This window comes from Camelus ferus, chromosome 27 (assembly GCF_009834535.1).
Source record: "Camelus ferus isolate YT-003-E chromosome 27, BCGSAC_Cfer_1.0, whole genome shotgun sequence".
NCBI classification, from domain to species: Eukaryota; Metazoa; Chordata; class Mammalia; order Artiodactyla; family Camelidae; genus Camelus; species Camelus ferus.
In genome coordinates this window covers 15,372,065-15,635,104 of record NC_045722.1, presented here as the reverse complement: position 1 = coordinate 15,635,104, position 263,040 = coordinate 15,372,065, and the positions used below count along the sequence as shown (strand labels likewise).

General features: G+C 46.4%; 1 protein-coding gene and 3 long non-coding RNA genes across 4 annotated transcripts; 2 read left to right on the top strand and 2 right to left on the bottom strand.

Moving 5' to 3' along the window:
- The first annotated feature begins 39,746 nt into the window (after positions 1-39,746).
- LOC116660246 lies at positions 39,747-66,296 on the top strand. The gene is made up of 3 exons (XR_004315669.1): positions 39,747-40,829; positions 51,936-51,943; positions 66,284-66,296. It is a non-coding gene; the product is annotated as an uncharacterized LOC116660246 (long non-coding RNA).
- A 9,230-nt stretch (positions 66,297-75,526) lies between these two features.
- LOC116660243 (solute carrier organic anion transporter family member 3A1-like) lies at positions 75,527-190,564 on the bottom strand. Its single transcript, XM_032469106.1, has 3 exons — positions 190,130-190,564; positions 132,505-132,970; positions 75,527-75,824 (listed from the first exon to the last, which is right to left on the bottom strand). Exons 1-3 carry the CDS (start codon positions 190,307-190,309, stop codon positions 75,757-75,759), a joined length of 714 nt encoding a protein of 237 aa, XP_032324997.1. The 5' UTR covers positions 190,310-190,564; the 3' UTR covers positions 75,527-75,756.
- On the bottom strand, positions 171,543-176,608 carry LOC116660245. Its single transcript, XR_004315668.1, has 3 exons — positions 176,599-176,608; positions 176,043-176,048; positions 171,543-173,122 (listed from the first exon to the last, which is right to left on the bottom strand). It is a non-coding gene; the product is annotated as an uncharacterized LOC116660245 (long non-coding RNA).
- LOC116660244 lies at positions 174,770-178,212 on the top strand. Its single transcript, XR_004315667.1, has 3 exons — positions 174,770-175,662; positions 175,933-175,935; positions 178,201-178,212. It is a non-coding gene; the product is annotated as an uncharacterized LOC116660244 (long non-coding RNA).
- Positions 190,565-263,040: the final 72,476 nt, after the last annotated feature.

Genomic DNA, 263,040 nt, shown 5'->3' with positions numbered 1-263,040 from the left:
CAGCTGGGATCCAAAATGCATGTGGGAAAAGGGAAGGATGTGAGCACTATCTGATGTCAGCCCTGCAAGGTGGAGGGGCAGCCGGACTCTGAGTGTGGCCAGATGGAAGTCACTGAGCATGGTGACATCTTGGGCAGCCACTCAAAGCAGCCCTGCATACCACCACAACTGTGCACCCGACTACAGAACACAGCTTGGCACACTGGCCTGGCCCCCATGCTGTCTGGTTTCCAGGCCTTACTCATGCTGGTCCTCAATCCAGCTTCTCCCTCTCCTCCAGGCTACCGGCAGTGCATCAAAGCTCTACCCTCAGTTCAAAGCCAGTCTCAAATACCACCTCCTCCAAGGGGCCTTCCTAGATTTTCTCTCTTCTTTCCCCTTCCCTCTGCTGCCACAGCACCTAACCTGAGACTTTCTCTATAGTTCTGCTTACAGTCTTCCTGGATGCAAAAATAAAGTCCCATGTAGTAGGCATGCCTAGGAATTGCAGGCTCAGGGAAGGCAGAGACCTCATTAAAAAAAAAAAAAGCCATCTTCCACAGGTTAGGTGCGGGGGATGCAGCCCTTTGCCTGGATGGGGAACCCAATGTTTGCTGAACTGTGGACTGAGTACTACCCGGGCCTGGGAGAGGAGGAAGCCCGAGCATTAGAGAGAATCGTGCATCTGATGAAGGCCATCCTACATCGGCCTACACATCCAAGGAGAGGCGTCTCTGAAACCCTGGGGAAGGCTCTGCAATTGGTCAAAGCAGTAGTTGTTGCTAATCCTGCTTCTCAACCCAGCTAACAGAAGCCTCTCTCCCCACCCTCCTGCCCATGTCCCTCTGGCTGGCCGTCTGGTGGGCATCTGGACACGAGGCCTGCAGGGAGGAATCCGCAATCAGCAGGGGCCAGTCCCCCCGCAGGACTGATGTGTGTGCCATGGCTGGGGCTACCGTCAAACTTTCTGGTTGCTTTCTTTGTACGCGGCAGGTACAAAGGAGCAGGGCTGGCGCTGGCTGACTCTCTTCAAAGCAAGTTGAGAGCACTGCCGCCCTCCCCTCCACCTCCATGAGAGCCCTTGGAAAAGCCTGGGCCCAAGAGTGCTGAGCCCAGGTTGGCTGATGAAGCGAGAAAACACTGCGGGCAGGGTGAGCGCTAGGAAGCCACGAGCCACACGAACAGGAAACCCACTCCGATAAACAACGGGCTGCACCTTCCTGAAGGGCCCACATCCTGTTTGCAAGATGAGTAGGGTCTTCCCAGAAGCTCTCTCTAGAGATTCTCTGAGATCACAGGGTGGTGAGAGCGGCAGTTTCCTATTGTCCCCACCCCCAGCCTCCAGCAGGGGGCAGTGGAGAGACAGAGGGGCCTGGAGTCCAGAGTCAGAATCTCAGCTTGGGTGCACGGCCCTGCTCAAGCCACTCAACCTCCCTCAGCCTTGGCAGCTCTGGCTGTAAAACGGGGCAGGCACAGCCCTGCTCACCTCCTCCTATGGGCTGAATTATGTCCCCCACTCCAGCCATTTGCTGATGCCCTAACCCCCAGGTATCTCAGAATGGGGCTGTTTAAGGAGGTGACTGAGTTGAGATGAGGCTGTTAGGATGCGCTCCAATCTACTGGGATGGCATCCTTATAAGAAGAGGAAGAGACGTGGAGGTGGGGGCGCACATGTGCAGATAAAATGCACTCATACGGGGGAAGGCGGCCGTCTGCAAGCCAAGGAGAGAGGCCTCAGGAGAAACCAACCCTGATGACACCCTGATCTTGGGCTTCCAGCCTCCGGAGCAGCGAGAAATAAACGCCTGTCATTTCAGCCACCCCGTCATGCTATTCTGCTCCTGCAGCTCTAGCCAACAGTACAGCTCCCAAGGTCGGTGTGAGGACCATAGGGGACGGCTCGTGAGAAGGTACCTGGGAACTCAGAGCGTCACCCAATCGGCACAGAACATCAGATGCACACGTTGAGCCCACAAATATGAACGAAGCTGTCCCGGGACGCCCGGACATCAGTGTGCAATCAACAAACTGCTCCCTGCCTGGGTGTGCCGCCCTGGCCAGGAGGGGCAGGAGTGACCACCAGCAGGGAGCTCCCTCTGCCTGTGGGGGACCCTTGTCTGATTTATTACCGCTGAGCCCCTCCCGGTGCCCAGTGAGCCTCTGCTGAACGTTGCACACAAGACCAATGGGTCTCACACAGGACATGAGGGTCAAGGCAGTAGAAGGATCGCAGAAAATCGGGCAAGGGAAAGAGCGGGTTCCCAGCTGAGGACAGAGTCAGGTTCTGAATGAGGGTGGTTACGCGTGACGATGATGGGGTGAGGGGGTGACGACGGCACTGCCACCTGCCTGTTGAAGGCACCTTCCACACACCACCTTGTTTAATCCTCACCACAGCCTCTTCCTCAGATACATCCCCATTTTCCAGGTCGGGAAACTGAGGCACAGAGATATAAAGTACCTGGCCAGTGATTCACGGACAGTAGGGGGAAGCAGGCACAAGAACAGGGAAAGAGGATTTAAGAAAAGCGAGGACGGAGGGGAAGGTGGGGGGTGGGCACAGGCAGAGGTGGGTGGGGCCAGGATGTGAGGCCAACGGTGGGAGGAGGCTCTCCGAGGTCAGGGTGGGGGAGCACCAGCAGCCCCTGGGCACAGGCGTGTCCTGCTAAAGCTCTGTGTCAGGAAGATAAACTGGGGGAATGGGGTGGGCAGGACACAGGGGCAAGGAAGAAAAAAGGAGCAGGGAGGCCAGTGGAGATCCAAAGAGGGATGAGGGCAGGGATGTGGATGGGGTCTCTGACTGACCGGGCATGCGAGATCCCCCAGGGGCGCTGCAGCTGGGATCCCTGCATCAGAAGTGGGTCGCTACTCTGTGTACCCGCTGGACTTAGAAGACCCTGGAACAGCGTGCCCTGGCCTCCGCGAGCTGCTTCTCCAAGAGAAGGGACCTGGTGAAGACGTCTTGTCTGTCTGGTTATCTGACCAATGGACATGGCTTGTATCTTCACAGGACTTTGGAAGCTTAATGGGCTTTCTCAGTGGCCTGGGGAGGGGCTCCCTGCTGGTGGGGAACGCTGCTTGTGGAGGTCACCAAGGCTCGGAGCAGCAGTGTGGTGGGCCCAGGCCTCCGGGAGAGAGCAGGGCCCAGCGTGGGCGGTCAGGCCCAGCCCCCGTGGCGGGCCCCCACAGGTCAGCGCAGAGACCTTGGTAAGCACTCCCCATCCATCAAAGTACTCGGGTGTTCACGCCAGGAGAACTTGTTTTTTGCAATGGTCTGTAACCTATCTGAAGTTTTATTTTTTAATATATATATGTTATTGAAGTGTAGTTGATTTACAATGCTGTATTTTGTTTTCACTGTTCAGGAACCGAGAGCGCACGGCTACTTCGATCCAGCCGTACCGACGCCGTTGCTCATTTCAACACAAGAGAATTCTTCACTCAGCACCTCTCCTATGCCCGGCGCTGTAGACCCGGCATGGAGTTTAACCCCTGTGATAACCCTGAGACCTGGGTCTTTCCACCTCCAGTTTACAAATAGAAACTGAGGCACAGAGACATTAGGTTACCAGCCTACAGCCACACAGCCAGGTAGGAGCCTAGGTTCTCTGGGCCCCCCTTTCCCACACTTCCTCCCGTGTGGCAGGGAAAAGGGCAGGAGAAGGGCCATGGAAATTGTCCCAGTAACTTGAAAGGAACTGGCGCCTACTGGGGAAGCAGAGCGGCCTCAGGGAGACAGAGCTGGACCCCCCCCCACACACACACACCCCCTCAGGGAGACAGAGCTGGACCACACACACACACACACACACACACACACACACACACACACACACCCTCTGGCTGAAACTGGGGCCCTTGGTTCACCTGTCCTCTGCTCAGCAAGCGTGCTTCCCACCCGCAGTGAAACGGCAGGTGAATGGCAGGCATTTGCTCGTCACCAGAGGGAGCCAGACACCCGCTCATGCCCTGGACGGATGGATGATTCAGGAGAGCAGGAGGCTTCCTGCACCAGCAGCACGGCCCCTCACCTGCTCCTCCGAGGGTGGCTTCCTCGCCCGCTGGAGGCCACGGGGTGGAGGCAATGCCTTGGCAGATCTGCAGTCATCAGTGAAGGTCCCGATGCTGCATCATCCAGAAAACGACTGTCCCCAAGACACCTGGGGAGGGGCGGAGCCCTCTGGGATCGTAACTTGCTACCCTCAATGAGGTGCCCTGAACTCCCCAACCTGCATAGTCTGCACTTAATTAGATTCAGCTTCCTAAAACTTTTTGAATCATAGTCCCCCCATTTTTGGAATTATAAGTAGGGGCTCCCTACTTTATAACATAAAATCCAAATTTGGGGCGGGTACTGTCTTGGGTAGGGGCAGGGCAGAGCTGCCAGCCTCCACAACCACACACGGTGCTGGGTGGACTGGCCTCTGGGAGCAGGCGGGGACCTGGTGAGTGTCCCACCGAGTGGACACTGGGGGTGGGCCAGCCCGCTCTGAGCTGACAGGAGAGGTACGCAGCAAGCCTGCTGTCCCCGAAGGCCTGTGTGAGCCGACCTAGTCAGCAAAGGTCAGGGCAGGCTGCTGGGACAGGGAGGGTGGGCTAGCAGAGGTCCCTGGGTGTCGCTCAGCAGGCTATCAAAGCAAATGAGCAGAAGCCCCAGCGGTATTCATGGGGCACAAGATGGGGCTGGGAGCCGGGATTCTGGGATAAAGAAGACATCCCACCATCAAAACTGCGTCCTGTGTCCAGGAGAAGTGACAGCACTGTAACCTTGAAACATGCCCCAGAACATGGGCTGCGGGTACAGAAACCTCTCCTCCGTCTAGAGGCAGGGCTGGGCATTCTGAGGTCCCAATCAGGGCAAGACAAGCAGACTGCTACGGGGACATGATGGCTGCATTCTCCCTTTTCCAATCTCTAGTGGTGCCCCTGCACCAGAGGTCTTGTTTGAAGAACTGTAGGAAACAGTCGCGGTGTGAGTGAAATGCAAATCGCATCCTGATTCATCACTAAGAGGGCACGGCTGCTTGCTGAAATGACAGTCTGGTGATTCTGAAGCCTGAGAGAATCCGAGGATGGGTTATTCCACGCTGGGTATGTATGTCTGGCGAGAAGGGAGCTGTCGCTATCAGAAGTGGGCAGAGTGTCCCAGGAACAAGTTGTGCCCCAGTAACTTCACTTCCTCCGTGTTGTGCTTTTCTGATAGCATCAGGAAGTTGATGAGATTGGTTGGGGGGGGGTCATAAACACGTTTTATCGTGAGTCCAGCACAAACTGGACAAAAGTGCTCGTTCACCATATGAGGTGGGGACACAGCACTGTGCTGGGACCCAGAACTGGCTGAACCTCTGCAGCCACCAGAGCAGGTGCGGGGGATCCTGTCGGGCAGGAGGGAGTCTCGCTTCTACCCCGTTTGTACACATGCGATGGGGCATTGGCACATTATGCCCACTTGAAATACTCGAGGGAGATTGAAGACTCAAGAGGAAGGAAACAGGCTGAATCCATGGACCCAAACTCCCAGGATGAAACGAAGCCAGCTTCAAGCCAGAAACTTGAGGATGGGCTGGGGAGGGTGTGGTGGGCAAGCTGTTCAGGGCAGGAAGTCTCAGCTGGAGTTCTCACCAGTGAAGCACTTGTCCCAAATTCTAGGATTCCCTCAGTGGCATCAACAAGAGTCTGGGGTGCAAGGGGTGGCCCCCCCAACCTTACACGGTCAGCCCCAGTGTGGCCAGTCCAGAATATGACATCCAGAAAGGGCCGTGTCATACTAGGTTATCTCCCGCAAGGGCATCTGAGGCAGGTAGGGAACTAGAAGTTATGCCATGAAATTACTCAAGGATGGAAAAAGAAGAATGAGCTCAAAAAGGAGCAGGCAGTATGACTGATGCACTGGCATGAGGAATCAGAGCTCCAGCACCATGTGTCTCTCCAAGACCAGATCCAGGATGCTGCTGGAAGGAAGCAGATGACTGGGAACGTTGGACACAGGTGGGCTGGCTGTCTCAGGAGGTAGCAAGCTCCTCATCACTGGGTGGGTATTCAAACGGAGGCCAAGGGGTCGAGGTGGAAGGGAGGACTTTCCTGCTGGGTGGCAGCTAGGCAGACAAGATAGATTCTAAGATTCGGGGATCTTCATCTGGACCAGGAACTTCTTAAGCTTCTCCTCCATCCCAGGCACGTGGAGGACTGGGGATCTTTCCCACCAGCTGCTCCAGAAGCACAGGAGTGGAGTCTCATCCCAAAGGGGCAGGGGAGCAGGACGTGGCCGTGCCAACCAGAAAGCCATGCTCCCCAACCCCCGCCCCAACCCTCCCCCACCCGCTGCTTTGTCATTCTCTCTCTCAAGATTCCGAGGCTGAATCAACACCTGCTGTTTGATTTCCTGGCAGCTCAGTCCCAGAAAGAGGGTTTTCTAGAAAACTCATCTCTGCAGACACTGTTTCTCTAGGGAAATTTGACAGGCGGGCGTTCAGTTCACAGACTGGAGGATGGGGGAGAGGATGTCCCTCATTGCTGAGGGAGGTCCACTTCCAGAAATGCCAAGGACAGAGGGACGGATGGAGAGGAGGTCTTAGGAAGCACCACGTCTACTGGGGCAGGTCACTGGGTGCGGTCCTCAAGGCCCTGCTGAGAGCAGAACTGGAGAAACCATCCAATAATTGGACCAAACACTGTGAACCTCCTTTTCCTGGAAAATCACTTCTGGTTCTGCTCGGAGGTGAGGGGGAGGGAGGAGGCAGTTAGGCAAAGCAAGAAAATCAAATCTGATTCTGGATGGTTCCACCAGGAGCACTGGGCAGGCAGCAGCTTGCACGTTTTGTTTGTTTGTTTGTTGATTTCTAGAAGGAGAATGACTTTCTCAGTTCTGGCGCCTGGTAGGTTGGTTCAGAAGAAGGCAGTTTCTCTAAAGCAGTGGTTGTCAACCAGGAGCAATTCTGCCCCACCTGGGGAAGCCACGTCTGGAGACATCAGTGGTTGTCACAAGGGGACGGGGTGCTGCTGGCACCTAGTGGGTAGAGGCCAGGGATGCTGTTGAACTGCCTACGATGCACAGGGCAGCCCTCACGACACAGAATGATGCAGCCTAAAGTGTCGGCGGTGCCGGGGCTGAGAAGCCCTGCCCTGAAGCAGCCAGGCTGCAGTAGACCTCAGCCTGGCCCCCAGCCAACCTCTGGTGCAAGTGGGCAGGGCGGGGGCAGGGTGTGCGGAGGTCACTTCCACTCAACACTGGCTGTCATCTGGCCCTCAGAACTGAACAAGCTTGAGGCATGCCTTCCTTTCTGCCAGGGAAAAAGGACAAAACTCTGGTCCCTACAATTCGAGAAGCTCTTGATTGTCTCTGAAAGCCATTAACCACCTTGTCCCCCGGTCCCTGACACAGGTGGAGACACTGAGAGCCCAGCAGATGAAGTGGCGTGTCCCCAGGTGTCCCAACTAAAGAATTAGGACCAGAAGAGAAGTCACCGCCCGCCCAAGGCCCTGCACTTCCACCTCCACTAGCGAGTTAGAGTCTTTCTTCAGGGAGAGAGCCCCGGGCCACCAATCATTTCCTAAGCCCTAATGCCAGAGCAAAACAATTCCGAGACAGGTGACACTTAGCTGCAAATGACTCCGACTCGGACATGTATTTTTTAAAAGGCTGGAAAGGGAGTGATTACAGATCCAACTTCATCTGTTCCAGAGTCCAAATTACTCAGCCCGGTGCACAGAGGGCCCCACACTGTCCTCTTAATGCCTTCCATCTGCACCGCATCATGGCCAACAGGAGGATATGCCATTCTTGGAACTGCTTCCCCTGCAGGCTGTGGGCTCCACACCCCCTACAACATGCAGCCTCACCGTGGCCTTCCTCCTCACGCCCTCAGGGAAGCAGCACCAGGCTCCTTCATTCCTCTCTCGTCCACCCTATCGCTAAGCTTCCGCTCCTCAAGGTCCAGCTCGGTACAGCCGCCTCAGGACAGCGTTGCCAATGTCCCTGCCAGAGCTCATCTCCCACCCCCAGACCCCACCAGGTGCGAGGCCTTCCTTTCACCCGTGGTCCTCAGACTCCCAGAGCAGGGCTGTACCCTCGTCATCCTGGCCTGCTTTTCCCCTCTGGTCCCCATCACCTTTGTATGCACCCTCTGCCCTAAACATACTGATGTGAAAAACCAACTCTAAAAGACATCCATCTATATTTAAAATGGGGGTAAAATTCACATAACATAAAATTTACCATCTTACCCACTTTGACGTCTACAATTCAGAAGTGTCAAATAGATTTACACCATTATACAATAAACCTCCAAAATCATTTTCCAAATATTTTTAAAGAATGGAAAATTTCTCATATAAAAAAGTCCAGACTAGGAATGATGAAGGCCCAGATGACCCATCACTAGCCCCTGGCCCCAGCCGTCATCAGCTCACAGTCCCTGTACATTCCATGCACATCTTGAACCTCTGAGTTACTTTAAAGCAAACCCCAGCGCTCATTTTGTCCATAACTATTTCAGGACTTGTCTTTAAAAAATAAAGAGGGGAGGGTAGAGCTCAGTGGCAGAGTGTCTGCTTAGCATGCACAAGGTCCTGGGTTGAAACCTCAGCATCCCCGTTAAAATAAATAAATAAACCTAATTACCTACCCCCCCATTTTTTTAAAATTTAAAAATATAAAATAAAATAAAGAACTCATATATATTAAAAAAAGATAAAGACAAACAACAATGCTATTATCAGGCCCCCCCCCCCAGCCCCAGCACTTAACAGTAACCACAGAAAGCAGTTTCAAAGCCCGTTCACATGCCTAAACTCCTTGACCCTCTGAACAAGGGACTGAGGTGTCGAGACGCACCGTGCGGACCAAGGAAGGGATACTCAGAGGCTAAGTGACTTCCTAAGAACACTGACTGACTGGTAAGACTGAGACTTTCTGAATCAGAGGTTGCTGTTGTCTCTACTTCCCCTTTCATTCCCTTGGGAGGATAACTTGTTTGCAGAAGCCAGTTTGGAATGAGTCTGATGCCCATGCAATGGAACTAAAGCTTCACTCTGCTCTGACCTCTCCAAATTCCCATTTTGGCCCCTGTGAACATTTCTGCCTTCTTGTCTTATCATAAAAGTATAAAAGCTATTGCAATAAGTCATAAAACTTAGCTATTTTATCTCTTATGTTTAATCTTTTTGGGGAGAGGCAAGAACGCAACCAGGCATATGGATTTATGTCACCTGGGTGGGTTCTCAGCCACCACCCTCGGGGAGGGCTTTCCCCAGTGAGTCACTCAGTGACTCATTTATTGTTCTGCTTGGAAGAGCTTGGTCAAGGGCTGGCAGCCTTTAGATGAGAAAGAAAGGTGAAAGCAAAGGAACACTCATTGCTGAAAGCCGCCTCCTGGCTCTGCTCTGGGATTCCTCTGTCCCTGGGACCTTGGGGACCTGCTCATGGGGGTGGAATCTGACAGAGCTGGAACCACCGAGAGTCATGAGAGAACTGGGTCCCAAGAGCCCGATTTACATCAACTGCAGGAATGCTTCCCTTGTGCAGTAAATGCAAATACTGCTTTTTTCCCCTGGATGTCTGAGGCCAACCCAAGTCCTTGCAGAGGTGTTGCACTGCATGACGGACAGCAGTAGACATCCTTCTACAGAGAACCACCAAACCCAGGCCCTGCTGTGCCGATTATCTGACTTCAGTCTCACAGCTCCCAGCACAGAGCACTGCCATGTTTTGCTTGTACATCTGGGTTGGTCTACTCAGACCAGACCTCAGTATGCAAACTCGGTGCTCCTGACGTGACAGGGTAATTCCTGGCTGTGGAGGGCTGTCCAGTGCATGGCAGAGGGTTTGGCATTCCCCCTGGTGTCTACTTCCTAGGTGCCCCCAGTCTTGAGCTATTGCCAAATGTCACTTGGGAGTAAGAAAGCCTCTGTTGAGAGGTACCAATTTAGGGCAGGGACTTACTGAGAGCCAAGACCTTCTGTCTTCTTCCTCTTTACCTTCCTATAGTCTAGCACAGTGCCTGGCATGGAGTAGGAATCCCCAAATACTGGTGGATCTCAGGAGCCAGCCTGTGAAACAGACGTGTGACCAAACAGATGGGGCAACTGAGGCTCTCGAATCTCCCGGGTCACGTGACCCACAAGTGACAGCTCACTGTTCACAAACCCTGCGCGAGGGGTGGGAACCAGGATGGAGCTCGAAAGAGGAGCTTCATTTGGGATCCTTCTACTTTCCGGTTCTGGCCGCCCAAGGAGCGAGGCTGTCCATGCCATTTGGACAGCACAGTACAAGTGCCTGCAGCTGCTAATTAACGAGGAGTGTGGTTCCATCCAGGCTTCCTTTGGCGTGAAGTCTCTGTGCCCACTGGGATCAAAGGGACCCAAGCCACGTGGCCCCACCAAGCATGAGAAGAGCAGTGTTATTTTTTTTTTTTTAAATCTCTCTAGTAGCTTAAACTTGAATAAATGATACTGCTTTGAGCGGCCAGAGGGGGAGCTCGGCACCCCAGTGCAGTCAGGCTGTGAATGAATCTAGTTACAGACTCGAAGTGCTATCTTAATGAGGCTTGGAGTCTGCGTTCCTTTTTGAAGAGGAAAGCAGAACAGAGTAAGCCGTCTGATTCATATTTGAAAGTGGGAGCAAAGTGCGGGTTGGGGGTGGACTCACGTGGTTTGCAATCTTGTACGCGATTCGCGGAGCAGAAAACTCTAATTTCTAATTCCATCACTGTGACTGTGAAGTTTTCCTTCAGAAGCATATCAGTTATGAAGAACACAAGTAGCTTCCTGAGTCTCCAACCCAGAGCTCAGACATACCGCCACCGCCTGAGGTCCCCGGGCTGCGTGCCCTTAGGAGGTAACCAGGTGTCATTAGTTCTAAGTGGTCAAGTGGCTGCAAAAGAAATTAGTCTGCACTCATCTTGGTTCTAGAAAGCTGGTCCCCAAAGATGCACATGGTCTACTTGCAGGTAGGTGATACTTAATGAATCTTATTTAGTGACTCAGTTGCTGACATGTGACACCAGGTTAATGCCTTAACCACACCAAGCTTGTAGGTTTCCCTACTGTCAATGGGGGAGAAGTCCATTGTATCTGTGTTAGGAGAGAAAAAAGGAGCCAAAGAGGAGTGGCTCCAGGGCAGTGACACAGAGACATCCCCCTGTCAGCTTACTATCCCAGATGATTCCCCTCACTCCCCACTCAGGGTGGGCAGGACATGGGGCCTGGGACCTGGGGGTGGGCACTGGGGTGATGGTGGGCTGAGGTGAGGGGAAGCCATCCCAAGCTGCTGAAGTGGAGGCAGTGGGGATGAGATTTGGGCCGCAAAAGCAGGTCTGGGCTGGATCCTGCAGGACCCAGGATGCCAGGCTCACAGCTGTGTTCACAGGCAAACATTTGTGGGAGGACAGAAAGGTTTCCAGGGAGCAGAGCCATGCTCTGGGAAGATTATCCTGGCAGCTCCCTGATAGGGAGAATTTAAAAAGAGAAAGACTCAGATGAACCCACAGCGCCTTGTGAAACAGCGAGGCAGATGCAGTGGACCCCACTAGGTGACGAAAACCCCAGGAAGAGGGTCCTTTTAATTTCCCCTCCCTCCCCTATCCCTAGCATACTGCCTACAATGTATCAAGCTTTCCCAAAAAGGTTCGCAGCGGTTTGCTGAGTTGATTCAACATAGCATGTGTTTACTGCCATTTTGAACCTTCTTTTGTCGTATGTCAGTAACCGAGTTATTAAATAAGACTCATTAAGTATCTATTTTTTCTTGCAAAGAAAATCATGTTCTCAACTTGCTAGTAAAGTACCTGGTGGCAGAAGTGGAGAGACCCAGGCAGGTACGAAAGTCCCCGGGACCACAGAGTTCCCTGCGAACACGGGCCCCAGTGGGGTCTTCTCTGTAGTGGCCACAGAAACCCTCAGTAAGCAGTTATTTGAAACCTGACTAGGCTGGAGCTCCTGAAACCTGCAGTGACATTAAAGAGAAGCCTCCGCGCACGTCCAATTTGACAACTCAGGAGCTCGCCTCTGATTTGGAACGGCTGGCGTGGGGGAGCCTTTCTGCAGGAGCCCACAAGGCGGGATGCGAGCGATGAAGAGGCTGGAAGGGGCTGCCTCCCCTTCTGGAGGACTCAGTTTGCTCTGCCCCACCCACCCTTCCAGGGTTGGTACTGAAATGGATTTAACTGAGTATCTACACACGTGAGAGGTCCTGGTTGGCATCTGTCCTGTTAACAAGATGCTCCTCTTTGCTGAGGTCCACCCTCTCTGCGTTCATAACCACATCTTCAAAACCGACCCTGGTGAAACACCACAGCACAGGAGGTTCCCAAAGGGTTAAACTTCCCTCTAGCTTGGTGCTCTGCACATAAAATCAGACCCGAATGAGCCCTAAGGGGCTATTTTCAGCTATTCGTTTTTTGCTGTCCTTTTTGGGTGATCTGATAGCACCGGCTGAGCTAACATTTCCTGTGCTGGTGTTTTCTTCTCACCGACTCATACCCTGAGAAATGCCAAGACGCCAAGGGGTAGGCCGAGATCCAGAGCTGCAGCTCCTGACTTAACGGAAAGGGACCTGGAGGAGGCAGGCAGACAGGCAGGCCCGCATCTAGGCACCCTCCCAGGGCTGCCTGGGATGGGAGGGGAGGTTGGATGGGAGCCAATGGCTTCCAGGCACACTGATTTCCAAGGAAAGCCTTAATGAGCCTCCTTGAGAGGGACCACGATGACAATCCCAATGGCCACGCTCCAAGCTGTGGGCAGGACACTAGCCACAAGAGGAGGAGCCTGGAAGAGTGGCCTGGCTTGTCAGACACTGCCTCTGGGCTACGGCTGAATCTCACAGCCCCTACGGAACTTCCCTAACAGCTTGCAGGTGTCTGAGAGTCCACGATTAGAAATTCACTCCTTGGGCCAACTGGTCACCCGGTCGCCAAGCTCTGTCCTTTCCAAGTTTCCTCCGGTGCTGCCAACAGAGTTGCATTCTCCAGGACACAAGTGTGGCCACATCAACCCCTCTCAAACTTGTGGGGGATCCTTCTTGATGAAATTCACATGTCCCTGCATAGTTCACAAGACCGTCCAGCCTCTTCCCAGACTTCTCTTCCCTACAGGCCATACTCCTGGCTGCCTCGGCCCCACGCTTCTCAGAAAGGCTGATCTGATGGGGATGGGGTCTTGGCTGTGCCCTGAGCCAACCTTGTAAATTCCATACGGAACCTAAATGTCACCTTCCCCATAAAGCAGCACCTCCCCACCCCACTGAGCTCTCAGAATCTTATTCCATTGAGTATAATAAATGCTCAACCCCAGTTTGCTGCACTGAATTAACTCATGGCATCTGCCTTCAATTAAAATATGCAAATTCATCGGGAAAAGGAAGCATTCCTTAGTCATTGGCACTTCTGTGCCAATGTGCTTGCTGGGTGCTTCCCCGAGTGCAGAATCTGATGGCGGAGGAATGCTTGAGGGCCAGAGGCAGGAAGAAAGGAGACGGTGCAGAGGTAACCCTGGGAAGGCCTTGCTTCCTGCCTGGGACTGATTCCTGGGGCAGCCCCCTGGCAGTCTGTGGCTCCTCTTTGCACCCAACTCCCTCAAATCCTGCTGAGAGTGTGTTTCCAAATCTTATTTTTCATAACGGTATGATGGAATGTTATTAATCAAACCACACAAGACTGGCCAGAAAAAAGGTTTCTGCTAAATGAAAGCAGCTTGTCTCCTGTTATTTTGTTCCTGCTGTGCTTCTGCTGAAACTGGAATCAAGCAGCTTACACTCCAAAGGAAGAGACGGGTGTGAACCGATCGATCCTTCTGGAACAGACTGTGGGCCCTGGTGCAGTAGGAGGTGAGAGTTTCTAACTGACTGTCACCATCTGCGGCAGTCAAGGTAGTGTCCTTGTATCTCACTTTTGGATGGAGAACCTGAGGCCCTGAGAATGTGTGATTTGCCCAAGATCTCTGTTGACCCGCCACGCTGGAAGTCTGACCACATACCGTGAAGGCCTGCGTGGCCGAGCACATGTCAGGTACTACGTGGCACCAGGTGCAGGGGGACTGCGCTCCTTTCCCCATCTTGAGAAATTCCACCTCGACCTCAGGGCTGACACAAGTGACATTACAGGAAAACTTTCTATCAAAAAAAATCTTCGCATACAGAAAGGAAGTGGATGGACCCTGGAATCTATCTAATTGCCGGGCCTGGGGTCGAATGCAGCCAAAGGTTGATGCAAACTTGTGTCATCGCCTCTGCTGTGTCCAAGGAGGCTGCAGCTTCCAGACACACAGACAGCATGTGTGCAGCCCTCTGGCTATGCAGAGACCTCAGAAGCAGCTGAACAGAATAGCTTCCAGGGACATCACAAATGATTCATACCCGACAGGCCTCTCCAAACCATCTATTAAGAGCTAAACTTTATCAAGCAGTTACCAAGTGATAAGTGCTTTTATCTTATTTAAGATAATAACCAAAAGGTCAATTTAAGATAGGTTATTTTCATTCACATTTTACAGGTGAAGAAGTTGAGCATCAGAGAGGTTAAGCCACTTACCCAGGGTCACACAGGAACTCACAGTGGAGTCAGAATTTGAACCCAGAAAAGGTTGACTCCAAAATCAGCTCATTTCACTGCTATACCACACAAGAAGCAAGAAACTGGACTTTACACCTCCTTCCTACCCAGCTCAGAGCCTGGACCCCAGGAAGTGCTTAGGGGATATTTATGTATGAGTGATCCAAGGAAGTTATCACGTTTATAAACTCAAGGTCGGCATTACCTTTGGGAATGACTGAGGAAAATGGCAAGATGAGTCTACAGTTGAAATGGGAACTCCTAGATCCACTCAGGGTTGCTGACGAGTGGCCTGTTTTTAAGGATGGCTGCAAGAGAGTGGCAGGAACCGCTAAGCAGAGGGTTGGTGCTGCTGCAGCCCAGAAGAGGTGAGGTTCTAAAAAGTAACGACCTCACAAAGGCATTTTTCAGCAGGACGAAGCAGCAGTGAAGGATGAGTCTTCAGTTGAGAGCAGATGGTTCAGCAAGAAATCATTCTCACTTAAGTACAATTTCGTATGTTTTTTCTTCTTTCAAGGGAAATGTTCTTGAACCCCAAAAGGCTGAACAAATGTGGTTATGAGGGACCCGGAACCCAGAAATAAAGAAGAAAAAGGAAAAGACTTCCAAACATGTTCTCCAGTGACTTCAAGGTCCCTGGCTTGCCCCGGGTTCTGGATGTAGACAACAGCTCAGAAGCACAGAGAGTGCACGGCAAAAACATGGAAAAACAAATGAAATAGCACAAAACTGTCACCAGGCAAGTGTCCAGTTTTGAAAGACTGATAGATTCTGGGGAGGACATCAGTAAAATTGGAGAGCGAATTTAACCAATGGTTTATGGACCTTGAAGGGGAAAAAATGCCAAGAAATATGAGTGAAAATGGGTTTCCTGAAAACAAAGTGAATCCAATGAGCCTCACTGCCTATTTTCAGGAGGTCACTAGATTGAAAAAATTAGGAGAAAGCCGACAGAGTAAATCTTATCTGACACTGTCTTTCCGGACAGCCTTGATTCAAAGTGGAGAAGTGCTGGTCAAGGAGGACCGCACGCAGACACCCGCTGGTCGCTGGCCACAGCAGGCGGCAGGGGCTACGTGTGGTCCAGTCCTTGCCTTGTCTGCACGGCAGACCTGTCTGTCAAAGGCGGGGAGGGTGTGAGGTGGGACCCAGACTGCAGGAGGCTGTGACTGGAGGGCTACCAGGATGAAGTGGAATCAAGATGAGAACAAACAGGGGGAGAAAGTTCTGCATTAGAGAAAAAATAAACCACACCAAGAAGAGAACCGGGAGCTTGGGCTTAGGAGAAGCCTCAATGAAAAGAGATCCTGAGTCTCTTGCTTGACTAAAAATTCAGTGTGGTGGAACAGCTGTTTTAAAAAAAGACATTTTTAAAAGATAAATAGGGGGCTGGAGGAAACGGATGAAGGGAGCAGTCAAAAGGTACCAAAGGTTGTAGAATAAGTTAGTCCTGGGAATGTGAAGTCCAGCATGGTGACTATAGTTTAACAAGACCGTACTGTATATTCGCAAATTGCTGAGACAGTAGATCTTAAAATGTTCTCATCTGCAGAAAAAAATGTGTAACTATGTGCAGGGTGATGGATGTCAACGAGAATTATCGTGGGGATCATTACTTAATATATACAAACAGCTAATCACTAGGTTGTACACCTAAAACTAATATAATGTATTATGTCAATTACCTGCACAATAAAAAAAATTATAGAGAGGAAACAGCATGACTTGCAGTAACTCATTTAATCTTCAGAACAACTCCACAAGATAGATACAAAAACATTTTAATACAAGATGAGTCCCGTAGTTAGTAGTGCCAGAAAGTAAAGGATTGCTCAGAAAAACTCCAAAATCCCACATGGATGAGGGTATGCCAGAAAGACACAGGAGCCACTGAAACAGCACCCAATGACTAAGACTGGAAGAACTCACACAACAAAATAAAGGAGTATTGGATTATAACTGAAAATATTAAATAAATATTCATGAGTCCATACTGATTTAAATTAATAACTGAATAAACAAACAAATGGGGGGAAATGGACAAAACCTCCTTTGCAGAAGAATTCCAAATAATTTATGCAAACCCTCCAGCCTCACTCCTTCACTGGGCACTGTACACAGGGACTTCTTTCCAATGAGGACAGTACTTTAAAATGGATTATATAAATAGAATATATTTTATACATGTGTGTTTATTAATGAGAACTTCTACTCTGTCTTTCTAGTGGGTTTTTGCCACCCGGTGTGTATTTCACACAGACAGCACACCTCAGTTTGGACTTGCCACACTTCAAGTGCTCAACAGCCTCATGAGAGTGGCTTCCGTACTAGAAAGCACAACTCTGGGATGCTCGGAAACCAGAACTTGGGATGTCCAGGGAGCAAGGCCCCACATAAAGGAAGGCATTTAGCACTGTTCCCTGTGTGTGGCTGGAATAGGGGACCCGGAAGAAGAGCCATCTCACAAGACAGGAGGGATCCCAGCAGAGGCCAGTGACCCCCTGCTGGAGACCCCCAAGAAAGAGCTCTTTCATTGGCTTGGCATTTGGACTGAATGGATGAACGAACCACTGAGGGTCCATCCAACTCTTACACAGCTGAGTCTAGCATTTATGCTACGATAAGTCACCTTTGTGTGATGCCTTCCAGAATGCAAAATGCCACAGCACCCAAGATCTCATCCGATTCTCCTCCAGTTCACCCAGGTAAGTATAACTATCTCCCACTTTTTTGAGGTAAGAAACAGAGGCTCAGAGAGGTTAAGAGGCTGCCCCAGCCACACAGGCATGACGCCTTCCCAAGGTGGAGGAGAGGAACATGGGGCACCCAGCTGGGTGTGGGTGTCCAGGGAAATTCTCTCCAAGGCCCCAGGTCAATCACACACGTGCTGAGCTCACTCAGCAGCTTGGGGCGAGGAGGGGTTGGGGATATATCCTTTAGGTGGCCCCAGTTAGGATACGCAGTGTAGTGTCGGGGTGCTGTGACCTGGGGGACACTGCTTTTGCTCTGAATTCAGGGCACTGGGATACAGGGACCAGGAGAGCAGAGATGGCTTTACTCCCAGCATCTGCGTCATCTGGTCTTTAAAGTCACACCCACTGCTCCCCAGAACATCTGCCCAAAACAGCCCCGACATCTGGATGTTACAACAGAGACTCATCCCTGTGGAATGACAAAGAGCATCTTACCCTCGTCATGCAGCACTTTTGTTTCTGTCTGGCTTGAGCCAGCTGGGAAGGAGCAAGCCATCGGGGGAAATGGGTGTGCCCTCTTGGCACAGCGAACCTGCTGGTCTCGTGGCTGTTCCCCTCCTGTGGCCGATCTCTCCACAGCCAGCACTCATCCAACCCGCAAAGGAAAGCCATGTACTTGTTCAGTTCTGGATGGGTTCAGAAAACCAGATCTCATCACTCCAAAGCTCTTCCTTGATTCTCACTCTAAGCTGAATCTCCTGATCTCAGCACACTCTCCCTTCCTTGCCAAGCTTGGCTCACAATTACTCCTGCCAATTAAAAACACCTCCAAGTTTAAACTCTGACTATTTGGTTCCACTGAGCCAAATCCAGGAGGTCTAGTGCATCACTCACTGTGCACAGATAACCCCCAACTACCCACAGGATGAAGCCTGATGCTCTGGCATGGGGTTTCCGCCCCCATCGACTCCCATTCTGCCTTCCTGTGCAGTCTGTGCCACAAGGGCACTGCCCAAAAGCTGTTTCCCTGAGGGTGGAACACTCACTGGCCTCTGTGCCTTCGCTTTTGCTGTTCCCGTCTCCTGAAATCCCTTCCATTCACGTCTTGACCTGGCAAGTCACACCTCTGCTTCTAGTTCCAGTTCAAATGTTACCTCCCCGCCGAAGACTTCATCCCCCTGAGGTCCTGGAGCATCAGTGACATGTCTCTTCCCTAGTTCTGATTACCTGTATCTCTATCACAGCGAAATGAACAAACAAGATAATCCCAGAAAGTGGGAAGAAAACACAACAGGAAAACGTGACAGAGGGAAACGAGGTGGAAGGGAGGTCAGAGAGGTCTGTTCCTTGGAGGTGGGCTTGAATGGGGGCCTGAGAGATAAGGAGGCGGCAGTTTCTGGGGGCTGAAAGTTCCACACGGAGGGAAGCGGGAGTGGGAAGGCCAGAGGTGGGCGCTGAGCTTGAAGGATCCCAGAAACGAGCCGGGACAGCGTGGAAGGACACAGGCAGGCAGGAAGGCAGGCCTCTGCCGTGGTTTGAGACGAGCAGTCTGGGTTTATCCTCAGGGAAATAGAAAACCACTGGCACATTTAAAGGAGGGAGGTGGCATAAAAATGATTCTGATTTCTGAGTGAATAATGGATTATGGCGTGGATGCAGGAGATGGTATGCTGGACCAGAACATTTATTGATGGATGAGATAGATGCAGGGAATGGAGTTAAGGGATTTTGACCACTTCCCCACTTTACGCAGCTTAAGCTTCTAGAGAACAGGAGGGCTCACCGTGCCCTGTGGCTGCAGGCTGTGTAATAACACCACGTCCACAGCGACAAGCCTTAGAAAGTGTTCCCCATGTACGTTATTTCTATTTCTGTTAGAGCTCACAGCACACTGCACTGTCATCTTTGCTCTCAAATTCAGTCATCCCTTGTACCCCCAACATGCCAAGGGCAGGGGCCAGGGCAGAGGGTGTGGCCCATAGTGGGTGCACCATCATGCCTGCGGAATGCTTACCAGAGACTGGCAACTGATTACCAAGGGTGAGCCAGGGGGTTGGGGGGGGGCAGCATCACAGAAACAAGAGGCCCTGCTTGTTTTCATGTGACAGTCACAAGTGTGTTGGCTAGAGATCAGTCACAATGACTTTCAGTCACCCAGTCACGGAGCAAAGAGAGGACCAGAACCCCTGGAAACATCCTCGATGACACCAAGGGGCTCCCCGTCTCTGGGGGCCTGTTGGATTTCGAGCTGGAGGAAATTTTGCCCAGATTTGCTGCTCCTTCTGTTCTTAACTCTCCGGTGACAGAAAGGCTCCAGGAGGAACCTGTGCTCTTGCTCAGAGATGCCAATGTCACTGTGTATCACCAGGCTGCCACTTACGCGCCTCCTCCTCCCTCCCTCGCTGTGCCCCAAACAGCTCCGTGACTGCTTCCTCCCAGATGTCTTCCTGAATGGCCCTGAATGTCAGTAATCTCTTGGAAACTGGCCACTGCTGCTGTTAATGTCTGGGTTGTCAGACCCCTCACAGCCTTTGAATTTGTCATGGGCTATTAACCAGCTAACTTTTCATTAAGTGCTGGTAAAGATCAATTTCTGGGGGGCTGATTTGGCTCCACTTGTTTGCTAAAAACAGATGGGTCTGCTTTCATCTCCCGTCGCTTCACTTTGTAGGACTTGGTGGCCTAGGTACTGGTCAGTAATCTCCTTGCTTTTCAGGTGTTGGGCAGACTGGCCTCCATTGTTACGGTGACAGCCAAGTGAGGGCAGTGAAGGGGCAGTGGCAAGAGCTCAGGGTGTCAGGGCGGCCAACTGCTTCCTCCCCTCGCCTACCCTGCTCTCAATACACATAGCTGATTGGCCCAGGGACAAACCACTCAGCCCGACTGAGCCAATCGCATTGTTTCTCCTGGGAATCTGGATTTCCAACAGAGATGAAGGCATTTTAGCAAGGTTGGGGACTTGGCACCGATGCAGATACCAGGAGGGGAAGCCACCGCATGGAATGACACAGGCATAAACGCAGTCTCGTCTGAGAACCGAGAGCGTAAACCTAGCTCTCAACTTTTCAATTCTGTTTCTGTGAGGCCCAGTCAAACCTCATTTCCTGTCTTGAGCTGCCTGTGAAATATTCCACTGTATCCTTAAAATAAACCCTGCCAGCGGGTTTTCTTTTCCTTGAGACTGCACATCTCTAAGATGATGGGCTTTGATGTCAGAGCAACCTAGATTCAAATCTTGGTCCTGGTGCTTACTATATCATCCTATCCATTCACATGTAACTCCTCCAGGCCTTAGTTTTCTCACCTGTAAAATGGGGCTAATGCCACTCACCTCATTGGGGGGGGGGGTCCCATTGCAATGATTAAATCAGTCAATGTAGGTGAAAGTACCTGCCTCCCACTGATGTCTGTTGAATGGCTCTCAGTCTGTGGAAAGAGCAGTTATGTATGGCAATGTCTGAGGACACCTGGTTGCCACACCTGCCGGGGGGAGGGGGCTACTTACATCTCATGGGTAGAGGCCAGGGATGCTGCTAAACTTCCTGCAATGCACAGGCAAGCCCACAGCACAGGATAATCCAGCCCTAAATGCCAACGGTGCTGAAGCAGAGAAGCTCTGTTGTGAAGTCTGGATCTGCTGTTAACTCAGGACAGGGACCCATGGCCACGTTTGACACCAGCTACAGCACTTCTAAAGTGACCCCTTCTGAGACCCGCTGTCTCCCCAACAGCTCCTTCTCTCCCTGCTGCCATTGCACCTCCTTTTCTCCACCTGTACCCTCCATTCTGGAGGAGAACGCAAAAGTGTCTCAAGTCATGCTTGGCTCGGGGCTCTCCTTTCTCTGGGAGAAGCCCGTGGGGATCTGATAATGAAAGTCTAGAGGTGAAACCTTCATCCTTACTTGCTCATGTCTTTGGCATGAAAAAGAGGAGCGAAAGGGCTCCTCTGGGTGGTGGGACATGGAACCCACCACGTGTGCTAACAGTGGAGCCAGGAGGTCAGGCGTGGTACAAGCCCTGCTCCCGGCCTCCACCTCTCACCAGCCTCAGCTCCCGGGACCTATTTTTCTCACACCGACTCAGCTGTATCTGGGGCTCTTCTTCCAAAGACTCATTAGATGGTCCAGCTTTGCACGGAGGGTCTCATAATCATCTTGCTGGGCAGACGCACACCTACAGCTACAGAGAAGTCAACATCACCGGGGCAATGTGAGGGTGGTTTTGGATCTTGGAGTGAAAGGAAAGAATATGATCATATTCAGAGTGGCTTTAGCCATCAGTAGTTGGGACGCTTCACAAGGATGGGCAGAAGGGAAGTGAGTGGGGGAACCAGGGCTGGGGGGCTTCCGGAACTTCCCAGGAGAAAAGGCAGGTGGTGGTCCTACTTCAGAGTCAAATGGCATAAGGCAAGCTCAACTCCATCAGAACTGGCCACCTGTTCCCAGGTCTGGTGCGGGAGCAGGGGTGGCAGCAGAAACTCCAAACAGTAAGACGTGGGTATCAGGAGGTTAGATATTGCGGTTCTGGGGGGGTTTGTGGCAGTTCAAACAGACCTCAGATTCCACTTAGGGACAGATCAGGGAAGCCGTTCCTGTAGGGAAGGGACAGTCCAAGGCTGGCAAGGTGGGCAGCCCAGGTCCCAGGTAAATGGTGGGGATCCATTAGGGGCACACATGGGTGACCATGGGCCCCACAATTCAGTGAACACAAACTTGTCTTGTGGATCTAACCCCAGTTCTTAAAATCCCAGGCTCTGGGCAGCAAGGTGAGTTCACCTCCACCGGCTGCTCAGATGTGGCGTCTGCTACACTGCCAGTCTTGGGGAGGATTCAGGCAGGAGGTGGGGCAGAAACGGAAACAGGAGGGCCAGAAGCTGAGCGGGATGTACGTACAGGAGGGGATGTCTTGAATCACACAGGTTCTGCCATTTTACATAGAAAGGCTAATGATGCCTTAGTTAACTGCATGACCTGCCTTCCAAAATCTTTTCAATGGCCCGAGACTGTGGTTTTTAACTGTGGTCCCCAACCAGCTGCATCAGCATCCACCTGGGAGCTTGTCAGAAATGCAAATGATCAGGCCCCACCTCAGTCCTGCAGAATCAGAACCTCTGGGAAGGGGACCCAGCCAGCTGTGTTGGAAGAGGCTTCCAGAGGGTTGACAGCCTGAGAGCCACTTGCCTCAAGAAAAGAGACCCAGCTAATGGGCAATTAAAAATTGGATTTTAATACACTGGGGGATGAAATTCTAGGCTGGGGTCACACTCTTCTTGTGGCTCCGTTCTATCTGGAGTAAATCAAGGCATTTGCAGCTGAGGAAGGCAGGGCTAAGAACCGACTCTCCAATATGGATGGGATGTGGTTCGGTGGCTACAGACACTGCTGCATAAGATAAGACAGCCTCTTTCACATGCCAGTACAGCTACAGGTTCTGATGTGTGCGCACAGGGAAGATAAGTCTCCATAATAAAGACAACGACTCTTTAAAGAGCAGTTTTTATGTGTCTACCATGCGCTATCCAATATAGCTTTCACCCAGACACCGTAGATGCCTGTTAAGCCTCTCAGCTTCTTCATTTATAAGATGAGAAAGTCCCTTCTGGCTCTAATTAGGTCTAAGATTAAGCCTAGAGGTGTGCATCAGACATCTAAGAGCATCTTATAATCCAGCTGGGAAATGCTAGCAAAATCCATGAGGCCATTCATTGCCTTCATTAAGTCTCAGTGCTCGCCCGCAGATGCACACACACCTCGATGCATTCTTAACACCATCACAGAGGGCAGAGCAATCGGGGTCGAGTTTGGGATCAAAGGCTGGACCCGAATCTGGACTTCATCACCTACTAAGTGGGTGACTTAAGATATTGAGAATATCTACTTTGCAAGGTGGCTCTGAGGCTTAAGGAAGAAGGGAACACACTAAGGATAGAGGCTAGCACCTGGCAGTAGCTCAATAAATGCAATTTGCCTCTGCATTATTAAAAAATGCTAAATCATATGATACAGAAAACAAATGGCTAGAGTTAGGGGACAGGGACGTTTGTTATTTATAATGCTGAAAAGCTGAAAGCCACGACATGACCTACAGGGGGAGACAAGCTAAATAAATCAACTGCACAGCCGTATGATGGGCTATTAGACGGTTTTTAAAATGCTGCTTAAAGATAAATTAGTGGGATGGGGAAATTCTCCTAACAATTGGAGAATACAGAAAGAGAAACTGTATAAACAGCACAATGCCAGTGATGTACAAATAACGTGCCCCTTATATACGCCTGTGCGTTTCATCTCTGGAAGATACATGCAAATTATAATCATAACTCCTGGGTGGTAAACGGTAAGTTTGTAAATCTTTTCTGTATACTTCTCTGTACTTTAAAACACATTGTACAATGAGTATGTGCTGTTCTAAGAGACGATACATTTTATTTGTAAGAGATGGTACAGTTTATTTCTAAGTGTTAGAAATAAGAGGCGGAAGTAAGAGGACAAGGGATTGGAGCCAAGGCTTGCTGGATGGCGAGGAGATGGGAAGAAAGCTGAGACGGGGTCCCGGCCAGGGAGGAGCAGATGGAACCACAGAGCAGGTGTGGGGAGGGTGTGGCTAGAGTTGTCGGGACCTGCCTGTCCGATGGCAAAGAGCATGCCGGGAGCTGGGGGTAGGGCGGGCGGGAACGTCTCAATGGACAGACTGGGTGGCAGTTTGGGAAGAAGTGGAGTGTCAGGCAGGTTGGACTTGCTGCAGCAGATGACAGAGGACTCACTGCAGGCTCTTGAGTAGGGGGACAGCAGAATGTAGATGCAGCCCTCGAGTTCAGGACGGCCGAAAAACGGGGCCCTAGACGGAGGAGGAGGAGGAGGAAGGGGAGGAGCCACTGACAGTGATGGGAACCAGAGGAAAGAGCTCTGGGGTTGGGAGGCCTCTGGGAAGGAAGATCCAGTAGGACCTCCTGTCTCCCTTGTGAAGAGAGGAAGGGCAAGGAGCAGCCAGAGGTGCCTCCCACATGCTGGCCAGAGAGACTGAGGGTGTGGCAAGGCTGTGACCAAAATCCACCAACACGGTGATGTAGATGTGATTTAGCGGTCCAGCAGACAGAGCCTGCCTGGACCTGGGCTCATCCGCACAAGGGAAGGGATGAGTTCCTGGAGAGACAGAACAGGGGTCCAGGAAACTGACCTCATCCTTTGGGGGCTGGAGGAGGAAGAACAGGCCCAGAGGGTGAGGAAGCAGGGGTCAGCGAGGGAGGAAGACTGTTGCCTCCTCCCAGGAAGCCAAGAGAAGAGAGTGTTTCAGGGAGGGTGACGGTGGTGATCAGACAGGGGCCACTGGTCACCTTTGAGAGGTGGAGTTGAAGCTCATCCTAAGAGGCCAAAAATTCATATGCTGGGCCATGGAGCCACTGGTGTGGTGATGGGAAGAGAAAGACAGACCCAGACCGGAGCTGGAAGGAGCAGCTGAGTTAAGAGGGGAGGAAGAGGTGACAGAAGTGTGTCTGAAGGCACAAAGGAAGGAGGCTCTCAGAAGGGACAGGAAAAAACGTGGAGAAGAGGGGGAGATAGAGGCACCAAGAGCTGCTTAAGCTTCTCCGAGCTCCCGGGACCAATCACTATGACCCGGGTTATCATTTCAGCCTCCCCGAGTTCTGAGCCAGGACTCAGTGAGTTCACATGCGTAAAACACCTGGCCCTGTGGACATTCAATGTGTGGAAGTGGTTGTCATGATGTGGAACTAACTAGAGAAGATGGTGGAGACAGCGGTGGATCAAAAGGTGAATCAGGAACCAGGTAAGAACCTCACCTAGGAAAATAATGCAGATGAAGCTGAGTTCCTCCGTGCGTGGAGCCCATTTACCACCTGGCATTCAAATCTGGGCACCACTGAACAAAAAGGGATCAAAGGTTACGTGTGTGTGATACTGAGTTCTCCATTTGGGGTTGGACAGGGTGGCCCAAGGATAGGCTGGATTTACTCTTTATTCTTCTCATCTTCAGAAAGCTTGGGTCTCCTCACTCCCAAATTAACCAAAAACCTCTTTCTGAGTTTGGATTCAAAACCTAAGTAATGTTGACACAGGATGGACGTGTGAAGGAGACACCGAGTATTTGTCAGGAGATGGCTATTTGGGCGTTGTTTGTTTTCATGGCCTGCAGCGGTGAGACAAAGAATACCTATAACCCCATGGGTGATACGCTCCTCCTAGTCCAAGCCACTGGCCCCCCACCACTGGCCCTTGGGGTAAGGCCTAGCCAGGTCCAGGAGGCTGGCCCAAGCCCAGGAACAGAGTCAAGTCCACTGGCATCTATGGAAAGTTAACACAAACCTTTGGCCAATTACTAACATCTCAGCCCAAACAATGGGGCCAATGACCCTCAGCTGATCAGGCAGCTATGCCTATGACAACTGCACAGAGCTGGGTCACAAGAAATCAGACAGTTTACGCAGAATAGAAGAGCAATTCCTGGTCATCTTGTTTCTAGAATATCTTCCCTATCTTCTAATCACTGTGCAGCCACCTGAATCATCCTCCTAAATATGTATCTTAAAACCTGCCAATGACTCCCTATGGCCAAGATCACCTGACCCCCTTGGGTGGATGAGTGCCCCTTAACATGACATCAACTTTTTAATTCTCCTTGACTTTGTCCTCTGCTTGCTGATTTCTCGATGGGCATTACTTCTTTATCCATTTACACTTTTGCATCTGGACTCATGCTATCCCCTCTGCATGGGACGTCTTCCCTCCTTCCTTGTATAACTGTTAAACTCCTATTCACTCTTCAAAGCTCAGCTGAAGTCGCACCTCCTCTGACCCCCAGCCCTCGCCCCCCACCATTGCTCCAATCCACGGCCAGCAATCTGAGCTCTCACTGGGCATAGGCAACACTGGGAACGTCTGTGGGCTCCTCTGAAGCAGGAAGTGCCTCCTGCTCTCATGGAGCCCAGCACAGTGCCTGCCACAAAGCTCCTAAGTGTTCAGAGGTGCATGAATAAGACAAGACCACCTCAGAGCCTCACCCCCACATTAACTGGCCTGACAGTCTGCGAGCCCAAGAAAGCATTTTCTGGGTGTCACGGCAAAACAGTCACACCTCATCCCTTAAGTCATCCTCCACTGTTGTCTCTAATACTCGACATCTTTTCACTTTTGAAATTAATGTTAGGTTCGCTAGGCAAAACGATTTGAGTAGGTTTTGCACAGCCTGCCTCTGCCTGGCACATTTTTGACACCGTATGAATGCTAAATGGTAACAGTCAAAAGAAGAGGAGAAGCTTTTGCTTAAAGAAAGATGCCAAGAGCTTGGCTGAGAGGGGAAGCATCCTGTTCTACGGTAACCGTCTGGCTGAGAGAGGGGGACAGGGCATGGCTCTAGGGAAAGCCATCAAAGGGACCCCGAGCTCCCTGGACTCCTCTGAGACAGGAGACCTCTTGCCGGCCCCCACCCACTCTCTTAAGAAGGTGCATTCTGCTCACCCTTTAGCTTGAAGCTGAACCTCGTGGCTATTACATTAAATAAACCTCCCTACTCCTTCCTGCCAACCCTCCAATTAAATGATTAGATTGTGTTCGGCATCACTTAGCTAGGAATTCAGGGCACAGAGATTTTCTAAAAGGTTAAAACTAAATATTTAAAGTCATTTCAAGCGCCTCCTGTGTTTACACGCTTCAAATTCTCCATCACTTTTAGTACCTAAGACGCTTCAGTTCCTTCGGCCATTGTGGTTCTGACTTCTAACACTGGGCATGTGTGGGAAGGACGGCGCCTCACTGCAGATTCCAAAATTCGGTGATTCTAATCACCATATGTACATCTGTGTTCAGTGAAACCTGACTGTCTCCATCTGCATTTAAAATATGTTGATTGTTGTTTTTTTGTTTCATATATAGTAGTTAGTATCTGCAAATCCCAGACTCCTAAACAATAATGTCCTACCATTTAGCATAGGGAACTATATTCAATATCTTGTAATACCCTATAATGGAAAAGAATCTAAAAAAGAGTATGTAATATGTATAACCGAATCACTATGCTGTACACCAGAAACCAACATAACGTTGTAAATCAACTACACTTCAATAAAGAATATATAATGAATATTTAATATCTGTGTTTGAAGAGAAAACAATTAAAAATTAAATAACAAAATACATGTGTTGAAATGTCACAGAGTTCATACTGGAGGCATGGGCAGGCACTGAAAGCAAGGAAACCCACCACTGCTTTCCCCTTTCTCTGAATTCCCAGTGTACAAAAGACTGTACATTTAGTCTTCTGCTGTATTTTAGCTGATTTCCTAAGAGTTCTGTTCATTTAGCAAACATTATTTGGCTCAAGCACTGAAATCTCACCTCCAAAAACAGGACTTCTAATCCCTGGTCCTGGCAACTATTTTCCCCACATCTCCCTCCCTGCCCCTGCGATGCTTGCCGAGCAAGGCGGACATCCAGGATAAACACCTGCGGAGCAATGGAAGCGCACCTGTATGACACATGCACCGAAAGGCTGATGGGAACCAAGAGCTGTCATCCATCCTAGGGAATCTGATATAAATCCAGTTCTCTCTCTTGCCCAGGGTTGGTATGAGGGAAAGGTTAGCACTAACGTTTCCAGAGCCCCTCTGTAGGCTGGACATCCTCAATTTAACGCCCACAGCAGCCTTGTGAGATGGGCACTGCCAAGGAGGAAGCAGACGGTCTGAGGCCAGCTAGGCCCACGCCCCACAGCACGTAGGGACAAGCCGGGTAACCCACGCAAAGGTCGAGGATTGCACCTGAGTCAGTCCTGGTGTCTGTCAAAATTACAGACTCCCATGAATTTCTATGAGTGGGATCTGAAAATGGACGTTTTAAACAGCTCCCCGAGTTGCTTCTGATGTACCCCGATGCTTGAGACCCACGGCTAACAGGTGGCAATTAAGGAAGGTTGATGCCCTCACCTGCCATTATCAGCAGTAATTACCCTTTGCTCCCTGAGATTCCCTGTTAAGGCCAAGGCACAGGCAATGGTCCAGGCAATGGGCAGCACTGTCCAGGCACCACCATGCCCTCTTTGGACATCGCTGCTCAGGTCCTCAGGGGAGACGGCACAGTGTCACTGGGGGTCCTGCTCTTAGGACATGGGGCAGGTCTGCAGCCCGCTGTCCTACCCTAGACACCCACGGCATGGTGAGAGCCCAGGAAGGGGGCTCCCAGGTGAGGAGCGCGGCTCACGTGGGATGAGCCTCTCCTTTCAGACTGCCGCCACCGCCACCGCCCGTCTCTTTGGAACCTGAGGCAGACAGGTGCTTACTCACAGCTCACCCTGGACTACCTCCCAGTAAGACAGGTTCAAACGCCATTAGAAACTGGATTGCCAAAATCCACCTGCCTAGCAGGATTACCCACACCTGGATGGAACCTGAACTATTCAGAGAACTGACCTGTTTGCTTTCATGAGAAAATGTCTTCTTTTAAGACTATGATAACTGTTATTTTTGAAAACATTAAGGCATATGGAGATGTAATACTTCTATTAGTGAAGCTGAGTGTCGAGACTGCATACATCCTTCCAGCTGTTTCTCCATCCCCATGAATTTTCTTCTTCCCCAGATCACCTTTCCTGTTTGTATAATTATCATTTAATAATTTATTTATTTTAATGGATTGAACCCAGGACCTCGTCCACGTTAGGCATGCACTCTACCACTGAGCTATATACCCTTCCCTGTTTGTAGAAAATGAGTAATGATCTCTCACATTTGTACAGAACTTCATAATTTTCCGAGTCCTTTTACTCCTATGAGCTCATATATTTTCTCCTGGCCAGCCAGGGAGGTCGTTCAGACTGGCATCATTATTCCATTTTAGAGATGACACAGGATCAGAGAGATAAGGTGGAACATCCATACACCCAGCTCTACCTGTTCCCAGAGAGAAAGCAGCACCTGAACACAGGTCTTCCAGCTCCAGTGTATTTGCTAGGCTGTGTCTGACCCACATGGGAGGCTCTCACTCATCTCAAATAATTTTGCAGTGAGCAGAGGATGCAGTCAGGTCCCATTCCTGCACATGTGAGGCTAACTGCTCTTCTCAGTACATGAGACACCAGTGGTCCAGGGGCCATGGTTAAGGATGGACCACTCTGCCATTAAACAGGGATCTGGGAGATGGTGTTGAAGCCAAGACTGCTGGAATGCCCACCACCAGGCTGGTATGCTGGAAAGTAGGGGGTAGAAATAAAAAACCAAAGCTGGGAGAAAACGAAGCCTCGTGAATCAGAACATCCAGGAAACCTGATAATGTTCTAGCAACTACATGAACTGCTGGAGCAAGGGCAGTGTGAGCTGCAGAGAAGTTCAGGTCTCAGGCTGTGTCTTTCAGGGGACCCTGAAGTCAGTTTCACACCAAGAGTAAGAATGAATGAAAACGAAGTGACATGATGACATGCATGTTGGCAACTCAAAACAGGTGTCATAGCAATGTAAGTGCAGCTTCAGGAATCTTCTAGGGACTTGACTTATGCTGGGGAGGAGGAGGACTGAGGCTGGTCAATAGGACCCGTGCAACAAGTTCTAGGTTTAGTGTTCTAGAAACTGACCCCCTACATATAAACACATGGCTTTATTATTGAGATTTTGTTGCCAGAAGCATGGATTTAGAATAGAAAATCTGAGTTGGAGAGCTAGCTTGACCATTTCTGAAAAATGTCATCATGCACCAGCCTCTGAGCCTGGGGTTCCTGTATATGCACAAATGAGTTGTTTGGAGGGTCTAATGAATAATGCATTAATTTCCCCCAAGTCAGGCCAAGAAAGAAAAGACAGTCCTGTTTGGCAGTAAAACACATCGTTTGGCACAGACACTATTACCAAAACATCATGTGGCTGAAAACATCTGCGGATTTTAAAGAGGGTAGTTGTAAGCAACAGACACATCACAGAAGATCAAGACTCAGGCTTATGGGATACAACTGAGCATCCCAGGGCATGCTGCTACAGTAATAAGCTCCGTGGCTACTGGCTTATTTTGTTTTATTTACTGCTGTGTCCACAGTACTCAGAACACGGGGTGGCCCCTTGAATATATTCACTATCTGCTGAAATAAGGAACCTCTGGAGTTGGTCACCGCGGAGCAGAACTTCCGAGCAATGTTAACCAAAACGGCCGCAGGCCTGCCTCCCCTGCTCCTGCCTTCTCAGAGGTCACATTCTAATGCTCTGTTGAAAGAAGACTGTTAACTTCACCACGAAATCAGGGCACTTCCCAGCACAGCACAGGATGCAAAGTTACAAACCCACGAAGTCACAAGACTGTAAGACTGGAGGAAATCTCAGGGGCCACCTGACTTCACCCTTTCAGAGAGAGAATAAAGCTGGGGTCTGGGAGGTGAGCTCCTGGTTACATAACCAGTTGGTAGCAAAACTAGGACTTGCAACCAGGGAGTGGTGACTGACGCAAAGTTAATGTTTTTTAATTGAAAAAAAAAATACTATTCTTTGGCTTTGAAAGAGGCGTGGGGCTCCCTATCAAGGTGAGTGAAAAGGCTGGATGAACTGATGATACCTTCGCCCAGGTGAGGAAGATAAAGGGGTGTCATTTTCTAAACTTTGGGATTGGTTGATACAAACTACTACGTACAGAATAGATAAACAAGGTCCTACTGTATGGCACAGAACTGTCTTCAGTGGCTTGTAGTAACCTACATGGACAAGAAGAGGTATATATGTATGTATAGCTAAGTCACTGCGATGTACACCAGAAACTAACACAACACTGTAATTCACAAAATAAAAAATAAACTGAAGGGTAGTCCTCAGGATCTGAAGCCCCTTAATTCTTGGTATAGTGTGCTTTTCAGTGAGAAAAGAAAAACTTGGACAGAATCATTAAAAAAAAAACCCAGAAGGCTTCTCAGATCCTGAACAGTCCTCCTTTAACAACAGGCTGGCAAAGGAAGTGCATAGATTAGATTTCCCAGAACAAATTCTCAGACTGGCTTTAAAAATTAGAGGAAGATGTGCTTCAGGCAAGACTCATTTTGGGTTTCGTGAAACCCAGCTGGCTGGAAGGATGGTCAGACACGCAGGAGAAATCCAGGAAACAGATGGGTATCTTCCTCTAATTGCAACATGGCCCGGGGACGTTCTGCAGTTGGAGCGGAGCCTGGTGGCGGTGGTGTTGGTCCAAGCCGGGGGCCATGGCCTTGCCCCAGTTACACTGGAGGGGACGGTGTTTCAGCAAAGGCCTTGGCCACACCTGGCGGACACCACAGTTGGAACTGTGCACGCTGCGTGAGTGACCTGCTGCACCAACGAGCTCAGGGTGGAGCCCAGCCTGCAGGACCTCAAACCGTGATGTCACTAAAAACTCTGGTCCTCCTCCACTGTCAGCCCCTACACCCCAGGCTCTGCCGACAGCACTGAGCTGTACCCCACCCCAGGGGAGGAAGAAAGCAACTGGGGACTTTTAGGGATCAGACAGGGACACTGGAGAAGGCAGGTACTCACAGGCTTGGGACCTCTCTCACAGATGGGACTTCTCAGGGAGGGGCCTCTGCAAGTGGGGGTACCCAGGGAGTCTGGGGATCCGTGAGTGTTAGAACTCACTCTTGATTGTGAATTCCGGGCTCCCCTGGAGGGAGTGCCCCGCCCTTGGCCGGGCACTGGTGGGAACTAAAATCCGCGGCCTGCAGACTGGTTCCTGGTTCTCTCTCTCCCTCCACTGGACTGAGCATCTTAGAATCCACAGCTGTCTGTGTGTATATTTACTTAAGTTTGTATATTTTATATTTAAACAGATCTGGATTTTGATATCCCTCTAGGCCATACAATGGGAATTTTTACCATAGTTCTGACAACGGAAAAAAGCAAAGGAGAAGAGTGACATTTCCCTCTGGCAAGGCTTACCTCTGCAGCACCATCGACACAACACATACAGCACAGAGGGCGTCTTACCAGCGCCGCTACCAACCCGCTCTTACTTCTTTACACAGATTCTTCTGGGGACCTGCGAGGCCCCCTGCACGGCTGGCTCAGGGCTGGAAGAGCCTAGTATGTGCCTCCCTCTGGGGATGTTTGGTGCCTGCAGGATGGACTGACCCAGCCTGAAAAATCACGCGCCTGGGAGCCCGTCCTGGGTTCTCAGTCCTGCCCTGCCCCTTTAACCCTGACCTTGGACAAGCCACTGAACCTCTCTGAACTTCAGTTCCCTTGGCTGTGCAATGTGGTGACCTCACAGCACCACGGGGAGGAGTGGGTGTAGACCTATGACATCACAGAAGATCCAGAAGTGACCGTCAGGGATATGAGCATTAAAGCCGGGACATCACTGGTCAGTGGGGGCATTATTCTTACTGGGCCTTTTGACGACAGCTGCGTGTCATTGCCGGTGGGAAGGTGAGGCTTCCACAGGTGTGAAAGTAGATGAATCCAATGGCCACTGTCATCCCACCGGATCCCCCAGCCACCTTGAACCCAGGTGATCCCCGCTCCTGGTTGAAGCACTTTCTTCCCTTGGCCTCCAGGACCCCACACACACCAACCTCCCTGGCCGCTCCCTCTGGTCTCTGGCCCAGGTCCTCCTCTTCGGTCTACTCAGCACAGAAGTGCTCCTCCGGACTCCCTTTCTCATCTACACCCACGCCCGGGCATCTCGTCCAGCCTCACAGTTTTAAGTACCATCTCTACATCAGTGACTTCCAAACTGATGGTGGCGGAAAAAGGTAGGGAAGTGTCAGTAATGACTTCAAGGGAGCGAGGGGCAAACCAGGAGGTTATCTGGCGAAGAACGTTGCAGACAGGGCAGCAAGGGCCAAGGCGCAGGCCTGGGAGCACACCTGCTTTGTCGGGGAAGCAGGGAGGCCGGCCGGCTCGAGCATCATGGGGGAGGGGGAGAGGTGCTGCGTTGGTGGGGGTGGTGGCCGATCCTGGGGAGTCCTGCTGACTATTGGAACGATCTTGGCTTTTATGCAGAAGGATGGAGAGCCGTGAACAGGGTGCTGAGCAGAGAAATGACAGGACCTGATGGCTCCTGTGTACTCTCTGACAGAGGGCTGCGAAGGGGCAAGGACGATGGCGGGATACCACGCAGGGATCCAGAGGGATCCCTGGGGGCTGGGAGCAGTGGACAGCAGATGTGCTGTAAAGGGAACACTGGCAGTGTCCTGATGACCTCTCTGTGGAGAGCAGGAGGTGGGAGACTTTCAGGAGGGCATGAGTAACTGGATGGGGAGGGCTGCAGAGAGAGCAAGCTTGGTGGTGGGCGTCAGGGGCTTTTGTGTGGATGTGCTAAGTCAAGATGCCTCCCGGTCACCCAGATGAAGCCCTCCCCCGACACCTCAAAATCAAAACGCTCAGGCCTGGCTTCTTTCCTCTTTCCCCATCCTGACATCCTATCTCAGCCTGCCAGCGACACAGACCTGAAATCCAAGAGTAATTGTCATCACTTCCACCCCTTAGAAGCCAAATCCACCCAGACTCCCAGTCTCTTTTCGTACTGCTGCTGTGATGTTCCTCAAAGCTGTCTCCTCACTGCGTCTCTGATTTGGCCCACATCCTCCTGACAGCTTGCCAGGAGAACCACAGGAGCTTCCAAGGGGCCTTGCACCTGCGACACCTTCCCACCCCCGCCCACCCAGCCAGCCAGCCAGCCAGAGCTTTCCACCAAAAACCCTGAGCATCTCTGCGAGTCAAAAGCTCCTGGTGGTTCACCCATTAGTACATAGCAAAATCTGAAAATTCACAGCCTTCTCCAAAATCCTTCCTTTCCAGCTTCAATTCCATTTATGCCCTCACCACCCCTGCACTCACTCTAGGGTGACCGAGCCCTGAGATCCTAAGCCTCAACCTCTCAGCCTTCCCTCCACCGAGGACACCACGCCGAAGCCCCTTCCTGCTTTAGGACTCCTGCAACCTCAAGGAGCACCACGGATGCGCCCATGGAGAGTCGGCTTTCGTCCTCACACCTGGCCCCCCTCTGCCTCCCCGTCCTCCCCTGGTCACATGCCTGCACATGCTGTGGCCCTCTGAGTTTAAGACAATTCTGGACAAAGTTTAACACCCATCCTCTCTTAGGGAACTCTGCACCCTGGTCCCTGTGTTGGCCAAAGATCACTACTGCAGAGACCCAACCCCAGATGAACACCCTACAGCCAAGGGCTTGAGGTTGAGGGCAGGCCATCACCACCACCATGATGCCCACGGATTGACTAACTCAGCACCTGGTCCTGTGCCAATCCTTTGCATGGACATGGCTGACATCCCATTTATGGGTGATCTATTGGGGCACAGAAAAGTCTTAAGCACTTGGCCAGCACCACAGAGACCATCGCAGTCTTGCTCCCAGGACTCTGATCTCCCCACAACCCCTGACCTCTCCCCAGGCGAGCAAGTGGCAAAGGCAGACAAAGAGATTGGCCAGAGACACACCTCACTTCTACATTTTGTACAATGAAATTCCGAGAGTCAAGGTTAAGGATCCACGCAAGCCTTTGGAGGCCTTAAAGGGCACGTGGGCTTCTTATCAGAATGACTACACAGCAAAGGCAGCCACCCCCTTACGTGGGGCCGCAGGAAGTGTTTATCATCAGATGCCTGGTTGCAACCAAACAAAACGGGCTCCCGTTCCCGCTGTGCGCTGCACAAGTTCTTAAAGGTTAACATAATTAACACTCTTCCTTTCTTCTCATGCTTTTCAAATTCTTTTTATACTGCTATTATTTCTCACTGACTCATCTCTTTGAGAAAAAAAAAAAAAACAAAAACCCTCTCACGTTTAGCTCCTTAAACTACTGTCTCAGTCAAGGCTCCACTGATTGATTTCCTTTGTGTTTCCCCTCCTGGCCCCAGGCTTTCATCTGGGGCCCCGGCACAAGTGAGACCCAAGCTTATCTCGGGCATCCTCTGCGCAGAGTATTTCGTTAAAAGGGTAATGGACACTCGTTGTTCGTGGAATGCTGTCCTCCCATCCCTCCCTCAGGGCGCAACCCAGCTCGGACCAGATGCCACAGGGCGGCTGGGGTGCGTGGACCAACCCAACTCCACATGCGCTCACTGCAGTTATTCACAAAGAGGGCACTCCATAGGCTGGCATCTGCTTTTCAAGTCATCAGACTCCTGAGCAGAGGGCGTTTCTCATTTCCATGGTACCATGTGACACATCTCCAGTGCCCATGGCACGTGCACACGAAGGGGTCCCGTGGGAGCACAGGAGCAGCTTGGCTTGGGTTTCAGGAGATGTGGTTCTAACACCCTCTTGCACCATGGTGGGTGTGGCTTCCTGCTCGAGCCTTAACTCTGGCAGAAGCTCAGGGTCCTCAAGGTAAATTCAAGGTCTAGGTAAAGGTGACCTCGCAGATGCTGTTAGATCTGAAATTTCCTAAGTCTTTTATCCCGGAGGGCAGGGCTCTTCAAAGTTCACACTGAGTGCCTTGGTTCCATCAGCAGTCATGACAGCAGGTTTTTGAATCTTTTTCAGGAGGGAAGGTAGCCACAATGCTACCCCAGTGGCACAGGGTGGAGTCACACAGGCCTAGGCCCCTCCCACCACCATGCCCCCTCTCCCCCACGGTCGAGCTCCTGCAAGGGGCACTCCAGAAGGCGAGAAATCTTCCACTGTGGGTCCCCAGGATGAAATTCTGTATTTCACAAAGGTCTTTCTTCCTGGTATTTGTCTAAGAAAGGCATCAATGCATAAATCTCAAGGCCACAGTAGGAGAAAAAAAAATATCCAACTGTGTCTGACACATGGCTTTTGAAAACCAACTAACCCTTTGGGGCATTTTGCAGAATAAAATACACAGCAAAGAATCAACAGGAGGGTGGCATTTAAATTATTCAAAGGAACATCATTAAAGCAAACTTTGCTATGCTGGTGGGGCTGGGCACAGCTAGCATTCGAGATAAATGCCCAATTCCTCTGGGATTCCCAGTACCAACTGTTACAAAACTGTCGCCAAGAACATCTGATGAGAGTAATACTGCACCTTAAGGAGTGTGACTGGGTCGGCAGGCTGCAACTCCGAGCCGCTCCTGGGTAACTGACCTGAGGCCTTTCAACCGTCACTCTTCACCCGAGCCGTGATGTGCCTGATGGAACCAGAGCTCTTTCCCCTTTCATGATAGCAGATGGAAGCGGTCCATGAAAATGGACGAAGGCAAAGGAGCAGCCTCAGCTGAAAGGGGAACCCAGGTCCTCGGGGGAGAGGCCATTCACCCTTCCTTTTAACAAAATCCTATAAAATAACTCATTGAGACAGTGTGGGCTCAGCTGCGTATATGTAGCTAGGGGAAAAAATACTGGGAAAACACAGACAAAAAAAGTACTTTATCCTTTTATTATGTCTCCAAATTTTCCATGGGGAGTATGTATTCTTTTATGTGAAAATAAAAACACTTTTCCCAAACAAGTATTCGCATAGGTCTCGGCCCAGGCCACTGACTACACTTAAGTAGGAAAAAGCTGCAAAACGCAGAGTTTGTATAAGGACGCTGACCAAGCCCGGTATAATCCCTGCTTCGGTCCACGTCAAATATCTTTAATCCCCAGAGCACGGGGGCCCTGCCACTGAAGCTCCTTGCAGGGTGAGGGCCTGGCCAGAAGGCAAAACCATCCCTGACAGCTGTTCCCGCATCACCAGAGACGAATCCTGAATTTGGCATCCTCTGGAAGTGAACAGGTTTCTTTCTTTCCCTCGGTCAGGGATCTGAGATGTAAATACTTTACGCTGTAGGGAGTTTTCAAGTAAACATTTTCTTCTTGAAGAAAGCCATCCAGGGATGAAAGTGTAACTTTCCCAGAAGAGATTCCATTTACTGCCGCTTCTTTACGGAATTACCTCGCAATGGGGCGTAATTAAATTATTTACTTAAATGTATGCCCTCTGGGGCCTGAAGGAAATAGGGTATTTTTTTTAGGCGACTGAGAGTTTTGGGGGTTGCCTGACCATGGGGCAAGCTTTGTCTGACGTTTAAACACACAAATAGGTGCGCACATGGCTACATACACACACACACACCCCTGGAGCAGGAAGTCAAGATCTCCTGAGCAATATGCCAGCAAAACTCTCTCATTTCCAGATACTACAAAACTCCCTGGGAACACCAAATTTCTGGCATTCTGCACTTGGCCTCAGAAGGGATGGAAAAAGCCCCAGTTACAGCATGTTCTCAGTGAAAATTAGAAGCAGTGATTTCTTTGTGGAATAAAATCTACTTAAAAAAAAAAGAAAAAGAAAAAGAAAAAGCAAGCAAGCAAGCAAGCAAGCAAGCAAGCAAGCACAAGTCCTGCCCATACTAGCCTAAAAAAGTTTAGTGTCTACTTGAGCTGCCTGAATATTGCCCAAGTCCAGAAGCTCAACAGTCTTCTTTCTGGGTTAGAACATTTCCCAGTTTTGAAGGCTGGTATTTGTGTCTTTTTCTTACCTTTTCTTTTCTCTCTTTATTTCTATTTTATGAAAAATGTTCTCAGGGACTAGAACATGTCCCTGCTGTCAGCTGTCAATAAATATTTATTGAATAGATACCTTTACAGTATGGAGTGTGGCAGGAAGAGTCCCTGAGTGTCAAGGAACAGGTGTACATCTCCGTTCCTGGGGCCAGCAGACCAAGGCCAGGGTGGAGGGACAGATTTCAGCACTGTGGCTTCCCCTATGGTACTAACAGGGTCCAGAGACCTGGGTTCTGGTTCTGACTAGACCACCCACTCCTTGGAGACTTGAAGCACATCACTGAAATTCCCTGGACACCTGCAGCCTGCACCATTATCCTCTCATTTCGGCTCCATCATCCTCTGACATATGACCATCCAGCTTCCTACACCCTGTGCCTTGTTCTGTCCTTCCATTGGATGCTCTGGACCAACCCCTCCTCCACTGTGCTGGGTGGTACCCGATGTAAATAGCAGCAAGTCTGTAGAATGGACTGGTCTTCTGCCCAATGTTAATCCTCATGAGAAATTCTAAGGAAGACTCTCAAGTAGTTGGTGCCTACTGAGAAGAACGCCCTGATGGGAGGAGTCAACAGAGGCTCCTCAACATCCACATCCCTTTTGCAGATCCTGCTCTTAAGTGTCCCTCCTTGCACAGGTGTGGGTGGCTTACCTGAAAATTAAACTAAAAACCAAGATGCACAGATGTACCCTTTGCAACAGCTCTCATGGTTTCCGCCCCTTGTTGGAACCGATGAGACTGATTTTTGCTATACTGTGCACAGTGTGTTCCCCCTGCCTGTACCAACGGCTGAGCTTACATGGAAAAGGGGGACTTTATGTTCCCACTCCGGTCATGGATAAAAATGTTGACGAGCACAAAGCAAAAGGAGACTCCAGTGGCGCTCCACGCCGGAGGTCTTTCCAGACCGGTGTCAACCTGTTAGTGAATGCTTCGAAGGCAAACTGTATGGTTACAGCAGCAGCCCCTGGAAGGCAGAGCATCCAGGGTGAGACTCCTACTCTGCCCTCGCAGGCTGTGGGACCTTGGGCAAGTGGCTTCACCTCTCCAAGCCACAACGAGATCACCCGCAATGTAGGAAAAATGACGACAGCATCGTCCTCAGATGTGTGGTCTGAGGATTACGGGGAACACAGTACATGAAGGCCTTAGTCTGTGTCTAACACACAATGTATCTCTCAGTAGATGGAAACACCGTGCGGTTATTTAACAAGCTCATAAAGATATTATGAGTTTGGCCCCTGATGGGTGAGAAAATGAATGAAAACACAAATGAAAAAGACTGATGTAACCCCACTGCTGTACATATCATGGGCAGAGTTCATCTCAGTGATTTCATTTATATATATATATTTTTTTAATTGAAGTATAGTTGATTTACAGTGTTGCATTAGTTTCTAGCATACAGCTAAGTGATTCAGTTGTACATATACATATGTATGCTTTTTCAGATTCTTTTTCATTATAGGTTTTTACAAGGTATTGAATATAGTTCCCTGTACTGTACAGTAGGACTTTGTTGTTTATTTTATATATAGTAGTGTGTATCTGCTGATCTCAAACTCCTAATTTATCCCTCCCCCTACCTTTCCCCTTTGGTAATATACACCTCCAGGAAATCACATCTCAGCATCTCTCCGACAGAACAGCAACCTTATCAAAAATGTAGAGCATTTAGTTAGTTTTGCTTGTTTTTAGAGAGCTCACGACAACTCCCAGGAATCTTGTATCAAAGCTCCCACCTGTGAACAAATCCACTCCAGACACACGTGAGGAGCGGTGCACACTCTTGTGCGTACTGTCTATTGTTTTCAGCATCCATCTTTTCCTGCTTCATAAAAACCATGACAACTTCCCCACCTCCCTTTCCTCATTCTTCCCGATTCTTCTCAAAGAACCAGGCAGCTGATCTGCAAACTCACATCCCCAAATTCGCTAAGGGGAAGGGGAAGCAGGACTCACTAGAGAGCCCTGGGGTCCCCTCTGCTCTTTTTGTAACTGCCACGGACCCCAGTCACTTTGTGAGCCTATCTGTCCCACCTTTTCCATGGAAAGCTGTTCTAACCAGTGGGAAAATAAAAATGAAACAGGAGCTGGCAAGTTCCGCTTTCTCTCTGACATATGTTAAACATCCCCCCTGCTCTGGTCACTCCTATGCCCTGAGTGAGAAATCTCTCAAAAACTTAGACGGAGACTAGCCCAAAGAACCAACTGACAAAGAAAAATACACAGAACCCCTCTTCCTCCTTCCTGACCCCTAATTTTGCAGATAAGAAAACCAAGGCTCTTGTCTGTTGCAAAATCTATTAAAACAATCAACACCTAGAGGTACACCTACCCAGGGTGTAGTTCCCCTGCTTTTATTTCCCAATGATGGGAACTCCTAAGAGTCACCGGATGCAGAACCAGAGCCCCGTTCCCACGTTCAGTGATGGGTGATGGATGCTGGCTTGGGCGAGAGCAGGGCAGGGGACTCCATCAAAGCCTCCTTTGTGGGACACAGGGCAGAGCTTCCCTGCGATGCACTGGCTGGGGCAGAAGGAACGGGGGGAGGGCCTGAGACATGTAAACCGTCAGTGCCAACAACAGATCACCCAGGCCCAATAAACCGCCTTTATGAGGTAATTAGCAGTTCATAAAGTCTGTTCAGTAACTCAGAAACCTCTGGACCACTCCTTCAGTCTTTACCGCGGCTGAAGGGCCCTTGGGAAATATTAGCTCTTACTCTGCAATGGGTCACATGACATCGTCGAGGTGGACAGCAGCCACTCACGGAGAGGGTAACTTAGACGTGCTTCCTGCTTTGCTGACCGAGAAGACAGTCTCATGTCGCTCCAGTTTAAGGAGACCGCTGAGGGGATGGGCAGGGAAGGAAGAGAATTGTCAGTGGCCTTAACTACAGCCTTATTTCCCTCCCACATGGAAAGGGGTAGACATGCCTTGCAGAATTAGGTCAAAAATTAGAAACCAAGAATGTACAGGGCCTGGCCCAGGGCCAAGCACTCGTCCCAAACTACTGGTGGCCGGTGTCAGTATGTTTGTGGGCCGTACAGTGCTGTCCTTTGTGATCTGCATACACTCGGTGCCTACAGTGTCCCCCTTCGGAAGAACCCTATGAACTTATCACCTGTGGCCTTAAAATAAGAACCTAAGATGTAAGAAGGAACTGGCTTGGCTCACCTCTGAGCTCGTAACATCCTTAAGGGCTTCTTGAATTTTAAAATCTTTTGAAAGTAATTAAAAAAAAATCACTCTTATGACACAACAAAAACCACAAAAGAAAACTCTCTTATAGCTAAAAAGCTCTAAAGGAAAATAACTTTAAGTCAGGCGGCACAATATTTTCATAAACTTCTCAGTGGACCTGAGGGCCAATTTCTTTTGAAGACTAAGGCCTGGTGGTCGTGGGGAGAGGGGAAGCCAGTCTCAGCCAGGCACTTCTAATTACTAGACTGTAGCCTAGACATGAATACAAAGAGAAATTTTGCTTAAAGAAATCAGTGAGATGACATACAGGTCAGAATGGCCATCATTCAAAAGTCCACAAACAATAAAAGTTGGAGAGTATGTAGAGAAAAAGGAACCCTCCTACACTGTTGGTGAGAATGTAATTTGGTGCAGCCACTACGGAAAACAGTATGGAGGTTCCTTAAAAAACTAAAAGTAGGCTTACCATATGATCCAACAATCTCACTCCTGGGCATATATCCAGAGGGAACTCTAATTCCAAAGGATACATGCACCCCAATGTTCATAGCAGCACTATTTACAGTAGCCAAAACACGGAAGCAACCTAAATGTCCATCAACAGATGATCAGATAAAGACGACATGTGATACACGTATACAATGAAATACTACTCAGCTGTAAAAAAAAAAAAAAAAAAGGAACGAAATACCATTTGCAGCAATATGGATGGACCTAGAGATTACCATACTAAGTGAAGCATATCAGACAGAGACAAATTTATCGTATGATAGCACTTATATGTGGAAAAGAACACAAATCAACTTATTTACAAAACAAAAACAGACTCACAGACAGAAAACAAACTTACAATTACCAAAGGGGAAAGGTAGGGGGAGGGATAAATTAGGAGTTTGAGATTAGCAGATATACACTACTACATATAAAATAAACAACAAGGTCCTACTGTGTAGCACAGGGAACTGTATTCAATATCTTGTAATAACCTATAATGAAAAAGAATCTGAAAAAGCATATATACGTATATATGCAACTGAATCACTTTGCTGTATGCCAGAAATTAATGCAACATTGTAAATCAACTATACTTCAATTAAAAAAAATATATATAAATGAAATCACTGAGATGAACTCTGCCCATGATATGTACAGCAGTGGGGTTACATCAGTTTTTTTCATTTGTCTTTTCATTTTCTCACCTAGCAGGGGCAGACTCGCGCTATGTTTGAGGTCCTGCAGCCCAGTGGGCTCCCAGCAGGGAATGGGCCATTTGAAGACCACGTGCTACCCAGGCATAGTGGGATGCTCTGGGAGCCAAGAGGCAGAGGCACCAGGGCACTGACGGCCCACCCAATTCACTAGATGGCTCCAGGGACCACACACCAGGCTCTATGGAAAATACACCCTCCCCGCCCCCCACCAGGAACGCAAATAAAAAGCCCCAACAAGATGGAGCTCAAAAACCATTTGGGGTAAGGATCAAGGGATAAGGATCCAGCTTTCCAGGAGGACTTCCTGAAGGAGGAGGGTAAGATCCGTCTCCATTTTCAAAGTTGTTTATTAAGAATCAACCTTGCTCCTTCACAGCTCTACTTTGGAAAGCTCCAGTTCTCTTCTCATATAGATTAACAAAAGATGGGGGGAAAAAAAAACCAAGAATTTTGAAAAATGCAGTGAATGTCAGTCCCCTCACCTGGAAAATCAGACCAGGCTAGCCATTTGACACAAATGGGGCCATCCAGGCTACAAACAAACAGCTACTACAGCTACTAGGCTCTTCCTTGTGTGTTCTGGGAAGAACGATGGATTCTATTTAAGCTGAGCCTTATCCTTGAAAGGCTGCAGAGGAGCACGAAGGAGCCCTTGAGAGGCCTTAGCACACTTGCCGCCCAGGCCCTCGCGTCACACTTGAAGGAGCCGAGCCCCCAAGGGCACATCTGGGTTCAGGTGCAGACTCTTCCCTCCCATTGTGTGACCTCGGACAAGCCACCCAAGGTCTCCGAGTTTCCTCCCCTGTGAAATGAGCACGTGTGCTGGGCTCACCATGCACTCCGCGAGGCCACGACCTCTGGCTGTTTCCAGGAATCAGATCATCTTTCAGCTCCGCTCCAGGACCCAAACTCCCAGCTACCCTCGAAGGCAGGACAGCACGTTTGCCGCTGCCCAGGGTCCCTCCTTCCTCAGCAACCTCCTGGCGACTCCTGAGGCCCCGGTTCAGATGGCGCCGGCTACTGGGAAGACGCTCTTCCTGACTGAGCCTGCTAGTGAGTCTCTCTGCTCTGTATATGCGTTTCCTGTGCTTATCACCCTGCTTATCAAAGTGGCTCCTGACTATGATTGCCGTCCAGGCTGAGCCCCCGAGAGGGGCCCAGATCAGAGAGAGATGAGCTGAGTAAATCCTTGATGGGTGAATTCACACACAAAAGCACACATTTATTTAGTTTTAAGTCTTCGCTCGCAGGCACTCAGTCATGAGGCAAAAATAATGCATTTTGAGAAAACGACCACTCCTACAAGGCAAGAGCTTTTTCCTCCATCCCAGAACTTCCCACACTTTAGAGCAAGTGGGCTAAGGTCACTGATTCCCTTAAGAGTCTTACTGGTTTACCTGTTTATTATAGACTGTTCATCTGACTATTACCTTGGGTCCCTCCCTCAAGGTGCTGCCCTTTAGAGACCAATCACACGCACAGATCTTAAAACATCCCGACTCCCTGAGAGGATGACGTGGTGGCTTGTTTTTATTCCCAAACACAATTGTTCTAGTCCGCATACTGCACCTATGTTGGCAAGAGATGCTATATAGCTGGAGGCTAAAAATAATTTTGGGAGGGAAAAAAAAAAGCACCGTACCTCTCAGTATCTAACTTCCTTTGCTAAAAATCTCATCCTTTTAAAGTCAAGAATTTGTCAACATCACTTGGATATTACTGAACTTTTTTTTTTTCCCTTCCCCTTAAGGGCTCATCAAGATTTTATGCCAACGGGTGGGAACTTTGATTTCAGACAGGATTTCCTGCCTCCTCTCTACACCTTCTGGTTCAAACCTGTCCTAAAGCAATAAAACGTATGGATTTTGTTTTCCTGTCACTCCCGGCAAGTGTGAGTGAATCGGCTTTGGCCTTTCTTTCCTAAAATCCAGGTGTCACTCTGATGGAAGGCATGGAACGGCAAGGCCTGGGGACTCTGGCCTGCCTCCCACAGACTCCCTCCTTCTCCCTGGGTTCCCCATGCCCCCGCTGCCTGCTTCCCTCGGAGTCATCACTAGAGCAAAATTAATGCGACAGCTTATGTGAGCATCTCTCCAGAGGGGGCGGTGTCTCATTCATTTTTGTGGCCTTCATGCCTGGCACGTAGAGGAGTTCAGTCAATCTCTGATTGATGACTGACTGACTGAATGAAGACCAGCCTTTGACACTGCCCCACCCATGGCACAGTACAGCTGCCCACCCCCAAAACATGAAGATACCATGAGGACAATAGGTACCCCAGTCTTGTCAATGACAGCAGGATGGTGATGACATCCGTTAGTGCTTGTTATGTGTCTAGAAAAGCCACGCATTATCTCATTTAATTCTTACAAAAAAATTCTCTGGAGTAGGCACCATTTTTACCATCCCTTTCACAGGTGAGAACTATGGTTTGGAAAGAATATTCGATTCAGATGACATCACACACCAATGGAGCCAGGAGTTTTTTTTTTTCCCCCTACTGTCATGAAAATCACTTCTGATCCTCTTAGCACGGAAATCATGAAATGATTAAAAATAGTTCTAAGGTGGCTTCAGAGAAGAGACATTTTTAGAAAACACTGTCCTGTGCACCATACTACCTTCCGGATTCTCTACACTCTCCCCAGTTGACCACAATGAGAAGACGTGCAAACAGGTCTCTTTGGAGCACTGATGTCAAAGAGGAGGTGGCCAAGCTCAGGCCACTGAGCTTTCTGTGGGTGTGTTTGGGGGGGAGGGTGTTGGGTGGAGACTGAGCTGGGCTGTCTGTCCTTTCTTCCTGTCCACCCTGCTTACTTCCGTAATCAGTATCACCTCCAGAGTACCAAAGGAGGGTCAATGGTGGTCACTGCATAAATCTAACAAAGTAAAAATAAAATTTGTCTGCTTTTCAATGCTACTTAAGCCTCCAAAACCTGCAATGTATTTTTTTTTTTTAACTCGTCCCAGGGCAGGGCTCATGTGGGCCAGCCCACATGGTTTCAGGAATTTAGTATTTCTGCCAAATCAGTCTGCTGAAATGGGACTGTTAACTCATGGAGCTGATAGATTTCAACATTGCTTCCAGCCAGAAGCTTCAGGACATGATGAAGGTGTGTGCTATGAGGGAAAAACAACACTATCTAAAGAGAAGTCTATGTGGCTGGTGAAAAACTTAATGCAATTAGAGAAGCTCGTGACCCAGACACGTAACAGCTGGGAAAATCTGTCTCCCCCTTGGAGCTGGGACACATCCTCTCAGAGACCCTGCATCTGCTCTCCCCCATGTCTCTTCTACATGGTCCCCTGTGACCTGGGCACTGGGGGCAGGGAGAGAGCACAGCCCTCACTGCCCTGCCATGAAGACCACTATGACCCCTTTCTCCTCTTCCACACCCAGGGCAGGTGCCACTAGACCTCGGGTCTGCCCCAGAGGGCACCCTATAGAGGCACCAGGCAGAGCAGGGCCACCCCACAGGCAGCAAGACTGCACCTTCCGTATAACGAAGGCAGGCTCTGCAGGGGCTGCTGACCAGCTCGGTGCAGAGCTGACCCCACAGGGGCTGGAGGTGACTTTCGTGAAAAGGGACAAAGGTCTCCCTTTCCTGCCTGCCCATGAAAAGAGGAGGGGGCTGTCCCAAGAGAGTCATCCTCTCTGATCCCAACCCCTGAATCTCTGCCAGCAAACTGTTGCTCACCCCACAAGGCTCAGCTCAAAAGTCTGTCAGCCGTACCACGAGCACTTCAAACTCCACCAGCTCACCTGGGCTGAGGGTGGGGCTCGGCTGTAGCTGTGATCCACAAAGTTGACAAATCAAAGAAGCCACTAAGAAAAAAAGGCGGTTGGGGCTCACATTTATTGACCACTGAACAATGAACAGCTTCACCTGACCTAATTTTCCCCTGAATTTCACGGACTGGGTACACTCCTTACCCCAAGGTAAAGATGAGTAAACTGAGGTTTGAGAATGAGGTCAAGTGCATAGCTCACCCAAGGTCACAGAACTGAAGTGGCAGAGCGCGGCCAGCAGTTTGACTCTAGAGTACCGTCAATCTCACACCCAGTGATCGAACTGCACACGTCAGATATAATAAGCAAGGCCACTGTGGCACCGTGGCACCATGGCAGGACCAAAAGCAGCGGCCAGCAGACGCACATCTGTGAGGAACCCTTCCAGGATGCACACACCTGGACGCCTTGTTAATGACGCACATGCTCCTACTTAAGATATATAGTTCACAGCAGCCGTTCAGCTGGAGCACTCTAAAAATAGCCTCTTGGGGGAAAAATGTCCCCGCCTGGCATCTTGTCCCAGGCCAGGCACAAGGGGAGTGCTGGCAGTGGCATCAGATGCTGCAGTCACATTGCTATAATTGAGGGGCACCCAGGTTGCACCTGACAGCTGCAGCTGGGTTCACAGACCTGCAGGGTGGGAAGGAGGAGATGCTTGGGGACACCCCTGCACTTGGATCACCCCTCCACCACGGGCTCCCCTCTGTGTTCATCCAATCAGGTGCAGCCCACAGGAGAGACCCCGGCTGCCCCTCTATGTGATCGCCTCTCCTCTCTCACTTTTCCTGACTCACCGTGGCAGCCCTGGCTTACCTGCTGGGGTGAGGAGGGGCTGGCAGGAGCCTGGTGAGGGCACTGATTTAAACCCAGCTGTGAAATTCAAAGCTTCCACTTTTTGCAGAAGGGGAGTGGCGGTGTCACAAGGTGATGGCTGCCTGCTGTTCCTCCTGACACCACGAGCAAGGCTTGTGAGGGCATGAGCGTAGAACAGGCCAGAAGGAGGTGCCAGCCCCAGCTGGGGAGACTTGAGGCTGCAGCATCCAAGGCTGCTGCTCTGAATCACTTCCAGGTTCCCTGCTGTCCCAAAAGGCCACCTTGCATGGTAACGATGTAAGGAATGATGCTGACAGATGCCCCTCCTCCAGCAAACCTAAGTGACCTGCCCAAGGCCACACAGCTACTTTGCAGCAGAGCCGACCAGCAGCCAGCACCCTCCCGAGGACAGACCTTGCTTGTCATATGCCACTCCAGAAGGCTCCCCCATCTGGAACTAAAATCTGGTGCTCACTTGCCTTCCGAACATCTGTCTGCCATGCCTGCTTAGATACGGAACCAAATTCGAGTACATCAACCCCTTGGGAGCCTGCACCCTGGACAGTGGACCCTTTTCCCTAGGAACCTACCACCAGCCAGGTCCGTTTCCTCCGTATCAGATCCTGACCTTCTCCCCTCTCCATCCTCCCTTCTTCCTCTTCACCAGGCCTCACTGCTGAATTCCCAGAGTGCTTTGGGTCTGAACCCACCCCCTTCTCCCTCGACCAAGGACCACGTCCTGACAGTTTCCATTTCCCTCACCACCTCCATCATGGAGCCTGGCACACTGAGCATTCATATGTAATTTTTGTATATTTGATTTTTGAAGGAAAGTGAGTGGGGAAATGGAGCAGAGGAGGCGGGTGCGGCGGTGCCCAGGATGGAGGGAGGGCAGGCAGGCTTTCTCCCACCGCTCTTTAACCATTAAGCCTCTTCCTAGAGCTGTTTGAACACCACTTCCAGTAGGCCTGGCTGATTTCCTGTGTTTACAGAGCCCAGGGCAAGTACAGTTCAGCGCCCATCACAGCAATAAATTATGACTGTGATTTAAACCTCAGGCCTGGAGGAACGCCCTAATCATAGGGCATTCTCACCCCTATAGCCCTCCAAAGAGTGCCAGTTCCCTTCCCAGCACCTTCCCTGCCTCTCTGCACCCACGCTCCGCATCAGAGCCCAGGTATGGGGCTCACTCGGGAGATGCACTTAGGAGAGCCAGCAGGTGGCCAGCTGCCCACACAGCCCGGTGAACTGCAGGAGACGGAGGCAGGCTATCCAACAGCTTCTTATTTTCCTTATTTTCAACTGGGAGGCAACAGAGGCACTGATTTTCCCCCATATGCTTCTCCCTTGCAGGTCCAAAGGGCGATGTGCTAAAGCTCCTGCCTGGGTCGGGGAAGAGGAGAAAGCCTGGCACAGACTCTTTGGAAGCAGGCACAGAAAACACGGCAGGGGTGAGGGGGGTACCAAATGAGGCTGCGCCATCACCATTTCTGTTCTGGGGAGCATCTCTGTCAGGTCTGACGGTATCTATCTCAATTCCTGCCAGGCTTCTGTCACCCATTAGGTAAGGGCTATTCTTAGGCCATTCAACAAGGTGAGAAACTGAGGCTCAGAGAGACTCAGCATCCTGCCCAAGGTCACAGAGCCGTGTGGGGCGGGTCCAGGAATTAAACCCAGTATGTTGGACAAAATCCAAGCCCTCCCCCAACACCCTCCTGCCAGCAGGTTCTTTGAAGGGCCTTTCAGATGCCACAATCGGATGATGGGTCTATGTCTCGGCTGGATTTAAAACCATGTAATGAAGTTTGATTATGAATGACAGTTTCGATCTCACTGTAAAGTGACCTTTTGCCTATTCTTATTAGTTTAGGTCCTCGGCTGACAAGTACAATCTCATTCAGGTGGTGGCCTGGGGTTGCCTCACCAATTAAGGGCTCCCTGGAGCACATCAGACCACAGGAACAGAACTCATATACTCCCGCCTTTGGCCACAGTGGGGCCTCTACCCTAGAAGGGCAGGGTTGGGATCAGATCTCATGTCCCCTTGCCTCATGACAGCGGCCAATGTGCAGGTCTCAGAAATACTAGAGGAGTGAAATACACTTGCCCTCCAGCAGTGGCACTAGTGTGACCCAGAGCAAACCTCTCATCCATGAGCCTCCACACTCCCATCTGTGAAATAGGGATAATGAAACCAAACTCACTGTGTTGCTGGGAGTGCCCTGATGAGTTAACAGAGTGAACGAATTTCAATCTGACATAAAACCAGAGAATAAAAAATGCAGAACCTCAATGCCTGTGTCCTCAGGAAAACAAAACTCAAGGATTAAGAGGCCGATTTCCCTTAAGGCCTGATTGAAAGAAACCTGATAGAGCTGGAATTTTCTCAGGAGTAGCACTGGTCTCCTATCAACTTAGGGAAGTTCTGCCAGAGGCATGAACCAGAGATGACCCAGGGCGGGTTGGTCCCACCAAGTGAGCTGAATTGAGCTTTGTTTGTGTGACTGGACTGGTTTGTCCGCTTGGGAAGTTTTCAAGGCTGGCCTCTGTTTGGTTTTGATTTTAACTGACTTGAACTGAACTCTCCCCTCTTTAGGTATCCTGCCCATAAACACAACCTGCCCCAAACCGTCAGCCACTGGCCTGGAAACTGCTTCAGTTTGCTTGTCTCGATCTGAAACTGCTCTGTTAGTCCTGAATAAACTCCTCTTTTGGAGCTTGCCTCTTTACTGAGCTCAAGAAGCAGTCTGAGACTTGGAATTCACACTCCCTTTGTATTGAGAAGGGCCCCCGTCTTGCCCCCCTGGGGAGTCTGGAAAAGCTGCCCTCTCCTCTAGCTTTGTTGTGGAATGCAAGTTCGTGTGCCTGATGCACCCTGAGACTGAACAAACCAAGAGGAGGTGGAGTTTGGAGCAAAGGAAGATTGATGGCAGGGTAGAGCAAGGAGGTGGCTCCTGCCCAAGAAAAACCCCAAACTCCCCAGAGGGTTTCAGCAAAGCACATTCAAAGGCCAGGTGAGGGAGGGGGGCCCACAGGATATGTGATCAGCTCGTGCACAATCCTCTGATTGGTTGATGTTGAGAGAACAGGGCAGTCAACACTATCAACCCCTAGGCACCAGAAGGTCTGGGGGACAGGTGCTCTCCATCATCAAGTAGTTAATTTCTTCCCTCTAGGGGTGGTTTTTAGCATCTGAAAAACTCAGGAAAAATGCAGGAGATGCTATTATCTGGGTACTTCAGAAAGGAGCTGCAGTATGGGATGTGGGGGAGTGGTCTGCCCTGGGAAAGCCCCTCAGGGTCCTGCTTGGTTAAGGCTTCAGGGTCTGCTGGGCACGACCCCCCTACTCACACAGGCTCCCTCTCTCTTTCCAGCCCAGCAGAGACAGTGTCCCTCTTTCTCAGGATGTGTGATGTCAGAAGAACTGGACCACTGGCTGGGTTCTGGCCCGATCATGTGACCTGGAACTGCCCAGCTCACAGTCTATGAGAGCTCTGGTCAATGAGCCACTACCAGACTTGCACTTTTACATTCGACAAGTGGCATTTTCTTTTTCATAAAGGCCTTCTCTCGAAGTTCTTCGGCCTTACCTTCACCTGTGATTCATTTGTGCCTTCTCCACCCTCCTGGGGAGTCTCTGAATTTGCTTGTACTTCAATCCAGCAGTGCCTAGAGTAGAAACTGCCCCACGACCTGAGCTTAGAAGTGCCCGCATCACAGGAGGACCCTACCACCTGAACCAGGTTCTTCGCTGCAGCCCACAGCATCTCTACGCTGAACCATTTCTAGAGCCAAACAAGCAGTGGCAGGCAGGTGTGAACGGAAAATACTGCAAGCCATACCAGTAAACAAAGAATGCTAAAGCCATCAAGTCATCAGCTGACCTCTGCAGCCTGAGGGGACGCAGAATAAGAAAGGACAGGATACTGGCCCTAGATAGCTAGGTTCTTGTCAAAGGAATGATATCAATGAGCCCAAATGTTTGCTCCCTGCCATACATAGAAAAGCACTGAATTCTTTAACTTGAGATGTCTGGTTTCCTTTAACAGTAATCTTTAATGTTCAGAAGACCTTGTCTTTGTTGTAAAGCTCCTATATATCCTGGCTCCTCCCCTACCTCTTAGGAGCAGTCCCTCAGAGCGATCTGGGAGGCTGTCATCCTGGGCTCGAAGGTGTTCGAGTCCTCAGAAATATCCACCGAATAAAAACCTAACTCTCAACTTTTAGGCTGTGCATTAATTTCAGTTGATACAGGGGACTATTGCCCCAAGGCCACCAGCGCCTTTGGGTGTAGCTGCAATTTCTTAAGGACTTTGCTAGCTGAGTCATGGAGTGAATAACATACATGGGCCTTTTGGGACAGGAAGGGGCCTTTAGGGTCTTCACTTCTGATTTGCTCATTTCACAGCAAGGAAACTGAGGCCCAGGATGACTATGCCCTTTTCTGCTCTGTCAACTAAAGTGACCCCTCATGATGAGCTGTTTGCTCAGGTGCAAACCATCCCAATCTCAAAGGCTGGTAATGGAGAAGATTAAAATACAGCAGCAACTATCAGAGGCAACAAGGGCAGATCCTGGCCAAAAAAGCACCCCTGCAACAGGCGATCATTATTATCACAGGAAAACCACCGAAGGATGCGAGGCGTGGCATCGCGGCTGGCGGTCCTGCAGGGCTCTGCCCGCAGCCTCCCCTTCTCCGGGTCGTTGCTGCACATCCCCTTCTCCTCGGAGGCTCGTTCCCTGCCCACGTGCTTCTGAGGCTCTGGCTTTCACCCTCAGCCGTGACAACTGTCCTCAGAAGCAGCAGCCTCTGAACTTGGGAAAAGCTGCCAGGCTGGGCGGTCCCCAATAACACCGCCCATTGAGAAGTTCCCTGATGTTCAAAATCTCTTACACATAACTCTTCCTGGTTCCATCAGTGGTAAAAGGCTGGTGATGTCTGTTACTCATCCACCCAACCACTCGGCACTAAGGTCGGCTGCCGGGGCAAGCATGATGCTAGGAGCTGGGGAACAAGGCCCTGCACTTACGTCAGCTGACACCCGGAAGTGGGAGTAGGGACAAGAGACGAACAACTGATAAATACATCATGCATCAGGCACTGATGGGTGCTGTGGGGGAAGAAGCAGGGAAGAGGAGAGAATAACCACTGGGGAAGGGAGTCGGGCAGGAGAGCGCTGTGGTTTTGTACAGGACAGCACAGACAGGCCTCTCCGGTAGGATGGTGTTTGACAGACACTGGAAGTGAGGAAAAGCCACCTGGATGTCACAGGGAAGAGCGTCCTGGGCAGAAGGGGGAGAAAATGCAAAGCTTGCAAGGTGAGACCTTGCCTGGAGCCTCCTAGGAAAAGCAAGGAGTCCGGGGTTGGGGTGGCTGCAGCTGGATGGGGGTGGGTAGCAAGGCAGGGATCCTGGTCATGTAGGGCCTTAAGGACCACTGTCAGGATCCTGGCATTTCCAGGGTATTGGACTGACTTGTTCTGACTTGTGTTTTTGCAGGATCACCCAGGCTGCTGTGCTGGGAATGGTCTGGTTAGGCGGCTATTGTGATGGTCCAAATGAGACGGAATGAGAGCTGTGGCAGGGTGACCAGTGAGGGAGGAGGTGAGAGGGAAGGGGGGATCCCAGCTGTAGCTTCACAGCAAAGCTGATTGGTTTACAGGGGTCACTGTTAAAAAATCAAGGCCTCCCTGGGACTGCCCAGTGGGTCTCGTCCCATCATTTACAAATGACTTGAGGTTTAAGGTAGCTAACATGTCTTCATGCAAAGGGATCAACAGCGCTTCTGAAGTGGAAAAATGAGTCCAGCCAAACACTCAGTCCCCACGGACATCAACATAGAGCCTGGGGAAAAAGTTACATGAAGTTCTTTTTGCAACCAGTCAAGGACCATAGACCATAAAAGAACCAAATGTCTATGAGGAAGTCTAGCAATTACATGGCAATGTATGAGGATCGTTGATGGGAGACTGAATCCAATCAATATGCCATTGATGAGTGGTTCCCAATGTGTGTGTCCTGGGAACAAGTGAAAAAAGCTTCCCAGACCAAATGAAGCTGGGAAACACTGGGTTGAATGACACTAAACTGGTTTCTTTGTACAGGACTTTTCAGGGCCTTTAATATGTTCATGTGCATCACCAGTTTCCAAAAGAGATCTTAATTAAGCTTATGTATTTTGTTGTTGCTGTTGTTCTAATGGAGCCCCTTCCTGGAGTAGTATTATCTGAAATACTTTGGGGAAACACTGAATAGATAGATCATATCACTTGAGCATTCACTATGCACCAGCGTCCCATAACTCCAAACAGTTTTCTGGTCCTCTGCTGAGTGCTGGGGGTACACAGAGAAATAAGGATACTGAGCATCATGTGACGGTATGCAGGCTCAGGGGCACTGCTCCCTCATCTACCATCTGCCTGCCTCCTAGGCTGCCAGGAGTGGGGTGAGGCTGCATGGGGAGAGGGAGGCCTAGAGGAGTCGAGCCCGCAGGGCACTTCTCCTCCACAAGACTTCTTGGCCCCTCCATGAGCACAGGAATCTGGAAAAGGCCTCTGTGGGATGCACCTCGTTTTAAGGCACATTTGTTCTTTCACAACACTTGCCCACTTGAACGAATCAGAAGGGAATAAAGGAAAACAAAAGGTGCAGAATTAAGTTTTGTGGCCCCTTTTACACAGATGCCTTCCCTTGAGTCCTCATTACAGCTGCAGAATAACGGGGCTAGCATTTACATAACTTTCTTGAGTAGCCTTCTGGGAAGCCTTTCTGCAGGACAATCCACTTAGAGCTCAGAAGATGCCTTTGAAGGAGGTGGGTATTCTTATTCAAACTGGAGGAAAGTGAGACCTGTAGACATTTGCTGACCTGCCCCAGCTCACACAGATCATAGTGGCAGATCCCACTCCAAAAACCGGTCTGTGTCAAAGCCTGCTCTCTCCCTGATACACTAGTGCCTGGTTTACTTACTACACAGCTGTCCAACGAGCACAAGGCCCTGCCGGACACCTTATCCAATGGGCCAGCAAAGCCCAGAAACTGAGTATGCCAGAAGAATTTAGTCCAGGGACTGCTCAGAGCCTGAGCCACCTAACCAGACCCTTAAGTGACAGAAAGATGGACACCGGGCAGAGCCCAGGGCACCTTGCATGTGTTCTGCCAAGACTGAGCTGTGCGCCCCAGTCTACGGCCCCAGCAGAACTGGCTATTGCTTATTTCAATTCCAGGGTTATTTCTCTAGAAAACATTCTGATGGTGAGGCTTTAAAGGTTCACCGACTTCCCAACTGTAACTCAGCAGATAGCTCAGCAGAGAACAAAATGTGGGGCAATGGGCAGCCCTTAACCTAGACTTAGATGATGGTTGGGGTCACTGAGAAGGAAAACAAGTTGGGCAGAGAAATGTCATGGTACACAAATGTCATGTCAACAACAACAAAAAGATGTCAGAAGGAATATATTTTTCATTCTCCCTACAAATGACTCCATCTATGATATGGTAGAAACTCATTTTACACATCAGGAATCCAGAAATCCATAAAATCTCTCCAAATAGTCTCCACAGCTCTCACATTGCTCTTCTGGATAGACAGAGACTTTATTTGCCTTCCTTGGCCACAAGCCATGCTATCCAAAGCAGATCTGCTTTATGAAAAGACCCACTTTTTGTTTCACTTTTAAATCTGCACTTATCATATAAATGCTCACATTATTGTTTTCTGTGCATAGTAATCACATTTGCCAATTTTTCCCTGAAAATATCATTGAGAAAACAACCTATACCTGTTATGCGTGTGTATATACATGTACACACACATATATCGTCCTTATGGTCTACCAATCTGAACACAGAATTTTAAACCTAACTCATTATTCCAGTATCACTGTTGACACTCCAAAACTTGTGAATTTTAGATTATTTTAATGAACTAGCTCAGAAAGGTGGTCATAGGTCAAGCAATTTAAAGTGAAAAATCTTAACTATTATTTTTTTAACTCACTGCATTGCCACTCAGCTAGATACTTCCTCAGTTTTTATCATCACAAACCCATGCACAAAACAAGTGTTCGTATCCTGATTTTTGAGAAATGCGAAGTTGAGGGAGGGTGGGTACAGCTCAGTGGTAGTGCACCTGCTCAGCATGCATGAGGTCCTGGGTTCAATCCCCAGTACTTGCATTAAAACCAACCAAGCAACCCCCAGCAAACTGGAGTTCAGAAAGGAAGCCTGACTTGCTTCCAGGGCTTCATGCTCAGGTGGGGAAGCTGGGATGTGAACCCTGGCCTGTGTTTCTCTAAACACTGAGCTCCAAGGAGCTCTCAGTTGCTGGGCCGGGGCTTCAGTCGGACCCATCTCAGCCTCCGAACGGTGCGTGCGCGGGTTTACAAAGAGCGGAAAAGAAAAAGTCTCCTGATTTTGCCAATGGGCCACCTGTGGACCGAGTACAGGGTTGCCCAGTTCATTCAACAAATAATGTTGTCCATGCTTCTTTATCAAATATAACCTCTTTTGTCCCACTGGAGACTGGACCTGCGGCCCACTGATCTAGGAATGTCAATCTGGCTTCTTCTAAAGGTACCAACTTACTTCTTAAAGAGATTCTTTCAAAGATTTAGAAAATAAATAACCTTGAACTCTTTTGGAGCTAGTCTCCCGCAAACCAGGAAAGTTTGACTCTCCATCACGCACGTAAAATACTTCTGCTAACCTCAGGATACCCGTGTTTTATGCTTTGGGGGTTATTTAAATACATTTAACTTGCGATGCCTCAAAAAATTACAGAATGGGAAAAACAAAGGTAGTCCTCTCCCTCCCTCCATTCCCCCTGGCCCAGTTACTCTGATTTTCAGAAGAGCCTACTGACCCCAAGGACTCTAAAAACCTGCAAGAGGTTCTCACCACCAGTTAAAATAATCCACTTCTCTTGCACCTCCCTGACTGCCAGAGGCATTCTGTGGGTCCCAGAGACGTTCTGTGAATCAACACCAGGCAAGACGCCCGCCACATTCTCCTGCTTCCAAAAGATGCCCTTTCCTTTGTTTTAGCCTTAAGCTACATCTGACACCCTCTCTTCTCTCACATACCTCCTCGTTGGGTCTTCAATGATTCAGCATAAGAAAGGCCTCCCAGCCTCACATCCCACCAATGTACCTAGCCTGCCTGTCAGCTCCAGCTCGGCTCTGCAAGGATCGGATGCTGCTGTCTTTTCACCGAAGAACAAGGCCTGCCTGGTTTGCGTCCATGTATCATCCAACCGACTTGAACATGAACCAGACAGGCTTTAGGAGAACAAACTGTCTCTCCCTTATTCTTAGCAGCGCGTGACACGAATCAGGACTTTACCTAAATAGGAATGCACGGGCAATTACACTGGCCCAAATGTGTCACCCCAGACACACTCCAGCCCTCTTGTGTATCAGCTGGAAGGTTGCTTATTTCGTGGATAAACTCTTGCACAACACACACAGTGCTTAGTAGTATGAGAAGACATGGAAAGTTATGTAACTTGATGGAGCCCAAGTCCCAAACTATTGTTTAATGGGCCTTTCTGCTACTTCCTTTAGATATTACTTCGCTGAAGTAAAGGACTCCAGCCTTCTCAGAGATCAAATAAAGGGAGATGTTGCTAAGAGGATAAATGAGGGCGCCTAAACAGGCATCTTCACTAGCATTTTCTCTAGAGGGGACCTCCATTTCTGGAGGTGGTACCTCATGCAGTACACTTAGCCCAGAGATGACTGGCTCATCACAGAAGACACCCACCCTGTTGAAGTTCACTACATTTTGTCTTTGAGGGCACCGGGACTCACTCAAGTTTGGAAAAGAGTTGAGTCTTTATCAATGACTACAGTCAATTCAATGAATAGAAGATTCGTTCTCAGGGGATTTTTTCCAGGTGAGTTTTTTTTTGTTTTTTTTTTAAATAAGCATACCTTAAAATATCTGACATACAGGAGGGTCAGGAGCAGGAAAGGCAGGGTCAGGCCAAAATCTGTCTGATCTGAGCAGAAGACAGTCGCCAGCAAGAACCTCAGAACTTTTCTTTCTTTTTTCTCTAACTGAAAAGCATCTTTCCTCTTGAAGTCCCTCAGGAGCTGGACCAAGTTCAGTAAAACCCATTCATCTCCGACAAAGAGATCGTGTTACTTGGTCCACATGGACGTTCTAGCTCATGTCACAGATCTTTAGCTACTGTCACTTCTGCGCAGATCGGGGTAAGGCAAAACCATCTCTTCTTACAAGCAGGATAGGGAGAAGCCGTGCCCCCTTCCCACGTGAGGAAGAAAGAATGGTAACATTCTCAGGCAGCTCCAGCGCAGGCAGAAATATGCGAGACCTCATTAACCTCTGAATTGAGTATCTTCCCCGTGTTGCTTTCCAGGCTTTATAGAAAACAGATGAGCAAATTAGCCAACCCCATGTCCCAGCATGACAACAGAGCATGCAGCAGCGCCCCAGTATAGACCGAGCATCCTGGTGTGACGGTACCTACTTTCACGTGTAAGGTATCTTCTTTAATCCTCATTAGGGCCAATTAGCCAGCTCATTCCTCACATGACACTTAGGAGCGATGAGGCTCAGAAAAGCTTTTCCTGAGCCCCAGGGTCCGTCTGCAGCAGATTCAGGAGTGGGATTCAGACCCACCCAATTCCCTGACTCGTGTTCCTTCCATCACGTGGACATGCCGCCCTGACAAGAGGCGAAGGTGACTGGGACACAAGAGGTTATCCAGCAAACGAAGGCTGGATCTCCCTCCAGATTGTCTGGAAATGAGCTAGCTGGACCGGGCTCCCAGTGGGCAAGGCTATACCCAAAACCTCCTCACAGGACCAAGAGCTCCCTACCCTTCCAGAGGCAAGGCAGCTGGCATTTCCAAGCACTCTTTGAAACAGACAGCACCAAAGCCCAGGCAGGTGCACGAGCCTAACGTGTATTCCTTCGTGCAGGTCACTCTCACACGCACCTCGAAACCTGAGGCCAACAGGAGGGCAGGGCTCTCACCTACACCCCAGACCCACCGGGAGTCCGACTTCACCCACGCTGAGCCATGCAGGATGTCAAGATGACGGGGACCGCGTACCTGCTCATGACAGGGACAGACGGCCATCAAATTCTGGATGCTCTTGAGGTGACCACACGTGGTCATGACTGCACTCTGGTGCAAGTTCTGAGCGCTGGGCTAGCAGAATTAACCCACAGATGGTCTCTGTGTGCAAATGCCAAATTTGCCGAGCCATCCTAATGGGCTTCTACTGATTTTTCAAAGGCTAATCACATTTCTGAGGCTCACTTCCCCAAGAGAGCACCAGGATCCAGCAAATCTCTCTATAGGGTTTTTTATACACCACTCTCTCAAAACCTCTAGGAGAAAATTGGGCTAATTACTTAACTAGGCTCTGTTGGAAATAAATGTAACGCAAACACCACGAACTTTTCATTTCACCAATGTGCTGCTCTTTCATGAGCAAATAAGGCACCAATATTTCTTAGGATTCAATAAAGGTGTTTGAGAAATTTCAGGGCTTAGCTTTGCGTGCTGTCTTACTGCCAGACACCACTACTTTAGGTAAGTGCTCAAATAGAAGCCTTGGACGCATCTAGAACCTGGGCTTCCCAGAGCAAAAAATAAACGGAAGATGATTTAGCATTAGAAAAATCATCACAGGTCAGCTGAAGCTAGTACCTTTAAGGGGCAATGGAGAGGAAGCTCCAATCACTGCTTCTGCAGCTGCATCTGCTTTACATTCTCAAATTGCTCACCAGCGTCCATCCTCTGCTAAACTCAGTTAGGGAGATTCCCTGAAAATCGCTTTGGAGAGTTTTCTGACACACACAGTGACAGCTAATCCAGGGAGTTGATGTCTCTGGTCTTGAGCGTTCAGACGTCAAAAAGTGGCAAACAATTCATTCTGTGTCCAACCCCCGCTCAAGTATCTCCACTGTGCTGGATACTGTGGGGAGGAGAATTATGGAAGCTCCGCCCCCAGGGCAGTCATGTCACCACAGCAACCCCAACTAACACTGGTAAGTGCTTAGCACACAGCAGACACATGAGACGGTGCCTCACACACACTAACTCACCTAACCCTAGCAACTCGGTGAGACAGACACCCCCATCGCTATCCCCATGGTACACACGAGGACAGAAAGGTCCAGCGAGGCTGCATGCCACAAGCCACACAGCTGGCAGGTGACACCGCCTAGACTCACAGCCAGGTCTGTCCAGCTCAGAAAGCCAGACTCCTCTCTACTCCAGCATGACTCTCAACTTCCCCCATGAATTAGAATCATTGCCTAGAGCCCCTGAAAAGGGGTGTTTCCCAAGCCCCACCCCCTGGAGAGCCTCCCCCCAGAAGGTCTCAGTGGGGCCCAGGAAGCTGCATCTATAATAAGTGCCTGAGACGGTCCAGGTATCACATACTCCGATGCAGTGGCCCGCCTTGCACATTTCGGTTAAATGGGTGATCATCAGGAATCTGAGAGAGGCTGACAGCTCCAGCCATGCAGCAGGTGACAGCACGATGCTCATGCTCACAGGCACCATGCAGCTGGCTGTTCCCCAGCTGTGCAGTACTGATGGGTAACTGCCAGGAAACGCCAGCCCCAGGGCTGCCCCACTGGAGCCAAATGATCTGACCAGGTGTCATCCCCCAGCCCTGTATCCATGAATCCCATGGGGAACTGGCTGTTGTGTTTACCTGGCTCGTTCACTGCTGTCGCTTATGGCACAAAGGTAGCAGGTGGGGAAGCTCTCATCCTCACAAGAGGACCACTGTTTGTCACTACTGGATTTGGCCTTGCTCTCACTCGCCAACCTCTGGCTCATCCCACAAGCTCTGGGGATCCTCATCAACACAGCAGAGCAAATAACCAAGCGTCTGCTGGGGGAATAATGAGAGGTCCACCAGTGACCGATGGATGCTTAATGCCTGGAGGCAGAAGGACCAGGTTTGTTGGTGGACGCCAAGATCAACGTAGGAGGGGCAGCTGATGGAGACTACACAAAAGGAGTATGAACTCTCTGGAGCCAAGGACGCTTATTAACGCTCACCACTGGAGATGAGACGTGACGTACTAAGTTATTTTAGAAAATCACTATTCAAGCTTCAAGTCGTTAACTGAACCCCAATCATGCATACATGCGTTCATGCACTGAATAAACATTTACATCATGCCAACACTATGCCAGGCACTGTTCCAGAGACAGAGCAGTAAACAGTGTCGCAGAATGTCCCTTCCCATTAGGGAGGTACAGAACATGCAGGGGTGGGGGGTGTGGAGAATATAAAAGTACGTAAGATGCAGTTCCTACTATCCAGGTGTACACAGTCTGGGCGAGTTCTTTAAGGCAAGAAGAGTGATGTATGGACCTCATTTCACCCTTAAGGCCATTCTGGGAAGATAAGCAAGTATCCTACCCCCATTTTACAGATTTGAGGATGGAGATTCAGGGCATTTAAGTAACTATTTTCATCATAAAGCTAGAAAGTATAAGAACAGGGGGTAACAAGGTTCACAGCAGCACTATTCATAATAACCAAGACACGGAAGCAACCTAAGTATCCATCAACAGATGACTGCATAAAGAAGTTGTGAGATACACACACACAATGGAATAAACAGCATGAAACAATGCCACTTGCAGCAACATGGATGGACCTGGAGATTATCATACTAAGTGAAGTAAGTCACAGGAAGGCAAGTATCATATGATATCACTTTTATGTGGAATCTTAAAAAATGGCACAAATGAACTTATTTACAAAACAGAAACAGACTCACAGACATAGAAAACAAACTTATGGTTACCAGGGAGGAAAGAGAGTGGGGAGGAATAAATTAGGAGTTCAGGATTTGCAGATACAAACTACTATATATAAAACAGATAAATAACAAAGACCTACTGTGTAGCACAAGGAACTATAATCAACATCTTGTAATAACCTATAAGGATAAAGAATACGAAAAAGAATATATATGTGTAACTGGATCACTTTGATGCACACCAGAAACTAATACATTATAAATCAACTACACTTCAATTAAAAAAAAAAGAATGGGGGGTGCTAAGGCAGATGACTGCGCAGAGGTAATATTCAGTACATGCGATACTGTCAACACAGTACCCCTTGTGTTCCACAACAACAGTTTTTTCATTAACCAAGTTCACTTAATTGAAAATGGTATGCATTGGGGAAATTTAATTCAAATACTACAAAGATATTTAATAAAAATTGAGTCTCTTGAGCAGCCCAGACCCTTCCGGAGAGACAATCACTACCACCAATTTCTGGGAATAGCTTTACTATGAAACTCTTCACCTACCACATGTGCATCAAGCAAATAAGACTGTTTGAAAAGCTTGAACTAGTAAGAAAAAAAATTCTCAGAATGTCACATAGGAACCAATAGTCCCGAATTCCACATTAAAAATGTTTCTTCTTAAATAAACAGAAAAAGCACTAAATATATTCACTCTATGCTGCTCCCGGCACCTGGGCTTTAAAGAATTTTCAGAACTGTTACCAGACCCATAAAGTACATCACTTTGTCCAGACAGGTCCTGAGCGAGTACTCTGTTCAAGTGCCTTTTCAAAGTGAAAGCCATTCGACGGCTTCTCCCTCTTGGCGTCCTGCACCTTGGGCTGAGGTCTGGACACCACCTGCCTGGGGACACGACCTGGTCAATTAACAGGGACAGTCAACACCTGCGGTGGTGGCAGAGTGGTGCCTTCTTTCCCCATGAATGTACATCTGGACTGAGGTTGACAGGGAAAGCCACACATCTACTCCGCGGGGTGAGAATCTTCCTGTCCCCACTGGACTAACTGGGACGGAGTGCCAGCAGCTTAGGAAGGGCTCAATACTGACTCATCAGTTCCTTACCCAAGGGCTCTAAGTGATGCTCTCAGAAGCGTGGTAGGAAAAGAGGAGGCTCTAATGGCCCTTACAAGGAGGAGGGAGGGACTTGTATTGACTGAGCACCTGTTAGGGGTAGGTGCCAACTTAGCTAACGGAAAAGAAATCCTGCAGCCTCGCGAGACTTGAGTCTTCACATGCCACAAGGCAGATAGAAAGAACTCAGTGAACACTGACTGGCTAGCTGGCTGGCTAGGTCAGACCGGCAGTCCTTCACATGATCAGCTTTAACATTTTAGTAATTGAAACTGTCCTGTATTGATAAAAAGTACACATGTTTATTTTGTGTCCTTTTATACAGCCTTCAGCTCACTAGTAAGTTTCCATGGGTGGTGGGGGAGTATCTGAGACCAGGAGCCTATCCAGCACTTAGAGATCCTTCTTATATCAGTTTCCATCCTTCAGCTCCTGGCACGAGGCTCAATCACTCTAAGTGACAGGCTGGAAGACTGTCACACACATAGCAGGCCAGTGGGCCCAGGAGGCTGGGCGGGAGGCACAAGTGTGCTCCCCACTGAAGTCCAGGCTACACAGGGAGCAAGTCAAGCCAGAAGGTTCTTGTGAACCCCAGTGACCAGAAGCAGGCATCCACTCCACAGCACTAACTAGCAGCTTCCTGTGACGTGTGCTGGAGTCGAGGTTCATAGCCCTCCCCACGTGGAACTCCCTGTGGTGGGGACAGAGGGTCTACATGCCCAATACTGCACCTTTCCCCCGTGGGCATTAAAGCATACTAACTGCTTATTGAGAGAAAATGGTTAGGATGGTAAATCTGGCTTGTTTTTGATTAGGTATTCATAGTCGTGTCTTAGGAATGCTTGAAAATGGGACACATGAGCTGAAAGAATAACTAAAAGATGATGAAGGCAAGGTGAACTGCATGCTTAGAAGACAGACAAAGACAGACCGACTGATCAGTCTTGCTTCTAATTACAGTCTCTGAAGGGAAATGAACAGTCAATGTGCAAAGCCATTCACCTACCCCCGATTCAGCAGATGACAAGGCACCCCACGTTGCCATGGCAACACCATGAGATGAATACAAGCCTGTGTGTGTACACATGGGCACAGGCACCCATGCACACCTCCTCCGAGCACGCAGGGACACACCTATAGAGAATGTTCCCCACCAACAAGGGACTCATTTCCACACAGCTCCTTTGGGCAAATCTGGAAGGTTCTGATGGCGATGGCTTCCATGAAGGATTTTAAACACATAAATACAGAAAATAATTTAATTCCCATAACCAAGCTTCAATCTAACAAATGTTAATATTTTGTACTACTGACTTCAGGTCTTTTTCATTCTGATTCCATGTTTTAAAGAAATAAACCATTATAGAGTTGAAGCCTCCTTTTTACTCCAACTCAATCCGACTTGTCCACCTTTCCTTCCCAGGGGACACCGTTCTTTTGCTCTTCTACGTGATTTTCCCAAGCATGATTTTATAATCTTTGTACTTCTGTATTACCATAAACAGCATCAAATGCTACTTGGTATTTTCTGTTTTTTTTCAAAGTCATATGAAAGGAGTATTACTTGACTGCAACTTCTTTTCTGACTCAACATTAAGCTATTCAGATTTATCTAATCCATTCACTTAATTGCTATATATTTAATACGTATACAAGACTTTATCCATCCCCTAAGAAATGGACACGTGATTGGTCTTAGTTTTTACGTCTCATGAAGAATGCCACAGCAAACACTCATATAAATATGTTTCCTCGTGCTCACACAGCTGGATTTCCTCTGGAGTCTATCTGCAGGTGCACTCTGCCTAGAGTGTTACCTGCAAATGCAGAACTGCGAACCTGTAGTAGAAATTGCCACTTATTCTCCAAAGTGACTTGACCAATTTTCATTCCCAGGAGCACTGTATGAAAATGCACATTTTGCCAACTCTTGTGTCAGATTTTCATTTTTGCCAGTCTGTAGAAAAGTAATTGATCAGGAATAATTAACATAATTTTTAAGGGGATTAAAATAAGGAAGTTCCCTTCTATTTCTGAATTGCTCAGATTTTTATGCTATGTTTTTTCTTGTTTTGTATTTTTAATCATGAATGCATATTGCACTTTATGAAAAGCTTTTTTCCCCACCTACCTTGTGTAAAAGATGCACAAGATATTTAAAGAAAAGCTGTCAGAGTGCATACCTATTTTTTTCCTCCAGGGTCAGAAACAGACTTGAAAAGACTAAATCTCCAGTCTCCCAGTCAAGGTAGGTCTAAGCATCACAGGCTGGGGTCTGACCTCCCACTGGGTAACTCCAGGGTCTGCAACTCTTCTGTGGTTGTCTGTTGGAATGACTCAGTAATGCTTTGGTCTGAAAGTAGCCTTAAATTTCTTTTGAGAGGGGAATTCTTGTGCGAGCTTTTAACTCCTAACCATTAGACGACAGACACTAGCGATCCAATACAATCATTACGAAGAGAAAGGGATCTCGTCCGGATGCAGGATCCCCACATTATCCCAAGGGACCCTCACAAGGGATGAATGAAGTCAGCATCATTATCCTCATTTTCCAATTAACGAACCTCGGGGAGGTTCAACAAAGTTGTCCAAAATCTCAAAAGTGATGCACCTTGGATTAGAACTTCAGTCTGTGTGACTTTCACTGCACTTTCCACTGTTTGTGGTGCTGCCCCCAAATCTCCAAGAACAGTGGACCTTTTGTATCTGCTGATTCTGCACCAGTGGATTCAACCAACCTCAGATCAATCGTGTCCTATGTTTATGATCTGCTGATGGTTGAATCCACAGGTGTGGAACCACGGACATAGAGGGCCATGTAAGGGACCTGAGTGCCCATGGAATTTGGTATCCATAGGGGGTTCTGGATCCAATCCTCCACGGACACGAAGGGGCAGCTGTACACCCAACAGAATTACCTCCGGCTTCATAATGCAGAACTCACAGAGCCAGCAGGGCCACTCTCCTTTGTTTTATTTTTGTCTTTCCAACTATTTTGTAAATTAGTGGTTGGGGTTCCAAATCGCCCACTCTGCAGAGTGCTGTGAATAATGTAATTAAGCACAGGAAATGGTTCACCGTGGTTAGTCTGCATCTTGACAGTGAAGGTCAGGGGATGCTCACGACATTGATTTTTCCTTTGTGGGAATTCAGCGCGGAGTCCCAAATGGGAGTCTCCTTCGGAGAGCTGGGATCACCTGGGCTGGGATGCCAGGCACTCTCCTAGGCTCAGAGAACAGGCAGCATCCAGGCACGGCGTCTGGCTGCAGGACCCTGGGCAGAGAGTAGCCACCTTCCAGCTGACTGAATCCCCCTTCAGCAGCGGCAAAAAAAAAGGTGCTGAGCAAGGGAAGGGAACTCAGGTGGGCTGACCCCTCAGCTAGAGGCCTTTCATACCTTATCTCATTTAATCCTAAAAACATCCCAAAATAGGAATAGGTATTATCTCAGCTTTACAATTGAATGAACAGAGGCTCAGAGAAGTGATTTATCCAAGACTCCTGCCCCCCACTCAATCCTGGATGGTGACAAGGCTGGGCTTAGAATCCAGTACCCTCCTCTCCCAGATCTTAACCCTACCCTACATCAACTACCTGATTTTAGAACTGATTTCCTAAACCATGTTCCTCTCAAAGGACCACATAATGTACTTGTTGAGAACATGGAATCTGGCCAGACTGCCTAATTCAAATCCCAGTACAGCCTTTTACCAATTCTGTGACTTTGGGCAAGTTATTTACACATCTCTAGGCCTCAGTCTCCACATGTATAAAATGGGTACAACAACAGTGCCTACTTCCAACGGTTGTTATGAGGATGAATAGGTTAAAATCTGCAAAGGTCTTAAAACTATGCCTGGTGCATGGTAAGGGCTTTGTATTAGTTATCTACTGCACAACAAATTGCCTGGAAACCTAGAGGCTCAAAACAACAATAAGCACTTATCATCTCACACAAGGAGAGATCAGGAAGAGTGGTTCTGGCTTGCAGACCCTAATGAGGCTGCAATTGAGACATCAGCCAGGGCCGCAGGCAACTGGAGGCTTAACTGGAGCTGCAAGATCTGCTTCCAAGACGGCTCACTCACATGGCTGGCAAGTTTGTGCTGGCTGCTGGCAGGAGGCCTCAGGTCTCCGTGTGAGAGTGTCCTCCCCACACGCGGCCAGCTTCCCCCCAGCGCAAATGATCCCAGAGAGCAAGGGGGAAACAGCAGCATCTTTTATGACCCAGCCTTGAAAGTTACACATCATCACTTCCCCATCATCGTTCTTGTTCACTATGGGAGGGGGTGAATATCAGGAGGCAAGGACGAGTGGAGGTCAACCTTGCAGGCTGGTTACACACAGGACCAGGTCAGTTAGATGAAGAAAGGCCTCGCATCTTAACTGTTTTTGCATTCTATGTGTCTGGCAGTTGGTGAGCTGACCAATACACATTTGTCAGAAGAACGGATATGCGGCCGAGCTCCATTCTGGCTCTCTGTTGTTGTACTACCTGCTTTCTGAGCCACTTCCAAAGAAGGAGCTATTAGCTCTCAATTTCTACTCTAAATCATCTCTCTATAAATCCAGTCTCAAATTTCACCTTTCTATAAAAAGCCTTTGGCGTGGTAACCTCAAACCAAAAGTGCTATGTGACTGTCTCCTTCACCAAGCGTATCACCATGAAATACTTCCTCTACAATTCAGAAGACTCAAAACAAAGTGCGCTGAACTACTATGGCAGACACGTCTGCACTAATGGGATTGCAGAGAGATTAGTATGTGTCCCAAGACAATTGTGGAAAAGTTGCTCCCTGCACAAAGGCAGACAATCTGCTTCCTCTTCTCCCCGCCAAAGCTGCACCCAGGAGATAAGCCTGCCTGAAACCTAGAGGAGGCTGCTCACTGAAGCCAGTCAGCCCAGGAGCAGGGAGGCCGAAGTGTCTAAGGACAGGGAAACATCACCCCCCTGAGGGTCTGGGGTCCGCCTCAAGGTTCCTGACTCCTGCTTCTTAGCAGCCTTCTCACTTCAGATCCATGCCACTGATTTCAGACATGGGGACACATCACAGCCATGGCAGCTCCCCTGGGCCCCAGCATGGCCTTTCCAACAGTGTTGGCAGCTCAACCCAGAATAACAGTCTCAACTGTGCCACTGCCCTAACTCAGCAGAGGTGAACCACTGGCTCCTGGAAAGCAGTGATGGTGAGCACCTTCCACAATACTAACGTTTTGTCTCTGAGGACATTACGCTCAGGTCAAGCAGGCGTGGCTGACCGTCCCGAGACACTGACATACGTTCCCTGGTTCCCTCCAGCAGCAAAGACGCACAAATGACCACATTTTGGTCTTTACCAGGAGTCTAGAGACCTGGTGAGAGCACAGTGTGTCCAGAGCAGCCTCACTCTTGGCAGATGCCAATGTGGCTTCTATGATCATGACCTTGACGTTGGCAGCCTCAATAGTCTTTGAATGTACCATGGGGGGAGTCCTGAGAAAACATAAAAACTATGTAGCTAGGAGTTAAGAAAGGGGTCCCAGTCTTCACTTGGCCAAAGCTGACAACAGCTCCAGGGCTCTGCTCCCCAGTAAGAATGCAGAGTGAAAGTACTTAAATATTGAGTGGAAATGTTCATCCTTAGCTGTACGTATATTTGCTAAATCTTGATTGAATGGCAAAGTCATCACTGAATTCAAAACATTCTTCCCCATTTTACACTGACTTCTATGACACTCATTTTGTCTTAAATGCCTAAGGACAAATGTTCTCACCTTGACATTTCAGAAGGGCAACAGCAGAGTAACAGTCCAAAGCGTAACCCCACCCCAGAGTGTGAATCCGATTATTCGCTGTGATGAGAAGAGCTCCAAGTAGAAGAGTCCTTTAAAAAGCTCTGATCAGCCAGGCATGAGGGGCTTTCGAAAGTGTGTAGTTGATCACGTTGGCGCCCCTCAGAATTTTTTTCCATATAGTTCTTTGTGTCATTTTTAGACTCATCATTTCTCAGAGTTGCTATCTCCTACTTCGGTATCACCTACTTTGGTTTTATTTATTTGCATGCATAATAAATAAGATCTTGCCTTATTCTATGTGCATGTAATTAATTTTTGCTCTTCACTTCAGGGTGGTGATGTCCAGCAAAGCAGCCAGTAGCCACAGTCCAGATTGAGATACGCCTCGGTGCAAAGTGCAAAGCACCAGATCTCAAAGGCTTAACGTGCAAAAACAGAATGAAAGATATCCCGCTGGTAATTTTTGTTCTACTGATCATACGTTGGAACATTTTGGAAATATGGGGTTAAATTAAATATATTGTATTACTGAAATTAATTGCACCTGTTCCTTTTTACCTAGGCTACTAGACAATTTTAGACCACACATATGATTTACATCTGTCTATTGGATGGCTCTGGGATAGATGCTCTAAATTAGAGATTGCAAACTGGCAGCTGAGGTCCACACAGGACTAACAGATACAGTTTGTATGTGCTCTATGATGTGAGGTCAAAGGATGCTAGTAATTTCAAACAATTGCTAGCATTTATAAACTTGAGTGATTAAAAACAAATAAATGGATTCTGTATTCTCTTTAAAAAAAACAAAGAAATATTGTAACATTGGGCCATAGATTATACATTCTTAGATGGCAAGGATGGCCAGGAGCTGCCCCGCTCCAGACGGGGCACCTGTCCCCACCAGGCCCTACTGCTCCCCAACGTTAAAACGAATGTCAGCTACCATTTTTCACCCCACCTCTGCCAGCATCACACACACAAATTCCCTTTCTGGCTTCTGTAGGCATCTTTATTTAAGAGTCCCATTCCAGAGTGGGGTCAGAAGGCATTTCAGGCAAGAGTAAAAGCAGTGAGGCGGGACTGATTAAGGCCTGTGCAGATAAGAGACCCAGAAAGAGAAGTGGGTTTTAAGCCCATGAGTTCAGCTAAGGGATCTTTCCTTTTCTTTTCTTTCTTTCTTTTCTTCCTTCCTTTCTCTTTTTGAGGCTGGACATCTAAGTGGAGATGTCCCGGTATTTGGACATACAAAATTAAATTTATAGAGGAAAGAGTCAGAGATAAGAACAGTGCCTGAGGGGGACCCAGAGGTAAGGGGAAGAAAGATGAAATGAAAGCAGCTTCAGAGTTTGAGACGAATGAGTTAGGGTCCAGAGGAAGGTACCTGGAGGAATGGTGGGCAGGGAAACACGTCTCCCGTGGGGGCCGCCAACGTGGGCACTACTGTGCTCATCCTGGGACAGACTGAAGACAGCCTTGCTGTCCTCCTCTTTTAATATGACCTATTGCTTTATCTCAGGCAATGGATTCAAAAAAAGGGGAAGCAAATAAAGTATGTTTATTAGAAAGCAAACAAAACAAAACAAAACAAAAATGGGGGGGGTACTATTGTGTTCATTTCCTGGATCATAATCCCTGAGACGGGGTTGGAATAGTGTCCTGGCATCACGAAGCAGAAATAAATAAAGCATGTTTATTAGAAAGCAAAAAAAAAAAAAAAAAAAAAGGCAAAACTGGGGTGAAGGGAGGATATAGCTCAGTGGTAGATTGCACGTTTAGTATGCACGAGGTCTTGGGTTCAATCCAGAGTACTTCCGTTAAAAAATAATAAAAGAAAAGAAAAATTGAAAAAAAAAAAAAGAAGAAAAAAGGCAAAACTTATCAAAGCCATTTCACAAAACTCTAGCATGCCACAGTTTCTTCAAACTTCTGCCTTCCCCTGCCCACACGGTAAGTAGTCCCCCATCCAATGCTTGTCTCTAAAAACACTGCCCATCTCCTCCAGCTTGAATCACTGTCCTCCCCACCCCCGTGATTGTTAAAAATCTATTGTATGAGCAGCATAGACGTGATCAACACTGTAACTGAAAAGACACAAAAGACATCACGGACCCTGTGACAGTGGATTTTGAAACATCCTAGATGATGACAATTCTGCAGCTCCTCTTTTCCAGGGAAATGGAAGAAATTTTCTTTCTCCTAATCTTTTTACTATCTCATCAAATATTTTCCCAAACGATTATGTTAGAGCTGAGGATTCAGACACTGGTCCTCTGATTCGTTCAATAACCTATCATTGTGACCAAAATATAAAGGAGATTACAGATGCTTATGGATAACAATTTTGCAATATTCACTCACGTTCCTGGGCTGGTATCAGCAAATTGCTTTATATTCGTAGATACATAGCACTCTGGTTCTTCCATGAAACAGTAAATATAAGCAGTCAGATTCGGACTTGACTGTGATGCAGAGCAACGTAATGGAAATCTCAGGAATTCTCATTATCGACTTATTTGCACCATGACTCTGCAACTCTTGTCCAAATATCAGTTATTTGAACTCTCTGCATTCCATTTATTGGTTGTGATTTCGTTCTATTTATTTTTATAGTCTGAGAAACCTGCAATGCTTTCACTGAAGCATCCAATTATGCAGTCCATAAATATTTACTGTGCACCTGCTATGTACAGGCCGGGAATGGGGGGTTAAAGCACTGTAGAAGCCATGTCCGATGTCCCTGGCTCGCTCCCACAAAGGAAGGGGACTATATACATTACAAAGTATAATATAATGTGGTAAGTGCTGTAGCAGGAGTCTGCATAAGGCACAGGAAAAGCAGGAAGGGAGAAAGAGAAGCCAGAGGGAGTCTGTTCACCAGGTGGCAGCTGAATAGGGTCCTTGAGGAAGAATAAAGCCTCGCAGTGGGTTAACGCAGGGGAGGAGTTTATGCCAGGGCACAGTGGGATGAAGAGCAACACGGTGGGTCTGGGAAGCCATAAGCTCTGGTTCCAGCAGCTCCTGCAGAAGGGCAGTGTCGGGATATGAGCTGACAGGGAAGGCTCAGATTCCTGAGAGCCTAATTTCAGTATCCCCAGAGGGAAACACAGAGAGGCTGGGTGACTTAGTCAAAGACACTAAGGTCAGCCTGAGGTTATGAAAACATACACGCAGTTGATGTGTTCTCCCCATATTTCTTGTTGCACCCGTGATTGGACAATGTTCTACCTCTGTCTGCATTATAGGATTGTGGCCCAAGCTTGCATTCATCATATAAAACTGACGCAGAAGGCTGCTGTGAGTGTTTCACAACAGTAATGTAATGAAACAGATGAGACTCAAAGTGCAATTCCTCAACCAGCAGCAGTAGCACCCAGGGATGTGTCTGAAATGCAGCTTCCAGGCCCCACCCCAGATAGACAAACTGCAAACTCTGCGGGTAGAGATCAGCCACGTGTGTGGTAACAAGTCCCCCAGGTGGCTGATTTCACTCACATCTGAAAGCCACCAACACAGACACAAAGGGTCTCATTATTTTTCTAACTGAGCTCCAAGCTTCCTTTTCCTTTTGACTCCTTGCACTGAACCATCCCATGAAACAAAATGTCTCTGTAGCTCACTTGATTTTTATTTTTTTAAATACTCTGTTTTAACGTGAATTTATTAATTCAGTTTTTTCACTTGTTACTTGACTGATGACGCCAGACTTCCAGTCTACGCCATCTTTCTCATTTCTCTCTCCTTCCCATCAGCCCCCAGAAAACCCTAAATCTGCAAATGAGAAACAACTATTTGTCAGGTCACAGATAACAGCCCAGTTACAGGCTCATGGCTCAAAGTAAATTTATGGCAAGTGTTCTTAAATGGATTTCTTAATACCTTCCAGCCAAAGCCCACATCCCCCAAGGGTGGCCAGCAGAACACCTCCAATAGACGCTTGGAATATCTGCTGACTAATTATATCTTCTAAGATTCAAGATAACTACTATTTTCTTTTTTCCTTCTGAGTGCTTTCAGAGTAAGTTGCATGTCATACTGTCATTTAAGCTGTGTCAACTAGCAGCAAAGGCATCGTCATCATTATTATTACTAACAACAACCAAGCAGTTTTACCATCCATGAAACAAATCCAAAGAGAGCAGGAACTCTGTCTTTACACCACTGTATTTTCAGAGTCTAGAACAGTATCTGGCACCCAGCAGACAACGGGCACTCAGTACACATTGCATGAATGAGGTAATAATACAGGAGCACCTACTACACATCAGGCTCTAAGAACATATGGGAAGAGCAAGGCAGATCTGATCTCTTTCTTCATAAAGCACCTACCTACATGCAGAAAGCAAAGAACTGGATGCTATGAGATCCCAAAGATGAGTAAGAAATGGTCCCTGCCTATGTCCAGGCATGGACACACGGAGATGGACAGCACCAGATTGTCTCAGCTGACCACGGCTTCCTCACTCTTTCCACTCACCACCCCTGGCATCTATGGGCAAAAGTCCAAGTGGAAACACACTTACTATATGCCTAAATGTTAAATGTTTAAAATCAAGCTAACAAATTGAGAAATAAAATATGTTCTAGCCTCCGCATTTGGTAAATACACCTTTAGAACAACAAAATCAAAACTATGTAAAAGCAACAGTATTCATATCAAATAATACGGACAGTGCTAAACCAAATTAATTTCACTTCCCACCACAGGGCTGCACCATCCAGGAATGGAGACAAAGCCCCTGGTCTGACCTGAGATCCACTATATGCACATTTACACATCGGATTTCACCACTTAGCACACAAAAGTGTGTAAATATCTGACCAATAACTTTTGTATGTTGATCACTTGTTGAAATTATAATATTTTGGCTATGATGGGTTAAAATACATTACAATTAATTCCACCTGTTTCTGGACATCCTTTTTTAATACAGACACTAGAGAATTAAAATGACACCTGTGGCCCCACATTATATTTGAGGGACTGCGCTGCTCTGGAAGACACAGCACAGGAGGCCATGGCAAGATGGGAGGGAGGGAAAGGAGGCTGCTGTCAGTACCTGGCTGCTTCCTCAGCTTCTGATGTCAGATGCTCTGCAAATTCACAGGATCAACGCCCACCTTCTGTTCCTCTTCACTACAGAGTGCAGGGAGACCCTTTCTCTCCCCACCAAGGCTCGGCTGCCTACACTCCATCACCCACCCCCAAGCCCCGACTCAGACACCCAGTGAAGATACAGCACAAGGGCTGGGAGGCCCCCCTCACCCCACAGCCTCTGTCCACAGGTGCTCCCAGTGCCCACCTCCACCGGCTTTGCCCTTCCACGCTCCTCAAAGGAACCTGATCTTGGATGATCAGGTCCGAACTTGGAATTCTCAGGCTCAGCTGGTTCCAAAAGGAGAAGCTGGCTCGTGGTCCTGGTGCCCCTTCTCCCCTGACCCTGGGCTCCGTTCTCGCCCATGGGCACAGGGAACCTGGAGCCCACAGGTGCTATCTCTATGCACTCGTTCCTCTCTCCATCGCCACCGAGAACATCTCCTGGCCACACCCTGAAAGTGGTCCCGTGGCCCTTGGCCCAGGGGACTCCAGGGCTCCTAGTAACTAGAACTATGGGGGGTAAACCGCTAGACCCCTCAGCCTTCTGAGGAGCACTAGAGAGGAGCCCTCTAAAGCACAGAGCCCAGGGGACTCATTGCCTGACCTGAAAACCGGATTCCACCAGAACAGCTCAAGTTTAAAAGACAAGGGAAGATGTGGCCTGAATACACAACGGAATACTACTCAGCCTAAAAAGAACAGAATTTTGCCATTTGCAGCAACACAGATGGACACGGAGGGCATTATACTAAGTGAAATGAAGTCAGAGAAAGACAAACACTGTATATCATTTATATGTGGAATCTAAAAACTACAAGACACTAGAGAATACAACAAAAAAGCAGCAGACTCACAGATATAGAGAACAAACCAGTGGTAACCAGTGGGGGTGGAGTAGGAGATACAAACTGTTGGGCATAAGACAGGGTTAAGGATGCATCATACAGCACGGGGAATAGAGCCAACATCTTGTAATAACTGTAGATGGAAAGGAACCTTCAAAAACTGTACAAAAAATAAAAATTAAAAAAGGAAGACAACAACCCCAAGGGTTTATGAAGATGTGGGAACGCTCCTCGTCCCCACTTGGAAATGGGACTGGTCCACTCTGGAAAATCTTTGGGCAGTATCTACGAAAGATGAAGATACCTCATGGCCCTGGAATTCCAGCCCCAGATACACATCCACCAGAAGCGCGTGCAGAGCTTCACCAAATCCCTGGCTGGATCGTGCACACAGACGCAGCATTCACAGCGGCCCCAAACTGGACACTGCGCATGTCCACCACCAGCAGAGCGGACCATGAAGCACTGGCACCGTCCTGCCACGGGGCGCGCTACTGTAGCAGAAGGGCTTCCACCGCACCCAACAGCACAGAGACGCCGACACCCAGAACACAGAGCACGAGAAGCATACACAGTGGGCTGCATATGGCATCATCTCAATTACAGGTGACCCCTGAACAACCTGAACAACGTGGGGGTTGATCTGAGTATACTCTGCATCCGCGGATTCAACCACCAACGGCTCATACGGGACTGTAGTGTTTACAACTGAAAAGCATCCACATGTAAGTGGACCAGTGCAATTCAAATCCACGTGGTTCAGGGATCTACTGAATACAAAGCTCAGAGACAGGTAAAGGCTATACACATTAACAGGTGTCAGGATTCTGGTTACTTTGGGGAAGAAGTGGGTGAAAGTGTCCTGGGGAGCCATGATGGGGGCTTCCGGTATACCCCATTTTCTGAGCTGGGTGAGGAGCACGTGGTGTGTACATTTTGTGAACATTCATCAAGCTGTACACTTATAACGTGAGTGTTTTTCTCTACGTATGATATACTTCAATTAAGAATTATAATAAGTCATAGAGAAGAATATGAAAAGGAATATATGTATGCACATGTATGACTGAAACATCATGCTGTACACCAAAAATTGACACAACACTGTAAACTGACTGTATTTCAATTTTTAAAAAAAGGTAAAAAAAAAAAGAAATTAAAAGTTCACTTTAAAAAAAAAAAAAGATTCCTGCCGAGAAAGCATAGGTTGAAGGTAACATCAGTAATATAAACACAAGTAAACACCCAAAAAAACCCCAAAACAAACAAACAAACAAAAAAAACGCAGGGCCTCATGTTTCCTGAGCAAAAGCTTTTGTCAGTCATATTACAAGGTTAAATATAAAACAGAAACAGACTCATAGACGTAGAATACAAACTTGTGGTTGCCAACAGGGAGGAGGGTGGGAAGGGACAGACTGGGAGTTCGAAATTTGTAGATACTGACAGGCATATGTAGAATAGATAAACAAGATTACACTGTATAGCACAGGGAAATATATACAAGATCTTGTGGTAGCTCACAGCGAAAAAAAAATGTGACAATGAATATATGCATGTTCATATATAACTGAAAAATTGTGCTCTACACTGGAATTTGACACAACATTGTAAACTGAATATAACTCAATAAAATTTTAAAAAATAAATAAAAATAAAAACAATCACCAAAAAAAATCAGTCCAAAAATGTGAAATCTGAAGTATGGATTTATTCTCAAAATCATTAACAAACATCACTCTTAGTGCCTATTTTAGTCTTAAAGTATCAGCTGATGACAGCATGAAGCCACCTATTTCATCTTTGTCTCCTCTTTTTATGTACACTTTGGTTTGTTCTATAATTCACATTTTATATGAATAAGGAAATACAAGTACATTATTTATATATAATAAAAATATTATTGGTACTTACAGAAACTTTCACTGACAAGATTTAAGCTAAACCATTTGGAAACCCTTACCTAGACACATTCGCCTACATATACCATCTTATCTCTCAGGAAAAAGGCACAAAGGTGTCCAGACTTTGTGGAAATTTTGCACTTTTAAAATTACTCGTAAATCTCCAATAAGAAGGACAGTTGAATCCTCCAGGAAATCCGTTATACATTTTCATTTTTTCTTTACTTGTGAAAATGCCGCTGAAGAGGGAGGTTATCAAATAGACCTTTATCTCCCTTTGAAGCTTCAGAAATAGTCTGGAAAGAGGATTTATGTCTCAGTGCTGGGTTCCCACCACTGCCTCTTGAGAAAAGTCAACAAATTGGGTAGCCCTGCAGCTCACAGCCCAGCCAGGCAAACCCCGCTTTTCAGGGCGTCTGGTCAAGTGCAAACCTGACCCTGCAGCCCCCAGTCTGGATAAACAGAACCCTTGTTTGGTTGGGACAGGGTCAGAGGTGCAGCAGCTGAGCTGGAAAACCATGGGAGTGGGTACCACGTCCACTCCCACAAGCATCTCACCTTTTCCTAGCAACCGTCTTCATGCTGCTCCTTGACTGATTAGCCTGGTTACCATAGACAGAGTCACTGTACCACATAGAGCAGCACCTAGACCCAAATGAGAGCGCCGTTAGGACTCAGGAATGTACCACTGGCTGAGCATCTTACAACAGGACCTATACAATCAGAGCTCTGTACACGTGCTGGTGAATTCCAGCTTCCCTCCACCCCATTTCTGCTACCATGGCAAATTTCATGTGGACCTCACGCTTCCATCCATCAACACTGTTTTATTGCTTTTGGTCACAAATATTAATCCTTGATTTTCACCAAGTTACAGTCCCCATGGCCTCCCCAAACAAATGTGCTTTTGCCACCTCAAGAAGGAAATAAGCAATTTACTTTCAAAAGTGTGCTAAGCACTCAGGGGAAGAAATTCAGCCTTTTGCCTCCTGATGGGTTTCAGTTCTCAATCCGTCCAGGGGAGTCAATTAAAGATGAAGTTAAAATTGGAGAGAAACATTCTATGCTGGCTCAGCTGGGACAGCTCGCCCGTTAGACCAGACAAAGAATGAGGATGAAGGGTACAGACCTGGCTTCCCTCACAGAGGCAGCCTAAGGATGTTTCTAGAAATAAGTAACAACTTCGCTCCTGCCTGACAAGACTCAGACCACGCTTTAAGAAAAATGTGGGAGACATGCACCAAAGCCTCACTATTAAAATTCTGAATCAGACAACTTTTATAAAGTGGAAATGCTGCAAAAATGAAATGAAATGCACAACACGCAGAACATGCCTGCTCAGTTACTGATTGTGACAGCAAGAAGTCAAGTGCGTCCTATAAGCCACAGTAACTCGTTAAAACGCAATGGCTACTCTCTTGCTGTTGCTCCCACAGAGTCGAGCAGGAACGCTGCTCTGGGAAGGGACAGAGCCCTCCAATTCCGGGGAGGTGGCTTATGCGGGTAAGCCACGCCTGGATGGGTTGTGTGGTGCGGACAGTGTGGGCTTGGGACTCACAGCTGAGCTTTCATGATCTAGCTGTGTGGTTTGGGGCAGCCCCCCGGCCCACAGCATTCACTGCACGCCTCCTGCAAGGCTGGTGGGCACCGCCCTCCTTTCTGCCACTCTTATCCTGTGCTTCCACACCAGTAACCCGAGCCCTGTGTGATTCCAGGGGCCCTGGTCTTCCTCGTTAAATGCTGTTTCCTCAGATACTCAGTAGAGGGAGCCGGCTGGCAGGTGCACAGACCTCCAAGCCCTACCACCCCCTTCTCCCAGAACAGCCAGCTCTACTTTATCGTCTTCCACTCTGGATGTCCGCCTAAGACTTTGTTTGAACAAAGGATTCCCTAGCTTAAAAAAAGGAAGCGGAAAAAACAGTTTGGAAATCACTCCTCTAGATAGGATTAATCCCATGAATTCTTAAAGAAAACTTCAACAGGGCTCTTAAAGTGTAGAAGTATCTTTCCCACAACTATTTTATAGAAAGGCCCCCTCTCAAAGCCAAGGCTAGACTGTGAAGTTAATTAACAGACACTCCTGCAGGTGGGCTGTTACCTTAGCGAGAGCCAAGGACACCACTCCGATCACTAAGTGATCTAATGATGCAAAACAAGAAACCACGCTCCAGGTTTCCCGTCTCAAGGAACATGTGATTGGCATGACCTGTAGGTGGTCCTTTTCTGAGAGCCGTCAACTGGCAACCATCACAAATTTGGCAGGCTCACCTATGGCAGCTGCTTGAAGTCTACAGTCTGCCCCGTTGGCTAAAGCAGGGTCCCTGACGTGTCAAGGCTTTGTGGTGGGGGCCCGCCCCGCTCTGGTTCTGATGCAGGTAACCTGGTGGAGCAGTGTGGGAGTGCAGAAGAATGCATGTAGGGCGTGCATCTCGCGCCTGGCACGCAGCATGAAAACTGGCTCCCCAGCACGACAGGCGGCTTCTTTGAATAGAAATGAGCACCATCCTTACTAGGCAAAAGGCCCTGCTGGGTGCTGGGGAGGGGACCGCCATCCTGAGGGCGCTTAGAACCCCCCACGGCAGGAAATGCATGTTTCCACTGATGTCTGTATTCTGCAGACCGTGGGATCTGTTCCAACAGTTACCAAGAGAGAACGGAGGGAGCTAGGAAAGGAGGGACCCGATCCTTTATCCTACGATGGCCTCACATGGGGACAACTTGGCACATGAGCTGGTCCGTGAAGGACTTGTCGAATGTCCACATGGAACCGCCCAAGCAAAAAGTCACACAGTAGGAAAGGGGGCGTGTTTGGGTCACATCGCGGAGTCGGCTTCAGCGGAGCCTAAAGGGCATGGGGAGGAGTCAGAGGGGAGAGCAGAAGATCCGGCAGATTCCAAGGGGTCCCACAGGCTGAGTCATGCTTCCCCGCCACGGCATTCCATTCTGAGTGGGAGCAGGGTGCTCAGGGACAAGCTTGAGTATGCAGAAGTGGAAGGGATGGGAGGACAGAGCTGGGAGAGGAAGGCAGGCCAGGCCGGGCTGGTGGGGCAGGAACCCCAGCATCCGAATCACCCTGCTGCTGCCCAGACCCTGCCCTGCTCTCTGCCCTCCCGCGCTGCCTGGGACTGAGGAATGCTGGCTCCCTCTCCCCAGTGGGAGGCCATCCGCTCACACCACTTCCTGGACACAGTCTGGTCCCGGGATCGGCTATTTTTGGCCCTCCCAAGCCGGCATTTTCCAAGAAAGGCACAGCTGCCAGGCACTTCTACTGCAGTGGGACCCACTGTTGCATAGAAGGCCATGTCAGTTCCTAGGCCTGAGTGATGGTCACCTGGGCCCGATGACACATTGGGCAGAGGGGGGAAGGTACTTCTCTAGAGCTTCCACATACATCTTCTCTCCTGGGTCTGGGGAAAGTCAGCCAATGGCCTTCGTTTAGTATGTGCTGACCCAGGAAAGCAGTTGCCCCTGGGGTTGTTTCTGCTCAAGGATCCCTGGGCAGCAGAGGTGACTCCAGCCCGCCCTCTGTTCAACCACAGCTGCTGCGTGTGAGGGAGAACCCTGCCAAGGGCGGCAGGACCTGACGACTCCTGCAGAATAATTCCTGAGCCAGAGGGACTGACAGTCAAGGACTCATGTTTAGAAGTGACCCACCAAAAACCAGCTTAGAAACTTCGTACGAACTAAAGCTTCATCCTAGCCCAGTACATGTCTCTCCTCTACCACCTTACTAATCCATTCACCATCTTTTGCTCGGGGGATGTTAAAACTCCCCGCTCGCCCAGGCCCCAAGTACTTGCCTCTCCAATACATTCCTAAAACTGGGGCCCAGGATGATGGGCCCTTGAACAACAGAGGTAAGTATTACTCTCCTTCGATATGTCTGTGCACAGAAGAGTGAAATAAGTGGTGAGTGAGTAAATGAATGAATGAACAGAGGATGGGGCTCCATCTGGGCAAAGTGTCCTCTCCGCCCCCTGGGAACTGGGAAGGGATGTAAAGCTGCACGTGGACAGCCAAGGCTGAGCGGATTGGTGGAGGATGCAGTGTGGGGTTTGAAGGCAATCAGGTGGTGGATCTAAAAAAAATGTGCACATCCGGCCTCTCCATTGCTTTCCTTTTGTTTTTAGTGACACATTTCAGAAGGTGAAGCTCCATACTTACTCCCCAAGGGGGGAAACCTGTTTCCTTCATTTGTGAATGTGGAAACCACCAAGTGTTTTCACCTCCATAATAAAATAATGATGATCACACCGAAGGTGACAATAATACAGGTACCACTTAGTCCACACTGGGTGCAGGGCATCCTGCTAAGTGCTTAACACGCATTATTCACTGAATATTCACAATGCTACTAGGTGACAGATACTATTATAATCACTGTTTTGGGAGGGGGTTTAATGAGATTAAGCATCCAGATCAAGATCACATAGCTAGTAAGGGACAGGGCAGTGATTTAAACCCGGGCTGTCTAACGGCAGATTTACTACTACTGAGCGCCATAGTGCCACTTAATTTTTTCTTTCATGGATAAATGGTCACACTCATTGGGGAAAGGGTAGAAAGAAGGAAAGGAAGTACAGATTGAGGGTCGGCTAACGGCCGGATACCACGCTAGGCGCTTTCTATACGCACCGAGTGGGGGAAGGAGAGAAGGAGTAAATTAGGAGTTCAGTATTTGCAGATACTAACTACTATATATAAAATAGATAAACAGCAACAGGTCCTACTGTACAGCACAGGGAACTGTATTTGGTATCTTGTAAGAGCCTATAATGAAAAAGAATATGAAAAGGAATATATATACGTATAACTGAATCACTATGCTGCACGTTAGAAATTAACACATTATGAACTGACTATACTTCAATAAAAATATTTCTTTAAAAATTAAAAAATTAAATTAAAAAAAGAAAAAGAAAACGAACTCACTTGGTGCAACACTTAACACCAAAACCTATACTACACCCCCTACTTTGTGCAGGTGAGACACCTGTACGTCACAGGTAAACATAGCAGGTCTGAAGTTATAAGTGGTAATTAGCCCACGTGAAGAGTATTGAGGCTGGTAACTGACTTAGGAAACCAGCAACAGAGATGGGGTAGAGTAGACATCGGAGTAGTAGGCCGGGTAGGTGTGGGTGCAGGCTTACTCTAAGCATTGAACTAGATCAGAAGTTGGCAAAGTTTCCCTGTAAAAGGCCAGATAGTTACTGTTCTAGGCTGTATTGACAAAAAATAGCATTTGGCCTGTGGGCCATAGTTTGCTGGCCCCTGAACCAGATGATAACACATAGAAAGTCTGAAATCTCCAGCGACTCCTGTTCCTAAGAGCCGCTTTCGTACATGAATTCATTCATGATTTCTGAGAGTCTAGTTTGTTCTATGAACCTAGAAATATTAGCATACGCTGTCAAAAGGCAAACGCCTGGGTAATTACTACATCGACTCTGGTGGGGAAATTCTAAGGCATGTTCAACTTTTCCAGTGGGAACAAGAAGGGGAATATTTTCCATTGAGAAGGGAAAAAAAGTAAGTGCGCATTTCTGTACTTTGAGCCCTGAATACAGAACAGACGCTAAGACTTAAACTGGCATCCAAGTCTTTGCTCCTCTTTGGAATACGGGCCAGGGCTTAGACGAGTTGGTGGTGTGGGTAATGAGAACACTAGAGATCACTGGCGTTCATTCTGAAGGCCGTGTGTTCACGAAAGCTTTTCCCTCGTGCGGATGCCAGAGGCTTATGCGGATGCCATGGCATCGTTTTCGCTGAAGATGAAAGAGCTTAACTTAGTTCACCGTGGAAAGAAAGAACGGAAGAATTGGAACTATAAACGTTAGAAATAACCCATCTTCGTAAACAGCAATGGGAGGACAGGGCCGATGCAGGACGGAGGCTGCATTTATGCTGAGAAAATCCCTCTGGTAACTGATTTATGGATTTGACAACTGTGTACATTTGTCAAAACTCAACAAACTGTACACTGAAAGAGTAGAACTTATGGCATGTAACATCTCAATAAACCTGACGTTAAAAACGAAAGGCAAAAATAATTACAGGAACAAACAAGATCATTTTATACAAGATATAATTCATATAACATATATGAATGTATCTACTGAGTGCCAGTGTTCTAAGTACTCACCAGTGTTAGCGCATTTAACGTTCCCTACAGTTCCCTGAGGTGGGCTCTACCCTTCAGTATTTCCATTTTAAAGGATAAAGAATGTGAGGCAAAGTAGTTGGTTCCTCCATCACACAGCAAGGGGAAGAGCAGAGATTCACAGTCCTTTTTGGCCCAGCGCCTCCCCTGCTCAGTGTGTCAGACAGAGGCAGATCTGGATAAAGGAAGGAGCTTGTGTTTCCTTCCCTCAAGGTAACAGGAGGCAGTGGAGGATGCTAAGGAGAGTGTCTTTACACCTGAAGCAGCCCCAACTCCCCGCTGGGGAAAGGGAGTCCGGAGAGCAGTCACCATGAGCCTGGGGACCCAGCACCTTGGCTACCAAGTCCACCTGAGAGCCTCCCCAAAGCAGGACATAACTCCGCCCCTACTCTAAACACACAGCCCAGCACACTTTAGCATAAAATCCTCTGCCTGTACAACACCCTGGCTTCCATCCACCCTCTCCCCAGTGCAGTCTGGGGCCTTCACTGCAATCAGCACACCCATTTCTGCAACCCCAGACTGGGGACTTCTCGACCATTCTTTGAGACATGATGCGGCATACTGATTGAATGATTTTAAATGCTCACAGCTTGTAGAGTTAAGTATCTAACATTTTTTAAAGTTCCCTCTATACACATTGCCTCTCTCTGCCATCCTAACAATCACATGAGGTGCTACAAGCCAAACCAGCACCCCGATGTCACAGGCAGGCAGTCCACACACTGCGAGGCTCAGTGACCTGCCCAAGGTCACACTTCGGCCAAGGGTTCTGCCTCTGGGGCCAGCGGTCTTTCCTTGCTCCATCACTAGCACTGCTCTCAAGGCTGCTGGTTACCAGGGAAGGCAGTCTGCCCCTCCTGCTTGGAGCGCCCCCTGTGTGCTGGGGTGGGAGTGCAGGCTGAGATTGGGATAGGAAAGGGGAGAGGGAGGCAGAGGAGGGGAGAGACAGTGCCAGCGTGCAGAAGCTAAGCCTGAGAGGAGGGGTCAACCTGGACATGAGCCCACAGTCGCCACCTGGAGTCAGAGGCCTGCAGGGCACCCTCCTGGCTTGGGGATCTGCTGCCATGGAAACTGATCATCAGCCAGCTTCTGGGCAAAATCCAGCCTTTGAAAATACTCAACTGCTTTATGAACAGGGCTCACGCCCATGTATGTGGGCGTGACAGCTGGCTCAATTGAGGGCTAATCCTACAGTTTCTCCTGTATCTCCTCCTCACAAACCACAACGTCCTGTGTCCTCTGCCCTTGTGTCCAGGGAGCGAAGAGCTGGGGACACTAAGTGTGTGACTTTATTCCAGGCACTTCATTTGCACAAAATCATTTCATCTCATAAAAAACCCAGTGATGTAGGTACAATTGTCCTACTCATTCTACAGACAGGAATCTGCGGCACAGAGAAATTAACTGCCCACAAGGGCATGGTGAGGAAGTTGATGCGCTCGGTGGGAACCTGGGATGCCAGGCTCCTGGCTCCCATCCTCTGGGAAAAGTGTCTACTGCCCAGAAAGGTTTGCTATTTGATGAAGGGGTTGGCTTCTCTAGTTTGACACAAAATGGGACACTGGTTTTATCACACTTCTTGGAGAGAGGTCTCACATTTCCCCACAGCAGAGGGGCTAGAAATGGCTTTGCCTTCTTGAAAGGATCCTCTATCTTTAAGAGAGAGAATATGCAGATGGCCTCCAGGCACACGACAAGATGCTCAGCATCGCTAATCATCAGGGAAATGCAAATCTAAACCACGAGATATCACCTCACACCTGTCAGAATGGCTACCATCAAAAAGAACACAAATAACAAATGTTGGGGAGGATATGGGAAAAAGGGAACCCTTCTACACTGTTGATGGGACGTAAATTGGTGCAGCCACTGTGGAAAACAATATGGAGGTTTCTCAAAAAACTAAAAATAGAACTGCCATATGACCCAGCAATTCCACTCCTGGGTATATATTTGAAAATAAAACAAAACAAAAAAACTAATTTGAAAAGATACATGCACCTCAATGTTCATAACAGCATTATTTACAATTGCCAAGCTATGGAAGTGTTCATCAACAGATGATTGGATAAAGAAGATATGGCGCGCGCGCGCACACACACACACAAATGGAATACTACTCAGCCATAAAAAGAACAAAATTTTGCCATTTGCAGCAACATGGATGGACTTGGAGGACATTACGCTAAGTGAAATAAGTCAGACAGAGAAAGACAAATTCTGTATGATCTCACTTGGATGTGGAATCTAACAAATACAACACACCAGTGAGTACAACAAAAAAGCAGCAGACGCTCAGATCTAGAGAACTAGTGGTTACCAGTGGGGAGAGTGGGTGGAGTGGGAGACACAAACTACTGGGTGTTAAGACATGCTCAAGGATGTACTATATCACCTGAGGGATAAAGCCACTATTTTGTAAGAAATGTAAATAGAATGTAATCCTCAAAATTGTATAAAATTTTTTTAAAAATTGAAAATTAAAAAAAAGAGTCTCCCTTGAACCCTCAGAGATCACCCTGCTGGAGGCACCCAAATCTCTGCTGCTTTGCATCCCCCCCATCACCCCAGACCCAGGCTGAGTGCCCACAGTACGCCCCCATTCTGCCTGGCTGCTTCCCACCTTCCAGCACATTCTTCTCTCTTGCTGGACTCCTCCACCTTCCGGTCCTGACAGCAAATCACCCGAGGCTTTCGCCCTCGTCCTCCCCTGGCTCTTCTAGCGAAGGCACCTGCCCCCCTACCCCTGTGCCCCCACAGCACTTGGCAAACACTCCCAATACAGGAAGGACTTTGAACAATTCATTTTAATCCATGAGTCTGTCTTGGAAAAATTCACCAGCTCCCCCAGGACATGGTGCAAATATATATTGCAAATATGCCCCCAGATAGTCAACAAACACTGCAAATGTTAGGAAGGGTTAGAGAAATAAAAAAGCCAATGGTGTCCCTAAACTTCGGTCAGCCTGAACCCTCATGAGGGGCCTGGTTCTCCGGGAGCTGCTGCTGTCCTTGGCCTGCCCCGTACTGTCAGAGCCCTGCTGGAGGCCCCACACTGTCTGGGACCCCCAAGCGGTGCCCTTACCTGCGGTCATTACAGACAGCGCTGGGCCTCCAGCCTGGCCTCCCCTGTCTGGGGACACTGTCTCTCTTGCCTGTCTTGTCACCTGTTGTCTGCCACCCTGTGATGACCTGGCTCACAGACAGAGCAAGCTTTATTCAACACAGAGAATGTACAAAAAAGAAGTCAGCTTGGAGCCAGGAATGATGACAGGTCAGAAGGAAATACTTTAACTGAAGTTTCTGGATCGTAGCCTCATGTTTTAGCAGAGGAAATGTATCCGGAAACCCCAAGTAAAAACACCACCCTTTGCCGTCACAACACCAGGGTCCCCCTTTGGCCTGTCTGCCTGACCTCTGGGGTCTCTGGGATCTGGCCCCAGATATTCTACAACACACCTCCTTCAAGAACCTTTCATCTTAATTCAGGTCCTCTCAGCCTCGGCACTACTGACATCTGGGGCCGAATAATCCTTTGTTGTAGGGGCTGCCTTGTGCACTTCGGGATGTTTACCAGCATCCCTGGGCTCCGCCCACTAGATGCCCAGGGCATTCCCCGTCTCCAACAACCTAAAGTCCTAGCTTTCCAAACGTCCTCTATGGGGCAAAATCATCCCAGGCTGAGAACCACTGAACCACTGTCTTTAAAAAAAAATTTTTTTTAATTGAAGTCTGGTTGATTTACAATGTTGTGTTAGTTTCTGGTGTACAGCAAAGTGGTTCAGTTATACACACACATTTTTTTTCATATTCTTTTCCACTGTGGTTTATTACAGGATATTGAATAGAGTTCCCTGGGCTGTACAGTAGGACCTTTGTTTACCTAGAGAACCACTGTCTTAACTCACCCTTGCCCTCTGCAATCACTCACTCAGCTTCTTCATTTCCCTCAAAGGAACCATTATTTCAGACGCTCAGGCAAAAATCTCAGCTTCTTCCCACTGTCCTGTCTTTCCAGTCACCCAGCAAGTTCTATGAATTGTATCGTTAGTTAACCTAGACTTGAATCTAAATGCTCTCCCTTACTAGCCCTCTGACAATTCAGGTGACCTCTCTGCACCAGCAGAAAGGAGGGGATCGCTCAGAGGGCTGCTGTCAAGTGCAGATGAGATCAAATGCGCAGTGCCGGGCAGCAGCGGGCACCTGGGGATTTGTCGGTTCATGGCTATGCAACATCACTTCTTTTCTTGAGGGGGTGAGAATTTGGAGGGCTGAAAACTTCCACCCTATGGTCTCAGTTCCCTGCCCTAGAGCCTTGCCCACTTTCCTTTCCAGTGTTTGCATGGATGGGGATGCAGCTCATCTCAGAGCTGAGACCCACAGAGGACCAGATAGTGCCAGGAACCAAACCGGGGGTGATGTCAGAGTGATGGCTGGGTGTCTGTTCTCACCCAGAGTCTGCAGGCCCGTGAACACCACCACCCTTTCCAGTAAGCACTGTACTGCGAGGCCACTCAGGGGCATTCTCCTGCAGCGCCGTCACCTCCATCCCCACCCACAACGCAGCACAGGACCTGTGTGAGCCCACAGTCTGTGTTATGGAGGTTTTGCCACAAGACGGCAGCCAAACGTTTCCAAATGTGGTATCGCAGAAACAGAACTTGATGTAAAACTCTCCCCTGAAGCACTTGACTCAGTGGATTCTCAATATCCACTAATCAAGGGCGTTCTGGTCCACAAAGTTGCCATAAACACTGAATTAGCAGACACTTAGCTCCCAGGGGAAATACACCACACTCAGACTCCTGCCAGCCTCTGGTCGCAGTGGCTTCATCGATAGATCAATATGTAACCTTGCTTTATATGTGTCTGCTTAAAGACACCTTATTGAGTATGTTTTTGATTCATCGACATTGAACTTGCACCCCGATGGCTTTGTAACTCAGGCTTACCTAACACCTACCTAACTTACCTAACTCGTACTCTCTCCATCACAGCCTTCTTGCACTCAGGAGCAGTAGACAGCACTTCAGCACTGTGCTTGGGGATCCTTTCAAACAGCAAAATCACCAACAAAAGCACAAAAGCGTGGTATTAAATAGGCCACAAAAAGGACACTTGCTCCCAGTACAAGAGCTGAAACAGGAAAGCAAACATGGCCTTATTTGACTTCAGCGGGGGATGTGCATGTGGGGCAACTCAAATTTTCTGCTGCTCTGCTTACATGACAGATGATCTGCAAGTCTTGATTTTGAGGTTCCAAATACATTTTAGTGTGTAGGTGAGTTCGCAAATATGGAATCCACAAATAGCGAGGACTGAATGTATCTGCCTCTACCTACCAGAGGATGTCCACGCACACCCTGCTGTGCGCCTGCCTGCATCTCAGCACACACAGGTGCCTGGCTGGACACAAATGCTTCAGGATGGTAGACCCCGAGCAGGGCAGCCCAGCATCCCAGGAAGGGCAAACAGCCATCAGCCAGTCTGCTCTTCTGGCTTGGGGAGGCTGCCAGGAGGAAACTTCATGTCTGCATAGGCGTGACAAGACATGGAGTGGTGGCAGGATCCACCTTCACTGTTCCTGGTCAGAAGAGACCTAAATGTTTGAGGGTCTAATGAGAAAAATGGGTCTACTTATTTAAAAAAAAAAAAAAAGGAACCATCTTGCTTCACTAGGGCTCCTTCTGGGTCCCAGAGGAAGCCAGTTACTCCTAGCCCCCTGCTTTAATGCTGCAGGAGTGTCCAGCAAATGGTCACAGACCTGGAATTCCATGTCAGCTCTGTGTGGTGTGCTGGCTGCAGGGACAGGAGTGGACCCAGGCCACTCCCGTCCCTGCAGGCCCCCCACATTAGGGACTCCACGGCCTTGCTGGAGCCCAACCTGCCCAGGCTGGGGGCCAGCTCGCCAGCTGCAGATCTCATCACAAGTCTCCTTATTTTAAACAGAGCCCAAAGGCAGGCATGCAAACATCCCGCCCCGCGGCCACATTTTACCTAACATACTAAAATGGCGTTTGGAACATACCCCACCTCTCTCCTCCACCTGTGGCCAGGATGCTGCTTATGAAGTGATTTGAATAGCTTGGGAAAAGGTGCTCTATTTCAATATCAATGCTTTCTCTTTTTTTTCATGGCCAGAGAACTTCTTCTTTTCCAGGCTGGCGTTAAAAGTTTTCCTGTGTGAGCAAGAAAAGTCTTTTTGCCTTTTAGCATTTAGCTGAGAGGGGAAATGCTATATTACCTCAGTCACCACCTCAAATGTAATGCTAGAGAATTTTGGCACAGAAAGCTAGGAAATTAGAGGCCTTGCTGACCAGTGCTCCCAGCTCCAATTTTCTTCTAGCCAGCAATCCAAAGAGCTAACATGCCCGGGCCAGTCCCCCACCATTTCATCTGGATCCGTGCCAGTTTCCATCACCAGGAGACATGCAGACAGAGCTAAATTCCTCCCATAGGAGAATGGAGATTTCTCTTGGGAGAACCGAGGGGCCAATCCAAGAGATGGCAAGAGCTCTTCTACCAAAGAAGAAATTACACTGGTTGAGCGTTGCCAAGCCAAAGTAGATTCTGGTAGTGTTCTTGATTGAAACGCAAGAGTAACAATAAAAAGAGACAACCATCAGAAATCCTACACCGGAAGAACAATTAGTCTTTAGTGTCCACACTTGATGGTCAGATATTCCAAACCAACCTTCCCGCCTCCAAAAATGTATTCATTCATCATTGATTCATTTAACCAATACCTACTAATGGCCAATATATGCCAGGCATGTTTAGGCATGTAACATTTGCTTTGTGCATTGAAAAAATATGGTTCACCCATCAAGGTGGGTGGGGGGACGGGTAAAGGAGATGCAGACACGGTATCATAGAATGATGGTGAATGACGGTTATGCCACATGCAATGTGGCATTGGGAGTGAGCCCCTTGTGTGTGTAGTGGGAGAGGCGGGCAGAGAAGGCTTCAGAGAGAGAGAGACCCTAGAGATGACTCTACAGGAAACAAGCCAGGTTTGCCAGATCGCTGGGTGGAGGAAAAAGGTGTCCACACAGACGGACCAGCACATGCAAAGCACCAAGGCACTCATATACAGGGCCACCATGAGGGTGGCTGAAAGCAGTTAGGGCACAAGGACAATGGGCATGTTTGTGACTGCCACACTGCTGTGCGCGTGTGAGCACGTGTGTAAGTGCTCTGCATGTGTGTGTGCCTGGCATGTCTGTGTGTGGGCAGTGAGTCACATGTCGCCACCCCAGTGCCCCTTCTCACTCCCCATCTGTGACAGAACTTCCGTCGTTAAGTTAGCACCAGAATTCGGTGCCATCTGTCCCCATGGTGATTTGTGGGGCCCTAGTCATCTCACCTAGTGTCTGGATGGGATAATTTGGAGGCACTGTTCTATTCTAGCAGGGACACTTTTATGCTGCAAAATAAACACAGTCAAGAGGATTCTAGAGGGCCGGTCCATTACTCACACTGTCTCCAATAATCCCAGCAGAGCTCTGCAGAGTTTACTTGAGAGAAAGCTCTCAGGAGGCTAGAAAGCATCATCTGATGATGTTAGCTAAACTCCCTCCCCCTTGTCCATCTGCATTTTCCAAGGAGAAGTGGAGTGAGCCAAGAACAGGCTGGGGTGTGCCATGCGGACAGCTTCTCCCGTCTCAGATCCTACACTGAAATACGGGGCACACGCTTTCCTCTGCAGCCCTGGTGGTCATTTCCTCAGTCTGAGAAAGCGGATGTGCGCTGCACTTTTATGGATGGGTTGGGAGCTGCTTGCTGGGTACCTTCCGAGGTGATTAGGCAGGGGAGTCAAGCCAACGCTCAGGATGGAAGAAGCATCTGAACAAACAAGGCAATCAGAAAGGAAAGAAGATTCAGGCATCTCAAAGCCACCTTGCATCTCTGCAGGCAAGGGCAGGGCGTGCAGCCTTCCTCTTGATTCAGCTGCCTGAAGATCTGCCCGCCAGAACCCTTGGCACCGAATCTTGCAGACAAAGCAGACAGGAAGAGAGCTCATGCCAGAGGGATTTGGGGGACTGCTGAAGTGACCTTGACCTTTATTCTGGCCACTATGTCCCAGTGCCTCGCAAATGGTTGACTTGTTGAAAGCAACCACAGTCCCAAACTGCGCTTTTGATATTCGATAGCTCACAGGATCTGGGTATTTAATATCTGAGAGGATGGAAAACAGGTGCTGGAAGTCAACTCAGACCAAGCCCAAAGGGTGAATCCGTCTGTAAAATGGGTGTAATTTATTTCATCTGGGATTATCTGTCTGCCTGGCAATTCAACCAAGAATGGATTATTATTTAAGGTCAAGTGCTATCTGCCCTCATCATCTGACAGTGCCTCTGGGTTATGTCCCCACATCAGCTCCTGTGTACTAGGGAGGGAGGAAAGGAGCAAATAGCTCTATGATCCAAAGAGAAGCAGAGCTAGGGGAGAGATCTTACCACTGGACACCATGTAAAGCTTCAAGTAGGGAGCTACGTATCCCTTTATGAATTGCTGCTCTAGACCCCAGTTCACGTCTGCACAGAGCAATCAAACTAGAAAACTACTCTGAGCTTCCTCATACCTCTCCAGTATGCTCTGATATTTAACCAGCTCTTTTATCACTTGCAATTTTTGTTTAAAAGGAATACAAGTGCCAGAGCTACTGCACGTATTTAGACACAGATTCTTCTCATCAAATCACTTCCGTGCCAATTTAAAAAGAAAACCACCAAGTGACACAAATGGATTAAGGCACTTCAAAATGACATCAGAGGTAACTCTTCCAGGATCGTTTACAAAGAGAGTTTTCATTATGGGCTGAATGCCTGTGTCCCCCACAAAATGCATATGCTGAAATCCTCATCCTGGATGTGAAGGCATGAGGAGGCGGGGTCCCTGGGAGGTGATTAGGCCATGAGGGTGCAGCCCTCATGAATGGGATGAGTGCCCTTCCAGAAGAGACCCCAGGAGCAACCCTGTCCCTTCTGCTACTACGTGAGGACACAGTGAGAAGACAGCCATCTCTGAACCAGAGAGTGAGCTCTCACCAGACACTGAATCTGTAAGGGCCTTGACCTTGGACTTCCCAGCCTCCAAACCTCAAGAACTGTGAGTGATAAATGTTTGCTGTGCACTACTCGGCCTGTGGTATTTTCTTATAGCAGCCTGAGCACACACTAAGACAGTTTTAAAGCCACTTATAAAGTGATTTGAAAGCAGAGTTCAAAAAGGCAAATTATGTCTCATTCTTCTCTACTGTCCAAAAAATAAGTGGGGGGAAATAAAAACCTCACACAAAGCTTCTGTCTTCTCCATGACTAAAGCTGCCCTTTGGAAATAAAATGCCATACAAATGTGATTTGTGGTGTAGCAGCCAGGCTCTCTCGGCAGAAGCAAGGGTTCAAACTTTTTACATTCTGCAAAGCACCACCGTATCACTCAGCCTCAGGTAGAAACCACGTCTCTACATGCCACGTGCCAGCTGCTGGCTCTGAAAAGTGTCACCAAGGCCCAGGCATGGATGACACTTCCTTCCACCACGGAGGCATTCCAATACACTGGGTTAATTGGGAGCTGAGAGGGCTTACTGCTCCTTAGGGACCCATTGAAATAAATGTTCCTAAAATTTGCATTTGAAAAGCACATCTCTGCCTAGTGCCTTAACACAAACCTGAGGCCACAAAACTCAGGGGCTGAGCTCAATACCCGGGTGGGAGTCATAGTCTGAATCACTCAGAATTGCGATCTTGTGCCCAAGATCCAAGAGGGATGCTTCAGCCTGGGTACCACTGGGATGCGGTGATGCTGCACGTGTTCCATGGGAAGAGCATCTCGCTGAGAGATGCTGCTGCTCCTGATACATCAGAGAAAACATGTTTGTTGGTCATCAGAATCCTCAGCCTCCACTCTGTGCTATCCACACTTCCCGACCGTAACCACGCCATCTGCACTGGCGTCAGCTCTGGCCTGGGTTAGGACAAAGCCCCGACTCCTCTTTTCTCTGCGTCCCGAATCTGTCACAAGGCAGAAACGCCCTGACCTCATCGCCAGCCACGAGTGCAGCTAGGGGCGCCAGCCCGAGCCCTGGCTTCTGTCTGGGTCATTTCTCAACCTAGCTCGATTCAACCCTGTGACTTCAGATCAGAGATGCACATAATTAGTCGGGCACAAATGCCCTGCAGCTGCTGGCAGGAGGAGGCCCAGATGCCTTCTAGGTGACTCACTGGAGGAGCTGGGCTAGGATGAACCAAGAGGTTCTTAACAGGATGGCTCCAGAAGGATTCTGCAGGCAGCGAGCTTCAGAAGATCCCCCTTCTGGGGCCCTCTTCGAGCCCCACCACCCCCAACAAAGCTGGGAGCTGGACCCATGTCCTCAGGGCTGGACGGGCTCAGGGACTGGGGCTCACTCCTGCCAGAGGCCTCCAGGAGCAAGTGCTGGGAGGAGAAGTGGTTCAGAGCAGAACGCCCACCCCAACTCTACTAAGAGCTACTCTCAACACAAACACACACACACACACACACACACACAGATTCATATAGACATACACATACTCAGACTCACACACACACTGACTCACAGATTCACATACAGACACACATATTTACACAGACTCACACACAGACTTACATACATGTACAGACTCACAGAGACACACATACAGACAGACTCAGACTCACACTCACAGTCTCACACACTCACATACACATACTCACAGAGACAAAGATTCACACACAGACCTACACACTCACACATAGACACATACAGACCAGCCTCACACACATAGATTTACACACACACAGACTCACTCTCACACACCCCTGCTAACCTCCCACAGTCCAAGTGTGCCCGCGGGCAAAGCATCCCTTGCCCACTGGCTGCCCGTGCACAGGGCCCGCCCTGAGGTGAGTCCCGCCACCACCACCACCCCAGCACGGCCGGGCCGGGAGGAGAGGCGGCGGCAGCTCGCAGGGCGGTGGGAGCAGGGCGAAGGGACGCTGGGAGAAGCAGGAGTCGGGGACGGAGTGAACAGTCAGCCAGGGGTCTTCTCAGAGAGCCTGGAGCCACAATTCCCCAGGACACAGTACATTTGCTGTGACCCGTCAGGTCCAGCTCTAAAAGTCCTTCTTCAGTTTTACGTGGAATCCAGGGATCGGAGCAGGATCTCGGGCTGCTAGCTCATGACAAGACCTTCAGCCATCAAAGGGGCTGGGCTCTCCATCAGAGCCCAGAGGGCTGAGGCCTGGCTGCGGGCACCCAGGCTCAGGGATGGGGGTGGGTCCTCATGTTTTCTCCCCTCTCATCACCTGCCTTCCCTGATTCTCCTGCTGCCCGAGGCACTGGGTTTCAATGTACACCTTCCTCTTCCCCAAGGTTTCTGAAAACCCCACCACAAGTGTCCCGGTCTGCATGCTGTCACTGACGAGACAAGGTCCCCAGAGGGTCTCAGACAGTGGGTATGGCCATGACTCTCCCAAGAGCCAGCACAGCACACACAGAAATGTCTAAAGGGAGGGTCTGACGCCACATTCAAGAACGCCTGGGCCTTTTGTGAGTCCATATAAATTTTAGGATTATTTATTCTAGTGCTCTGAAAAATGTCCTGGATAATTTGATAGGGATCACATTAAATCTGTAGATTGCTTTGAGCAGTATGGCCATTTTAACAACATTAATCCTTCCAATCCAAGAACATGACGTATCTTTCCATTTCTTTAAATCATCTTTAATTTCCTTAATCAATGTTGTATAGTTCTCTGTGTAGAAGTCTTTCCCCTCCTTGGTCAGGCTTTTTCTTAAGTATTTTTTTTCTTGATGCGATTTTAAAGGGGATTTTTTTTTTTTTTTTTTTTTTTTTTTTTACTTTCCTTTTCTAATACCTCATTGTTAGGGTAAAGAAATGCAACAGATTTCTGTATGTTAATCTTGTATCCTGCTACCCTGCTCAATTCATTCACCAGCTCTAACAGTTTTTGTGTGGAGCCTTTAGGGTTTTCTATATATAGTATCATGTCATCCACTTACAATGACAAGTTTACCTCTTCTTTTCCAGTTTATATCCCTTTTCTTTCTTCGTCTTGTCTGATTGCTATGGCTAGGACTTCCAACACTATGTTGAACAGAAGTGGTGATAGTGAGCATCCTTGTAATGGTTAGCAGTGGGGAAAAGGGAGTATGGAGGGATAAACTAGGAGTTCAGAATTTGCAGATACTAACTACTATATATAAGTAGATAAACAAGGTCCTACTGCATAGCACGGGAAACTATATTTGAGATCTTATAAGAGCCTATAATGAAAAAGAATATGAAAAGAAATATATATACGTATAACTGACTCACTATGCTGTATACCAAAAATTAACATAACATTGTAACTGACTATACTTCAATAAAAAAAAGAAAGAAAGAAAATTAGGGGGAAAAAAACCACATGGAAAGAAAGCACAGGAGTGGGAACAGCATGAGACCTAAGATGCCTCGATTCTAGTCCTGATGCCAGCACCCAATCGTCTGTGGCCATGAACAAGTTACCTGTGTTGTCTGAGCCTCCATTTCCGCATCTGCAAAATGGGGACAGTAACAACTTTCCCTTGAGGATCCAAGGAAACATACTCTGTAGCACATAAAGGGCTACAGAACTGACAGGGATCATTGTACTAAAAATTACTGACTCCCTGTGGCCGAGGCGGGGCTGCTGTTGACTACGCTGTTGCAGCTTCCACACTCAGCACCACTTCCCAGCCCCCTGGGGACGCCACCGGACTGAGCTCCGACCAGTGGAACGAGAGTGGACGTGGCCAGGCTGCCTCCGGCCTGGCCTACAGAACCTCCCATACCCCTTCTCCTCGACACAGACAAACCCGGCAACCAGGCCCCAGACGTGTTGAAAACGGCAATACTGAGATCGAAAGAGCCAGCCCTTGGGGGAGAGCAGCCAGCCTGTTAGCAAACCCTGCTTTGGACGGGACACAGACAAGAAATAAACATCAACTTAAGCAATGACATGTGTGAGGGTTTGCCTGTTGCAGCAGCCGAATCTCAACAAATACATTTTAACCACACCCAAAAAAGGGTGGTATTCAATATGTTACCTAAAAATGACCCTTGCCCCCTCCCCTCACAGAAAGAAAAACAGTACAAATGACCAGGCCACTGTTATCTACTTTTAGAATTCAGTCCTGACGACACATACGGAGGTCGTGTGACTTAGGGATCATTTCAGGTAATTTATAATCCTGAGTGAGTTTTCTAGTGCCACCACGGGCTTCCTTTTCCTGCAAACTTATCTTCACAGATTGAAAACATGCGGATTTCCCGTCTAGACAAGTACCACCTACTGCAATAAATTCACATGATACAGCCCACGAGCAGACCCAGTGTGACTTGGGGCGTCTGCCCTCCGTCTGCGTGGTTCTTTCTCGTTAGCACAACACTCAGGAGTTCATTCTCTCAGGCTGCCGTCCCTCCTGTTCCTCAGAGTGTTAGTCCCTCAGCAGAGAAACATCCGGGAATACTGGGAGAGGGGAGGAGGGTGCACTGAGCAGCCTGGGATGAGCCAGTGGGCTGGTATGGACTGCGTCCATCCCAAGGCTGCGAAAGCATCACTGCGGAGGCTTTCCTTTGGGTTGACGACCTTCCACGGCCACTTCCACTGTGGCATCCTCCCTCCTTCCCCCATCGGTCCTCTGCTCAGCACCAAGTCTCTGCCACTGCTGTTTTTCCAGGTTTCGGTTATTTCCTGTTTTCCCTCTCAGGTCACAGGAAATCTGTGCTCCGTAACTCTTAAAATTTCCACTCCATTCAGTATACCTCACGTGCCACTTCCTGCTGAAGTCTGTGGCATTTTCTGAGAATTTCCAGATGACCTACAGAGGACATTCTCGGGCCCTGGACACCTGAGAGATGGCTACACTGGGACCCAGCAGAGCCGAGCTCGATTCAGGGCTCAGCCACATCCCACCTCATGATCTGGAGTGATTATCTCAAGTCATCCGACATCCGGTTTCTTCCCTCACATGACGGCCATAACGGTATCTTCCCCCCAGGGTTTTAAACTAAATGCATTCTTTCATTCACTCAACACACACTTACTGAGTCCCTTCCGTGTTCTGAGAATCGTGTTAAGCTTTAAAGATGTAACAGTGGACAGACAATGCACTCTCATGGGGCTTGCGCTCATTGAGGAACCGCAACAAATAAACAAATAAAGATATAATATGTTAAGTGGAGGTGAGTGCTGTGAAGAAAAAGCAAGCCAAGTAAGGGGACCAAGAGTGAAGGGGGGGTGAGTGGGGGCAGGGTGTTCAGGGGAGGCCTTTCTCATGTGGTAACAGATGAACAGAGGCCTGACTGATGTGGAAGAGCATGTGCAAAGGCCCTGAGGTACGATTCATAACATAATGTACAGGCAAATGCACTGAAAAGTGCTCTGAAAATGTGAGATATGGCTGATCTCTGGAATCCCACTCACCCTGGACTGAGATGTTTTCAACAAACCTCCTTCGTCTCCTGCACCACCATCCTTGCCTTCAAGAAGACAGACCACTGCTGCAAATGCCTTTCAGAGCAGAAGCAGAAACATCAGGCATTCCTTTAGGCAAAGGAGAAGAGCCAGCCTGAGGTGTTCAAACACTGGAGCCTGGCAGAGAGGCCCTGCCACTGCCTTTGTCATCACACCTTCGCCGGCAGCCAAGACTTCATGAATCTTCTCCACAGGCTTTCTGTAATTCTGCTGGAGTCGTGGATAAAGGCAATTAGGAGATAAAGAAATGGACTGGAATGAGATGAACTAAAAACTCAAAGATCAAGTTTCAGACAAGTACACTTAAAGTCGAGGGTTCTTGGAGCAGAACAGCAAAATTTCATTCAGAAAAGGGCAGCTCCAGGGAGAAAGTAACGCAACCAGTTCTGAGAACTGAGTTAAACAGAGCCGGGGGGCCGAGCAGAGTATGGCCTGAGAGAGGCGTCCAGAGGTGACTTGTCTGCAGCAAAGAGAGGAACCCGCAGGTGGCAAGATCAAATGCGTAGCCAGCCAGTCATATAAAGAGAGAGAACATGATGAAAAATCAATCCTCTATCAAAAGAATGTCTGCTGGGAGGAGTAACACAGCTCTTGAAAAATACAACCATCATTTGAGAAGAATGAGATCAGGAGCTACCAGGGATTTGGCGTCCGGCCCCAGGCGTGAGCACCACTCCAAGTAGGCATCCCTGAACTGGCTTGGATGCGTCCGACAAAAGTGCTCTTCGTCCACACGAAACTTGTGTGCGGAAGCTCGTGCCGCGCTGTCGCGATGAGAAGTGGAAACCACCCAAATGTCTATCAGTGGATGAATGGATAAACAATAAGGGATAAATCTGTATCATGGGATGTCATTTGCCATAAAAATGCATGAAGTACTGATGCATGTGACAACAGGGATGAATCTTAAAAACATCATACTGAGTGAAAGAAGCTGGTCACAAAAGGCCACATATTGCATGAGTTCACTTGAATGAAATGTCAAGAATATGCAAATCTATAGAGGCCAGAATATACATCAGCTATTGTCGGGGTCTAGTGGGGGAGGAAGTATCAGAGAGTCGCTGCTCAGGGATGTGCGGTTCCTTTCTGAGGGTGGTAAAGATGTTCTGCACCTGGGCTGTGCTGATGGCTGCACAGCTCTCTGAAGGTACTAAACCACGGAACTATATGCTTTAAAAAAATGGGCAAATTTTATGAGATGTGAATTACATGTCAATAAAATGCTTACTAGTTTTTTAAAGGCATTTTCTCTATATACACCAAATTAACACAACATGCAGGCTAACAGATACTGAGCACCCCGATTTCCTTTCCTCCAACAGCCCTGCAAGGAAAGGCCTGCTCCCTCCACTTGGCAAGTGAAGAAACGAAAGCTTGGACAGGAAGTTGACTTGCCCAGCGGTACCTTTCCGGGGAACGGAAGGGCGATTTCAAACCCAGGCCTGCTGAAACCCCAAGTTCACCTTTGCTCTGTGACAGGGGCAGTGGATAAACATGATGGGTGAATACAAAAAGGAGCAAAGATTCGGTCTTTCACTCACACAGTGAAGACTTGGAGAGTATCTGTTCCGTGCCAAGCATCATCCCACATCCTGGGGACAAAGCCCTGGACTAAACAACGTCTTTGTCTTTAGGCATTTACAGGACAGAAACTGAACACATAAATAACTAGGCACTATGTCTGGTGATACTAAGTTCCTGGAGAAAAATAAGGCCGGGGAGTGCAGGGGAGAGAATAGGGGTGCTACCTTACATAGGCCAACAGGGAGGGCCTTTCTGATTAAATGTTACCTGAGCAGAGCCCTCCACCCAGTGAGGGAGAACCAGGATGACGTGGGCAGTGAGGCAGGTAGTAGGGACAGCAAGTGCAAAGGCCCTGAGGTAGGAACAAGCTTGATGTATGTGAGAACAGTATGTGTGGCTGCGGCAGGAAATGGGGGCAGAAAGTCAGAAGGACCTTGTGGTTCCTGATAAGATAAGCTTTCATTCTGAGGGGAAGGCTTTAATATCGGTTTTACACCAGGGTGGGAGGCACCAGTGGCCTTGGTCACAGGTGTAACAGAGCAGATTCACACTAGGATTTTTAGGAGATCATACCGATGGCTGCAGTGTGCAGAGGAGATTGCCAGGGTGCTGGGGCAGAAGTGAGGAGACGAGGTGGGGGACCACAACAACAGTCCAGGGGACTGAAATCACGGAGGACTGGACAAGAAGGGCACAGAAGTGGACTGGACGAGGCAAAGAGACATCTGCCTATCAAACTTGCAAACAGGTCCTAGGTTGGGATTTTAGGCTCCTCCTTGCCAGGGTCTAGCCTCAGCAGGGAGACAGAAAGGATCTTTCTCTAAGATGATACAGAAGCCAAGTTCCCTGCTGCTTGTTCAGACAAGGTTAAAGATCTCTCCATGCCAGAGGCTGTTTCCCATTGCCAGATGAGCCATGTGCCCTGAGTTGTTTTCTTTTCATCTTTCGCACACTGCTTCCCTGGGAAAAATTCCACTTACTCCACTTACAAATAAATACCCCAGCAGACCTGCCAAGCTGGAGGAAAAAACCCACAGAGCCAGGGTGACCTGGGTTGCCCAGAAGTGGGAGAAAAGGTAATGACCACATTGAGTTTTTATCCCCAACACCTGGGACCCATTTTGCATCAAGACCTCTTCAACTGTTGACACACAGACTGTGTGCAGGTTCTGGATCTCAGCCTCCCTGCTGAGAGGCCACTGCGATTTCCGTACAGCTCAGACCCCAGCCAGTCCCGGCAGGAAGTCAGAGATAAGGGAATTAGAATGGCCAGATTTTAACTCATTTTCGTCCTCCAAAAGCTGTCTCGGACCTCAGAGCACCCCCGGGATGGGCCTTCTGACCACCTGCGTGGGGATCCACTCTCCTCCCCTTGTTCCTGCTTTGAACTAAGAGCCCCAGCCCAGACTTAAAGAGCACACCTCCCAAGAGGCTTTTGCTTTTGATAACAGTAAAAGAAAAAAAAAAATTACCTCCTATTGGCCAGGGACTTTACAGTGACAAAGTCATTTCAGAGGGCACTCATCCACAATGGGGATGACTCGAGGACCCGTCTCGTCATTGTGAGCTCTCAGCTCTGTCCTGAAAAACGCTGCTTAATTACAGCTTCCAAACACGTTAACAGGTGGCACTCCTCTGCTCTTTGTCTGCTCATCGGCCCATGTACTCATTTCTTTATTAACAGCACATGCACAAGGCATGATGCCCAGGCTAGCAGTATGTGAAAATGAAATTCATTTGTCAAACCTCTAATGAGCACCTACTATGCGGCCACCTGGGAATAAACACGTGGTTCAGGGGCTGGGAAAAAAAATGCTGTGGGAGAAGCTGCCAGCCCAGTGCAGTGGTTAAGACTGGAACCAGACTGCTGGGCTCAAATTCCAGTCCCAGTGTTTCCTACCTCTGTGGCCTTGTGCCAGGAACTTAAACTGTCTGGGCCTCAGTTTCCTCATCTGTGAAATGGGGATAATATTAGACCCAGCACACACAGTTATGTGAGTTCATTCACGATTCTGATGAATGAGCTACAGCAGGATGCAGAGGTGGACAAGGAGACTGGGATGCAGCGGGGCGATGTGGGGAGATGGTTGAACTGGGGATGAAGGACAGGAGCATCGGACGAGGGTCCATGGGCAGCAGAAGGAATGTGGCTCAAGGCACAGAGGTGGGGTAGGGTGTGGCCAGGCGCTGGGAGGTGTGGCAGCACGCAGCCCTAAGGAAGGCAGGGAGAGGAGGACCACACTCAGGCCACTCTTCAGGGTGCAGTGTCCCAGCTGGTGACGGATCCTTCCGCTTAGATCCTCCAGTGGAGAGGGGAGGGGAGGTAGAGGATGCTTTGCAAGCCTACCCTGACTCTCTCCCCCTCCACCTAGCCCTCTCTCCCCCTAACTTCTCTCCACCCAGGCCTCCTCCACCCTGATCAAATTCCCACAGGCCCACTTTCTCAGCCTGCCATTTTCTCTTCACCCAGCCAACTTCTACTTCCTCTTCAGCTCAGAGTCTGAATTCACTTCCCCTGGGAAGCCTGTGGGCTCCTGATTAGGCTCGGCCCACCGCCCTCCCCCGTAGCCTTATCATACCGTAGTATCTGCTTCTGCAATTCCGTATTAAACTTCGGCCTCCTGGGAACTGCGGGGGCAGGTATTCCTTACACATTTGGTATCCTTCCCCCGACACACAGTGCTTGCCCGGCCCCAGGACAGCACCCAAGACATGGCTACTCAGTGGGTGGACAGTTTATGCTGTGAAACTCAATGGGGGTTCAGGGACAAAGCAGTTTCTAATCCAAGAGCACCCACAAAGTGCAGTTTGGAACCCCTGCGTATCTTCAACATCCTTTCAAGGAGGGTCTATGAGGTCAAAACTGGTGTCAGAATAATATCCAGACCTCATTTGCCTTTTTCACTCTCTCTCTGGTTTCTGCATGATGTGGGCAGACACTGTCACTTGATGGCTGACGGAACATGTGCCTGTGTGGTCTCAGTTTTCATTTCTAACACAGTCCATATCCAAAGATATAACCCATGTAAACACAAGATCATTGGGGGTCCTCAGTAATTCTGAAAGGTGTTTAAGAGTCCTGAGAACAAAAAACAGAAACAGACTCACAGACACAGAAAACGAACTTATGGTTACCAGAGGGGGAAGGGGTAGGAAGGGATAAACTGGGAGTTTGAGATTTGCAGATACTAACTACTACATATAAAACAGACAAACAAGTTTGTGGTTGCCAAGGGGGTGGGGGGTGGGAAGAGACAGGGATTTCAAAATTGTAGAATACATAAACAAGATTATACTGTATAGCACAGGGAAATGTATACAAGATCTTATGGTAGCTCACAGAGAAAAAAATGTGACAATGAATATATACATGTTCATGTATAACTCAAAAATTGTGCTCTACACTGGAATTTGACACAACATTGTAAAATGATTATAAGTCAATAAAAAATGTTAAAAAAAAAAAAACCAAGTTTCTACTGTATAGCACAGGGAACAATACTCTACACCTTGTAGTAACCTATAATGAAAAAGAATATGAAAAGGGAACATATGTATGTATGTGTGACTGAAACATTATGCTGTACACCAGAAACTGACACAACATTGTAAACTGACTACACTCCAATTAAAAAAGAAAAAAAAAAAAGTCCTGAGAATAAAAAGTGTGAGGTTTGCTAACTGTTCCAATCAATCCACTCCCACCTTCCAGCCACCACTCCCAGGAAAATTCTGTGCAAAGATGAAAGGGCCTCAGAGAGGTACTGGATGAGACTGGGTGTCCCAGAGACAGGGGCAGCACCCCAGACAGGCTCACCAAGTAGGGAGAGCAGTACACCGCCACCCAACCCTGAGACGGATCCAGCAGTCCCGGAACACTCCCTCCCCGATCTCCTGCCTGCGCGTCCCACCCTACACCTCCCACCCCCACCCAGCAGAGCTGAACACTGGGCAGGAAATTCCCACTGCCAACCTCACTGTCTCCATTCCTGGTGACAGCCACCATCACAGCAGACTCCTCCGGGTCCCATCCATGCCCTGTGGGAACCAGCCCCTCTGCCTGCAAAGCCCCAGTCTATCTGACAGACACCTGCTCTTCCTTGCAGGCTCCACCTGCCCCTGGAGTCCCTCCTGAGCCTCCCAGAGAAGCCTGACCTCATCCCACCTCCCCATCCCATTCACTACCTCGGAGCCTTCTCTGCACTCGTTTGCCTCCCTGTCTAGGGGAGAAGACAAGCTCCCGGGGGACAGAGGCTGTCCTCGACTCCTCTCTGCAGCCCTCACAAGGCCCTTCCCTGGACAGCCATGAGCTCAACAAGTTTTCACTCAGTGAATGAGAGGATGAGTGAGTGAGTGACCAACTTACACTTTCTAAGATGAAAGTTTATCTGACATTCAGCCACTTTATAAATAGATGTCTTCCTCGACAGGGATGGCCCAGGACCTCTTTCTAGAATTACAGAAGCCTCCCTCCAGGCCTTAGCTGCTGAGTGAGAACTCCTTCTCTGTCCAGATGACCCCAAGAGGCAGCCTCCCCTGAGGCTGACACCTACCATTCTTTGGATTCCTTGATTCCATTTCTCGCAGTGACGTTGTTCCACCTTGTCCCTAAATCTGAGACCCTCCCAGCTGCCTCTTTCCTGACCAAGGTGATGGCACAGAGGTACAGCCAGCACTTCCCCTTGCTGGATTTTCACTCCTTCTTCCCTCTGGGACCCAGCAGTTTGGGGGGAGGTGAGGGAGGATTGGATTTTGGAGCTGGGGTGGAGTGGCGTGGGGGCAGGAGGAAATGGGCAAACACTTGCAGAGAGGATGGAATCGATAGGCGACAACTGTAACTCTCGGCACGAAAATGACATGACGTTTCTAGGGCTATGCAGTCACCCCACTGATCTCACCGAAGTGCATTTACTGTGTCAGAAGCACAGATGCAAGACCGGCTCAGCACTCCAGCCTTTCCCCTCATTGATCTTGAAAATCATATCCAGTTACAGCTGTCTGAGTGTGCGATTGTACATCTTTTGCCTCTGTGGTTTTGCTCAGCAATTTATTATCCATTTCCACCTACCTTACCCAGATCCATTTTTACCCTCAGAAAGTGGCGAAGGAAAACCATGCATTTATTTACTCAAACCACCAGGACTTATTTCATGCAGGCACTGGGTAAGATGCAAAGATGCAACTGTTAGCTGGTGGAGTGTGTGAGCACTAGCCTTCATGGCTGCCAACCCTCAACATTCAGGTGAAAGGCCTCCATTCAAATGTATACTTAAGACAATCACAGTTCTAGTAACCAGAAAATATAAAGAATTCTTACAACTCAATGAGAAAAAGATCAACAACTCAATTTTAAAACAGGCGAATGATCTGAACAGACATTTCTCCACAAATGGCCAAGGAGCGTGTGAAATGACGCTCAACATCACCAGTCTTTAGGGAAATGCAGATCGAAACCACTTCACACCCACTAGCATGGCTACAATCAAAAAGACAGATAATAACAAGTGTTGGCAAAGTTGTCAAGACAATGGAACCCTCACACCCTACTGGTGGAAATGTGAAATGGTGCCAGTGCCTTTGGAGGACAGTTTGGCAGTTCCTCAAAATGTTAAATATAGTGACCATATGACCCGTCAGTTTCAAACTACTCTTGGGTATGTATATACCCATGAAAATTGACAACGTATGTCCTCATCAAAACTTACACACAAATGTTCAGAGCATCAATATGTATGGCAGCCAAAAACTAGAAAAATCCAAATATTCAATGACTGATAAATCAACAAAATCTGTTACATCCATACAAAAACACTACTTAGCTCTAAAAAGAGGTGAAGCTCTAACACACGTCACATGGGCCAGCGTGTGTCCTGTCTGCTCTGCACACATGGTCCGTCCTGCAGTCAGGGCTCAGGATCAAGGGCCAGCGGCGGGGCTGGACTCCCTGCTGGCTGCCAGACTATGGGGAACATCTCTGACTCTCTTTGTAATAGAGAAGAACAAATCTGACTCCATGTTAGATCTATTCCTTTAGCTCTAACCCCGTGCTGCTCCCTGGGCTCAGCCATGCGGGTTCTGCACCTTTTGCAAAAGAGTGTTTCCCACAGCCTTAAGTATACAGGCGAGCCCAAGCCCAAGGCTCTGACCTTAAGGGTGTAACACTCTTCCCTTCACATAGAGATAAAACAGAACAGAGGGTAACATTCATCTTGTTGGAGGTTTACAGGAATATTGTGACCTGACCTATGTGGACAGCTCCAAGAACAAAGGATTCCTATTCTGACACCAAGAAGTTTGCATCAACCAGCCACACCCACTCCCCTTTTCAGTAAAAAAGGAGCTTGAATTCTGACTCGGGGAAGATGGTTCTCCAGGACATTAGTCCCCTGCCTTCTCAGTCTGCTGGTTTTCCGAATAAAGTCGTTATCCGTTGCCCCAACACCTCATCTCCCGATTTACTGGCCTGTCATGTGGCGAGCAGAATGAGTAACACCTTCCCCCACTGGCCCAGGCTCCACCACTGTTCCGAGGCAGATTCCTGCTCCACCAGCCCCTGCCAATCCCTCCACTAAGTACCATAAGCGCCGGCCAGAGGGGCCCTGTATTACCCGAGCAGGTAGGCCTGTACCTTCAGGCTTCCCTGTCTGTGCCCAGCTGCTTCCCGTTCCTGCTGCAACCTTTCTCCTCAAAGGCAGCTTCAACTTCCCGCTCCCCTAAAAGCCCTCTCGTCAGAACTAATTTTCCCTTGTCTTCATTTCCACAGTGTGGCATTTCTCTCTCTCCATCTCGGGGCACCTTCTGTAACAACGACAACCACCAACATACTTATGTGGCTTCCCAGTTCCCACACAGTGTCTGGGCGGCACGTCTCAGTTACTCTCCTCATCCTTACAGCAACCCTCTGAGATGAGTACTACTCCCATCTCTGCTTACAGGGGAGGGAACCGGTACAAGGTCACAGCCAGGAAGTGGAGCCAGGATGGTACCCAGAAAGTCCCGTCCTGCTTACAGGGCCATCCGCCTTCTGAGCTTCTCTGTGGGTGCATCGGAGTCACCTGTGTTCAGAAGCACCCGCTTCGCCTAGCCTTTTTTGATATTTGCAATGCCCTCTTCTCCAGCAGCAACCCCATCCACAGCCAGACACCGCGTGCAGAGAAGCACTCAACGATGTGCGATGAGAACCGTGTAAAGAGGTTTAAGGCCCGTGATGACATCTGCCAGAGGGCAGGGCAGTTTACACCAGGGCTAAAAACAGAGGGAATTACTCCCACAAAGGATGATGGAGGCAAGAAGCCAAAAGGGATTCTCCAAAAAAGTGATTCAGTTGCGGATGTCCCATTCCTTTGGGTATTAAAGGAAATGAGGACACAGTGGGATGCTCCTCGGCCTCCGAGACCCTTGACACGGAGGCTGAGCACATGCCACCCAGAGTATCTCTGAGGGGTGTTCATTGTGATAGGGCCCCATGAGTCTGACCTTGACCTTCAACCTTACACACATCCCGAGTGACCATGTATCTCCTTCGCCATGTCTCTCCTGCTCCTGAGAGTGCCTCTGCTGTCAGGGAAGACTCAGCCCACGTATCCATGAGCCCTGGGCACAGCGCAGCCCATACACTGCATCCTTGTTGGAATTCTCCATGCTGTTTTTGAAAGCTTTCCCATCTCAGGGACCAACTCCCTGTTTCATCACCAACAACCCCAAGTAAAAGGAAGCACATCTGCTCCAGTGCTGCTGTCTGCCTTCAGCCCCTCCCAGGGAGTGCTCACGTGGGGCAACACTGGGGCTGGGACGGGGAACCCTCACACTCCCAACCGGGGACCCTAGCTTCCCACCCATGAGGTCATGTGCACGCTGGCACCTCTGCGGGGTCCTCAGTGTATCTGCGAGAACACGGTGTGGGGCTGGCATCACAACCCCTCTTCTTCTAAACTTGCCTCACACTCTCCAAACCCTGCAGGCTGACCACACTTCTTGGGAGCATGACACAGGGTGACGGGGGGCCCACAGCAGAGGGTTGGTCATGACTTTCACACGCCTAGAGGGAGAACGCGCCTCCCAGAAGATGGCACTCGTTAGCAGGGTGGCAGCGGGCACACCGAGCAGGCGTCGTAGGAGGCCAGGGCCTCACGCCCACTTGCTGGCTCAGGCTTGACTCAGAGTGTGGAAAGCGGGCCAAGGAAGGCAGCAGTCCCTCTCCACTTTATCTCCGTGCGGCAGTATATCTGCCATCTGAGTTCTGCTTCTGTTCCCACGGCCCTACCGGGAACATCTAGTTGGGAGGATAAACAACACTCGCCTGTAACTTTCCGACTGGGCTGCAGCCCCTTCCTGACACTTGCAGGGGACAAACGAGAACAACCCCCAGGACAGCACTCTACAGTGTAGAGACCCAGGGTCCCAAAGTCACCCACTTACAGGCCCAGGCACACATGAGGAAAGCAGGCTGGCTGGGAACTGGGCATCCAGTTCTTGGTTCAGCCATTAATACTGTTCCAAGAGAAGCCCAAATCCAGAGTTAATGCTGAGAAGTAACTCAAGTTTTTATAAACACTGAAGCGGGTTAAACAGACAGCCAACCAGGAGAACCACTAAATGCTGAAGGAAGTCTGCTGCGCTCCGGTGCAGACAAGGATGAGGGGCCCTTCATATGGTCTGTTTCCTGCCTGGGATAAGCAGGCTCCTAGGGTCATCCTCTCAGGACCCATAAGTACTTGAGAGGTCCCCAAAGGGCCACCACAGACAGCCCTCAGGGCCAGGAAGAAAGAGAAGAGGGGATGCAGGGTATCCAGGCAACGTGGCACCCCTGGGCGAGAGGCTGAAAGCTGCTACCTCAGCCAGCAGCAACCAGACCGAGGCCACGAGAACGCGCTCAGGAGAGGCCAGGCCTGAGAACACTCAAAATTGCACAGAAGGGCCATGCACAGATCGGATTTCCGGGTGAAAGACAAGCCACTCTAGCACAGGGCAAGTGTCCCTTGCTGAAAGGGAGGTGAGGAAAGGGGTCTCGTCCTCGAAGGGGTACCAAGGAGGAAGGTTCCAGAAGGGCTGAGCATTGGCTATTTCAAAGAGAGGAGCTTCCTGTGCCCTGTCATTTTGCCCTCCATGGCCTTACCTGAGGTCTGAGAAGGAAATTCACAGGGCCAAAGGCCAACATGCATGGCCCCGACCCCAGCGTCATATCCTGCGGTCGCCCCACCACTTAGGGGCCCAACGGCGAGCATCCTTTGTGCTGCTCTCCTGGGGTCTGGCGCTGGGGGCTGAGAACACTGTGAACACCACCACCAGATCCCCAGCCATCCCCTGCCTCTGCCACTCCACTGTCACAAGTTTCCACTGCCTGCTGAATGCTCCCCAACGGATGCTGACCTGGAGGGGAATTTTGGTGACTTGGGACATTTGCTTTCTCTCTCTGGGCTTTAAGCATTAAAACTAAACCGGGAAAAATGGGTCCTGGTTGCATTCTCTCTTTTTAATGTTAAAAAAAAACTACATTAGAGACATTTAGGGGGAAAACTACTTCTTTCAAGTCATTTTCCTTAAGTGCATTGTATACCCAACCTATATTGTGGTTTCAGAATCTCTCCTTCACCTGGTCCTCTCCTAAACGCATTTCAAAGTATCAGAATATTTTTCTGATCATTATATTCAATAGTTGCAAAATATTCTGTCATTTTCATATATAATTGACCTTTGCTTTTTCATCTCAGGCCTATTCGAAAGGTTCTTCTACAGCAAAGGGGCTCAGGGTCCACATAATGTATCCCCTTTCTCTGTCCATGTAAATGCAGGCCACTTGCTATCTTTCCATTCTTTTTAAAAAGTTCTTCATATGACTTTTCTCTTTAATGGGTCTACCAGGTCAAGGACACTTTTATTTCCTAAGTTACGATTTTACTATAATGAGAGAAGCTTCCTCACTGTAGGAAGGCAGCAGAGGGAAAAGTGTAGACTCTGATACAGGCCTGTTTTGCCTGGGGAGAGGGCCAACTGTGCCTCGGTGTTTCCGTGGGTAAACATATCTAAGGCTCCTTTCCCTCAGACCTTGGTGGAGATGAATGTGCCGTAATGAGTCGCTCCCACTAGCAAAAGGCGTTTCTGTCCACCATGGCCTTGAGCATTCCTTAATGGTGCTGTGGTGCTGCCCAGAGCCAGGGCACCTGGGAACTGCCAAGCAGGAATGTAACTGAGGTCACACTGGTTGCCCAGGGCTGAATCTTTTGGCAAGAATGTAGACCAGCTCCTGCCACTGACTGGCTGTGTGACATCACATGAGTCACTGAACTCTGTACAGAAGGAGCCAAACTAGTGACCTTAAAGTCTTCTCAGTTATCGAATGACAAAAGGCCTGCCCTCATAGGCCAAGGACCCCAGGTGACCCCGGGATTTGCACCTGGAAAAAGAAGTCTACACGGAACCCATGATCATGAACTAGTGCAGAGCACTACCTGACACTTGACTTTGCCATCACCAACGGATATTCACATGTTCAGAGAAAATGTTAGATGATTCTTAACAAAGATAACAGGGGAAAGAGATGAGTGTTTGAGAAAGGCAGACACTCTGGAAGTTATCCTGGATTTTCCCCTTTCTCTCTGTAAATCGACCCTCCTCCCCACCACAATCTATCAGGAATTCCTATCAGCTCAACCTCAAATATCTGCCTGGACCTAGAGATTATCACACAAGCAAAGCAAGTCATACAGAGAAAGACAAATATCATGTGATATCACTTAAGTGGAATCTAAAAAATGATACAGATGAACTTATTTCCAAAACAGAAACAGATTCACAGATAAAGAAAACAAACTCATGATTACCAAAGGGGAAGGGGGAGGGATAAATTAGGAGCTTGAGATTAATAGATACATACTACTATATATAAAATAAACAAGAACTTACTGTACAGCACAGAGATATTCAGTATCTTGTAATAACCTATAATGGAAAAGAATCTGAAAAAATATATATGTATGTATATGTATAACTGAGTAGTGATGCTGTACACCTGAAACTAACATTGTAAATCTACTTCAGTTAAAAAAAAAAATCTGTCAGCTCCATCCCAGTCTACCTTCATCGCCTCCCTGTAGTCTAGGGGCTACCCTTTTCCTAGTGTTCATGACAGCTTGTAATTACTATGTCTGTCTACTTGCTTATGTATTCATTCACTGTTGGTTCTTCCCACCTAGAATGTCAGCTCCATGAGGCAAAGGGTCCTTGCCTTCTTTGTTCCCCGCACTCAGCCCAGTGCCAGCCGCATAGAGAATACTTTCTAAACATTACTGAATGAATAAAGGAAGTACCGAGTCCACAGCAGAACATAAACTGTCCAAAGCCAATTCAATTAGGGCCTAGGCACTTGCTCTAATAGAAAATATTGGAGAAAGATTAAAATGTGAACGTAGGAAGGAGATTTCAACATGTACTACAGAAAGTTTCAGCCAAGTGTGCTGTTTCTGTGCACACATGTGAGTGTGTGTGGTGTGTGTGTGTTGTGTGTGTGCGCACACGTGTGTGCATGCTCCTGCCTCTCCTCGGGATGGCTAGCATCAGTTCTGTCTGGCAAGACAGCCCCCTCCAGCCCCCACATTCCTTCACAAGCGACTCAGGTGTTCAGATCTCAAGGTGGGCTTCCTCCCTAAGGGCACCTCATGGGTAAAGAGGGAGCAATCACTGAATCCCCAACATCAGAGATTCACTGTGTCACATCCCTACCGGCAGCTTGCCAAGGGCCGAGCAGAGTGACAAAGCTCCAAAGGGCCCCGGTAAGACCTGTGACAGATCATCCCCTAAGTGAGCACAGACGCTGAAGCCACTCTGAGCCCAGCCTGGCGGCTACTGGCCACTTCACTAACCGGTACCGAGAGAGGACAGCCAGCGCACCCAGCACCTCATCTCCTCAGTGGACAGGATGTTAAGCCTCCTGGATCATCTGGAGATGCTGCATCCCCGAGGGGCTCAGGCTCGAATGGAAGGACCATGGAGGCCTAAGCCAGCTTTAGAGTCTCAAGAGGGGCTTGGCACAAGGGGCTCACAGTCATAAAAATAACAGCGACACTGACACAGGGCTCCCTTGGTGCCAGCGGCTGTTCCGAGCCTCTTCTACCAACATACATCAACAACCCCAAGGCAGCATTTTACAGACGGGGGAAGCCAGGCACGGGGAGGCTGCACGGTGCACCCGAGGTCACCCTGCAGATAAGGGGCTGCATCAGGGAGGACGTGCAGGCAGCAAAGAGTTACACTCAAAGGTTTCCCGTGAATAGCACACAATAAATGATGATTTACAGAGGTGAGGGCAGGGCCAAGGGCCCACCAAGGGATGCTAAGGCACCCAGGACTAGCAATGGCGGGAGACAGTCACCAACCCTTAGGCCGGAAGACGCAAGAGGAGAGAGTCATGTCACTGGTGCCCAGCAAGAGCTGGCCAGGGGGGCAGGAAGGCCCGGCAGGGGTGGGGGTGGGGACAGGAGGGCACATGCCCAGTGATCCTGCTCTCACCCAGGGCTCTGATGTCCTGCCAAAGCCTCCCATGGGCCTCCTCATCCAGCATCAATAGAACAGGGAAATGACAGCCGCTACAGAAAACAGTATGGCGGTTCCTCAAACACGTGACACATCGAAATACCATATGACCCAGCAATCCCACTTCTGAGTGTACGTCCAAAAGAACTGAAAGCAGGGTCCCGAAAAGATATCTGCACACCCATGTTCACAGCAGCATGACTCACAATGGCCAAGGGATGGAAGCAACCCAAGTGTCCATCGATGGATGGATGGATGGATAAGCAAAAATGTAGTACATAATTACAATGGAATATTATTCAGCCATAAAAGAAAGCCATTTTGACACCTGCCATAACATAGATGAAGCTTGAGGATATTATGCTAAATGAAATAAGACAGTGACAAAAAGACAAATACCCTATGATTCCACTTACACGAGGTCCCTAGAGGAGTCAAATTCCCACAGACAGAAAGTAGAATGGTGGTTGCAAGGGGTTGGAGGAGGCAGTTGTTTAAAGAGTACAGAGTTTTAGTTTTACAAGAAGAAAATGTTCTGGAGACCGATTACACAACAGTGTAAATATATTGAATTATGTACTTGAAACTGGTTAAGATGGTGAATTTCATGTTATGTATATTTTACCAACTTTTTTTTAAAAAACTTTTTAAAAAAACAAGCCCAAAATAGGGAAATTAGACTAGACCCAAAGTTTTCAGTGTATTCTGTGGAGTCCTGTGATTTCGGGGACAGAAGGTCCATGGAGATGCTTTCAAGGGATGAGGGAGGCAGGGGATAGGTCAAACAGCAGGGCCCTGGGCCCCATGCCCACTTAGACCAGGCAGCTCTTAAAGAGTTCCAACAGGCAAAGAGTTCTAGCAACCAAAGTTTGAAAATCTGTAACACTAGTATTTTTAAATCTAAGAGGTGGGGCTGCCAACACACAACTCCAAGGCACATTTGTTCAAACTGTAGTCTGTGTCTGGCGCCCCCTGCAGGTGTGCTAGGAAGAGGCATGTTTTATCCTGCACAGCTTTAGGAAAATACAGAAGATACATTCTCAACAAAGGACAGATGTGCTTTCACATCAGATCTGGGCAATATCATCTGAGAACTGGAGGCTCCTAAGTGCCTACTGTGGATAAGGCGCTGCTGACCCAAGCAGTGCCTGTCTTTTTGGATTTGATGAACCAATCGGATGTAAAGTACTGAGGGGATACGAGACAGAGGTACCACCTTTTTATTTCTACAAGCAAAAATTTTAAAAAGCCAAGCTACAGGAAACTAGAATGAGGTAGCCTTTCAACAGCAGAACAGTAGGTGGGGGCATGATCTCAGAACAAAGGGAGTGGACTTTAAATGGAAATATTACGCTTAAGACAAACTCTCCATGTTGTGTGTATGTTTCTCATTTTTGTGATGGATGGGTGAGACCCGCATCAAAGGCAAGGAGTCCTCAGCCAACCAGCATCTAGGTTCCTTGGTACAGACCCGTTTGCAGCTGGAGAGCTGTCCCTCTAACAGCAGCCCCTTCCTTGCCATCCCTCTAGGACTGTAGGCTCCTGGAAATCTGTGCGCATTTACGGAGCGCCTACAGTATACAAAACACCATAGGAGGCTGAGAGGAAAAAGGGTGCCCGGACACTCTGAGATGTGGTCACGCACACACGGAGACAAGTTCGATGGAGGTTAGTGACTAGAAGGTATTTTAGACTTTAAAAAGGAGGGGGGGGGGGCATTTTAAGAGAAAGTGAGAAACAAACATTGCAAGTGGGAAAAAGTACAAACCTGAGGGAGATTAGATGCTTCAACCCCTGTAGGAGGAAAGGAGAGCAAAGATGGCTGATGGAATTAAACATTCCCCAGCATCCCCTCATTTCCATGCCCCTTTTATGGATGAGGAAAGGCAGGCTCAGAGAAGCTAAGTAACATAGCCAAGGTCACCCAGACTTGATAAAGTCTGAGTTGAGATCCAGCCGTCACCAAGGACAGAAGGAGGCAGCCCCCCTCACAGGGTGAACCTGCCACCCCCTGATGAAAACCACTGTCTCCCAGGGACTCTCAGGGCCTTGGGCTCAGTCCTAGCTGGTCATTTATTCACTTGTTCAATGTCCTACTCCCCCCCCCCACACACATGCACACACACACACCCAGAGTAAGCTCTCAGTCCCCTCCCAAGAGAACAGTACAGCCTTCTCACCAGGCCAGCGGAACATGTCGGCTCTCTCCCTGCCCTAAAGCAGTGTGGCCCAAATCACGCAGGGAAGAGGGAGGGGCAGCAGAATTAATTTCACATTGTAGCTGCCTAACGACCTCTAATTGCATGGCTGGAGGCTTGCATATCAATGCGGGCCCAACTGGCCATCAATTTGCAAGGGTGATTTCCTCCTACCATCCACTTCTGCTTCCCTTTCAATAAATCACTCTCCTAAAATGGCAGAGTGGCAAAGCCCAAGGCCAGAGGTCATGGGGCCCTCCCTGGGCTGGCACTCTTGTTAACATTTAACAGCCCTGCCCAGATGCTCTCCAGCTTTCCGGAGATGCCTGGGGCAGACAGGAAGCGGCAACAACAACTCTGAGAGGCAACAGTCAGGATGTAGGGTATTTACCCAGGTCACCCCATAGAAGATGAGATCTGCTCAGCACAAAACACCTGCTGACGCAGGGGCATGTGGGCATAGAAGGCTCTCTGGGTTACCAAAGGAGCCCCTGAGCTGCGATTAACAGGTGCGCTGACGCAAACACAGCCAGGAGGGCAGAGCAGGCTCACAGGAGCATGTGAGTGTGTGTCCAGGTGCTTGCATGGGGACAAAGGGTCCCAGAGTGATGCTCCTGGATCACCCTGTTGCAATCCCTGGACCATGAAAAGTGCTATCAGTTCCTGAGGGCTGAACACATGGACCCCAAAGCCAGACTGCTGAGGTTCAAGGTTTGACTTTGCTGCTCTCCAGCTGTGTCGCTCTGAGCAAGCGACTTGACCTCTCTGTGCTAAGTGCTTAGACCAGTGCCTGGCTCAGTAATCGCTGGCTGTGAGTAACACACCAGCAGCAGGCCAACAAGCTTCTGGGCAAACCCTGTGGGTGGTGGGGGCTGCTGATGGTTTTACAGCAGGGGAGAGGTCCTGGACGGAAGTGTGCAGGATGGATGGGGGAAGCAGGAAGGAGGCCAAGGCGGGAAGGAGTACAAGGTCTGGGCCAGAACGCTGGGTGTGGGGAGGAGAGCAGCAGCCTGGCACCCACTCTGGTCCCGCCAGCTCTCACAGGAGCAGGTCCCATGAAAGTCTCCATCAGGAGGTGCTGGAGCCGCAAGCAAGGCAATAGACAGCGGCAGTCAGCATCCACCGCCTTCCCCAGCCAGTGAACAAGGGGGAACGGAAGGCCTGCCCTCTGCAGAGCTAAGGGGGAAAACCATGAAGCCTGCAAAGCTGGGAGCGGGGAGAGTCCTGCAGCAGAGCCACCTTCTCCCTCCGCGATGCCTAAGGCACGTCCAGGAGGAGAGCAGGCATCAGGCCAAGGTTTGGTCCAGACGAGGGACAGCACCACAGCCTAAGTTTAGAAAATCTCCGAGCCCGCCTTTTTTGCCCAGCTCCTCCAGACAAGGCTAAAAGTCACTGGTGACCCAACCACACTCTGCACTAACCCTCTAGTCTACACCTCTGTGGCTCCTAATTGTAAAATTGCTAAATGTAAAATGCAGTCCCCCTACCGAATTACAAATGTCAACCAGTGAGGCTGCAGGGTTAGATTCCAGGATCTGTGAGCCTGGGTGCAAATCCCAGCACCACCACATACTAGCTGGGTGATCCTGGGCAAGTTATTTCATCTCTCTTGGCCTCAGTTTCCTTACCTTTAAAATGGGAACAACAGTCCTAATTCTCATGGTTGTCTTCAGGGTTAAATCAGGAAATACATGTAAAACGTGCAGAGCAGCCTGGCACACAGAAAGAGCTACTGTAATCGCAAAACCATCCTGTGACTGACACAAATCCCTAGATACAAAAAAACCCATGTTTTGATTTTTCTATTTAAATCTCAGAGTGGCACATGAGCTAATCCACCCCACACACAGATGCCAGCTCCATTTTCCTCCAATGCCATTTCATCCCATCATTTTTCAACTAAATAGGTTACTGAGTGACTACCGGGAAAGCTGGTTGGGAAGAGGAGGCCATGAGGAAGCTCAGATTATCGAGGACCTTCTACATCCCTGGCCCTGTTCTAGACAACACCTCATTTAAACTTCACAAGAAGCCCCTTAACACAGATAGTATTGAATCCATTTTAATGATGGACAAATTAAGGCTCAGAAAGCTGAAGTGGCTTGCAAAGGGTCAGTGGCAAAGCTGGCATCTGAATTCAACACCAAAGCCTATTTCTCTTTCAAGAATAATAAAGATACTAGGAAAAGGAAGACAGACAAATATGATGACAACTGATTTTCATTGAGTGCTAACTGACTGCTTCATGTGCTTTAACTCATTAATCCTCACAGAGGTAGGTACTGCTCCTACTCTCACTCCCATTTTACAGATGTGAAAACTGAGGTCAAGTAACTTACCCAAGATTGCATAAGTTGAAAGTGATGGGGTCGTTTGCTAACTCGGGTTTATTATCTTCATTCAGACCTGTGAAAACTTTGTTAGGTTTATATTTCCTCTTTTAGCATAAGAGGCTAATTGTGGTGGGATGTCCCTGCAACAGTTTTAAGGTCCTAAAAGATCCCAGGGAGCCTGGTTAAACAAAAGATTCTTCCAACAGGAAACATAAAAGCTCCTAAAAAGGGAGGTTATGTATGGGCACTGACCGCTGTTCAGGAACACGCCCTGTGCACAGTCGTGGCACACACTCCCTTATAATCACCATAAAGGGCGTGACAAGCCCTCCCACTCCCCCACACCAGCAGCCTCTGAAAAGTCCCCTTCCCTCAGCCCCTAGAGTCGCCTGCCTCTCATTAAAATTCAGGACAGGGAAGTCTAAGGCTTACCCGCATCTCACACATTAGACTTAATAATCCGGCCGGTTGAATTAAATGGTGCCCATCCTGGTAGCTGATACGGTGGGCTGGACTTTAAGGTAAGGGCTACTATGTGGCAAGAATGACCTTTGCCCTTGTTGGCCTCCCCTTCCTCCCCTAACCAAGGACCTGTTTTTCACGTTCTCTCTCCAGGTCTCTGAGCCCCGGCTCCCAGTTCCCTGCAACGGATCAGAGTCAATACCACCACATTGACAAAAGCACATTACGTTGCCTTTTCCTCTCCTAACTTTCAAGGCCACTTCTCCCCAACAAACGGACAGGGCTTGGACTCTTAATATTTCTTATTTAACATAAGCAACCCAATCAGGAAATTCACTGAGGATGCCAACCTTCTGGAGAGGGCTGTGTCCCAAGAGAGTTAACACTCAAAGCTCAGTGTTACTATGAACAGGTGAAGTTATAATCAAGGTCCTAGGCAGAGCAGTCACTTACAGAATTACAAAAACCATGGGGAAGAAAAACTGGGCTCAACATGGAAAAGGAAAAGGAAAAGGAAATAAAAAAGAAACCTCCTATTATGTAGTAAGTGACGCTGATCGATGCTTGTCCACTCCTCCCTCTGGCTGGTTTCAAAAAGTTACTGTTACAAATAAAAACAAAAATCCATAGGTTTGCAATGTGGCGAGTGTTCACAATTTGTTAAGGGTGGCCTTCACAAGAGATCTCACTGAGTTTTTAGTGTTTGTTTTTTACCCTACTTAGAATCTGATAACTACAAAACCTGGAGTGAATATGTCAGGGGACATTGGCAAGTGTCTTAAAAAGTGGTAGGTTGTCAAAGAAAGGTATGGGGTACCCAGCTGACTCTAAAGCAAGTAAGACAGGTGCAAAGAAGTGTTGGGAGAAGCAGCCCTTGAAGGGCCTCTACGCTCCCACACACCCTCCAGGTCTGAGAAGGAGGAAAGGCCATCCACTGCCCCGCCATCTCTCAGGGAGAACCCTGAGGAACGAGAGAACTTCTGCCCCCAAAACAGGCTTGCTTACTGCTTGCTATAAAAGCAGTGGATTCCCTAAACGGGGTGGGGGGGAGGGGGAGGCTTGAGGGTGAATCAATGTCATTGGCCAATGATTTACCCAATCATGACTATGTACCAAAACCTCCATTAAAAATCCAAAAGGACAGCTTTTTGGTCCCTTTTCCAGAGAGCTTCTATGTCGGGGAAGCACAATGCTTCCATGTGTCACTGTGCTGGGCACCAAGTTCCATGAGGCCAGAAGCTCCCCTGCTGGGACCTCAGCCTGTGTATGTCCTCATCTGGCATCATTCATATCCTTTAATGGCCTTATATAATAAATCAGTAAAAAAAAAAATTTATTAAAAAAAAAAATCAAACCTGAATCTGATCAGTCCTCTATAACAATCAACTTACAAGAAATGCAGGTAGGGGACAAAACAACCACCCATCTTGTACAAAACTGCAAGATAAATGATCCAGTTTCTCTAATCTGGAAGGAAGAAGGAGAAAAAAACCTATAGATAAAAAAATACTTCACAACACTGTCAAGTGACTATACTTCAATTCAAATAAGTTTTTTTAAGAAGATACTTCAAGGCAGCTAATTACAAAACACAGCTTTGGGGATCTGATTAAACTTTTTTATCTGAGACAACTGGAGAAATTTGAACGCTGAGTAGATATTTGTAGATATTAAGAAATTGTTATTAATTCTTAACGCATGACAACAGTATTGTGATTACGTTTTTAAAGAGTCTTTAACTTTTAGAGATAAATATTAAGTATTTACAGATAGAATGATCCATCTGAAATTTCTGAAATAATCAAAGAGGGGGCGACTGGGTGGAGGTACAGATGCAACAAGAAAGGCCGTGTGTTGATAATTATCGGGCAATGGGCACACTGAGGTTCATTCAACAATCCTTTCAACTTTGGGGTATGTCTCAGATTTCCCATAACAACAAAAAAAAAAATCAGTTATTCCCCCAAGTCTCAATTCTGGGCCAGACACAATCAGTAGACATTACGTTCAGACCTTATCACTTACTCACCAAGAGATGTGACTTGGGACAGGGTACTGCACTCTGCTGAGCCTCAGTTTCCTGCTCTGTGAAATAGTCATGAGGAAACAAAAAGGAGCAAACTTAAGGGCATCACTGAGCTCAGTGCCCACCACACAGTGTGCGCTCCCCTGCAGAAGCTGCCCACCGCCCACAGCTTTCTAAGTCATCATTGTCACAGCACATGCGTGCGCGCACACGCACACACACAGTGCTTGGTGGTCCCTCTCAGGCTGGCCTCCATGATTCACAGGAAATCAACACCACCTCCCCAGCTACAAACACTTGTGAGTTCTCTAATCGCTTCCCCCAGACATCCAGACAGCCAGTTCAGACACTGCCTTCCTTTCTGAGCCTGGGTGAGAGGCTTAGCCACGTTATTCCCTTGCCTGGATAATGCACCACATCAAGGAACAGCATTTGACACCAATGAAAAATGGAGTTCGCACAAGTCCTTGCTTTAAGAACAGGCAGAACATCATTGCTTCTTTTCTCTAACATCAGCCATGGTTTGGAAGACAGCGTGTCACTCTGCAAAGTACTGAATCATTACTCACACTTCTAAAATATCCCTGAGCACATTTGGTCATTATTTCCCGGCTCCACATATACAAATACATGTAAGGGTTCCCATCAGCCCGGTGTTTCATTCTGCCCTCCTGAGCTTCCAAGCTCTCACTTTTTATGAGCGCTGCTGATCGAGTTTGCTAGAAACACATTCCTTGGAGAAAAAATTCCCTGGGCTCACATCCCCAGTTTGTCCCTTCTTAGGCAGGTGACTCAATCTGTGCCCTGATTCCCTTCCATAAAATGCAGACAATGAAACCTAACTAAAAGAGACTGTTTTCAGAATCACAGCAGATAATACACTGAAGAATGTGGCCAGTCTCTGGCACACAGAAAGTGCTGATAAACATTCACCAGTATTACTGCTCTTACAGGCTGGTTCCAGGTCTGGTCCCTCCACGTATCCCCAGTATCTTGACTGACACATAGTATTTTCTCACTTAATGTTTGTTAAATCAATAAGTGAATGAATAAAATGTGGACAGCAACATTTAACATGTCTCAACTTGTGAAAAGGGGGTCAAGTTATTTTAAATCTCTTGAAAATTACAGAACTATTATTTTAAACACATGCATTATATTAGTATACATAACTATAGTGTTATTATCCACTGGGCCCGTAATAAAATTCAATTAAATTTCATGAAGATGCCTTAGAAGTTTTGTAACCAAGGTTCCAGAAAAATGCACTCTCTCCAGGCTCCTAAGAGTTTAGAAGCTGCTCTGAAGCACTAGCACTGTGGAGGATACTTTGGAGATGCCAGTTTGGGCACAGTGGGACTCCTCCCATCAGGGGACACAACTGTCCAGGTGAGGTGCTGAGAACCTGGCCTGGGGCAGTGAGTGTGGAGGGGACTGGGAACCAGACACAAGGGACCCTCAAGAGTTATTACCAGTCAGTAAGAGCTGGCAGCTTTTAAATGCAGGGCATGGAAGGGAAAAAAAACAAGGGAGGTCAAAGTAAACTTGGGAGGAAATTAAGGAGTTAAATTTGGGATTTAAACTGAGCTTGACACCCAAGTAGATGTCACTTAACAAGCCAGAAATAAGTGGCACACAGATGTTCACAGCAGCAGTATTCACAATAGCCAAGAGGTGGAAGCCACCCAAAGGTCGATCAAGGAATGAATGGATAAACAAAATGTGGTATACACATGCAAAGGCTATGATTCGGCCTTTAAAAAGGAAGGGAATTCTGACACATGCTACGATGCAGATGAACCCTGAGGACATCACGCTAGGTGAAACAAGCCAGTCACAAAGAGACAAATACTGTATGATTCCACTTAAGAGAGGTACACAGAGTAATCAAATCCAGGAAGACAGAGAGTAGAAGGGTGGTTGCCAGAGGCTGGGAGTTGTTTAATGGGTACAGAGTTTCAGTTTTGCAAGATCAATGAGTTTCGGAGATCTGTTGGATAACAATGTGATTATACTTAACACTACTGTAATTTAAAAATGATAACGATGGTAAATTTTATGCCATGACTTATTTTTTAACCAAAATTAAAATCATTTTTAATTAAAGGAAAAAAAAACTAGAAATACGGATCTGGAGTCATTAGCTGGGGTAGGTCAATTCCCAACTTTGCACCCAAATTCCTAGATTGAATACTTGGTCACTCACATCGAGTTTCAGCCCTCTGAATCCTCTCTCTATTCCCCCAGGTAGATTAGTAAAAAAATGGTCATCTGTCTCCAAGTCAACAAGATCTCAGTCAAGTGTGGCTGGAAGACATACAGGCAGACCTCACTGTATTGCACTTTGCTTTACTGTGCTTCACAGATACTGCATTTTTTTACAAACAAGGTTTGCAGCAACCCTGCATCAAGAACGTCTATGGGAACCATTTTTCCAACAGCATTTGCTCACTTTGCGTCTCTGTGTCATGTTTGGATAATTCCTGTAATATTTCAAACCCTTCACCAGCAAAAAGATTGACTTGCTGAAGGCTCAGATGATGGTTAGCATTTTTCAACAATAAAGTATTTTTTAATTAAGGTATGCACATGGGTTTTTTTTTTAAGACATAATGCTATTGGACACTTAAGAGATTAAGAGACTATAGTATAGTGTAAACATAACTTTTGTATGCACTGGGAAACCAAAAAAATTCGTGTGATTCACTTTATTGTGATATTCGCCTTATTGCTATGGTCTGGAACTGAATGCGGAGTATCTCCTAGGTCTGCCTGTACAGGGAAGAGTGTTCCGAGAGGACATGGTGTCCTGCAGAGTGGCTTAAGAAGAACTCCGCCACTCTCTGGGCCATCCTGGAACCACCTTCTCCTGCTAACACAGGTCATTTCCACGGGCGGTCTACTCATCAAGTTCTTGAGAACCTCACAAGGCTGAACAATTGGGGAGGCCGATTATTTTCTCAGACTGAGAGGACCTGGGAACTACCTTATTTTAACCTGTTGCTCTTGACTTGCTCCTCTTCTCTCTCATCTGTTTATCCATGATCCATGAAGTCTGCCTTACCCTACCTCCTCACCATGTTTGCCCCCAGCTGTGGGTCTAGCAGTCACCCCCAACTTGTACAGAAAAGCAAGTCAGCTGAGCCAAGCCTGGGAGTGGGAAAAAAAAAAAAATTCAAGTCCAAGTTGCATAACAGGGCTGAATGTGCACCAATTACACCCGCTGCGAGGCCTCCGATGTCAATGAAACCGTCTGCTGAGCGCGCCTGTCTCGCTCTTCTACAGGGAGATTATGAAAACTAGTCACATGGCAGTTTTGTGGTAGGAAGAAAGCTTTATCTGATGAGAGTTTTAAAAATTCCCACAGGGAAGCCAAGCCCTGAGCAGCCTACACCCATCAGACCTCTCCCGGCCTAGAAACTCATCACCTTTTCATACTTTACTGCTGAAATAACCAGCATCTCTGGGTATTCAGGATACCAAAAAAAAAAAAAAAAAAAAAAAAAAAAGAGAGAGAGAGAGAGAGAAGTAATTAGATAGTTGGATTAAGTCACCTTTAACACTGAGCATGGCACACGTGGGGGTCTGTATTTTCCTGGCGGAACATCGCAGGATCTAAGGACGGGGAGGGGAGCATGTGATGGGAAAGATATGGGATAACGGAAACCAGGATTATAACCCAGGCCTTGCCATCACTAGGACCCCGGACACGCTACTTAATCTCCATCAGCATCAGTTTCCTCATGTGCACCACGTACAATGAGAAGACCAGCCCCCGTCTCCCTGGGCTTTGGGAGTAAGAAGCGAGAGACCACAGGCAAAGCTCCTGTTCTCTGTCATAGAGAGGAGACCCCATAAAGGAGAACTTGGTGCAGCCTTGTGCTCATTATTCAAACTCACATTTCTCTAAATAAGCAAACAGCAGTTAAGTTTTCTTTGTGGCAACAATGGATTCTAGAATTAAACACTTGCTCATGGCCAGTCCAAAAAAAAAAAAAAAAATACAAGCACCAATGTGGGAGATATTACTTCCTTTATCCTGCCTGAGGGCTTTTGAATCTTGTCTTTAGCTCCAGAATCACAGGCATTCGTGCTTACTTAAATCTAGACAGTTGCTCAGGCCGGCTGAAGACAAGGTTCCTGTCCCTGTGATACAAACAGACAGACTGAGGCCAGGGCAGGTGAAATGATTGAGACCTAAGAATAGACAGCACTGGGTTTCAAAAGGTTCCAAGCGTCCATGCACAATTTTAGAATCTATTAGATCCTTGCTGTGTTAATGAGGCCTCTTGCTGGGAAGCCAAGTTCCCTTTGTAAACTCCATTAACAACCAGCAAGGCAAGTGGGCAGCTGTGACTGTTCTTAGGGTAATAACGCCTCGCCCAGAAAGGGAGGCAGTGGGAAATCACATCCATTTGGACCACATGCTTAGAACATTAGAGAGAAAGGGAGAGAAGGAGCTCTCCTTGGAGAGAGATTAGGATGAGCTCAACCCCCAGCCCTCCTCCATCTCCCAAGCCTGAAGTAAGAGGCAAAAGTCATCGTTAAGAGACAAAAAGGCTTCTCAAATGCAGCAACTATCTCAAAAACCTTGGGATAAAGTTTTTATCCATAATTGTTTGCCAAGTTCCTTCATGTCCTCAGATGTTTTTCAGGGTCCCTCACACTTTTTTTGCCTCCTTGTTGGTTTGTTTTTAATTGCCCCAAGAACATTTTTCTTAGTAAGAACACATGGAAAGTTGTGACTTTGACGGGTCAGATTCCATTAATGATCCAAGTGCATTTTTAAAATGTTTTTGCTTTTAGAGCAAAAAAAAAAAAAAAAAAATTTTTTTTTTGTTTTCCTATCTGCACATCAGTTTAAACCGGCACGGAAAATTTGCTGAATATGACCCCCAACACCCACAGTCAGGCTCAAAGTAGGAATGGAAAATTTCTGCCTCAAAGAAATTTTTTTGGGGGGTGGAGAGGGCGGCACAGGAGGACAAGGGCTGAGAGGGCGTCTCCAGTACCACGGAGGACACATTCTGACTTCCCACTCACAGTCGCCTAAGTGATGCTCAAATATGTCCTGTTCTAAGTACAGTGGCTCCCCAGGGAGCAGATCAAGTTGAGGGCTGAGCAGTGAACAACATTCCAGTCCCCAAATGCCATCGGTCACTCCATACAGCCTGTCACCTCGACTGTCTTGGGTTATCTCATCCCGAATCGCCTGTCATCAGGGTCTGCTCTACATAAAAGCTTTCCGTGGTTTTAACCTTTTTGGGGTCATGAACCTCTTCGAGAATCCAGTGAAAGCCTCCCCACAAAGGTGCACATGCACCTCCACACAACTTTAGAGGGCCGTGGACTCCTCTCCTAAAGCACGTCCAAGAAACTTTGGCTTCAAGTCACCCAGTTAAGTAGCCCTCAATTTCTCCTGATGCTCTTGGGGCAAATTCACAGATCCCAGCTCTAAAGACTACACCTGTTTTCATGAGGGTCCACTGGCCACGTAATGCTTTAGTACCTTCTGATTTTATTTATATGTGAGCCAAAAAAAAAAAAAAAACAAAAAAACAAAACACGTGCACACACACACCCCACACCCACGCCCGGTTTGGCAAAAACGAAATGGCGAAGCAGAGGTGGGATGGGAAGGTGTTCATTGAGCTTATTCGTTCCTGACGACACCAAGTCATTAGAGGCAGGTCAGGTAGCTTTGGCAACTGTATCCATATAGAGAAGGCAGGTTGGTTCAGTAAACAGCAACACTGAATAAGCTTCACAGGCTCAAGGGTTTCCTGCCCACATAAGCGGTTTGCTATTAAACACTGACTCTTCCTGCACAAAGCCTGCCACCAGGTTATTTTTAAATTCTTTTACTTGGTTTTTTTTTTTTCTCTCTCTCTTGAGGGGGGATTGGAAGTGGGTAAGGAGAAAGTGGAGGAGACATTACTTTTGGCCTCTGGATCCCCATCCTGCACCTTAGATGCCTAAGAGATAAAGAAAAACCAGAATTGTTAACCTAATCCTTTGATTGTATGTGTAAAGACAGGAGTTCTTCAGTTCTTTAGAACATCACCAGTGAATACTGTTGGTATTACAAAAGCGCTAGTGTTTTGATCAGAGGACAACTGCCTTACATGTGGAAAGAAACTCTCATCCCAGTTGGAAGATGCTTGCTCAAATCTCAAGAGGAAAGTAATCCAGTCCAACTCTTACATGACATGATCGGGCATTTAAGCCTGATTAAGCAGGATCCTAATTCAAAATATTTGGATGCAAATGCTGGAAAGGATAATTTATGTGCTCAAGTAACTGAGACTCTAAGGGGAATGCTAACTGGGAAGTAAGCTTCAGGCAGAGCTGGATCCAGGGAGTCCTCTTGCCTTCTCTTTTCCTGGGTCTAGTTTCCTTTGCTGACTTCATTCCTAGGTCAAGTTCATTGCATGTGACAGCAAAGATGGACACTGGGATCTCTGAGCACTCAGTTATTACAGCTAGCAGCCCTAGAAGAGAAAGCCATCTGTCTCTCCCTTGCTGCCCCAACCCCCTAGTCCATTTTTCAAACCTCATGGTGGACTCAAGTCGTCTCACTCCTTGGGCCAATCATTGCAGACCAGAGCCTTTCTTTGCATCCTGATTGGCTGTGCCTGGACCACATGATCATCTCTGCAGCCCACAAGAACCACCCGGGATAGGGAGAGGCAGTTTCCCAGTGAAAACAAATGAGGTTCTGGACAAAGGCAAACATCCACAACAAAGACTCTTATGTGAGGCATGTTAACACTAAAGAATCCTCCAGCCATGAAGAACTCACTTCCCACTGAAGAGGAAGGCCATTAACCTCTAATCCCATGATAACAATAGTAAGTCACAATCCTCTACAGAAACCAGACCCTGGCATCTGCTCTCACGCAAAGCTTCTTGTAGGTGAAGGGGGAAGAAAAGGAGCAAAGCCAATTATTCTAAGAAAGGAAGTAAATAGTCTAGAAACAAACTAAAGAAAAAGTGCACGTGTTATTCAGGAAAATATCTTGAAATCTTTTTTGACTGTAATCTGCTTTCACTAGTCGGGTGCAGTAAAAGAGTCTGAGGCACTTATGGAAGGAAAATTCCCTGGTCTGACTCTTCCTCTTTCCCAGGAATCTTCTCTAGGTCTTACTTCCTGTCTCACTAACACTTCGATGCTGTATTCTAAAGTCCCTTAGCAAAGATGCTCTCTCACACACACAGTAAACATCCCTAGGCCCCAACCAGCCTCCAGTGGTATTGGTTTTTTGCATTCCAATCTCCTTTCAGGGAACCCTGAGTAAAATTCTCCTCTCTAAGCCCATGCTTAGCTGGGGCAAATGGTTTCCTTCCTTTTCCACTCTGCAATTCCCACGCTTAGGGGGCAGGAACAGAGCCTCAGCCAGCGGAGCACCCTGGGCATCCCACTCAGCTGTGGGCCTCCACTCATGTCTGCACACTGTCCTGTGTGTGTAGAAGAGCCCCGCCCCCTCCCTCCAGCCCAGTGCCCACATCCTTCAGAACCACGGTGGACAGCACCGCTTACTCTGGCTGTGGCATTTGTGATGGGCAACTGCTCTCCTTTCCTCCTTCCTTCCTATTTGTTTCATTTATTTGCGACTCAAAAGGTGAATGTCACCTGAAATTGATGGTCTGGAGCAAAGAACTCAAAACAGGAAGCCCCTGAAGGAGTCGAGCTGGCTTCTAAGGTCATCGACCCACCAAGGTTTGGAGAGGATTTCAATGAACAGGCAACTCACTCCACTTGAAAAATATGAACTTCTGGTCTCTCTTACACATCAGAAGATCTGGCAAGATGGACTTTGAGTTCCTACGGGGCGAGGCTCCTTGGTCCCCCAGCCTCCACACACCCTCGTTGTGGTCGCCGAGTTTCCACAGCCCTTAGGATGGCTACCCTGGGCAGCAGATGTCGGGAGAGGGGAGGCAAAAACAAGGGCACCAATGCTCATGGCCGGCCCAGAGCCTCTCTTAGTTGACACCCTCGTGCCTGACTCATTTACCTCCCGGAAAAAGCCACAGCAAGACCCAAGTGGCTGGTTTCCAGCTCCCACTCAACCTAACGCAACTAACCTGAGCTTTTACGATTTTTGGCCAATATGGATGAGGCCATAGTCACAAAAGTATCCATCACCTTAATATCCAACGAGCTAATTCCAGCATTTCTAGATCAACAAGCTATTATGCAAGCATCTAAAGTGATGGTTACTGTTTACAATATACACAAAAGTTTGTCATTGATAAAAAGCTGATTTACTTAAGAATGTGGTCTCAGCTAAGTAAAAATAAATACAAAGAAAAAAGGCTGGAATGAAATATCCCAAAACGCTGACAGTCATTTTCTATAGGTAGCTGAATTACACATTAGTTATGTTTTCTTATTCTATTTTTGTTTTTCCCAATTTTACTCAAACAAGAACGCAGTCTTTAAAAAAAAAAAAACAAAACTGACCCGATATTAAGAAGCAAAGTAAGAAGCAATGTGCTGGAACCCAAAAAGCTGGCCGATGTACCACGCTGGGGCAATGGCCTTCCTCCAGGGGCGTCTCCAGCTTAATACAAACCAGACTGCTTGCTGCTTGGGGCAGCTCTGCACTTTCCATACTTTGAGATGAGCTGCAGGAAGGGGTCTGTAGGAAAAAAAAAGAGCCCTGCTGATTTTAATTCAAGACTGGAGAGGTTGCTGTTCTCAGATGTACTAGATGGATTACATCCCGGGCTGGAAATCAAGATCTGACCACTCTTGTCAAAAGACCTACCGGCATGTTTAAATGAGCCAACTGCTTATTCCTGCCTCCGTGTGGACATCTGGAAATGGAGATGCTCTGACCACAGAAATCAACAGGACCTCCACCTCCACCTCCACCTCCACCTCCACCTCCACCACAGACATAATGCCTGATGCTCAGGCAAAGCTCTGCGAACTAGATCCCAGCTTCAGTTTACTCATAAGGAAAAAGGCTCAGGTCTACTGAAACGTATCTTGAATCTCAAGACTCAAACTCCAGAGCCCATGCTCAGAGTCTTGTCCAAGGTCACCCAGGCAGTGATTCCATAAATCGTGGGGCATGAATGATGAGTGGCTGACAATGAATGAGAAACACCCACTGGCCCAGGCAATATGGAAGAGACAGGTAAAAAAAAAAAAAGCCACACGCGTCTCCTAGCACGGTGCTAAAACACACTGAAAACCGCATGTGACCAGCTACTGGGGAGAGGGAGTGGAACACAGCCAAAACAAACTGACTGCTTTTACAGTGTCATTGATTTAAAAAAAAAGAAAGAAAGAAAGAAATGAAATTAATGAGGGAAACTTCAATATCAATGAAGTTGCAAGCATACAATGAGCTGTGCTGGCTCCCACGAGGGATGGCTGTTTAATTATTTTTTCAGATGAACTACAGTCACAGTGTATTTGATCCATACCCGACCTGCACTCTTTGGAGAGTTAAAATACATTTTATCCAATGTCAAGTTAAAATAAAAACTCATCAGAAGCAAGATAACTCGGGGCTCCCAGGGCTCGGAAGAGAAATTTGGTTCTCTTTGGTTGCTGCCTGGTATTCGGGTGACCTTTGTGCTAAACAAACACTTGGCAGATGAAATCTGAGAATAATTCTCTTTGCATCCTTAACTGGAACTGGAGGGCTCCACTGGGTTTCAACAGAAGTGATCAAACAAAGAAAATGCGGCACGTCTGTGCCTAATATACGTGCCACCCGACTTGGAGGAATTGGTCTGTGTATTTACGGACCCTGCAAGGATGCCATTCTTCCTGAGAATGCAGAAGCCCTCCTCACAGAACCCCTTTCCTCTAGCCAGTTACCACTCCACTTTCAGCCTTCTCTCTGTCTCCGCATCTTCCTGTGTGTGTGTGTCGGTGTCACATGTACATACGTCTGCCAAACCCTCACACAACTCAAAACAATCTGGTTTCATCTTGATCCCACCCTGCATTTTTAAAGCATCATCCACATGTCATAAAGTTGCACAGAACTACACAGCCACAGACACACACACAAAGGAATGCATACAAAACTGATGAAATCTGCATAAACCCCATGGACCGTACCCATGTTCACTTCCCGGTTTTGATACTGCACTAAGTTATGAGAGATGTGACCACTGGAGGAAATGGGATGAAGGGTACAGGGAACGTTTCTGTGTTTTGCAACAACTTAGTGATTCTATAATGTATTTCAAAATAAAAAGTTAAAAAAAAAACCTACATCCTCAAATAATTCCTTGAGTACCTGGAGAAAAACAAACAAACAAACAAACAAACAAACAAACATGACAACGCAGATCCTTAGAGAAAAGGGCAGAAGAGGCAGGGAAGTCTTAGTTCGGTTTGATCGTGGTACCCTGGCCCCTGTGATGGGCTGAATCATCTCCACCCGAAAACTCATTATGTTGAAGCCCTAACCCCCAGGACCTCAGTAGGTGACTATACTTGAAAATAGGGCCTTAAAGAGGTAGTTAAGGTTAAATGAGATCACATGGGGGGGGGGGCCCTAAACCAATCTAACTGACTGAATCCTTATAAGAGGAGGAAATTTGGACACTCAAACACACCAGAGATGCACGCCCATGGGGGGAAGACATGTGAAGACAGAGAGGAGAAGGTACCATCTACAAGCCAAGGAGAGGCTTCAGAGGAAGCCAAGACTACTGGCACCTTGATTTTGGATTTCCAGCCTCCAGAGCTGTGAAATTTCCCTTGTTTAAGCCACTCACAGTCTGTGGTGCCATGTTAGGGCAGCCCTAGCAAACCAATAGGATACCCAAATCCTGCATACTCCAGTCACCTGGCTTTGTGTCCTGGTTTCAAGCCCCCTAACCTTGGCGCCCCTCTTTAAGAGGGAAACAGTGGCTGCAGTGTGGCAGGAAACCGCATCAAGCAAGGAACAGAGGTCCTCGCATGGAAGACCAAGTTCTAGGTACCCTTCCCTGTCCATGAGAAGGCGGTGCCCAGTCACCTGTGCAGTTATCAAAACACGAAAGAGGGATTACAATTTCTCAGGGTGGGCCCAGAGGGCAGAGCTGGAACCAGCGTGTGGAAAGTTAGAAGGAGACAGATTTCTAACACAACATAAGGGCAATTTCCTAATGTCTCTGTGGTTCCAAAATGGAATGAACAGCCACATGAGGGTACGGTGTCCACAGTTCTGAGGACGGGCAAGGGGGACACAGAATCCACCAGCTGCCCCTGCTGCAGAAGTCTCAGCTCTGATCTGCTCCCATCTCTCCTCAGAGCACCATGAAAACAGGAACAACCTCCTTCCAGAATCCTGACTTGAACCATTAGCCAGGACTCCCTTCCCTCCCCCCCCAACTCTCTGTTCTGCCTTTGACCCCCACTTTCCATTCCAATTGCACCTCTCCCCTTGGATCTGAGACACACCGCTCCCCACCCCATCTTCCTGGCTCCTCTGACTTTTATTTCCTAAAGGCTTCAAGCCGTTTTGCAGAATGCCCTGACTTTCACCTGACCCCCTGGACTGCCCACCAACCCTCTGCCCCCCACTCCAGCCTTGTCACAGATCCCAGCCATACCTGGAAAATACATCACTCTCAGACCCGAAGCTCAGCCCCATTCATTATCTTAGGCAAGTTATTTAACCTCTCAGAATCACAGCTCACCCATCTGTTGCATTATTAACAGCAAAAATTTTTAAAAACCTACGTCCAACAATTGAGGGCATTAAATATCACTGTATAGATCCACAAGGCAATATTACGTATGTAGAAATAACACCAGAGAGGAATATTTAGGGACATGGGGAAATATGAACTATTAGGAGAAATAAAGTTGCAAAACATTGTTTATTAAAAAACACTTTAAACACATTTGTTGTGTCTAGAAAAGCATAGAAGTATACCAATGCAAAAAAAATAACTTTAGATAACCATAAAGCTAAGAGTAATTATCCTTCAATGATTCTTTCTCTATACTTCCAAAGTTGTCAACGGGAAACATGTACTTTTTAAACTAGAAATAGAGTTATTTAAAAACTCTTTACGTCTCTTGTTGGGAAAAAGCAAAAACAAACAAAACAAGGCACCAACCACGTGACAAGTGACACCATGCAGCCCACGAAAGGACAGGAACCGTGAGTCCGCGACATTCTCCCTCTTATTCTTGCCTACAATACAATCCAACTTGCCATGCTGTGAACTTGGAGAAAGGGGGCAGCTAGGAAGACTGAGCTAATGAGAGGTCACCACGTGGGCTAGTGGCACAAGCAGACTCCCAGGGGGTCGATTCCTGGACCCCAGCCATGCCTCTGCCCCCACTGAACAGTTCCCACTGCCACTCTGCCTCATCAGTCCCACTGGGAAGAAAGTGCCACGTGCCACCCACAGGTCACTGTCTAGCCAGGCCATGGGGCTGGGCTCCACATTGTGCGCCTGCCAGCAGTGCTGCAGCCCCATTCATCGGGAGTTGTCGCAGTAATGAGCTCCCCTGGCTCCCTCCCCAGGCGGGGGTGGAGCGGCCACAGCACGCTGCCAGCCCAAGAAGCCCCTGCTGAACGACCCATCGAGGAATCCAGGCGTTTGGCAGAGACTCAGCCGGAAGAGGACAAAGCAAATAATCCATTGGGTGGGAAGTATCGGCTGGGTTCAAGGTGGAAGGCTTCACGCCCCTCTGGTTGGAGGGGGTCTAGGACACGGCCACAGATGGGCAGACAGCACCCAGCTGGTGACCCACAAGGCAGGCAACCCAAGGCTTGTCACCAGCGGCCTGTGGCCCAAGCACTGCATAGGTGCCCACCCCTCCCCTGCTGACACCCACAGGAAAGGAGTGGCTGGGAACAGCTGGGCTTCACGTGAGCAGTATTTATAGTCCTCCCCATCTCCTGGCCACACTCACACGTTAGGGTCTGGCTGGGTGTGGGCCTCTCTGTCTTCAACCGCTTTGCAGGAGCTGGGACCCAGGAGCAGACATGCTATTCCACCCCAGCGGGTACCCAGGGACACTCACAGTCCCAGTACCTTTAGACTGTCCTCCTCTCTGAAGGGAATTAAGAGGCCATCATTCATTTCATCACCATTCAGCACCTCCTCCCTTCCAATAACTTCCCGAAGCAAAATTAAGTGGCTTTAGGAACTAGTTCCCTCTTAGATGAGATAAGTGCTAACATATCCTCATGCTCACAAACACGTTTTATGACCTGGACAGTGAATGACTGAACCAGTGATGCTCTGCCTATGCCTTGGTCTTCTTATATTGTTCCTAGAAAATTCAAACCGCGCATGGAATAAAAGGCCACTTAACAGAGGCCAATTTGTGCAGAAGGCTTGCTCTCTGCTGCTCCCTGGAAACTCAGACCAGACCCATGAAACCAGTTCAGAGACGCTCAGGCAGGCCATCTCTGCAGCCCTGTGCTGTCATGTTTTGGAATTTGGCCAGATGCCACCAAGATGTCCACGCACCACGCAAACAGACACTCCCAACTTTGTGAATACTTAACTGTTGTAGAGGAAAAGGATGCCCACGTAGAAATTTGGCTGAGACGTTCTTCCTACCAAAAACTCACTGTAAAGCCTACAGATAAGGTCTCAGAGCTAGAGGCCTGGTGCCTTGACGGTCAGCCCTACCACCCATGCCTCCACCTCCCAAAAAACCAGAATGACTCTCCATCCTAAAGCTTCGCACATACAGACCAGGGCCCATCCAGTGCCAGGAAATACCACTGCCCAACTCATCAGGGCAACTTCCAGAAGAGGGCTCTGAGCCTACTGGTCCAGACAGGAAGCCCCAAGCAGAGGTGATTTAGCACTAGTGTAACTTACGGTGGGATTCTGGGGAGAAATGTTCTATTTGATTTCATCGTTAGGGACAAGAACCTAGCACTTTACTGCCCATTTCCTTCCGTGAGCTCTGGTTTATCCACTTGCTGTTACCGCTAGCAGGAAACATCTATCCTAGGGTCCCAGGGTGGCATCGGTCAAGTCAGAGATCAACTGCCCAGCTGGACCTTGGGAGGCTATTTCGGCTACATGCTGTGGCCCAGGTCTTGGTCTGTAAAAGACTCACATGGAGTGGCTTTCATGGAAGCCTTAAAAGCATCAAAGTGTAAACGATTTCCTTAGTCCCCTCTCCCCGCTGTGCCCACCTTCAGACACAATTATGGAAACCGCGAACCACAGGGAGGAAGGACCAGCCATCTCTGACCTGAGCGATATTCCACTTTGTGTTCCAAGGGCAGGTCACGACCAGGCCCACAGGTGCTCCAGCCCCTGGATGGAGACGCACATACTCTCCACCCTTCTTGCCTAGAGCCTGTTCATAGAGGGCTGAAACCTATGTCTCCGACAAACATATCCAATAAGGTCAGTGACTCCACAGCTGAGACAGAAAGTCACAGAGGAAAATCGCCATTCAGGTGTATCACTGCTCCCAACCCTCCTGTCTCAGAAAGCTGGGGCAGTGTATGGTGGAACCTTGGCAGGTACGGAGCTTTCTGACAAATTCTGCTCAAATTTGATTTTAACCTAAACCTCCAAATTATAATTAACTCGATACTCTTTGAGGCACACCGTTTTTGGGAGGCACAAAGCTTCCACAGGGAGAGGTAATTTTTTTCAAAGCTTAGCACTCAGGGACTGGGGAGATGTCATACCATCCAACAGCTGGTGGGAGGCAAAATCAGGTTTGATAAACAGGAGATGGAGATGCTCATTTGGGGGCCAGCCCTCCCCTACTAATGACTACTTGACAGTGCCCAGAAGCAGTGACTGAGGACCCCATTTGCTGTAAGAGCAATTCACCCCGTAGATGTTTCTTAACCCCACACTGGCAAACGGCTTCTATCACTCCAGCATATGAGAAACCATTATAGTACAAAACAATTTTTTTCAAAGCTCACATGTGCCTTATTTCTTCTTAAATATCCAGTTCCTGTGCATACCCACGTCACAGAAAAAAAAAAATGAGACGTCACCAGCTTTGAGTAAGACCAAACACTGGGCATGCAATCACCTCTTTGACCTTCAATAGGGCAATGACCAGGAGATTATTTTGATGATTAAAAATGGGGGTTTCCAATGTGTAGACCCCCCCCCAAGCAGACTTCCCTGGTTAATGCCCGAGAGTGCAAAGTCCACACACAAACACAAAAAGCAAGTAAACAAACATAAAACTCCTCCTGACCATGTCTTCCCATGCAAGGTCTGCTGATGCTCTAGGTCAGCAGAGGGCAAATTCCACTGCACATGGGATTCTTTTCCTGGGGAGCTTTTCAAAGCAAAAGCTCCATGTTCAAGATGCACCCCCTAGACCAACTACATGGGCATTTCTGGGGTTGCAACCCAGGCATCAACATGTTTCAAAACACCCGAGACGTGCAGCCCAGTCTCAGAACCAGCGCTCAGGCAAAACCAAAAGTTCAGGGCGCCCACCTTTCCTTCCTTTGTTAACATGCCCCAGGGACTGACACAGAGCACGAACCCAAAGGAAACGACGAACCCAAAAAGGAAACGACGAACCCAAAGGAAACGACGAACCCAAAGGAAATGGCGCCCCCGGCGCTGGGGCAGCTCCTACCTATGTAGAGCGAGGAGTCCTTCCTCCGCACGTGGTCGTCGATGTAGGAGACGCCCAGGGGCTGCACGGGGGTAGCACCGATGCCCAGGAGCACCTGGGCCCCAATGAGCAGCAAGTACATCATGTTGGTGGCGGTCCGGCTGCGGCAAATGAGGTCCGGGTCGGGTCCCTGGTCGCCGCCCGAGCCGTTGGCGGCGCAGACGTCGCGGCCCTCGGCGCCCCAGCGGATCTCGCCCGCCTCGTACTTGTACTGGTGGGTCAGGAACTCGGGCAGCGCCGAGAGCAGCGCGCCCAGGGCCATGACGATGCCTCCGCAGCCGATGAGGCGCGGCCGGTGCCCGCGGGCCCCGAAGTAGCTCACGAAGAGGATGAGCGCCAGGTTCCCGATCTCGAAGCTGCTGGCGATGACGCCCACGTCGGCGCTCTGCAGGTTGAACCTTCGCTCCAGGGTGGTGAGGACGCTCACCTGCGAGGTACAAAACGCAGTCTCAGCGCTGGTGCCCACGGAACCCGCCCCGGAAGCGCCTCCCCGGGCCCTCCCCCGCCCCGGAAGTACTTTCACCAGCCGTGCAAAGTGACTTAAACGTGAAGGGTTCAAAGCCCGTTTCCTTAGCATGATAACCCTAACTCAAGGGTTAAAGAATTAACTCTCCCACTGGCAATGAAGTCTTTCTTGGCACCTGTTTCCATCCTGAAGGTCTGCCTCTACGCCGAAGCACAACCTCCCCCTTCCCCACAGGGGCCCCCTGTTTCCGGCTCAAGGGTCCTGATAAAGTCTCCAAGTCGACAGCTTTCACATGCTGTCTCCCAGCTACATTCTATTTATAAAGTCTGTACTGGAGGATATGGAGTTCCAGGGCTTTTTACCAGGAGGTTATCAGCAAAGCACACCTGAAGAAAATAAAAATAAGACCAAAACCTGGGCGGCAAAGTGGACAAGCTAGATTAGCATATTACGATAATCACTAGCTCTTTGCTTCCTTTGGGAAATTTCCAAACAACGGACACTTCCCTATAGGCCACCGAATGAGTATATCCCCGACTGTTCAGGGCTCTCTAGCCCCACCCAGGTCCCTTGGGTGAAACAGTTTTACGACTTCCTCCACCTTTGTATTCTTATCTGCCCTTCATTTGTTTAACAAACATCTACTGAACATCTGCAGTGGGCCTGGCGATGCCCTAGACACGAAAGATAGAAAAATAAGGACACCTGGCCTCAAGATGCCACCTGGCAGAAAGGTAGACATGTCTGTTAGTAACCTGTTATGTTCATGATGCAACCATCACACTAGGAGGGTCAAGAGGAGATGCATTATTTTAGGGCTCCCTGAGGTGGAGAGAAAATGCTAAAGGCCTTCCTGTCCTGCTGTTTGTAGGTTCCGCATAGGGTATTACCGGCAAGATAGGAGTCCGCTGTGGGAAGCCTGACAGCCCTGGCTGGGCAGGGAAGAACACTCCAGGACTAGCATGCATAACAGTAGAGTGGCATGATTTAATAATGGAGTAGAAAATACAGAGCTGGAAAGGAAGGCGACAGAGTATGTTGGGCCACAGATGCCACCCTATGAATTAGAAAATCCTGTGCCATGTGGCGGGAAGAATGCAGAGCATGCAGGGAGGAACCCCACCTATTATTTCCTTAAAAGCTCTGTGACTTTGGTCAAGTTACTTAACCTCTCCAAGCCTTAATTTCTGTGAAGTAGAGGAATACCTCCATACCTGGCAGGATGGATGTGAAAATCAGACATAATGTAGGAAAAATCCTTTAGCACAGAACAGCCTTTCCCGACATGGCCAGAGATCATCGGGAGGGGCAAGGAAGCCAAGGGGTGCAGAGCTAAAGCTCCAGGGTCAGAAAGTCAGGCCGCCCTGACTGTGTGTGACCTTGGCCAAGTCAACCCGTGCTTTCACTATCCCCTCTGTAACATGGGGATAGGAATGCTACCTCTTAGAGCAGGTGCCAGAAGTCAACATGTGGCTATGTAAATGCTAGATAAAGACTGTCCACAACCATTACCACCATTTATCTGTGGGCATGGGGAATAGCAAATGCTCTAAAAATAAAATAATGACACGGGTATATCATGGGGAGAACAGATGATGGAAGAATGAAGAAGTGAATGCCAAGAGAAAAAGGCTGGACTATTATTGAGAGACAAGGCAAGGCAGCCTGAGTCAATACCATAGCAATGGAAATGAACAGGATAATCTGAGAAGCGTTGTAGAGGCAGAATTACATCTTTGAGGAGACTGGGCTGGCTCTGTTGATCGACTGGGTGTGCAGCTAAGGAAAGGGAGGAAGGAGAGGCACGTGGATCGAGCCTTCCTCCGAACGTATAAATACGTGCACTGGTGTCAGCATCCCTGCATCCACTGCCCCTCTGTGGTATCCACGCACATCTCACACACCTGTGATGATAGGCATGCCTCTATTTACCTTTATGATAAAAAAGGGCAGTAGCCAGGTTATTCATCTTTGCCTCATTTCAACCCCATGCATTTAAACAGACTCCTTTAACCCAGGTGTTTTCAGTGCTACCTTCAAATTGGATGCACTTGGGAAGCATTAACATTTCAGATGCCTAGTCCTTCCGTGAGCCTGGGCCCTGGGATTTTGTTAAAGACCCCTGGGTGACCTCCAGGCGGGAGCAGCACAGCACTAACACAACAACACAAACGACTGCAGCCTTTGCGTCAGCACTGGTCCTGGGGTGAGCAAGCTCTGCAGAGCCGTGCCTGTCACTGGGGCAGGTCCCTGGTCACTACCGAGGACTGGAAGTCTGGGCAGCCCTCTACTGCTGCATTCCAATTCTGATTCCTGTTTCCATTGTGTTTCCAGTCAAGGCCAGCCAAGGTCAGCTCACAACTGCAGCCTTAAGTATGTGATCAGATTCTTTTTCAAGCACCAAAGATTGGCAGCTGTTGAGAAAAGTTTAGGGAGTCCTGGTCTCATTCAAGTGGCTTTCAAATGCTTCCAAAGAAGTTCTTTCTGAAAGATCTAGGCAAGTGAAAACAAAGGCTTCATTTATCCCCTTATCTCCTTCGTAACACACACAAGCAGGAGGGAATAAATGCTCTAACGGAGGCTTAGGGTAGGTAACACAGACAGGAGAGCACAGGTAAACAGCCCGACTCCCTGGGAGGTGGGGGGCCCTGGGGGTGTCACCCAGGCCTGGGTGCTAGTCTTGAGAGATGCCCATGCCCAGAAGAAGCCAGATGCAGAAGCGGACACATCTGGGCAGGATCCCCTGAGTGCACCAGAGTCACCTGCATGCAGAAGGCTGGAGGGTCTGCAGCCGAATGACCTCCACTGTGGGAGTGAAGGTCAAGGGAAGTGGGAAGAAGGATGGGCAGGGATGGAGCAGAAGCCGTATTTCATTTCTGACACGAGATTTTGTGGCATCCACACTAGGCAGCATGTCTGACACATGACAGCCGCTCTGTGCCAGCACGTGTGCCCGGTCATAAAATACCAGGCAGGTGTGGACATTTATGATGACAGATTAGAATGGGGGGGAGAGGGAGAGAGCTGCGGGCAAAACAAAAAAGAATCAGCTTTTCTAGAGAGAGATGAGGTCTGGGCCTGCCGTTCTTGTCCTGCCTCCAACCTGTTCTTTGCAGAGTGAACCACAGGGGTGACAGGAAGTAGGAAGGCCCTTACCTCCTTGACCCCGTGGCCTGCCAGAGGCCCCAGCGACACCTCTCTGGATCAGGGGTTAAGCTGCACATCTTGCGCATCAGTGAGATCAAAGGCTAATGCCTTCACTCACTTGAAACCCAGTTTTGAGAAGCTGGACTAAGGAAGTATGCACGAGGCCATAAACCCACCTGTGGCTTTGATGCGGCAGCGAGCAATCTGGCGGGAGGAAGACGCTGCTAAAGGCAGCGACTGTCTGTACTTACTGGGTAACAGGACTGATGGAAACATCTCAATAATTAGAGAGGGAGGAGCTGCAACTCCAGGAGGAAAAGAGGACGTATCCTCACCCTGCACCAACTAGATATGCAGTTGTTATTAAACAAATGCAATATTTAAACTGACACAACATTGTAAACTGACTATACTTCAATAAAAGAATACAATATTTAACAGGTTTCTGCTACCACAATTCAAAAAAAACAAAACAGTTTGCATTTCAGAATCCCCTGGAGTACTTGTTAAAAATACAGATTCCCACGCTCTGAGATGAAGCCAGAAATCCAAGGTTTTATAAAACTCCCAGGGTCTCTGATCCCCAGCAGGGCCAGGTGGGGGTGAGGGCGGTGAACACCCCAATATTCTAGGTGTCCACACACATAGTCACCATCCATCAAAGGTTGTAGTTCTCAACCTTCACTGGCAGCAAAATTACCCAGAGAGTATCGGACTGCCGGACCCCAATCTCAGACTTTCTGAATCAGTGCATCTGGGATGCATGTGGAAATTTCCATTTCTACCAAGCTCCCAGATGATGCTGATAATGCTGACCAGGGGACCAGGCTTTGAGAACCACTGCTCCACAGGGTGCTCCCTCCTCGACAAGCCTGCCCCAGCTCAAGGTTAAAGAGCCTGTTTTTTTTTAATTAGATACCAATTGAAAGCACTCCCTCATTCCCAGTTCCCTCCCAGTCTCTCCCCCTCCTGCAGGAAAGCTGGGGTGCATCTTGGGGAGGCTCACGTCTTAGGGTATCTGAAGCACACACTTGGGCCACCTGCAGCAGTGGGGGCCCAGCCCAAAAGGGAGACCTTCAGTCACGCTGTCAGAAATGCTGTAAAGCTCCCAGAGACCATGGCCAGGGACAGAGGCGCCCTTCCTCACCTCTGAAAGGGCTGAGGTTATCAGGGACTCGCTCAATAAGCAGCCCCGCTTTTAGGAGCAGCAGCTGAAGCTCAGGATCAAGCTTGTGAGCCCTCCCACTGTCTGCCCACTTTCTTACTGTGGCTTAGGGAGTGTGGCCTGGACTGGAATCACCTGGGGAAATGTACCAGCTTCTGCAAACACCCCTCAACTACCACCAGGACTCTGCTATCATGTGTGAGAGCTGGGCCCGGGCACGAGTATTTGCAAAGCTCCCAAGTGATTCGAATGTGCTGGCAGGTAGAGGTGTGCTCTGCAGAGACGCATGGTACGGACACCCACCACAGAGGGGCTGTGTGTGCATGGATGCTTTAACAGTGCACCCTCGTCCTCACGGCGCGGCGCTGGAGCAGAAGAGCCTCGGCTTCAAATCTTCCTTTGACAGCACTTGGTCAAGTCAACCTTTCCGAGCCCGTTTCTACACCTGTGCAGTGATGCTGACAATCCTTGCATTCTGAGGTCGTGATTCAGATGTGCACTTGGAAGAGCTGCCCTTGTGACTGGTGTGCACGCTCTGTGTGACTTTCAGTTCTATTCCACACACAGTGTCTGCTTCGTGGGAGGTGCAAGAAAATATGGTGGAGAGACAACCCTTGCCCTGTGGGAGTTTACAACCTGGGGAGAGCAGAGAGAAACACTCCTCCCAGCACAGGCTACCATACAGGGGAATGCAACGGAGTGGCAGAGGGCTCAGGAAATGAAAACGTACCTTTGGCTGCATGTGGAAGAAAATCTATCCAAGATGCAACAAGGATGAAGTGGATTTTAATAGACGGGGGCGGGGGTGGGGCACAACCTTCTAAGAGCAGACATCAGTGGTGTGGGTGAGGCCTGGCAGAGGGATAAGTTCAGACCACCCTCAGTTAAAGGGAGGACGACCTTTGGCCTCAGAGCGCTGGGAGGAACTAAAAGAGCTTTGAAGGCCAGGCAGAAGGTCTGCCTTTGATCTGGAGGTCAATAGGGAGCCAAGGGAGGTTCCGGAGCCAGAACCATCCTTTGGCAACACTCTCTGGACAGTGTCACGTAGTGTGAAATAAAATTCACATTTTATGGCAAGACAATAAAAATTTAAACATAAAAAGTTCTTCTCTGCCCTTTTGCCTCCTTTCTCCCCCGACTGTTCACTGCGTAGCTGCGTTATTCATCGACCAAACCTCCCCCATCAGCAGAAGTATCTGCTCAGCCATAATGAAAAGCATTCTCTTAGCACCAACAGACAACTGCTTAAAAGATAACATTCCTGCCTGAGCTTGTGAGGGTCACATAACCCACCAGGATGCTGCTAAGATCCAGATAATGTGAACTGTCAATATGTCATTTGATGTACAGCCCTCTGTCTGACAAGATGTGTAAAAAACTATGCCTTGATTTCTACCTGGCAGAACAGTTCTCAGAACCTTCTGAGATGCTCTTCTTCCCAGGGGATAATCCTCAAATTTGGCTCGAATCAAATTTTGCATTTCTTTCTTAGATCCACTGATTAATCTTTTGTCAACAGTAGTACAGAGTGAGGAGGAACTGCTCAGGCAGCTACTCCTACAGTCCTGGTGAGAAACGAGGCTTCAGCAGGGGTGCGCTGGCAGGATGTCAGAGAAGGGCGCCTGCGTGTGATGCCTCGGGTGTCAAATGCAGCAGAGCCTGAGGCTGATGGGAGGCCAGGACCAAGGAAGGCGGAGCCGAAAAGGACCATGGGGCGTGAGGCCTGAGGGAGCTGGGAGGAGCCTGTGATCAAGGAGAGACAACATCTAAAAGCACTTCTGCTCTCCGGCACGGGGGCGGGGTGGGGGGAACCACCTTCAGGGAACTTGGGAGGAAGCTGTACCCTCAAACTACATGCCCAGCAGCAGGGCACAGGTCTGTTGGGAATAGATGCGGAAATCGTCTAGATGTCAGCCTCACGTTAAACTAAAGTTGTTAGTGGATAGAGGGGCCCCTAAAATAGGAAGCCCACCGAACTGTGGGTCCTTGCCACCCACTGTGAAAGAATTTGAGCAGCAGAGGCAGAGGGACAAAGTGACCAGCTGCTTTAGTGCTCAGAAGAGGAAAAAGAAAGATGTTCGAGAGGGGAGCCCACCAGCCAAAATGGCCAGTCGAGACAGCTCTAGCTGCGGTTCAGGCCACGTGGACTTTTGCAGGCGGCTTCTGCCATTGTCCTCCTTTGGGGTATGCTGGAGCCAATCACCTTTCTTTTCCGCCCTTGTGCCTGGGCTTTTCTGGCTGTTGTCATGGCAACCATCAGCTGTTATGGTACTTGTGGGTGTGTCACTTAACATGCTAATGTATTACAATGAGCGTATAATGACACTCAAGGTCCACGGGAAGCCAAATCTTCTGCCATCTTGGGCTTTGGAGGTTCTAACCAGATCTCGTTTCTTCTCTTTGCCTCCAAGACTTAGATAAGAGTAACTGACTTCTATTCAAGGGAACAGCAGGGTATGATCCTGGGAGCAACAGACGTGGTAACCAGGACCCTGCCACAAGTCTGCACTATTGTTTCTTGACTGTTCCTCCCTTGTCTCTGTACTCCCTCCCTTGCCTGATTAGCAACTATCTGAATCTGCCCTTTATCAATTCAGGGAAGGTCAAGGAGCCTGAATGAAGCCTACCTCCTACAAACAAGAAACGGGGAACACAGAAAGATCTGTACCAGAGAGGACCTCACAGGGTCCTGCATGGTATCACAGTCATGGAAAGGCCCCGAGATCCCCTTGCTGGGGTTCCAGAACCCCAGGATCAGCACAGTTTTCTGTGAAGGCCGGATAGTAAATATTTGAGGCTTCTGGGCCACATGGTCTTTGTAGCAGCGACGCAACTCTGCCATAGTAGCATCCGTAGGCGGTACGTACATGATGGGCCTGGCTGGGTTTCAAGAAAACTTTACTAACAAAAACAAGTCATGGCTGGATTTGGCCGCGGGCCCCAGATTGCCAAACTCCTGTTCTCTGGTCCTCCATCAATCCAGCGCAGGAAAATTGCCTTATCCCCATGTCTGGCAATAACAACAGTGACCGTTTATAACAAGTTTGTGAAGCACTCCTGTTGCTGACACAGGAAAGTCATTCCGGGCACAACCTGAACACAAGTTTGTTTGTTTTTTAATCCTGTGTAAGGCATTTGCAAGCCAACTTCAATTTCTTGCCTGATGGGCCGGGACGTCGTCTTCTTGCAGTCCCAAACAGCATGTCCCCCAGATGAAGCCAACAGCAAGGTCAGCAGGTGAGGGAGGCACGTCGTGCGGTTTTGTTTTTCATCTGAACAGCAGCTCCTTGGAGCGAGTCATAGCGCGCAGGGGAAATCGCACACGTGAGGCCTTCACTGGTGCATTCCAGGATCGGAGGTTGGCAGAACCAGGTAACAGAAAACAACACAACAGCACATCCTGGAATTGCCCTGGTGGCAAACAGATTGCCTGCTCGCCCACCAGCCTCACAGGTCAGCCAGGGGAGAGAGGCACTGAGTCAGTGCTTTATTTCTGGTGGAACGACTGAGCCTGTATTCTGACCACATAATAAATGGGTGCAATCTGCCAACCACTTTTCTTTAAAAAAGCAGAGTAAGAATTACATAGAGAACCTCTGATTTAGACATAACTCTGGCCTCCAGCCCACACCAAAGGTATCAGTCTATGTAAAGGGGTGAGAAGAGGGGGCAGGTGGAAAGGCAAGATTTTGAGAGCCACGCATCAATCATGGAAACTCAATGCACTGAGTATGCCTGCACCTCCCTTTTCTGGTCTGTAATGTGGAGACGAGGATTCTGCTCTCACAGCTTGCCATGAGGTTCAAATGAGGAGGAAACGCTCTGAACAACTTCCACCACTGTGACGGCAGTTAAGCCTGGGGTTGCCAATATGCAACGTGGCTTCAGCCTTCCTCGCGGCAGTATCCGGAGAGCCTGCCCGCTCTCTCTGCATCCAGGTCTTTAATTGGAGCACCAACCATCATCTGCTCTGACCTGTCTGGGAGTGAGCATCTGGGACCTGCTTTCCCTAGAAAGGCTTCATTTGTCTCTGTCTCTGAGACTTCATCTCTGTCACTTCCTGCCTCCTTCTGCATTATTTGCTCCTTCTCAGACCATTCTCCCCTTTATACCCTGTGTCTTAGTTTCTCTCATCTCTCTCTTCTGCTAATTCTCTCCCCTAAATGGCCCTAAAGTACAACAGGGGCATATTTTTAATTATTCCTTATATTTAGTGAAATCTAATGTTCATTTAATTTTAAGAGAATGTGTAACATTTTATGGTTCTCCTTTTTAAAAGGAAAAAAATCTCTAAATTTGCTTCCTACTTATAAATCTCATCATAGATCTTTCTCTATAACTCAGTGGTCCATCATAGAAAAACAAAGATTCTCCACCCCTGCTGGGTGCAACTAATAGCATTTTCTTCCACTCAGTGATGGAGCTTACAAAGTCATTACCAGAAATCTCTTGCATCGGTCCTGACTATTATTAACAGTCTGTGTCTAGCACCTCTCACGGGACTTAAGACCATTCTGTCAAGTCACAATTTATGTAGTGCCAGGTCTCTTTCACTAGAGAAACTTCCAGAACAAGAGGAGTTCAATGATTTCCTCAGCATTCAACAAAAATAGAGAGAGGACTAGACAGAGTCTTAAGAAAAAGATTGCCATCTAACACACTCACAATTTATGCACACACACATACATAGACACTCTCTCTCTGTCTTTCTCCCCAGGCAGAATTGGTTTCACCGAGTCAGGCTCCACATGCCCTAGGGCCCAGGCTTACCATCAGGTGGACTGAGCACCCGAGACTGAGAACCTGCGCCAGGTACTTCTCCCCGGCACAGGGGACCTCAACCAGCTCATGGTATAATGGAGAAGACAACTATGAAAACAGGCAATTATACTGGCTGCACCAAATTACATTCCCATAGTTAGTAAAAGGGAACCCTCCCTTTTACTAACTACTATCTATAAAAGCGATAAACAACAAGTTCCCACTGTTTAGCACAGGGAACTATATTCAGTATCTTGTAATATCCTATAATGATAAAGAATATGAAAGAGAATATGTATGTATAATAGAATCCATATGCTGTACTGCAGAAACTAAGACAACACTGTAAATCAACTAACCTTCAATTTAAAAAGTAGGCAATTTTAGTAAATAAATAAATGTATGTTTAAAAATAGGCAATTACCACAAAGGGCAAACACAGCTTCTCTCTACCAGAATAAAGAGAAGCACCGCCAGTACCCAGAGGAGCACCGGAGTCAGTACCCAGGCAAATGGGAGGAACAGGGCATCGGGGCCGCGTACCCTCTGGAATGCAGGTAATATTAATTACAACCAAAAGAACACACATTAGTTACTTATCTGGGGACAGCACTGAAGATTTTACATATATTGACACATTTATTCTACACAGTGACTCCAGGAGGTAAGTCATATTATTAACCAGTTTTACACATGAGGAAGATGAGGCCGGAGAGGACTCTCAGGCTGATGGCCATGCAGCTAGTGAGCAGAGAGAGGGGCCAGGACTGAAGCTCAGTCCCACCGACCCCTCGGCTGAGCGACCGAGAGCCATGCTCCCTGCCTGAGTGAGGTGCCCCTGACCCAGGAGGTGAGGACTAACAGGCTCTATAAGGAAAAGTTACTATTTTAACAACAACAGAAAAAGCTTAGTTATTCTTAAAAGCTATGCAGGGAGGAAAAGCATTACTAAGTCATATATAACTTTGAAAACCCTGGGTTGAATACAGATAAACAAGTTTCTTTATACGACTTAAGAGAGATTTCCAAATGGTAACATTCATTGTGAATCATCCATCAAAATCTGTATTACGTAGCATTTCCTGAAACTCTCTTGACTATAGAGAATTTTTTTTTAAATACTCTACCTCCCTTAAAAATATATATCTAAACTTAGATACTTTCAGAAATACTGGGTTAAGGCTGATATGAGGAATATTTTTAAATTAAGGACTAGAAAAAGCTCCACTTCTCCTAGGAACTAATTTGACTGCTTTCCCACCCGAGCCACCCCTAACCAAAAGCTATTGTATGATTGTAGCTGTATTTCCCTTTTCACTTTGCTTCCCAGGAACTTCTGACTCAAGCCTGCAGCCCTGCTACAGCAATGCTGTGGGAAGCCAGGGCCACACTTAAGCACATCATTTTTCTTCCTGGTTTCAGATTTTACTTGTAATTTCACAGGATGCTGCATATAAACTGCTTCTACCAGGATGGTGTACAAAACTGTTATATATTAATTCCTCAAGAGCAAACCACCAACCAGGTAAGGTTAAGTCCCAAATACCAAGATAATCTACTTCTACCTAATTATATCCTGTCTCAGAAATAAACCACACACATAAAGCTGATAAGCAAATAATACGGTTGCCAAAGCTTGTGCAGCCAGTGTAAGACAAACACGGATCAGGGCAAAACAGTGCCCACTCATGTGTGTTAAAACGCTTCCAGAAGACTAAGAAAGTCCAGTTTTGGTGTCAAAGCAATCAAGGAAACAGCAAAACACAAAGAGTTCATCGTTCCCAAACTGCTCACACCAGTTCACTGCTCTAATCCAGCTGGAGAGCCTTCCACTGTTATTTCAGAGCATCTCAGGCACCAAGCACCCTCCAGCATCCCCTAAAACACACAGTGATGGATCACAAGAACAGACGTTACTGCCAACGTTGAGGATGACCTAGCCGATTCCCCACATTTTACTGGAAGGACCGAGAAGCCCAGAGCAGTGAGGGCATTAGCCCAGGATCACACAGCGATGACTCCCGATGGCCAGCCCAGTCTGGCATCCCCACCACATTGGAGAAAAGTACACAGCACTACTTGGCCTCACTCTCTGCTGAGTCACCTGATTCAAGGAGCTAAAAATGCTGTACCAATATGTCCCACACTCAGTACCAAAAGGGGTGCCTGGAATTGAACAAAGAAGTGGAGGAGTTGACCTCAGTGTAGATGCGACAGCAGTGCCTCTTCCTGCTGGAGCCAGAGTGGGGATCCCACTCGGAGGGAGGGGGGGAAGGGAGGGAGCGCACTGCAGGGAGCCCATGTTACCTGCCCCAGGGAAAGAGCTGCCCTCCCTCCACTCAGCACAGCCCCCTCTGCCCACCCATCCCCTCCTGTCTCCCGGAGGCCCTTCTCCACCACCTTGCCCTCTTTCCTTTCTGTTCCCCCTCCACTGGCTCCGTCTCCCAGTGTCCCCAAGCTGGCCCCACGCTCACCCACGGAAAGACAACAACTCAGCGTCACCCTCTGGCCACTGCCGTTCTTCACCTTTCCTTCCATCAAGGTCATAAAGAACGTTGTGTCCACATTTGCTGGGCAGGTGGCCCTGTTTTCCATGCTCAAGTCAACACAGAGCAACAGGGCTTCCCAACTCTGCTAGGACCGTAGAAGCTGCTTTTGATAAAGCTTCCCCATGAGCACCTACAACTTAAATGTGATTGTGATCTTCCTGCCCTGAGCATACCAGGGTTCTCCGATGCCTGACACAGCCGACCACTCTCCCTTGTGATGCGGCCAACTTAGCTGCCCTCCACTGTCCCATCTGCCCACGTGCTCCCTCTCCTCTGCCTCCTCTCTCATTCTCTACGGCCAGGATTCTCCAAGGTCACATCTGATGATCCTTGTCTCATTGTTCTATTCCCCTGTCTCCCACATGCTGATGACACCCAATCCCTCCCTACAGCAACAGATGGCCATCATACCCAGCCCCACGGGGCCTGATAGAGCCTGCTCCTCACCGCTCAGCACACCCAGCCTCTGACCCCTTCCCCCGTGAACATCAGTATTGCACTGACATCTGCACGGCCCCTGACGTCATCCTTGGTTCTCCATCCCACTGGCCTCCGCCCCTCCTCTTCCCCCTCACTCCCTCCTCCAGCACCCCCACCCCTCCATCTCAGCTCTGTGGCTCATCCCCTCACCCCTGAATTCACCAAGTGCCCCTGCACTGGCTGCTGGCCTCTTTCCTGTCTCACCTCATTCAATCCATCCCCAATTAATTCCCTACATAAAACTCTCCAGTGACGCCCACTGCCTACAGGAAAAGCCCAAGCTTCTGGTCTCAGGCTGACAGACCCGCCGAGACCTGGCCACATTCTGCCTCTCAGTCTCCCTCCTGCAGTAGCCCCTACTTGTCCCTTCCTACTCTGCATGGATCTTTCTCATCCCCTTGCCTTCAAATGGGCCAGAACACCATCCATCCCACTCCTCTCAGCTCAGAAACCCCTACTTAATCAGCAGCAGGTGGTTCAAAGCACACCTCCTCCGGGAACACCCTCTGCCTTCACCTCCTCCCTGGCCGTCGTTATTCTGTTATTCTGGCCTGTCCGGCATCCCTCGTGAAGGATGAAACGCCTTGAGGGCAATGGCTCTTACGACAGTAAAGCCCTGCTTCCCAGCACAGAGCAGGGCCCTTGGTAGCTAAGCCAGGCCACTGCATACAGCTGTGCAGGATGTACACCGTCCCGCTCAAAGGTGTCCCTCCAAGGTGGTGAGTGGGGACTGAATTCAGCCTGTAGGACATCCACCCCAGTTGTGTCCCCAGGAGGAAACTATACCAGCTTCCCATTGGCACCACGGCTCTGCACATGCGCGCAGCAGCCTGGGTTGGTGAACACACATTGTAAGTTCCCCTGCCTCCCTTCAGCTCCCCTGTGGCCCATCCCTTTGCGCAGGGACCTAAATAAGCAGCACGTCCAAGGGGCTCTATTCATTCCTGAGCTGCCTGATGCCAGGAAACTTCTGAAACGTGCGAACTGTGCTAGTTAATTGCTTGGAAACACAAGTGTGCAGACCTGGTCTCAAACTCAGTACGGTCCATGAGCGGCACTCAGACATTTTGGGCAGTCCCTGGGGCTCGGAGGGAGAATACACATGAGCCCAGGACAAAGGCCGACCAATATTTGGCCTCAGTAAAGCACAAAGCCATCTGCTCCTCGGGTCCCCTGCAGTCTTTCCTCCTAGCGTCCGTGGTTACTCTGAGAGCTGTCCTCATTTCTTCTACACGTTGAGCATCACTTAGTAAAGACCTGAGGGGGTCAGAGGAGCTGACTGTGTGCAAGGCACCAGTCCAAGGATATGGGGGCTCAAGGGCTATGTTAAGTCCCTGCCCTTGCTCAAATCATAATAAAAAGCTACTATTTTATAGCTTTGACAGTGTGCCTAGCACTGCTCCCTATCACTCAATGTATATTAATCCATTTCATTCTTACAGCAACCCCATTAGGTAGGTACTATTCTTATCCCATTTTACAGATGAGGAAACAGGGACCCAGAGGCTAAGTAATTTGCCCAAAGTCTTGCAGGTAATAAATGGCAGGGCCAATTAAAGCCCAGGCAGTCGGGTGACAGAGTACATACCTTTACCTGCCACATGAGTTTTCTTCTCTAAAAGACGGGAAAACACAATGGGGCTACAACAGCAGTGTGAGAAGCTTGACAAATCGTCTCCTCAAAGAACAATGATAAAACTAGACAAAATTGTCAAAAACAACTCTTTCAAGACTCTGGAAATTGACTAAAACATACAACAAATTGAGGAGTATTCATTCATGAAAAACTTTGGCACTTCTGGGAAGAACAGCAAAGATCTGGGTTCTTTCCCTCCCTCCCACAGCCCTCCCGTGTTGGTTGGCAAAGTAGTTCTACCAGGTGGGCTGGCTTTGCAAACCAGCAGCCTTGTGGTTGGAAGGAGTCCACTTGATTCAAAGTGGATGTGGGAAACCCCACAATCAGTAGTGTTGTAAGCATGAAGAGCAATCCCAATGACGAATATATCGGGGAGTCCACCTCAGCTACTCTGAGGTCATGGTGCTGTCTGGGGCAAGCTACAGACTGGCAGACTAGACAGAAATTTAACAGGGACCTCAGTCAAAGGGTTCTTGAAAAGCTCTCCACAGATCTCTGTGCACAAGTGCAGCAGAGACCAGGGAGGACCCACTTTCTCTATTCATTCCTCGCTGACTGTGAGCCTGTGTGCATAGGCCAAGGAGATGCAAAAGGGCCCAGAGAGAAAATAAAAGCTTGGGAGACAAAAAAGCTGCCTTAATTTTGAATAAAGTCTTAAGTGTTTGAGGCATTTGAACACAAACTATGACCAATCACTGACTATGCAGACACAGAAGTGACCCCTAGGAAGACAGGCTTAAAAATAAAAGCAAGAATTTAAAACATTAAAAAAAAAAAAAAAAAAAAAAGACCACACACAAGAATTAAAAACAAAAAATCTGAGCCAAGATATCCATGACCATCAATACACCATGAGAGACGGATTCCACAGCTTCAGTTTAGGCAAGTAATTAAACAAAAAGCAATGACAACAAACCTCAGGTGGGAGTGAGGGGGGCACAGAAAACTGAACCCAGAGTTCCTAGAGTACATTATCTAAAAATGCTCAATTTTCACCAAAAATTAAGAGTCATGCAAAAATATATATAGGAAACATGGCCTTTCCTTACTCAGGGTTAAAAAGCAGTCAATAGAGGAGGGGAGGGTGTGGCTCAGTGGTAGAGCACATGCTTGGCATGCACAAGGTCCTGGGTTCAATCCCCAGGACCTCTGTTAAAAAATAAATAAATACCTAATTACCAAAACAAAACAAAGCAGTTAATAGAAGTTATCTCAAAGTTGGTCCCGACGTTGGGCATGAGACAAAGTCTCAAAGCACCTAATATAAATATGTTCAAAACACTAAAGAAACCCATGTTTAAGAACTAAATAACAATATGGTAATAATCCAATGATTAGAGAATCTGAATCAAGACACAAGTATAATAACAACAACAACAACAAAGAAATGGAAATTCTGAAGTTGAAAAGTATGGCTGAAATAAAAAATTTACTAGAGGGATATCTGACATGAGATGTCAGAAGAAAGAATCAGTGAACTGGAAGATAAATTAATAAATTATGTTATCAATTTGAAGAACCAAGAAGAGAAATAAACAGAACCTCAGAGACCTGTGGGATACCAACAAACACATCAATATACATATAATGGGAGTCCTGTAAGGAAAGAAGAGAGAAAAAGGGCAGGAAAAAAATTTGAAAAAAATGGTCAAAATATCCAAAACGTGGTGAAAAACATGAATCTATAGGTTTAAGATGCACAACAAAACTCAAGGAGGGCAAAAGAAAAGAGATCCATGCCCAGATACATTATAATCTGTTCACATGTATGTTGAAAGGCAAAAAAAACCAACAATCTTCAACGCATCAAGGAAAAAGTAAAACTCATCACATTCAAAGGGTCCTCAATAAGATTAAGAGCTAACTTTTCACTGGAAACAAGGCAAGTCAGAAAGCAGTGGAATGTTAAAAAAAAAAAAAAAAGGAAAGACAAGAAAAAGCAAGCAAGCAAGCAGTGAAATGTATATTTAAAGAACTGAAAGAAAAAAATGTCAACCAAGAACACCATAATTGACAAAACCATCACTTGAAATTGAAGGCAAAATAAAGATAATCCTAGACAAACAAGACTGGAAGAATTCATTGCTTGCAAGGAATACGAAAGGAATCTTACAGGTAGAAAGGAAATGACACCATACAGTAACTCAAATATATACACTAAGACGTAAAAAGTACCAGAAAAATTTAGTATGTAGGTAAATACAAAAGGTTGCATAAATACATTTTCCCTCTTCTCTTAACTTCTTTAAGAGGCATAAAGTTTCATTTTTTAAAAAGCATTGTATTGTTCAATTCATAACATATATAGATGTAATATATATGCAAGAGCACAGAGGAAGAAGAAACAGAGATGTAGTGGAGTAAAATTTCCGTATGTTACAGGAATTAAGTTAGTGATCTGAAGTAGACTAAAGATAACTTCAGATGCAGATTGTAGATGCAATCACTGAGGAACTCATCCAAACATAAGGCGAGAAGGAATTAAAGTGAAACATGAGAAAATATCTTAACACAGAAGAGGGCAATAAAGAAGAAACAAAGGAGCAAAAAGGATATGAAACATAACGCAAACTACAAAATGGCAGATGTAAACCCAACCACATCCAAATAATAAGATAATAATATCTTAATAATAATAGTAAAAGACCCAAAATACATGAAGCAAAAATTGACAAATGGAAGGAGAAATAAACAATTCAATGATAGTTGTTGGAGACCTTAATATCCCTCTCAGTAACTGATAAAACAACTAGACAAAAATCAGGAAGAATAAAGATATTTGAATGACACTTTCCACCAATGCTACAACTCAACAATAAAATGACAAATAACCCAATTTTAAAAATAGGCAAGGAACCTGAACAGACATTCCACCAAAGAAGATACACAAATGCCTAGTAAGCATTTGAAAAGATGCTCAGCATCATTAGTCTTTAGAGAAATGCAAATGAAAATCACGAGGTACCACTACCCACCCACTAAAATGGGTGTAATAAAAAAATACAGACAATACCAGGCATTCACGTGGCTGTGGGGAAAAGGGAAGCTTCATACAGTGCTGGCGGGAATGTAAAAGATGAAAGGGTTACAGCCACTTTGAAAAACAACTGGGCGGTTTCTTAAAAAGTTATATATAAATCTACCACATGACCAAGCAATTCCACCCCCAGTCTACCCAAGAGAACTGAAAACAGGTCTACACAAAGACTGCCAATATTCGTAATAACCCAAAACTGGAAACAACCCAATGTCCACCAATGGCCAATCAATAAACAAAATGTGGTCTATCCATATAAATACAAGACTAATCCAATCCAGTTAATTTACTATCCCCCAAATTATAATGCCAAGGAAAGTATTCGGCAGTGAAATGGAGCAAATTACGGATACATGCTACGACATAAATTAACCTCAAAAAGATTCTGCTAATTGAAAGAAGCCAGATGTAAAAGATTACATACCGTATTTTTCCATTTATATGAAATATCCCCCCCAAAAAAAAGGCAAATCTATACAGAATGAAAGCAGGTTGCCTGGGGCTGGGGTTGGGGTTGGGTGTGGGTCCGATGGCAAATAGGCATGAGCAAAGTTTTTGGAGGGATGGAAATGTTTTAAAACTGGACCGTGGTGATGGTTGCACAACTTCTTATAAATCTAAAAATCACTGAATTGTATACTTAGAATGGATGGATTTTATAGTAAATAAACTATACCTCAATTAAATGGAAAAGAAAATAACAGCGTGCCCAGATAGCCCAAATGTAAGGCAGCATGTGGTAGGTGCCACAGGAAAGGGGGGCAGCTTGGGGGGGCTGGTGCAAGGCTTCCTGCAGAAGGACTCCCTGGAGCTTGGTCTTGGACAACAAGCAGTATGTTGACAGGTTGAGATGGAAGAAAAGAGAATCCACATGGAGAGAGCCTTCCACAGAAACCCACGGAGGTGGCACAGGCTGGGGCATGTTTGGTGGAAAAGGCACCATCCAGTTTGCCAAGGCGCAGAGGTGAGGAGAGGGGCTGGGCGAGAGGCCCACGTAACTGCGCTTTCTGGCCCTGGGTCCGCCGCTCATCTAAGCCACCTGCTCTCCTTGTGCTAGATCAGTAGTTGCAGACTTTGCATCAGTCTATTTAGGAAATCACCCAAGGGATGCCCAGGGTTCCAGGAGATTCTGGGATACATCTGGGGTGGGGTCCAGCAGTTGGAATTTTGAAATCTCTGCAGGAGATTCCTTTGCTGTTTAAAACTCAAGCAAGACTTCCTCTTAAAGAGTTCTGAACAATTCTTTAGCTGGAAACACACCGGCCTTTCCCTCCTCCCAGAGCTACACCTGGTGATGTCCTCACCCAGGGTGGAGAGCTTCTCTTAGGCATTACTTCTTGTGAGTAGGGAAAAGAAGGCATCAAGAATAAAATTTGAGAGAAGGGTTTTTCAACCTTTTTTCATTATCACCTGCCCAAGAACCCTTTTAGACATTTCTTCCTAATTGGCCCCTCTCCATGAAATTTTAATACCATAGACATACCATATATATGTTTATATATTGAATATATATCTATGCTTTACACAGAAAAAGAGTAATACTTTTTTGCACCTCTCCCCTCTTCCCTGGCCACAAGAAGCAATTTTCTCTTTCGGGGTTTAAATCACCCTCACTGAGTTTGCATGCACTGGTGGAGGGGTGGGAGTGGAGAACCTCATGATAAAGGCATGGAGGAGATGACCCCAACCCACTAAGTGTAACACTGGTATCTTACGGGTCTAAATGTCAAATTCCTTTAGCTGGATTCTTCCAGATCAGTCGGAAATGAGAAAGTGTGAACGGCCTTCCGGTCCCTTTGAGAAGAGACCCAAATGGCTCTGGAGGCCTGAGAATAATCGAGCCAGGCCTGACAAGGAGAGCAGTTATGGAAATGAGGTGTTTTGTGTCTCATAAAAGCTGGAGGTCAAGAGAGACACACTGTCTGGGGAAAGTGCATAGACAAGCAGGTCTAAGATGATATTAGAAATGTTAGCAGATGTCCAAGAAAATGCATTCTATAAAGGCTGCAATCTCCAGCTTCTAGAACAGAGGCACTGCCTCTCCAGCGGGATACACAGGGCAGTGTATTCTTCACCTAGTGTGTGTGTGTGTGTGTGTGTGTGTGTGTGTGTGTGTGTGTGTGTGTGTGTCTGCACACGCACGTGATGGGTGGTCAGCGGGGGCGTCCCCAGGGATGCGCTGGAGCCCAATCAGGTCAACTGGGTCACATTATCTCCCTTTGACTTCATGCTTAGAAAATGAGATGTGTTGAAAGAGACGCCTTCACACAAGCCAAGAACACCAGAAACAAAACCATGAGCGTGTGTTTTTTGCCTCTCATTCCATTTTGACTCAGAAAACTCTGCGTGTCTAGAGCAAAGACTCTCTCATGTGCTCAAACATGCCTGGCTTTGCCGGGCAGTCACAGCTCCCGCAGCCCTCCTCATGCTGACCTGTCATCCACTGTGGGGCCTCCCCCCACCCCGACACGTCAGAAAACAGAAGAGATGGTCTTTCAGTTGTAGGTCCTACACATCCAGTTCTGATACGCCTTTGGCACACCGCGGCCAGAGCCGGGGCTGTAGGGTAGATTCGCACAGGGAACAAACCCAGCCACTCAGCCACCAGCATCCAGGGACACTGGCTTTCTCAAGATGACATCAGCAGAGCAAACTGCTGCAGCAGGGTCAAAAGAGCCAGGAGGAAAGGAACGGTCCAAATCGGGAGAAGGCTTGTTGATGTTTTATTTTGACCCCAAAAAACTAAACACTGGGATAAAAATGAGCCATACTACCCCACTTCTTAATAGTTTTGTTTTGAAAGCAACCGTTTGTACAGACAATGGCACACCATGTGGTAGAAAGTTATCATATGTTATTCTTACCACTCTCCAGCTGCCAAGAAGGCATTGTTCTGTTTTCCAGAAGGAAACTAAAGACCAGAACAGTTACCTGTCTTTCCTAAGATCACACAGCAAAAAAGTGGCAGAGACAGGATTTCCACCCAGGACTGTCTGGCTCCTGAGCCCGGATACCTCTTGGCAGAATCAGAGCTGGCATCACAGAGACTTTTATAAGGAATATCCTGACCATTCTCTTACAAGATACAACACATCAGGATGGTAAGCATCTCACGTAAGGCTCACCTTTAGTCACACTGGAAAGAGCACCCCTCCAGAAGGAGCAGCACCATGTGCCATTTCTGCCTGAAGCTCCACCCCTGAAAAGCAATTGTGGCTGCACCATGGATTTGACTTTTATTTTACTGGCAGATAAAAGCTGCTTTGTGATCATCGGGGCCATCACTCTGAACCCCTGTCCAGGAAGTAACAGAGTACAGAGTGGAGGGGTGCAAATGCTTATGCTGGGAGTGTGTCTGTAAATACAGGAACAGACACTGCCTTTGTTCTAGGACCATATGATGAACTGAAGACATTTCAATACAGGCTCTCTTGGACTGTCGGCCTGATTCTTCCTTTGAAGCAGCTACCTCTGGGGTAAGCAGTCATTCCAGAAAGAGGAAGGAAATAAATGAGGAAAAGAAACACTGGGAATTGGAGGAATCAGGCTTCTTTGGAGAAGCAAACCCACTAACACAGTGAGTAGTTTTACTGAACAAGCGTCCCACTCAGAAACAAGAAAGGATATCGGTCATTTTGATGGAGGTGGGTCGAGACAGTTCAATATCCCCCCTTCTGCCTGGTTAAAAAAAAAAAAAATCAATGAATCTATGTGGGCTCTGAAGGGAAGATTTGCATACATTGGAAGTGAAGAACATAATAAAAATGCAAACTACCACACGATAATTGAATAACCTGTAATGATAAATGCCACAGCACATGAGAACTCAAAAAAAATCAGATGATGGAAGAAAGCTTGAGTACAAGCTTGGTGCAATAACCCTAAATGTTTAGACCAGAGGAGCCGGGCAAACAGCTTCAATAGCTCATATAACACAAAACGGGACAGACTATTAAGAACTACTACAAAGCACCATGAATCAATAGTATTGGCTGGCAAACCAGATGGCAAGTCACAGTCATCTTCTCCCAGTAATCAAATGTTAGTTTCATTTACAAAAAGCTTCCCTACAGAGTCCTGCCTCAATAAAACATTCTGTGCTGGCCCCGGATGATCAATACGGTTGAACTAGCCCCCTCTACCACTCATTTCAAACAACCAGCCCTCAATCCTACGGCCTCATAACAGGTTTCACTTAGAGGGATGCTCTTCGGTGAAATTCATTGTATGAAACTTCTTGACACGTCCCTTCCCTTTTCATTAAGAAATGGATCCAGAGCTGGAAGCACTGCCTTGGAGTCGAGCTTCCTCTCTGCTGAGACAGATCATCCAGTTGTTAATCTCTCTGGTGATCAAGTCTCATTTCTCCCACCCAGACACCCAGTAAATGCCTTGTGTTTATAATACCAGGTTGCTTAGCTAGACAGAGTCCTGTGCCTTCTTGCCCACAGGTCATTTCACTTCAAAGATTTCTTTTTCATGTAAACTACATCCCCTCAAATGTAGTTCTGGAGACTGGACAAGGCAGAGCTGCAGAGTTGTGAGAGTGCCCCAGAGATGTAGGGCCTGCAAAGCCTAAAATATGTGCCATCTTGGCTCTTTACAGATCAGCCAAACTCTGAGACCTAGAGGAATGAATCTGGTTTGATCTGGTCATTGACTAGATATCCAGGGCTTGCACACGGTGAAGCTACGTGATAACTTGTAGGTTTCTGAGTCAAGAGAGAAAGTGGGCTGGGACACAGTCATGACCCAAGCCTTGACTGACCCTACGGGCAGTTCTGAAGATACGATGACCTTTGGGAGGTCCAGCCTTTACACCCAGACATGGATCAGACATGGGGTGCAGGGTGCCACAAAATACACTGCTTTGGCATATTATTTTGAATTAACGTTATTTAAGAAACGGCTGGTGCAAGAAGGACTCTCTGACCCTCCTTTGTCCCCCTGAAAGCAGGAAATAAACCTCCCATGTGAAAGGTACCCTCCCTGTACCAGAAGGAAGAGAGAGATAGGGAATTCAAGGCCAAGGATGCTGTATAAACAAATCTTGTTACTTCTTCACTAACTCAGGACCCCAAGCCCCAACTCCTTTCCCTTCTTGATCCTTCACAAATTTATTGTTTCTTCGTCTAAAGGGTATAGAAGCTGCCTGCTCTGGTCACTTCTTTGAGTCTCATGTTTTTATGCGCTACCATTTGTTCGAAATTAAATGTGATTTTCCTACTGTTCATCTGTCTTATTGTCAGTTTCATTATTAGACCAACCACAGGACCCGGAAGAGAAGGGGGGGGGGTTTCCCTCCCCAGCACCCTGAAGGTTGCTGACGGTGAGGGCTTTCTGCTGGCTGCCCTCCCGGAAGCTGGCGGTACCTCAAGGTTGATCCAAATGGTACCTCACCATTTCCTCCACACTTACCTAATCATTCTCTTCTATCATTTTTTTCCCCAAAATGCCTATGGATATCCAGTTCTTCCAATGCTCTTTGAGCCAGCTTTACCAATTCGTCTGTTCCCTCATTAATGAGTTAAATAAAATACTTGACTCAGGTTCACTCTATAACTATATGAGAGACACGTTTTTCACTTTTTCACAATTATTTTCCGATAGAATGCACACATTAAGTGGCCATGATTGTGATACTGTTGTAAAAATAATAATGGAGAAAGCGATGACTTAAAATGAAAGGGAAGGTCACACCCAGCAAGGCCTTCATTCCTACATTCCTCCCAGCAGTGCCATCCAGCCAAGAGAGAATTGGGGCCGCAGTGAGGCAGGACAGCAGAGAGCTCCTCCTCAGAGGTCAGCCTCAGTGGGAGGGTTGTGGGAGGGGGGGAGGCTGCCCAGACCAGAGAAGGCTGGAAAGTAACCAAAGGGGAAACCCCAGGCTAAACCAGTCTGCCTGTGGAGCTGGCGTTTGTCAGAGCATCTATTTAACTCCTGATAAAGGATAGAGAACAGACAGCATCTTCTGGGGCTTCCAGTTAAATCGCTGTGCTTGAGGAAGTAAAAAGGTAGACATGGCATCTTAAATGCCCTTGTTTTAAAAGGCACAGTGAGAATCAGAATTATCCAGACCACACAGAGAGGGACAGTGGAGGCTGCAGGGAGGGCTCTGCACCTGCTGGTGTGGCTCTGGGCAGGGACATGAGTAGACGTCAAGGTCTTTGCGAGAGGAGGTTCAGGGAAGGCTCAGGGAAGACTCAAGCGGTCACACCTGCTTCCTGCCAACAGAGTATCTGGGCCACAATCAGGGGCAGTGTGCAGCTCAGAGAGACAACAGCAAGAGGAGGGAAATGGATGGACAGAGTGATGGAGACATGGATAATTACAGGATAAAGCAAAGACAGCAAGATGTTAACTGCAGGATCATCACAGTGGGGATATGGGTCTTAACTGGACAATTCAACGTTTTCACATATTTGAAATATTTCATGATAAAATATTGGGGGAAATGATTATAGATGGTACAGAGGGAGTAAAACATAAAGTCCACCCTTCTGTATTCCACATGGCAAACGTGTACATACTTATAAAATGCACATATTTACATACATGCAAACAGATATATATATATTATATATATAGTAGCCATAAATGAAGAAAACACAAATATATGCAGAGTATTGGGCACGTAATCAAAGGGAGAGAGAGATACTCATTCTGGGTTTGTGTATTGTTTTAATAAGAAATTAATGCCACAATCTTTCCTAGACTGCAAAATTCGGGAAACCATAGACTCTTCCCTTAAAGTAAGTTATTCTTGAATGTCACGGAAAGTTGCTCAGGGCAAATGGTATTTATGAACCAGAAGACATAGAATAACAACAGTTCTGAACGGTGTGAAATGAAATCATCTGAACACCCTACAAAGAAGGAACGCAATTCAAATGTCATACATTCACCTTAACTGCCTGACTGATTTGCCCGGGCTGCTGGCCTAAATGACCATGCAGAAAACGGGGCTCCCTGTGCTGTTACACAGGCAGGTAAGAGCAGACCCTAGGGAATGAATAATTATGCCGTATTCAACACTCAGAGAATAGCAGCCACATGTGAAAAGCCTACCTTACAGAGTTTCTAGGATAGTAGCTTTGCAGAACAAGCCAGCCCTGTGTTTGACATGGCACAGAGCCTCGGACGAAAGCACAAATCCTGCCACCCAGCGCCAAAGGGCACGACAAGCCATCAGGGCTGGCCTTTGAGGTGGAAGGACAGGCAGTGTGATCTCAGGACCAGACAGCCAGGGACACTCAGGGCCCGGGACAGGGCTGAGCAGTGAGTTACAGCCTCAGGGGAGACATTAGAGAGAGAGGGTGCTACAAATACACCCCAGATCCAGGAAGGCCCCCACAGTCCTTCCCCGGTGACAATCGAGGACTTACTTTTATATAAGGAGTTTGCATCTCCAGTGCAATGACCTCGGTCAAAAAATAATGGGGTTTGCACTACAGAGAACTGACAGTGTCCACTTAGCTCAACTATATTTGCTCTAAATAATAAATGCTCAAATATTCCTGACTAGTAACATTACTACAAGCAATTTTGACTTACTGTGGAGTAGGGTCTGGCTGACCACTTTTATAGGTTAATCCTCCTAGTCCTCATGCAATCCTGTGACGTCAGTGCTCTCACTATTCCACTTTGCAGACAAAGAAATTGAGGTTCCTTACACCCCAGACCACCCGTATGAAATGGACCAAAATCCAGACAGTGTGATGACAAAGTCACACTCAACACTCCAGCCATCTATTTGTTACACATCACAGCGATGCATGTCATCTGTATTAGCTGGGAGACCGCGACTGAAATGAAGGGAACAGAAAGCAAAGAGCGGCAGCAGGTGGATCCACAAGAACCAAAGACACACACACTGAGGATGTGATGCGGGAGCCAGTAGCCCACACGGACTCTGCGGGCTGGTCCCTGAACCACGCCCATCCAGATGACACCACCAACCCCGTCTCTGGGGCAGAGGGACTTGGGAGTTGCACATGAAAGTCCTTACTTCCCACACCTGACTCCCGGCCAGCCCTGAACTTCCCAGCGGCAAGAGAGTGGGCAGTATTCTCCAATCAGTTCATGATGCAACAAACCAAACCACAAAGAGTATAATTAAAGCTCTCTGACTTCTATTTAAAAGTATCTACAAATGTGCCGAGCTCAGATCACTGCAGAGAGCAAAGCAGCACATCATGAAGTTGATTTGGTCTTTTCTTCTGCCTGGGAGCCTAGCTAGAAAAAGGAAGAAAGTTAATTATCTGCGGAGGGCACACGGTGTGCCAAGACCTGGAGCAGGTGCTTTCCAAGAGCATGATCTCATTAAATCCTGACATGAACTGGGTGGCATAGGTATTATTAACTTCAATAGAGAGATATGGAAGGAAAGGTTCAGAGAGGTTAAGTAACTCGTCCAGAGCACACAGCCAGCCTGGCAGAACGGCGTTTTACACCTCAGCAGTCACATGCAGCCTGGTTTCATCAAACGGTTGGCTACTTCCAACATCTCTCCTCACAGGGACAGTCAGAAGACAGGGTGAGAGCAGCAGGCCCTCAGAAGTTCCTGAGATTGCGATCTGTTTATCAGGACAAAGGGGCAAATCACCTCTGCCGGGCAGCCCGGCAACTCCAGCACCAGCTGGGCTCTGAACGGCCGAAGCGGCCAGGCCATTTGGAGTCGCCCAGATGAGAGGGAGCATTGTTTGGCACCAGCTGCTGCAGGGACACCGTGCACACAGGCGGTACCACGCACTCGATGGGGTGGGCGCTGGCGAGGGGTGCGCGCTTGGTGGCCACGGTGTCTCAGCCAGCCAGCCAAGAGGGGATCTTCAAGAGCCTTAGGGTTGCTGTTGGGGTAGCTGGGTGGGCAGCCTAACTCGTTCAGGAAATGGCTGGAGACATCAAGTACTCAGAGGGAGGGGGAGGGAGGGGAAGAGAATGACAATATTCCAAATGAGAAAAGGAAAGTATTGAAGAATAAAGCAAAACAGCATCAGTGCACGCACACGTTCTGTACTAACTCTGAAATCGAAGGCATTTCTGAACCCATCCATGACCTAGCGCCGAGGAACAGGCACTTGACAGTGACAGTGACACCTGGTGTTCACGCACACTGGTCTCCTGTTACCTTCTCACAAAGGGCTTTAAAAGCCGGCCCGGATTCCACTGGGAGAGTGAGTCTTGGCCACCGCACAGATGCACACAGAAAAGGAACAGGAAATTAACTCCTGCTTCCTCTCTCCCAGTCAACCGCAGTGTCGGCTGTCAGCAGAATCCTCTGACCTCCAAGATTCAGGTTCTGAATGATAATATATAAATTGCAGGATGTAAGGCACTTGTCAGCACCTGTCATCTTGCAGGAGCTCATTAAATACCCATTATGCCTCATATTCACAACTTTTCAAGAGAATCAACGAAGTGCCATCACATCACATCCTAATTCTTGTCTGGAGTTATGTGGACCACTCAGATTGATGTAGGCAGTGTGAGGTCCTGAGGACAAAGCCACAAAGATAAGGACGTTGACTGCATCCCGGCACTAGGGTGACTTAGCAGTCAGTAAGCACATAAATACGGTCACGCTGTGGAAACAATACTGATGCTGGCAGCCTGGCTTTTACATCTCTCTTTGGAAGGGCAAAGCTTAAAGAGGCAAATCACCATGTCCAAGTTCATATGCACATAGGGTCCCCAGGGGAGAAGGCACTGCATAGGACTTGACACACTTGCCTTTTAGGGCAGACAAGTCAGGAGGCCCACCAGGGCAGGTGTAGGGGGACCAGGGGCTCATGGAAGGCAGAGCTCACCTAATGGGAGGACTTGTGCAGGGCAGGGAGGATCTTAAATAAAAGCACAGGTGTTCCACTCTGCTGTCATTCTCCTGCTGAAATGAAGAGTTAGCTCATGGAAAAAGATAAAATCCTCTAAGCTTCCAATGTGGATTTCTGTGCTGTTCCACTAGTGGGGAAAGTGTTCCCTTTGCACAATTAATGAAGACCAACGGGAAGCACCAGACACACTGAAGGAAGGGAACAATGAAAGACAAAGGCACAGAGGCTACTGGGGATATCAGGGAAGTGGACTGATCATACTTGCCAGCCCAAAATAAACTTTATAGGGATCAATTCAGCCTCACCATGGCTCCCAGGGCCCTGCAGGATCCTGCAGCTACCTCTCTGTTCTCACTTTCTACTGTTTTCCCACTTGCTCCCTCTGCTAAAGACTCACCAGCCTTTCCAGCCCCTGATGATAACAAGCCAGCTTCAACCCCAGGGCCTTTGCACATCCTATTCTCTCTGCCTAAAACACTCTTGCTCCGAATAGCCATAAATTTTATCCTACACTTCCCTTCAATCTCCTCAGATGTCACCTTCCCAGAAAGGCCTTTCCTGACCATCTCATATGTTAAAATAAAAAAAGCAGGGGAGGGTGTCAATTCAGATAATTCAATTCATATGGCTGCTCATGACAAGGATGGGTTTACCCCCAAACTGCAACTGTGAATGGAATCAAGGACAGGCAGTGATGCATGCACATGATCAAAGGTCATTCCATCAGTTTAAGTATTGATACCTTACAAAAGCTAGAAGGCAACCAAAGTCCCATTCTAAGCACCCCTAGAAGCCAGTGGTTCTGGACCCAGCTGCCCAACAGAGAAGGGTTCCCTTTTCCTGTAACATATAAATTCAGATACTCTGGAAGAAAGAGGCATCTTCCTGGCTACTACCAGAGACGTCAGAGCCAGGCAGCCAGGGCAGCTTTGAGAAGAGCATACTCCGGCCTCGAATGCCCTGTGTCTCCTCACAGGAGCTTGCGAAGCTCCTGACCTCTGAGCTCACTCACGGAGAGGCCAGCACAGCCCTGCTGCCTTCAGCCCTGCTGCCTGAGAAGGTCGGTGTGGAGAAGGGGGACACTGAAAAAATGGCACAGCCGGGTCTGGAGCTGGCCAGGGATGTGGGAAGGGGCAAAGAAGACCACCTCCCCTCTGTGCGGACCCTCCTACCAGCTGAACCAGAGCAGAAGGCACGCTCAGCATCCCCTGAGCCTCCCATCAGCCCCTTCCTTCCCAGGCCCCACATAGAACGAGTAAGCTTTTTCCTACTAAATGAGCAAGAATCAGAGAGCCCGCACAACTGTGTCATTTCCCAGAAAGCTTTCCTGATGCACCGGGGAAAGATGTCAAACTCTACACTCCCAGAATACAGGTGAGCTTGCCAGGGGGGGCTCCAGATACGGAGCCCAAGAAACTGGGATAGGTCCTCATTAGTTAACCTCAGTGGAGCTCCGTTTCCTCAGCTCTCAAAGAATAATGCTATTAACAAGAGTTAAACAAGATAATAGATGAAAAATACTCAGCACAGAGCCTGGCCTGGCATTGAGTAGGCATCCCTACAGTCTTCAGTGCGAACAAATGATTCTGATGATTTAAAAGAGGACACGTCAAAATTAGAACTGGAATCGAATTATCGAAGCTTTTCAGAAGGATGCAAATTGTGGAAATCACTTAAACTCTATTTAATACTGGAAAACAGACATTTCATAATAATTTCTGATTTGAGTGATTCACATAATCGCTGTGGAAGAAATTAATCATGGTTTCTTTACTTTAAAACAACTCTTTATTATTTAAACGGCTGAGCAGTCAGAATTCTGCTTTTGGTGCCGAGCACTGTCACATTCCAGCTGCGTGACACCGAGAAAGTTTTCTCCTCTCCCAGGACCTCAGAATCGGCTATAAAATAAGGGTAGTAGTTGTACTTCTTTCAGAGGGTTTTGAGAGGATTCAAGAAGTTAAAATATGTAAAACCTTAGAGCAGTGTTAGACATCACCACTATTCTTATTCTTATGAGCACTACTTTGATCATTAATGTGACCTTCTGTGATGGTATGGTGGCAAAGCCTTCCACCCTCTGCAAAGCTTCTGCAGGTGCAGTGGCCGGAAGATTAAGTGGACAAAAGATGAAAAGCATTTAGCACAGGTCCTGGCACAAGGTGTGGAATCACGTGGCTGCAACCATGAACATAAAGATGTGGCACTCGGAGATACCACCAATTCTGCATGAAAAATAGCTGGAACCAAAATTGCTACACACAAATCAGCAAAGCAAGTGAAATGATTAGAAGAGTATGAAAAATGTGCAAGAGGATCGCCTTAGTGATTAAGAGACATCACTACTTGGAGTTTATAACCAGCAGCAACATAAAGGATATGTAATGGCATAAAAGATAATTACAAATAACTGTGAAGAGGAATCCCTATGGAAATGACCGCTCCGCGTAAGGAGATGCAAGGGGACAGGATGTTAAAAGACGTGGCTGTTTCCAAACGCCCCAGCATAGCCAGAGCAAGGTGGTTCCATCATCAACAAGTCTCATCATCAGAGCAAGAGTGCCAGGTGGAGACTGGGTGTTCTGACCCCAGACATGCGCCACTTTTACTGAGAAGCCTAAGTCTTATTTTTTTTTTTAATTTACTTTAATGTTTATTTCAACCTCCACTGACTTTTAAGCTTTTTTTCAAATCGAAGTATAATTTATTTACAATGTTGTGCTAGTTTTTGGTGTACAGCAAAGTGATTCAGTTATACATTTTTTTCTTTTTCATATTCTTATCCATTATGGCTTATTACAAGATATTGAATATAGCCCCCTGTGCTGTACCGTAGGACCTTGTTTCTCTATTTTATATTTGGTGGTGTGTATCTGTTAATCCTAAAGTCCTAATTTATCTCTCCCCCACCCACTTCCCCCTTTGGTAACCATAAGTTTGTTTTCTGTATCTGTGAGTCTGTTTCGGTTTTGTAAATAAGTTCATTTGTGTCATTTTTTTTAGATTCCACATGTAAGTGATATCATATGCTATTTGTCTTTCTCCATCTGACTTACTTCACTTAGTACGATAACCTCTAGATCCATCCATATTGCCACAAGTAGCATTATTTTATTCTTTTTTATGACTGGCTAATACTTCATTGTGTATGTAGATCACATGTTCTTTTCCAGTCATCTGCCGATGGACATTTAGGTTGCTTCCACATCTTGGCTATTGTACATAGTGCTAGACGCCTCAGGATTCTGACATTCCCTCTGATGCCTCAGCTGAGGGAGTGAAAAGGCAAACCAGAAAGGCAGGATTCCCAGGTCTCAGTACCAAGGGTTTCTTTTCACTCTCAGGACAAGCAGATTTCACAGAGCAAGCATCCTAGGCACCTGTGAAAGTAAAAGCCAGACCGTTTCCTGCTAGCTACCAAAAAAAAAAAAAAAAAATGTGTGTTGGGGTTGGGGGAGGATGGATTTATTTTATTATCCACCAGCCTCAAAGCAACTGGCAAGCTGAAGATTAAGATGAGCTGACAGACAGGCCTGGAATCTGAACGGCTGGGGCCCGTGGCTTTTTCCCAAGTCCTTGCTACTTGCCTGTTTGCTGCAGACGGTGCCAGCCTGGACTACACCATAACTGGGGGCCCATCTGCTATTCTTTGACTTACCAGGCACTAAGAGTGCAGCCCAACCAACTCCTTAAACAACAAGATGATAGTACGGCTCCATGAGATACCGGGTGACACCCAACTGCAAAGGAAATTCCAGGTCTATCCAGTCCATAGTCTACCGGCTTTGATGGAGCTATGCTTTTTGAACATATTCAGAAAACCAGAGCGGAACTGAAAAGCCATGCATGGTGGCCGTGAGAGTGGAGGCCATGCATGGAGCCCTCCCCCTCCCACCTATCCCATATTAGTAAACTTCACGGCTCCCTGCTTGATTATTCATTCACTCATTTAGCAAACATTTACCAAACACCATCACGCACTCAACCCTGAGCTGGGAGCTGTGAACACAAAGATAAGCAAATACACAGCTTCAACAGTACATTATTTAAAGAGGGTGATTGGTTTATCCCCCATTCCACTCAGTAAAGGCACGTCCTGGACGTGTGCTTGAGAGGAGAGACTTGACCTTCACCTCCTCCCACCAAGCATCAGTCCTCACGTGCCCTCTCCTTGTACACGTATCTCACTGATGCTAAGTGTGATTTCAGTCGAAGCATTTTTCATACCAAATGATCCTGAGTACACTACTTACCTTCTAGACAACTGAGGAAGGTTTGGGCCATATCCCACACACCCACCCCGCTACTCCCACAACACACACACACATGCACACACAATGTTGGTGTCCCAGGCTGCTTTAGAACCAAACTCCCTAGAAAGAGGCAACTGTACTCCAAGGCACTGATCTTAAGGGTTTTGTGTCATAATAGGATCAGTTACAAAGGAGGCTCCAAGAAAAAGGTACCTGACCTGGGCGGGGGGAGAGGCGGGGTTACCCCACTCAAGCATGACATCCCAGGTTAGTGCTAGATGATCAAGAGGAGACTGCCAGGCAACGAAGTCACGGTGCTTAGGTTACGAAAACCATCTCCTGACGTCTGGGCCACAGGCAAGAGCCTCTGTTTCCCTTGTAGGCCATCTCCACATGCTGCCTATTTCCCAGGGGACTTGCATCCAATGTTCAGCTCTAAAAGCCAGGAGCCGACTCTCTGGCCAACAGCTGTCGGTATTAAAAGCTTCCGATCCAATACGCCAGGTTTCCCTGAGTGGCTTTTAAAACTCTGGTCCCAGCGCTAAAAACCCTTCCTTTTTTTAGGTCAATAGCTTAAACAGCAGAGGGCAAGGGGACAGGATGCCGGTTGCATAAAACGCAGGGTAAGGACAAATCTTTCGACAGGAAGAGCAACGTCAGATCACTGGGTCTGTCACTCAGGCTGCTTCCCCTGAGCCTCAAACCAGAAACAAAGATATGTGGCTTGGTACTGCGGGAATGATTTTGGTGTTTAAATTCTGTCCCGTGGCTGGTTAAACAATCCTGGGGCATATTTTTGAAAAGGCCAAGTGGAACACTTTCAAAATGAAAACTGATCAGTGTGATCAAGAAACAATGCCCTCTGTAACCTGTCCCAGAACAAGACTTTGGGTTTTCTTCTTCCCCAGGAGGGTCTGGGGGGCCAAGCAGCCTGGGCCGTTGGTGTTACAGCTCCGTTTGTCAGGAAAAACACCTTCTTCCATCAATCCTGGAGAAATGCAGGTGCTTCAATGCAGTCTCAAGAGTGAAGAGGGCCTCTGCTCCCTTCTGCAAGGAAACTAGTTGCATCAGATGCCAAGCCCCCCGCCTGCCCCCGCCCCCCGCCAAGGACTTGGCCAGCCAGCTGTCCTGGGCTTCCGCGGGCTCTCTCCACGCATCCCTTGCTTCTAAATAATTCGGGCCTTACTGCTCTGGAGGGAGACCTTTTGAAAACTCCAAAGAGAACAAGAGACAGAGACTGGATCTCTAAAGTGCTCACTGATTCTGTGCTATAAGGACCCCAGAGCCCTCTCCCAAGTATTTCTGCTTAAAAATATAAGCACAACCGAGTGCCCTTCGAGGAGCGAATGTCTAAAGGTGATACATCCATACCATGGGACATTACTCAGAACTCAAAATGAATGGACTGTTGATACATGCAACAACTTGGGTGGATCTCCAGGGACTTGTGCTGAGTGAAAAAAGGCAATCACGCCGTCCGATTCCATTTATATAACATTCTTAAAATGACGACATTACCGAGATGGAAAACAGATGACAGCTGGCCCTCCACATCCTTGGGTTCTGCATCCACGGATTCACGGGGCTGACTGTATGACGCCATCTTACATATGTGACTCCAACATCTGTAGGTCTTTGGCATCCACAGGCGTCCTGGACCCAGTCTCCCTCGGATACTGAGGGATGACTGCAGGGGTTGCCTGGGGTTAGAGAGCAGCGGAGGGTGGCAGGAGGGGTCCAGGTGGCGGAACTGTTCAGTACCCAGACTGTGAGGTATCTACCTCTGAGATGAAACTGCAAAGACTAAACACACACACACACACACACACACACACGTGCCTCTAAAACGAATCCATGTCAGTTTCCTGACTGTGGTATGTACTACCATTATGCAAGATGTTACTATTGAGAGAGCCTGGGTCTTTTTGTATTATTTCTTCTATATGTATTATTTCTTCTATGCCTGTGAATGTGCAATTCGCTCAAAATTTAAAGTTTAAAAACAAAAAAGGATGCACAGGTTGAAGGAGAACACAGACCCGCTGCATTTGGCCGCTTTGCACAGCTCCCTGAGCCCTTACTAAAGGGACCCAGGTGCCCTCCCTGGGCCTCCCCACACCGCCTCTGCCGTCACACAGATGACTGTAGCCACATACAATCTCCTTCTAAAGTTTCTGAGACCACCAGCACCTCTTTAGGGATCTTGTCAAAACTCCGGTTGCACGTTAGAATTAGTCAACCACTGCCTGGAACAGGAGTCTCCCTCAGAAAGCCAAAGACCTACCCTACAACAGTATTCTTCTAGGGGGAAATGGACCATTACTTATAGAACCCACACCTAGGAGCGGGAACTCCATGAGTTTGTTGTAACCATGAGCCCTGCGCAGCTGAAAATTAAAGGAACCCCCGACCTTCCTTTTCCGTTCCTTAATTTTCAGGCATACTTTTGTTTTCAGCCTAAAAACCACACAAATGCTGATTTATGTTACACGCACACGCATCATGCTAGCTCTAATTGCACGAGCACACCATTCTCTCAAACGTACTCTTAATTTTCCCCAAGCGTGGTATAAATTTCAAACCATTAAATAAAATGATTTTATACTGTCCTTGTGGAAGTTACGAACCCTCATCCCCACCAATGACATCACTGTTTCCATAGTAACTAATGTACTTCAAAGTGGAAAATGCAGATGGTGGCTTAAAAAAAGGGGGGGAAGAAAAAATAATTGGTAGAAACTAAGCATATCACAGTGTAAGTGGCGATACAGGATGTATCTGCATTCTGGAGTGCCCGCTCAGGGATGAGCAATAAATACTTTATTAGAACCCTTATGCTAACAGAGAGTCCATATAGCAGGGACCGATCAAATTACACAGTTGCCTTGAGAAAAATGGCTGCCCAGTTCAATGCGTGGGGGTACACGTGTGTTTCCGCAGCACAGGTACGGAACACAGGCTGAGTTTCAAAACAAAGTTACGGACTCCGTTTTACAGTGATGTTGTAATTATGCCCAACTGAGAATAGCAATTTCCAAAATATCTGCATGCCAGGAAGGAAAAAAAAATGCAACTGCTTACAAGAAAGAAGTGGAGGAGACTGGAAGAGAGGGAAAGGTTCCATTCTCAGTCCCCAAAGGTAAGAAAAAATAGTAAAATCTCCAGGAAGTGCAACATCTCTCTCTTTCAGCAAAAGGCCCGTTTGGTGAAGCGTGGGTACTGTTTCAGTTACTGTAAGTATTTCATTGTTTGGATGTTGGTACATGAAGACGTTTCTGCACATGAAAATCCATGCTCTGAGTGGTAAGGAAGGCAGTCAGGAGGTGATGATTCTGGGTGCTTTGACACAAGACTAGAGTCTGCTTTTAAAACATAACAGTGTTTGATCTGCCCCTGTCAAAATGTCATTCTTAACACTTAACATCCTTCACTGAAGCTCCCAGAGGTGCCATTGTTCACTTAGTCTCTGCACCGAGGGAGCCAGGGTTGAGAAGACCATCTGATGACACCATGTCCTGCAAACACCCAACCTGCTACCTCTTCTGACACCCTCTGGCCCCCATCGAGGACCTGCAATGCAACTGGAGTGGTGAAGCCGATCGAAAATGCCCAAATCCCCGCCCTGCTGACAATCGATCAATCTCACAGGATGATGGTTTAACTTTTAGGATGCGAGCTCCTGACCCATTTTGTCAGCACAGTTCTCTCTGCTTCAGGAAAGCTTCAGACAGAAGTCTTTCCCCAGGACAGTCTCTGCACATCTTAGCACCCAATCACCCAGCACACAGAGGACGGGCCAGGTGGCCCAGCCGCACAGCGTCCCCCGCCCCACTTCTGGCTGCTTGCTCAGGCCAGACTGCGGGTCTCGCTTTTGCTTTGTGGCCCACTGAGCTACTCTCTTCCCAAAACTTCCGTGTCCACAATCGCATTGCTTTATGTCAAAGCCTAAAACGACTCTTTTTTGGCCCAGTAGATAAGAGTCTAGAATTCAAAGCCTTCCCGGATTTAACTGCCACCTCCATCCAACAGGGCCATCTTCCTCCCCCTCCTCAAGGGCGGGCCTGCTGGTCTCCCGTCCTCTCCATCACACACACCTCCCCACTCTGCTGCTGATCTTGCTCTTCCTGTGAGATCCACTTCAGTGTTCCCCTCTTCCCATCTCCACAAAGGGACTTTCACATCCACCCATCCATAGTCTCTCTTCCAAGAATCCCAGCCATCACTCTGATGTCATTTGCAAAGGTTTTGAGGAAAGCATCAGAACGTAAGGTCCTCCGGAGCAGAGATTTCTGTGCGTTTTGATAGTGTTGTGTCCCCAGCATCCAGGAGAGTGCTCGGCAGATCGCTGAAGCTCCATAAGTAGGTCTTGAATTAATACGGTAGCGTCACCAAACAAACAGCTTAAATGTTTTAAAGGCGAGAGAGGGAGAGAGAGAGAAGGAAGTGCAGCTGGAGAGTGAAATTCAAAATATATACAAGAACCACCATCATCATCGGCACAGGCTTCACGCCAGATTAATTAAAACATTCAACAGTTATTTAAGTGGCTAGGCAAACGCACAAACTATAAGGGGAGAGGTTCTTCCACATCAGAATTAAATGCCTCAAATCAATAAAAACTATCTTAATGACCAGGAAATAAATCAAGGAATATGCGCCGCACATAATAGAAAATGACTTTGGGAAAGTGGCCTGTTTCCATCCAAATGCAGAAGGAACTGATGGAAATGAGGTTTCTCATTCCATGGAGTTGAATCTGTTCCATGTGGGTCAAACAGCAGGACCCCAAACAGATTGGCAAAAGTCAAACATCTACAGTTGGCTATGAGAGGGTTCGTGAGCCAGGAGTAGGAGTAGAGGAAGACCTGAGATACGGGGGCACCACCCCCACCAGGCAGATCTCATCCCCACCCGGTGGCCGGCCGGCCCAGGGGAGCCCAAAGCCACTCCCTGCAGGGTCATCTGGGAGGGGCCGTGCAAAACACACCAGGCCCATTCAACTGAAAGACCCCCGAGTCCAGGAGCATCTCCAGTTTAGGGCCTTCAGAACCACCAGGTGCCGGGCTGAGAGCACCTGTGGGCACGGGGACCTTCTGTTCCCAGGTGGCCAGCAGGAAGGTCCACCCGGAGGACAGAGCCAGCTTAGGCTCTGGATCCAAAAGCCCACGAGGGAATGCCACCCCTGGGAGGGAAAGTCAAAGGCCAGGATTCACTAGGAGGCAACACCTTATCTGGGAAGCTGGGACCCCGGCCCCAGATCAAAGCACAACTAAAAACTCTTTGTTATTCAACAGCAGGTGTTGGCACACTTGTCTGGAAAGAGAATGGGCTGTAAATAGTTCAGGCTTTGCAGACAAGGCGGTCCCTGTCACAGTGACTCAACTCTGCTTCAAGCACAAAAGTGGCTGGAGACAAATACCTGGAAATGAACCAAGCACGCCTGTGTCCCAGAACACGTGGCCGACAAAGTCAGCTTGCAGGCTGGATGTGGCCTGCAGGCTGACGTTTGCGGCCCCTGCTCTGGAACCAGCGTCACTACTCGGCACCTGCTCCTGATTTTCAGGCATCCCCAGCCTTCTCCGCGGTGCTGACCACAAAAGTCTCAAGGCAAAAAGGGCCTGACAGCCATCTTCAGGGACCCAGGGACGGGATGACCGTGAGAATGAGGCTGAGATCCGCTGACACGGGTACTGGGCACCGTACTCAGCCTTTTGCACGTGATAACTCATTTCACGCTCTTGGGAACCCTCGGAGGCGGGTACCTTTATCATCCTCAAGTTCCAGACGAGGACACCAACCTAGATGGTGAGGAACCAGCCCAGAGTCATGCTTGCCAGGTGGAGCCGGGGCTGCAATCCTGGCAGGCCCGCTCCAGAGCCAAGCGCTTGCCTGTGGGTCTATAAACCGGACAGGCAGTGCCCACATCGTGCCAGGCAGCCTGGGGGAAAGACCACGACCCACCGTGGGTGGGAGCAGTAAGAGGGAAGGGAAGCAGGAGCGGCAGAGAAGTGTCTTCATAACAGAAGGACAACCAGGGTCCCTAACATTGAGCTGTAAAATGGGGACAAAACTGAAGGACTAAATGAGATACTATGTGTCAAGTATGGCATCGGTGCCAGTCACATAGCAAACACTCGATAAACAGGAGAGCTGATTACCACTGGTAACCAAGAGCGCAGCTACTCAGCATTTCGGCAATACCCTCACCTGCTACAAGGGTGCAGGCAGAGACCACCTCCCAGCTTCAAGGGAGCACATGCACCTTTCACTTGGAGAGGCCCAGCTGTCACTACCCAACTCAACCCAGCGGTCACCCTCAGCATCACGAACAGGGGTCATCCAGACATTCCTCTGAAGTATGTAAAAGAATGCGTTACCAGTTACCCAACATAATCAAGCAAAATGTAAATCTAGTCAAGAAAAAACTAGCATCCCATAAGAAGAGAGGGCGAGTTAGATCAAAGCACACGGAAGTTACTAGACAAATTCAGAACAGAGAACATTCTGTAGAAGGTTCTACATGATGATGACCTCTTCATAGAGTTGACAACCTCTTCAAGAAGTCAACATTAGGAGCAAAGAGTAGGGGAATTAGTCTAGATTACAAGAGACTGGAAGTTGTACACTTACGTGGACTGCAGCTTTATTCACACACTAAAATGTGGAAACAACCCAAGTGTCCATCAACAGATGCATGGACAAGCCAGTATATATTTACAATGGAATATGATTTCAGCTTTGAAAAGGAAGGAAACTCTGAAACGTGGTACAACACAGATGAGCCTTAAGACATTCTGTTAAGGGAAACAATCCAGAGACAAAAGAACAAAAAATGTATGACTCCATTTACATGGGGTACCTAGAGTGGTCAAATCACAGAGACAGAAGCTGAGGGGGAGAAGGGAACAGAGAGTTATTGTTGAATGGGAACAGAGTTTCAGTTTTTCAAGATGCAGAGTTCTGGAGAGGGATGGCGGTGATGGTTGCACAACAATATAAATGTATTTAATGTCACTGCACTGTGCACTTACGAATGCTAAAGATGGTAAGTTTTATGTTATGCATATTTTACCACAGTAAAAAGAACTGAAAAAAAGAGAGACTGAAAGTCGTATAACAAATGAAATGCATGATGTTTAATTGGTCTGTGGCTGTTTAAAAAGAAAGAGTTCTAGACACTGAGCTACGATAGAGCTAGCAATGCCAAGGGAGATATTCTGGGAACATTTGGAGAAATTTGAATACGCATTAGCTCTTAGCTGAAATTAAGGAACAGACAATTTATTAGGTGTGATGACTGGGTTGCAGTTTTACAGGGAAATGACTGTATTTTGTGGAGAGGCATAACAAGGTGTTTAGGTGTGAAGTTTCCTCATTTCTACAGTTTATTATTAAGTGGTTAAAAAGAGGTGTGTGTATATACTTGTGTGTGTACGGAGATGTGTGTATATGTGAAGCAAATACGCCAAATCTTAACATTTGTTCAACCCTAGGTGGTGAGTACATGGGTGTTCACTGTATTATAATTTCTATTTTTGTACTTTTGAGAATTTATTTATTTTTTTAATTTAATTTTTTATTGAAGTGTAGCTGATTTATAATGTTGGTTTCAGCAAAGCAATTCAGTTATATATATACACACATATATATACATTTTTCAGATTCCTTCCCATTATATGTTACTACAAGAAATTGAATATACTTCCTGTGCTATACAGTAAGACCTTGTTGTTTATCTATTTTATACACAGTGATGTGTATCAGTTAATCTCGAACTAGTTTATCCCTCGCCCCTCTTCCCCCTTTGGTAACCATTGTTTCTTTTCCATGTCTGTGAGTCTATTTCTGGTTTGTAAATAAAATTTGTATCATTTTTTTAGATTCCACACATAAGTGATATCATATGATAGTTGTCTTTCTCTGACTTATGTTTAAGAATTTGTAACACAGAATTAAAAATAAAGGTGGGGTAAAAAGGCTCATCTATCTCCCAGTTTCTGTAAGGCTGAAATGACAGAATCCGTGACAACACTGTGAAACCCACTAAACATTCCACACACATAAGATGGGGGCCTGGTACCCATTTCTGATGTTGATGATAAAACCGAAATCCACGGTAGATAAATGGCTCTCCAATCAGGAGTCTTTCAATAAATATCCATTTATTCTTGGGAAGTCTGGTGAAATACTTTTTGAATAAGGGACAGGGAATTTTGTACTAAGGTTTGGAAAAATGACTATTTGTTGAAGAAGTGAGCATTAATTAGAGTGTCTGTTCCCACTGGTACGGAGCAGTCTGTAATTTTGTGGGGGTTATTATGGCAGAATTATTACATAATGGCCCTTGCTTGTGAGTAGCTGGCTCTTCTGAAGGAAAACAGAGTCACGGGCTGAGCACGCAAGTAATGGCACGCTGGGAGCGGGCCCTGTGACCAGCCGTGGGATGTGCAGTGGTCCATTTTCAGAGAGCTCACATCACCTGCAAATACCATTCTGCACCCACGGGGAAGGGAGGGGCAGATAACACGGTTCTCTGGCCCAGCAAAGTCATGGTCAATGTCCATTACCTTTTCCTCAGTTAAAAAATTTAAAAAAGAACAGCACTGTTACCTCACAAGCAGTAACATGTTCAAATAATATCAAAACATCAAACATACTTAAGCATTCGATTCAGCTGCGATTCCCTGAGGTACAGTCAGAGGAAAGAGAAGGGATTTTAGAGCTAATGAACACTGGCAGTCCCAGGATCAAATTGGACAAGTTATTTAACTTCTCTGAGCCCTACTTTCCTTCGTCGCAAAATAGAAAAAAATGGCATTTCCCACACAGGGTTGTCGTGAGAGTCAGATTAGACCATTTACGTACTTCCTGCCACATGGAAGACCCTCAGAAAAGTCAGCTCTCCTCTCTGGCTGTGACCACCCCCCTTTAATCTTCTCATCCCATTTTACATTCTGAAAAGCAAAACAGAAAAGTTAATGAGAAATCTCGATTTGTATTAGCAAAGCCAAGCTGCAAACAACCTGCCGTATAGAAATAAAGGAGGTAAAATAGAATGAAATACTGGGGAATAGTATGCCATCCTTGAAGATGATGCTAAGTGCTTCTCAACTAAAGTGGTACAAACTTCTGCACAAAATCTCACTCTTCTAAAATTTAACCCCCCCCCCAAAAAAAGATAAAGCAGAAATAAAATAATCTCTAGTCAAAAAACAAGAAACTGAGCACACCCCAGTGTCAGAAATTCAAATACTCCTGGCCAAGGAAAGTAAAGAAAGACTCCAGAGCATAGCAGAATAGCGTACAGTGTTGCAAGGCTCATGACCCTGTGTCCACCACCCTCAGGAAGACGAGGATGGAAAACATCCCTCCCAGTGCGATGGATGGATGTTTTTATCCCAAACCATGAAGAGGAGCCACGAACCATGAAGCTGATGTTCTCTGCGAGAAGGAAGTGAACACTGCGGGAGTATACGGTGAAATTCGAGGCTGATCCAAGGCCACGAATACTGCTCAAGGGTATGCAGAGTGTGCCCCCACACAGGAAGCCTTGAACCCACTTAAAAAGACCTTTAAAAGATCCCAGAAGCAAAAGCCACCAAACCCACACCTTCTGGCCACAACCAGTCAGCACCCTGTACGCCACCTGCTATAGCTCAGCTAGCTCCAGCTGCTTAGAATATCTTCAGGCTACAGAAAACATGGACAGAAACAAACAAACAGCCTTCAAACTTTAACTTGGTGGTGAGATGGGAAAAAAAAAAAGAGAGGTTTCCAATTGAGAAATCACCCACACCCAGAACAACAAAGATCTGAGCAGACTCACTCAGGCAAGAACAAAGTGGAAAAAAAGCAAACAAAAAGGCATGGGCAGTTACAAACACAGACTCTTAGAGGAAAGAAAAATATGATGCATTGTATCAAAGACAAAGTATCCAGTCTGAAAGAAAACATAACCCAGGAAGAGGAGGATTCCCCCTAAAAAGACCTTTGAGACACAGAACTAAATATGAATGAGTTCAATACACTGAGAACTCAAAGGCAACATTAACAAACACATAAACAAACAAAAAAGAATGAGATCGTGGACCTAAAGAAATAAACTGGGGACTAAAATAAACATTAGAGAGTAATACATAAAATAAAATCTATGTAGAACTAAAGAAAGGTGGCTTCAAATCGATTTATGGACTAGAGGAAAGCTAGAAATAAACACAGTGACCGTGAATGAAAACAAGGGATTAAAATAATCAGAGCAAAGCAAAGGAGTTCAAAGACAATCCAACATACAGATAACTGGCATCCAATTGGCTCTGTTGACTGAAATGAAAACATCAAGTTCCCCAAAAAAATGGCACAGCGGGGAGGGTATAGCTCAGGGGTAGAGCACATGCCTAGCATGCACGAGGTCCTGGGTTCAATCCCCAGTATCTCCATTTAAAAATGAATAAATACATAAACCTAATTACCTCCCCCCACCGAAAAAAAAATAACAAAGCTAAATTAAAATAAAGTGATGCTATTTTTAAAATATGGCATACATCACGCACTAGTAACATATATTGTGATTAAGTCACATGTCAAATATTAAGAACCAATGCCTCGGGCATCTCATCTATGAGCAAATAATCTATAAAGGAGGGAAAATTCAACTAGCCTTAGACTCATCTACAGCAACATTCAAGGGCAGAAGACAGTGACTTCTTTCAAGTTTGAAGAATATACATGCATTTGAAGAATATATATTGTATAAAGTCTATCCAGCCAGCCAGCCACGCTTCCAAGTAAGAACAGACGAAATCTGCAATGACGTAGTGCCAGTGATAAAGATAAGGTGGAACCCCTCCTTCCTCTTCCTAGAATTCATACCTTGAGCCATACTAGAGGAACCTCTACCTTCTGGGAAAAAACCACCTGCTTTCTGACTTCCGCACTCAGTCCTCCCTAAAGGGGCCGGAACGACTTACCAAATCGGTGAGACTGCAAAAGAAACCTAACAGGCTTGCACGCCGACCTCTTCCTTCTCCTATCCCTCCACGACTAGTTCTCAGGAGACACACATTCTTCTGCTCCTCCAGGAGGTAACCTGAGCAGGTGTGCCCCTGCAGAGACATAGCGCCTGCCATCCTGACCAGGAGCAAAGTACTGAGAAGCCTGAATCTGTCCAGAAACTGAGTTTTCCAACCCAAACTCCAAATTCTTCCATATAAACTCCAAGTTGGTATTTTTATACCCTGGAAGCTGGATATTATATCTACCACCCAACTGATTCTTAATTGGGGTGAGGAGGAATCAAAGAGGAAGGTGTAATGATCCCTCCTAAACCTCAATGTCAGTCAGGATTATTTCTAAATGGTAGGATTTAAAGTTTAAGATACTTTTTTCTGAACTTCCCTTCATTTTGAAATTCTTCATGATGAACATATATTGTTTTTATATAAATAGTAAGGTCATTTTTCTTTTTTTTCTTTTTTAAGAAGTTTTTTCCTCCAGTTTCATTGAGATAATAATTGACATACAACGTTGTATACGTGTAAGGTGTGCTGCATAATGATTTAAGTTACATCATGAACTGATGACTCGTAAGTTTAGTGAACATCCATCATCTCATACAGATACAAAATTTAATAGAAAAAAACGTTTTCTTTGTGATGAGAAATCTTAGGGTATACGTTCTTAACAACTTCCATATGTAACATACAGAAGTATTAATTGCATTTATCATGCTGTAATTACATCCCTAGCACTTATTTATCTTTTAACTGGAAGTTTGTACCATTTGACCACCATCATCCGTTACCCCCTCCCCAACCCCTGCCACCGGTAACCACAAATTTGATCTTTTCCTATGAGCTTGTTGCTTTGTTGTTGAAATAAAATTGCCCTACAACATTATGTTAGTTCCTGGTGTATAACACAGTGATGTGATGTTTCTGTACATTTCAAAGTCATCACCGTGGTAAGTCTAGTTACCATAAGGTCATTTAAAACCATGACCCCAGAGAACATCTGATGTTACAGAAGGTGGTCACAATGGTTTAGGGGAAGAGCAGGTTCCCAAGCAGAATGTGCAGTGTGTTCCGATTTTATTATAAAAATAATAATACCAATAGTAACACACTGCAGAGAGGCCCAGGGGAAGCACTCTGAAGGGGTTATCTCATTCAGCATTCACCAGCTCCTCTGAAGTAGGTACACTCCCTATTCTATCCTCAAAACCATGAAGGAACACGGGCAGGTGGACCCAGAGACACTGAAAGGACACCCCCAAGTGTCAACAGAGTATCTCCAGGTCAGGGAATAATGATTGGATGTTTCTTCTTCTTCGCTTTTTAACGTATGACTATTTACCTACATTTTGCAAATTTTCAACGTAAGTATTTCCTGTGTAAATAAGTAAGACAGGAATGTCTTTACATTCAGAAAAAAAGCCACAAGCATGAACCTGAGGTTCAAGTTAATGGTAAAAACCAAGGGATATGGCCACACGGGGCTCCGAGCCATCTCAGCCAGTGCTTGGCTGGCCCGTCTGCGGCAACAGGTGTGGGCCCCCGGGCCAGAGGCATTCTGCCCAGACTCCCCACACACTCTACACAAGCCTCGAAGCTGAAGGGCAACCAGCTCAAATAAATCCCCCACTAGCCTCCCAACCCCCACGTCACAGGGGCCTTTTCCCCGAGCCAGCTAAGTTCATAGGATACCTACTCTCTGGACCCTCGTGATGATGCCACGGACGAGCACCCCCCCCCCCCACCGTCTCCGCAGCCGGCCAAGTCCTTCCCAAGGAGAACGGGAGGGGAAGTCGGAATGGCCTCCGTCCAAATTTTAAACTGAAAACTGCACGCCCACTTTTTGTTTGGAGACATTTCCTGTGTGTGAACACAGTTTGTTCTGTTACCAGCTTTCAAGTGATCCAGAACTGATACATCTGAGGCCAAGCTTAAGTGTTTTTTGGGGGCAAAAAAAAGGCAAATACGATAGGGCCTTTCCTAATTGTAGCTCATCTTGCAGAAATCTCATTTGGAGATAACTTAAAAGAGAGGCTGAACACAGAGGTGCCATTGTGCATGGATGCTACACCTCCCCTCCTCCACTGCCCCCACCCTGGCGCACACAGCATTCCCAGACAACCAGCATCCTTTAGCCCCTAAACGCCATCATATAATGCAGCCATGCCTGCTTCTGAGTCTGTGGATGTGGCTCCCTCCACATGCTGCAAGTCTGCCTTCCAGCAGCATTTTAGGGCACGACTTCAAAGCTGGGTGGTGAGGGGGCCGGATGAAAACCTTGCCAAGAGAGATACCAACAAATTCCCGCACTGCTGGCTGGAGCTGAGACTCCCCAGCACCAGTTCTGACATGCCCCAGTGTAGGGCTGTGGCCCCCAGGTTCCCAGCCTGCCCCTTCTCCATCAGAGGCCCCCCAACCCTGGCATGTCCAAGGGCTCTCCCCAGCCAGACTCACTCAACACCAACCCTGACCTCTCATTCCCTTAAATCTACTCTGACCAAGGCTGAGAAAGTCACTTTACATCCGCAACCACACACATTCTCCTCATCCACCCAGGCCCATCTCCGACACCACCTCCCACCTTGACCCAGCACTTCGCTTCTACGGTCAGAGATCACACTGTCCCATCCCTTGTAACACAGCTCGACTCGCTTCGAGGCTCCAGGAGGGCTGAGTCACCGCCTGGCCTGGGACCTGCAACAGTCTAATGAATGAGTAATTAATGAAAACATTATCAACACGTCGTCTCCCCCACTAGGGTACATAAACTCCAGGAGGGCCAAGAACAGCCTTACTCAACTCTGTGTTGCTTACAGCACTTAAGGAAGTTGTCCAAGTTAATTAGTTTGGCAGAGACTGAGCTAAAGTCTTTTAAAAGGAGCGTGTGCTGAGAAATTCCGAGAATCACACAGCTCCCACCTCCACCAAAAAACTCGGAGATGAATGAGATTGGGAGGCAGACACCTGGTCCTAATGTAACACCTACCTGGCCAAATCCACGACTGGCTGGCAGAGCGATAAAGCCTCTCCCAGCCTCACCGAATCGGACATGGCTTCAGGGAGGAGGCAGGGCCAGCTGGAAACTGTACCAGGTTTGGTTCCTGTTAAGGAGTCCCAGGTGTCAGAGACAGGGAGACGGACTCCACACACACACACCCACACACAGAGCACACACACATCATCCTCACCCACATGAGATCCCGGGCTCTTTGTAACACGCATTTCTCTTAATCAGATAATACGATCATCTAATTCAATCTCTGCATTCAGCTCTGCCCAGAAGAGGGCAAGGACTCGCTGAAAGCTACTCATCCATCCCACCAGACTCACTCCCCCAAGCCACGCCACGCTCCCAGAGAGAAACATGAAACGGAGCAAGGATTATCCCTGGGCAGCATTCCTTCAAAGACAGGGCCTTCCTGGTAAAAACGATTCTCCAACCAATATCCCATAACCCGCCTCCCCAGCCCCAAACCCTAAAGAGGACAACGAGTTTGTCCTTTCCTTTGTACCTTCGGAATGACTTAGGGTCCTTTGCTGTTTTTCTTCCTTGGCATTATGGGTTGAACATGTCCTCCCCAAAAAAGACATGTTGAAACCGTAATTCTCGGGATCTGTGAATGTTACCTCATTTGGAGATGGCGTCTTAGAAGATGTCATTAAGGTAAGATGAGGTGATTAGGGTGGGCCCTAATCCAGCTTGACTGGTGTTCCTTGTGAGGGAGAAGAGAGATACACAGAGGGACAATACCATGGGACCTCGGGGTCTCAGATTAGCGAGGTGCACTGCAAGCCAAGAAAGGCCAAGGATCAGGGGCCACCACCAGAAGCAGACGCTCAGGAAAAGCAAGAAAGGATCCTGCCCAGAGTCTCAGAAGAAGTGTGGTCCTGCAGCCAGCTTGATTTCAGACTTCTGGCCTCTGAGACCGTGAGAAAAGAACTCTGTTGTTTTGTGGTCATTTGTTAGGACGGCCCCAGGAAACTAACACACCCGGTTTCTTCCTCCAGAAACACCCAGAGAAACACATTCAAATTCATCCACCTTCCCACCTCCGGGTCCAAGTCCAGCTCACAGCCCGAGGATACAGGGTCCCTGTGGCCTTCTCTTTACCACCCACTGCATCTTTCTGTATCTAAGGGAGATAATACAACCCGATTCTGGTCTAACATCTCAGATACTGAAAATGCTCAAGCATGGCCCGACTGCCTCTACAAACCCCATGGGAGAAAAGGCTGAAATAGACATGAAGACCCCACTCCCTGACTGCCACTCCCAAATTCAATACAGTAGAGCTCAGAGCTGGTCCAGGATGGCGAGAACGAACATGCAGGCCAGGGTGAAAGGTGGGATTGAACAGTGATGACTGTGTAGGAGGCAAGGGCACCATTGCCTCGTCCACTGAATGAGGATGGTGGGAAATCAGCGGAGGAGCCGTAGGAAGGGTATTAACAGTGCCCGTGGCATCAGCCCGGCATGCAGTCCCACTCAGGAGTGACGTGGGTCTGGACTCCTGGGAGCACGCCCTTGCAGGGGTCGCGCACATCGGGCCATGACATCCTGCCAGGATTGGTGAAACGTGTCCGTGCTGGGGTCAGGGACCAGTGGAGGGAGGCTAGAATCAAATTAATGAACAACCAGGAAGCAACAGAGCTGAGCGGACCACCATGACCCCCAGCACTCAGCTCACCTGGCACAAAAAGAAAGGCAGTCACGAAGGTAACAGACCTGAACACAAGAACACTCTGCTCTCTTCTGGGGGGACCTGAAACATTTCACTTGTCACATGGAATCGTCTCCCTGATAGCAATGGGTGCCAGGAGCCCTGGGATGATTTTTAATTGCTGCTTATGTGACAAAAGCATTCCGCAATGAAATCCAAAGTTATCAGAAGCCAGATAAATATAAATGTATGTATTTTTATCTGTTTACGAGATTAAGGACAGCTACGATGTCTAATAGGAAACACAGCATCTATTAAAAAAAAAAGGGAGAGATGTTTTAAAAGCAAATAAGAGAAATGAGTGATTTTTTTCCAGCATTTACCAAAACATTATTTTCATTTGTATATGTTTATAATCATTATTTCCAAAAATTAAACTCTTCCTGTTTACCTGCTCACATCTGCTGACGGGGTGGCTCTGGAGCACATTCAGGCAAGTTATTTAGTTCTGTGCCCTGATTTTGCCTAAGATGAAAGTAGCAAATGTACAGCCATGTTATCTTTAGAAAGACCTAAGAATGGGTGTCCCAATGCAGGCCGATGCCAACCTTGAGATACAGGGACACAATGCCTATTAGACAGTTCATCCCACACGGGCATCTTACAAGGTACTCGAGCTGCCTTGGGCTTTAGCCCAAGCGCTGCTGGCTGCACGCGCCACTCCGAGCCCAGGCGCAGCACGGCGGGCCTCCCCATCTGCTCCCATGAACCACAGGCTGCAAAGCTGCAAAACTGCTCGCGGACTTTTTGATCTATTTATCTGCATCTCCACGGATTGGCAAAGGTAAAAAGGAAGGTGCTAATTTATGTTTTGTTTCCAAAAGATATCCTTCCCTTGGACTGGCTGAAAAGCCTCTCACTGGCAAGTTAAGTTAAGCCTTGCAACCAACAGCATTTACCAGCACTGGGGAGGCCACACACCACGCCACATAACAAATCACAAGTCTTGCCTGAGTTTTTCTGCATAAAGACTAGAGAGGCCCATCTGAGCTCTTCTATGGCTATTTCAACAGGCCTAGGTCCTCTTAAGTCTTTTCTCCCTAGTGAGCACCATTGACCACAAAGTACACTCCTTGTCTACAATTCAGGAGGCTGGAAATCTGAAACCAATCATGCAGTGTGCTGTGCTGTGCCCCGACGCATGCATGGGTTTGAGAAGAGGGCAGTGTGATGTGCCACACTGAAATGTATGCCAGTTTTGCAAAACAGGACAAAGTACATCCTTAAGGGCCATCAAGGTAGGGCTTCAGGAACTGAAATGGCCAAAGGATACAGCCCATCACAGTCAACAGTGATTTTCTCCGATGCCCCACTGAACAGCAGGAGCCATCGCTAAAGTGACCTGAACAGACACCTGCCCTCTGCCACTTAGAGATGCAGGGACCACAGACCCAGGGTGAGCCTGTGCACCCTGGAGAGAAGGCAGCCAGCTACCAGGGGGTCAGCTCTAGGGGGCTCTGTGGGTCTCCTTCAAACAATTCTCTGACCCTAAAAGGCCAACAGAGAGATGAACGAATCAACACTATTCTTTATTTTACAGGTTGCATCACAATAACTGAATCTTACATAAGACAAACTTACACGTCCCTGCTGCTTGGAGATTTTTCTCCCCATTAAGGGAATTCTCAAACCCAAGATTTCAGGTACAGTATTGTAAAGCTTATATAATCCGTCAGAGGGCAGCGTTCCAATTTCAACTGGCTTATATTCAAGGCGGTAATTTCTCACTCTAATCAACAGGAGATGGGAGAACAGCAACATCAGAATGGGGTGGGGGGTGCGCGGGGTGGGGGGGGCAAACCCAACCATTAGAAGGAGCCTGCCTATTTTACATAAGCATTTTCCAAAGGGATGGGAGGAGGGAAAGACAACAGCCATCCCCAAGATCATTTTACAATAGGCTTTAATTGAAAAACACCACCTTGACACTGTTTGCCCTACAACAACCTTGCAAGTGCAGAAATGAAGGTGAAAATATTCATTTCTACCTTCCCCAGGCTCCTGGGGTTGTGTGAGCAGTGCTGCAGGAGGGAACTGGCTATTTTATGATATACTATTTCATTATAGCCCCCTGGGCTATGTGTCTAAAGTCTGCTCAACTCCTCCCTATTTCTGCTAACACTACACAACCAGGAGCTTACATGGCTCTGAAGGGACAGCCACCACAGCCTCTAGACATACCAGGAAGAAGCTTCAAGGGTTGCCTGGACAGCCAGGTTCATTATTCAGAGACCCGTCCCAGAGGGCAACCTGCCAGACAAATTAGAATCTGCCACCACGCAGGGAATGTGGATGGATGGATGGATGGATGGATGGATAGACAGACAGATGCACAGACAGAAGAGCAGACGGCATACTCCGGGCTTTGGAATGGACTTGCACTACTGCCCAGTAAACTAGACCTTCTGTCACACCCTCCGAATGCAATAGTCACACCACTGCCTGCTTGGTTGGGTCTGAGGCCACAGCCTGCTTCCGGGACCCTCAGAGCACTCACTGCAGAGATTTCGACAAAAAACAACCCTAAGGAAATAAGACCCCCTCGTTATGGTCAGTACCCTCTTTAATTCAGTTACCAGGTAACTTAAGGTGTCACCTGGGATATGACATCCCAGCAGCAGAGGGTACCGGGGAGCTATTGCCTGGGTATTTATGATGGAAATCACGAAGGCAAAGGGGACAAGGGACTGGGGGCTCGCCCCCCTCCCCTGCTCCCCAGCCACACACAAGGGCTTATAGCAACCGATGTCGCTTTTTGCTTTTAAGAGTGAGTGCTGAGTGGACGGGATACATGAGACCTTTGTTTTAAGTCCAGGAAGATTCTAAGGACCAACCCTCCTAACTTAGTGAAATAGCTATTCCCCGTCTGGAGAAAAATGTCCAGTCGCTGAAGAAACAGCTGGGTTGGTTACCACCATTTCTACTAAAGAACAAGCAATGAAGCAGTTCATCAGAAAGGACTTCCCTTTTCAGAAGGGCTCGGCTCCAAGCCCCAAAGAAGAACCGAAATAAAGAAGCTGGGAGCAGCCAACTGCAGAGATTCTGCCCGCATCCAGCGGCAGGTTCCCTCTCCGCACACTGTCACAGAATGCCCAGAAGGAAGGCTTGCGTACTCCACAACCGTGGCTGCAGAAAGCTCAGTGCTTTAGGAAGCTGACAGGTTCCTTCCTCAGCGACATCAACACAAAGCCACCAGGGTTCGGTGGTCTGGGGTCCTCAGCATGCCCGTTCTCTCCTGTGATGCCCATGGCATTTGAACGTGAACCTCGGAATCCACCCAAAACATACACTGCAACTTGACTGAGAAAAGTGCGGTTCGTGCCCTGTCCTTCCCAAGATCAGGACTGATCAGACTGGAGGAGGAAAGCTGCTCCTACAAGGACTGATGGGAGGAGGGGGCACCGTGCAGAAGGTGTCCTCTTAAATAATCACTATGAGCCTTAAGCCTAGATGGACGAATCCACGGGACGAGCAGCCAGGCTGTGTCGAGAGCCCGACGGCTCTGCTTCTAGGAAACCAAAGAGGATCGCGATCCGGGGACTGGTCACAGCCATGCTTGCTGAGCCCTGCTTAGTACTGCAAGAGGACCGAGGTGAAGGCAGTGGGTGTGGCGGGGGACCTGAGCCCTTCCCTGCAACCAGCGCTGAGCTCTGAGGTTGCACATTTTAAACAAGGCTGCCTGGAGGGTAGCATATGTCCACAACATATGTCCCTCGGTCCCCTCTTCTGACATCCCAGGCTGCCTTGAACTGACCACTTTTCATCCAGAAAAGCAGAGCAAGGTACAAGGGCCCAGATCCCCAATTGAGGAAAACAGAGCCCAAGCCACACACAGTACCCCAAATCCTCAGATCCCTGGAAGGGGTGTCTGCTCTGCCAAGGTCAACGAGTGGGGTTGTGACATCACTGTTAAAGTAGTTATTGAATACCACACACTACGAGAAGCACTCTGTCACGTGTCCTTGTATTTAAATCTCTCAACCATCTGTAAGATAGGCTTTATCAGCATCCCCATTTTTCAGATAAGGATATTGAGGGTCAGGTAAGTCAAGTCATCAGGAACTGGTAAGTCATCCGATCTAGGTTCAGTCCTAGGTCTTTCTGAGTCAAAGCCCAACACCCTCTGCCCTGCCCCTCAGTCAGCTCCAAATCTAGACCTACCCAGTCTTCTCCACACCGTGGCCATGGACCAGAGCAAAGATGCTGAAGCCCTCCCAAAGAGAGGTATCAGTGCATCTGTCCCTTCTCCAGCCACCTCAAAGTGCCCCCTGACTGTAAATGGTCAGCAGAACCATGACTATAGCAGGTTCCTCTCCCACGTGACTAGTAATTTTTATAGCATCTGTCAGATAAGATGGATTGCTGTATTTATAATAAGAGAATAAACAGAATTAGCAACTTACTTATCAGTACTTATTTCTCGCTTTTAAAAACTTTTCACCTCCCAGACAAAATGTTCAGCTGAATAGAAAGGCATCTGAATGTACAATTCACTACACCAAAACCAAAGCTTGATGGAAATAACTGTATTTCTCATCGGTTGGGGCTATATAGTTATTATGTTTGCAGCAAGTACGTACAACCGTATTATTATTAATAAAGACAGCCAGTACTTATCAAGTACTTACTGTCAGTGTTGAAAGTGCTTTAAGTGTACTGACTCAGTTAATCCTCACAGCAACAGTGTGAGTTTTAAAATTAAATACTAAGGCACAGAGAGGTTAAGTAACCAGCCTAAGCTCACACAGCTGGCCAGGGAAGGACATAGGAATGAATTCCAGGTCTTCTAGATGCTCATCCAATAAGACACAGCTGCCACAGGTACAAGCCGTTCTCTCCCTGGGAGTTTTAACCATTTATCTTGGAGTTCTCATCATTAAAAAATACTGTCTTCTCACATTAACACATAAGCACTCAGGCCACATCAAACACAAGTGCCTTGGAACCACACCAATCCACTTATCGTATGAACCAAAGTCAGTGACTCCACTTACTGTTTCCTGTGTATTGTCTCTTTCGTAGATACAGAGAGAGAAACAGAAAGCAAAACTAAATTAAAAGAAGAAGGATGCTGTCTTCCTGGCCAACAGATCACCACCGGCATTTCTGAGAAGGAACAAATTGTGGGTGATTTGTCTTCAGGGGAGACGAGGTTCTAAATCCATGTGTGAGCCATACAATCAAAATTACCACCAAAATATCTCCGACATCCTCAAAAAATGACAGCATACCGTATTTGGTGAATGTAACGCTGTACAAGAAAATGGGTGTACGTAAACAATGCACACGCTAAGGCATGGAGCGTGATAGGGTATTTGCACAGCAAAACAGAAGTGAATAGAAGTGATGCTAAGTGTTTGACTCTAGGTCCCAGGAACATGGTTACTCAGTGGTGTGTGCAGCTAAGTCTGGGCGAGTTAAACGTGGTCCTGAAGTTGGAAGTAAGGTCGCTGGATTTCTCGCAGAGTTGAATTCTCCACCACAGCAGGGGCTAAGCACCTCGTGCACAGTCACCTGCCTGCCCACATCACCTGGCAGGCCCCACCCTCCATAATCCAAGGACCAAGGTCAGCTCAGCACGAGTCCCTGTGGCCTACTTCTATGCGAAAGGCGGCTGTATCCCCATCGTTTCTGCTGCCTTACACTTACTCGTCCCCGGTCCGTCTGCCAAGTCCCTACACAAGGCAACACCTCACAGCTTGCTTTAGTAAGATGAGCGAGAGAAATTCACAGAGACCCTCCTGCTCCAGTGGCCTCGGCACCAGAGGAAACTTATCCAGCCTGGTACAGAACAACACCAGTCCAGGCAGCTGGCAAGGAGATGAGTTTTAATGCTGAGCAACAGATAAGCACATCCTGGCCACTGGGCAGAGGCCTCCAGGCCATCCTCTTCGTAAGGTATCTAAAACCGAAATGGGGAGAGTTACACAACTCACAATTCAAATTTTTTTTATAGAAAGAATATTTTACTTGTCCTTAGAAGCCATAAGGACGATAACGATTTGGAAATGAGACTGTACCAAACAATAGCCAAAGACGAATCACCCATCTATGCCTTCTCTTTGGTCTGGTCACTCAGAAATATGTTATCAGCTATCACTCTGTTGCTGGTCCTCTCCCATTCTTTTTCCCCATATATTCACCACAGCTTACTTTCCCTTGCACACAAACTTGAGAGCCCTTGCTCACTTCACAACTCATTCCGTTTCTGCGATGGCTAAACACACGAGAGGAAATCCCCATGGAAATGGAGGTAGGTACACAAAGCCAGTTGAAAGAAATTTTCAGAAATAACTTTTCCCCCTAAATAATTATTAGCTAAACATTTTCAACTAAGCTGTGAGAAAAAAAAATTAGAGTAATTTTATTTCTTCCTACCTGGGGCTATATAGTAATTATGCACATGGCAGGGAATTTGTCACTTTGAGTAACCATAAGTGTGTAAAATAATTTAAGGGAAATACAGTTGCCTTAATCATCATACTCATTTGACAAGGACTTTAAACATGTTTCTCAGCTGTCCGCTTCTGGGTTAGATGGGCAAAAGAAAAATCATCTTTAACATGATGCATCTTTAGGGGAAAAAAAATAGGAAAAGAACAAGTCCAGTCGTTTCACCTCGCGCAGTGACTGCAAGCCCACTGAATGCTCTCAGGCATGGAAAAAAAAAAAAAAAAGCAACTATAAAGCAGCGAGATGGAACCTTGTGGAACCTTGTTTAACACTCAGTCATCCGCCTCTCACTTTGTCACCACAACCTCAGGCTTCATTTCTGCATAACTCTGAATGGGGAAATGCCGACCCCTGGTTCATAAGGACCGTCTATGTGCTCCAGCCAAAGACTCAATTGGCCTTTTAAAGTTCTCATCCTGAAGAAATTCAAATGCATTTGTAATTGAGCCTCATTCATAACTGCTCAGAGGTGTCTGCAGTTTTAATTTCCTGTACACGTCCTTATCAATGCCAGTCCTCAGTAACTTGAGAGCATACACAGACTTCTGTAGGTACGGCTACCCTCAGCGAAACGGCTTGGAACATCTCATGGGTCTCTACCAGACACCATAAAGCGCACACGAAACAACTTGCTCTCCGTGCGGTTCCCAGATGCCTGTGCCTGCTCCGAACAGCCCAAGACTTAAGCAGATGTTACATCCTTGCAAGTAGGTCAGTGCAGACTAGAGCCACCCGAAGCAAAGACCTGGGAGAGGAAAATTAAACTGCATCCTCTCTTCAGTACGCAGTGGGGCTCAAACCAAACGGGTCCCTCTTCTTAGGCTGAAAAAACATTTCCTAGCCAGCCAGGTTGTTTAAGTGACTACAAGAGAACATCCCTGTGACTCTTGGCTTATCTGAAGCATGACTTACAGTTAAAACACTGGCAAGGGTAAGATTTCAGAATCCACAGCTGTCCCAGGTTGCACCAGTCACCTTACCTATAGCATCAGGGTTAACGTCCTCCTGCACTCCTCCAGGAGACCCTGACACTCGGGCCAGAAGTTGCCGGTCCCCTACCTAGCTTAACAATAGTGGCTTTCTCATATACAGGTCTACCTTGAGTTTGGGTAGGTTCTTGAGGGAAAACACACACACACACACACACACACACACACACACAAGTTGCTTCTCACATCACAGGCAACATCCTGCTTCAGTTCTGCAGTCGGTTGGGAAGCCTGTACTAGTGTCACTGAAGACACTGGGCAATCTGTCTTTTCAGAATAAAAGGGAGAAATGAAAGGAAGAATCTGAATATTTTTTAAAAATGGCATCTGGGAAGATAAAATAAGAAGGTGGCTACTACATGGCCTTTGGGAATCAAACAGGAAATAGAATTTGCGATCACCCTTCCCTCCCTGAAAGTAAGCAGGGTCGGCAGCGCCCCAAGGTGTGCCTGTCATCAGATATCTGAAAATGCTTCATTAGAGGGGCAAACTGATCGCCAGTGTAAAGATCATATATAGCACACACTTTGCACATGGACCCTGTGTGTGTGATCGCCTACGAACACAGGGTCTCAGGTTTCCTAAGAAAGCCGTGATGAATTGAAAGGGAGAAATCTGCCTTTCCAGCAAACATCCTGTACTGTTTCATTCTCAAAAGCATCCACGCAGAAGTCTCACCTAGCTCAAGGAATAACAAACTTTTAATTCTCCTTCCCAAACAACAGATGAAGAGAGAACTCTCAAACGGCCCAGAAGAACATAACCCAGAGGTGGCTGATTCAGTCAACCCTGGTGAGCAAACGATTTATTTTCATGAGGTTCAGACGGAGGCAATGGAGAGTCGGGGGCAGCCAGGCAAGGCAGAGCCCTGAGCCCCTTGTGCCCTCATTCCTAGTCATCCAAATGAATTCAATTTCCTAACCCTGTCCTCCCTGGGACCTCCATCTGCTTTCTGCCAGTCACCTGTTGACTCCCGTGCCCCTGCCCCTCGAACCAGGCTTTCCATCAGCCCAGGCTGGAAATGTCAAGAGGTCCTCACCAAGTGGACTGAATTCCTCCTCTGTCTGCTGCTCGCCTATTCTGGGATTAAAGTCAATTGCCCATCTCCTGGTGCCAGCCCTGCCCCTAACGTCCACCACCCCATCAGCCCTCTGCTTCTTAACCTTCTTAACCACTCATCGGACTGAAGCCCAGCTTCATTTCCTCCCAAAACCCTTAGGTCATTGCAAGCGAAAACTGAGTCCATGCCTTTATCATTCACGGTGTGAAAAGTTCTGTTGGTGTTTGCCACACATGAATAATGCACCCTGTTGAACAGAATCGCCCCTTGAGGCAAACTGTTCAACGGAAGGCAGCTGGCAATATACTGACTACCTCCTCTTAAACAGAGACCCGGTTAAGCATGACATGCTTTGCATATGTTACAGCGCAGACCCACATATATTTTGATTACTGGGCATTTGTGTCTTAGTAACACGTCTCTGTTTGAATATTTTATAGTAAAGTTCCCTCCAAGGACACTCTGATAAACCGACCTCCAACACACGGTTACTCCCTAACTCCAAAATTCCGAAGGCCACAGGTACTGTCTGTAACTATATATTAGAACTACAGACAAAGTGCATTTCATAAAACAACAATCTAAACAGAAAAGAAAAAGTGCTTTTGGCTACAAGGTTCACGGGCAGCAGACAAGTCATGGATGCAGACAGTAACAGGGATTTAAAGGATGCATTTCATCTGACAAGGAGCAAAGAAAACGCATTTGATTTTTAGAAGTCCTGTAAGTCCGTCACCCCAGGAACCGAGCTGAGTTTGTATAACCCTGTCTTGCAATCACATAACTGACTTTACCCCACACCAGAGACCAAGCAAGCCCCAAGTCTCAGGAGACTGCCTATGAATGGTACGGACGGGGCAGCCAGCAGCAGGCCCTCATTAACTTGACCCCAAGGCCAGGAAAGAGGAATTAATGGTACCATCGGGAAGAGCATGATTCTGTCTCAGGATGTGGTTATCCAACAGCCAAAATCTTGTCCAATTCTATCACTATCAAACTTGCTCACTAACACTCAAAGTCTATGACATTTGATTTCAGTTTCAGGTCAATAGCCAAGTAATGACTTAACGCTATACACTCGGAAAGAGCTTTGCCTGCTTAGTCCGGACCGGACTTGGTTCTGGAAGTGCACTCTCTGAAACCCAAGTTGGGACCACCTGGTCGGGGCAGGAGACAGAGGTAAAGCAGGTATTTGACAGTGCTGAGTCATTACAAGCTGTTTCCCCTGATATGTTATGCACCCCTGGCCATTTGAGCATTAATTTCCCCTTTGAGAAGGCAAATGAAATAGATGTGCACAATGATGCAACACCCCCTTGGGAAGGAGGCCACGCTGGGGAATTTAGGTCTAACAGTGGGTAGCAAACTACACAAACTCACAGCTGCTCTCCAGGTACTGTAACTTTATCCCAGACGCTGAGAGATGGCTATTAGGATATTAAGTGGGAATATGCCTCCCCTCTCCCCGCCCCCCGCAGCCCCGGCTCGGATCAGGGCCACACTCGGGCGCTTTTTACTCTAAACTGTTAAATCCCTCCGTAATTGGCGGATGGAGAAAGCGCCTGGAGAAAATGATGCATAATGGATTTGTTCTCCAGGCGGATGGAATGGAGAGTAGAGGACGCAGGATGCTAACGGGCTTTTCTTTCCATGTGCAGGTCCCCTGAAAACCGCGATACCTTCCTCTCCAGGCGGGTTCCCGAACTCACCCTCTGGCTGTGCTTTCAAGGTGGGAGAGGAATGGTTTCACCCCCACCTGCCCGCCGCCTCTCCTCCCCGGGTCCCCCCAGCCCCCGCCGGCCGCGCGAGCTGCTGCCGGCATCCGCGGTCCCGCCGTCTCCCGCTCGCTCGGCAGCCCCGGCCGGCAGCTCCCCCGGCGGCCGCCTCTGCACCACTCGCCAACCTCCACGCCGGGCGGAGGTCATGCCCGCCTGCCCCCAGCGCCCGGGCTGCCCCCTCCTCGTGCCAGCCGAACGCCTGGGAACCGGGCTGGGAAGGGGCCCCACGGCGGAGTTGGCACGGAAACTCACCAGGTAGGCGCCCACCGTGCCCTGCGCCAGCATCAGGGCGCACTCAGACACCAGGAAGATCTTGATGTTGGAGAAGCAGGACACCTTCTTTTTCTTCTTCTTGTTCCTCTGCGCCTCGTCCCCCTGCAGCTCGCCGCTCCGGCCGCCGCCCGACGAGCCGCCCGGCTTCTTCCCCTGCATCCTTCCCCCGGCGCCGCTGCCGCCGCTTTCCCGCTCGCCCCGGTTGTCCGGGCCGCTGCCGGGCGGGGGTGCGCGCGGCGAGGCTGCGTGCTGTCCCCGCCCCGGGCCCGCGGCGGCCGCCCCCGTCCTGCCGGGTCTGGAGAGATGGAAGGCACGGCTCCTCGCAGCCGCCGCTGCCGCCGCGCTCGCCCTCTTCCTCCTCCTCCTCCTCCTCCTCCGCCCTCCCCTCGCCTCCTCCTCCGGCTCGGGCTGTGCCAATCACAGGGGCTCCTCGCGCCGCCCGCCGCCGCCGCCTCGCCGCCCGCGGACGCCCGCCGCTGCCATCGCCCGCTTCCCGTCGCCCTCGGGCCGCGCCGGCCCTCGCCTCCCCTGCTTCTACTGCGAGGCCCGGGCCTCGATCACCGCTGGCTGTCCCCGCCGCGCCGCTCTTCGCTGCCGGTGCGCTCCGGGAGAGGTGCGAGGGTACCGGCCTGGGGCGCCAAGCGCGGCCCTGCGGCGGAGGCTAGGAGGGTCCTGCTGCCCGAGGGACAGGGGAGACGGGGAGTCCTTGCGGAGTAAAGGAGGGGGTGCCCCGAGGGAGGAAGGCGGTGCCCGGCCCCTAGATGGCGCTGCTGGGCTCGGGGCGCCGCCGCGGACACTGGGTGGTACTGCAGGAGGAACTCGGGGCCGCGAGATGGGGCGCGGAGGCGCCCCCGCTGGGCGGGGACCTAGAGCTCCGGCATCGGGGCGCTAGATTGGAGAGGAAGGGCGGTTTCTAGGAAGAGAGAAGACTGAGTACCCAGGGAGGGGTTGGCGCGCTCCCTCCCCCTCGGCCCGGGTATTTCTGGGGACAGATGCTGCGCTCTGGAGCGTGGGGAAGTACCAGAGGTCAGAGCGGCTTGAAGTTTCTGCAGGCTGCCGGCCTCTCCTCCTGCTCTTCTGGGCCACTGGGTGTGCCTAAAGGGCCCCAAACCGAAAGGAGGAAGGAACGGAAGACCAGCAAGAGGGAGTTCCATTAATCTGTCCGGAGCCGCACAGACCATCAGTCGCCCCCAGCCACGAGTGTCCGGGTGGCTGCAGGGCCGCAGCGACCCCAGCAGAGGGCCTTGTCCAGCCCAGCATCCGCATCCTCAGGAATGATACAGCCACTAGGCTGGAGCCAGCGGGAGGCGATTAGCCTTGGTTCCCACCCCTCCCCTAGCTTTGTGGCCAGGGCCACCTTCCTTGGACTTGGCCTTGGCCGGAATGCCCAGGCCCCGTGGCAGCCGCTCTTTATAATCATTACCAGGAGTTGGGACCACAAGGCACTACCGACCGGATCTGCTAGTCCTCAGACAGCTTTTGGAAACTAAGAGGACTGAAAAGGACTGGACAAGTACCAGGAAGCATTCAGCATCTTCCACCTGGGCCACTGGGAGCTCCACCAATCATGTGAAAAGCCTTTCCTTAATAATGGTGTCAAAGAAAATGATCCACTCTCCTAGGCTCCCGTGTACCAAGGCAGGCTTAAGTTGGAAACTGAATAGCAATTAACACTTTCATAATTTTTACTTACTCCCAAAGAACTTGAATGAGAATGGATGCTGTAATGACAGGGGTGTTGTCCTGCAATGCCATTTAAATATAAGCTTCTGCATCCTTGTGTGGTCCAGACATGATCTCACCTTTCAGATGCTCCCCTCCCCTTGTCTGGGCTGTCTCCTATCTGAATCGGCTGCCACCACAGAGGTCTTTTTCCATTTTCCCCCATTCTGGTCATTATCGGCTATACCATTACCCAAGAGTCTGTCACCCTACTGCAGCCCCTTACTCCCCACCCCGTCCCCTCACTCACAGCTGACTTTTCTGCAGGATCTTTCCTGTCACCCACTGGAGTGATCTTTCCTCTCCATCAGTCCTCCTTGAGAAGACCCTTGAGCTAGCTCCCTTCCCTGCCCCCGAGACTGTGAGCTACAAGGCTGAGCTGAGACGTTTTACTTGTTTCTGAGCAGTGATCCTGTTGTTGAAATAGCATTCAAAGTGCAGTAGAGTCTTCGAGTCTTATTTACATACTTTGTAACAACCAGAGCTAATACTTACTGTGTGCTGACTCTGGCCAGGCACCGTTTGTTCTAAGAGCTTCACACACATTTGCAGTTGAACTGGCAGAACCATCCCCTAAACTGATGGTATCATTACAAATAAGGAAACAGGCCCAGAAATGTTAACTAAACTTCCAATGTCACACGTATCCAGTAAACAGAAGGGCCAGCCTTTGAAACCAAGGTGTCTTACTATGACAGCCCCAGTTCTTAACTCCCCATATATCTTCTCATTTATCCCCCACTGGTCTGTCTCTTGGGAAGGGTGGAACATGTATTGTTCCTATTTTAGAAATGGAGACTCAGAGACGTGAAGTGACTAGTCCAGTGTCACACAGCTCAAAAGGGACAGGACTTGAATCCAAATCCGGCTCTCTTTGTCTATACTACCTTGCCTTGTGTACAATTCAAAAGAGGCATAGGCTTTTTTAAGCTTTGATCATTTATTTTACATAAAATTTAACCGCCTTTAGAGAAATCACTTTTTTTTTCCACTGTCAGAGAGAGGATTCAGGATTAGGGTTGTCGATTCCTCTTACAATTAACGGTAAGTAGCCGTGAAAATAATCCACTGTCTGAAGCCTTATGAATTATCAAAGTCAGCCTGAAGGAAATCAGGCATCAGAGAGAAAGAATTGAACATGTTAACTTCTCTTCCTTCTTGTTCGTCCTTTGTTTACCTGTAGGTCTGGGTTCCTGGAATGATGAGGTGGGTTTACACAAGCAGCAGGTGCTCTGCTTGGCTCCCTGCCCATGCAGACAGAGGGGCAGCAGAAAAATAGTAACTGTCTTTGTGTCTGTACAGCATGTGACTGCTGATCGAGTGCTTTGATGTCCCGTATCTCACTCAAATCTCACAACAGGGAGAGCAGACCTCATCATTCCCGTTTTACTCATAAGAAAGAGCAACAAGTGGCTTTTTGGAGCCCACAGCTTGCTAGTGGCAGCGATTAAAACTTGCCTTTTCCACCCCAAATTGGCGGAGCAGCAAGGAGGAAGGAGATTAAGAAAGGGTTTAGGCTTCCCATGATCTGTGGCGCCCTCTCCAACCAGCCTCTGAAATGGACGGTTGGCCATCACGTGATAAGCAAGGCAAACAGAGCATAAGCCCCACCCACCAACTGGGTGACTCTGAATGTTCCCTTGGAGAAATTGTGGGGCTGTCATTTCTAGACTGGAGACTTTTCCATTCATCCATCTCCCCAGTGGTGGAGGACGGATGGAGAACCGGTCAGTATGAACGACTCTAGAACCCTTGTGATTATTTTGGCCTCTCAACTACTTTTCAGGGCTAGGTGACTTTTCTAAGTTAGATGAAAACATTGCTAACTGAGGCTCTGGTTCTGTGAGTCCTTACTTTGCTGACTACCAGCGGCATTCCAAACACTGAGATACTGTGCACTCTGGAAATCTGATCTGGGGAAGCATAAGGAAGATTGGATGACATAGGAAGATAAACTGGCTTTTGATTCCTAAAATATTAATAAGCTTAATATATATGCTTAGTGATTAGGATCTGGAGAGCTTTTCTCCCCCAATTATCAATTCATCTCTGTAGGAGAGAAGTGGGTTAACTTCATGGGGATGGGGGAAAAAAATGACAATATCTTCCACTGTTACTGGGCTGTGACAAGATTTCACAGCAAACAGCCTCAATGTAATTCCACACAATGAGAAACTGTTGTTCAAGTAATTCACATGAACTATCTTTTGCCCGCTTCAATTTCGTTCACAGGCAAATACAAAGTTGAAAAATAAATACAAAGAATGATTTCTGATTGTCACTGGGATAGAAAATAGATGCTTAGATTCTCACCCTATGGGTAGATTTTTTTTTCCTTTTTCTGAAAATACACCAATCATATATTGTGACCAGCCAAGGATAGAATTGGGGCTAGGCCAACATCTTTGGCTTCAAACTACTATTTGGGCTAAGTTGAAGCTTATTTCCTCTTCTTCAGAGTTTTTTTCTCCCCACCCCTACTTTCCAATTAGCCTGATCCATATGCCTTTCTACGATACAGCCTGTGTTTGCCGTTTACTATGTCCATGGTTCTATACTTTTCATTATATCTCTTAATTTGAATATACCCTAAAAAGTCACCAAAGAAGTGAAAATGATAAACATCAGTGTAGATGCAATTTTTAAAAAGGTGAATCCAAAGTCCAAGTGGAGAAACAGAAGAAAGGAAAAAAAAAAACCAAAAACTAACAAAAATTGGAGAACAGGTATCAGAAAACTTGGTGTTTAAAAATGTGTTCTATTTATGGAAAATGAGTTTTGAGATAAAGGAGAAGGAATAAAACTAGTAAGTATCTATCAAAATTAGTGTATTTGGTGAGCTCATCATTTGCTGCCTTCTATTGATATTTATGTAAATAGAATGTGTTTATCCAAATAGACTGTTAGCTAAAAAAGGGTGGGGAGAGTGTTTTACTTTAAAAAAAAATAAAGGAGCATTTGTCCTGCTCAGGGTCTGACTGGCCTCCTGCCAGGAAACTTGATATTTATGATCAGGGTAGGAAATGACCCAGAAGGGGTCCAGGTTTACAGAAAACTCCCTTCCAGGAACTTCTCCCCAGGAACTCGTTTCTCCATCCCAGCAGCAACTATGCACACCTTTCTTGCAGCAGGAATTGTCCCCATCAACACTTCTCCCTGACCCCATGCCTTTACTTTACTCTCTCAGAAAAGGAATAGCCCAGCTTTGCTCCCAGGCTCTGAAGAATGCACACCAACCTTTGTATTTAAAGGATGGGTACCAACAGCAACTGTGGGCAAGTGAAATTAGGCAGCACTGAAAATATTGGAAGGCCCCTCAGCGTCTCCAGCAAAGGAAGTATGAGCCTTAGAGGTTAGTATTATGTCAAGAGTGTCATGGGTCCCAAGACCAGCAGAAAGTGGCCACAGCTGCCTGCCTGCCTTCCGGAGGGGCAGTGGGCTCCAGTGCATGTACCCTTGGTACGTGTGGGGCAACACGGCGCTTCAACTCTCAGGCTGACTGAAGAGATGAAGGGTTCCTGGAGCGCATATATGAAGACTATGAAAGAAAATCCACCAGGTGTAGCATGCCCCGGAACCCTAAATCCAGAGAATGAGTAATCGAGAAATCGTATACAGACGAGAGACAGAGGAGGAACACGTCTTAGGTCGGTTTCCTCCCTACACCCCAGCTTCATCACTCTAAAGCCTTTCCAGTTCCTGCAGGCAGTCTCCTCCCTTACGGAGGGACAGCTAAGGAAGACCGAGGAGTGTGACACACTGAACAAGAGGGTCACAATCTCTGACTGCCTGTTTGGTGATTGGTGTTCACTCCCCCAACCCCAAAATTTACATGTTGAGGTCCTAACCCCCAGTACCTCAAACTGTGATTGTATTTGGAGGTTGTGTTTGGAAAATGATAAATATCACGATAGATGCAATTTTTAAAAGGTGGATCCAAAATCCAAGTGAAGAAACAGAAGAAAGGAAAAAAAACTTTAAAGAGGTAACTAAGGTAAAATGAGGTCATATAAGTGGGCCCTAATCCAGTAAGACTGGTGTCTTAATAAGAAGAAGATGTTAGGACACAGAAAACACAGACAGAGGGGTGACCACAGGACACAGGGATAAGACAGCACCTGCAAGTTAAGGAGAGAGGCCTCTGAAGAAAACAAATCTGCTGATGCCTTGATCTCAGAATTCTAGCCTCCAGAACTGTGAGAAAATACATTTCTGTTCTTAAGCCACCCAGTCTGTGACATTTTCTTACAGCAGTCCTAGTGAACCAGTATACTACCTTAACCCTGTCCCCAGCCCTGCTCCCTCCCCCTGTAGTCTGGCCATAATTAACTACTTGAAGATCCTCGAGCTCACTGTGCTTTCTCCTCCAAACTTTTGCACCTGCTCTTCGCTCTGCTTGGAACATCCTCACCTCCCCGTTTGTACATTCACACCTACTAGGACCTTAAGATCCAGCGAGAATGTCACCTCCTCCAGGAAGCCTTTAAAGAGGAACTTCTCCCTAATGCCCTCCAAATTCCCCCACTGCCTGCCTACCACCTACATCTCCTTACCACCTATGCTAGCCTCTGCTCTAGCATTTAGCTCATCTTTTTTAAATTGAAGTATAGTTGATTTACAATATTGTGTTCACTTCTGGTGTACAGCACAGTGATTCAGTTGTACATATATATTCTTTTTTATATTCTTTTTCATTATAGACAATTACAAGATATTGACTATAGTTCCCTGTGCTGTATAGTAGGACCTTGTTGTTTACCTATTTCATATATAGCAGTTTGTATCTGCTAATTAATTAATCTGCCACTGTTGAGGGCACTCACTGAGCTTCCTCCTGACTACTCTCTGATTAGTGTTTTTCATCTCCATATTTCTGCCCCCAAGAAGAGCCAGGCCCAGAGTGGTCAATAACTAGTCTTGGGAAGAGAACAAATGAATGAAAATAAAGAAAAAGTAACTCTTCCCTACCTGATACTTCAGATTCTAACTGAATTTGAAAAGGAAGTTGACAGATAAGAATTGGATTCACAGAAACTAAAACCAAAGTTGTAGAATTGAAATCTGACTTTAAAGATCAGAATCGAAATTGCAGAACACCAAAACAAGTGATATGGAATCAAGCTAGAGAAGCTTTCTATCAAGGTAGAGAAAAGAAACAAAGATGAAAAATATGAGAGAAAAGATGGGTGACTTGGTAGATCAAAAATAGACAATATATGGATAAAAAGGACCCCCTCAAGGAAGATATAACCAGAAGGAAGATATAACCAGAACAAATGATGATGCTGCAATATTCAAGAAAAATAATGGAAGAAAAATTTCAAGCTGAAAAAAAGAAGTTAAATGCATAATTTTAAATAGTGTATCATCTCAGGCAAAATTAATAAAGAAAGATGCACAGTTCAATATAATCTATCAAATTTGCTTGAATATAATGAATTTTTAAAAGTTGTACAAATACCCAGACAAAACGTTAAATCACTTATCATCAAATGAAAACAGGCTGATTTGAGAATGCTTCACAAGACTGGGTACCAGTTGATAACAGAGCAAAGTCTAAATGGTACCATGAGAAAATGCTGATGATTCAAGCTAAAATGTTGTTAATTTGCAAAGAAAACAAAAAAGACATTCTTAGTTATTCTAATCAGAGGCTCAAAAAAGATACCACCCATGTACTTTCCTTGAAAAATTTACGGAAAGATAGGTTCCAATGGAACAACATATTCATTAAAGTCAAAAATTCAAGAAAGCAGAAGTGGGTTCAAAAACATTGTGACAGTCCCAGCTAAACATACAGAATGAAGTTCTTAAAAAATGCTGTAAATGGAGTATCAGTACAGATGGAAAGATTTTGTTGGTGGTGGTGATTTCTTAAAATAAAATAACTGAAAATAAAACTATTAATGAATAGATGTATAATTCTAAATGACATTGGCAAAGAATAGGGGGAAGAAGGGTATGTGAGGAATTAGAAGGGTACAAAATTCCTTATCTTATTGAAGAAGGAATCAAAATTATTATATTATTTACGAATTTGATAAGTAGAGAATTTGTGCATTCAAATGTGATTTTGAAAAACCGATTCAGAAGGGTTCAAAAGAGAACATACACTTATAAAAATGGGGACAATAAAAACTAAGAAAAATTGTAATGCTGGGAGGGAAACAAGATAACACAGTGGTTCGGATCATGGGCTTTTGGGTCAGGGAACCCTGGTTTTTGGAAGTGGTTCTGGCACTTAACTAATGTTGACCTGGAAAATTTACTTACCTGCTCACAGCCTCTCTTTGTCTGTAAAACTGGAATAAGATGTACTTGATAGTGTAGTTGTGGGGATTAAAGGAAATCTTTAAAGAAATTAGTCCGATGCTTGGCCTAAACATGAATCAATACCCGCGTCGTTGTGGAACGGTGTTGCGGTAGTTAGCTCTCGTTATCACAGCAAACAGCGGCGCAGGCTTGAGTCTCTCTGCCTGCACCTCCCCGAGGAAGCTCTCCTGGCCCTGTTTCCTGCCTGAACCCATTCCTCAGTTGTGTCTGATCTTCTAAAATTCTGATTTGAATCCTGTTCTGGATTTCTGATCAGTTCTGCAGACTTGACATTTCCAGTGCTCCTTTCTTTGCAAGACGAACTTGCCTGTGTGACCAAGTATGAGTTTGTCCTTTCTTCATGCCTGCAGCTGTTTCTCCTGTCAGTGTTCAGACTCAGTTCCCCTGAACCCTGCCTGAGCAAAAACCATAGATATCCCAAATAATTATCCAGGACAAGACGATGGACAGTTATAACAATAAATTTAAATGACTTAACCTCCTCTATTAAAATGGTAAGATTTCAGGATTGGGTTAAGAAAACCCATTTATGACCTAATCCTAAGAAACATGTCTAAAACAAAAGAACACAAGTAGATTAAAAATAAAAGAATGAATAAAGATTTACCAGAAAAGTACAAAGAAAAAAATGAAGGTGTTATTATAAAATTCACACAAGAATGGATAGAAGGCCAAAAAATGTCAAATGAGTCAAAGCATGGACAAAAATGTGCAGTCTTCAATGAAGATATCAAAGGAATATATATTTTAAGCATCAAGTTCATAAAGGAAAGGTGTATAAGAAGAAATGGACAGAATACAGTTATTTCATGCAAGCCTTTTATAGAATGATTGGTCTTTGAAAAAATATGTAACAAAGTAGGTACATTTCAAAGGATTTGTTCTATAATAATTAAGATGTATTTAAAAACAAAACCAAGGGAAACAGAAAATTTTCTAAAGATAAGCATAGAAAAATAAAGTTTTAAAAATAGAAATGGTAAAATTGATACACAAATTTAAGAATTTTTTAACACAACTAGAGAATATACAAATGTAAAGAGAGAAAATGAAATTTGCAAGTGGAAAAGAAACATAAAGATAAAAACAGGAAAATTTTAATAAATACAAAAAGATTATCTAAAAATACTGTATTAATAAATGATTATTTTCATGGCAAATTTTACCTAACCCTAAGATAATTACCTCTAAATATGTCCCATTGTCTGAAAATTTCTCTGCTGATAACTTTCAGACTTTCACAAAGACAGATAATTTCATGTTAGATGGTTTTTTGAAGTATAAAAACAAAAGATGAAAACATAAAAATTCATTTTATGAAATCAGCGTAGCACTAAAATAGAACTGTCAAAGATAGCACAACAAAAGAACAATAAATACTATTATAACTTTGCAATGACATGTTAAATATACAATGACATGATGAAAACCAAAAAATAAGTAATACTATCTTTCTTAATGACAGAGCAGTTCTAAAGTTCATACAGAAGAATGAATAACAAGTAAAAAATAAGAACATATTCAATGAGGAATACTTGGCAGTTAGATTAAAGAGGCAGGTCCTTCTAGGAATTAAAATATATTGCAAGCAACATGACACAAAGCAGTGTGGTACTAGTTCAAGAACTGGCAGATGGATTGATGGAATAGAGCAATCAGCCTTGAAATAAACTCTGGTGTGTATTCTAGCTCAACAAAGTGAGCACAACAAGAAGGTGGGAGAGGTTATTCATCAAATGGTTGGGAAAATTGATTAACTCAAACAACAGCCTGACCATGCAGCAGCCCGAACCAAAAACAACAATAAAAACAGGTAGATTAAAGGACGATACATAGACAAAAGTATAAGTGGATGATGATCACCTCTCTGGAGAAGGAAGGACATTCTAAGCATAAAAGCCGTGGAAGTAATTACAGAGGAAAAGCTAAATAGATTTGACAGTTACACAATTAGTACGCCTCCACATCATTCACAACAAAAAAATCACAACTTGGGAAAAGTAGTTTAGCATCAGGGCAGAAGGATCATATCATTTAAACATGAAGCTCTCTTGCAAATCAGTGAGCAAAACTCGAATACCCCAAAAGGGAATATGGGCAGAGGACCCACGTACAGAATTTAAAGAAATACAAACTCTAACATGTAACAATAGTCACACTCATGACTAATCAAACAAGTACTAATTAAAACACATACAAGATACATTTTATTCATCCACGAAAACGGCAAACCATTTTTTAAAGAACATTTTTCTGTGCTGGTAAAAGTTGGATAGAAATTTCCCCTAATAAATTGCTGGCAGAGGTATGAATTTGTACAAACTCTGTGGGGAGGGATTTGGAAATCTCTGTCTTTGGAAATCGGACAGTTGCATTGGTTCAGCAGTCCTCCTCCAGTGAACGTAGCCTAAGAAAATAGAGACATGAGCAGAAATAGAAGTACAATGCTTTATTGTTTCATGTGTATCAAGTAATTGTTTATAATACTGAAAAATTGGAAAAATCGCATATGTTCGCTAATACGTGACTTGCACAGTAACTTTACACTTTTAAGAAAAGACAGTATTCAGCCTTTTAAAAATGATCCTTTATAAAACATTGTAAGAAGGGGGAACTGCTCTTAATAAATTAATAAGTGAGGAAAAAGAGGGTTCCAAATTGGAGGTGTATTACGATCCAATGTTTGTTATACACACACCAAACACACACACACACACACACACACACACACACACACATCATATTTAGGACCATGTTTCAGAGTCAGAGTTAGACTTCCTGAATTTGAATCACAAGTCAGCACCTACTAGTTTAAGACCATGGATAATTTATTTAACCTTTCTAAGCCTCCATTTGCCCATCTTTAAGATGGGATAACAATGTGCTATAACATGGTACCTGCCCCAGCATGTTCTTATGAGCACTGGAAGTGTTATGTGAGATCACGTGCCCAGCATGGATCCTGGCTCATAAAGGGCAGATTTCACACTCATATACATTCTGAGTTACCATTTAAAAATAAACATGCATTAGGATTACAATTTTTTTAATTGTTCATCAATATTAAAAAAAATGTATATATACCCTATTATTTCTGGACCTAAATTGCCTCATTTGATGGGAAACCTCCAGCAAACTGACATTTCTTTATGCTCCCTGTTCCAGCTCAAAGGCATAAAATGAAACTCAGGCTGCTGCCAAAACCAAAGTCCATCCTGCCGAGGTTATTTTGAATAAGAGGTCATGTATAAGTCCCTTTCTAATCTCTACTTTCTGGCTTTTCTCTCTCTAAGCAAGTGTTCCCCCATTCCCTTGTCCAGGGCCCTCTTCCTAAGTACCAAGGTGAAAGGGCGTCTTTGGCACAGCTCACAAGGTGGTTGTGGCCCCCAATCCCCCACCCAACCCATGGATGTAGCCGGAGAAAACTCTTGTGGCGTTCCAGATCTTTTGAACAAAGGGATCAGTAAGTCTGGCGTTACCAGTCAAGGAAGATCCACCTTGTGAAAAAATGTAAGAAGACCTGGATTTCTAGAAGGAAATATACTAACAAGGCTGAGATAGGGGAAAAGGTGCTCTTATCCTTTCAATGTTGTCATTAAAGAGACTACCCAGAAACCACATGCTTCTTCCTATATTAAAATATGCTGGAAATCAATGGATGAAAACTGTAGGGGCAAATATAGAACTGATGGTAGAGGAAATACAGACAGAGAAATGTGGTGTCCTCTGAAGCTGAATCCAAACAGAGAAGAGTCCTCGAGATGAGTGAAGCCAAGCCTTTCTTCCAATAGCAGACAATCAACATGCCACCATCCAGAACAATTACTCCTCACGGGGCAAGAAACACTTAGGTACACTTCCCAGGGTCTGAGAAGTCATCTGGGATGAGACTGGAAATCAGTGTGGTAAGGGCCACAATGAGACGGAGGAACCAAGACCAAGGGCTCAGAGTCCTCGAACGACAGTGTGACACTGAGACAAGCACAAAAGCCAGTATCATGTCCGCAGCGATGAAAGAAACAAGGTTCAAGCTGAGGTCATTTGTTCCAGCAATATACTAGAAAGTCTTAGAGGTCGATAAAAACTCATGGTACAAGAAAAGTCAAATACAGTGAGTTAATGATATTAATAATATTAGAGAAAAATCAATGTGAACTCACCATGTTAAAAAGCAATATTTTTCCTGCCAAAAATATCTCAATACTAGTACCATTTTGTTCACTGCCTCTTCTCACATCAACTCCTAAATGCCCAAATCTGAGTCTCTAATAGTTCACTGGATGGAACTAGCACTCTTGGCACACCTGTGTACACACACACACACACACATACACACACACAGAGTAGAATGGGCCTGGAATACCATATTGTTACCAGAAAGCAGAGATCCAAGGGACACTGCCGAAAAGAGAAAAGAGCCAGCTTAGAGGTCTCCCACTGGCCAAATCGTTATTTGAGCATGGAAAAAAGGTATAGTAATTGTGATTATTTGAAATATGATGAGTTTGTGAAGGACCATAATTTCATAGTGATATTAAGAAAAAAGTTCAGTAAAGACTAAAGGTAATGAGGATGAGCATAGAAGTTTGGCTATAAAGGGACCTGTTTAATTTTGTAAATTAATTTTAATGAGATGAGGTTAACCTAAATTGGTATTTTATTTCTTCTGTTAACTCTGTTTGCTCTTAAAACAGAGACATGAAATTAAAGTCTCTCCAGGTAAGTAGAGAAGGAGAAATACAAGGAACAGTTAAGTGACCGAAATTACCCTGGGAAAATACATAGAACCAAAAGCAAGAGGGACTTCCTGGCACCAGCGCTCACACATAGTAACTATGCAAAAAGGAGCTTCAGACTGCGTTCCAAGATGACTCAAAACGGCCGAATGTCTTTAAGAGGAGTGCTCATGGCACAGCCTCAATTCTGCCTTTCCTGGGAGATGAAACCTCTAGATAGCTCCAGGGATTATAATGAGACACCAGTGCAGCAACCATACATTGGAAACAATGCCAAGAGACCTGGTTATCGCAATGATGGGACAACGGGCTGGATCGTGCTGGCCAAGAAAGACTTCAACTTTTGATGGGGGATTTCCAGGCTACTAAAAACTAAAATCTGCGGGACAAGCATGGACCTAATTTTTCTCTTAATTGATGTAAAAAGAGAAGATTATCTTAAAATGAAAGTTTCAGCCTGGATTTTTGCCTAGGTTTATGCCATACTCAAGAATCGAGGGGTGAACCAGATCCTGTAACCTTGACTCTCTGAATTGATACTCTTTTTCTCTTTGGTTTGGGTAAGAATACTATAACCTTGGGAAGGTTTTTAATTAAGATCTGCTATAATTTTAGGAAGTATGGAAGTGGTATTAAAATAATAAAAAAAAAAATAGACAACAAACTAGTGGTTACCAGTGGTGAGAGGGAAGTAGGGGAGGGGCAAGATGGGAGGGGGATTAAGATGTGCAAACTACTATGTATAAAATAAATAAGCTACAAGGATATATTGTACAGCACAGAGAATATAGCCAAGATTTTATAATAAATTTAAATATAGTATAATCTATAAAAATATTGAATCACTATGTTGTACACCTGAAACTAATATTGTAAATCAACTATACTCCAATAAAGTAAAATCATAAAGAGATAGAGAAGAAAAAAGAGGACAGTTGAGGAATAGGTTTGGGTAGAAGTGTAGTAACTTTTTTGGTAATAATCATGTTTGGGTATGTTTTATTTGTTGTCTGACGTGTTTGAAATGCTCAAAAGAATGTCAGCTAGAACAGGGCGTTAAAAAATGTCCTTTGAAAAAAATGACACATGAAGAATTTTTATGAACCTTTCAAGGTGAGTTTCTATTTTCAGGCTGGGGAGCAGGAGCCAGATCATAATGGGTTGAAGAGTAACCAGAACAGAACTAGAACACTGGGACTAGGTTATTAGCAAGTGAGGCATTCGCCCTGGGGGTGAAATATAAAAATATAAGTGGCTGCCAAAACACTAAAAAATCGAGATTAGTAATATTTTTGAGGCAGTATTTAAAAACAATCAAAGTTAATGCAAACAAATTTATGATAAGAAAATACCAACATTTTAGACATTGACAGGGTGGAAATTAAAAGATTATGGACAGTAGGTTCTTATGATGGGCTCTCTTTCCAAAGCTGTGTGCAAAGAAGCAGAGAAGTTTTGCTAGGAAGGAACCCGCAATCCAAAATCCACAATCCACGAAGGTGAGTTGCCTGGCTGGTTGGTTGGTTGAAGACAGGAGAATCTGGGGTGTATTTATGTGCCGAGGAGGGGCCCTACGCCCTTTCCTTCCTTGTCTGGCTGTGTAATTTCAGGGAGGTAGAGGAACTGGGGCATTCCAGAAGGAGACACAGGGACACACTTGTTGGTACCAGGGGTGGGGGGAGGAAGGGGGCGCCGTCATGGGGGAGCCGGTGTCCTACCTCAAATGCCAAGCGATTCTGTCCTCCTGGATAACACACGGATTTTCTTATCCTTCTTTCCAGGCTGCGGAGGTGTGAGGAACCCCTCCAGACAACCTGACACACCCTCTCTGCCCTCTCTCTGCCTGATGAAGCGAACTACCAGGAATCTCGGCCCCAGGCACCCTTTTCTTTTCCTGAGCTCTTTTCATTGTGCCAGGGCAGCACTCGGGGGAGGGAAGGGGAGAGAAACCCTACACCTTGTTATTGGACGGGCATTCTGGGGACCAGCAGCCTGGGCACCACCTGGGAAGTTGCTAGGACTCAGGCTCTGCCTCACTTGAGAAACCCCACTTCTGCCTCTGGTCTCAGACTTGCTGCATATTACAGACACCTGGAGCGGGGAGCCGTCTTCAGCAAATGCTAATACCTGGTTCTCACCCACCCAGATCCTGACTTAATGGGTTGTCCTCACCCTCCTGTACCTGCAGCAGGGGCTGGGTGTCAGAAGTTTTAAAAACTTCCCAGGGTTTTTTTTTAAATTTTTTATTGATTTATAATCATTTTACAATGTTGTGTCAAATTCCAGTGTAGAGCACAATTTTTCAGTTATACATGAACATATATATATTCATTGTCACATTTTTTTCTCTGTGAGCTACCAGTAAGACCTTGTATATATTTCCCTGTGCTATACAATATAATCTTTTTTATCTATTCTACAATTTTGAAATCCCGTCTATCCCTTCCCACCCTCCGCCCCCTTGGCAACCACAAGTTTGTATTCTATGTCTATGAGTCTATTTCTGTTTTGTATTTATGCTTTTTGTTTTTGTTTTTGTTTTTGTTTTTAGATCACATATGAGCGATCTCATATGGTATTTTTCTTTCTGTTTCTGGCTTACTTCACTTAGAATGACATTCTCCAGGAACATCCATGTTGCTGCAAATGGCGTTGTCGGTTTTTATGGCTGAGTAGTATTCCATTGTATAAGTATACCACATCTTCTTTATCCAGTCATCCGTTGATGGACATTTAGGCTGTCTCCATGTCTTGGCTGTTGTAAATAGTGCTGCTATGAACATTGGGGTGCAGGTGTCATCCTGAAGTAGGGTTCCTTCTGGATATATGCCCAGGAGCAGGATTCCTGGGTCATATGGTAAGTCTATTCCTAGTCTTTTGAGGAATCTCCATGCTGAAAAACTTCCTAGGTTTTAAAAAAAAAAAAAAAAAGGAGCGGAGGGAGGGTCGTAGCTCAGTGGTAGAGCACACGCTTAGCATACACAAGGTCCTGGGTTCCATCCGTAGCACTTCCATTAAACCTCTCATGTGTAGCAACACAGCAAAGTTTGAGAACCACTGCTCTGCATCTCCTGTGCTCCACCTTCCAAGCCACGTCCTCGGGGTCTTCGTGGCCATTTTCAGGCTGCCAGAGGAGGGCAGAGAAGAAAGGAAAGAATCATTTCTTCTGCCTTTGACTCAGAATCATAGGTGGGCAAGACTGCATGATTATCTCTCCAAGGAGGCCGTGCCTTTCGCTGGTCCACAGGGAAGCCTGTGGGTTACCTGGTAAATATATTAGTGGCCGTGCTGGGTTCCCAGGCCCTGTACCTGTAGGAGTGTGTGCTCACCTGTGGCCATTTCTCTTTGAAATTCCCATGAGCATTCCAGGTTGGCACAGCCCGTGGGTACCCGGGCCACCACTCTTTAGCTTATATTTTCAAAGTTTAGATTGGAAATAGAAGGTTTATTTACCCACATAAGCCTACGGTTTTTCCCAGGGGAAAGGGACAAATTTTGGCTTCATCAGCTGGAACTTTATTGGTGTCAGCCAGTCTGCTCTTCCCCCTGAGAGTGCTTCAGATCTGCACCAGCTGAATACTTCTGCCTGATTTTTGATCTTTGAGGTAGAATGGTGGCTTTGCTCCTCCAAGCCTGAAATTAACAGTTGAAATTAGGATTTAACTCCTGGGAGGCCTTATCTTTTTATCAAACCAAATACAATCATTTGACCTAATAATCAATAATATAAACCTTAAAATAAGAAGGAAGAGTAGGAAGGTGGACGAGAAGTCAAAAAGGAAAAAGATGTAGACACAACACAACAAAAAGACTCAATGAGAGACTGGGAACAGAGTATGTCCCACACGTCGACCAGCACTGAGTCTGTTAATTGCTGTTTGAATGAATGAATGAATGATTGCTTAATCTGTTGTCACTTCTCCTTATCAAAGCCAAAGCTCTGCTCTGAATGAAATAGTGACAGTAGTACAAAGCAGGGAAGAGACGGTAGGGAGATTCCTTCTTCTGGACTCTCATGATCACCCTGGGGTCCAGAGGAAATAAACCTAGGGTTCAGCTAATGAGAAGTTCCCCACTTCTTCCAGCCAACATAGGATTTGCCTGCAGGTAGGGGGACAAATGTCTCAAATCTCATTCCTGGGGACCACCTCTCCTGTTTCTATTTGAGGAACGCAGATGAGTGACAAAGAAGCGGCTCACAACTCTCTCCACAACTTGGATAGTGTGCGCCCCTGCTCCCCGGGAGAGACCCACCTGCAAAGGAAGGTCCGTGAGCTCCACCTTCTAGCCTAGCAAATGCAAACCGACGTTCCAATCTGCTTGTCACACGGCCCAGATACAGATGAGGACAAATGTGGAACACCCTCCGAGGAGCTCGCAGGAGTGTTTTGGTCACTTAAGATCAGAGTGCTTGCTGGCAAAAAGAATCAAGCATTTCATTCTGAATGAGCTGTACTGTAACCGGGCATGTCTCCAATGTAGTAAATCATTAGCTTCCACCAAGAAGCTCTTAGAGCAGAACTCTGAAAATACAAGTAGGCTCTTTTTGTCTAATCTTACAACAAACTGTGATTTCAAATCTGGTTTTGATACAGCCCAGTAAAAGCAGACCTCCTCAGGTCCTGTTTGCAGTAGAGCCACAGATGTGAAAAAAAAAAAATAGGAGTTTTGCTTTTTTTTTTATTATCACTTTTCTAAATTCTCAGGAAGCACCTTTGGAGGTTGCTGGGATGGGCTTTTGCACTGATCTGAAGAAGATGGGCTGAGAGAGTAACGGTACGCTCCATACACCAGATGGAAAATGTCCTTCTCTGAGCCTGTTACAGATCATCATTTATTCTCAAATGCCACAGGCTATTCACTGTGTCCAGAATGCTTGTCCCCTGGAGGTGAGGCTATTCTAAAAAAGCAGCAAGAGGGAATGGTTTTAATTCCTGCCCATTCAAAAGGCATATGTAATGGTGGTCGTTTATCTTGTTAGAGATCCACATGTCAATTCACAGTGCATCTAGCACAGCCCAAAGGCACAGAACTAATTTCAGACTGAGGAAATCATGGGGGATAATTATAAGCAGAGGGCATAGCCCTATTTACTCTAACAAACATGATTTTTAAAAGTAACTTATAATCAAGAATCCATCATTTTTCTTTCAGATTTCAGGAGAAACTGATTCATTGAAATGACATTCTTTTCCTTTGGATAGAAACACTTTGGAGATATCACACTAAAGGAATTTAAAACTAACTCTGGTCTCCTAATGGAAGAGGGCTTTGCACAGGCTGATTCCCCTGTCTAGAATGCTCAGCTCTCAGTCACTGGTCCCATTTTCCAGGCCTCAGTTTACGTTATGGGCTGAGTTATGTGCCCTCCAAATGTGTATGTTGAAGTCCTAACCCCCAGGACCTCAGAATGTGACTGTATTTGGAGAGAGGGTCTTTAAAGAGGTAATTAAGGTCAAATGAGGTCATTGGGGTGGACCCTCATCTACTAGCACTGGTGTCCTTCTAAGAACAGCAGACCAGGACACAGGTGTACACAGAGAAGACCACGTGAAGACACGGGGAGAAGATGACCATCTGCAAGACAAGGAGAGACACTTCAGAAGAAATCAACCTTGCCAACACCTTGATCTTGGATGTCCAGGCTCCAGAACCATGAGAAAATAAATTTCTGCTGTGTAAGCCCCCTGATCTGTGGTACTTGTTATGGTGATCCTAGCAAACTCAAAACAGTTTACTGCCACTTATTCATAGGGTCTTCAGCCTAAATTCGGTCACCATCTTATGCTTCCTTGTGCCACTCTGTCTGTTATTTTACAATTTTTTTTATCACAACCTATAATCACTGTATTTTATAGAACCAAAGATGTCATTGATTGTAAAATGTACCATCATTGTGGGTACCTATGAGAGAGTTGGGGAAAAAACCAGAAACTCAAGGCGGAGAATTTAGCATGGGACTCCACACACAAAGCGGGCCCACTGATGTAAGGGCACATCAGAAACCAGCCCAGAGAAAGAGGCAGCAAGGAAATCCCGCCTTTGCCCTGGTGGAAAGAGGAAGAAAACTCTCTCCAGGTGATTTGAACCAGGAGGTGATCATCACACAAGTTTCTGGAATGAAGTCCGACTGTCAGGGTGGTCCAGAAAAACTTAAGTAGAGAATGTAGTTTAAAGGGGGTCTCTTATTCAGAGTAGCCCCAGGAGAAAGAAACAAATGCAAATGATTTCTGGAAGAACTTGACCCCCTTCCAAGCCATCACAATGGTAAGAAACATTTGTGGCACAGTGAGACTTGATAATAGATGTGCTGATATGTTTAAAAGGAAATAGTTGCATCTTAAAATAAATGAGATATGGTATGATTTGTTTGCGTGGATATTTGCTTGATGTCTGAGGTTCACAGATGGCATCAGCATCTATTTGCTCCCAACTTTGGCTCCTGTTCCCAGGAATGCTGGTGTAGAGTGGGCATCAGATAAATAGGAATAGAGTGAAAGAATGAAACAAATTCTTCTTGAGCTTCACCCACTGAAGTCTTGGCTTTTTTAAATTCTAATTCTATTTCTACTTACTTAAGTGTGTTGAATGAGTTTTTAAAACAGTGAAAAGAACATTGGACCTGGAAATCGGGAAACTTAGATGTTGGTCTTAGCCTCTCTGCTGATTAGCATTAAGACTTTGGGCAAAGGCTTTAAACTTTCTGGTCCACTATTTACCTCTCTGTGAAATGGTTGCATTGCATCCTGTTATCGCCACAGTCCCTTCCAAATCTAGTAGATGGCATTGTGGTTGCAAGAAGAAAATAGTAGTGACGCACACAACTGGGGGGTAGTCACCATTCTCGTCGTCACCTGACCTCTCCTGGTGATTGAATAAGCAGTTGACATGGTGCTGAGAACGTGATCATGGATGAAGTTCTCATACGACTCTCTCTTCCTCTTCACTACCACCTTACTACATGAAGATGCCAACTTTCATGACTGTTTCAAATATTTTCATGCCGTGATGGAAATAGCAGTGGATTGTGGATGAAGGATAAGACAGAGCCTGAGGAAAATAAAACATGTTTGGGAGAATCAGGTATCTGTCACGAATAAGAGGAAGTCCAAGGCTTTGAATGAAGGCAGAGATGGATTACTGAGATCTAGGCAAATTGTGTGCAAGAAGGGAGGTAGATTTACAAGAAACAGGCCAATGCCAACCCTGAAGCTTTGAGCCATGCAGAAGCCAATTTACAGGCAATTGGGAACCAAGGGATCCTTCAGAGCTGAGGGCAGAGACGAAGCAAGGAGAATGTAAGGGAGAACCTCTGAATCACAGGCAGAGTGTCCCCTGATGCCCTGGCTCAGGGAAACTTCTGGTCTATTCTACCTAGTTCCACCTTGGTCAGGGTGCGAGGTCTCCCCTCCTCTCATGGAAGTCCAAGTCTCTGTTCAGGGGCTAACGTGTATCTAGGGCCACGACAGTGCACTGTGCACGGGCAATGGGTCAGGCGTGGAGGGAACCCCGCTAGAGCCTCTGGGCGCTGAATGCTCAGTGGCTGGAAGCCCATGACCGTAGTGACCCACTGACCTCGCTCATCCCAGCACTGGCCTGCTGCCATTCAGCTTCCTGATCCTGAGGAAAGAAGTTCCTTCCCTCAGGCTTTGAGGACTAAGATCAGGTCACTCCATCTACTGATCAAGACACCCTGGGCCTTCTGCTGATGTTGGCCCCTACCGGGCACAGCCCACCTTCCAGCAGCTCTGCACACTCAGAGGGCTCGCTCTGGGTCTTCTCGCCTGGCAGTGGTTTCCAGTCTCTCCCCTTCCAGCATGGCCATCCCAAATTTATCCCAGGCCCTTCACTGCTGACCTAAGTTTATGGCATGGAGGTGAGTTTGTTTTCTCCTCTAGGAGGGGACCTACCTCATCTTTCAAAGACTAAGCAATCATGAATGGGCTTTGGAGGTAAACGTCTATGAGCCTTCCTTTCCTCTTCTGCTGACAATCCTACAGTCCTGCGTCTGTGACTGCACATCCTCTCCCAGGCCACCCTGGCTCTCCAACTTTTATCAGGTCAACCCTGTGAAATACAGATGCATGTGATATGCAGACTATTAAATGTCCTGGGAAAGACCTCCCATAAAGGTAGCTGGGTAGGGGGTGGCAGCCAGAGTGCCCCTGGGAAGGCAGGGATGGAGCAGTGCTCAGCCAGCACTTGCTTCTTTCCTGAGCCAGGCTTTGGGGGCAACAGGCAGGATGAGGTGGCAGGTAGTGTTGGCAGGAGAGCTAGTCCACACAGAGGCAAGCTTGGCTGGATTGTGTGGTTAGATTCCACTGAAGATGGAGCCAGTGATGGGAAAGTCAAGCTTCTTTGCAGAATGAGAAAGGATCTCCCCCCCACACACATGGATAGGAAGTGAGACTTTCAGCCAATAATGAGGCTCATCTGGCCAGACTCTGGGAGCTTGGAAGGTGAACCAAGACACAAGCGCAGGAAAATAAGTACTTCTCATTGCTTAGAAGGAGTAAGATTCCTGGACAAAAGGAAATGTCCTTAGAGTGGGTAGAGGGTTTATTAGGGAGAGAAGGTATTGAATGCAATGATTTAAAAAATATATGAAACAACTGTGAGATTTATTCTCCCTAGTAAATCAAGCAACAATTTCTGATATAATCCCAGGGAAGATGGGGAAGTATAGACTACCTCTGGATGAGGGAAGGCATGTGTACAAAAAGTCCCAGAGAGGAGGAAGAAGGGAAGACCTGCCATTGCCTGGGGTGGGGGTGGGGGGCTGTGGGAAAGCAAAAAGGACGGGGCAGTGGAAGCAGGAAGTCAGACCTGCACCTGCTACCATCCCTGCTCCAGGTTGATGGTTAGGCAGCGCCTTATGTACACTTGTCCAGGCAACCACTCTTCCAGGCGTCAGGCATATTCACCCCTTGTGTTCTCCTTTGCATACTGAATTTAATCTGTTTCTGAAATTTTATTGTGTGTGTTTGTAATTCATTGCAGATCTTGAGGAAATGAGCAATATGCATTCATTATGGGAAAACAATGGGAAAACAGCCAGTATCTAGGCTCAGTCCAGAGAAGGTCTTCAATGGTAGGGGGAAAAAAAAACCTGAAGGCTTTGAGAGTTTATTTTGGGAATTTAGGAAGTACAGTAGCATCCCCACTTTTCTATTTTTTCTGCTGAGAAATGATGTGTACGTGTATGTGTGCATGTGTGTGTGGTGTGTGTGTGGTGTATGTGTGTGTGTGGAATGACAGGCACAGAGTTGGTGCTAAGGGTGCTGAATATTGCATGTAACTAAAAAAGACAATCACATATTCCTTATATGTTTTCAAGGAATCCAAACATACCATACATATACATACACACACACACATATGCACACACCATATGTCAATTTTCAGAGAATTAGAACACAATCAAATTCACTTAACACTAAAATATGCTGAATATAATCTTAATCTTTCTTTAATAATTCAGAAGCTATTTTAGGCTCCTTATGCCTCTGGGTTTATTACTATGAACATAAAGTATTATCAAGCAATTCTTCACAATCTAGGTTTTTCACATTTTTCTGATGATTTTCTTGTGAATGAATGGGGTCCTTCCACAGTACTCTAATTACTATGCAGAACTAGTAATGAATGTGTAGATCATTTTAAGATATGATTGGGTCCAACTACAGGAAAACAAGAAAACTTGTCCTGAGGTGTCACCTCACACCAGTCAGAATGGTCATCATCCAAAAGTTCACAAATGATAAATGCTGGAGAGGATGTGGAGAAAAGGGAACCCTCCTACTGTTGGTGGGAATGTAGTTTGGTGCAGCCCTTATGGAAAATAGCATGGAGATTCCTCAAAAGCCTAAAAACAGACTTACCATATGATGCAGCAATCCCACTCCTGGGCATATATCCAGAGGGAACCTTAATTCAAAAAGATACGTGCACCCCAATGTTCATAGCAGCACTATTTACAATAGCAAGACATGGAAACAACCTAAATGTCCATTGACAGATGACTGGATAAAGAAGTTGTGGTATTTTTAGACAATGGAATCCTACTCAGCCATAAAAAAGAATAAAATAATGCCATCTGCAGCAACATGGATGGACCTGAAGACTGTCATTCTAAGTGAAGTAAGCCAGAAAGAGAAAGAAAAATACCACAGGATATCACTCATATGTGGAATCTTAAAAAAAAGACAAATGGATTTATTTACAAAACAGAAACAGACTCACAGACAGAAAACATCCTAACGGTAGGACTAGATATAGTCATAAGGACAAAGATTGGTATGATTATTTCCAAATTTAAATATCTCATCACAGACCCACAGCATTTCATGAAATGAAGCAAAAAGCCCCCAAACAGCTCAAAATAAAACTCTTAAGCTCTTAATAAATGACATTGGTACTGCAGGTTTTTATGTTTTACAAGGAAAAACTAGGTTACCACAGGGATACTGTGTATTTAGACATGAACATGTCTGGCTGGTGTTCTTTGCATGTTGCTTGTTGATTGGATTTGGTAGGTTAATCTCTTTTAACTTTGTTTTTCAACAACTCAGCGGTTTTCCCATCAAGGCTTAGTGAGGGGCCAGGAATGCAATTCAGAGACTTGGGGCCTTAGAACTTAATCTCCAGAGCGTTCTGTGTTTGGAGAATTCAGGTAGAGTCTTGTGGGATCTTGCTTCTGGGCACTTGGCTTCTATGGTTCTGAACCAGAACTTCGCAGCCAAAAGTGGAGATTTGACTTTTATGAAACCTTCCTGAGAGAGGGCGTCCTGCTTAAAGGGACTATGGTTTAATCCTATTTGCCCTGTGCAAGTCCTGCCCATCCTCCCCGCTGTAGAAGTCGACTTGCGTCTTCCCATCCTAACCAGTTGAGCGTGTTCTTGTGCTTTCTTGCAGGAGCAGACGGCAGCTACACCTCCCCATGAGCACATTTTGGCCCAGTTGCCAGAGTTCTGAGGACAGGTGCGGGAAGAACAAGTCTCCAGCTGATAGTCCAGCAGATGCGAAAACACACTTCAGAGTGGCTAGACCCTAAGTCCATGCATGGGCAGCTGCAGAGCCCTGTGTGAGCCTCAGGTCCTGGAGTCACAGCGATGCCTGAATCTACTTACATCATCTTCCTAAGCCTCAGATTACTTATCTGTAAGACAAGGATAAAAAATATACTTAACAGAATAGCTGTAAGAATTAAATCAGAAAATACATGTACAACGAATAACATAATACCTGTCATGTAATTAAGGTCTTATCATTCATTGAATCAACAAATATGTATTGAGTTCTGACTTTGGGTCAATGCCCTGAGGTTCTAGTGGTAAGACAAACAGATTGTGATTCCTTTCTGCAAGGAGATTATGTTCCAGTAAACTCAGCAAGTGTTAGTAATTTTTTGTTACTATTACATGGTATTTATTTATCTAAGTGTAATAAATTAGACAGAGAAAGACAAACACTGTACAATCTCTTACATGCAGAATCTAAAACAAAAGTAAACCAACCAAGGCAATAGATACAGAGAATTGATTGTTAGTTGTCAGAAGCAGGGTGTGGGGTGGGGTGTGAGAAGAGGGTAAATTGGTGTGTGTGTGTGTGTGTGTGTGTGTATGTAGTTTAAATAAATTGAAGGAAAAAAAAGAGAGAGAGCTGCCATCAATTCTATCAGACTCCTTAACAGCAACGTGTCCGGCAGGCCAAATTTTTCCTATGGGCTTTGTTCCCACTGTTGTTTAGAAGCCAAGTCTTAAGTTTAACTAGACAAGCCTCGATTTTTTTGGTCATCATATTGTGTTATCCATGTTACAGAATAACATGAAATGTTAGAAAAGCAAGCACACAGAAGAGAGTTCTTCATAACTTCCTTTTTCCTCTATGTAAGTTAGTTCTGATGGAAAAGTAAACAGAAGAGGCAAAAATGTTTCTCCTAGCTTATAAATACATGTAGTACAAAATCTCCCTAATTTGAAATTAATTTGGTTGAACACCTCTGGGTGGGGACCTCTGGCAGATGTTGTGGAACATGTCTTGATCTCTTTCTTCTACAGCCAGTTGGAGCTATTAATGATTCCAGAACATCAGGGTATAAGACCAAAATATATGATTTTTAATAGAGTCTAGACTCCTGCTTTTCCATTTTAGAGATGAGGAAATGGAGAAAGAGAAGGGTTTAGTTTCTTGCCCAAGGTAAGTGGTTACCGAAAGCCCATTCTTAATTTTGGCAATGAGAACGTTATTTCCTTAAGCCCCAAATTCACTCATAAGTACTAAATGTAAGAAGCCAGTAGCCTCTTTCTTGTTTGTTTTTTAGTGTTTGATGCCTTTTCTTTCCATCAAAGCCTCCTCCCTCGTTTTTCCCTGAGTTCCTCTCTTCTCTCGTATTTGTGCCTGAACAAATGAAGTAACATGAACACTCTTTCCAAAGAACGGAATTTGGATCTGTGGCTGTGAGGACTGGATTCCACTGTTTGTTTTTCATCCCATGATCACACAAGCCCAGCCCTAGCAGAGGGAAGGTAAAGGTGGTGTCTCCGTGGATGGATCATGTCCAGAAGTTCTCATCAGACAAGCTGCATTCTGGGTCTGGAGACAAAGCCCACCCACTAGTGGAGAGTGTTGACCTCACCCTATACATTTAAACAAACCTTACCCATTCACACACTGCATAACTTGAGGCCAGCGTAGACAGACTACCGACATTCCAGCTTTGATGTCACACTGCCTCAAAATCACTTCACTCCCATTCGGATTCTCGGTTTTGTCTGCTACGTTTTGAAACCATTCCTACCCTTTTGCCTTGCTGAGTTTGGTATCTTCAGCTTGGTCTTCAGCTCTGAAGGAGATGAAATAATAATTCATATTTATCACACACCTACCGTGTGCCAGATACAATGTATATTATTTGCAACATTTATAAGAATCTTTTATTGTACCCAGTTTACAGGCGAGGAAACTAAAGGTCGCAGAAATGAAACGACTTTTTCAAGGCCGCACAATGTATAAGGGGCTGAGCTGAAAATTTGAGCTCAGGCCTTTCTGATACCTGAGCTTTGCCACTTCTCCCAGATCACATTGTTTCTCTAAGGGCTTTGTTTTAGGCACATCTTTGGTCTTTTTTCTCTCCTTGATTTCTTTGAGAGAATAGCTTCCTTTAGCTTCTACTCTCAGAAGCCACATCCTAGATTCTGCCCTTATTTGGACCATCCCAGCCCCTAGAAAAACAGGATTCTAGGCATTTCTTCAATACTGTCTCACTACTGGGTCTAAGTTCTTCCACACCTGCTAATTATGGGCAAATTGGGCATAAAGTGGGATGTGGGAGGAAGGAGCTGGTTGGGAGCGTGGTATCGCAGGATAATGAGCATGGGGAGGACAGAGAGATGAAGTAGTATTCAGTAGCCATTCAAAGATTTTTTTCTATGGCACAGTAACCCATTAAACTGTGGGACCCATTTATAATGGGACCTCATCCAAGGTACATTTGTTTAGTCATCGTCCTCTTCTACCCCCTCCCCCACAAGGCCCTTGGGCATCCTTAGCACTGAGAACGTATGGTCTTATTTCATAAATGACTGGTCCCTGAAGGCCTAAATGCTAGCAGAGGAGCCAGATCACAGGAAGAGGGACAAAGACTAAAAAGTCTGTGGTTATTTTAGTGCCCCTACTGAATGGACTGACCAAGGCATTGGAGACCTCTGCTGATGGCACTTAAAGCAATAAATCACGTGCAAATTTCAAAGACCATGTTAGATTTCAGGATCATTATAGCTTAGGGTTTTTTCACCAAGCACAGTCCAACCATGGTCTCAGAATAGCTGTTGTCTTTTAATGCCTCCATGTGACAACAGCCGTACCTTTTCCAAGCCATGAGATACTCCCAATCTCACAAAAACAATATTGGCTCCTTTCCTTTTAGACCAAGTCTTCCTTGGACACAGAGATGAGACCAGGATGGTCTCTGTGTCTTGGCCTGGTTACATCGATAGACTGTGTAGCAAAGACCCACTTCAATTTGATGCCCTGCTCCCTGAAGAGCATCCTGACTGGTCCAGTCCACACGGCTCCTGTTCTGATTGTCTAATGTCCTAAATGCCCTTGAGCACTCTGAAGTCAGTTTAGACGGCTGCAGTACACTTACGGAAAACATGCTAGGAAATGGCAGCCTCTCCTGACCTGGGCGAGGCCTGAGATAATATAAGTTCCCCTCTGGCCACACAGAAGCCCATGTTGTGTCTGTTCTGAATTAGCAACATGTGGAGGAAGTGATTCTGATGATGATGGAGCATTAGACTGCCAGTGAATTGCCACTTTCCAATAGGCTTTTAGTGACCTGAGGCTCATACCAATAGCAAAAGCCAGAGTCACTGCTCAGAAGCAGTCTTTCCACTGCTCATTAAATTTATGTCCTTTCCATAATAGGAAAAAGATAATGCAAGCAATCCATGTTTTGGTGGATTTCATCACACAATCCTTGACTTTTATTTGATAATGACTAAAAACATTCCATAAATCTGCTACCTCTGAAATTAGTATCTTGTCTTTTTTGTTGTTTATCTGAGCTATATATTCTTTTTTTTTAAACTTAAAAAAATATATATTCTTGATTCATAGTTTTCCAGCCTCATTTCCTACTTACCCTTGCCTTTCATTCACTGGAGACCCTGGGCTGCTTTGTTATACCTCTTCTGTGCTATACCCTTTCCCTATTTTATAAATCTGGACACAATTTCTCAACATACCCCCCTGCTTTCCCATGAACTATATAACAGGATAGGCTCCTAATGGTCTTTCAAAGCCCAATTAAACACAAAGAGAGCAGTGGTGTTGACAAAGGTAGCTCTTAGTTGCAACATCAGGGTAAAAACCAAAGGAGGAAAAACTCTCAACCAACTTCTCAGCTGTCTCTTCATTTATACTTGCTACATAAGTAAGAGTTCAACAAATATCTGACTTGAAAAAGCTTTAAAAATTCAGACATCACCTTCTTTGAGAAGCTCTAGGTCTCTTTAAAATGCCCAGCATACACAAATGTGGACTCAAGAAAGCCTGGCATTGAACGAGTACACGGCTACCGCACAGAGAGAGCTGTAGCCACCGTGGTGTGTCGGGTTTTCATAAACAATAAAAGAACCTTAGTTCTTGGTCTGCAGAGATTTGGGGCAAATGCGTTGAGAAAAGCTAACGAGGCTGGAGGTAATTTTTTTTTAAAACCATTGTATGCTAAACTCCTTAGTTTCCTGCCCACTTGCTTTCTAAGATATGCTAATATACACACCATCTCGCCCTTAGCTGCGTCTACATCCTGACCTTGCCTTCTAGCCGCTGGAAGAGCAATTGTGTCCCACACTTAAACAATGAACACTTTGCCAGAAGCCATTCTGGGGACGTTCTTCCATATCTGCAGAAAGCATAAAACTGAATCGAATAAACATAAACAGAATTGTCCTGGGTAGCCTCGAGGCTGAACTCTGCACAGCAGAATAAAAGATAAAAAGAAGAGTATTTTGTGACACATGAAAATCATACAAAACTTATATTTTGGAGTCCGTAAGTGAAGTTTTACTGGATTACAGTCATACTCAATTGTTTACTTATCTGCTGGCCATTTTCATGTTCCATCAGCAAAGTTGAGATGTCAAGCCAGAGACTTAATGGCCTGAAAAACCTAAAATATTTACTATCTGGTCCTTATTGAAAATATTTGCCAACCCCTGTGGTACATAAAAGCAGCAGATTTTGTTTAAGTCCTGGTCCTATCACTGACTAGCTGAGTTGACCTTGGACATGTCCTTTTAACCTGTCTTACCTTCAGTTTCCTCCTATATAAAACTTGGATAATAATACCTTTTTTGATAGAGTTTAGGGAGAAGAAAATGAGATAAACCCTTAGGAGATGGCTTAGCTTGAGGTAAGCACTTAAATATGATAGCTGCTGTTATCTCAAATTCCCTACTCCAGGAAAGCTTAAGTTTTCTGTTAAGATAACCTTTCTCCATACACACATGAAAATTTTTTATTTCAGATATAAGTCTGAGTAGTTAATGTTGATTATAAGATTAAAGCAAATGTCACTAGAGTGTAACCCAATATACCTGTGCCTCCGGGAGGGTTCATAAATTTCAACAAGAGCTCTTGACCCAAGTAAGTCTTCATCTGATACACTCTATTGATGATATATCTGTTGAACTGCTTGGATATTTCTGGTGTATTCTGAAAGCCATGACTGCACTGGTTCTCAGTAATGTGTATGGAGCCTCTCCCATCTTAATGCCTATGTAAGCAGACAACCTCGTTTATTCATTCAGTCAGTATTACTAAGTTCCTACCATGTGGGTGAGACGCCCTATGCTAGGCTCTGGAGATAAACTGTTAAAGTGACAGTCATGGTCCCTGTCTTTATGGAGTTTGCTGCCTATAGGAAATCACAGGTAAAACATTTAGGGGAAAAAAAATTTATGGTCAGTCAGATGATTAATAGATAATTCAGGAGGAATAGTGCTCATCACTGAACTGAGAAGTAATTTAAGATGTCTTGTTTGATATTTACTCTTGTATTCTGTTACTCCTACTGAATCACCTTATGACCATCGTAGGATATCAAGTCTTACTAAACTGTCTTATCTTTTCTGTAAAGATTGTTCTTAGCTAGGTTATAAGAACGTTCTAGTGTGCTTAGATAAGGAAAAAAAATTAAAGCAATGATATAATTATCTTAATGAATTGTAAGGAATGTAAGCACTTGATGAGAAATTCTACGTTTAATTTAAGTTAACAAAGCTGTTCTTGGAGCAAACTATGTGATAGGACTGTTTTCCTTCAGGTCTTTTTGAATTTGGTCTTCCTACTAGATAGAACGCCTTTGCATTGTACTATTTTGGGTCTCAGTCTCACAGAAACCAAACCAACATACCAACATGGCATTATCATATTTTTGTGCCTCAAATTCCAAGGTGACTAAATAATTGCATTTAAAAACCGTTAAAATATATTAAATTTTATTCCAATTTGTGGTAGTCAGATTAGATAACGCAATTTTTTAAAATGCACCCACCTAGAATTCTTTTAACAATTCTTTTTTTTTATGATGTAACTTTTGGCAATAAAAAATTATCAGAATAGCTTGAATTCCATTACAATACCATTAGCTTCAGAAAAAAAAAAAAAAAAAAGGAGAAGAAGAAGACTGCCAAGAGGCACAATTAAAAAAAAGTCTTTTTGAGATGATGCTTTTGTAGTATCTGCTATGTCTCTTTCTAGTAGGATCTTCTCCCCATATCTGCCTGAGAAATCCTAGCCTCCTTCAGAACTCGGATCAGTCATTAGCTCCTCTACAAAACCATCCTGGCCACACTTCTTCCCTGGGCAGAGCTGGTGTTTTTGTGCTTTGCAATTCCATTACATTTCATAAACGTGCTCCTCATATCACACTGTAATTATGTGTTTATACATCTGTCTCTCCTATTAGACCCTGCCATTCCTCAAAGGTGTATACTGTATCTTATTCGTCTTTGGATCCTCTGCATCTGAAATATTGCCTGACACTGATCAGGGCTCCATGAGCATTGGATAAATAAATGAACAAGTAAAGGACCTGATAGGTAATCAACGCTAAATAGAGTTTGCCAAGGGCTCCGCTCGTCAAAATTAAGATCTGTGTCTCCAGCCTGCTCCTTAGATGAGGGCAGGTTCCCAGATTCCCCTCTCACATCCACCGAATATTAAATCTGTGACTGATACGATTTAATTCTAACTCCCGCTTTCTCCACACCATTCCATTTATCAAATGCTCCCATTGGTGTTTGCCATCCAGAAAGCATTTGAAATTTCTCTTTGGCTGATAATCTTGTTGCCCTTAATCCTTCCCACACCTACCCATTCTCTTTACTGTTAGTGGTTTAGCCTTTTTTTTTATATATATATATACTTCTCTCTTATTTTAGTGGGGTCTTGAGAATGAGAGACCAAAAAAAATAAAAGCTCTGTATACCCATAGAAATTAGAAACTCTTGATTTTTAAAAAGATAAATAGAGGGCAGAAAGAATGGGAGACCTCACAGAATTTCACTTGAAAATCAAGGTTGAATTAATCTTTTGTGTAATATTTGCAATTCATGCAATGCAGCAGTTTAAAAAAATCAATATAAATGTCATGTTGTTAATAGAAATCCAGTGCCCACATAAAGGAGATGGGAGTGAACTCATTCCATTTAATTCTACACCAGCTAGATCTCACTTGGCTAATGTGTTCAGTTCAACAGGCATGCATCCAAATGGAAACAGACAGGATGAAACATCTAGGAAAAACGCCATATAATGAAAAGTTGAAGAAAGAGATGACATAGTGTTTGGAGAACATATGACTTAGCAGTCCAGAACAATCCCTTTCCAGCATCTGAGGAGTAAACATGCATCTTTGGAAACAGTTTAGACTTTTGGAAATCCAAATGAACTAAGTTTTCATCTCACGATCTCTAGAAACTTGGTTTAGTGAATTAACCTCTGTGAGAACCCATTCCCTTATTATAAATCGAGGAAAGAAAGTGTTTCATCCCAGGGTGATCTTGGGTACCAGAGGAGATCAGCTTTGTGCTCGATCAGCTATGATCTAATTCAGTACCTGGGCACAGATGTACTACCTAATTTGATATTTCGTTAAAACCCAGTAAGGCAAGCACTGTTCATCCTCATTTAAAAATAAGGAAACTGATGCCTATAGAGGTTAAGGAAGTTGCCCACCCTTGTAAATGGAATCCTACATAGAGAGCAGGTCCTCGATAAACAACAGCTCATTATTAGTGCATGAAACAGGAAGAAGCCTTGTTCCAGGTTGTTCCAAAACCCGTCATGAGCATGCCAGCTCATGGGAGTTATTAGCTCAGGGAATCTTATTACACGTTCAGCTGTCTAGCAGTGAAACGTTTTCTCAGAAACCCAGAAAATGCCTTGTCCCTTGACATAGTCACACTGGGGCTGGCAAAAGGAGCTTCAGGGAACCTGGAACTGAGATTTCCTCACTCAGCGGAAGGCGAGACTCCAGGGCATGTAACTCTCCAGCTGCTACCGGTTATTCCATCTAGACACCTGCTACCTGCCCCCACAAAATGCGCACCGAGGCAACTATGTCATTCTCCATCCCCTGACACAGCGGTGTCTTCCTTCACAGCATTGTGTCTCTCCACGCCATAATACCATACCATTTCTTTGTTACACTGTATTTTCTGCCATTCAGGTCAGAATAAAAGCTCCAGGAGGCCAGAGACTGGGACCTATTACCTGCTGAATCCCCAGAGCAGGGGCTAGCCCTCGTAGACTAAATGGCAGATACTTGCTGAATGAATGAGCAATGAATGCCGCACTTATATTCTCAAATCTATGTATGGGCTTAGAAACACATCCGCTCTCTTACTGGTTCCCTCTCCCAAAATCTTTCCTTCTGCCATGATACCATCACACCCCCACGCACACACTTCAGACGGCTTGGCGTTCCCCATGAGGGAAGCGTTCCTCCGAAAGAGTTCCCTTGCCATTCTGTGGATAACCTGAGATCCACTGCTGGTAGCCCTGCCAAATCCTGTGCGTGGTGCTCTAGCCACTTAGCAGTCCATTTTCCAGCCCCATGAACATATGGAAAACCCTGAGTTGTCAACCTACATGTGACAGAAGATTCACATCCAATGTACCATTCCAAGGACCATGATGCTGAAGAAGGAAAAGAGGTGGTTCCTTCCCTCTGAGAGAGAAATGGCAAACAAAATGAGAAGAAAGAAAGAAAAACCCAGTCTTGGGGAACCCCTGATATTTCCTTTACACGAGGAAGGACCCCACTTAGAGAGAAATGCTCCTGGCCTTTCTCTTCCCTCTGGCTTTGTGGTTATCTTTGGGAGAAGGAACCCTTCCTTCTGCTTCTTTTCTTAGGAGACAGCTTCTGAGAGAAACTGGCGCTCTGATTTGTTCTTTGCCAAATGGTCAGCTTAGCAGTCACAGCTCTGCTCTTTGAAGAAGCCCCGATGTTTTCTAGCACTGCCTGAACTTGGGTGGCCTGATGAACTGTGGGGGGCAGTTTGGGGAAGCTCATTATAATTGCACATCTAAGCTACATCTTTTAAACGAGTCTTTATAAGTAATGAAATGCATATTGTAACTTCATTTATTTGACTGCCTTTTGTCTCTCTTTCAATTGGTTCTAAACTTGAATACAACTTATTAATCCTTTCCGTTCCTAATAAAACTGAAAAGGACCATAATACGGCTAAAGTCCTTTCTCACCCAGGTGGCATAGGACAAGAGGAGTTGTGCTCTTACAGATTTTCCTTTCAGGTCCAGGAAAGTGATGGTTTCCCTTATCTGTCTGTCTTTTTGTGTATTTGAGGTGAGTATTTATCAATAATAGGGTACCAAGGGCTCAAAGACATCTCCTAGGATCCAAGTTAAAAAATCTCAGGTGACGAGTAAGAGCTTTTCCCTTCCAAGGAAGTTAGAAATCACTGCTCTCTCTGTGGCCAAGTCAAGTATGGGCTGAGAATGCCCATGTCCCATCCTTAACTCTTGGCAAGAATCTCCTGGGACCTCCAGCATATGGCCCATAACTCAATGTTTTCTCCAGCTCTCCCCTTCTAGGTCTGCCTCTCCTCAAAGAGGCAATGAGAGGGTGAGTCCTGTTATCATCAGCCAGACTGTTTTGCATTTCTGATCAGATTCCAAAGATGAGCTAAATTCTAGTGCGATCTAACTCTGATTCACAATCTTGCAGAACACTTTGACTTTCATTAAACTCTGGGAATGACGATAACGGTGATGGTCCCATATGAAGATCTCATTCCTGCGTCAAACACTTGGTCAGGATGAGGACCCGGAGAGCTTCCCTCTCTCTTTTTCTCGCAGCTTAACTTCCGGTCTCTTCTAGCATCTCTGTCCTCTACTGTGCTTGATGATTTTGAACTTGGCAAGGGCTTGGTGAACATAAATTAACTTGCTTTGCTCCATCCCCTCTTGTCTCTTTCATTTACCTAAGTCCAAAGTTCCTGATCATGCCTCTCTGTTATACATCTTACTACTTTTGTTGACCATTCTTTCCACCTGTGGAAATCTACGTGAAATCTATAGATAATCAATTATTCCTGCCCCATAAGAGTGGGAATAAATGCTTGAGATAACAGGACTAAAAAGGAAAAAAGGATTCAACTAATTGAGATGTATGCTTATAATTTGTGCTATTTTATTTTATTTTCTACGCCAATCGCTAATAATTCTTACAAGTTTGTTTTTAAGGCAGTGAACAGACAGCAAACAGGACTGTGCTCTGCTAGGAGACGGCTGTTCACTGGGAAAGGCAGAGACTGAGACATACAGAGGTAAAGGAGGAAACAATGATTATAGGTGTGTTAAAGGCTTTTGTTGTAGTTAGAATTATAAGAGGCAAATTTTTCTTAATTACTAATTTGAGCCTGAATAAAATGATAAAAGGAGGGGACTTGACAATCTTCACAGCAAAGAGCAAGCCAGGTACCATGGCTTGAGGCACAGCCAGTTCTCAGAAATGGATTTGCTCATTTATTGCCTGGAGAGCTGGGTACCATGCCATGCACTTTATATACATTGCCGTGTGTGATTTTTCACAAACTTCCTGTGAAGTAGATGTCTTGTCTCTCCAATCAGAGGAGGAAACTGAAGCAAAGAGGGAGCAAAACAAAGTAACTTGTAAGGTCAGAGGGCATGTGAGCGCAGAGGCTGGACTTGAACGAGTTCAGCCATCTCTAAGGCCAGAAGCATCACACAATACCCGCTGACTGGTTCCCCCACTTCCTGGCTTCTCTCATCCATCTATTTTAAATTGAAAGACATTTGAAGTATAACAGTGTGAAAGTTAAAGGTGTACAACATGTTGATTTATTTATATGTAGTAATGGGACTGCCTTTGTATCTTTACTTAGCACCTGTATCAAATTACATAATTATCATTTCTTTTTCTTTTTTTTGGTGGCCATCAGTAAGATCTCATCTCTTAGCAAATTTGGTGATTATATTACGATATCCTTGTCTATACTCACTATACTGTGGATTCCATCACCAAAAATTATCGGTCTTCTAGTTTTAAGTTTGTGCCCTCAAACAACATCTTTGATCCATTTAATCAACCGTGGCAGATTCCTTGCCCTCTGGAAGGTCACAGCCTGGTGTCCCACAGGAGCAAGTCAGACAGCAGACTCTGGTGGGGGAGACTGGGACCTCAGCGCCCTGGGGGTGCTGCCTGCTGGCTCTGCTCAGTGTTAGTGGCACACAGAGCACTTTTCTGTGATGTATTATTGTTCCGGGAGTGAGGAAGGGGACCCAGGAAGGGCTGAGGATGCTCTCCATCCTTAGAGATCCCTTCAAGAAGGTAATCTGAGCACATAGGGATGACAGTGATAGTAAGGCACCGATGACAAGTCCACCTGGGGACTCACAGCATGTTGACAGACATTAGAAACCAGCCATGCTCTCCTCTGACCTTCCTAAGACTTAGGGTAAGATTTACCTGCCCATTTCTCCACAGGTGGGGTTTCCATGCTTGCCTGCAACAAAAAGGCAGGCAAGACTTCATTACAGTTACATCTTGCTTTATGAACACTCAGCCTTTAAAACTCAAATAAACACTGGGTAGTTATTTCCTTTATAAAACCATTCTGCTTACTTAAATAGTCTCTGAAGGGCTTGATATAGGTTATGGAAATTCTGTCAGACTTGAGACCAAAACACAGAATCTAAAATAAAAGACAGGCCCACCATTACCCACTGAGTTGGAAGCTCATGGTGAGGGAACGTGACATAAGTACAAGATATTGAAAATATTTGCAACCAAGGTGCAAAGACTAAAACACATGTCTAGTTGCTCTCCTGCGCGTGGGGTTGCCACGGTTTCTAAATCTGCCTTGGCAACCTCTCTTGGCCAAGAACAATGACATTTTCACCTCTTGCCATCTCACCCTCTGAAATCTGGGGCAGCTGGCAACACTATCCACGTTTGGGGCTGGGGAGAAGCAAGTCCAGCCAAAGGGCACAACTGGGTTACCGTCTTAGGACAGTCTCGGATAGCTGCTTAATTTTTTAAATCCGCACTTAACCCCTGGGCCCCAGGCCTGCGCTGGTTCAAAGCAAGGGCACGGGGGGGACAACTTGAGCTCTTTGTGTTGCTGCTACTTGGCGAGGATCAGATGAACAGATCACACCATGCACCACACCCGTCATACCCTCTCAGCAGGAGTTTATTCTGGGCTCTGTTTTACACATCCTAACACTCACCACTTGGTTTCGGGACTGGAAATAGCACACGCCCTTTTTAGAACCTACAAATGGCTCCCAAGAAGCTCACCTCGAATGAAAACCCTGAGCCCCGTTTTGAAGACTTTCTGATATAAGACTCGCAACCTGCTTATCCACCCTGATAAGGTGTTCTACCCATTTCTCGATTTTAGGCACTTGCTTCTTAGACCTAGGCAACTGCCAATCTCTTCTTCGAAACGAAGCTTTTCTCCCTCTACCATCCTATGAGGAGCTGACCCTCACAAGGACAATGACACTATCTGTCTATTTTTACTTACACTTGTATCTCTAGTATGCAGCCCACTGCTTGAATCATGCCTCCGGTAACTGTGCCACTAAACATTAAGACAAACTCCAAAGCCACAAAAATTAAACCAGTATAAGACCATTGCACAAAGAAATAGGTTCTTGGAACAGAAGAGAAAGCCCAGAAACAAAGGGAAGGATATGTAAAACTGCAGTGTTATAATTGGTTCATTTTATAGATTCTTACTGGGTGAGTGCATGTACCATGCATGACCTTGGGGAAGATTGATGATGAACTCCTGGTGGGTGATGGGAAAGGCAGACTTTAAATGAATAGTTTTATTTGTGATAATTACTCAAAAGGGATGGATTTTATGCTCCCATCTCAGGAACTTTATACTCATTGCTCCTTCCATTTAGGGTTTTCCTTCTCCGTGTCCTCAAGATATTGGCATGGCTGTTCCCTCCCTTCATTCAGGTCTTTATTGAATGTCACCTTCATAGAAAAGCCTTCTATGACCACCCTTTCCTAAAGAGCAGTGACTGTCACCCATACATTGACTCTGTTTATTTTTTATTTTTTGGTTACCCTTATCTACCTAAGAGTATGTTATATAATAGTATGTTGTGTAATGTTTGTTCGTTTGTTGCCTGTCCCTGCTCCTTGAATGAAACTCCTTAAGAATAGAAGCATTATTCACTTTTGTATTCTCAGCCCCTGAAGCAGTGCTTACCTGGGGGCAGGTACTGATCAAAGATCTAGTGAATGAACAAGCATTAGCTTCATGAGGAATGATGATTAGCTCGTACATTAATCAATAAATGACTGAGAGATAATTCATTTTTCCATATATGCCTCCATTAGTCTACATCTATCAATAAATACTTAAGAAATATATTAGTGAAGCACACACGAAAAAAGAAAGATAGTAAGTCGTAACTGTATGGCCAGAAGGCTGAGCACAAAGTGATTGCTGTGTAACCACCACTCAGATGTAGAAAGAAAGCATTAACAGTTCCACAGAGGCACCTCTCAGGATCCTGCCAATTATGGCGACCTACCATTCAAGTTTGTTTGGGATTAACCCAGTTTTAACACTAAAAGTCCCGTGTCCTGGTTAACTCCTCCATCCCAGGCAAATCAGGACAGTCAGCCACTGCATTTCCAGTCACCACCCACACTGTTCTGCCAAAGACTCCCCTCTCCTGATTGCTAATACCATAGATGAGCCTTGTCTGGTTTTGAACTTCATGTAAATGAAATCAAGCAGGGTTTTTTGTTTTTTGGGTTTTTTTGCTCATTCTTTTTATAAGATTTATTCATATTTTGCAGGTAGAAGGAACTCATTCATCTCCTTGCTGTAAAATAGTCCATTAACTTATCCATCCTACTATGGATGGGCATTTCGGGACTGGTTCTAGGTTTTGGCTATTATCAATAAAACTATTGTGAGTATTCTTGACTGTGTCTATTGGAGAATCTGTGCACGCATTTCTGTGGGGCATCTCTGTTCCGAGGAATGGAAGTGCTGGATCACAGAGTATGAGTATATTCAGCTTTAGCAGATGTTGCCACATAGTTTTTCAAAGTAGTTGTGCTGATGTATGGGTCTCAAGAATATAGAATTTTCATGGAATGTTACTGTATAGCACTGTATCTGTGTCTGCAACTTATTGATTAAGACTTCTCCTAAATCCACAAGATTGAAATATCACATTTCTATGCTACATCGTAAAGAATATTTATAAGCAAAATTAATCACATAATTTTAATCTTTAAGACCTTCTAACCACATGCACTTTATATACTTAATTTTTAGCCTAGCAAATATCCTTACTTCAGCACAGTAAATTTCCCTCAGTTAATACTGTCCATCAAAAGAGGCAATGACATTGAAAGCATATATTCCAAAGCCAAATCTGTCATGAATAATTGTTGCTATTCTACTGTGCTGCCCTCCATCCCTCTAAGCCAGGGGTTGGCAAACTACTGCCTATGAGCCAAATGTAGCTCGCTCTTTTTTTGTAGGGCCTGTGAGCTACAGATGGTTTTCACATGTTTAGGTGATTACATTTTAAATGGTTTTGTAAGAAACTACATCATTTCTTTACTTTTGCCTCTGGGCCTGCAAACCTAAACTGTTTACTGCCTAGTCCTTTATGAGAGAGTTTTCTGATCCCTTGGTGAGCTCAGAATGAACCCTGTGCCTTTAAGGCGCTAAGTCAGGTGCCAAAGGAGGTTAAAGTCACTGGTTCTCTGAGTGCAATTGCAGAACAACAGGCTGTCTGTGCCAGGGGTCACCAGGCTGGGCTCTGCTCACTTTGAAACAAAGATAAGACAAATTTCTGGGAAGAGTCAAAATGAAAGTTCACTTAGATTGCATATGAACAAGTTTTGGGTAAAAATGCATCCTTCAACAGAGTGATCATTGCGGTTTCCTCTCTCATAATCACGCAAGGTCAAAGACACAATTGAAAATGGAACCGCCCATTCCAGGGCACAATTGTTTTGGTTCCTGAAGTTAATAATCTGCCAATCTCATTTCTCCAGGCTGGGGCTGGAGTGGGCTGGGGGAGGTGGTGCTTTGTGAGATGTGACCTTTCGGAATCCAGTCCTTAGCTTTATAGGCTCTGAAACATGACTTCACCTTCCACACGCGTCTGACCAGGCTCTTGGGCAGTGACTCGCAGCAATTCAGCTCACAGCCACATGCCGGGATGTTGGTTTGCACTGCGAGGAGGGCTCATCATGAGACCTAGGGATGGCTGTTTCTGCTACTGGAAGAATCCTCTCTCCCCATGAGGGTGGATTAGTCTGGGAGGCCAAGTTGAGGTTATTAGCAAGCTCTGCAATGGACTTAGACTCCCAGATGGTTCTTAAGGCTATCTGCATTATAAACTCATAGTCCTTTAGCACATTTCTGCTTAAAAACTTGAGTTCAACTAGACCAGGGGTCAGCAGACTGTGGTCAGTGGGTTGGCCACCTGTTTTTGTAACTGAGGTTTATTGAAACACAGCCAGGACCATTCATTTCTGCAGTGTCTGTGGCTGCTTTCTGCAACAGAAGCTCTGGCTTGCAAAGCCTAAGGTATTTACAAACAGTAAGTATTTGGCCCTTTACAGGACGTCTAAGGACCCCTGATCCAGACTAGTGTTTTCAAGTTAGTTTTTTTTTAAATCAATTTAAAGAATTATAATCAGCATTTTACTTCGAGTAGAATAAAAAAAGAATAGAAAATATCACAGTCCGTTTTATTTTCTTCCTTTTTTTTTAACATTTTTTATTGATTTATAATCATTTTACAATGTTGTGTCAAATTCCAGTGTAGAGCACAATTTTTCATTATACATGAACATATATATATTCATTGTCACATTCCTTTCTCTGTGAGCTACCATAAGATCTTATATATATTTCCCTGTGCTATACAGTATAATCTTGTTTATCTGTTTTATTTTCAAGTTAAGCATTATTCTGTGAAAGCTTTGTTTCTGAATGCTGTAATGAATAATTTCATGTGTCTGACTGGGCCAAGGGATGCAGAGATGTCCAAGAGAATGTTTCCGGAAGAAATTAGCATTTGAATTGGTGAACTTTGCAAAGCAGATTGCCCTCCCCAAAGTGGGTGAACATCCTTCAACCTGTTGAAGGCCCGAGTAGAACAAAAAGGTGGAGGAAGGTGGGATTCACTCTCTGATGGGTTGAGCTGGGGCATCAGTCTTCTGCCCTTGGCATTCCTGATTCTCAGGCCTCCAGACTCAGACTGTCACCTACAGCCTTGGCTTTCCTGGGTCATGTTAAATGAAGTTTCAGAAACACTGACCTAGTAAAACTCTTCACTTCTTAGATGAGTCTGAGAAGCACTGAAGAACTCTAACTTTCAGACTTTCCTTTTCACTCTCATTATGATTCATAGTTTATCATAATAACAACACTGTGTAGCCCAGCATCATTTGTAAGTCCTTCACACAGATTCCCTACAAATCTTCATGCCAAACTTGTGAAAAAGAAACTATTACCCGTCATGTAGAGTTGAGAAAGTGTGGTCCCTAGAGTTTAGCTGTCTTGGTCAAGGTCTTCACTCTTAAAGTAGAAGCTTGTTTTGAAACCCCTGTCTTCCGACTCATTGTCCAGGGCTTTCCTACTGTGTACTGTCTTCCTAGAGGCTAAGAAACTCCTTCCTACCTGATAATTCCTCTAAGCAGGTTTTAGGGTGTTCAGCATTATCTTCTTCATATTTTCTTTTGGCTGATGGCTTTGGGATAAAATACCTTCGAGATGCTCTTGCCAAAACCATTCCTGTAATGTTCCAGAAGGCCGGAGAGTGGCAGCTTCACAGTGTCTCATCCCCTTCTCTGGAGGACTTAACAAAGATAAGGGTCTTCCACAGCAAGACTGGGAAGCTGGGTTGACAATGACCCACCTAGACACCACTTTGCCTCTGCCCCCACCTCCTTTCCCAGGGGTAGGGGTGGGGAATTCATTTTAAAATTGTCAGACGTGGAGGGGCTCAGTGTTCTTGAGGCACTGGGAGCCGGGAAACATCATTTGGGACATTCATTTTTGGCACTGGGAAATGCCTTCTACCTTGACCTTGTCCAGAGAAATTGGAGAACTTGGAGAGGGGCAGTGGGAGGCAGCAGTGGGCTCTAGGTCTAGGCCCTGACATTGAGGGCTCACATTGCACTGGAGGTTTTCACCCAGATGAGTTCAGTTCAGCTCCCACAGCTTTGTGTGACAATAAAGTTGGGGAAAACTGGTGGCCTCTGCTAAGCCTCACAGGCTAACTTAGGCCATCTGACTCCCAAGCCCGTGATTTTAATCACTGAGGGTACTGCCCTTTTTTGAATGAAGGGAGCACAAAGCTCATGAGGCTCTCTCCTTCTAGACTGTGTGGGATAATCTACCCACACAGGAGAGTGGGGCCTGGGGAGAAGCCTACCTTGGAATCAGGTGCACAGCTGACTTGATCCTCCTCTGGGCTATGTGTCTGCAATGATCACAAAAGATGAGACGCACTGCGGGCAGCAGGGAACTCTGACATTTGCTGAAGATGGTCAGACAAATAAGATTTAAGACTAAAAGCATGGAGACAGAGGTCCCTTCCCTCCTTTGGAAAATGGATATGAGGGTTAAATTCTTCCTGTTGTCACTCTGATACTCAGGGGAAGACGTCTGGCTTGAAGATGATGATGTAAAGTTGACACTCTTCCGTTGCCCTTCTTCCTGTGAATCGATACAGAGGAGAATGAGAACTAACAGCACCAACTCCATTTCCAGTGCCAGGACCCACCCTCAGCAAGGCAGCGGAAGGATGCTGGCAGCAGAGGCATATTCCACGAGCCCTGAATTCTGAGGCTCTGTCCAGGCAGGACCCGTGGCTGCTGAGACAGCAGGGTTGGTAGGGGTCATGCCTACAGCCCTTCAGGAGACACAGCTGAAGACATTTTCAGAAAATCCCTCAAGTTCTGATGGGTGGCTAATGCTTTCTGACTATGAGGTGTGACCCTCCAGGCATTGATTTGCAGATGCTAAATCTTCCTTACTTAGTTTCTGATGGCGACTATCATCCAGAAGGTGGTCAGGAAATGGCCAAAGGCTGTAACTTCCAGCAGTCTCTGGTTTTGAAGGCCTGAGCCATCAAACAAATAAATAAGTCTTGGTTGATGACCTCTTGAGGAGGAAACCCACCAAGGACAGGGGATTTTCCACCCAGAATGTTAGCACATCCTAGAGGCTGATCTGAGGTCACTAACAGAACCCTCAGGAGTGAGGGAGAAAGGGAAGAGAGAGAGGAGATGCAGGGTATGGGTAAGCATTTCTCTCAAGGACCATGAACTGGCAACTATGAAGTACTGTGTCAATGTCAGAGAAGTGTTTTAAAGTAGCTACATCTCTCAGGTATTTGTATATTAATTAGATAAGGTGCTCATTCACAAGCTCTCCTTCTGGGGACACCTATGTTAGTTTATTTTGAGCTCCAGCAGTCTAATAAGGCCAGGAGAGAGATGAAGGAGGGTGTAGGAGATCAAAAATGTTCCTCTACCCTCTTTGATTCTGCAACTAGGATCTGCAAATTAAACAGACAAAAGGCAGATGAACAGGAGAAAAGGCATAGGCATTTTATGTAATGTCAATTTTCACACGTACGCAAGGGGTTCATAGAAAAGAAATGAAGGTCCAAAGAGGCAGTTAGACCTGGGGCTTATATAACATTTTAATAAGAGTGATAAATTGTGAAGCTATGACTCAATAAGAAAAGGAGTTTAGGCTTGTAGGAGTGGTAAATTGTGAGAAGGTAAATCTTGGAGGGGTTCTAACAGAAGTTGGGGGTTATTTAGTGAGGCCTTCTTTGTGCTGACTCATCTCAGGGCTATCACTATCTCTGGACGTAAAGATTGTTCTTCTCTTCCTGCTCTTCCTGATGTGAGTGGGGGCCCTTTCATGAAGGGAAATGTATGCCCTCATTCCAGACGGATGGGGGAAGTTAGGAATCCTTTCCTGTGCCTGGCTATTTCTCGATTGCCTTCAGCTCAATAATCCTTATGTCAAAGTGGCATGTTTCGGGGTGGCATACTCTGCCCCCCTTCCAGGGGGTATGTCTGGAAGTGGTGGTGGTGTTACAGAAGACCCTGGTCTTGAAGTAGAAGCTGATAGATACAAGGATAGGGGTGCAGGTCAGCATAAACACCTGCTATTGATTGTCAAAGGACCCAGCTTCTGGTCATAGAGAAGATAATACTTGAAAATTTTTAAAAATAGGGTAAATGCCTATTTTTAAAAATTCTCCTATAACTCTGGATCAAGGTTGATACAAGTAGCTGAAACAGGAAATGTGTCACCCACTCACTCATCCATCCATCCTTCCATCCATCCATCCATCCATCCATCCATCCATCCATCCTAATCAAGTATGTGCTAGGAGTTATACAAGGCAGGCTAGACATTGGAAACACAGAAATGAATACTCCGTACTCCACATACACACAAAAACCTCATAGTCTTGCATGGGAGAAAGCCAGATGCATGAATAATCACACTGAAACTTGGTTAGTGATATGATCTAGTTAACAACCACATTCATCAGAAGAGTTGGGTGTGGGTGTCATTCTCCAGGTGTGGCAGATGCTTTTCACCCCCACCAGAGGCCCAGAGCTGTGCTTGGCATTCCTCCTCTTGTTCGAAGGCTGGAGGAAATCCTAAAGGAGCTTGTTAGTTCCATCAAAGGACTGTGCTCTGTTTCTTTCTTACGGCAACCAAGTGAACTGGGGCTGCTGGTCCAGCCCCGCTGGCACCGGAGTTTAGAAACTAGTAACTTAGGAGCCCTGGGGAAACTCTTACCAGCAGGTGTGTTTACAGTAGCAAGCCACAGTGATGTTAATTCAGTTCAGCAATGATAATTCCTTCATGAGGAGGGACTGAAAACGAATGTTAGAAGCAAATAATCATCACATCTGCAATTAATCTGAAGTGTCGTGCATGAGTGTGCGTGTGCATGCGTGTGCGTGCGTGTGTGCACATGCACCCTCAGGTACCTGGTGTCTGGATATATAAATATATATGCATAAACATATTTTAGGAGGATGTGTCTAAGCTCACGTCAACCCATTAGCAAGCCAAATATAATTTTGTACACTTGAAAAATGTATTTAAAACAGCATGGGTTCAGTTTTTCTTAACAATCATTTTCATTAAAATTTTGAAATTCAAAGAAGGAGGATTGTGTATAGCTACCATTCACAAAAGGACTACCAGAATCCAGGCTCATTTATGTTTACAACTTTCTGAAACAGGTAGTGTTAATCTTATTATAAAGACAAACAGAACCTTGGAAGAGGTTGCATTGAGTACTTTGCCCGCACAGCCACTAATCCCCAAAGGTGCTCTTTGAGCTCAGCGTGCCTGGTTTGAGGGTCATTTCTCTTCCTGTTGTGTTTCGCTGCTTCATCCTGTTGAAGAAGAATAACTTCAGCCAAAGGATGCACCTGCTGGGGTGTGGGATTCTGGTACCTGGAATGGGGACATCCTGGAGATCTTGCAGACCAGACCTGAACAAAGTTGCTCCCATAGAAGGGCTGACTTCCACAAAGATTCCTCATGTGCCAGCCGGAGAACAGCATCCACAAAGAGTAAGCCACCTGTCTCCCCACCCTAGGCTGTCATCCAGGCAGGTCAGACCAGCACAGAGCCGGCCAGGCCAGCAGACACGCCTCGCAGACTGTCACTGTGCAAGCCCTTTTTGAGAAAATGGGTTTAACAAATGACTTTTCTGCTCCAAAGTCCACATGTAATTTGAAGAGAAGGACAATTTTAAGTTAAGCCAAGCTCCCGTGAAAATACACACCCAAGAACCCACATACACAGGGAACGAGAAAACTTGTCTTAGCAGAATTCACACTTTGAAAATAGACACATGGGGTGGGGTAGTTTGTGCTCCAGAGGATCGTTTTTTTGAATAAGGATTTCCTGCAGGGTGACAGCAAGCTCCTCTAGTATTTTTCAGGCGTGACCCGGAGAACGGATTGGCTTGCTCCTCTTTTAGAAGGATTGCTATTTGGTAACGTGAGGTGTGCTTTGACCCAAGGAGACCTGCTGACTCTAGTCACACAGCCTCGTGTGCTGGAGGGAATGGGATGCAACAGTCAAGGGAGGACTCTGACCTTGGACCACTTCATGGTGCAGAGGCTGTTTGTCAGAGATCTTCAGTGGGAGAGCATGTTTCACTGCAAAGGCAGGGAGGGTAGGGTGTGGCATTTTTGAGGTCAGAGGTAGGCATGAAGGGTGACCAAGGAGCCTTGCCTCCGTGACTGAAATGGACCAGCCAGAGCAGAGTAGAAGGGGCACACATCACGTAGACAAGGGTCACCCCAGACCTGGAAGTCAGTCCTGCATCCTACACTTCCTGACCCCACGCCTCTCCACGTGCTCCTTACAGCAAAGTTCACCAAATCATCCCAGATGCCCCCCCTGCTTTCCCCCGGCTCCTGGAAGCTCCCTCCCTTCTCTCTTATTATACAGAGCTGCTCCTTCTGTCCTCCGCGGGCGGCCTCATCACAGAGGACCTGATATGAGAACTATTCCAGTTTGTGCCCTATCTTCTCTACTAGATTCTAAACTTCAGGAGGGAGAGTCTGGATCTCTCTCTCTGACCCATGTCCCGTAACACCTAGCACAGAAGCTGACTTCTGTCGTTTTGTAGAGCAGAACACAGCAGTGCCGTGGCATCAGCTCTTACAAGAATGAAAGAATCATGGGGGCCCAAAGGAGCATTTGGTGGCCTGATGACTGATGTGCTGATCATCTGAACGTGGAGGGAGTTGGTAATTCTGGTTGACTTCTGTAAAATGAGATAAATCCCCTCGGGCTTTGCCCCAGGTCTTCACAGAATCAGTGAGGCTCACATCTTCTCAACTTAGCAGGTCCCTCAACCTGGCAACCTGAGACAACAGAGACCCTCCTGAGAGACCAGCCTCTCCCCGTATCTGGGCACACAGAGTCCTGGGCTACATGCTTAGCACTAGCTTCAGGCCAGGCTTGGGGTAGGTCCCTCCCCAATCTTGAAACTCTGGTCCAGTGACTGAGTGTTCAGTCATCTGCCTGGTTGTCTGTCCTGCCCTCCAATTTCCAAGTAGATGGAGGCTGTGACTTGAACACTGCCCTCCTTGGATCTGCTTTGGACCTCCCTGGGACGTCTCTCCTGCTCCCTTGTGCCTCTTCAAATGCATCTACTGCAGCTACTGCCACTTGCCTTTTCCGTGCTAGTCACGCTGCCCTTGCTTGGGCACAGCTCCTAAACCAGGGATTGAATTTAGACCACAGGGCTAACATTTGACCACTGATCCCTCCAATGTGAGGCTAAGGAAAACCAACACTTTGGAGATCACCTAACCAGGGTCCAAGTTTCCAACTGGGTGTGTGACCTCGACTTTCTTGAGCCTCATTATCCTCAACTGCAAAGATGTGGATTTTTATATCCACCCAAAGGGTGATGGTGACAATTAAGTGAAGTGCTCTGAATTCAGAAATAAGCACTGTACTTAGACGGAAAGGACTTAAATAAGGCTCCCTTCTCCTGTGTTTGCTCATCTAATTACGTCTCCCACTACCTGCTATGATGCAATTAAACCCAAGACTTCCTAAAAATGCCTAAACATATATTCTTAACTATTCCAGAATGCTACTCCTAGAGTGACTTTTCTTTTTATTGAAGTTTCCTCTTTTTTATCTTTTAAATTTTTTTTCCTGACATATAGTCGGTTTATAATGTTGTATTACTTTCTGGTGTACAGCATAGTGATTCAGTTATATATATATTTATATATACATTTATTCCTCTTTGTATTCTTTTTCATTATAGACTATCAAAAGATATTGAATATCATTCCCTGTGTTACACAGTAGGACTTTGATGTTTATCTATTTGATATATAGAACTTAGTATCTTCAAATCTCTAACTCCCAGTTTATCCATCCACCTCCCCTTTCCCTCTCGGTAATCACAAGTTTGTTTTCTATGTCTGTGAATCTGTCTCTGTTTTGTAAATAAGTTCATTTGTCTCATTCTTTTAGATTCCACATATAAGTGATATCATATGGTATTTTTCTTTCTCTTTCTGGCTTACTACATTTAGTATTACAATCTCCAGAGCCATCCATGTTGCTGAAAATGGCATTATTTTATTATTTTTTATGGCTGAGTAGTATTCCATTATATATATACCACAACTTCTTTACCCAGTCATCTGTCGATGGACATTTAGGTTGCTTCCATGTCTTGGCTGTTGTAAATAGTGCTGCTGTGAACATTAGGGTACATGTATATTTTTTAATTTGAGTTTGCTCCAGATATATGCCCAGGAGTGGGATTGCTGGATCATATGGTAAGCCTATTTTTAGTTTTTTGGAAAATCTCCATACTATTTTCCATAAGGGCTGCACCAAACTGCATTCCTACCAACAGTACTGGAAGGTTCCCTTTTCTCCACACCATCCTAGAGAGACCTTTGCACTAGATTCACAAGCAGGGCCATTATCAATAAAAGTTGAATTTTCTGACCAGAAGGAATTCTCTCGTTGGCAGCATATTTTCAGTATTTAATTTAGTGAGTTAGCTCTTTGACAACCTCCATCCCTAGATTGTGAAATTTGGGGTGGTAGTGCTCAGGGCTGAGGCAGCCTTGGGCATGGGGATGAGGCTGGTAGCAGTGGGGGGGGGGGTGGTCAGGGTTTCAGAGTGGGAGGCAGGCCTAGGGGGTTGGTGGACACCCATTTACCTGGACTCGCCCTGCCACCATGGTGTATGGGTGCGATGGGCAGAAGGAAAACAAAACCTCCCCAAAGATGCCAACCCTGGCAGCTGGCAGGATGGAGCCAGGGCACTGTGAGGATGCTTGGCATGCTCTCAAGGCAGGGGAGATGGTGCCAGCATTAAACATAAATAATAAAAGGCCAGAATCTTCCATGAGCTCCAGAGAGTGAGAGTCTGGAACTTTGCTCTATTTTCACTACCAATTTTCTCCCAGCCTTGCTCCCCTCTCATATATAAAGATGACCTCAAGTGCAAAAATATGATTCCACTAATGTGGGAGAGAAGCCAAAAACTTCCAGCTGATCAGACTTGAGAGCTTTTCCTGTTACCACTATGGTGAAACAGACATTGGCAAGTAGTGAAACCTGCGGGGAACCAGTGTGCAAGAGCCCGGCCGGTCAGTTATAATTAGAAGTGTACATCATGACATCATCCCCCTTTCCCCAAAGAGCACGAGGGTGGTATTTAAAGGGAGAGTGAGACACGGTACACGCACAGCCTTGACTCAGTAACAGCTGAGAGCCACCTTATAAATGACTATATATTTTGCAAATGCTGTTAAAACTCTTTCTCCCAATACCTTCTCACGCACCTTAGCCCAGCTGACGTGAGCCTAGAGCTGTGTAAGCACAGGACGGTTACGTGTCAACAACAAACTGCATTCACATCTTACCTGCAGTATTTATCGCGTCTGCATGTATTGGTGAGAAAGATGATTCTCCTGTCACTTAGGGAAAAAATGAGATAACTATATTTAGATCCCATACGTACAGAAAGAACTGTTCATTTCCCACAGGTCTGATGGAGGCAGTGGGACTGTAGTCTCCTTATCTGTGAACAACTGGGTCTGACTCAGTCGCGTTAGGCAGCCACTGGTTGAGCACAGCCCCATGCTTGTCCCGCGCTGAGAGTGGGAGGCAGATGATGGGGGGCTGGTGCATTGTTGAATAGTTAGGTACGTGGACTTTCAATTCAGATTGGATTTGAAACTTCCCTCTTTTCCTTTCTAACCTTATGGCCTTGAGCCAGCTACTTAATCTTTCCAAACCTTGTTCTTTTTTTTTTTTTTTTTTTTTGCAAAATGGAATTAAAAATAATGTCTAGATTAGATCTAACAGTTTTTTGGCTGCATCTTTCAGATTTTCTATATATAAAATCATGTCATCTGCAAACTGAGACTGTTTTACTTCTTCCTTTCCAATTCTGACAGCTTTTATTTCTTTTTCTTGCCTGATTGCTCTAGCTAGGACTTCTGTACCATGTGAAAGAGGAGTGGCGAGAGCAGGCACACTTGTCTTATTCCTGATCTTAGAGGAAAAGCTTTCAGCCTCTCATCATTGACTATGACATTAGTTGTGGGATTGTTCCAATAACATATGTCCTTTATTATGTGGAGATAACAATGGCTTTGGGTCCATCTTGTAGATGGCGGAATCAAGCACATCCTTAGACATGAGTCTGAGGTCTGTGTACCCTCAAATATCTCTCCTGCTTCTTTTTCATGCTATCAGTGCTAGCACAAACCCCTTTGGGTTAAAGCCTTGTCTCCATACACATCCCATGCAGACCCTGAAATTTGATTCCATGCAAATTCATTACCTCGTTTTCACCTTGGTTCAAGATGGTGAGCAGTGAGGCTCTGAACAGGAGAAGGTGGGAAGACAGACATGCCGTGTGGGGCACTGGTTGAGAGGGAGGCCCAGGTGACGTGATAGGGTGAGTTCAGAGTTGTTTTGAAAGCACTAGGCCCAAGGACAGAGTGGGTGGCGTGGTAGATTTTTTGCCAGAGAAGTGAGGAGGTAGGTGAAAGGGATCATGGATGAAGACAGACTCTAACGTTATTAAACCCTCTGGCTGGAAATCTGAAAACTGTACGATTTGAAAGTTTTCCTGGTCACTCTATTATCAAGTCTTACAGACTGACCGAGTCACAGATTGTGTAGGAATCGCACACAGGCTCTATGTGTGGAAGGGGACCCTGCCCGCAAACAGAGCTATCATTTCGATGGTGACTTCAGTTTCCTGGCATTCTGCTCTGGCACGGATCCTGGTGTACCAGGTGAAAACACATGCAGGCTGGTTATTGGAGTGCGAGGATACTGCTGGGGCACTGAACTCTGACAGGCTTCTAGCTGGACAAGACCCACCATTTAATTTAGTCTTAGGCTGTTGCAGGGATTGCCTCTAAAAGACGTCAGCCTCAGACTGAACCCCTTCAGTAAAGGCGGCTCACAGTGCCTTCCTGTGCTTCAACATTCTAAAATATTTCAATCACAGAGATATGTATTAATAAATGTGATAAATATTAAGTAAATACTGGTTTCCCCTGCCCTACCTTAGCCTCTGAATGTCGCCTAGCATATCTATGAACAGAGGCTGATGTTATTTCCCTGGGCTGTTGAGGGCTTCAATGAGATAGCATTTGAAACGTTTCCCATGCAGAGTTGGCTATCAATACATGTTAATTTCCACAAAGGCCATTTTTGGGGGGCTATGTTTTGGGGAGAAATACAAAATTTAATTTTGTTGCTTTTGTACATTTTCCCCACATTATATTTTTGTACTAAGGAGAAGTTTCTGCTCCTCTTCACCACTGGCCCCTTGACATCTCCCTTAGGATCCTTTGCCTTCTGTCCTCACCAGGACTGAGCTGCCTCTGATGATTACAAAAGGATGCTTGGCACTGCCCAGTCGGGTCGTATCTTGGAAGAATTATTACCCAGCATGCTCTCTGGATGTGTCTTTCAAAGGCATATATTGTTTCAGGCGCCTGTAAAAATAATAACCATGGATTATTTGTAGATAAATATTAATGTGGCATTCATATTGAAGTAAAGCACAAATTGAATAGCTTTATCTACATAAGGCCCCAAATAGATTTAATAGAAATTTCCTCCCAAGTCATATATTATTTACTCTTAATATTCAATAAAAATTCACGCCAGTGAATGTAATGCTTTTGATGCCCTTCACTTATAAGCAAAATGGAAAAAAGGTCTTGAAAGAGATTTATATTATGATTGCCAAACCTGTTCCAATTCCATCTCTGTCAACTTGGAAATTCCTAGCAAGAATTGCTTTTCTTAAAAAGAGACTTGCCATTTTGAAAACATTCATTGATGATGAGGAATTCCCTGCCCCCAACCACCCCAAAACAACCCAGGATCAGGGCTGAAAAAGAGACCTCAGAGGTTAGCTGCCCCAAGGCTCTCATTTTCCTGGTGTCCGGACAGGTAATGTGATGAATCCAGGATTACTCAGAGTTAATGGGAACTGAGGAGCAAAATGGTGTATCGACAGGTGCTATGACTCCTGGTGTGATGGGTGGAAGAGAGAAAAATAAACTCCAAGCTGTTTCTTTTATGTGCTCATAATATCAAACAAGACTTACTCATAATGAAAACTGAAAACCTTGTCAAGCCAAAGGGAGAATTGGGGGTCTGTTATTTCAAAATAACAAATATACAGAAGGCACACTCTGCTCTTCCTCTGTATTGAATTCAGCCAAGCCATTTTAATGGAAAGAGATACAGTTTTCCATCTTACAGGCTTTGGTTAGCCTATGGGAAATCTGCCAATCACACAAAAGTGTCAGTGACATCAGGAATAAGACCATGATCATTCATTCAGCCGGGCAGAATGTGTATCTTCCCATGAGGCCACGGTCCTTCGAAGCACCGCTGAGTCACGCTCTGAATCCCAGGAGAAGGAGGACACAGTCCCTACCCTAGATGAGCTAAATATTCTATTTGTAGATATTATACACCTGGAAGGGGAGTAAATGCCATATATGATGGAATCAAGAGTTTTTGACAGCATATATTCTGAACCAAAATTATACAAAATATGTATGAAGTCTTGTCATTGGGTATAAAAAAGGAAAAAAATACATAGTTCAGGATAAAGGAGGCTTAACTTGTAGGAAAGATCTTGGGGGGTGCATATATTAATTTGCTGGGAATGCTGAGACAAGGAACCATAATCTGAGTGGCTTAAACAACATTGAAATGTATTGTCTCAGTTCTGCAGGCTAGGAGTCTGAGATCAAGGAGTCACTGGGGTTGGTGCCTTCTGAGGGCTTCAAGGAAGAATCTGTCCTAGTCTTCCTCCCAGGTTGGGTGATTTGCTGGCAATTTTTGGCATATCTTGTCTTGTAGAATCGCTGCCTTCACCATCACATGACATTTTTCCTGAGTGCCATGTGCCTCCAAATATCCCTTTTTTATAAAGACACCATTCATATAGGATTGGGGCCCACGCTAATGATCACATCTGGATTGTTACATTTGCAATGACACTGTTTCCACATGAAGTCACATTTTAAGGTCCTGGTTTAAGATGTCAACATATGAATTTGGAGGGGGACACAAGCAAATCCATAACAGGGTTTTTTTAAGACCTTAGGTGGTATTTATAGTCTAATTACAAAAGACTAAGTCTAGCACAATCCTTGACTATATTTATTAAAGTATGGTTTACAAATTCCAGCAGGAATGGTCCCACTGGACTCAAAGTACCTTTACATTGCCGTGCAACCAATCTCTCAAACTCTGCATCTTGAAAAAATGAAACTCTGTCCCCATTAAACAATGGCTTTCCATTCTACCTCCTCCTGTCTCTGGTAACCACCATTCTACTTTCTGTCTCTGTGAATTTGACTATTCTAGGTACCTTATGTAAGTGGAACCACACCATTTTTGTCATTTTTATGACTGGCTTATTTTGCCAAGCATAATGTTCTCAAGGTTCATCTGTGCACATGGATGGATTTTTTTTTCCATTTTAAGGCTACATAAGGCAAATTTTTAGTATGACCTCCTGGGTACCATGAAATTTTCCTGATCCAGATAACGGACAGACCAATGTGGGTATTCTTGTGACTGGAAAGGGAAAGGGAGTCAGAGTTCATTTTAGCCTGAGTCCTCTAGAAAGCTCATTTTAGGCTGGGTTTCCTGAGGAAGACTCATCTGTGTCATTACCAGGTAGGGAGTGAGTGTCTCAGGGAGTGAGGGAGAGAAGGAGGCATAGCAATACAAGGATGACTTACTGAGTTAGCCGCCAAGTGCCACTAGTTACCAAATTCTGAGGGACTAAGGGTCCCAGGAATGAAGGGATGGATGGATCTCCAAAAATCCCTATAGATGGTCTCAGGACAGTGAAATGGAGAAAGACAGAAGCATTTATCCTGGGTCCTGTCTCTTCTTGGCCTCCACTGCAGCCAATTTTTCTTCCTAACAAGCTGCCTCAACAAATAAATGCACATTCCACCCAATACTGAAACCTTATATTTCAGAGTGTATAGTCGGTCCAGATGGATGAGTCCTCGGGGTTACCATGATGTGTGATTACATACCCAGCAAGGACATGGTCCTGGAGTAACTGGTGTGTGCCCTGTCTTGGAAGCTCCACGTGTATTTGCACAAATGCTTTCCTTGGGAATGTAGCTCCACCAGAGCACAGACTTGAGGACAAGTACTTTAGAATGTGCTGAAAAATTCTTAGCACAGTCAAATTTTTCTTTCTTCCAGAGCAATGCCTCTCACTTAGTACTTTAAGACCAGTAAAGAATGCTCTCTGATTCTAACCTGGGGAAGGACAAATTGCCCCAACCTGCAGAAGTGCAATAATGTCACCAAATGAAACAAGAGTCTGACTACTATGAGTCACACAAGCAAAGGCACTAGTTTCCAATTCAATAAAAGAGGCTCTATTTTCTCCATTTTGCACCTGCCACGTAAATCACCCTCATTTGTGTACTGAGCACAATTTCAACAAGAGGAAGTTTTTGTGAGGACATTCATGTCCTTTAACACTGAAGCAGAGGGCTTGTTTGCATAGAATTTTATCTAGCTGCATATTAGCCAAATACCCATGGCAAATGCTGGAAACACATATAAGTTTATTTAAAAAGTTGACAGTTACCAGACTCCAGATGTTAGGATAAATGAGCCCTTATGAGGAATTTTGTTTAATAGTGTTCCTCTGTCTTTATAACTCTTTAGTACTAAATCATCAGTGTGAGCTTCAAGATTCTCCAACGTTTCTACAAGTTCTGTATAAACAGCTTTGCTTTTGTATCTAATCCCATTCTCATGATTGGAGGGGTGGGAATGTAGAAGGGGGTGAGACTTGACCCTGACGGCTTGATGATAACCAGTCACATTTATTGAGATCTGAAGGATGGGACAGGTGGGCGGAAGAAAGCCTCTGACATACAGCTTGAGATACTCGGAACCATAGAGCTCATGTAGAATTCTGTGCAAGACATACGAGGGTCTAAACTCAAGGTGTTGGGGAGAAGAGTCGTGAGAGGCTCTTGTGGGCCTTCATGATCAAATAATTAGAGAATGAAATGAATGAAAGCAGAAAGCCATGGAGATAAATGACCAAGTGTGAGAGTGTTTGCTTAGTGAATACAATATAAACGAGGAGAGAGCTTTAGCCAAGGCTTGTGAGATCTGCCCAGTGGGGATTTGAGGGCGAGTAAGGATGATGCAATGACAGGTTAAACCCAGCAGGCCTCCTTAAAAACACCACATTTTACATGTTTTCAAAATAATATTTTTTTACACAAGTATCTCAGCCAGAAAGTAATTTCAGATAAATTACAATAAGAAGATAAAAGTCAGCCAAGCCAAATTACCCTATGCAAAGGTAAAAGGAGTGTGTGTGCATGTATAGTTGTTTCCAAAATGAGAACATGTAATAATAACTTATGAGCAGCTTTTCATGTCAATAAATCTATTTCCACAGTGTAATTTTAATTGTTGGGTAGTATCCAATATAGTGAATAATATGAAATGACGTATTCAGTTCCCTATTGTTGGGCATCTAGAATGCTTCAGGCCTATCATAAATAATGTTGTACTGAACAACTGTGCAGCTGAGTCTTTGTGCTTACCACTAGGAACAAAGTTTAAAAATGAAAGCTCTAGAACAAAATAGAGACACAGTTGAAAATCTTTTGATAGACAGTGCCACGTTGTCCTTCAGAAATGTTGTACCAGAGTTCACTCTTACCTGTGATGTATGAACATGACCACTTCCTTGTATCTCTGCCAGCACTGAGTATTATAATTCTGAAAATTCCGCCAGATCATTTTAGTTGAACATGTTATTTTTGCATTTGGATGGGGACGAGCTTGCCAATCCCCTCCCTGCAAAACCACAACACACACACACACACACACACACACACACAGGCATGTCCCTCAGTGTCTAGTGAAGCAGGACCCTCTGTCAATCTCTGTTGGTCCTGTAAGATGATATGAGTAAGCGAAGTGCCACAGTTATGTTAAACCACTGGGGTTCCGGGGTTGGTTTGTTACTGTAGTCTTGTCTAGTCTAGTTTACTAATCCATAACAATCAAGTAGTAAATTCCAACAAAGATTATGAGAAATAAGTGACAAACATTCCTAAATAATTGCTTAGAAACTTTTATAGTCAAGGACCTTCTATTCAACACCCTTTCTTGGCAGCCCTGTGTGTAAAAGAGTCAGAAGTAGAGCTGCCTTGAAGAGCATTCCTCCTTCACACGCCACCCTGGAGAAGCCTCGTCATGAACCCCTAAGATGGTTTGGAACCACTGGCCTGAAAATAAACAATTAGCATGTGTAGACTGGCAGGAATATTGCACTCAACTAGATCAATCCAGTTTAGAAGGTGACTGTTCAAAGGAAGGCAGTGGTCCCTACTGTTTTTTTTTTTTTCCCTTTTTAGAAAATTGCAAATAAAAAGCTTAATTTCAGAAACTGAGTTCACCGTTTATAAATACCCTAAAACATAGTCCATGCAAATTCAGGTTAATTATCAGTGCAGTGTTTTTTTTTTAATGATAACTTTTCTAAAAGGTCATTGGCAAATGAGTGACTTGTTTGACCCAGAATATTTAATTGGTTTGAAATAAGAAAATGAATGCTTTCTAGATGTTGAAGCAAAACACTTTAAAGATATATTATTGTTAAAAGGATCAGATGGCTGATACTTGATTCTAACGTCCTTGGGATTCTAAAATACCCCAGTGATGACTGATTCTTCCCTATTATAAAAAAATCTAAGTACCTAAGGCTATTCTTATAACCTATAATGTAACTGTCTTCTTCCCTGTTAATAAGTCCTCTCTTCTAAAAAGAATTGTATACATATTTTGATCTAATTGGAGGTCAGTGTACAAATTTTGAAAGGTACTGCGTAGTATAGAGACACTAAGTAGGGGCAGTGAATCAGGGGCTACGGGGCTTCTAAACTCAAGGTTAGACCAGTTGGCCAAGAGTGAAAGGAAGAAGTAAGGTCAGAATGAACCCTACATCCTTAAGGCATTAGGTGAGGTGCAAAAACTGAGTGGCCAAGCAGACACATCAAAGGGAAAAAAAGTCTTAATTAAATCTTGCCTCTCTGCCTATTTTGGGAAAAGGGTTTTGTGGGGGACAGTTGTAGAGCTGTCTTCACCTTAAGTGAAACTCCCTGTGGATTTCAAACAGCAGGAAGCTCAATAGAAAGCCCTCAATTAACCAATTAACGTGGTCGGTGTGCAGAGCAAAGACCGGTAAGGAAGATCAAGAGAAAAATCACCCCTGGCCTGAATTAACAGGACTGGCTATTTACATCAGTCAAAGAAGGGATTGCCAGAATTTTGCTTTAGTTTGTGCTGTGTGGGCAGCTGTTAAGGGCTGTTCTATCCAGGGGCAGGATTTTAATGATACACATTTTTATGAAGAACAGCCACATGCTGCCTTGGAAACTTAGAAGAGTCAAATCCGCTGATGACAGAGTATCTCTCCCTCTCTCATTATTGAAATCTTCAGAACTGCTTGTTATAAAGTACAAATATTTGGAGCCCTTCTGATAATGCTCTGTCATGTTAAACTTTGCTGCAGAATCAAAAGAAATTTAAGAGGTTAAGGAAATGCAAATCAGTTCTTCTGAACTCTGAAGATGTCTTTCCTGATTTTAAATCTTATGCACTCAGGTTGGGGTATAATAATTATCTTTGGTATTGCAATTAACAGAATATCTGAAAAAATTCCACCCTGCACAATGCAAATGCAAAACAATATATTACACCAACTAAGTAGGTGATGCTTAATTCCATATGTCAACTTGGCTGGGCCACAGAGTGCCCAGATATTTGGTCAAACATTACTCTGGGTATGTCTGTGAGGACTTTTTTGGATGAGATTAGCATTTGAATCAGTAGACTGAGTAAAGCAGATTGCCCTCCCTGTAATGGGTGGGCCTCATTCAATCAGGTGAACAACATGAAATTTTGATATATGTATACATTGTGAAAGATCACCACAATCAAATTAATTAACACACTCATCACCGTGTATCATTACTTTTCTTCTTCTTCTAGTGAGAACATTAGCAAATTTCCAGCATTCAATACAGTACTGTTAACTATAGTCACCATGCTATACGTAAGACCTCTAGAATTTATTCATTGTGCATAACTGAAACATTATAACCTTTGGCCACTATGTCCTCATTTCCCTCTACCCCTCAGCCTTTAGTGAGCACTATTCTACCCTCTGCTTCTATGAGTGTGACTATCAGATTTCACATATGAGTGAGTCGTACAGTGTTTGCCTTTTTATGTCTGGCTTATCTAACTTGGCATAATATCCTCCAGGTTCATCCACATTGTTGCAAATGGCAGTATTTTCTTTTATTTTCAGGCTGAATGGCATTCCGTTATACATATATACCACATTCTCTTTATCTATTCATCCATTGGTGGACACTTATGTTGTTTCCATATCTTGGCTACTGTGACTAATTTTGCAGTGACCACAGGAGTGAAGGTATCTCTTCAGGGTACCATTTTCATTTCCTTTGGACACATACCCAGAAGTGGGATTGTCTGATCATAAGGTAGCAATTTTTAATTTAATTAAAATTTAATTGTTCTAGAAGAATTAATTTTAATTTAATTAAAATGGTAATTTTTAATTAAATTGAAAATTCAATCTATTTTTAATTTCATGAAGAACTTCCATACTATTTTCCATAGTGGCTGAACAAATTTACATTCCTGCAACAAGGATTCCCTTTTCTCCACATCCTCCCCAACACTTATCTCCTGTCTTCTTAATAAATTTCATTTCTTTTTTATTTTCTCTCCCTCTCACATGCACATGTTTCCAAATTTTATACACTATTTCCAGATTTACTATTTAATGGTAATTTGGGGGAGATAACGGAGAAGTCTGGCACAGAGAGGATGCTGTCTGTGAGAGGAGGAGAGGACAGAGTACTGGGGAGGTGAGGCCATCAGACCCTCCCAATTCTCAGGACAGCATTACCGTCCCCCAACCCCCACTCACCTGTATATTTTCCTGCAGCATCCTCGTCTTCCTCACTTCATCTTCCAGTGCTTCGTGGGGTCTCTGTCCCTTGTACCCCTCTAATACTATAACTGAACATCTCAGAGAAATCCCTGATGGGTCAAGTACAGAGTGGAGTCCCTCCTGAAGGCATCTTGATGCTGATCAGGAGGTCAAATGTTGCAGAGAAAGACTTGTTCTTACCATGTGGAGTTGTTGGCCTGCTTGAACCACTCAAGGAGAAAGACAGGTGGTCGAAATAGGATGCTAGCTTACAGGAGGCCTGGAAAAGATGATTTAAGAATTGGTCTAGTTTTCCAGAAGAGCCACACATGTGTGGGAGGTCCCTGTCCTTAGATGGTCAGGCTCAGTTTGGAAGAATCCAGTTTCGAGCCAGTTGAAGCAAAGGAAAACCAAATTCTTGTCTGAAGCCAGCGACTTTAAAACACCCATCAGTGTTTTCCCTCTGGGGACTCACCCAGCAACCCTTAGACTTATATCTTGTATCTCATCTTTTTCTTTTTGTTTGTTGGAATAAATCTCTGAGTAAATGAATAAATCTTTGATTAAAAGAGCTTAGAGAGGACTGATGGCCCAGAAAGAGGATCTTGGAGTCTCCAGAAAATCTTTGAAGCAGGCTGTGATGTTCTCTTTAGATAAAAATGCTAATTACTTTTGGTGTGACTTCGCAGAAGATGCCTCTTTTTGGAGTAGTTATAAAGTTGTCTCAGGCTCTTGAGAAAGATGATGAGTACCTTTTTCAAGGGAGATTTGTGCCAAAAGTCCATATGGGTTTCTAATCCTTCCCATGACCAGGGAAGTAGGCAAGAGGCCAGTGAGTTGTTGGATTAACAGTTAAGCAGCAGAGTGTTAAAGAGATTTCCTTTCTCATAGTGATAATGCGGGTCCAATGTTGGCCACACCACGCACATAATACTTGAATCATCATTCAGTGATGTCAGCAGTTAGAAAATAAAACCCGTGGATGTAGTTAGAAAATGAAATTTTGAATTCATTCAGAATTTTATTCTCTTGCGCCTACCAGCAGTGTGGTCCCCAGCACAGGTGAGCATCTCTGTTCTAGGAAATAAAAAGACCAGGAGTCTCATCCCAGGGGCCAGCTCTACCTTCACGGGCCCCTCATTGGTCACAATGCCTCTGTTTCCTTGCCCAATAATTTCCATTCACAAGTCCCTCCATATCTGTGAAGAGAAATTCTTGTTGAAATTTTATATACACATCTTTTTCTGTAAAAAAGGCAATTGGACTAGGAGACTAATTGTGTTCATTGCGCTCTGGTTGAAGGAGGCCATATTCCCAGGAGAATGATTGGAACTCCCTCATGATGGTCCAATGGCTCTCAATAATCTGCCATAGATGTTAGGGTCCCGGATACTGGGTGCTCCATTGAATGTCCCTTTGAGGTGACAGGCCTGTCGTCAAAGAGCACTGATGCCACCACCTCCAGACAGAGCATGTTATAGACTGAACCTCTGTCTTGTGAGCTGATCTGGGCCAGTGTGTTCCCGCGGTGGGGATCCAGGGGTATCAGTAACTCCCTTACCTAATTAGAATGGTCACAGACTCACCAGATGACCTCATCACACTTCAACTTGATATTCAGCACAGACTTGGGAGCATCTCCCTATTATAATTTCATGCACAGCTATCACTATGACCAGTATAAAATGAGAATTTGTGACAGGGGCTTATTTTAAATGTCCTTGCCACTCAGTGCGGATTGTAGACCATGGGGGACACAGGGATGCTGTTTTCCTGTAAAATGTAGCTAATAAATATGTAAATCAGACTATCTTTATTCATAACCTGGCAGGGATCAGACACGAGATAACGGCCAAAAAACACTATGTTATCTCTAGTATTAAGTGATTTAATATCTCAAAACATCAAACACTGGGAAAACAGCATGAAAAAAACTTTTTTCCTGGTCAATTTCTCGGTGAGCAATATTTAACATGCCTGTCAGTTCTTCCTGTGCACAAGCTTGGAACTTGAAATGATAGATTGTTGCCTTTCCTAAGCCACCTTGTACTTTCGACTGTGCACGTAATGCTCTTTTCTCTGAGGAAAGAAACTTGGGTGGACCCTTCTGAGAATTGCCTCACTGTCAGAAGGTGTGTCTTCAACTGCAGTCCGTCTTTCTTATTTTGTTATTTGGAGTCTTGGAAGTGCCAGCAAAATCCCTCACGCTTTTATTTTCTCCTTGGGACCCCCACAAGGTGGAAGAAGCCCCTCAAGTCAAGCTTCCTCCACCCTCCCATTCATCCTGACCCTCCAGCCTACTGATGTCTGTATCCCCTGAGATCTATGTTGCTAGGAGAGCTGAGAAATGACCTTCCTGTTAAAAAGCAAGGAAATAATTTCCTTCAGAGCCATGTTTTTCTCTGGGTCATCCAATTATCCTCACCCAGCAGAGTCATCACTGAGACGCTGTGCAAGCTTGCAACTGAAGGAATTTTAGAGGTCATCCAGCCAGGTGAAAGCATTGGTTCCCTGGAGGAAAGAACCCCGGAAAGACAGAGATGGCGTTTCAGCCCAGCACCATCATCTCCCAGCTCTGTGACCTGACCTTGGGCGGGCTGCTTCGCTTCTCAGCCTTGCTTTTCTCAGCCACAAAACTGAGATAATGATGCCCACCTTGGAGATGAGAGGGGGTCCCTGAGGTGAGGGGCTAATGCAGTAAGCTGCACAAAGTAGGCAAGCAGCAAATGTGCATTTCCGTCCCTTATCGTTTTCTTGTCCAAATGAGGAGTTTGTTTTAAACTTGGGGTCAGACAGATGAGAAGATTCTTCTTCAAACAGTAGACATTCATCTCATGGTTTATGATCTATATGGCCCTTTCACGTGCATTGTCTCAGTCAGCAAAGAGAGCTGGTGGGCATCATCCACATTTTATATATATGAGCATGTGGGGGTCTCGGAGAGGGTAACTTCTTGCGGTCTTCCCTCATACCATTGTGTTCATCCCCTTAATTCTTCTCCATGTTGTCTTTCTACCATCGCACTTTTCATTTTCTAACTTCCATAATGACTACGTTGAGTCCTTATTGTCCGTCTGTGCCTGCTGGAATCTGAGCTTCATGAGGACAGCCATCTATTCTGCTGATTTCTGTACTATCCTGAGGACCCAGAATGGTGCTCCAAAACTAATATTTTTTTCCACACAATATTTGATGAACAAACTGACCAAACTTTTGCACTTAGTGAGTGATAAAGAAGAGCTCAACCCCCAAACTCCTATCCCTAAATTCCTTTCATCAGCAGGCAAGGGTGTGATGTTGATTGGTGTTAAAGAGTGTTTGAGCTGATTACGATGGAGGGGTGACAGGGAAGAAGGAAGCAGAGAAAGAGGGAAAGAAGAGGGAAGAAGGTGAAGGAAGGAAAGAGGAGGAAAAAATGAGCATCTAGGGAGGCACCGCACAGGGAGCTTGCCAATGCCCTCTCCTCTAGTGCACGAGGTGGTTACTGTTACCCCCGTGTCATGCCTGCCCAGCTGCTTGGTGGATAATGCCTTGAAACAGATGGTGAGCAAAGAGATGTCTGCCCCCAGCTCCCTCAGATTAGGCACTTCCCCGCCAGGCATTTCAGCTTTCAGTATCCCTTTCAGAATGTCACAGTGATACTAGGAGCCTCCTATTCAGCTCAAGACAACATCCTCGGGGGCAAGAGAAGCTATATATATATATTTTTTCACCTGTAAAACACCAGGATCGCATCACTCTAGGTGTAGGCAGTGCTTAGAGCTGGCCTCAGAGGTGGTGTCATCATCTGCCAGGACAGACACAAAGCAGTCACTTTGGGACACTTTAGTATCCCTGCACGCTACTGAGAAGGAAAGACACTGGGAGGTCTGGTCAAGGAAAGGAGCGAAACTGTTTCTCAGAACCTACACCAAAGTTCCAGGGAAAAGAGAAATGGGAATTTAAGTCATTTCAGTCTACCTAGGCAGCTTTCTGGAAAGGAGAGCTCATGTTCCACCACCCCAAACCCAAAAGTCTATTCCTAGAAAATTTTATCTTACTAGTGATGGAGACCTCTTGTGCTCAAACCATGGTGGGAGCATTTCCTGTCTTCCGTGAACAGCAGAAGTAAGAGCAGAAGACCTTTCTTCTTCCAACAGAGCGTGGCACCTGAGAGGAGCCCTTAGTGTCCCTGTGTGCCTCTCTCCACCAATGTGCTTACTCCCCGTGGGCCTCCATGGGCCATTTCCTTCTTTGTACAGTTGATTTCTATTATTTAAGGTTGGTGTGCTCTATAAAGTCACCGCAGACATGGACTTAGTGAGTTCTAAGCCACTGCTTCTAGGGGAGCTACAGAACTAGTTTCCTGAGAGCCTCTGGTCACATTTTCATCAATCCATCCATACACAATCTTGTTTAAGGTGTGTTTCTGTTTAAAGGCACCTTATTTAATAGATATAGTTTGTTCATGAATATTGAGCTCATGGCCAACAGCACCGTGACTTATGGCTGAACAAAACTTATCTTTCATCCTTATTTCCTCCATGAGGCATATCACAGCCTTCCTGCACTTAGGAACACTAGACAGCACTTCACTGCTGTGCTTGGTGGAGGGAGGCATTCCAAACAGCAAGATCAGCAGCAAAAAGTACAGAAGTGTGAAAGTGTGGCTCTAAGTAGACCATGAAAAGAACACTTGTTTACAGTCTGAGAGCTGAGACAAACAGAGTGTCACCTGGTTTGCCCTCAGCTGGGAATGTATGCATCAGGGGACTCAAATTTTTTTGCCACTTCCTGTATGTCTGCAAGTGACCACCAAAGTATTCATGAGTATTGACTGAGTTACAAATAAATTTTAGCAGCACGCAAATTCACAAATATGGAACCTATGAATGAAGAGGACCAACTGTATGTACAGGAAGTGGTTGGAAATGCAGTGAGATTTCTGGGAGAAGAGACTTAGAACAGTATGCCAATGAGCTCTAAACAGTAGTTCATCAATCCTTGCCCACGAGATACCAGTCAGAACAGTCTTTGGTAAAACGTTTATGGGCTAAGCAACACTCTGTACAGTCAATTCATAATCAAATTACCCCCATATTCATTCCATATTTGGTCCTGGAAGCCAAGATGTGGCAGTGGAGGGTAAGGGGCCAAGTAAAGTGGAAATCATCACCGTCATCATCATCATTATCATCACCACCACCACTATCAACATCATCATGACCATCATCACTACCACCACCACTAGCATCATCGTCATCAATATAACCACCTCCACCATTAACATCATCATGACCATCATCACTACCACCACCACTAGCATCAACATCACCATCATCATTACTACCACCACTAGCATCATCGTGATCTGTATCACCACCTCCACCATTAACATCATCAGCACCACCATCACCACCACTAGCATCGCCATTGTCATCACCATCATCACTACCACCACCGTTAGCATCATCATGATCATTACCATCAACAATAAAACTTTAAGCTTTTACTAGGTGCTAGCACTGATATGACCACTCTACATGGTGGTAATTTTCACAACAACCCAATGAGGCAGGTTCTGTTAGTATCCTTATAGTATCAAAGAAGATACTAAGTCTCAGTGAGGTTAAGTTAAGCACTAAGCTAGTTTCAATAAGGCAAAATGTTTGCCTCTTGTGTGAACAATAGATGAGATTTTTTTTTTAAACTGCATGGTATAGGTCAAATCCTGATTTTTTTCCCCATATTACATACTTTTGAAAAAAAAGCAAATGTGCAGAACTCTCCAGAAGATCGCAAAACAGTACAAATGCTCACTGAACTGTACATTTAAAATGGTAAGTTTTATGTTAAATGTATTTTACCACAATAAACACACACACAATGTGTAGAATAGTTTGTATTTCCCCAAACCCATCATGTGGTGGTCCAGCAGCCTCTGTGCCTTCGCATAGGCTGTTCCTCTTGTGTGACTGCCCTTACTGGGATTGTCTGCTTATTTACCCTTCAAAACATACCACAAGTGGGGTCATTTCCTTTGTGAATCTTTTTCCCTCCCTGTTTTCTTCACCTTCTCCACCCACAGAGTTAATCTCTCCCTCCTTGGAAGCAATTCTGGACTTCTTATATATCTATTATTATTATGCATAAGACAGTTCATTGCAAGTAATTTTCATGCATATTTGCTCCTGTTCTTGTCTGTTTCTCAGTCTTAGTCTAGTCTCGGACATACAGCAAGTGCTCAATAGATGCGTGCGGCACAGAAGGAAATTTTTACTACCCAGTTTTGAATAACCCTCAAGGGCTCACACCTGGAACTAGGCCATCAAACAAGGGGAGAAATTGGTGGCCTGTCTTCTGTGATGTCAATCTCAGAACCATTTAGGAATGTCATCCATGAAATTGTCTAAATTTTTCTATAACAAAACTGACATCATATCATGTTTTCATTTTGCATGGAGCTTTCCTATACATCCTTTTATTTCCCCATCAACCATGGACACAGTGGCAACCTGGGGTGGTGACGACAATATTTGGACCGAGAAACTAGAGGCCTGGGTTCCAGTTCCAACACTGCCACTGTCTAGCCCTGTTTGTACAGGTAGGAGCTTAAATGTTCTGGCTCACAGTTTTCCTCTCTGTAACATGGGACTAATATTCCTTTCTTTGTCTTAACAGGATTGTCCCAAGTAGCGAATGAGATAGTCCATGTCAAATGTCTTTGAAGTTTATAAAGCATCTGTGAAAATACAGTGTTTCTGTAATCAGGTTTATCATCGTAATATCTAGCTTCCTTTTCCCCAGATACGTCTCTTTTCAAGATCTAAGTGGGTTCCATTCTAATACAGCCACATGACTGAGCAGAGAGGGCCTAGTATGGCCCGCATGACACTCCCTCCAGCCCTTATGCTCATGGCAGACATCATTAATCAACCACAGCACTATTATCTGGGCTTCTGATCTTTCTTTTTATTTATTATCCATTGTGAAGAGCCAGGTTTTTTTCTCTCTTTTAATTTCTAACTGATTGCAGACTGGAACACACACTGGGCACACAGCTCATGATATATGAGACTCACTGTATGAGTCTGATCACGTCTGAGGTGATCCACACCCTGCTCAATGGAACAAGTCTCCTGATCACATGCCTGGATGTTCTGGCAACGTTAAACTGCTGTGAGACGTCCTCACTGCTGATTTTCTATTTCTACTCTTAGACTGTACCTCAAATAGCAGCACTCTAGGCAGCAGGCCTCAGTTGATGTGGGTTAGCTTGTGAGATTAACCTCTTTTGCCACTCCTGACCCTGGCTCTTCTTCTGCAGAAGGAGACAAACAGCACCAACCTCTCAGGCTTCTTATGCGAATCAGATGAGACAATTTGTGAGAAAGCTCTGTGTAAACCCTGCCATGTTATCCAAATGTTAGGTTATTACTGTGATTCCCATATCCATTTCCCAGTCCCTGAAAATTATGTAACAAAACATGTAAAAGCTTTGCTCAACAAATGCAGGGAATTTTCTCATTATTATGATCTTCTTTTTGTGTTTGTTCTCCTAGACCAAGTATGTTCGTAATTTTTTTTTGTTGTTGTTCCTTTTTTATCTGCCAGCACTTCAACCCTATTGTAAGAGAATGTTAAAATGTCACTCAGTCTGTCTGGGGCTTTCCAGTGGGGCCCCAAGGCCGTAGGACAACACATTGAGTGGCAAGTCCACTCACATCCTCAGCAGGACGTGCTCAGAGACTGGAAAACCCACTCTACAAGCAGCAGCCCTTCACCCATTTCCAGGCTTAAGGGAGGAGGAGGGGGTGTTGGAAGGAAGATTTCTTTGACAGAGTTGTCAGAGCTCTGTGCCCTGCCCTCTGTCCCCTGGGTGGGTGGAAGGGGCTTCTGCCTCACTTTAAGTCCAGCAAGAGAGCTTTGATCGGACCACGCAGAGTCTACCATGTGCCTACTGGCATCTGGGCACATAGAAACATGTGTCTTACCATCATCAAGGAGAGTGGCCACATATTTATACAATGGAATACTACTCAGCCATAAAAACCGACAACATAACACCATTTACAGCAACATGGATGCTCCTGGAGAATGTCATTCTAAGTGAAGTAAGCCAGAAACAGAAAGAAAAATACCATATGAGATGGCTCATATGTGGAATCTTAAAAAAAAAAAAACACAAACAAAGCATAAATACAAAACAGAAATAGACTCATAGACATAGAATACAAACTTGTGGTTGCCAAGGGAACGGGGGGTGGGAAGCGATAGACTGGGATTTCAAAATTGTAGAATAGATAAACAAGATTATACTGTATAGCACAGGGAAATATATACAAGATCTTATGGTAGCCCACGGAGAAAAAAATGTGACAATGAATATATATATGTTCATGTATAACTGAAAAATTGTGCTCTACATTGGAATTTGATACAACATTGTAAAATGATTATAAATCAAAAAAAAAGAAGAGTGGCGATGGCTGTCACTGTACCCATCTGATCACAGAGAACAAAGGTGAGTGTTCGCCAGGGGCCAGATGCAGACTTGGTGAAAGGGATCAAAGGAGACAGCCAGGGGGGACAATGTGATCCCAAGGGAGGAGGGGCCATCGGAAACCCAGAACCTGAGAAGCAAGATCTTACCTGTGCTGAGAAAGCTGCTGTCAGAGGTGTGGTGTGTGTGTGTGTGTGTGTGTGTGTGTGTGTGTGTGTGTGTTTGTGTGTGTGTGTGTAGGCGAATGTGCAAGGACCCCACAGAAGTGTCTATGAGGGCACAACCCAGCAAATGTGTACCTTCCGTCTTTGGAGGTAAACACCCTTATTATCCTTATTTTATAGAGGGGAAACAGACGCTCAGAGAGGTTAAGTGACTTGTCCAAGGGTGCAGAGCTGCATCTGAACCTTACTTTTACACAGTAAAAGTAAAGAAAATAATAGAAGTGCTATTCTTGGAAGAATCCTTATTTCAGCAGCATTTTTCCAAGACTAAGTCATTCCACCTTCTTATGTTTCATCCCAGAGTAAAGATACTCTGAAGTAGGCTTACTTAACAGAGGAAATATATTGCAAACACAACATTTAAAAAATATATCTCAAAGCTAAAAAAAATCTCTCCAGATCCTAATCTGAAAATGTTCAAGCGTGTTTTCAGGCACTCGTTGTTAGTGAAAAGGGCAACTAGTGGAGAGTGAGTAGGAGAAACTGTTCTTCTCGAAGAAGGGTCTCCATGCATCCTTGTGGTTGCTTTTTCATTATTAATTACCTGAAACACTGACTTGTTTCCTAATGATGGAAGTTTTGCACTTCTTGGCTAAATCACTGCATCAATGAGGTAATTCTTTTTAGAAACCCTTATGATTATTTAATGAGGAAGAAAAATGCCCCTAGTCTCAGTGGCATCTTGAAACCTCCTTTCAGGACTCCTGCTCTCTGATTACTTCCTTTTTTTTGTACCAGCGTCATCTTCCTTGGTCCCCAGCAACACTCTGGAGGTTGTTGTTCAGTTTTCTTTTTTCTACTTCCACGTGCTCTTGATTAATATAGGAGGAATCCTACCCACCAGCAAAAGGACCTGAAATTTGAGTTGGTTTTGCTTTGTCTTTCTCTAACTGGAATCTCTGTTCTCTTGCCTAGCCCGCCTTGTGAACAGCAGGACGTATTTATAGGGTTAACGATAATAATATAGTTGGTTAAGTTTGGAGGCATCATTTGTAGATGTGAAATGAGATGACCTTGTTTGGAAGGCGGAGGTATTGGAAACCATGACTTTTCATCAGAGTGGAAAAGGTCTGAAGGTTGAATTCCAGGATGGAATATTGATTGAGCTCTGGCTATTTAATACCACCCTTGAGGACTGCAAGAGAAAAAGGCAAATACACACCAAGAACTTCCTGCTGTACATGGAAGCACCATGGTTTTCTGGAAGAAAAGCAATTGTGTCATTGGGTTGCAAGCCGAAGTAACCATTTTTTAGAAATGAAATGTCAGTTTTACTTGAAACAATGACTGATAAACTCTGGCTGTTCAGACTTAGGTATTCGAAAGACATTTTCCTAAAATATATGAAGTGAGCCTGTCATTGTAAGAAAAACGACTGAAGTTTTGTTACCTGTAACAAAATTCAAGGTTTCAAATGAAAATTAGACTTTCGGAAAATGTGTATTTGCCATTGTGAGCTTGGCAACTTCCCAATGGTAACTTTTTTTGGTAAGATCGGTGACGATATTAATAAGGGTAATTTTTTGATGCTTTATAATGAAAAATGATACTTAAAGGATCAGCGTAACTCAGGGAATTATTATTTTCCAAATGATCAGTGCACAGTGTTACAGAAGCACACATGAGTTACATATCTACTCAAAGCACAAAGTGAACCAATGGATTTTAATGTAAGGGCATATTAAAAAAATTTATTGATACTGTTTCAAATTCTCTGTTGCAATTCATCTTTAAGAAATTGCCATTTGTTAAGTTTTGGTGTAGTAGTAAAGAAGAATATCCACAATTATTGCTTTGAAAACAGTATTAAAGTCTCTCCCAACTACATAGCTGTATTGTGCTGGATTTTCTTCATTAACTTCAAACTAACATGTTGCAGCAGATTGAAAGCAGAAGCAGGTATAAGAATTCTGCTAATTGTCTCCTTTAAACTAGACATTAAAGTGATTTTTTAAACTACAAAACAATTCCATTCTTCTAACTAAATATTTGTTATATATAAATATATAAATATCCTAGATAAATAATAGCTCTTTGCAGTGTTAAATAAATTCAAATAATGTAAAGGATCCTAAAACCAAAAATTTTTAATTGTTGCTATACCTCATAGAGATATTGTAAAAGAAAGTAGTATGTGTTTGTTTAAGGATGCATAAAAACATTGAATGTTTACTGTGGGAGGAGCACTAAATTAATTCATGAATGAGGAGATAGAAAGATGAAAAGCAACAAAGCCCTTGTGTCGAGGCAGTTACCATTTGGTAGGATAAACGAATATTAAATAATACAATTAATTTATTCTTTGAGCAAATATGTTTTAAAAGAGGCAAGATCCTTTGCTTAAAGTGGGACCCATGATGATGAATCTGATAGGCATATTGTAGAGCTTAGATTCTAACACGTATTTGTCAATTAATTATTGAATTACATTTCTGGTTAATGATTCAGAGACGAAGAGTTCTAAACGAGTTAATCAGTGAAGTAGTTAATCAGTTAATAGCTGACAGTCAGTTAATCAGGGAAGCTGTCCCAGAGGAAGTGATGTTAAACTGAGACTCTCCATGAAGAACAGGAGTTATCCTGGAGGCCGCGGGTGGGGGGCGAGGGGCGGAGTGTTTCAAAAGGAACAGACGTGTGAGCTGAATAGGGAAGTAGTCAGTTGCAGGAGTGCAGATTGACACATCATTGCTATAATATGGGAAGGACTGCTTTAAGAAAAATATTTTTAAAAACAAGTCATTTGACTTATGGTAGAAACCTAGGGGAATGAAAAAAAAAAAAAGAACACAAATCAATCATCATTGCATAACTCAGAGACCATAATTATGAACATTATATGTACTTCTTTCCAGCCATTTGAAATATATTTTATATTACATATTTTATATCAATGAGATTATAGAACATATATCTTGTTTAATAGCTTGTTTTACTTGCTTCCCATGATGTTACAAATGACTTGAAAACATCATTTAAATGTGTGCCAAAAGGAATATTTTAAAATTTTTATCCCGACAGCACGATTCATAGGTAGAATTTTTTTTTCCTCTGTCTGGGTACAGGAGAGCAGACTGGATTTAGGTTCAGTTTGGAAAGGAGAGGAGAGCCCATTTTGAGAAGCATTTGTGCGTGAAACATCTTGAGACTTTCATGAAGTTATAATTACTTTATGTGAGCTCAGCACTTGTTTTCCTCTTTAAAATTGAAGTTGTTCCTTCTATTCTATTTTCAAAACCTGCCAACTGCAAGAAGGAGTTCAGGGTTTGAATATAATACTGAGTTCTAGAGACATTATTATAATTGTACGAGAATAAATAAAAGCCGTGTTCTGTCATCTTTGGTGTTCTGTAATGAGAAAATTCCAGGAACAAATGTAGTAGAGACTAACACGCATTTGCTATATCTTCCAGAGGTGGATGTAGTAACATAGCATGTTACATACACGACGAATGCCTTCTTCATTTATATTTACACACAGTGTAGAATGTTAGAATTGGTGGGGCTTTGTAACAAATGACTGGGGGGAGGTAGTTAAGAACAACAAAACAACAGCGCTGAATTGGGAGGATGTAGGAATGAGCAGTGACCTGCGTTATTTCTAGGGAATCCTGTAAAACTGGGCATCCTTTCATCTTGGGTCAGTGATGGAATCTGAGGAGCCAATGCCCTGATAGCCTGGTTGTTCTGTCAGATCCTTGCAAGTTGTTAACCCAAGAAAACAGACAACCAAACAGCTCTTCCTTTTCTTTTGTAGCCCAGTATAGAACTTTATTAGTGATGAAATTTGGTTCCTCATCAGTGGAGATGGCCTGATCACACAGCCATCTCCGTTCTAGGTCTGACCCTGGACATGTCACTAAATGTTCGGAGGCTCAGTTTCCTCTCTGTGACACTCTGCACCACAGAGTTTACTCTAACTGTGGCATGAGGTAATGTGTCTTAAAGCATATTGTAAAATGTAAAATACTTTATGAATGAAAGTGATAACTTTTTCTAGCAATTTGCAGGTGTGATAACAAAATTTTACAGACAAATATATCTACAAGTATGATTCCTTTCTGCCAATTCTAAGTCCAAACTCATTCTGCTTGCTACATGACAGGCCAATAAATCGAGAAACGAGGTGTTGGGGCAAGGAATAATGACTTTATTCAGAAAGCCAGCAGACCAAGAATATGGGAGACTAATGTCCTAGAGAACCACTTTACCCAAGTCAGAATTCAGGCTCCTTTTATACTAAAAAGGGGAGGGGTGTGGTTGGTTGTTGTAAACTTCTTGGTGCCAGAATCCTTTATTCTTGCAGCTGTCCACGTAGGTCAGGTGACGATGTTCCTGTAAACCTCCAACAAGACAAATGTTGTTCTCTGTTGTACAACTTTTTATCTCTATATGAATGGGAAAGTGTTCTACCCTTAAAGGTCAGAGCCTTGAGAATGGGCTATTCTGTATATTTCAGGCTCTAGGCAACATTCTTTCACAAAAGGTGCAGAACCAGCATGACTCAGCACAGGAAACAGAGCACAGGGTTGGAGCTAAAGGCACAGGTCTAACATGGAGTCAGATTTGTTCTTCCCTATGACATAAGGTAGGTCACAATGATAACGAGGAACTCTCTTTTTTAATCCCTCCTCATCATCTTTTATCTCTGATTTACATCTGATATTTGATACAGTAATTTTCATTTGCTTTTGAACTCAATGAAATGGCCACGTCATGTTCTCTGACTCTCTTGAGATGGTTAGACTCTTTCTGAGGTCTGGTTGCCGATGACAAATGCAGAACCCCTTGGAAGACTCTTCGGTAAATAATTTCTAGGTGGAGTAGGGGGCTGAAATGTTAGTTCGTGCCTAAATTTCCCCCCATCATGATCTGTGAGCTCAGTCTCTCCTCACAGTGGCCCAGTCAGCCATGGTGATAGATAGTCTGTAGTCTGGATCAAGTGCGTTTCATAAACGCATGAGACATCTGTGGGACTGAGTCTAGTGTTTACCATGAATCGTGCCTTCCTTGTTTGATTTTTCTTGCTCAGGGTCAGATGTGACATAAAATCCACATTAGTCAGTGCTGTAAATATCTTTTAGCAATAAAACCTAGGAGCATCTGATAAACGTGTAATCCGGTGAGGCACCAGACTAAGGCAGGAGTACAGGAGCTAGTGACTCGGGGGCTCTGGCTATCTTTCTCTGTTAACAAGTATTTTTGTTTTGTTCTTCTGCCAAGAATGGACTTTGTACAGCTCATTTAGATGAAAGAGAGAGAAACACTCATCCCCTACCCACCCCCACTACTGAAGAAGATATCTAGGCTTTTCTGTCTTTTGCAATGATGTCAAGGTTTGTCTCATTCTTCGCTGGATAATGTTTCCTTGTGGCCTTGGCCCTAATTCTTCTTGGCCTGCTTTAAACAGTCACTCATTTTTGGGGCAGCTGAACATGGGCTTGCTTCCTTGTCTGTGGCCAATAAATCCTTAAAATTCTTTCCATGTTCTTGCTCTTCTCCTAGGTTTTGCCAACAGCTTTGCAGCCACGGCCTTTGGCATGTGGTCCTGGGGAGGAATGGCCTCACAGTGTGCACTATTTAAACTATTCACTCTTTACCTTGCTCTTACTTACACTTTTCCTTTTATACTCCTTGTCTGTGCAGTTGAATTAATGAAAGTGAAGTGTGCTTATGATGCAAGTCCACTCTATTATCTGGGATCAGCCCACGTGCTCTGCACCCTGATTTTGTTATCTCAGCTCCAGCACCATGTTTGACCCATTTCCATTCTGCCCCAGAAGCAAACTGGAGATGACCACGGCAACATTCTGACTCCCCTGGCCATGCTTTGGTGGACAAGATTCTTTGGCCTTCCAGGTTGGGCTGGTGTTTATCAGATTCGAGGCTTTGGGGCCCTCTTCCCAATGCATCAGAGCTGAATAGTGTTTTGTCTCCTGCTCTGCTCTGTTACTGTCTGATTTCCAGTATTTGGGGACATGCATTTCTTGGAACACTACCTAGAAATTAGAAGACACAGAAAACAATCCCATATGTGCAAGTAGATAAAACTCAAAGACAAAACTAAAGCTGATTTTTAGAAATCTTGATGGCTTGCCAATCTCTTTCTTTGAGTTTTAGAAATGAACATGGCGCAGGGCTTACGAGGCTCCTGAACTCTCTGTAGAGATGGTCGCTAGGCATCCACTGATGTCCCAGAAA

Bases quoted from the DNA above. Each gene is read 5' to 3' on its own strand.
- LOC116660243 (XM_032469106.1), bottom strand. From the start codon at position 190,309: ATGCAGGGGAAGAAGCCGGGCGGCTCGTCGGGCGGCGGCCGGAGCGGC. The intron at 132,971-190,129 runs GTGAGTTTCCGT...TGTACCTCGCAG, and splicing joins GCACGGTGGGCGCCTACCTG to GTGAGCGTCCTCACCACCCT. The intron at 75,825-132,504 runs GTAGGAGCTGCC...ATTTGGGTCTAG, and splicing joins GGACTCCTCGCTCTACATAG to GTGCTGCTCTATGTGGTACA.